The 288,358-nt window shown below is 42.8% G+C and overlaps 3 protein-coding genes and 3 pseudogenes across 5 annotated transcripts; 3 read left to right on the forward strand and 3 right to left on the reverse strand.

Annotated features, from left to right (window-relative positions):
* Positions 1 to 18,120: 18,120 nt before the first annotated feature.
* LOC114209281 (cleavage and polyadenylation specificity factor subunit 5 pseudogene) lies at positions 18,121 to 19,095 on the reverse strand (annotated as a pseudogene).
* Positions 19,096 to 31,556: 12,461 nt separating this feature from the next.
* TFB1M (transcription factor B1, mitochondrial) lies at positions 31,557 to 102,751 on the forward strand. 2 transcript variants are annotated; one of them, XR_015768292.1, is made up of 8 exons: positions 31,557 to 31,763; positions 34,640 to 34,791; positions 51,874 to 51,982; positions 53,546 to 53,697; positions 67,523 to 67,642; positions 94,433 to 94,560; positions 97,703 to 99,279; positions 100,177 to 102,751. XR_015768292.1 is itself a non-coding variant. In XM_028103222.2 (7 exons), exons 1-7 carry the CDS (start codon positions 31,631 to 31,633, stop codon positions 97,938 to 97,940), a joined length of 1,032 nt encoding a protein of 343 aa, XP_027959023.1. In that variant the 5' UTR covers positions 31,557 to 31,630; the 3' UTR covers positions 97,941 to 102,751. The 2 variants fall into 2 exon arrangements, 1 of the variants encoding a protein (XP_027959023.1); XM_028103222.2 differs by having other exon boundaries at positions 97,703 to 102,751.
* On the forward strand, positions 55,904 to 57,032 carry LOC114209215 (c-Myc-binding protein pseudogene; annotated as a pseudogene).
* Positions 79,102 to 95,648, reverse strand: CLDN20 (claudin 20). Its single transcript, XM_028103227.2, has 5 exons — positions 94,286 to 95,648; positions 90,189 to 90,331; positions 87,990 to 88,147; positions 83,901 to 84,129; positions 79,102 to 80,888 (listed from the first exon to the last, which is right to left on the reverse strand). The coding sequence occupies exon 5, from the start codon at positions 80,782 to 80,784 to the stop codon at positions 80,125 to 80,127; it is 660 nt and encodes a 219-aa protein (XP_027959028.1). The 5' UTR covers positions 80,785 to 80,888; positions 83,901 to 84,129; positions 87,990 to 88,147; positions 90,189 to 90,331; positions 94,286 to 95,648; the 3' UTR covers positions 79,102 to 80,124.
* Positions 98,086 to 234,407, reverse strand: TIAM2 (TIAM Rac1 associated GEF 2). 2 transcript variants are annotated; one of them, XM_028103215.2, is made up of 26 exons: positions 234,323 to 234,407; positions 209,815 to 209,925; positions 207,527 to 208,669; positions 201,330 to 201,765; positions 194,575 to 194,747; positions 191,997 to 192,221; positions 180,963 to 181,148; positions 180,121 to 180,267; positions 168,973 to 169,134; positions 167,448 to 167,552; positions 165,853 to 165,931; positions 163,234 to 163,326; positions 162,028 to 162,291; positions 137,578 to 137,681; positions 113,772 to 113,951; positions 111,194 to 111,262; positions 110,503 to 110,628; positions 109,567 to 109,675; positions 106,752 to 106,931; positions 104,945 to 105,063; positions 103,931 to 104,039; positions 103,240 to 103,298; positions 102,485 to 102,590; positions 101,297 to 101,384; positions 100,776 to 100,930; positions 98,086 to 99,210 (listed from the first exon to the last, which is right to left on the reverse strand). In XM_028103215.2, the coding sequence occupies exons 3-26, from the start codon at positions 208,661 to 208,663 to the stop codon at positions 98,591 to 98,593; spliced, it is 5,031 nt and encodes a 1,676-aa protein (XP_027959016.1). In that variant the 5' UTR covers positions 208,664 to 208,669; positions 209,815 to 209,925; positions 234,323 to 234,407; the 3' UTR covers positions 98,086 to 98,590. The 2 variants fall into 2 exon arrangements, with proteins under 2 accessions (XP_027959016.1, XP_027959015.1); XM_028103214.2 differs by having other exon boundaries at positions 209,759 to 209,925.
* Positions 234,408 to 279,461: 45,054 nt separating this feature from the next.
* On the forward strand, positions 279,462 to 286,490 carry LOC114209222 (glyceraldehyde-3-phosphate dehydrogenase pseudogene; annotated as a pseudogene).
* The last annotated feature ends 1,868 nt before the right edge of the window (positions 286,491 to 288,358 follow it).

Here is a 288,358-nt window from a genome sequence, read left to right on the forward strand (position 1 = left end):
TTGTACACTTTTATTATCACTTAGATAAATGAACTGAGAACACACTAATTAAATTTGGAGGGGATGTTCCACAATTTTAAGATCTTGGTTAAAATGAATAAGGATCACAAGTTGGAGAATGGAGACAGACGTAAACAGAGTGAAATTGAACAGGGATTCGAGAGAGATGGTCATTGTCTAAGTGCAAGAGGACTAAACTGCCTATCATTACTATCAAGAAAGTATTTCCTGGGGGTGCCTGGGTGGCTCAGTTGGTTAAGCGACTGCCTTCGGCTCAGGTCATGATCCTGGAGTCCCAGGATCGGGTCCCACATCGGGCTCCCTGCTCAGCAGGGGGTCTGCTTCTCCCTCTGACCCTCTTCCCTCTTGTACTCTCTATCTCTCATTCTCTCTCTCTCAAATAAATAAAATCTTTAAAAAAAGAAAGTATTTCCTGAAGACTCGCCAAGCTAGGGGAGATATAGCTATGGTGTAAGAGGTTTAAAAGTAGAAAATGGGCTGAACATCATAGAGGATTTAATACTCTACATTAAAAGCGAGAGAGACAAATAGTTATGAAATAGGCACATTTTGTAAGTATAAAAGACATGAAATAGTCAATAAAAGCAGAAATTGTAGGGCTTACAGGGTCCCCCAGCCCTTCTGTCGACTCCAGCAGAGCACACAGCACCCATGCTGTCGCCCAGAAGTCACACGTTACTGAGTGGCATGGCTGTCTTCCTGTTTGGCGTGTGTCCCTTGTGTTTTTCCATTTCTACCTATCCAACTCATTACAGGCACTCAGTAACAGTTGGTTGAATGAAAAAGCAAATCAGTGTTCTATTTTGCGGTGAGAAGCATTTAGGTAAAAGTCAAAATTCCTGAGCTGCCTTCAGGAATGCCTCTTTGCCTCAGCCACTCCCAGCATTTGGATCTGGAGCAAGTTCTGATGAGGCATCTCTTACCTTTTGAACACAAAGGATCACATTTGTTACTTCTCCCCCACGTTGGGCTCATGCTGGGAAAATTTTGGACCCTCAAATCCCCTTTATGAGGTGATTTTTTTTTTTTATTTTTCCCTGGAGACAACCAGGGTTAATACACTAAGTTGATATGATTATTGCCAAGAGCTGAAAAATTACATTTTTATAGTCTATACAATTTATCACTGGTAAATACTTCCCTTTTTAAAACTGAAAATAGATCATTGCTATCCTCACATTACCACTGTCAGAGTCCAGCCCCCACGCTGAAAGCAACTCTTGATCTTATCTATGGGTCTTTCTCGTTCCAACAATCTTGAAATCTGTATAATTCTGGGTTATGCCCTAGAGAAGAAAAGGCTGGTACTTGATAACAATCTACATCCAAACATATGTGGTTATGGATAATTGTTTGTGAAATACAGGAAAAGTGAAAACAGGAAAAGAAAATATGAAAGGAATTATCAATTGAAATAGAAGCAAGAGGAATGTACATTTGTTTTTTTAAAAAATCCTCACAACCAGCGTTCCCACGTACAACACAGAATTACCAGAGATGCTGGTGAATCCCATGGTCCTCACTCACCAGCCAGATTCAGGAATCCATTTCACAGCACGTGAGACCTAGCGCAATGCCTTCCCAAACAAATGATGTACAGATGGAGAACTATGTTATTTATTAACCATGCTCTCAGAGAATGGGGGGCAAGGAGTATAAGGGAGGGGAGAGAAGCAGAGCAAGAAACATTGCCTTGCTGGGAGACAGATGAGAGCAAACAGTGAGATGTCCATCTGGCCGAGAGCAGGAAGCCTGGTCCAGCACATGCTCTATGCTGTTGGCAGGCCCCACGTGGCTGCTGCAGGACTCGGGAGACACCCTCATCCTCGCTCTGCCTCAGCTACCCCGTCCCTCCAGTGGAGAAAGTCACCTTGCCTCATTCAACCTGCTGTGGGTAAAATCAGGTTGAGGTACTTTGACAAGTTGAGAAAGTTAAGAAACTAAAGAGTCATTTTGAGTGTTTTTAAGAAAAGGATAAGCAGGGGGGTGGAGGGATGGGGGAAATAGGTGATGGGGATTAAGGAATGCACTTGACGTGATGAGCAACGGGTGATATATGAAATTGTGGAACCGCTATATTGTACACCTGAAACTAATATAACGACCCCGTCTGTTAACCAACTGTAATTAAAATAAAAGCTCGGAAGGAAGAGATCAAAACCTAAAGCTTAAAAATAATAAAGATGCAACATTTAAAAAAAAAAAAAACGTGAGAAAGGACATGCCTCATCTCCTATTGGACTGTATAAAAATCAAGGGGTCAAATAAATATAAGAACAGTATGGAAAAAAACAAGTCTTCCGCTTCACATAAAACGTGCACACCTTCTCTTCTACTTTGTATATTTCCATTAGTGTCTTATTGCTTTATTCCCTTTCCTAATTTTTTTCTCTCGGGGTATTCATCTGTCAGGTGTTACAAACAATAAAGACATCACTTTTTCTGTCAAATTCTGCATCTGGGCTGAGAGAGCACTACTGCGTATAGGCTCAGGTGTGGGGTCCTGGCTGCCTCTTCAGCCACTGATGCTCTGATCACCGGGCTGGGGAGGGCAGTTCTCAAACCCTGTGCCTCCTGAGTTATGCTTAGAAGGCAGGCCCCGAAGGTGTGCCCTTTCCTGACAATAGCTTAAAAAAATAGTTTCCAAATCTCTCTTCCCTTAAAGTACTTAGTAAGAATAAAAGAACTGGGAAAAGGAAGAAGGAAATCACAAAAGAAAAAAAAATGAGGGTATATTGGGAAATTTGAAACGTGAGGGAAGAGAATAAGAAGTGGAGAGAGAAAAAGATCAGAGAGGAAAAAACGGTTTCTTGAGAAGAAGAAAAAAGAGAGAAACTGAGAGCGGATACAGGCCAACTTGAAAAGAAATGGTAGAATGTGTAAAAACACTGACTTCACTGAGCACAGGAATAAAAGCAATGCCAAATAAAAGGCAAAAGGAAAAAGCACTAAAATGAAAGAGCTATCAGAAAAAGAAAAATGTCATGTAGAGATAAAAGAGATGAAAAAAATTGGGGTAAAAAATTCTCCAAGCATTTTTATTTAGTTATCTAAGAAAGAATATGAATTCAAGAGGATAGGGGAACTAAGAACGACAAACAGTCTAAGAACTTAAATGATCCTAAAGAACAAGGAAGAAAGGAGACAAATGATTTGGGCAAAGGAAAAACTCATATAAGAAATTTTCAGCAGCTAAATTAGGTTAAAAGACTTGTTGTAAACATCATCATCAATAAAAAGAGTTTCTTGAACTCACTTTGAACCTGGCAAACACAGGTAGCGAGAACAGAGAGCCCCTTTAGAGAGGAACCAGGACAAGTCAGAAAACAAACTAGTTACCCTGAAGTAAAAGCTCCAGGGTACACAGGTGTCTTTTATCCTGCCACCTGACAGTCAAGGCATTCTGAAAATATCTGTGGAATGAATGAATGAATGAATGAATGAACAAACATATAAATAAATCTATGGAGCTTCAGGAGCCTTCTGTATAACGGTGACACCTAATGACATAGAAACATTCTCTGTTCCCCAACATGGATTCCCACCTCGTGTGGAAATTCCTTTCCTTCTCTTTGTTCTGCCAGCAAAAATGACAAAATCCAAAGTCACTCCAGCCCCATTTTCCATAAGCAGGGGAGAAGGGAAATGGTGAGAATTTTCAACTTTTCAAAGCATTTAAAAAATACCTCACTTGATCCCTGACAAGTTGAGCAAGGGAACATAATTATCTTTAGTTAAAATCAACACTGAGACGTCGAGTAATCATTTTAATAACCCCAGGAAAGCAGAACAATAGAGGTAAGAATGGCTAAATAGGAAGGCCCCCTGACACATGATTCAGAGAGATTTTGTAACTGCTCCGGATGATGTCAACAGAGCTTCATTCAGAATGTCTTTGAAGAAGTGATATGTTAGCTGAGTTTTAAAATTGTTAAATAATATGGCTTGAAGGTATTAGACTAGGGAATTGAATATACACAGGCACATACACAAAGATACACACACACACACACACACACACACACACACACACACACACACAATTACACTACACTTAAAGCAGTCAAAATCAACATTGAGAATTCCATTGTTATTTTTTTATTATTATGTTATGTTAATCACCATACATTACATCATTAGTTTTTGAGGTAGTGTTCCATGATTCACTGTTTGTGTGTAACACCCAGTGCTCCAGGCAGAAGGTGCCTCTTTAATACCCATCACCAGGCTAACCCATCCTCCCACACCCCTCCCCTCTAGAACCCTCAGTTTGTTTTTCAGAGTCCATCATCTCTCATAGAATTCCATTGTTATTTAAATGGCCCCAACCAAAGACTGGAAAACACTCCAGTTACCGTGATTGTTTTTATAATAGAATCTCCTCCCTACATGTCCAAGCCTATTACTAAATTTTAAGGCGTTTTTTCCTTTAAGGGGTATCCCTTCTTAAGGCAGCTACGGTGATAAAGCTAAGAAGACACTAGGCAATAATTTAAAATAATTAAATGTACCTCAATCTCAGGCTTGAAAGCATACAACTAAAAAGGATAGTTTCAGGATAGAGTTCATATTACAGAAAGTGATCCTAAGACCTGGGGAATTTTCCATCAGTTCCCTGTGAGCCAGAGAAGCAAGACTAAGAAGTACGGCCAGGCTTCAGAAGAGCAAATCAGAGTTAGACAAATATGTGTTCATGTCAACCCAGAGATTTTCAAGTTGCATTAAGTATGGCACACTTAAATAAATGCATTTAAAATCATGGCATTGTGAGCCATGTTTCATTTTAAATTGCCAAGAAACCCATTAGATAAACAGCATGGATTTGACCTTTTAAAAAATATAATATTTAACTGGGAAGTTTATTTTAAATAGTATTTTTTGAAGATTTTATTTATTTGTTTGAGAGAGAGAGAGCAGGGAGAGAGCACAAGTGTGGGGGGCAGACAGAAGGAGAGGGACAAGCAGACTCCCCACTGCGCAGGGAGCCTGACGCAAGATACGGCTCCATCCCAGGACCCTGGGATCATGACCAGAGCTGAAGGCAGACACTTAACCAACTGACCCACCCACGTACCCCTTACACAGTATTTTTAAAAAGCCATGCATATTAATGGAATTATCAACTTTCTTCTGTATTTGAGGACAACTGAACTTTCTTTCATGTCTGCTTTCTTCAGATTTGAAGTAACCCAGGTGTTCAGAGAGCTATTACTACACTCAACTCTAAAAAAATCAAAATATTAACATCCTTTTCTAAAATGAATACAATTATTTAATTTGTGTAATATGACTCATTATTTTCTTAGCTTGTGCTACTAGAAATGCATGTTATTATTCTCTTCAATCAAGCAGAATTTAAACTCAGACTCCCATATAAAGCAGGGTCACAGAATCAGAAATTAAAATGGTTTACACAAGAAGAGAATAATAGAATTTTCTCGGAATTAGATGGGAACTTGGCAATCATCATAGTCACTTAATAAATACATGTCAACTTGAAATTTTTACCAATAATGAAAAAATTGGATCTTGAAAGAAAGTGCCAGTTATATATGAATCCATCCTAATCACTGACTATTTTCAGTAATTTCTATTTAAATGGTCAAGCATTTTTCTTTTTTGCAGCACAAGACAAAGAGGAACTAAGCAATGACATACCCATGCGTCAGAATAAATTTTTGCTGTTAAATTCATTGCCAGAAACCACTTTTTAGTGGTCACGGTCTCCTTGGGGTGCCTTTTAATGACACGTAGGAGGGAAAAAGATCAGAAGATGACCATAATAAATGATAATGCAAATGGAAAGCAGTTAAGCTGAAATGGACGAGAAACACTGATCCACTGACCTACCTGAAAGGTAAAACATTCCCTAGAACAAAGTGGACCTCTTCTCATCAACTTTTAAAGAGCTCCTGGTGGCACCATTTAATGCCACATAAAAAGAATTTGCCCAAGGAACCCTGGTGTACTAGAAAGCCATAGGTGAAGATCTAATTCTCAGTAGAGATATTGGTTATAATGGATCACCATAGGATCAACTGAGGGATGCAGCACAACCTCACAGCTCTCTCCCTGCTGAAATTTATTCATTCACTCATTCATTCAGCTGATGTTACATGGATCAACGGTGACTCCAGTGAATTTGGTGGGCAATACTTATGTCTCCATGGGCATTCTGTCTTTTTTTTTTTTTTTAATTGAAACAAAAATAAGTAAGGTGGAATATTCATTCCATATGGGTAGCCAAAATAGTTTTTATTTTTTAATTTTTTATTTATTTCTTTATTTATTTTGGCCTAGGTGGCCACAGCTGATTCCTGTTTGGGTAGTGACTGGAACAGACTGACAGATGTGGAAGCATGATTCAAAACTCAACCAGGGCAAATTTTCCAAAAAATAATTGAAGACTGCATTCAAGCCTTGCATATACATAGACACCTGCTATATTTGCATAGCCCAAGCTTGCAGGAAGCTTTAATCAATCATTTTCTGTGTGGAATTAGCCAACCAGAAAACCATTACTTATTTCACCAGAAAAAAAAAAAAAATTTGTTTTTCCTCGCTGCTAGATCAGTTGCATCTAGTCTTCCACTCACCTCCCTTCACCAGCAAACAAAGTTTATGCCAAAATATACAGGTCAGTGTCCCAGTTTATAAACAATCTTGGCTTAAGTTTAAATCTCCAAAAAAGCATATTCTGTCACTTCGTTTGCCAATATGTGTAAAAATTCTGCCTTCTCTCACACACCTCTTCATTTCTATTTATTGAGTGTTCCTTACCATGACAGGTGTTAGGAAACTAGTCAACAAAAGGAGACAAATATTGGTTAAATAATCATAAAAAGTATGTAATTACAAATCATGATGGCTGTAGAGCATGCTGCATGAAAGGATAAAACAGGGGAATCTGATGTAGCTGTAGGACTGGGGAGGTGGGGGGGGTCAAGAAAGAAGGAGTACGTGAGCTGAGATTTGAATAAATAGACATTAACCCAGCAAAAGTTGAGAGGGAGGGATCACAAGGGGGAGGAGAAAGTTGCAGCCAAGAAAAAATATCATCTGCAAAGGCCCTGGAGCAGGAGGGAGACTGCTCACTGAAGAACTGAAAGGCCTATGAGAATGTAACAGAAAAAAATGGAAGGATGGAATAAGAAGGCTGGAGAGAATGGCCCCAAAGCATGTGAGGCTTTGCAGACCTCACCAGGAGTTTGGAGTTCAAGAGCAATTACAAGCCATTCAAAGGTTTTCAGATACATATTTTTAAAAGCTTTTCCTGGGTACACTGTAGGGACATACTTGGGTGAGGAGGCCTTTCAGTGGACCCGAGTTAGATGACAGTGGTTCCTGTGATAGGGATAAATGAGAGCTGGAAAGAAGCATATGCATCCAGGGACTCTTAGGACGAAAAACCCACAGGACCCGGCTTTGTTAAATGAACACATGAATGTTATTAGTGAATCAGCCCTCAAAACAAGTCACACTTATTTATTCTTCCCACTTATCACACCAACTGAATTTTAGAAATATTCTCTATACAAATGGTGATGTAAAAAAAGAGGAAGTATAAAGCTCCATCCAATATAAGTGTTTTACAAAACAAGGCATGTGAGCCCTTATGTGTCTGATGGGCCTTATTTCATGTTATAAATAAACAGTCTTTAATTCAGTTATTTTTCCCCCTTTGAATATTTTTGCAAGAGACTCTTCCAGGTTTCGGATTTATTCTCTACATTTATAAATATGTAAATGTTAATAGCCTTCAAGTTAAAGCCAAGCTACAGGTCTCTATTTCTTAAAGTATGTTTCCCAGAACTAGCCCTTTCGGAGGTAGTAGATGTTACTTAAAACAGTATTTTTTCGTAAAGAAACAATGATAAGCAATATTTAACAAGCTTCCTTACTGAGGGCTTTTCAGAGCCTTTGCCAAGCTAATATGTGTTATGAATTTCCACGGGAGAAATATGTAGCCCATCCCAACTCATGTGTCCAAGGAATGCTTTCCACTAAAGCATCTCAGGGGACTGACATCCCATAAGATCCTTTGGATAGCAGAGCCATGAACATATTGGCTTAGCTCCTTGAATAGGATTTTGCATCCAAAAGGTCTTTATAATCTGTTGAATGAATGAAAATACAGATTAAGAGTTGCAAATTCTAACACTAAGTCTCTTAGATGAGGGAGGGCCATCATTAAAAGGACAGCCACTCACTACTCAGCTTCCAGCCAACTGGTTGACATGAAATATTCCAATTTTTTTCAGAAGCCAGAAATCTATATTTCTACATGAAATTTTGTCATTTTTTAATGTTTTTAATAACTAGAGGTCAAACAGAACATTTAGGCTACTGGTTTTCAGCTTCAGGGGCATTCTAATACAGATTATTTTCACCACGTTAAAACAAAATTACAGTGAACGGTGGGGGCAAGTTGCTCTAGTGGAAGAATCAAGAACCCTCCTATGAAGTCCATAAAAGCTTTCCTCCCTTTTAAGGAACTCACACTGTCCATTTGAGGGAAATCAACTCCTTCATGGCCTGAAGGCATCATCAGAAGACTGAAAATAGATATCTTACCAAATAATACTGTCAGGCCTTGAAAGAAATAATTATTTCATTAAGATAAGCACATTTTCTCCCTATTTAGAAAAGATCAGATCATTCAGGAATAAAGAGCAATAGAAAAGCAATTCCACTTGAGCAAGTGCATTATTACACCAGAGGCAACACTAAGAGACAGAACACAATCAGACCGGAGTTTAATTACAGATGGGATTGCTTGTTTTGCTAAAGAGAAGAAACGTCATTGCTTAAAAGACAGTCAACTCTCAGTCATTTAGGATGTGATCCAGCATCTTATTCGCTGTCCTGCCCCACCCTTTCTCCTTTCTTGCTTAGAATATTTGTCCATTTCAATATGAAAAGGTACAGGAAAATGTACTTGAAAGTTTATATTTCTTAAATTGAATCAAAACAACAACAACTACTACACACACACACACACACACACACACACACACACACACACACACTCTCCATACACACAGGTTAGGTATTCTGTGTTCCAGTTTTCTTCTCATTTGTACTATTGCTATAATGAATACTTTATTGCTCCTCCTTTACTTACAATTCTACTTGTATATCTTTTTCTTTGTTTTATCATTTAGAAGTCTAGCATGAATAGTGGAGAAAAAATTATAATGGTAGCATGTTTCTATTTTGTAAAAATCAATCGTATTTTTAAATGAAGTGTTAACTTGAAAAAAATGAGATTTTTGTACTGCTAAGGGAACCGTATATAGATCTAATAACACCTCCCTAATCTGGAGATAACTTGTTTCATGACCTCGACGATCTAAAACATATCCAAGAAAATGGAATTGAACTAATAAGTCTACGAAAGCCAAAATAGATCATAACAACAAAAAATAATACCACTACCTCATGTTGCCAGGGTAGCTTTTCTTTAAATCATTTTTCCCTTTTTGCCTTTTTTTGAATCTTATTTTATTTAAATATTTATTTAAATCTTATTTAATTTAAATTAATTAACACATAGTGTATCCTTAATTTCAGAGGTAGAATTCAGTGATTCATCAGTTGCATGTAACACCCAGTGCTCATTACATCACGTGCCCTCCTTCATGCCTGTCACCCAGTTACCCTATTGCCCCTCTTTAAATCCTTTTAAAACACTTTCATAAACATAATCTCTTTTGGTCCTCTCAACAATATTTTAAGAAAGAAAGGGTTAGCAATATTATCCCCATTTTTCAGATAAGAAATCTAGGTTTACCATGTAAGATTTCATCCAAATCAGGACAATAATCGGGGCCCTATTCATTATAATGCCAGGACAGCAAATGTAAACTGGGATGATCCCAGGCAAACCAGAACATATAGTCGCTCTGGAAAGATGATGGCTCAAAGCCGTGCCCTTACCTAAGGCAGCCCTTCAGGTCTTCTCTCAGAGATCATTTGCTCCTTGTAATAATAGCTGATGTGCTCCCCTGGGAGGCACGATGCCACCTCTCGCTGACAGGTGAGGGATACAGAGTCAGCCTAAAAGGACAGGGTTGAACCTGCCGGTCTCAAACAGATGAATTGGGCCAATGGTCCAAATCACAAGGATTAGGGCATTTCATGAACTTGTGGCTAATGTCCCATTCAAATGTCAAATCAGTGCTAAGGACGCAGGCAAGTGTCTAGACTCTTCGTCAGGCAATGGAAGAGTCTTGGTCTCCGGGCTTTGTCCCCAGTATATCCAGGGAGTACTTGGGCTACAGGGATTGGTCAGGACAGGTAAGACATGATAAAGGAGCAAAGGACAGCAAAAGGCAAGAGGGTAAGTCTGGGAGAAGGGAGCTAAAATCCAGAGCAGTCCCCAGTTCCATCAGAGGACAGAGCTGGGTAGGAGTCACGGCAAACAGTTAGCGCTCCAGACCAGCCGTGTTTATCAGGAGCCTCCAGGGCAGCAGCAGCTCCTGGGGTGTTCACACAGCGAGGGAACTGAGGACCCAATATCAGATTTAGAGCAACGATACCAAACCCGGGAATGAGGCTTCTAATTCCTGCTAGGCTAGCGGCTAGGGGAAGGTCTTCATGGGTTGCAGCCAGGCAGGAAGAAGGAAAGAACAGAGTCCCACGGGAACCCCAGTTCTGACAAGCTGCATCATCTGATCACCTTGGTTATCGATTGTGGGTTGGGAACGGGATGCTGCTGGGCACAGACACTCTCACAGCCAGAGAACTGCTGACCAGCCGACTTCTGAAAAGACACAGATGCCCTTGAATGAGTCATCAGGGACCTGCACAGGTGGAGCAGGATCCTGAGTCCCCGTAGTTCCTGAGGGCCCTTGGTTGGATGATACCCAATGGGATTCTTAGCTCTAAAATTGATAGTAAGTTACAAACATGATTCTTCCTTTTCACAAAAGTTAAATTAGATGCTGTTTAAAAAGGGGTGGCCAAACGTAAGAGACCTTAGAAAGATGATCTGTCCAAAATAATTAACACGGAAGACTTGGTTGCTTTAAGAGTTAAGCCCTCTGAGCTCTTCAGAAGCCTCAATTAGCCTTTGAAAATAGTGCAACATGGTGGGAAAGACAAAGGACTTTTTAAAAAATTAAACAAACGAACAAAACCAAAATTGAGGTTGTCCCCCCACAACCACTTCTTCTCTTGGACTTGCTGCAGAAACGACCATGGAACCCCTGAGTCTCTGCTCACCCAAGCTTGGCGTGCAGGAACACCATGCTTGGCTTCAACAACTGGGCTGTCTCTCTGCTGTCCTCTCATGCTCATGCTTTCAACCTGACATTTTGATGCCAAGTTTTCACCTTTCTTTGTGCACTGCTTACCAAGCCAGTGCCCTTGACCTCCCCATATCACTTCCTCTGCTCCTTTTGGTTCCTGTCTTCATGCTCTTCTGACCGTAACGGAAGCATTTTGGCCAAATATCGTCTTCTCTCTATGAAAACCTCTCCTGTATCTTTTTCCTCTCTTCTCCTAAATCACTTTAAATCACATCACAAGGTTCTCTTGTTCACCTCTTCTTTAAATATGCTTACCACTGAGCATTAAAAGACTCCCATTTCTTCCCCTTGGATATCCCAATATGGAATACTTACGGAGACAGCTAGTCATTTGTATTTTAACAGTCGGCATTAGGCTTCCTTTCCCAGTCTGCTGCCATGAACTAAACCAAAACAAACCGTAATGTCGACGTTTGTCTGCAGTGAATCTGAGAACAAGCAGTCAACTTCAACTGATAACAAAGCACTGTGCATCCTGTAATTAGAGTTATACCTGCGGTAGTGTGGTGCTAAAGAGAGGAGTTCACCGAGAAAGCATTTGTGCAATTTAGTCGAGCATCACTCTTTAAAGTGCATTATCCACACTAACAATGTACATTCAGTACTAATTGAAAAAAGAACTAGGACTAGGGCAAGAGCATTTTTATCCTACGGTGCCTCTATTACTGTGTAGGTTTAATAACTAAGAATAAAAAGCTAACATTTGTGACCACTCAGTGTATGACAATTCCCACGTACGCTACGTACTTTATAGAATTATCTCTTGTAATCCCACCCAGAACCACTGCATTCAGTGGTTTAGGTTGTATACAGCACAAGAGTAGCACATCTAAGGAGACTCTCATGTCTTAGCCATCTTGCAGTTTTGAGATTTTTTTTTTGTATTTTTACTGTAAGTTCAAATTTAGCTTCAAAGATGAGCAAGCTACATATTTATTAATATAGTTTTGTGGCAGGTGACTATAAAATGTCTTTTTCAATAGGATTGGTATATATCCCCTTCCACTTGAACTTACAAAGGAAGAATATATTTGATTATTAAAATAACTTGATGATCTAACAACGTTCAGAATAACTTCTGTTCCTAAATAAGAAGTTGCTTTCTTACTGAAGTACTGATTGATTAGTATCTTAAAATTAAAAAAAATCTCCAATAGTATCACTGTACTGCAATGCATATACTACTACGTGTTTTCTGCCCCGGATGGGACTGCAGAGTTCCCGTCTTAAATATACAGGCACTTTCTTTATGCAACAAATAACTAGACTATATTAGACCAATATTAATTTAGCATTAATAATATACAAAGTAAGTATTAAATTGACAAATTAGAGGTTACTATATAATGAGCTGCTAATTACATTAGAGCACTTGTTTATTTGTTGCTATGGAAATTTCATAATTAACTGCTATTAAAATCTTTAGCTTGTTGTGTATCTATTATTTTTAAATTTGATTTTCTAATTATTGTGATTAAAAACTCAAATTGGATATTATTTTATGTTTAATAATTTGATGTATATTATTTATTCAGCATGATTTTATGTCTGTATAATTGAAGTTAATTAAAAATATATCATATATTAACTTCAAAAAGACTTCTTACTTGCAAATAGGAACCTTTCTCTAATTCATTCAAAGCTGTCCTACGAGCAAGAGTCCTGATTCTTCCACCAACCCCATGATGGAGAGGATGCTATTATAATTCTTTCTTCACAGATGAGGAAAGAGAGGCTTTAAAATGTGAAATAATTTGCCTGATGTCACAGAGATCACAAGTCGTGGGGAAAAAAGTCAAACGCTAACACTCTGAGCCCGACCTTCCTGCCTAACGGCTGAACAGCAAGGGTGGTGGAATTATAGGTCTCCCTCCTGAAAGGGATCTCTCTTGTGTTCCTGCCTGGCTGGACATTTCTGCTGCCGATGTCACTACAGATTAGACAACAAAGGTGAAGTGTATTTCTTCCAGAAGATCACAGGGATGGTGGTGGAAGCTGAACATAACTAGCAAGCTGGAAGTACAATTCAATACCAAATTTCCAGAAACAGGAATGTGTTATGGCAATAGAGTGTATTTTGATAAGAAACAGAGCTAGATTCAAATTCTACCTCTGCCCCTTAAGAACTTGCCCCCAACCCTTGGTCCCTCCTGCACACATTTCCAGCCGTTCATTTGTCTAAGCCAGAAACCTGGGAATCAGCCTTGACACCTGCCTTTTCCTCCCCCACCCCGTCTCCTCACATCCATCACCAAAACCTGTGCACTTGACTTTCCAAATAATTTTGCAACCCAGCAGGTTTCTCATCTCTACCACAGCTGCTCTGGTCCCACCATCATCTGCACCAGAATTATAACACCTTCCACATCAGTGTCCCTTTGCACACTCTGGCTCTTCTCCAATTTATTCTCCCCACTGTACGCAGATCGACTTTTCATCTGATCAAGGCACACATTTTTTTAAAATCCTTGAATACCTATTATTTCTAAACATCAAATTCTACCCTAGGCTACAAGGTCCTGCAAGAGCAGACCCCACCTCCTTCTCCAGGTGTCTTCCCGCCTTGATCATCTCCCTCCTCTTCTGCACAGCAGACCCGCTTTCAGATTCTCAAACACTCCCAGCTCCTTCCTACATTAAGGCCTTCATATGTGCTGTTCACCTTGGCCCATTATTTTTCAAGACTCAGCTTCAGGTACATCGTCCTTGACCTTGACATTTCCTCCATATCTGTCCCCACCTTGCTAGCCTATGAGCAGATCAGGTCACTCTGTTTGAGCTTCTCCTATATTGTACCTTTCATTTTTCCTTCATGGACTTTCTTACAGGTTGTAATTCTATGTTGATATGTAGTTATTATTTGATTAACGTCTGCCTTCTCCCAGGGACTCTAAGCTAAAAATAGGGAGTGACAGTGTCTGTCTTGCTCACCATTTGGATCTCTGTGCTTAGCACAAAGCATAGGTCACCAAATTCCTTTTAAATGGCTGAAAGAACTATGTGGCTTTGAGCACATTAAACATTTTCAGTCCTTTCCTCAACTGTAAAAAGGAGAATAACATAGCTGCTTTCCAAGGTCGTTGTGAAGCTTAGCCAAGACCAGCATTGTAAAGCATGAGACAGAGTAGGCACGCAACACATGGTGGCCATTTATGCCGTGATTCCTACAATAGCCGTGTGTGGCAAGAATCAGCACCTCTTTCCAAACTGCTTCAATCCCCATAAAAAAGGAAGACATTTCCAGAAATAATTAAAACACTACAGATTATGAGTTTGTCATATTAGCCAAGTAGAAGGCCTGGCCTCGGGCAAAAATATGAAGTAGGCAACATTCTGGATGCCTTACTCATATCTCCTCCGCCCAGGGTCTCTAGGAGCCCCACTGCTGGACTCACAGGCATCCATCACCTCCTCAGTGTGGTCCTTCACAGGGAGACTCTGCTCCTTCCTCCTTCAGCATCCTCTGCGAGGGGTGTGTGCTGGTGTATCTGCTACAAAGTAAAAGTTCCTGAACACAGAAATCATTTGAGAATCAGGGTTTTTTTTTTTTTCTTTCTACATTCCTGCCCAAATCAACAACAGTAAGTACTCAATTAAGATTTACTGAATGAATGAATGAATGAATGAATGGATGGATGGATGAATGAATGAATGAATGAAAAGGGAATGAAGTTAGAGAGAAAAGCCTAGGTAGAAAAGACAATTAGAGCAAGAGGAATCGGGGTGCATGGAGTAGGATGGGGCGCGGTGTACAAATCCAGAACACAGTTCTGTTCAGAGGGTTTTTCAAAAGGCAGATCAAAGGAAATGGAACCTCAGAAGGGGTTGCTTTGCTCTGTTTACCCTTCAGCTGCTTCACAATTTACCTGCAATCCCCACGCCTGGGTCGGCTTTGACCTGAGATCTTTCTATGGTGGCGGTGCAGGAATCTCCTAACTGCTATCTGATTCTTCATCAGCAAAATAGAGCTAATGACGCTGACCTTCCTCATAGAGCTATTGTGTGGGATAATTAATAATTGCAGAATCCTTTGAGAGTATAAAGTGCGACATAAATGCTAAGCATTATTTCCATACAGTCTCCGCTGGCTCTTCTAAAGTACATTCTGGTCCCAGTGCCTTTGATCTGCTGTTATCACCTGAAATGGAGCAAACAATGCCTTTGTATCATTAAGCAAATGCATAATGAATGCTATTCATTGTTAAAGGTTACTTAGCAATATAACTTTTTTTTTTTCTTTTTGAATGGGGACATCCTCCTGTGAGAGGATTATGTAAGCTAATAGCTAATGTATCAAAGGAATAGGGAGAAAAGCAGGAGCCATGGCAACAGGAGCCAAGAGGCCCACACTTCGGCCTTCCTGAAAAACCCGCTCCCACCCTCAGAGGGAGGATAAGGAGTAACTGGAAGAAAACTAGAGGGGAAGGCAAGCAGAGGAATCAGCAGTGGAAAATGGCAGGCTGAAGCCTACCCATCCTCCAGCCACAGGCTCTCAGCTTACTGTACAAGATGTGATTTGCAATATTTGGGAGAGCAAAGGTTGCGTGCCAGAGTCTAGTTCTCCGGCATTGCCCTCTTCCTCAAGCCCTTGGGTCTTCCTCTTCATGTTCACTGATGCTTTATTGGGGAGGTTCTGTTTTTCTTTTGAATATAACCTTTCCTAGAGATAGAGGTGGGCAGCGCTGTGATCAGAAAGCCTTTATCCTCCCCTGCATTCCTACTGATGCTCGTTTATTTCCACAGAAACGGACCTCGACTCAAAGCCCTGCAGGTACCAATATAGATCATTAACTCTAGGAGCGATCATTCCAAAATCCTAAAGTTAAGCTTAGCAGCTTGACAGAGACCATGTTCTCCTATAAAATGTGGGAAAGCTCAAAACTTGTGGATTGGTCATTCTATTTAATATTAAAATATTGAAACAGGATTGTAATTCCCTTTTGTGTTTCCTTTAGATTTAGACAAAATAAATAACATGTTTGTTGATTTGGTTTAGATTTTGTAGGTTTAGGCGTTTATACTCCAGCGGTTTTAAGGTACTTGGTTATTCTACAAGTTAAATCTTTAAATGTTAGAGTTAACTTTTAAATCATGTTTTTCAAAAACTATATAAATTTACAATGTACTCCTCTCCCTATATTCCTTTAAATAATACCCAAAACACTACTCTCATATACCCCTCTATGTTTTACTGCCTTGACTATAGGGATTTTATGTCTATTTGGCATTGCTATTTATTGTCATTCCACCATAATTCTGGGCTTTTGCTGACCTGATTTTATTTCAGTATCCTTTCGAAAATCTTTCTTCACTATGCTTAGTTAATTCAAACTTCGGCACTATTGGTAAAAGCTATAAAAATCTTTCTTAACATGGAACAAGATCACCACCCAGTGGCCAGGCTGGGCTTCCTTCTGTGCATCCTTCCAGATTTTCTGCCCCCATATTTTTATTTCATTGGATTATATATAACAGAAGCATCCTTAAGGAATATCTAACCCAGCCCCTTCGTTTTTCAGATGAGAAAACTGAAGGTCAAAAAGTTAACCTATTTGGCCAAGGGCACAGGTCACAGTAAGACCCATGCCTCACGACATGCTATGCCCTTAATTTTTCCAAAGACAGCAGCTCAGAGACCGAAGTGAAGTTCAGGGTCAACCAATCCAAGCCTTCTATCATATAGATGAGGGAACTGAGGTACAGAGAAAGGAAATGGCTTGTCAAGGTTCAAGTATTGATTGAATTTGGACAAGAACCCAGCTTCATTAATACAGTCTGGCATTCATTCACCTACTAAACCAATCCCATTCTTCAGTGTTTTATTTTTCTCCTTGAATCATCATAATTCCAGTCTTCAATAGGTGACCACTGTACTGAGAATAAAGTGGTCAAGTTTTTCTCCTTCCTCAAAATGAAAATGACCACACACCACAGGAGCCCTTAGAAAGGCAAAATTCATTCTCATAAGTGAATGGTTTCCTGTTGGCATATACAAAAATATTTCACCACTTTTCTTTACACCTAGAAGGTAATGAATTTAAGTACAGAGAATTGGAATTTCTAACTGTGCTCCCTTTGAGCTTGAAGAAAATATTTATCTCTGGGTCAAAATGTCTTAACTCTACAACTTAATTGCTGGGATTAGAGGACTTTCCTTGGCAAGTTGGGATGATTCCACCTTGTCTTTCAACCCCTTCTCTTCTAACTTCAGTCATCATAATGAAATAAGAAAGGTCCATAGCACTGAAGATTCCTTATCACTAAATAACTGTGAGTTCCTAAATTCTCAGGTGGAAAAAGGTTCACAAAGAAAAGCAGGTGTGGCACATTCTTGCCCTAGCTCCCCATGTCCTCCTGACTTCACCTGCAGCTGAACTACAGGTGGGCAGACTGAGAGCTTCCCCCTGCCCTGCTGTCTTCTGTTCTCAGGGAAAACTTGGAGTTAGGTTTTGCAAAGGTTTTCAAAGGGTCTCTTGTGGGATTGAGCCTTAGTTGTTCTAGAGCCCTACCATTCATTAAACTACTTTTTTAAAAAAGATTTCATTTATTTATTTGAGAGAGAGAGAAAGTGCAAGCTGGAGAAGGGAGAGGGACAAGCAGACTCCAAGCTGAGCACAGAGCCTGACCTAGGGCTCGATCTAACAACCCTGAGATCATGACCTGAGCTAAAATCAAGAGTCGGATGTTCAATTGACAGAGCCACCCAGGTGCTCCTAAACTACTTTTTTTTTTAAGAAGTTCATATTCTTTAATGTTGTACAAAAAAGTATGAGTAGAACCAAAAGTAAGTTAAACATTACCACATTTGTTTACACCACTATCGAGTTCTTCATATTAACTTTACTATTCAAACAACAGAAAGTAGGGAGCAATTTAGGGACTGGGAAAGAGATAAAAACCAAAACAAACTTTTCTACCATGTTTATTCTACACTGTGCATAGCTGTGCTCACAGAGACGACTTCTTTTACTTCTCCACTGGGCAGGAATTCAGTTGTATATAAAACTGAACCTGCTCAGAAGCTGAGGGAGACTAGAAATGATGGGTCCATATCCTGGTGCATTATCATATAATTCAAACAACGGTGCAGCTACAAGCTTGTAATTTTTAGGGACTGCAAACAAGGCTTTCTCTTGTAGTTGAACCAAAAACAACTTCTTATGTTCCTTAGGTTTTGTAATATGTGCAGGAATATATGGGTACTGAGGAGGTTCAAAATTTGGTCTCCACCAGTTACCAATGCAGTCATCAATGACCCAGTCTTGCAGGACTCCATCTTGACGACCCAGTATCTCTGTCATTAAGCGTTTTAGTCCTTCAACTTCATCTTCTCCTGGGTCAAGTTCACCACCTGGTAATTTGAAGAAAGTTGTTCCCAGCTGTAGCAGTAACACATGTGGTAGCCGGTGCTCATGTACAATCAGAACCCCTTCTACAGTCCTTCTCATTCCAATTTTATCAAATTCCTCCCTCATGCGCTGAAATCTGGCTGCAACAGAGCTGTCCTTCTCATAGAGGGGCTCTTTTGTACCAAAAGTATAATTGGTAAGAGGGTACAGGTTGATGGTGCGCTCCAGGGTGAGGGGCTTGGTCTGCTGGATGTACTTGTTGCCGAACTGGTTGACCCCCCGGGGCCAGCCGGTTTGTGAGCGATTGGGCGGCACCACGGACATGATGGCGAGCTCGAGTACTTGTGGCGAGAGGAAGTGGGGCAGGCAGGGAGACTTTCCCCGTGCGGGTAGCGGTTATTTGCGTCCCCCTCAGCAGACGCCACCCGCCATTAACATGAGAGCGCAAGAGGAGGCCTCCTAAACTACTTTTTAACCACATCAATTGGCTTTTCTCCCTTTCCTATCCTGATGTTTCCCATTTCCTCATCTGTGCTTCCTGGGCTCACCTGCCAGATAAACTACCTGCCTGCATCCACGTCCTTGCCCTAGACTCTGACTTTGAGGAAATACAAACTATGATGCTCATATTATAAAGAAGTTCTTGTTTTGCCTTGGTGGCATGATTAGTCCTCTAATAACAGTGTCCCTGGAGGTCCTTCAGTCTGGCCTTACTCCTGATGACGTTCCCTTCTGCAGATTTTTATTGAGCTTGATAGACCCTGAAACTCAGGAAGTGTTCAGGCTTTTCATTTGAACTAGACTATTCCAAGGCCCTGGGAAAGCCCTGGAAATGCACTCATGTAGTTGTATATTTTTGTAAAATTTGCAAAAGTAAGACACTTTAACCACAGTTAAAACCATTGTCCCTTTCCAGGTGGTATTCTGGTGCTAGAGTGTCCCTTGAAAACCCGGCAAAAGGGAAAACTGAATTAGGAATATACATTTTAATTGAAATGTGGAATGATATTTTAGAACATTTCAATAAAACAACAAAAAATTGTAGACACGTGATTTGTGTGAACTTGGAACATGTTTTCTGCTATCTTTAAATTTATGTATTAAAAGAACTGAGAGAAAATTTAGATTAAAAAAAGTAGTGGGATAAGACACAAAAGAAATAGAGTGATAGAGCAATAAAATCAGTAGAAATTATTCCCATATCAAGAAGTGAACTGCAACAAAAAAAATTTCACCATATCAAATGCAGTAATTTATTAAGAAGAATAAATAAATTGAGTAGAAGTAATGAAAAGGCTCCTGGATTGTTTGATAACCCTATTAATAAAGAGAAGTGAATCATATAAATACACTGGAAAAAATTAAATGTCTTGATTACTTGACACCAAATACTGACATGAATGAATATAATATAAACTTACAATATATCACTACAATGAGGACATCTATGACAAATTGGTTAGTGAGTGTCATTAAGTTAAAGTGTTTAAAATTAGACATTGTATAAAAAAAACTCAAAATGCTCTAAAAACATACAAATCATATATGCAAAAAACTTAATAGAAGGTTTTCCAAATTTGACAATCCTAACAACTTATATGGCATTGCCAATAAGAAGTTGTAAAACTGCAAGAAATGTTTCTAAACTATGAAAAACAAAACCCAAATTTTAATCAATCACGGTAGAGCAAAAACTAAGTTATGTTTCTATTCTTTCTATGGAAAATATTCCCAAACCTTATCATATGAAGAGGCAACCAAAGAGTTTGCTTCCAAAAATGTAGGGGGAAGATTATCAAAGAAGTATGAGAGTAGTTAATAATAAAAATTATTAGGTTACTTTTCTGGACGTTGTGATGTTTGTGTTCTTTGTCATTAAAGATTTGTCATGTCTTATGATTTCTTTCCTCATTCCAGATAACTATTGACTTTCATATCTAATTGTGAGTTTATAATTTTGTATTCTTTTTCTTAAAGAGAGCCTCCCAAATTGTATAAGCTTCCAGGCCCATCTCTTCCCAAAGCTTCCTCAGTGAAAGTAATGCATCAGATGCATTCCAACTGAAAAGAAGCAAAATGCTATATATTCTGCTTATATTCCCGAAATGGATATGTACCATAAGAACCCCCCCAAAAGCAATGCATATAAGAGAGTGAGAAAACAGTATATGATCTTCTGATATGACATAAGTCATTATATTTTATAATAAATGGAGAGTATGTACATTTATTCAAGAAAAAAATCACCCACCTACTGCATTTGCTAGTGATCTGCTCCACAAGCACTTTAAAATTTAAAAAACAAACAAAATAAATGTGTCTTATGAATTACACAATAGTCATCTCAGATAAATGAAGGAAGAATGGTAGAGATCTTGGCAGGTCATTATCCATCACTGAGGTAAAAATTAGTATATTATATTGTAACAATCATTTTTTAGAAAAGAAAAAAATGATCAAAACAGAATGGAAAAGTTTAGAGAATACACTGCATCACACATAGTTAGGTTAAGTGTTTTATGAAACTTGTGTATGTGAATGTGTGGATGTGTGGATGTGTGTACAGGGTTACAATATAAATGGCATTTTTACTGTGAGTCACAGTCTAAAAAATTTGAAATATACATATGAAGAATATGAAGTGACTACAGACTGAAATGCAAGAGAATAAGAATGACAGGGATAGTTTCCAGAATGCAGTTTGGCAATTTGTAGCAGTTTGTTGTTTGTTTGTTTGTGTTTTAGAGGGGTGGGGGAAAGGGAGAGAGAATCTCAAGCAGGCTCCACACCCAGCACAGAGCCCGACATGGGGCTCAATCTCACAACCCTGACCTCAGCCAAAATCAAGAGTCAGATGCTTAGTCGACTGAGCCACCTAGGCGCCCCTGTAGCAGATTATTTGTAAATTTATTGGAATTTGGAAGGCATTTTTCCTAAGGAATTAATAGTTTGTTGTGATTGGATGTCTAGCTGAAACCACGAAAGCCATAATATAGGTAATATATAAATTATAATATGATACATGTTACAATGATATATGATATGATTAATATAAGGACATGATGTAATATAATGAACATAATAGAATGTAAATTAATCGTTGTAGTTAGTATAGCCCTAAGCCAGCACTTCCATTTCCTTCTCCATAGTCTCGCCCATTCATATGACTTCTGAGCAAACTGTTTTAAAGCCTAAAATTACAGGATTTCGGTCACAAAATCATGTGCATGTACTTCACAACAAAATTTAACGTTTTGGAATGATAAATTTAATATCTTATGTTTTGCATTGCTACCTGATTTGGTATAACTGTTACCTAAATTCTTCTGCTGAATTAGAATCACTTACCCTTCCTCAGCTTCCCCTCCCCAAAAAGAACAAGAGAAGTATGGAATAGGCTAAAATGATGGCAGTTTTTAAACTGGGTAATAATAAGATCAAATGACACATTTTTTTTAAAAAGTATAACATTTATAATTCTCTCCTTAAGAAAATTCTCTATCATTAAAATTGTCAGTGTCTCTAAATAATGAAAAAAAGAATAAAGAGTTAATATTCAACCATCAAGCTCAATAAAAATCTGCAGAAGGGAAAGTCGTCTTTCATGAGAGCCACAAAATAATAAATGGGCAGGTAATTCTCTGAGCTTACTTTGTCATATGTTACAACAATAAAGGAACAATATTCTAATGGCTATTTGATTTAAATACCATGAGAGTATTAACAGTTCGATGTTGATTATATATAGCTAGATTTATATCTATCTGCTAGATAAGTGTGTTCAGACAGGAAGAGAGAAGGGGAAAAGCATTAACATTTATGAAATATCTTCAATGTGTTGGCACTGTAATGGTCTCTCATATGAATTATCTTATGAGATATAATGATACATAGCATTTTGTGATATTTTAATATTACAAAATTCTTGCACTATGTTATCTATTACTATTCTCACATTATAGTTAAAGAAACTATGTTAGTTTCCTATGGCTGCTGTAACAAATTACCACAAACTTGCTGGTTACCATAAACGACATACATTTGTCTTACAATCCCATATTTCAGAATGTGAAGTGGGTCTCCCTGGGCTAAAATCAAGACGTCGGCAGGTCTGTGTTATTTTCTGGAGTCTCTATGGGAGGATGCATTTCCTGGTCGTTCCATCTTCTAGAGTCTTCCATTTTCTAGAGACCCACACCTTGAAGGTTTTATCATCTCAGCTCTTGACCCTCTTCTTCCATCTTCAAAGTCAGCAACATTGGACCACGTCCTTTTCATGCTGCCATTTCTTTGGGTCTCTCTTGCAATTCTGTCTTCCAATTTTAGGGACCCTCATGATTACATTGGGCTCACCCAGATAATCCAGGATAACCTATCTTAAAACCAGACGGTTGGCAACCTAAATTTCACCTGCAACTTTAATTCCCCTTTGCTATGTAATCTGACATATTCACAGGTTCTGGAAATTAGAATGTGGAAACCTTTAGGAGTTGTTATTTTGTCTACCACAGAAACTGAGTTTCAGAAACCTTAAGTACCTTGTCCAAGATCACATAAGTAGAAGGAGAGTGGAACCTGGATTCTGACTCAAATTTGCCTGACTTCAGCGACCCTGCTGTTCTATTCAGTACACCTTGCTGAACAGTTTATATGTCTAAAATCAGAAAAAACGTCTCCACAGTTGGGGCTGATCAAGAAACATACCTGAGTGCCTGTTGCACCGTGCTAACAAAAATACACAAAGAAAAATGAAAGACATTGTTCCCTTTGAAGAACTGAGACTCTAACAAAGGAGACTCTACATTGTATTATTATAATGCAGGATATTATGATACATGTTATAGTGAGACACAATATGTTCTCTGTTGGCTTTATAAATGCAGTGCTGTAGAAATTCAAAGCGAGAGGGATCAGGACCAAAGCAGGAAGTGCCACGAAGGTAGTCAGTATCAAGAAGGTTCTCCGAAGTGGTCACCCTGTGTTGGGTCCAGAAAGATGAACAGGATTTCACCCAGAAGAGGAAATAAATAAAGTGGCAGGGGCATTCTTGTGGGGTAGCAAGTTTCAGGACACCCTGGAGGGGAAGAAAGAGGACATAACAGAAGTAGCCCTAGAAAGGAGTTTGGGCCCACACTGTTTTGGACCTTGAATGGGACAGAAGAGGTTTGAATTTTTTCCTCTAAGTGGGGAACAGGCACCAGGAAAAATTTTAAGCTAAAGACAGGGCATGAGCAGATATGGTTTAGAAAGGAAACCCTGGAGAAAGAGAGACTGTTGGAAAGGCTGATATGGTCATTTCATTATATGGGCTCTTGGGAAAGAATGCCAGGCATTCTACAAAAAGTCTATCCAGACTTTTAAGGTTTGAGAACAACTTGAATTTTGGGAGTTTCACATTCCTATAGAAAATAGAGTCTACTCTAATCAGAGGGAGTCATTTTCATTCATTTATTTAGCAAATATTTATTAAATAGTTGACTATGTTCCAAGCGATATGCTAGGTGAATTATCAGTTGATATTAGTGAACAAGTAGATATTGCCCTGTTGTCATGGGTCCCACACTTTCGTAGGGCAGACAGCAAAAAAAAAAAGTAAACAACAAAAATAATAACTAAAATAAAGTGTAGTTGTACTAAAGGAGACAAACAAGGACTAAGACAGAGAGTCACAGAGGAGGTCATCCCTTGGGTAGAACCAGGGTTGAGTGATATTTACCCCAAGCACACCATACTTGTTAAAATATTACAATAGGATACAGCCACACCTGTTGTATTCTACTTTAATAGATGTTCCCAGGCTCCCTAAGTACTCCCGCTTTGTACTGGAGCCACATTGGATTCTCCCACGAAACTCCCTAGAATTCCTCCCTGTCTAGCAAACAAAGAATTGTGCTTGGACTGAGGGGAGCCTCCAGGATTCTGCTTGAGCTCCAAGACCTCTGCTATCCTTTCTGATTGTTGGGCACTGACTTGTTGGTAGGTGGATTAACAAACACATAGAGAGAAAAGGGAGCAGTTGCTCGCTCTGAGTCTGTTCTACCAAAATGGAACCTTTGGAGGAAATGTGTTGATATGACAGTTATTAAGACTATCCTACCCCCCCCCAAAAAAGAAGAGAAAGCATTGAAGGAAGCGATGTAAAAGCAAACTTGATGGAAAAGTAATCAAAGGTCAAATTAGCTTTCTTTCCTGTTAGATTTTAACAAGCGAAGTTCTGAGAAGGTAGCCTCCATGGGAAGACATGGAAAAAGAGAAGGCAACCAAAAAGCAGAAGGTGATCATTCCAGGCAGAGAAAGCTACACATGCAGGAAAAGAGAGGAAGCAAGAACCTGGCATGAATAAAGAAACTGAGGAACAAAGAAGACCAGCATGGCTGTAGTTTATTGGAAAGAGGTTGGAGATAGGCAGAGGCCTGATTAGGCTCTTTAAGGCCATAGCGAGCAATTGGATTTTTATCTTAAATGCAATTGGCGGCCCCTGAAGGGTTGAATTCATTCAGGCAGATGACTGAAGTGATCCAATTTATATTTTTAAGATCATTTTGCTGCTGAATATAAATGGATTGTAGAGCAAGAAGATGGAGGCTGTTGCAGGAATGTATGTGAAAAATGTTGACATCACAAATGGAGAGTGGAAGTCAGGTGTGAGATCTGCTGTCAGGTGTCGATGTTGGTGGTGGGATATGGTGTTGAGGGGAGGGAGAGATAGACTGAGGTTTCTAGAATTACTGTATGGCAAAGTTGATGGAAAGACAATGTTTCATGGAGAAAAGCAAGCATTCTATTTGAACGTATCATGTTTGAGATATCTGAGACCTCCCAGTGGCACATAGAGCAGGCAGTTATAGATGCAGGGTTGGAGCTGGAAATATATTTGAGAAGCATCAGTATAGAAATGGCATTAAATCCATGAAAATTAATGAGATCATCTAGGAAGAAGCGGGAGAGAGAGAAAAAAGATCTTGCACTGAGCCCTGAGAAATCGTATACTTGAGAGTTTGGGTAGAAGAGAAGTCAGCATATAAGAAAGAGAAAAACACAGGCTGTGGTAGAAGTTGAGAGAACAGAGTACTCCAAAGAGAGGTTAACTGCCAGCCATCGCGAGAGTCCCCATAACCCAAAGTTGAAGTGTGTCTATGTTGCAGTCATATTGTCCAGGCTTTCTCAGTAAAGAGCTGGGTGAACTTGGACACTCAACTTCTCTGTGTCCTCATTAGTAAAAGAGGACAACAATATGTTTAAAAAGTTAATATGGACAAAGGTACCTAGAATTTGGTAGGCTATGTCATAAGGCTATGTAATAAGCGTTGCTAAATCTAGCTATTGTTGTTACACATTAAGGAAGGCGAGAATAGGTAAGTGTCCTCTGGATTTGTGAACATGGGGATCCTTGGGGCTCTTGAGAACAATCACTTTAGAAGCAAGGATGGTATGGACAGGAAATGAGGAAGTCAGAAGGGCAGGTGTACCTGACTCTTTAGAGAAGTTTGGCTGTGAAGAGGGGCTGGAAATGGGGCAGGAGCTGAAGAGGAGTTGGCTCAAATGGTGTATGATTAATCTATTTGAGGCAGGAGACACGTGTAAGCTATGATGACTGGTAGGAGCCACACATTCTCCTTTCTTCTCACCCTATGCCGCGGGGCTTCCTCTTCTTCCAGAGGCTCAAGTGGGAGGATTAACAATAGTTTTGCCTCCTCCTTCCTCCTGAGCATCCACTTTGATATCTGAAGCAGGAATTGCCCATCCAGAGCCTCATCTTGGGTGAAAGGGGGAGGCTGCCAACTTAGCCTTCCGACCAGGACGTCTGCTTGGTCCTCGTTCCGAAACTGGAGAAACGTCATTATCACCGGGAAAGAATAAGAATGCTTGTTCTAGGTCGTTTAACCCAATAGCTGAAACTCAGTCTGGGAATGATAGTTTGAATGGGAAGTGTAGAGAATAGTGAGGGAAGTATTAACTTGGGATGATTGAGGGGAGGGAAGGCTAGTAGGGTAGAGGAATATAAGTCCAATAGCAGTCTGAAGGCACCAGGCTCTAGGTGGGCCAAAAGGGACATGGGAGCATGCCAACACCCTGCTCTGGCTCTCCCCCTCAAGGGTGAGCAAGCCTCCCTCATCCTTCCTCCTTTTGCTTTCACCTACCCCTTCTCCGTTGGAGGAATAGGTAGCCAATGGCTGTGAATGAATTCCAACTCACTAACTTGTACAGAAAAAGGCAAATCATGGGCCAGGTGTGTGCACGGGCACACTGCCTTTCTCCTGTGGCCTCGACCTATACTCTGGTCTCTGAGGCTTGAGGTAGTGAGGGTCAAGGAGAGGGGACCTAGAACAGAGAAAGAAGGACTAGGTGTGGCCTTATTTAGTAGTCCACCCATAGTCCTTTGGCTGGGGAGGGATGGAGCTGTCACCAAGTTGTCCAGGGAGGCCCACAACTGGTTGAACCCAGAGCCTCTCCATTCACAGAGCAGTGTTCGCTCCTGCAACCATTTTTAAATGCATACAAAAGACTTAAAAGCAAATGTGTTCATATTCATAGTTTTATTTATTGTTAAGCTTTTTTTCCAGTTAAATGTTGAGGTTTAGACTAAAAAACTATTAATATAAAAGAGGGTAATTATTTTTACAATGCCTTTAGCATGTGCTGGTTTTTTTTTCTTCTTTCACAAAAAGGTTTTGCTTTATTGTGCAGGAAAAAAACAAAAAAACCCTATGCACAGCATTCTGAGTCATCTTGAGTTGAATGGAGTTGTCTGTCTTCATCACCTCATTAGGTGATGACTTGACAATAATTCACAGATCTTTGTGGATAATCCGCAGGCTTTCAGATACTGCCTGGAATAGTGATAAACACTATATTTTTTAAAATAGCGTAACTGTTAAATGGTTCCCTCAGGCAATTAGCCTGTGTTGCTTGCCACAAGTTGCCCTGCTTCTATCCCCAGAGAGTAGGCATTTGGTCGGTCTGTTCAGAATTATCATGTATTTCCTTCTTCCCTCTAGGTAGATCACTAGATTCCTTTGTGAACAGCGGGCATCAAACAGCCATTAAAAAAAAAAAAAAAACTAAATATGTGCAAAATGCAGCTGTTAATATTTCTCAAGAGTGTTGAGTCAGATTATGTGAAATTATGAAATACTATCAGAAAAGGGCACTTTACATACCATAAGAGTCATTTATAAAGTTCGATTTGGCAATTCCAAGCCACATTTAATTTCCTCTGAAAATTCCCACACGGCAGAAAGATATTGCCCTTTGTGGCATTCAAGTCTATGTCAGGGAACTGTAAAATGACAACCTTTTCGAATTAGCACTTTTTCTATAAATAGACACTAAATCACTTTGCCAAATAAAGTCATATATGCATTTTCATTAAAATAAATACTAAAATAATAAGTAATTTTGCTATATAACCATTCTGGGATCTACGAAATTTAGAATTTTGTATTACAGTGCAGTATGAATCATGTAGTTCTTCATCTTCACTGGTAGGTGGGGCTAGTAATTTCTGTATTAATTATAATATTTTAGCATGTTAAAATCTGTATCTAGATGAAGCAGATACTTCAAAGCTTCAAAACTGATGAAACTGCATACTTCTCTTTTAAGGGATAAAACTGTTTGCATTAATATATGAAATACACTACTAAAATACCCCCTGCTGATTTCATAGGCTTTGCAGGGAGTTATGCATAATTTTCTGAAAATTAAAGGAGTGAGGATCAGTATTTATGATGATAAAAATTAGATCTCAAGAACTATTAAAAACTTGGAAGATTCTTCTAAAATGGAATTTTAAAAATTCAGCTCAACAATTTTAACATATGCCAGAGGTAAAAGAGCAGAGCAGACTCAGAGGATCAGAATTTGAGATTCAGCTGCACACTTACCAGCACCATAACAGGGCTTACCTGATACCTTTGTAAACCTACATCAGAGAATTGAAATGAGAATTAAGTGAAGCAACTTGGGAAACTTTGTAAGTAATAGGTTGTAACTTCACAAATGTTGGTTATTGACGTAGCATGGCATAAAACAGTAATTCTCCTATTCAGATTAAGGATAAATTCTCAGGAATCCACAAATTCTCCATGTAAATGTATTTTTACACCTTTTAATTTTGTTTTTTGTATCTTGGTGCTAATCTTTTTTTTAATTTATTTATTTTAGAGAGGGAGTATAGGAGCTGGAGGGGCAGGGGGAGAGGAAGAGAGACCCCTCACTGAGCAGGGAGCCCCACGCTGGGCTCCATCTTAGGAACCTGAGATCAGGACCTGAGCCAAAACCCAAGAGTTGGATATTTAACTGACTGAGCCACCCAGGCAACCTGAAGATTGTTGGTGCTAATCTTTAAAAAAGCCCATGTAAGCACATTCTAGATCATCTGAATATCCTCCTTATAACTGCCAGGCAACATATATATTCAGGATAGCACTAGTGCCAAGTAATTTAACTTCATTTGTTTCCAAGTTAATGAAAACAGATACAAGCAGACTTTAATAGGTAGCTTCCACGTTCCTCCAAGGGAAAGGCAGGGTACAACGGCAAAAATTCTGAGCAGATTTGGTGGTAATTTGGATCCAAAAAACTGATGAGAAAATCATTACATGGCACACTATAACTTTAGTAAGCTGAACTCTAAGAAAACAAAATCCTGCCAATCTGCATTAAAAGCAGTGATTTAACACCTTGCATCATTTATGTTGATTTTGTAGCTTTGCATATATTCATTGATTGTTTTAGTTAAATAGCCATAGGAAAACTGTAAACTTGAGCTTATACTCAGATTCATATTCCATTTATTTAAATAAGATCATAAAATTAACATACATTAGTTAACTTAAAAATAATTTAACTTGAGGGCTGTGGCCCATGAGATCAGAACTCAGAAAAAAAAAAAAAACTTTAGTTAAATCTTCTTTCTGTACTTTGCAATGCGATCCTGGGTAAGTCAAATGACCTCCTTCACAGTAAAATAACAATAACAATCTCGTTCACATAAGAACACTATGAGGAGTAAATGAAATAATTAATGTAACTGTGAATGAACGCCTTTCCCAGCTATAGTATACTGTAGAATATAAGGACTCTGAATCAAGAGTTTAGGCTTTCAAACTACACTTTGATGCCACCTTGGGCAAATCACCTTACCTCTTTGAGAGTCACTTTCCAATTTTCTAAAGCTTGGAGCCCTGTCAGATTATCTCACAGTTCTTTTTAATATAGCTATAACAGAAGGTGGTTGGGTTTTCCACTGAGATTTCAATGAAAATTTCATTCATTAGATTTCACTCATATCATATCCACAGCTACTTGGTTTTGCATTAGCTTTATTTTAAACTTACTACTCTGAGAAATAAAAAATGTTATGATTCACTTGTGATCAAGGCAGCAATTTGCAAAAAGAACAGAGTCAGAAAAGCTAAATTCTCCTACATAGCAGAGATTTCAATCTTTCTTTGCTTTGTTTTTCCTCTGTTATAATAGACAGAATTCAGATTTGAGTCTTTGTACTTAGAGGTAATCATCCTAGGCAAGTCAAATGACCTCTTAACATTGACTGTACTGCTTAAAAAGCAGGCTCTGGACATAGACTTGTGGATTGAAATCCTGATTCCACTACTTACTAGCTATGCAGTCTAGGACAAATTGCTGAACCTCTCTAAGCCTTATCTTTGTAACAATTAATGAGATAATAGCTGTAAATCACTCAACTGTGAAGCCTGGTACTTTGGGAAACGCTCAATGAATGTTAGCTATTATTAGTATTATCATGTTTATTTCCCTTCCTTTTCATCCTTACGTTTCCAGTTACCGCAAAAAGAGACTGCAATAATTGGGGCATGGAGGGCAATAAGAAAACTTTGGGAAGGCAAACAAGAAGTGGCAAATAATACTCACTGCAAAGGCAGGTGACTACAAAGAGCAGCTACCATACATGTCCGGAAACTTAGACTGGATCTGGGTTCCACAACTTTCTAGCTTTGTGAATATCAATTAATTTACATCACCTCTCTAAATTTTTGTTTCCTCCGCTTTAACCTGAGACTAGTAATATTTATATCGTAAAACTGTTAAAAAATATTCGATATACGCGAAAACACTTCCTGAACTCTAAACAAGGCGGTTTTTCTCATTGACTGGATACGTTTAGAGGGGGCAGAAGAATTGGATTCTACTTCTGGCCTTCTCACTGCAAAACTGTGCTCCGATCCTTCAACCCCTCTGGCCGCGTTCATCCGCTAGACCATTACGGTAGTAACGGCCACCATTGATTACGGACTTAACGTATGCCATGCATTGCACGATGTTCTGAATCTGCACACCAGGCGACTTCTCTCATTTAGTTCTTGCGATTTTAAGGTAGATATGTCCATTTTACAGATGAAAAACTAAGGCTGAAAGAAGTTAGAAACCTGCCATCCGGCACCTACAATACTAACGTTCTAAAAACATCTACCATAAGAGAAAATCGTTAGCAACCAATAGCGTTGGCTCTGTCATTGGCTTTCCCACAATTATCCAGAGAGGAGTCAGGAACGTCTACCCGCCGGGAAAATTCACCCCAGAGTGTTCCTGGGCTCCTCTCGGTCCTCTGCTCCGCCCCTCCGCGTTCCTGTCCAGGCCCCGCCTCGCCCCGCCCCCCAGGCCGCTCTGGCCACCGCCCACCCAGGAGAGACCCCGCCCTCCCCGCACCTCGACACCCTGAAGGGCGAAAAGCAGCGCGTACCCAGCCTGCACTGCTCTTAGCGAGACGCAGCGCATGCGCTCTGGGTGCGCCCAGATTTCCTGTCCGTCCACTGCACTTCCGACGAGGTAAATCCGGCCAATAAGGTCGGCTCGGAGGTGGGCCTTAATGCTCCCCGCTCCCGCCCCGCCTTCCCTTCCGTGGAGGAGTTAAGAGCAGCGCGAAAAGTCCGCGGTGGGAGCTGGACGGTTCCGCGGGGCTTTATGGCTGCCTCTCGGACGCTGAGCACTTTCCGTCTCCCGCCACTGCCCACGATTCGAGAAATCATTAAGTTATTCAGGCTGCAAGCAGCGAAGCAGCTATCCCAGAATTTTCTCCTGGACTTGAAGCTGACAGGTGGCTGTCTTCCCAGTGCTCCCCCTCATCCCCGGGGACGTGGGCCGGGGGTTTAGCGCGGACCCTGTGGGCGGGTGTCTGGCGTCAGGCAGTGTGCAGCGGGCCTCAGGTCAGGTCCTTCTACCGCTCTGTGCTGAAAGAACCCCGGAGCACCGCCCAGGAGACGCGTGGAATGAGTTGTTCGCCCGCAGACGCTCGCGGGCGTTTGCGGTGGGCGAGCGAAGGCAGGTTATGTAGACGTCGAGCAGACACTAGGGGAGGCGGGGGTCGCGTACCGTGAAAGGCGGGTGTGGAAATTCGAATCTCGGTGTGTTGACACTGTGAAAGCGTGCTGCATGTGTGACTAGTTTTGCTTTCCATGCAATGTAAAGTTATCAGAATTTAAATTAGTGCGGGGAGTTTTTCAGTAACATGTCGAAAAAGTATCACTCGTGGGATTACGTTATTTAAACGTTTACTTGTTGAATCCAAAACCCTCGAGGGCGCAAATACTCAGTAAATACATATGAGACAAGCTACTTTGTGCTAGTACTGGAGATGCAGTTTGGGAGTGAACAAGGCAAAGTCTGTCCTCAGGGAGCTTACATTTCTAGAAAGTTTACATTTCCACCCTTTTAAGTCACTTTTTATCAGGTAAAATTTACGTGCAATAAAATGAACCAGTTAAAAGTGCACGGTTTGATGAGTTTTGACAGACATACATAACCGCTACCCTCGTTTCTTGATGATATTTTCTTCTAAAAGGTGAGGTTGCAAGAATAACAGGTATTATTATAAGTATGTCCACTAATTTACTGTTGGAGTATTTACTGTATTTGAGGTTTTGATATTTAATTCCATTTTGGCCCGTCATGAGAGGCTGAGAAGATCAGTAAATCTTACCCAAAAAGTTCATTTTCAGTTAAATGAAGTATAGGCCACAAACCATGAATAACATGTTTTATTTCTTGGATGTGGAGTCTTTATTCTGCTAGTAGAAATATGATCTTGGGTAAAACAGCTTAACTAAGCTTCAGTTTCTCATCTGTTAATTGGAGGAAAGCCCCTACTGCAAGAGCTTTAAAGGGTTACCCACCTCTAAAATTCTTTAGTTCTAGTAGTAACTAGAATCAGCCTTGTCTGGCATTCCTTAGTCACATTTTGCAGGTATAAAGCACCATTCTTAAGACGGAAAATATAGGTCTTTATATTTTTAATGTAGAAAAAAATCCTTCATTTACAGTATCATGTGTGCGCCTTTATTCACTCTCAGGAGTAAATTCAGGAACGCAAGAGAAGGGAGATTAAAGTACTTGTCTGAGGTGAGAAGCTCAGGTGGGAGCAGATGCTTCCTGAATTGACAGTGCCTTTTTGATATTCATTTGTGTTTGAATGTGCCTGAAAAGTCTGAGGGCAGAGCCCCTCATCTCTCAACTATACTAGCTCTCCATTTAAGAATATTAAATTCATAATGTCTGCGCTTAAGGTATCAATTCTATTCCTTCTAAAAGGCATTGTTCTGGAGTGGAGGAAGGATTGCTTTAGAATTTACACCTGAGCTGGAGTCCCTTCTCTTCCATTTGCTTTCTAGATGACCTTGCACAAATCAAACAATAGACAAGGAAATTGAAAAGTTCAGAGAAGTTAAATTGGGGTAGTAGTTCTTAATGTGTTGGAAGGTTTGGAAGAATTGTGAGATGCAAGCGAGAGAGCATGTACAGCACCTAAAACAAATGGTGAGCATATTACTAATTCCCGCCCAGCACCAGTTAAAAGACAAAACTATTTTAGGATGGCCTAGTCGGTTTAGTGTCCCACTCTTGATTTCTGCTCAGGTCATGATCTTGGAGTGGTGAGATTGAGCCCAGCATGGGGCTCCACACTCAGCGGGGAGTCTGCTTGAGATTCTCTCCCTCTCCCTCTGCCCCTTCCCCTCACTCTTTCTCTAAATCTTAAAAAAAAAAAAAAAATTATTTTTGCCGTTAAGCCTACAAAAATGATAGTCTGCATCTCTGAACACTGCAAAGAAGTGTTGGTATGTTTTCAGCGGCTAAATTTCCACTATCCCAGGAGGCCCAGTTACTTGGATTTTAGTATCTCAGTCAGTAAGACCAGCCCATTATATGTTTTTCCAGAAGTGATAATTGGTTGCAATGAATCCTCAATAATCTTTTTCATGATCTCTTAAGCTCTGTTAACTTAAAGAGGTTGATTAATTTAAAATACTAACTTTTCCATATCAGTTTGCATACTTGCAAAGCTTTAAACATGTCCACTGATAAGTTTAACTTTTTCCCCAAAATGACCAAGAATCTAAATTTCTGCTAGTCCTATGGGTAGAGTAGGAAGGAACGAGTAGGTAAGAACTTGTTGCTGTGGCCTTATTGACCATCTAGATGTCTGTAGGTAAAAATGAGACTACCAGCACTTTTTGCTTTGGGATTTCAAACTAGCAGCATTGGAAATTCTGAATGTAAAACTAGTTTTACTTACTCAAATATCCAGTATTTGGCAACTATAGAGAGATGGTGCATGCTCACCTGGTCAGTTCTTAGGAATTGATTGATTGGTTTGGTGGAGGAACAGATAGAAAATACAGTATTAACTATGTAATTGATTGGTTTGGTGGAGGAACAGATAGAAAATACAGTATTAACTAATTTAAGTTAGGAAGTTTGTCGTGATAATCCTATTTTTGTTAAGGGACTGACGATACAAATAAACTATGTTGTGGTAGAATAGGGAATGGCCACTATATGTTGTTTAGGTTAAGAGTTAATCAGACAAATATGATGTAAAGGATTAGTTGAGTAATGGTTGATAAGAATTTGTGGAGATTGTTGTTAAATTTTGTACATTAAAATTTATCAAGACAATTAAAACATTCTTTTTTCTAGATAAAATCGTAAGGAAAGCTGGGAATCTGACAAATGCTTACGTTTATGAAGTGGGCCCTGGGCCAGGGGGAATCACAAGATCCATTCTCAATGCCAATGTTGCTGAACTTTTGGTGGTTGAAAAGGATAGTCGATTTATTCCTGGATTACAGGTAAGATACTTAAAATGTCTTCTTTAGAAGGCAAAAAAAAACGATTTAAATCTTCAGGCCATGATTCTTAAACTTCAGGATATCCCAAGGATTATATAGGTTGCTCTTCAAACTACAGATCTCCAGGCCCCATTCCAAAGATTTGGATTCCATAGTCTGGAGAGGTCTAGGAATTGCGTTTCTTTTTTTTTTTTTTTTTTTACTTTTTGAGTTTTTGTTGTTTTTTTTGTTTGTTTTTTAAGATTTTTATTTATTTCACAGAGAGAGACACAGCGAGAGAGGGAACACAAGCAGGGGGAGTGGGAGAGGGAGAAGCAGGCTCCCTGAGCAGGGAGCCCCATGCGGGGCTTGATCCCAGGACCCTGGGATCATGACTTGAGCTGAAGGCAGACGCTTACGACTGAGCCACCCAGGTGCCCCTAGGAGTTGCATTTCTTTTTCTTTTTTTTTCTTTTTAAGATTTTATTTATTCATTTGAGACACAGAGATAGAGAGGAAGAGGGAGAAGCACGCTCCCCTGCTGAGCCAGGAGCCTGACGTGGGGCTTGATCCCAGGACCCTGGGATCATGACCCGAGCTGAGGGCACACGCTTAACCATCTGAGCCAACCAGGTGCCCCAGGAATTGCATTTCTGACAAGCATCCCAGCATGGTCTGTTGACCACTACCTGAATAAACCTGCATTATGCATCAATGCTAGACAAACTAGTTGCTTTGTGTGATCTTTTTTTTAACAGCCATGCATGTTCTGGCCCATTCCTAAAAAAGAAGTAAATAATGCCAATAATGACTTAGTTACTGGCATGATTTATGAGAACTTCATTTAGATTCAGAAAATCATTTCTACAAGCAAAAAATGGAGAAAACATTTGCTTTTTAAAGAGATTAATTGTTTAGCTTAAGTATTTGGTAAGAACTTAAGTGAAGAAATGAAGTTGTACCGCTGTACACATAGATTTAAGATGAGGTTTGAATGAAGTGATACATGCATCTTTAAAACAGGTGCCATTGTTATATGAGAAATATTTGAGGGAACTGGGCATGTTTCAGTTGGAGAAGAGGAGCCTTGGGTGAGGAGATTCATAGCTGTCTCTGAAAAGGTAGCAGTGAAGAGGATAGCTTATTTTGATTTCTAAAAAAAGAACTAATACAAATAGGTGGGAATTGAGGGAGGCTGATGTGGATTTAAAATAAGGAGGGACTTATATTTTTTAAATAAGGAGGGACTTATATTTTTTAATAAGGAGGCAAACAGTGAAACCCATTATATCAGGGATTTTGTAAAGGCAGTTCTTCACAGGGGGGCACTTAATGGCTAAAGGGCCTTTGTTTGATACCTCTGTAATTCTAAAACTTTAGAAGAGCCCTTAGCCTTTGGCTTAGATGAGTAGCAATTTATTTTGTGAGTCCAACAGAATAATAAAGTTATCTGCATTATCACTTTCACACAAGAGACAAATTGGTTTAAAATTAGTACAGTCTAATGCTTGTATGTGCAATAATTGAAAAAGGTTTCATTTCTACCAGAACAGTTTGAGGAAATTTGTGTGAAAATCTAGGGCTTTGTATGCATGCAACTGATTTTTTTTTTTTTTTTTTAAAGAAACCTGGTGATTTCTTTCTTCTTATTGGGCTACATTTTGTTTTATGCTTCAAAAAAATTATATAATATTTAGTTTTATCTAATTTTACCACCCTATTGACAGAATTAGTTTCAGATTTATAACTATTTTGGGATTCTCATATGGTACATATTCCTTGATGTGGAATTTTAATAGTGATTTTTGCTTTGAACTACATTCTTCTTTGAAGAACTGTATCTCAATCAGAGGTGAAAGTGGAAATATCTTATTTTTGGTGAGATCATGAGGTAATGAAAAGAAGCTGAATAACACTATGTAATTCCCTTTAGGTTTCTTCATCTAGCCCTTTCTGGACATGGGGAATACTCATTTGACTTTTTTGCACTTGAAGAGACTTCCTAACCCTCAATCTTACTGTCTGTTAGACGTAATTCTTTCTCATGAGGCAAGGAGGTGAATCAAATTTCTGTTCATCCCCACCTGAATTTACATATTTTCTTTTCCTGATCTCAACTAAGATCTTTGAAGACAGACTATTTAAAAGGCAACTACACGCTTCTCTTTTCAGCTGCCCCACCAAGACCCTGCACTCCTAACCCCTGCCTTGTTTTATTTGTCTCATTAGATTGATCATCTGATACACTATATTTTCTTATTTGTTGTCTATCTTACCCCTCTGGAATGTCAGTGCCAAGAGCATGGAGATTTTTATGTGTTTCGTTCTCTGTTCTGTCTACCACATGTAACTGTGGCTGGCATGTAGCAGGTGTTCAATAATGTCTTCTATGGGAAAATAAAACGTTGACTAATGTATATGTATCTATCTAATTAACCAACTAAATATGTCATTTAATAGTGAAAATGAATAATTGTGCAGCATTGATTATTAAAAAGTTGTGTGCTCTTTTTTCTAAATATAAAGATTTATTTCAAGGTAAATTGTTCTGTAAGAATTGTGTATTTGTCTTATCTGTTTCTGTAGAAGCAAAATTCTTAGTGTCTTCTATTGCAGGAAAGGAGTTTGCCTTAAAAAGAAATGTTGGGTACTAACATATCAAGTAGATTTCTTTTTCCTATAAAGAATGTTTCAATATGTAAAACCACTTTCATTTAGAGGTACTAAATTAATCATAAAACAATAAAGGCAGAAGGAGTGATCTGTTTTAAGGATTCCATTTTAATGGTTTCTAAGCTAATAGAATCACTTTTTAAAGAAATTGTAATAATTTATAAAATGTCTTCTAGCTGAAACTACGTCATTTGTATCCTAATCCAATTCTTACGATATCATCATGAGGCATCTTAGGGCCTTAGGGGAAAGAACATAGTGCTAACATGCAGGTTTCATTGTCAGCATGTTGTAAAGTAAAAAAACATGTCTCTTCTAGTATGTGAACACATAATAGGATAGTTTTGTGGTGAAGAACACAGACTTAAGTGTCAGATTGGTTTTGACTTTGGGCTCTATCATTTACTGGTTATGTCTTCGGGCAGTTAACTATGTCCTCTGTGCCTCAATTTGCTCATAGGATTGTAATGAGGATTAAATTAATGCCTCATACTTAGTTAAGCACTCAGTATAATTTTCGATATAAATAATCAATTATTGTCCCTCTGCCTTGGGCATCTGTTAATTAAGGATTGATCAGGAGACTGCTTATCTGGAAAGAGGTATAGGAGAACTGTAAAGTTATTCCTTTGGAACACTAGAATATAAATCCCCAGTGCTGTGGAAACGTTTCTCCCAACTCCTCAAGTTAACATTGGACATCTAGGGTTTCTTTCTCTTAATGTTGTCGCATTCTCTTGTGATTGTACATTTTTAGGGTTTTTTTTTAATTTTTTAGTTGCTTATTGTTGTTACATTTTTATGGCTGAGTGGATTTGCTGTGCTTTGGAGGGGAGTGAGATTTTTTGGTACCTCAGGAACTTGAGGTTTTGTTCTTCCCCCATTTCTGAACTGGAGAGAACAACGTAAGTAATACGTTCTCCTTGAAGTAAATAATCTGGGTTCCTCATTTTTTTCCTGTTTTGTTATTAATATATAAAATCTTTAAAACTATCGTATTTATGGAGGGCTTACTGCACTAAGTACTTTGTTTTACAGCTTTATTGAGTATTATTGATGTGCAGTAAACTGTACATGTTAAAAGTATACAGATTACCGAATTTTGACAAATAAAATCTCCTGAAACCATCACCACAGTTGAGATAATGAACATCCATCACCTTCAAGATTCCTCATTTTCCTTTATAATTCATCCCTCCCTCCTCCCCTTTCCTATCTTCAGACAACCATTGTTCTGTTTTGTCACTATAGGATATTTCCCATTTTTTTAGAATTTTATATAAATGGAATCGTACAGTATATGCTCTTTTTTGTCTTACGTCTTTTACTGAGGATAAGTATTTTGAGATTCATCCATGTTGGGGTGTTTATCAATAGTTTGATTTTTTTTTTTTTATTGCTGATTAGTATTCCATTGTATGGGTATGCCAAGTTTGTAAATCCATTCACTAGTGATGGACTTTGGGTTGTTTTCATTTTTTGGCAATTAGGTATAGAGCTATCATTAACATTCACATGCAAGTCTTTGTGTGAATATATACTTTTATTTCTCTTGAGAAAAGAATTAGATGTGGAGTGTCTGAGTCTTATGGTAGGTGTATGTTAAACTTTTTGTGAAACTACCAAACTGTTTTATAAAGTGGCTGTACCATTTAACATTCCCCCCAGCTATGCATGAGAGTTCCCTTAACTTCACACGCTTCTCACACTTGGTATGGTCAGTCTTTTAAATGGTAACCATCCAGATGAGCATATAGTAGTATCTTAATGTGGTTTTTATTTGCATTTTCCTGATCAGTAATACTGGACATATTTTCTTAAGATTTATTTATGTTTAGAAAGAGAGTATGAGGGGGGCCAGAGGGAGAGGGAAAGAGAAAATCCTCAAGCAGAAAACCCACTGAGTGCAGAGCCCAATGTGGGGCTTGATCCCAGGACCCTGAGATCATGACCTGAGCTGAAAGCAAAAGTCAACCGCTTAACCCACTGAGCGCCCAGGTGCCCCTGGACATATTTTCATGTGTTTATTTGCCATCTGTATATCTTCTTTGGAGAATTGTGCAACATTTTGAGCATTTCTTGTTTTGTCTTCGTATTGCTGTATGGTAGGAAATCTTTATATATTTTGTCAGATACATGTTTTGTAGTGCTTTCTACTCAAATGGGATTTACCTTTTCATTTTTGACATTTAACAGTGTCTTTGAAAGAGTAAACTTAGTTTTAATGTACAGTTTATCAGTTTTTTCCTTTTGAATTTTATGCTTTTTGCATCTTATGTTAAAAAATAATTGTTAAAACAAGAACTAAGAATTTCCATGTTTTCTTCTAGATGTTTTATAATTTCAAGTTTTTCATGTAGGTTTATGATAAATTTTGAGTTACCTTTTGTGTGTAGTGTGAGGAAGGAGTAGAGGTTCATTTTTTTTCCATCATTTGTTGAAAATGTTATCTTTTCCTCATTGAATTGCCTTGCTCCTATTGTCAAAAATCAACTGGTCTTATGAATGGTGGTCTGTTTCTGGACTTCCAGTTCTTTTCTGTTGATATAAGTCTGTTTTTTTCACTGAGACCAATCTGTATTGGTTACCATAGCTTTATAGTAAGACTTGACAGCAGGTAATTTAAGTCTTCTGACCTTACCTTTCCTTCCAAAATTGTTTTGGCTATTCTGTAACCCCTTTACATTTCCATATAGTTGTAAAATTAGATCATCAATTTCCTTTTTTTTTTTTTTCCTTAAAGCCTGGTGGGACTTTGATTAGGATTGGACTAAAACTATAGATCACTGTAAGGAGAACTGGGATCTTAATGGCATAAGCTTCTGATTTGTAAATATGGTATGTCTCCCTGTTTATTTAGGTTTTCTTCAGTTTTTCTCAACAGTGTTTCATAGTTCTAAGTATACAAGTCTTGCACATCTTTTGTCAAATTTACCCCTATGTCCTATTTTTTGATGCCATTGTACTTAGTATTGGTTTTTAGTTTTGATTTCCATTTGTTTGTTGCTCCTGTGTAGAAATACCATCTGTTTTGATGTGGACTTTGTATCCTGCAACTTTGCTGTGCTCACTTCTTTGTGGCTCTTTTGTAGATTTCTTAAGATTGTCTGCATGTGTTATCATTTCATTTGCAATAAAGACCGTTTTTACCTTCTCCATTTCAATATCTTTGCCTCTGTTTCTTCTTGTCTTGACTAGAATCTCCAGTACAATGTTGAGCAGAAAACTAGGAGTAGACCTCCTTGCCTATCCCTGATCTCAGGGGGAAAGCGTTCAGACTTTTACCATTGAGTATGATGTTAGTTGTAGGTTTTTCCTGGATCTCCTTTTTCAGACTGAGGAAGGTCTATCTGTTCCTAGTTTGCTGAGAGGTCGTGGTGCTTTGTTTGGTTTTTGTTTTTGTTTTAAATAATGGATGTTGAGTTTGCAGATATACTTTTTCTGAGTTTATTGAGATAGTCATATGGCTTTTTTTTTTAGTTTTTTTTTTTTCTAATGGTAAATCAACCATCTGTAGAATCTCCTCATTCCTGATATTGGTAAATTGTGTGTGTCTCTTTTTTTCTGATCAGTCTGGCTGCATATTGGTGAACTTTATTGATCTTCTCAAAAAAGAACAAAAAAGCTCTTGATTTCATAGATCTTTCTGTCTTGGGTTCCGTTTTCTATTTCGTTGATTTCTGCTCTGAAATCTTTATGTTATTCTGCTTCCTTGAGGTTTACTTTGTTCTTTCTATAGTTTTTTTTTTTTTAATTTTTTGTTGTTTTGTTAATCACCATACATTACATCATTAGTTTTTGATGTGGTGTTCCATGATTCATTGTTTGTACATAAAACCCAGTGCTCCACGCAGAACGTGCCCTCTTTAATACCCATCACCAGACTAAGCCATCCCCCCACCCCCCTCCCCTCTAGAACCCTCAGTTTGTTTTTCAGAGTCCATCGTCTCTCATGGTTCGTCTCCCCCTCCGATTTACTCCCCTTCGTTCTTCCCCTCCTGCTATGTTTTTTTTTTCCTTAACATATATTGCATTATTTGTTTCAGAGGTACAGATCTGTGATTCAGTAGTCTTGCACACTTCACAGCGCTCACCATAGCACATCTTTCTATAGTTTTTTAAGGTGGAAGCTCAGGTTGATTCTTTGAAGCCTTTCTGATTTTCTTATAGGTGTTTAGTGCTATAAATATCCCTCTCAGTACAACCTGAGCAGAATCCCACAAATTTTGATAGGTTGTGTTTTCATTTTCATTCATTCATAATGAATGAAATTTACTAATTTACTTTAAATTTTGTTGAGGTATTAGACCTAAAGACTTCTGGAAGAAGTTCGGAATTCCCGTATAAACCTTCAACTCCAGTTTCCCTTTTTATTTCTTATTTGACTTGTTGGGTTACTTAGATGTGTATCATTTAGCTTGTAAATTTTGGTGTTTTTCAGATATCTTTCTGTTATTAGTTTTTCATTCCATTGTGATCAGAGAACATACTTAGCATGACTTGAGTAATTTTAATTTATAGTTGTTTTATGGTGTACATATGGTTTGTCTTGGTAAGTGTTCCTGATGCATTTGAAAAGAATATGCATTCTGCTGAAAAGAATGTATTCCCCCCAGGGCGCCTAGGTGGCTCAGTCGTTAAGCATCTGCCTTCGGCTCAGGTCATGATCCCAGGGTCCTGGGATCCAGCCCTGCATCTGGCTCCCCACTCTGCAGGAAGCCTGCTTCTCCTTCTCCCACTCCCCCTGCTTGTATTCCCTTTCTCGCTGTGTCTCTCTCTGTCAAATAAATAAATACAATCTTTAAAAAAAAAAAGTGTATTCCCCTGTAAGGATATGCATTTTGGTGAAAAAGGATACGCATCTTCTGTTGTTGGATGCTACAGAAATTTCAGTTAGGTCAAGTTGGGGTTATTCAAGTCTTCTATGTGAGTTTCTGCTTGTTCTATTATTTATTAAGAGAAGGGTATTGAAATCTCCAGTTCTAACTGCAGACTTGTCTGTCTCTCCTTGCAGTTCTATCAGTTTTTCTTTCATCTATTTTGAAGCACTGTTATTAGGTGCATGAACATTTAGGACTGTTATGTCTTTGTGATGAATTGGTTCCTCTGTCATTATGAAATGATCTCCATGACCCCTGGTGATATTCTTTCCTCTAAAATCTACCTTGATAATGTAGCCATTCCAGCTTTCTTTTGTTTAATGTTAGAGTGATAACGTTTTTCATCCTTTTTATTTGTGTCTTTATATTTAAAGTGGATTTCTTGTAGGAAGCATATAGCTGGGTCTTGCTTTTTTCTCATCAATCTGATCATCTCTGCCTTCTGTATTAGTTTTCTGTTGTTGCTGTAACAAATTACCACAAACGCAATAGCTTAAAATGACACAAATTTATTCTCTTACAGTTCTGGGGATAAGAAGTCTAAAATGAAGGTCAGTAGGGCTCTATTCCTTTTCTGGAGGCTTCAGGGTAGAATTGTTTCCTTGCCTTTTTCAGCTTCTGGAGGCCACTTGCATTTATTAGTCCCTGAACGTCTTGCTTCTGTATCTACTATTGACTTTAATCCTTCTGTCTCACTCTTATTAAGGTCCGTGTGATTGATTATGTTGGGTCCACCCAGATAATCTAGGATAATCTCCCCATCTTGTGATCTTTAATCACATCTGCAATGTCCTTTTTACCATGTAAGGTAATATAGTCACAGGGATTAGGATGTGGACATCTTTGTGGGGCTAGTATGCCGCCTGCTGCAATTTTTATCTATAACTCTGGTTTACTATTTTAGTAATTTATTGACGGTATATGGTTATACATTTTTAAAGTATCCCAATTTATCTTCAAGTAATAAAATGCCACTTTAGGTATAGCATACAAATCTTACAATAGTTAGTGTATTTGTATTTCTCCTTGCATGCCTTTGTACCGTTGTCATACATTATACTTCTCCATATGTTGTAAAGTTCACAAGACAATGTTATTTTTGTTTTAAAAGTCAACTCTGTATTAAAGATTTCAGTATAGTTGACTTTTGAACAATGTGGTGGTTAGGGGTGCTAACTCCCACATAGTTGAAAATCCACGTATAACTTTGGACTCCCCAGAAACTTAACTACTGAAGTCTACTGTTAACTAGAAGCCTTACCAATAACCAATCAATTAATGCATACTTTGTGTGTTACGTGTGTTATGTGCTGTATTCTTATAATAAAGTAAGCTAGAGAAAGGAAATGTTATTAAGAAAATCGTAAGGAAGGGCACCTGGATGGCTCAGTCAGTTAGGCATCTGACTCTTGTTTTCAGCTCAGGTCCTGATCTCAGCATGGAGTCTGCTTGTCCCTCTCCCTCTGGTCCTCCCCCTGTGTGTGCCCGTGCTCTCTCTCTCAAAATCTTAAAAAAAAAAAAATGAAGAGAGAATATATTTACAGTACTGTAAGAAATCTGCATGTAAGTGGACTGACCAGTGCTGTCAAACCCTGTTGTTAAAGGGTCAACTGTAATAAGAAACAATGTTACATATTTACCTATTTGGTTACCTTTTTTTTTTTTTGTATTAAGTAGATTCCATACTCAGCATGGAGCCCAACACAAGGCTCAAACTCACGACCGTGAGAGCAAGACCTGAGCTGAAAGCAAGAGTTGGACGCTCAACCAACTGAGCCACCCAGGTGCCCCCCCATATGGTTACTATTTTGAGCACTCCCTCATCCATATTTCCATTTAGTATTTTTTTCTTTCTACCTGAAATACTTTCTTTAGCATTTTTTGTAACTGTGGATCTGTCGGTGACAGAACTTTCAGTGTTTGTATGTCTTAAAAAGTGTTTTGTTTTGCCTTTTTTTTAATTTTTTTTTTTAAGATTTTATTTATTTGCGAGAGAGAGAGAATGAGAGACAGAGAGCATGAGAGGGAGGAGGGTCAGAGGGAGAAGCAGGCTCCCTGCTGAGCAGGGAGCCCAATATGGGACTCGATCCCAGGACTCCAGGATTGTGACCTGAGCTGAAGGCAGTTGCTTAACCAACTGAGCCACCCAGGCACCCAATTTTGCCTTTGTTTTTGAAAAACATACTGGCAGTTTATTTTCTTTTAGTAGTCAAAAAATGTTGCTCCCCTGTCTTCTCATTTGCATTGTTTCTGACAAGAAATCTGTTGTCATTCTTATCTTTGCCCCTCTGCCTTTTTTCTCTGGCTTCTTTTAAGATTTACTCTCTATCACTGGTTTTGAGCAATTTCATCATGGTGCACCTTGGTGTCCTTTTCTTCATGTTTCTTTTGTGTAGGGCTCCTTGAGCTTCGTGGTGGATCTGCAGGTTTTCCTGCGTTTCCTGCTGTCCAGCATCTGAAAACTGTTGTTTCATCTATTTTGTCCATTTTTATCTGTTTAAACCAGAAGAGACTACCTGGTCTTTTATACTCCATCTTAGAGTAAGAAGCTCTAGGATTCTTCTTAATTATTATGTGCTTATTTCATGGAATTATGGAAACATTAAGTCATGATTATTGATAGTATCACCTCTGAGTTTTATAATAGGTAAACTGATTATTTCTACTTGACAGGCAGGATAGAAAGCTCACAGGATTGGTGTCAGATCTCAGAAACAGCACATACTAGCTTTGTGATCTTGAGCTTGCAATTGAACCACTTTTAGCTTCAGCTTTCTCATCTGCAGCATGGGAATAATTGCTATCATTTGTGACCCTTGCAAGGATAGATGGAAATTTATGTAAAGAGATTGGCATGTCAAGAGCCTGGCATATTGCCAGTATTCAGTAAATGGTTGCTATTATAATGATGCCCCTTCTCTGTCATCTTATAAATGGATATATAAATAATTTAGTCATCCCAGCAAAAGGAACTGTTTTTCAACAGAGTTAATAAAACTTGTAAATTCTTTCATCTCTAGCAAATTTTACAAAAGAAAAGATTGCCTTACTTTCTGCTGTGACATGATTACATCACACATGACTCACTTGATACAGCTACAGCTATAGTTAATCAAAACCCAGCAAACAAGTAAAAGGTGGCCTACAGCCAAAGTGATTTCCTAGTCCACTACAAATTAGAAGTACAGAGATCAGTGCTAGAGGCAGACCCACTGACAACAGCAAGAAGTAACAGTGGCAGAAAAGCTATAAAAAGCAAACATAAAAACTAAAAAAAAAAAAAAAAAAAAAAAACAGTAGTAAGGGATCGTAACCATTGAAGCTGTTACTCTACAGGCAACAGTGACCCTGGTCATCAAGAAAAGGATGAAATTGGATTCACTGTTCTCAACTTAAGGAAGAGAATTATGTGATATTGTATGGAAGGATTCTATCTATAAGTTCTTTTTTTTCTTTTCACAAGTTTTTTTATTGAAGTACAATTAACATAGTGTTGTTTTAGTTTCAGGTGGACAGTATAATCAGCAATTCTATACATTTCCCAGTGCTCATCAAGATAATGTACTCTTAATTCTCTTTATCTGTTTCACCTCTTCCCCCACCCAGCTCCCCTCTGCAATGACTAGTTAGCTCTCTATATTTAAGATTCTGATTTTTCTATTTTTCTCTTTTCTGTTTGTTCTTTAAATTCCACATATAAGTGAAATCATATGGTACTTGTCTTTCTCTGACTGACTTATTTTACTTAGCATTATATCCCCTAGGTCCATCTGTGTTGCTGCAAATGTGAAGATTTCATTCTTTTTTATGCCTGAGTGATATTTCATATATATACACCGCATCTTCTTTATCCATTCACCTATCCATGGACACATGGGCTGCTTCCATATCTTGGTTATAAATAATGCTGCAGTAAACAAGGAGGTGCATCTATCTTTTCAAATTAGTGTTTTACTTTTTGGGAGGTAAATACCCAGTAGTGGAATTACTGGATTTTATGGTAATTGTATTTTTAATATTTGAGGAACTTCCGTACTGTTTTCCACAGTGGCTATACCAATTTGCATTCCCACCAACGGTAGTACACAGGATTCCTTTTTCTCCACATCCTCACCAACACCTGTTATTTCTTGTGTTTTTTATTTTATCCATTCTGATGGGTATAAAGTGATATCTCACTGTGGTTTTGATGTGCATTTCTCGGATTAGCGATGTTGAGCATCTTCTCATTTCTGTTGACCATCTGTATGTCTTCTTTGGAAAATGTTTACTGAGGTCCTCTGCCTATTTCTTAATAGAATAATTTGGTTTTTTTCGGTTGAGTTGTAGAAGTTCCTTATATATTTTGGATATTATGTTTGGTTGATGTTTTCTTTCACTCTGCAAAAGCTTTTTATTTTGGTTAGTCCCAGTAGTTTATTTTTGCTTTTGTTTCCCTTGCCTGAGGACATGTATCTAGAAAAAATGTTTTTATGGCCAGTGTCAAAGGAATTACTGCCTATGTTTTCTTCTAGGGGTTTTGCGGTTTCAGGTCTCACATTTAGATCTTTTATCCATTTTAAGTTTATTTTTATGTAGGATGTAAGAAGGTGGTAGAGTTTCATTCTTTTGCAGGTAGCTGTCCAGTTTTCCAAGCACCATTTGTTGAAGAGATCATCTTTTTCCCCATTATATATTCTTGCCTCCTTTGTAAAAGATTAATTGACCAAAGAAGCATGGTTTTATTTCTGGGCTCTCTATTCTGCTCCATTAATCTCTGTGCCTGTTTTCTTTTTTTTTGTTTTTGTTTTTTTTTTCGCCAGTTCCATACTATTTTGATTACTATAACTTTGCAGTATATCTGAAAATCTGGGATTGTGTTACTTCCAGCTTTATTCTTTTTCAAGTTTGCTTTGGCTATTTGCGGTCTTTTGTGGTTCCGTATAAATTTTAGGGTAATTTGTACTAGTTCTGTGAAAAATGTTGGTATTTTGATAGGGATTGCATTGAACCTGTAGATTGCTTTGGGTATTATGGACATTTTAGCAATGTTGACTCTTCTAGTCTATGAGTATGGAAAACCTTTCCACTTGTGTCATCTTCAATTTTTTTCATCAGTGTTTCATAGTTTTCGGAGTATGGGTCTTTCACCTCCTTGGTTAAGTTTATTCCTAGGCATTTTGTTATTTTGGGTGCAGTTATAAATGGGATTATTTCCTTAATTTTTCTTTCTGCTGCTTCATTGTTATTCAAAAAAATCATTCACCTTGATCAACTGGGATTTATTCCAGGAATGCAGGGGTGGTTCAGTATTCGCTATTCAATGTGATACATGACATTAATAAGAGAAAGTATAAAAACCATATGATCCTAGATGCAGAAAAAGCATTTGACAAAGAACAACATCCATTCATGATAAAAACTCAACAAAATAGGTTTAGAGGGAACATACCTCGACATGATATTATGAAAAACCCCACAGCTAATGTCAGACCCAATAGTGGAAAACTGAGAGCTTTTCCTCTAAGATCAGGAACAAGACAAGGATGTCTATTCTCCCCATTTTTATTTGTTATATTACTGGAAGTCCTAGCCACAGCAACTGGACAAGAAAAAGACAGGACATGATACTATGTAAGTTTCTTTTTAAGAAATGTTAACTGCTGGTTGAATAGAAAGTTTACTAAATCAAATCTCTAAATCCTTGACGAGGCTGAGTAAATTAATTTCTGCTATGCGTGTTTGGGTTCTATTTAAAAAACAAAACAAGTTGACTTTTTGAAATCGTGCTGTAATCTTCACCTTAAAAGTCTATATTAACATTGTCTTAAATTCTTTTGAATAATAGCATTAGTCTTTTTTATGTGTTCTTTAGAAGAATACAAATTTTGTCTTTCATCTGTCATGTTCTATATTACAGATTCTTTCTCATATAGTTTGCCTAACACTTCTGCCCAGCACTTCAACAATGTTTGGGTTCCTACTATGTAGCAAGTCAGAAAGAAGGTAATACCACCAGGCTGTGTAATTAATGCTTTAGCTCACTGTAGAGTGCTGGTTGCCACGAGCCCCTCATGATGAGAAGGTGGCATAAAACATACAAAATGACCAGTCAGTATAGTTCTTTGTTCTCAAGGAATTTCTAGTTGTGTCTAAGTTCCAAGAGTTGCATAAATTATTTCCTCATCAGATTAGATCACCAACAAATTACCTAGGTGGACCATAGTTACTTGCCTCCTGTGGAAAAGCTATCTCTAAGACCTTGACTTAGAAGAGAGAGATTTTTTAAATCACCAAATGAAGAATTCTCCTGCATTTGTTTCCTCATTTTTATTAAAGGCATTCGCCATTATCTTGTTCCCTATATCCCTTATAAAACTTAATGCTACAAAAAAACCATTTTCTCTCTTGGGGATTTAGTATAATTATTTCCAGTAGACACTAAAAATTCTGTAATTCAGTATATAAATTGTGAGTTAACACCTCTAGGATTTAAATACATGCTTCTCCTTTTCATGGTTTGGTTTTCTGTTTCTTCTTTTACAGCCTTAGCTAATGAATGCCTTTTACTCTAAGGTGACTTAAATCTCATTTTGGAAGGATACAGGATTGAAAACTAAAATAAAAATGATAGAACAATTTAAGAGTGTCTGTAAAAATACTCATTTGGCTGTAATCAAGTGCTTGCATTCATAGTAGGCTGTGCCTTTGGGCACATTATGAGCTAACACCATCAGGGTTTTAAAGTGTAATGTAGCAGTATTCTTGAAGGGCTATAACAGTGATCTTTCCCACCTCTCCACCATCCCCCAAATATTGTCAGGATAATGAAAACATCTTTCTCTATTAGTGGTTGGTAAGAAAGTGTTCATGTGTCATTGCTGAATATCATTAGGTGTTTAAATGGCTGTTGTCTGTAATCATACTATAATTTCAGTTTGTATAGTGTTTTTTCCCCCCATAATTGTTTCAAGGACTTCACTTAAAGCTGTGGTCACCAATATTCATTCCTTCTGCAGTGGGGAGTCTGAAAGGGGACGACCAAGCTACAAAGTGGTCTTAAAAGATGTACCTTTTAAAGAATGGGAGGATTTGCTTCGTCATTGACTGAGACTTAAGCCTGAAGGGGCATCCAAAAGAAATAGGATAGAAATGCAACTTTAAATCTAGGAAAGGAAGGTTAATGTGTGTTACATCAGTTTTCTGGTATGCAGCTATATGTGTCATTGTAGAAAAAAATGAACATTTCAAACGTGGTTATCAGAGCATGTATATTAATGCCAAAGAGCCAAGTTTACATTGTTTTGTTGTAGTCTTAATTACTAATTATTACTTTCTATATATTGATATTATGAAGCATAAGCTTTTAGTTCTTCTGCCTTTCTGTTTTTGGTATGCTAATTTGTTTTAATTATGTGAAGCATAATTATAGAAAAAAACATTCTTCATTGATAGTAAATGCTATTAAATACACAGTTTTTATATAGTAAGAACCTGTCCTACAGAGAACTAGCTCCTTTTTTATTCATAGTGTATTGAGGATATTATGTTTTTGATGATTTATTGTCTGGAACTCATCAGATTAAGTTTTAGCAAATCTTGGTAATTTAAAATAATCCATAAGTACATTAATATCAGAAGTACGCAGTTATTTTTGCTAAACTACCATGATGAAACGTACTAAACTAGATGATTCCCAAATTGAAAATGTTTAGCTTCTTACCAGTATAAGCATTTGAGCTCTGAATTTCCGAAATGTTACTTATATAATTCTACCTGATTTATCAGTGAAATAAATCTTTGCAAGTTTCTTGACCTTACAGATTTTGGGACCCTCAAATCTCGGTCTGGGAGGGGAAGGTTCCAGTTTTACAGTTGGTCATTCACTTATCAAAAAATGTGAAGCACCTACTGTGTGCTGTTGTAGCTGCAAGGGACATTAAAGTAGATGAGAAACAGATACTACCCTTAAGGAGCATATGTTATTACATGGGAAAGAAGCCTCTCTGTACACCATCACGATATAGTATGTTATAAATGCTCTAAAGAAGCATATGCGAGACATAGCATTAACCCAAAGGCAGGAGTAATCTACAAACTGGGTGCTTGGGTCCAGGGTCTCCTCTCTGGCTTCTGTGATGTTTCTTTCATCCTTCCTATCAGTTGCCAGAATTAGGCAAGGGAAGGGTTAGTAGAGAGAATTAGATTTAACTGAGCTAGAGGAGTAAGGGGTGCTCAGGGCAGAAGTTCCCTGATTTGGAGCCAAGGGTGTCTGAGCTCCTTGAGATGAGACTTGATGTGGAAAGAGGGTCACCTCTTCTTTATAATCTATATTAGCAGGGTTGTTTGTTCTCATCAGTTGCATTCACTCCTGCATTTTAAACTTTGTAAGCGTCAGGGACTGCATCTGGGTTGGGATTTTGGAGTTTTTTGTTTTTTGTTTTTAAGCCAAGGACTTTAAGAATAAGTTTTGTGTTGGGTACAGGGGCCCTTAAAGCAATACAAATATATAGATGGCTTAGTTTCAAGGCGCTTTTCATATGGGTGCCAACACTTTAGTACTGTGAGAGCATTTCTCAAGGTATGGTGCTAAGGTAGATAAAATGAAGAAAAATAAGAAAGAAAAGGGTACTTCCCCCCCCCTTTTTTTTCCTTTTATACTTAGACTAAAGGAAGAGGAACGAAAACAAGTGGTTGGAAAGTAGAAATAGGCTAGAAGGTAGCTATTGGTAAAACATGCGGGATAGTTAATTCATTAGGTTGAAAGTGCCTGTGGATCAAGAAATAGTAAGATTAGGAATGTCAGGGGAGTGTCTCGGTGCCACATGTAGCTTGGCAATGACAAATGACTTTCTACTTGATTTGAATCTACTGGTAGATTAGGTTATAGCTCTTGGTAATATGTAAAATTCTTTGTATGTATTTAGGCTATAAAGATTTATTGAATTAAGTTCATCTTTATGATTTATTCCCGAATAGTTCTCAATATTTTAATGTCCTTAGTCTATAATTTAAAAACTTGGAGATAGAGGGGCACCTGAGTCGCTCAGTCGGTTAAGCCTTCTGCTCAGCTCATAATCTCCAGGTCCTGGGATCGAGCTCCAAGTCAGGCTCCCTGCTGTTTCTCTCGCTCCCTCCCTCTGCCCCTACTCCCTGCTCATTCTCCCTCTCTCTCAAATAAAAATCTTAAAAAAAAATACAAAAAACCTTGCAGATAGGAGTTGAGTTTTTGCTAAATCTGTACAGAAACGCAAGTTATTCTGGGGGTCAGAATTATGTTAATATATTATTTGTGAAATTATAAGCTATTGCTCTACTATAATCTGTTACCATCACAGGTCATTCATATGTGTTAGAAATGAAACATCAGGATTGTCTATTGCAGTAGACACGGTGTACTCTTAGTTCATTAGTGATCACTCTTAGTCTCTGCCTTTTCATACTGATTTGATGCACAGATCTGAAGTAAAAAATATATATATATATAGAGAGAGAGAGAGAGTATGTGTGTTTGTGTGTTTCACTATCCTCTAAAGTATGAGCTCATTTTATTGACCTTTTTGTAAATTAGATGCTTTCTGATGCAGCACCTGGAAAACTGAGAATTGTCCATGGAGATGTGTTGACATTTAAGATAGAAAGGGCTTTTCCAGGAAGTCTTAAAAGACAGTGGGAGGATGGTAAGTGATTTGGGGTTTTTTATTATTTTCTTTTACTATTTATAGTACAAATATTTATGTTATTATATGTTACAAATGTTATTATACATTTATATTAAATATTATCAGAACAGAATTAAATAGGTGCTATGCATTGTAATTTTTTCTTTTTTCCAAAATAATAAATCTAATTCCTTTTTTTAAATTCTAATTTACTTGTCTCATATTTTTTAAATGTTCAGAATTCTCTTCAAATAAACTTGCTATTTTTATGATACCATGTAAGGATGGGATAAACTATGACTGTTAACTTTTTCCAAATGGTGAAAAAAGAAATGTTTTAGTAAACCACGCCCCATCTAATTTCCATGGTCTCACATTCAGTGACCAGCCAAGGCACTCTTCATCTGTAGAGTGTTTATTGGGTACCTGCTATGTTCCAGCTCGCTGGGACACATAGATAGGTGGGGTGTATTACTTGCCTGTGAAACCCATCAAAGCAGATGCAGGTGCTACTGTGGGCCTCCATCTAACTGCCTCCTGTCTCCGGCCTCTCCACGGCCGGGCTTCTTCAGAGAGGTTGGCACTGCCTGTCCCCGCCTTCCAACATGCCATTCTCTTCTAAGCACACTGACTCCAGGTTTCCAGCCTTGCCCCAGCCATGCTGGAGTCACACTGACCTCCTGATTTCCTCTTCAGACCTTATCTGACTGAGCTCTCAGGCATTTATGTGACTGTTGCCTACTCTGTTCCAGAGGTTATCTCTGCTCCTGTCTTCCCTGATACCAGGTTCTCCTGTTCTTCCTTTTACATTGTGTGAGCTTTCTGTAGCTATTCTTTGCTGGTGGTTATTTTTCCACCCACCTCCTCTTAGATGTTGTTTCTGAGATTTTTCTTTTTTGAGCGTCTTCCTCGTGCTACAGATTGGCCTGAAGGACTTTGCTCCTGTGGTTTCACTGACCACGTGTATATCGCAGACACTTCCGTCTGTATATGCAGCCAGTATCCCCTTCCTGGGCATCTGACCCTCTAACAGCATCATCTAGGTGCAGATACTTGGACCATATCATGTCCAGATCAATTGTCTTTTTCCTCAAACCAAGTCTTTTTCATATTTTTCCTAAGCTGAAAAACCTAAGGACTTTGAGCAGTAATTAAGGTAGAATTTTTTTCTTTTCTTTTTTTTTTTAAGATTTTATTTATTTATTTGACAGAGAGAGATACCGCGAGAGAGGGACCACAAGCAGGGGGAGTGGGAGAGGGAGAAGCAGGCTTCCCGCAGAGCAGGGAGCCCAACACGGGGCTCGATCCCAGGACCCTGGGATCATGACCTGAGCTGAAGACAGATGCTTAACGGCTGAGCCACCCAGGTGCCCCTAGAATTTTTTTCTTAATAATTCAAAGCTGATTGTGAGAAAACATTGCTTTTGAAGAATAAATGGACTGAAAAATACTTAACCATATCTTTTTATATATTTTTGTTTGATACTATTAGTATGCAGTTTGATTTTACTCTTAGCTAAAATTGTATTCAGAATCCATTAATAAAATCGTTACAGGTTGTTTTTTTCTCCTGCTTACCAGATCCTCCAAATGTACATGTTATTGGAAATCTGCCTTTTAATGTATCAACTCCGCTGATTATCAAGTGGCTTGAAAATGTTTCTTGTAGAGGTGGACCTTTTGTTTATGGCAGAACCCAGATGACGTTGACTTTTCAAAAGGAAGTGGCAGAGGTGAGTTTTAACTTTTTTTTGGCTATTTTATCACATGATCAAATTCCAGAACACAATAATAACTGCATTTTTGTCACAGACTATGTTTTCTAAGTTAATACTCCCATTACACGCACAAAGCAACAACAGCTCAACCAAAAGTTAAACCTGTAATGATGATGACAGGCGTTAACTGCTCTAAGCTCTCCATGGAGAACATGAATGATGTGCTGCCAGCCAAAAAGGCAGTGTAGTCCATGCTGGGACTCAATAGGGCCATAGAACAATTAGAGACAGATAAAACCTGTGGGATATTGGTGATACAGGAATACATAAGGATTGGCATATGATATGTTGAAATTGATATATTGAACTTAATAAGTTCATATCAATGAGAAAAACATTTAACTAATGATAGTTAAAGAATGTAGTAATTGATTTGGAGAGAGGGAAGGGGGTTGGCATCTCATTATGCCGTACGTAGGCTTTCCCTTAATCCTCTCCTTCAGCTGTGCCTGCTGTGCCTGCATTCCCATGACAGGAGTGTTCCAGGTTCACTCTCTAGAAAATAATCCTACAGGGTAGGCAAGGGCAGTTTGTGAGCTCCAGAGGTTTAATGAGGGGATCTGCAGACCATTAAGTGTTTTTTAAAAATTTTTATTATGACCTACAAATACAGAAGAGTATATGACGTATTTGTGTGGCTTAAGAAGAATACCCGAGTCCCCACCACTCGAGTCAGTGGTTACAGTCCCAACATCTTTGACACCCCCTTGTATGCTCATTGTGATGTGATCGTATCTCCTGTTCTCCAGCTGCTATTAAGGTAATCAGTACCATGAATTTGGGACTTACCATTCCCTGCTTAGTTTATCCCATAGATCCTTAGCTGTATAATTAATATACTTTAGTTTTCTCCATTTTTGAACTTATGCAAATGGATTCATACAGCATGTATTCTTTTTATCCTGATTCACTCATGCTGCTCATAGCTGTAGTTTATTTGTGTAGCTAGATACTACCCACTCTTTGACTAACTCATAATTTATCTGTCCATTGCCCTGTTTTAGAACTCTGAATTAGTTTTAGTGTTTGTTATTACAAACAAAACTGTCATGAAGATTCTTCTATTTATGTCAGCTAGAGCACACAGGCAAGCTTTCCTTAGAGTATATATCCAGAAGTGGCAGTGCTGGATCATAAGTTCTGCAAATCTTCACTTTTGCTAGATAATGCTAAATTGTTCTCTGAAGTCATTATGCCTGTTTATATTCCCACCAAATGTGTGTAAGTTCATTTTGCTCCATATCCTTGCTAGTACTTGCAGTTGCCATTTGTGTGATTTGGTTAATCAGAGCTGAATGGTGTGTCATTATGGTTTTATTTTGTCTTTTGCTGATTTTTTAATCAGATTGAGCACCATTTTGCATGTTTATTGACCTTTTAGATAACCTCTTTTTTGTGAAGTGCTTGCCCTTTGTCCATTTTTCTGTTAGATTGCTTGTCTTTTTCTCATTGATTTGGAGGAGTTCTAACATATTTTTCATACTTGTCTTTTATTAAATGTATTGCAGATTTCTTCCACTCTTTGCATGTTATTGTCTTTACAGTGTCTTTTGAAGAGCAGATTTTTTTTGTTTGTTTCAAAGATTTTATTTGAGAGAGAGCACACTAGAGAGACAGAGCACGAGAGAGTGTACAAGCAAGAGCAGCGGGGAGGGGCAGAGGGAGAAGCAGACTCCTGTCTTCGGGCTCAGGCTCCATGTGAGGCTTGATCCCAGGACCCTGGGATCATGACCTGAGCCAAAGGCAGAGGATTAACCAACTGGGCCACGCAGGTGCCCCGAAGAGCCGATGTTTTTAATTGTAAATTTATGGTTAGTGCTTTTTGTGTCTTATTGAAAAACTCCTTTTATATCCTGATATCGTGAAGATACTCTTCTGTGTTATCTTCTAGAAGTTTTATTGTTTCATCTTTCACATTTACATCTGTAATCCACTTGGGATTGATTTTTGTGTGTGGTTGAAAAAGAAGCCAGTTTTACTGTTTTTAATATATGATCCAAACGAACCTAGCACCAGTTATTGGAAAGTGTTTTTCACTGACCTCTATCAACACCTCTAATGTAATGACAAAGCCTATATAAGCATTGGTCTGATTGGAGACACCAAGAAGAAAGATTGTGTGAAATCTAGGAAACAGAAGGCCCAGTACAGAAGATAGAGCATGGAATCCTCAGAAGAACATTCAATTCACATCAAAGCAGAGCAAGAATTTGGTAAAATATCTATCATGTTTGTATAAACTGAAAGAATAGTTACATAAGTTAGGGAGAGTGTAGGATTGAATTAGTGATAAATGAACAGAAAATTAAGTACAGTAAGGATTGAAGCAAATAAAGTATATCACTATTAGAGGAGTAAAAATATTGGCAAACCTATAACTGTTTATTTTGGAAACCTAAGGAAAAAAGAGGGACCTATATAAAAATAATCACAAAGCTTTACTGAAGAGTCTCAAAAGATCACTTGAGATAAACCAAGAGAAATAGAGCCCTGGAAGAAAAAAATGAGTGTTATAAAGATGCTTCATTTTTTCCAAATTATGTTTTTTCAATAACATCTTGAAATGTAGTGAAGTTCCCAGGATCATCTTGAGGAATGGACCTGCAAGAATGGATAAGAAATTTTGAAAAAGAAGAGTGATGAAAGAAGGCTTGCCTATGAGGTGTTAAAATGTATTATAAAGCTCTAATAATTGAAGTACTGTGACTCATGAGACAGAGTGATGACTACATTCGAAGGCTCAGATTCAGGCAACTTCATATTTGATAACGATCGGATCATACATCAGTAGAAACAAAAAAGAAAGAAAAAAATTATTTAACAGATGCTTGAATATTTGGTTAACTCCCATGAAGCCATTTAATAGTTCACCATACATAACAATTAAATAAAAAATAAAAGTAACTCACCATCATAAAAATTCCAGTTACTGGAGCCCACCAGACACAGTCTGGGGCACCAGCTCTGCTGCTGCTGCTGTCGCTGCGGCCCATTACAAAGCCGCCCACTTGAAGCACAAGCAGCTCTGGAGGTACTTGAAGTCAGGGGTGCTGACCAAGAAGGTATTGTGGTAGTCTTATATGAAGAACCAGGGAAACCTAATAGTGCTTTGGACTTTTTAAAGCGTCAGTTAGAAGCTGCTAACCCAGAAAATCCAGATATAGAGCTGCTTCACCTAGAATTAGCAGAAATGAAAGAGAAATATAAAGCTATTGTAGAAGAAAATAAAAAACTGAACACAAAAGCTTGCTCAGTATGAACCACCTGAGGAGAGGAAGTGTACTGAATAGGGTTCTTCTCAGTTGAAAAGACACTGAGAAAGTGGTTTTGTATGACTTGAATAGTTTGTGTAGTATATAATCTTTTATGAACAAATGCTCTTGATATATTGACATATCTTGATATATTGAACTTACCTGCATCACACTTTATTCTAAACACATTTCCTTAGAAGCACCAATAATAATATAAAAAAAAAATTCCAGTTACCATGTCTTCAAATTCATTGCTCTTTTTTGCAGTGTCTAACCTGTTGTTAATTTTACTTAATTTATTTTTCATTTCAGATATTTTATTTTTACTTCTAGAAATTCCATTTGGGTCTTATATTTTCCCTTACCTCATTATGTTCATGCTTTCCTTGGCATCTTTGTGCATATGTGTAATATTTATAATAGCTGTTTGAAGGTCTTTGACTATTAATTTCACTACCTCTGTTATTTCTGTACTATTTTACAGTTCCCCCCCCCACCCCCTTCCTATGGGTCCTGTTTTTTTCTGCTTCTTTGCAAGCCTGGCAATTTTTGACAAGATACTAGATTTTGTGAGGTTTTGTTTTGTTTTAATCTTGTTGAGGGCTGGATCTTGTATTGGGTTGAGTAGTGGGTTTTACTCTGGCACATAGAGATAAGTCACTTGCAGACTGGTTTGAAGTTTGCTTTTAAGCTTTGTTATGACAGGTTCTTAGCAGCCTTTAATCTGAGGCTAATTAAGTCCCGTGACTAAGTCACAACCTGAGGAATGCATTCAGTGCCCTGTGTATTTCAAGAGTTCTTCACTTGGCTGTTGGGAGTGCAAACTATTTCTAGTCCTCTGTGAGCTCCATTTTGTCATATTTTCTGACATACTGACATACAGTACTTTCTCCAGCCTCCCAACCTCATGCACTTACAGATCAATTCTCAGCCAAAGATTTGAAAGTATCCCTCTGAATATCTCAGGAGCTCTCTCTCACTTCCTCCCTCCCATTCCCCTCTCTCTCTCTCTCTGTGTTTCCATATCCAGTAGTCTTCCTCACAAATTCTGGCTGCCTTGGCCTCCCAGAGCTCTGGCCTCTGTCTTCTCACATCGAGGAGACCTCTGGGCTCTATACTCCTGCCTGTGCTGCAGCCTGAGTATGGCTTCCAGGCTGCAAGCTAGGCAGTCAGAATGCTCACCTTGTTTCTTATTTGCCTGTGTGGTAACGATAATAATGATAATATCAACTATTACTTATGGAATGCCTACTAATAGCCACTTTACATGTTTTTTTATTTAAGCCTCATAGCCACCTAATGAGATAGGTATTTTTTAATGTTACCTTAGTTTCACATGTACAACATGGTGATTCAACAACTCTGTATGTTATGCTACGTTCACCCCAAGTATAACTACTGTCTCAGTATACAATGCTATTGCAGTTACCACTAACTGTATTCCCGTGCTGTACCTTTCATCCTTGTGACTTACTAGCTTTTGATAGAAAAGAATACTGAGGGGCGTCTGGATGGCTCAGTTGGTTAAGTGTCTGACTCTTGATTTCAGCTCAGGTCATGATCTCAGAGTTGTAAGATTGAGCCCCACGTCTGGCTCCACACTGGGTGTGGAATCTGCTTAAGATTCTCACTCTCCCTCTCCTTCTGCCCTTCCACCCCCCCCCCAAAAAAAAAGAATACTGAAGCTCAGGGATTTTCATTATCAATTTTGTTCATCTTTTCAAAGAACCAGCTCCTGGTTTCATTGATCATTTCTATGGTTTTTATTAGTCTCTGTTTCATTTATTTTTGCTCTGATCTTCATTACTTCCTTCTTTCTGCTAGTTTTGGGCTTTGTTCTTTTTCCAGCTCCTTTAAGTATAAGGTTAAATATATGAGATTTTTCTTACTTCTTGAGGTAGGCCTGTTTCTCTATAAACTTCCCTTTGGAACTGCTTTTGCTGCATGCCAGAGATTTTGGGATGTTGTATTTCCATTTTCATTTGTCTCAAGGTTTTTTTTTTATTTTCTCTCTGATTTCTTTATTGACCCATTGGTTGTTTAATAGTATTTTTTTTTAGCCTTCACAGGTTTGTATTTTTTCGTGTTTTTTTTGTTTTGTTTTTTTAAGATTTTATTTGAGAGAGCGGAAGCACAAACAGCGGCAGGGAGGGGCAGAGGGAGAGAGAGAATCTCAAGCAGACTTCTCCCTGAGCATGGAGCCTGACGTGGGGCTTGATCTCATGACCCTGAGATCATGACCTGAGCCAAAATCAAGAGTTGGACCCTTAACCAACTGAGCCACCCCGGCACCCCTCCAGGTTTTTTTTTTTTTTATTGTAATTGATTTTTTGTCTCCTATCATTGTGGTTGGAAACTGCTTGATAGGATTTCAGTCTTAAATTTATTGAGACTTGTTTTGTGTATCAACAAGTGATCTGTCTTGGAGACTGTTCTGTGTGCACTTGAAAAGAATGTGTATTCTACTGTTTTTAGATGGAATGTTCTGTGTATATCTGTTAAGTGCATTTGGTCTAATGTATCATCCAAAGCCACTGTTTCCTTGTTGATTTTCTGTTTGGGTGAAATATCAATTTTGATATAAGGGAGGTATTAAAGTCTCCTACTATTATTGTACTACATTTTGTCCCTTTGTGTCTTTTAATATTTGCTCTATATATTTATATGCTTAGGTGCTACTATGTTGGGCGCATAGATATTTACAGTTGTTCAACCTTGTTGGAATGGATCCCTCTGTTACTAACACCCTTCTTTGTCTTTTGTTAGTCTTTGTTTTAAAGTCTATTTTGTCCAGTGTTAAGTACTGCTACCCAACTTTTTTTCTTTCACTTTCATTTGATGGAATATCTTCTATCCCTTCACTTTAAGTCTGTCTTTAGGTCTGAAATGATTCCCTTGTAGGCAGCATATAAATGGGTCTTATTTTTCTGTCTGCTTGTCACCTGGTGTCTTTTGATTGGAGAATTTAGTCCATTCACATTTAAAGTAATTATTGATAGGTATGTACTTACTGTGATTTTATTCCTTGTTTTCTGGTTTTCTTTCTAGTTCTCTCTTCTCTTGCCCTCCTCCCTTCTGATTTGATGACTTTATTCAGTGTTGATCTTTTATTCCTTTTTTCTTGATTTTTTTTGTGTATCATTTGTTTTGAGATATATATGTATGTATGTATATATCAAAAGAGGTTGATATATAACTATGTATATAGTCATCTACTTAAGTTGATGGTTGCTTAAGTTTGAACATACTCTAAAAGCATTACTGTTTTATCCCCTGCCCATGTTTTATGTATTCGATGTCATATTTTATATCTTTTTATGTTGTGTATTCCTAATTATAGGTACAGTTGATTTGATTACTTTTGTCTTAACCTTCATACTAGCTTTATAAAAGGGATTGATCTACCTTTAATGTATAATATTTGCTTTTTCAGTGAAATTTTTTATTTTATGATTTTCTTCTTGTTACAGTATTTTCTTTTCTGCTTAAAGAAGTCCCTTTAACATTTCTTGCAAGGCTGGTTTAGTGGTAATGAACTCCTCTAACTTTTGTTTGTTTGGGGACTCTTTATCTCACTTTCAATTCCGAATGATAATCTTTCTTGCTGGGTAGAGATTCTTGGTTGTAGGTTTTTTTTCTTTAGGCACTTTGAACGTATCATGTCTTCTGGCCTTCAAATTTTCTGAAAAATCAGCTCTTATGGATGTTTCCTTGTGCATAACTAGTTGCTTTTCTCTTGCTGCTTTTAAGATTCTCTGTCTTTAATTTTTGAGATTTTAATAATGTGTCTCCTTGTGTACCTCTTTGGGTTCATCTTGTTCAGAGGTATCTGTGCTTCCTGGACCTGGGTTTCCTTTCCCAGATTAGGTAATTTTTCAGTTATTATTTCCTAAAATTGAGTTTTCTTCCCCTTTCTCTCTTTTTGTGGTATCCCTTATGGTATGTTTGATGTTGTCCCAAAGGTCTCTTAACCTGTCCTCATTTTTTCCATTCTTTTTTCTTTTTGCTGTTCAGCTTGAATGATTTCCATTACCCTATCCTCCTGATCACTGATCTGTTCTTTTGCATCCTCTAATCTGCTGTTGATTCCCTCTATTGTATTTTTCATTTTGGTTATTGTATTCTTCAGCTCTGATTTGTTCTTTTTTTATATTTTCTATCTTTTTGTTGAAATCTCCTCTGAGTTTATCCACTCCTCTCCCAAGTTTGATGAGCATCTTTATAATTATTACTTTGAACTCACAATTTAGGTAGATTGCTTATCTCTTTTCCATTTAGCTCTTTTCTGAGATTTTTTCTTGTCCTTTTGTTTGGAAGCCATTCCTTTGTCTGCTCATTTTGTCTGTCTGTATTTGTTTCTGTATAAATTAGGTAGGTCAGCATTGACTCCTGGCATTGAAGGCTTGGCCTTATATGGAAGGTGTGCTGTGGGGCCTAGAAACATGGTCACCGGAACCAAGTGCTTTAGGGGTATCCCCTGTGTCGGCTGTGTGCACCCTTCTGCTGTGACTGGGCCATGATTCCAGCAGGTACACTGGCGGGCAGGGGTATCCCCTGCCCACTTTCCCAGTAGGAGTTGCTTTTAGAGGCAACAGTCTCCACTGAGACTCTCTACTAGGTGTGCGGGACAGGAGCCAAGGAATGTCTGCCAGGAAGGTGGGTTTGGCAAGACAGGTCTGCAGGGGAATTCTGGGTTAGGGCAAGCAATGCTAGCAAGGTATACGGATAGTGTCAGACTGGTGCCCACCAGCATCAGATGTCTAGGCTGAAGGAGGGCAAGAATAGTGCTTGCCAGCATTTCTATTCTTGGATAAAGTTCTTTTAGAACCCTGCCCTTTTGGCATGCTCCCTAAAACTAGTCAGTAAATTTCCTTTATGTATGGCCCAGGCACCTTTCAAACTGCTGCCTCAGTTGTGGGTCTCAGAACAAGTGAGATTGTGTGTGATCCCTTTAAGCATGGATTCTGTTTCCTCTAGCTCTCCAGTTCTCCTGAAGTTAAGCCCAGCTGATTTTCAAAAACAAGTTATGGGAGCTTATCTTCCTGTGCAGATCCCCAGGGTGGGGGGTGCTTGGTATGGGGCTGTAACCTCTCACTTTTCAGGAAGGACCTTTGCATCTATGATATCCCCTCCCACTTTTGGGTCTCAGTTCCAGGGTTTGGTTCCTCTCCTGAACGCGTCTTTGTCCCTTTTTCCCTTCTTGTTGTGGCTTTGTCTTTATACTTACAGCTAAGAGGTGTTCTGCAAGTCTTCAGGTCATTCTTAGGGAGAATTCCTCTATATGTAGCTGCAGCTGTGGTGTGTGATGGAAGGAGGTACACTCAGGATCCTCCTACTTTGCCATACTATTACCTTCTGCCTGTCTGAAGATATTTTTGGTTGTCACAACTGGGGGGTGCTTTTGGTGTCTAGTGGATAGAGGTTGGGGATGCTGGTAAACATCCTTCAGTACACAGGATAGCCCCTCACAGCAGAAAATTACTCCACATTTACCAGCCCAAAATGTCAGTAATGCCAAGGATAGGAAACTTTGCTTTAGAGTATTTAGCCATAAAATCTTTTTCTTAAGTAGTCTTAGAATTTTCCATCACAAAAATGTAGGACCCTTTTGTGTTTGTTAGGAACACTACATCGTTACCACTCTCCCAGGATCAGTGTCATTTCCTGCTCATGAATCTGTTAACTCTCTTCTGTATGTTTGAGTTGAGCCCATATTAATAGTTTTCTTTGTTTCCTCAGCCTTTTGATTTGTCCTTGGGCTTTTATTTTTCTCAGATAACATGATTATTATGTTATTTCTGTTCTTGAGTAACACAATAGAGATGCAAAACACTATGTACTCTAATTCTTTTGGGGGGAAATGCAAAGGAACAGAGGCTTAAGAGGTGGAGTAATATTTTCAGTGACTCAGAATGTCAGTTGTTATTAATAATAGTGTTGCTTTAACTTCACCACATGCAATTATTTTTCTTTAACCAAAAAAAAAAACCAATGTTGATTTTAGTTAAATTCTAGTATGAATATTGAGAAGAGTTTATATTGAGTCTATAATTTATGGAATGCTTTATAAGTTAACACTGATCTTCTGAGCAGTTTTCACATTTTGCAAGTGAAAGTTTCAACAGGAGACTATATAGCAGCATTTTCTTATATAACTTTTGTTTGCTCTTGACACTATCATATCTGTAATTTTATATTCCACAGATAGCACTTTTAAACATTCACTTTGCTTGGCTTTGTGAGTTATAGAACAGAAGTAGATGAACACAGTCTTCTTCCCTTCTCTCTAGGTCTTCAGGGTCTAAATAGAAGAATTCAGCTCACACACATTAAAGAACGTATAGACAGTATGAAGTTACAGCTCATAAAATAGAATCAGATTGTGTAGCAGTAAATGAGACCTTAACCAATCTCATCTAACCTCATTTTATAGATGATGAAACTGAGGCTCAGAGTAGTTTAATGTCTTCCAGAAGGTCATGGAGCTAGTTACAGGGAAAGCTGAACTTGAAAACAGGTCATATGTTTTCTGATGAAGTCATGATGTTCATGTTCTCCACGTGACTGGATCTGTGGTCTTTCTTTCTGGGTCCAGGATTAACCTCTTTATGTCCTCCCATCTTCAGGGGACCCTGGGTATTTAATGGTCACATCAGTAACAGGGAGGGAAGGAGTCACCTCACCAGTAATTATATAGTTTTCATTGTCCCTGATACTTGGCTGTGTAGCTTCTCAAGAATAAGCCTAATTTTTCTACTTAAAATCATTTTAGATGAATAAGGAAGAAACACTGTCCTGTGGAGTCTTTGACCCCTTGTTTTTCTTTTACTAAGTCAGAATGCTTTTAAAATTTCAAGGGTTAGGGTTTCCTTTTACTGAAAAATTAACTGGTTTGGTTTCCTGGCTTTTGTTGTTTGTTAAAATCCTTTATCTTGTAATGGAGTTCGAATTTTCATAGCTTTACATATAACCTATCACAGAAATATTAAATTATGTTTGAATGGTTAATTGACCATTTAATGCTTGTGCTAGTTTTAAATGAAGTCTTTTGCAGAGCTTTTTGCTCTGCGGCTTGAATTATTCCATAATGAATGCAGGACAGGTATGTGTGTGCTGCTTTCTTCTAAATTCAGATATCCGATTCACACATTTTCATCTCCACAGCCTACGTGTATTTGCTGCAAAGTTTGGATGGGTCAGGCTTCCCTGGCAGGAGTGAACGCCTAGTGCTCTAAGTGAAATATACTTAAACATGTCTTGATGCCCAGAGTGTTTTACCCTGCATGCCTCCTTTGTTTACTTTTGGGTTAAAGTGATTTTTAAAATTTTGTTGAATTCATCAGTGAAAACACCATTGACATGTAAAATAAAATGTTGGGAGAGAATTCAGCATGAAATAATTTTCAAGTGTAGACTTTTTATTTTGTTTTATACTTCAATTTTGTGGTTATGTTCATGCTGGATTTTAGTTTTACACAACTGCTTTAAAGTATGCCAGTTGTACAGTGCACTTTGAATTTTTTGCTTTCATGCCAGTGGTACAGTTAAGCTCCAAAAGAAATTTATGAGGAGCTAGAAATATTTTTTACCATTTGATCCATAAGTTTATTCTTTAAATATGTGCTTCCCGTGTTTGTTTTGATACTTGTTTGAGAATATATACATTTCTTGGTTTTACAGTTTAGTAAGGAAGAATTTACTTTATCATTTATACTAAAGCAACTCATCACTTGTCCTGAACTCAGCCTCCCAATAACTTCAGATGTCTAAATATAAATAAGAGATAGGTAATTTGAAAAGAGGGATGAGGTGGAGGGATGGCTTCTGAGTAACAAAATAGATGCTACAAAATCTACAGCTTTGCCCATAGGAAATTTTCTGAGCATCTCAGTTTAAAACCTATTTTTTAAATCTTACTTAAGGCAAAGCTCTTACAAGCTAAATTATGTGGTTTGTAATGTTGACCCCGTATCATTTACAAGAGGTTTAGAATACCCAGTGAACTCTAAGAACATGAGAGGCAGGATACATTTTTTAAAAATCAGTGCACCTAATTTTTTTAATTCAATTTTGACATATTGCCATATTTTTCATGTCTTTTTTTAAGAAATAAAATATTGTAGATATGCTTGGTACTCTCTTTTATCCCCTTTGTTCCTCTCCTATTATACTCTCTTAAAATGGATATTCATCATTCCCAGGCATTGATAGATATACACACACACACACACACACACAGAGGAAGCCATAAGAAATAATGTTTTGAAGTTTTTATATAAATGGAATCATACTCTACATATTTTCTGCCCCTTCATTATTTTCTGTTTGGGGATCTATGTTGGTAACACCTTTTACTTCTTCCTGTCAATGGCCTTTATGTTTTTCTACCTTTTTTGAAGCTATGCATGTACAGTGTTACAGTTAACATTCTTACACAGTATTTCCTCATGTGAGTATATAAACTGTTCTGTACAATATATTCCTAAAGGTAGACTTAAAGGGTTAGGAGGGTGCACTCAACTTCAGCTTTCCTGTATATATTGCCAAATTGTAGTCTGAAGTGCTTGTACCAGTTGCCCTTCTCACTAGCAGTAAATGGGAGTTCCTCTGGCTCCATATATTCACCAATTCTAGGTTCTGCCAGGTTCTTTTTTGTTGTTTAAATTTTGTTCATTTCACGGATATGAAATTGTATCTCATTAGAATTTAAATTTGTATGTCCCTCATTTGTAATGTGGTTGAGCATAGTTTATGGTTATGGTTCATTTGGGTGCTCTTATATTTCTTACCATATTTTCTATTGTTTGTTTTTTGACAATGTGTAGGAGTTTCTTCGATGTTCTGAACACTAATCCTTTGTCAGGAGTTTCAAATATCTTCTCTCAGTCTGTGACTTATGTTTGTACTGTTTTTATTATACAGAAGTTTTAAATTTTAATAGAGCAAAATATCAGTCTTTTATGTCTTCTACTTTTGCATCTTTAAGAAATTTTTCCCTACCGTGGGGTCATAAATACTTATTTTTTTATTATGTTAGTCACCATACATTACATCATTAGTTTTTGATGTAGTGTTCCATGATTCATTGTGTATAACATCCAGTGCTCCATTCAATACGTGCCCTTCTTAATACCCATCATCAGGCTAACCCATCCCCCCACCCCCCTCCCCTCTAAACCCCTCAGTTTGTTTCTCAGAATCCATAGTCTCTCATGGCTCGCTTCCCCCTCCAATTGCCCCCCCCTTACTTTTCCCTTCCTACTATCTTTTTTTTTTTTTTTAACATGTATTATTTGTTTCAGAGATACAGGTCTGTGATTCAACAGTCTTACACAATTCACAGCGCTCACCATAGCACCTACCCTCCCCAGTGTCCATCACCCAGCCACCCCATCCCTCCCACCCCCCACCACTCCAGCAACCCTCAGTTTGTTTCCTGAGATTAAGAATTCCTCATGTCAGTGAGGTCATATGATACATGTCTTTCTCTGACTGACTTATAAATACTTACAAAAATTTTAAAGTTTTGCTTTTTACTTACTGTTAATTCGCTTGGAATTTATTTTTGGTAATGGTACAAGATAGGGAGTTCTTCCTGCGGTAGATATACCTACTTATACCAGTATCTCTTATTGAGCGGTCCATCCTTTTCCTGTTAGTGGTTGTTACATCACATTGGTCACATAGCAAATATCCACATGTGCTTGGGTCTAAGACCTTTGTTCCATTGGTGTGTTTGTCTATGCCTGTAGCAATACCATACTGCCTTAATTTTGATATCTGCTATAGTGAGTCTGCCCCAACCCTCCTCATGTTATTGATGTTCTTCAGGAGCTTCCTGGCTATTCCTGGCCCTTGGCTTTTCCATATAAGATTTTATGGAATTTAATTTAAAGGTCTTTAAAAAAATTTTTTTTGAGATTTTGGTTGAAATTGCATTGCATTTATGAGTTAATTTAGATATACCTAATTTTAAAATTAAAGTGTTTGGGTTCTTAAAAGAATGAATTCCTGGTTTTTGCAAAAATCAGTTCTCCAAAACAGTTCTCCAAGAGTTCTGAATATTCAAGGTTTTATTACACTTAAAGAAAAGTGCACCATTGAAAATGTTCCTTCATAGATTTTTGGTAATTCATAAAATGAAATAAGCATCTTTAGTTCTTAATTATGCTTGCTAATTTCTTCACTCATCAAATATATATTGATGACTTGTTTCGTATAGGACCTTCTTCTACAGAATATAATAGGGCTTTGAAAATCCCCAACATGCAATGGTAAGGAAGTTTTCTTACTTGGTTTCTGAGTGTATTATATAGGATATAATTCACACTTCTTAGGTGTACTTCAATTGATATTGGAGGATAATGTTCCTCGTGCTGCCTGTGTATCATGTGTCAGATAGCCTGTGCTTTTAAAATTTATCTCAAAACTCCACCTAGTGTCCATAGGTAATAGAATATTGACTGCATTCCATCTGATCAGACTGAATTAATTATTTGCTAAAATTTCTTTTTGTCCTTTCGTAGAGACTGACAGCCAATACAGGAAGCAAACAGCGTAGTCGCCTTTCTGTTATGGCCCAGTACCTCTGCAGTGTTCAGCACATCTTGACAATTCCGGGTCAGGCTTTTGTCCCTAAACCAGAGGTAAGTTTCTGTTTATTTGTAAATCTTTGCTCATCTGAGGATGTGCCGTAAGAAATGATCTCTAGGATTTGATTTTCATTTATATGCAAAATATACTTTATCTCTCCAGAGTAAGAAAATCACAATGTGTGAATAGTTCTTGTCCTAAGTTTTTTCCTCTTTATAGTGACCAAATGTCTAGGTTTATTCATGTTGCCCTGGTGGTGATGATAATATCATCACCTTGTACTCTTCAAAGTTTTCCAGTATAGAAGATAAATTATATGGTCACTTAATCCTCAAAAAAAGAAATCAGTATTTGTTTTGTGATTTCCGAATAGACCTCTAAATCAGGTTACATCAAACATTTTTTATTGTGAATTTTTTTCCACCTTTTTTTTTTATTGAAGTACAAGTTAACATCCAGTGTTACATTATGTGCAACATATTGATTGAGCAATTTTATTCATTACTCACTGCTCACACAATAAGTGTAGTCACCATCTGTCATCATACAATATTTTTACAGTATTATTGAGTATATTCCCTATGCTATAGTTTTCATCTTCATTACTAATTTTATAACTAGAAGTTTGTACCTCTTAATCTTATTTTTTTACCCATCTTCCTACCCACTTTCCCTCTGGCAACCACCAGTTTGTTCTCTAATTAAGTCTGGTTTTAGGTTTATTTGTTTTGTTTTTTAGACTCCATATATAATTGAAAGCATGGTATTTGTCTTTCTGTGTTTGACATATTTCACTTAGCATATACACTCTAGGTCCATCCATGTTATCACAGAAGGCAAGATCTCATTCTTTTTTTTTTAAAGATTTATTTATTTATTTGAAAGAGAGAGAATGAGAGAGAAAGAGAATACATGAGAGGGGGGAGGGTCGGAGGGAGAAGCAGACTCCCCGCTGAGCAGGGAGCACGATGCAGGACTCGATCCCGGGACTCCAGGATCATGACCTGAGCCGAAGGCAGTCGCTTAACCAACTGAGCCACCCAGGCGCCCCAAGATCTCATTCTTTTTTATGGTTAAGTAATATTGTGTGTGTGTATGTTATACATAGTGTGTGTGTGTGTGTGTGTGTGTGTGTTATACATACATACCACATCTTCTTTATCCATTCATCTATAAATGGACACTTGGATTGCTTCCATATCTTGACTGTTGTAAATAATGCTGCTATAAACAGGGGTGCATATGTCTTTCTAAATTAGTGTTTTTGTGTTTTTTTGGGTAAGTACCCAGTAGTGGGATTACTGAATCATACCGTATTTCTATTTTTAATTTTTTGAGAAACGTCCAAACTGTTTTCCACAGTGGTTGGTCAATTTACATTTTCACCAACAGTGCATAAGGGTTCCTTATTCTCCACATCCTCACTGACATTTGTTATTTCATGTCTTTTTGATTCTGGTCATTTGAGTAGGTTGCCTTTTTGTTTTATTGATGGTTTCCTTTGCTGTGCAAGAGCTTTTATTTTGGTGTAGTCCTAATAGTTTATTTTTGCTTTTGTTTCCCTTTGCCTCGGGAGACATACCCAGAAAAATGTTGCTATGGTGATGTCAAAGAAATTACTGGCCTATGTTACCTTCTAGGGAAAATGGTATGGTCTCACATTTAGGTCTTTAATCCATTTTAAGTTTATTTTTGTGTACGGTGTAGTGAAGTTTTGAGTTTAATTCTTTTGCATGTAGCTGTCTGGTTTTTCCAGCACCATTTATGGAAGAGACTGTCTTTTCCTCATTGTATGTTCTTGCCTCCTTTGTCAAAGATTAATTGAGTGTATAATGGTGGGTTTATTTCTGGACTCTCTGTTCTGTTCTCTTGACCTATGTGTCTGTTTTTGTGCCAGTACCATACTGTATTGATTGTTGTAGCTTTGTAGTATACTGTGAAATCTGGGATTGTGATACTTCCAGCTTGTTCTTCTTTCTCAAGATTGCTTTGGCTATTGGGGTCTTTTGTGGTTCCATACAAATTTTAGTATTACTTATTCTAGTTCTGTGAAATAATGCTGGTATTTTGGTAGGGATTGCACTGAATCTATAGATAGCTTTGAGTAGTATGGACCTTTTAACAATGTTGGTTCTTCTAATTTGTGAGTATACTCTTTCTATTTGTTTGTGTCCTCTTCAATTTCTTTCATCAGCGTTTCATAGTTTTCAGTATACAGGTGGTCACCTCCTTGTTAAGTCTATTCCTAGGTATGTTATTCTCTTCGGTGCAATTGTAAATGGTATTGGTTTCTTAATTTCTTTCTGCTACTGTGTTTTTGTATAGAAATGCGATAGATTTCTATATATTAATTTTGTATCCTGCTACTTTACTGAATTCATTTATCAGTTCTGATAGTTTTTTGGTGGAGCCTTTAGGTTTGTCCATATATAATATCATGTCATTTGCAAATAGTGACAGTTTCACTTCTTCCATGCCAATTTGGATGCCTTTTATTTCTTTTTCTTGTCTGATTGCTGCATCTGAGACTTCTAGTACTATGTTGAATAAAAGTGATGAGAGTGGACATCCTTGTGTTGTTCCTGAACTTAGAGGAAAAGCTCTGTTTTTCACCATTAACAATGATGTTAGCTGTAAGTTTTTCATATATGGCCTTTATTATGTTGAGGTGTGTTCTTTGTAAACCCACTTTGTTGAGAGTTCTCATGAATGGATGTATTTTGTCAAATGCTCTTTCTGCATTTATTGAGATGATCGTATGGTTTTATCCTTTGTCTTATTAATGTGATGTATCGTACTGACTGACTTGCAAATACTGAACTACCCTTGCCATTTCTGGATCAGTCCTACCTGATTGAGGTGAATGTTTTTTAAATGTATTGTTGAATTTGGTTTGCTAAAATTTTGTGAGGATCTTTGCGTCTTTGTTCATCAGAGATATTAGCCTATAGTTTTCCTTTTTTTGTAGTGTCTTTGACTGGTTTGGGTATCAGGGTAATGTTGGCCTTGTAGAATGAATTTGGAAGTTTTCATTACTCTTCTGTTTTTTGGAGTGGTTTAAGAAGACTAACTATTAACTCTTGAAATGTTTGGTAGAGTTCACCTGTAGAGCCATCTGGTCCTGGACCTCTGTTCATTGTTGAATTGATTACTGATTCAATTGTGTTATTAATAGTCTGTCCAAATTTTCTATTTCTTCATGATTCAGTTTTGGAAGATTATATGTTCTCTAGGAATTCGTCCATTTCTTCTAAGTTGTCCAATTTGTTGGCATATAATTTTTCATAATATTCTTTTGTAATCCTTTGTATTTCTGTGGTATTATTTTTTCTCCTCCATTTCTGATTTTATTTGAGGCCTTTTTTTTTTGATGAATCTGGCTAAAGGTTTATCAATTTTATCTTTTCAAAGGATCAGCTCTTGTTTTTGTTGATCTCTTCTATTTTTTTTTTTAGCCTTTATTTTATTTGTTTCTGCTCTAATCTTTATTATTTCCTTCCTTCTGCTAGCTTTGGGCTTTATTTGTTCTGCTTTTTCTGTTTTAGGTGTATGGTTAGTTTGGGTTTTTTTTGAGATTTGTCTTGTTTCTTGAAGTAGGTCTGTGTTGCTATAAACCACTCTTAGTACTGCTTTTGCTGCATCCCAAAGATTTTGAACTGATGTTTTCATTTTCATTTGTTTCATGTATTTTTTCTCTTTGATTTCTTGGTTGACTCATTCATTGTTTAGTAGCATGTTGTTTAGCCTCCATATATTTGTGTTCTTTCTACGTATTTTGCTGTAATTGATTTCTAGTTTTATACTGTTGTGGTTGAAAAAGATGCTCAATATGATTTTACTCTTACTGAAATTTGAATGTTCCTAGTTATGAGAACTTGGTCAGGTTAATAGGTGTGCCCAACGTAGGCAGGTTAGATGGGGCTGGTCCACCAGGTGAACATGGGGGAGGGGCATGCAGTGCTAGCTGGACAGGTGGAGAGTGTTCGTGCTGCTTCCCACAAATGTCCAGCTATCTAGGCTGAGAAAGAGAGGAAATGTTGTCTGCCAGCACTTTTGTTCTCGGAGAGATTTTTTAAAGATCCTTGCCCCACTAGTGCACATTTTGAGATTAGTAAGTAAATCTCCTTTATGTATACCATAGTCACTTTTCAAACTGCTGGTTTTGTGCTGTGTCTTGAATGGAGTTATTTATTATGCTGGCTTTTTAAAGGTGGGGACTCAGTTTCCTCCGCCCTCTTGCTCTCCTGGAGTTAATCCCCCTAAGTACCCTAAGTTAAGCCTCACTGGTTTTCAAAGCCAGTTGTAGTGGATACTTGTCTTCCCAGTGCCTGGGGTGCCTGGTGTTGGGTCCAATCCTCTTGCTTCTCTGTGCTTGTGTTGTCCCTCTCGTTGTGGTTAGTCTCACTGGGGGTTTGGTTCCCAACTGTATCTCTGATCCTCCTCCCCTTTCCAGTGTTGCATCCTGTCTCTGATTCACTGGAAGGTCTGTTCTCCCGGTCTTCAGGTCATTTTTAGCACAGATGTAGCTGTTAACTTCGTGTGTCCGTGGGATTAGGTGAGCTCAGGATCCTCCTACTCCACCGTCTTCTTCCAGTCCTCCTTTTTCCCCTTTTTTGAAAGCTCCTATTTTGGCAGTGTTACTTGTGATTAATCATCTGTGTAAAATAGTTGGATATTAAACTAGGCTGTTAGTATTATATGCTAATTACAGAAGAGTGTTAATTACAAAGTTTCTCTGCCAAAAATAAAAATCAGTATAGTAGTATCTATTTTAGCAAAACTACTACTGGATGAGTCACTATAGGACATATATTATAAGAATTCATCTATTATTTTGTCAAATGTGTATTGAGCAGCTACTGCATGTAAAGGCATGGGCTTAGGCAGAGTGGGACTGGGAGGGCCTAGTCCAACATGGAGTCTGCCTTCAGGGAGTTTATAGCTGGTGAGGAACAGATGTCCCCTTGTTTGCTGAAACTCTCCAGAATAAAGTCTTGTAAGTTTCCCTTACATCATTTGAGATTTATTAAGGAAAGTAGATAGCATTAAAAAATTATATAATGTGGTTTTTTAGATTTAGTTAGATACAGATTATATATTTAGAATGGGGTCTTAAACAATAGTGTTAGACCTACTTGTATAACTTAAAGCATGGCCTGGGAAGTCTCCATATTCTCTGCTACCACCTTCCACTTCCTCTGCCATGTTGTCCACCACAATTAGCTGAGCTTTTGGGTGACTATAGGAATTCAGTCCATCTTCCACTTATATAACAGTTTTCAGTTTTTTCTGAGTCAGGCTCAGAGCACTCCTTCTTAGTTACCACCTCCATCCAGCATCTCAAGGTTTCAGACATTATAAATGACTTTTTCCAAAATAAGAGACCCTATTAAGATCCTAGATTGAATTCGATGACTGGAGGTGTCTTATAGGCCATCATCAGACTTAATATATTTGTGCTTTCAGGTATTTTCTGTCCTAGAACAGGTGGCCATTGTAATGAAGAAAACCAGTTGACCATATCAGCTTTTTTTCTTCTTGTAATGCACATATGTGTGTATATAATATTTTGAATAGTGTCAGACCCAAATATATCAGAAACCAAGATCTTTACTTTTAGGCTTTTATAGTTAGGGTTATTACCATAATCTAGAGTCTTTAAGCTGTTTAAATTTTACCAAGGATTTCTTAAGGTGGATTTTTAGAATATTTTTAGTGGAAAGTTTCTCTTTGTTTTCGTTACCTAGTTGAGGGCATTTGGTGGTGTGTAGAGGTTGTTACCAACCTTATCTTTGATTTTGGAGTAAGATACACATGTAGTTAGTTGATTAAATGTTCTATCCCCTAGGATTAAGGCCTCATGAAAATACTTAACTATTTGGGAAAAAAAACTAGCTGTATTTTCGGTTCACATTACTGAGGGATGTTTGCATTTTGGCAAATTAAGCATATTCAAGCAATTTTCTTTACATGCTTTTCATCATGTTGTAAATATTACATGCTGGGAATTTATTTGTAATCTAGGAAAGCAGTTACCAAGGAGGAGAGAGAATGTATTATGATAAAGCAAAACAACAAATCAAATGATTAAATTTTGCTTCTACAGGAATTCCTTGCTGCTCCGAAGTAGTTTTACCATATTAGAGCAGATCAGGAATACTCTGAGTTTCCAGAAAATATTTGACTGATAGTTGTATTGAGCAAATTTTTAAAAATTTTGTTTTCTTAAGTAAGAATGGGGAAGAATTTTATAGAGAAGATAAAATAACAGTACAAGACTATCCCTTTGGCTAAAGCTTTCTAAACACAGGAGGAGAAAGTCATAAACACAAATAACCACAATACAAGTAAAATATGCTAAATGCTAAAATAGAGGTACAAGCAGGTTCATTGGGGAATTGAGAGAGGGAGGTTAATTCTCTATAGATGTTCAAAGAAACTCACTAAAATTCAGTACTTACTCTCAACCCATCCTGAGAATTAGATGTGAACACTTCTTTTGTGGTATTTCAAGAACTTATTTATAACCACTTAGGATCTTTCCTGTGAGAATCTGTAATCCCCTCTGCTTATTGGTCTTTAGACTAACTTGTAATCAAGCTTTAATGGCAGAACTTTTACTTTCATGGAACTGTAACAATCCTGTCCTGGCTAGTTGACCTAAATTCTTGCCAAACTCGTTACTCTCATTAACTTCTCTAGTACTGTCCCCAAAATTTGAACCCCAAATTCTTTTCTATCTACAGAAAATGCAGCCTCTTAGAGTCATAAAATTAGATTATTTGGCTTACTCTAGTGTGCCCTAATCTCCTAGAGTTTGTAGTATATAGAGTTTAAGTTAGAGTTTTAAAATTTTGTATTTCCATTTCACTTCTGAGTTAAATTATTTTACCAGTGACAAGACCAAAATATTTCTTTTTGCAGAGCAAATTCATGACTAAAAATGCTCCCATGAGCAAATAAAACTTGTTTCAAGCTGACATCTCTAGACCCCTTTTAATCCACATATTTCTGGGGTTCTACAGTAAATTTTTAAGCTGATGTTCACATTACTGAAGTTTGAGAACTACTAAGCTATTAGGTAGAACCTCAAAGTTCTATGCCATTTTTTTTTCTTTTAAAATTGTGGTCAGGGGCTCATAACGTATTTCCAGCAGGAGCGCCTGGGTGGTGCAGTCGGTTAAGCATCCGCCTCTTGGTTTTGGCTCAGCTCGTGATCTCAGGGTCATTATCTCAGCATTGTGAGATTGAGCCCTGAGTCAGGCTCCATGCCCTGCAGAGTCTGCTTGGGACTCTCTCTTACTCTCCCTCTGCCACTCCCTACCATGTGCTCCCTTTCTCTCTCAAAATAAATCTTTAACATATTTCCAACAGAATGGATAGGCTTTAGGTCTAACCACTATACCGTACTCGGACCTAGTAGGTAAGTCACTCACCATAAAAGGAGAATTGCCACAAGCCCTTTTGATTAGCCTGATAGGAGCAGCATACTCTAGTGGAAGAACTGGAAATATTTTAAAGGAATCTAGACTTACTGGAATTCGAATGTTCCTAGTTATGAGAACTTGGTCAGGTTAATAGGTTGAACTTTAATATATCCTGAATTGGGGCAATAATATCACCCTAGAAGGATTGTTTTGAGAAAGAGATAATCAATGTGAAGTAATATGAGTATCTAGCATTTGGAGGCAGTTAGTGGAAGGTAGCTGTTATGATTATAAGCAAATATTTATGGACTAAATTGGTATATTCTGATATAGTTGTATGGATTTTAATTTTTAAGAGCTTCATATAGTTTATATCTAATTTTGGGTATTAGGAGTACTGCATATGGAGCAAGTTATCCCTAAACCTGGTACAGATTTAAAGCATACTGTCAATATAATTTTAGATGAATTAATGGTGATACACCCATCACGTTATAAAGAAAAGGTCAGGACTTGAGGCATCCATGCCTCACCTTTGAGGATCACATTTCAGAAGCTTTCAGCTATCCTTGCTGACTGACAGCTATCGAGGCCTTGACTCCTATGTGCAATAATCTTGATCTTAGTAAAATGGGTGGATTCACATAAGAAAGCCATTTTCATGCCTTTGTGTTTTGCAAAATCTGATATTGAGGTTATTTCTATTGTATGTTATCCTGTATTTGCGAATCCTTTGGACATAAGGTCAGAAGACTTAACATTCTTCTGCTTAACTAATATTCTTCTGTGTTAGGTCTGGTTTTGTGGAATCAGAGGTTGAGTTAAGAATTTTTGGGAAAGTGGTGTATTGAGTGCTCTCAGAAGAGTGGTGTGGGAAGCGGGATAAAGCAAGGGGGGAAAAGCTAAGCAGGGATATTGTTCTGCCTGGAGACTAGCTTTAGCCTGATTCCACCGGGTCAAAGGGTGGCGGGGATTAGGAGAGCTCTGGGGCACAAATTGTCCCACAGAGTCAGTCAAGGGAGCAGCCTGTTGTACACCTGTATGGCCAGTCTTTGGCTCTGGCCACCTCCTAGGAGCGGTGGTGCCCTAACCTACCAAGGCAGGCAATTCTAGATCTGTGAGCCATTAGCACTGTGCACTCACAGCAGCTGGGGGGTGGCTGCACAGCCCAGGGGGAGCTTGGGGAAGCACCAGAGTGGCCTCGGTGGGCTCCTACCCATAGACAGAGCTGTCAGATTTCTTGTGTGGCCTTCTGAGCTTTGGTTGCTTAGAAGTTCTAGACTGTTTCATGTTTAATTCCTTTAGTAGCCTTCAACAAGGATTATTTAATAGCATTTTTTCCTCTCTTTGTAACTTTAGTCTTTCACCTTTATTGTTTTATTTGTATTTACTATGACAGTAATTTTATTGTAAGTAGCCTCAAATTCTTTCTGAAAGTGGGCAAGTCTAAAATAAAAATAAATGCATAAACTAAACTGATTTTATAAGTAGAAAATTACCAGTCTTTCTTAAAAATCAAGTTTTGAATAGAAACAGCATATTTACTATTACAATTTATCTTAATACTAGTTATGTTTTAATAACTACTCAAGAATAAAATAAGAAATACTATAAGTCCAAGGAAGGAACAAAATTGCATTTTTGCTGGCGATACTTTTATGTATCTATAAAGTGCAACGAAGTGAATAAAAAACTTATTGGAGGTAATGAAGAGATATGCAACAGGTTCTGTAAGATTGTAGGCTAGGATACAAATCCTCCAAAGTCAATAAAGTTGATTTATGCTAAAGCCATGTAGCTAAAAATATGGTAATAAAAGGAATGTAATGAGAAAACACTGACTCCAGAATTGAACTTCTGTCTACGTACCCCAGGCTGCTCCTGCCCATATGTATGTAGTGTGCTGACTAATGACCTCCTCACCTGCCCACATCGGGCAGGTATCACTGGGGCGGGGGCGGGGGGCAGAAGGGGGACATGAGGGCAACCCCTTCACCTTTACTTGCACAACAAGTCACTAGTTACCACCTTCTGACATCACTTACATTTCTCTTAAATCTCTCCATTCCTGTACCCAGTTCTCCTGACTTAACCTGTATCTACATTTTTGCCCAAACTACTAGCTGATTTCTTCAGTCATATGTATATATACATACATATACTTAATATACACACATATCTGCTCCCTAGGTAAAATAAGCATGATATTCTGGGGCTTTCTGGTGTTTCCTTCTTTTGGTTTTATTTTGGTAACTTCTTATTTTAAAAAAAAAAAGTTTAAGTATATTCAAATACATTAGACCAGTGCTTCTCAACCTCATCACTATTGACATTTTCGGCCAGAAAATTCTTTGTTGCCTGGGCTATCTTGTGCATTGTAGGATATTTAACAGCATTTCTGGCTTCCGCCCACTATATTCCAGTACCACTATCCCAGTTGTGACAACTAGAAATGTCTCCAGGCGCTGCCACGTGTCCTCTGCAGGCTCAACCCACCCCCAGTTGGAAACAGCCGGGTTAGACCAGGAACCACCGGGCAGCATCTGTTGCATGCTCCCCCCGCACATGCTGTGTGCACATCATCTCATCTTCACAGCTCCCTGAGTAGGTGTTGTTTTTTATCCTCATTTTCACATGAGCAAACCAAGACTTAGATTCAGTAATATGTACTGTGTAGCCTTGTGCCCTGCGTCACCTTGTACCCACCTGCTCTGACGGTAGTAGAGCCAGGTTCCCTCAGGTTGAATGCCATCTCTCCGTTTACTAGCTGAAGACCTTGGGCAAGTTAGGTAATGGTATTTTTCTGTGTCAGTTCCCCCTGATACTAAGAATAGTACCTACCACCTAGAATCCTTCTGGGGTTTAAACCAGTCAGTGTTCATACACGAAGGACTGAAATAAGACTGGCAATGCCCTTGTAAGCACTTTTGCAAGTCACTGAGAATACAAAGGTAAAAAAGACACTTGTCTCCCAGTCTAGTTGGAAATGCAATCATGTAAACTAATAATTTGTGATAGAGCATTCTCTGAGAGTACAGAGATGGAAGCAGCAAACTTCTTCAGGGAGTCAGGAATGTGTTCACAAAGGAGGCCCCGTGTGAACCCTGAAGGATGAGTCTGAGCTTGGGCAGGCAAGGGGTGAGTGTGGGAGGATTCCAGGTGGAGGAATGCAGTCGGGGGAAATCCTACAGGGATGGAGGGATTCCAAACCATGTTATCATTGCTATGTCCAGTCTGGAAAAAAATTAGGCCATTTGTATGAAATGGCTGCTTTTCTAGAATTCAAAACATTCCTGTGTCTATTTAAGAAAATATTCCAGAGCTAAGTAAAAATTGTTTTTTGAAGTGTATATATATACTTTCATAGAATATATACACTAAACTTTTAGTATAGGACTATAGGATACATAAGCTGCAAATAAAGCCAGTCACATTAAGCCAAATGAGAGAGCCATATAGGTGTCAAAGAAATCCTGTCACAGTAATTTGCATAAAAATATTTTTATCAGTTATTTTTAGTATGATATTTGTTTAGAAAATACTTTGATTCCTAAAAGAATCATTTTTTTTAAGATTTTATTTATTTGTCAGAGAGAGCTACAGAGAGAGAGCGCACCAGCAGGGGGAGGGGCAGGCAGAGAAAGAAACAGACTCCCTGCTGAGCAAGGATTCCGATGCAGAACTCGATCCCAGGACCCTGGAATCATGACCTGAGCCAAAGGCAGACGCTTAACTGACTGAGCCACCCAGGTGTCCCAGGAATCCATACTTTAAACAATCATTTAAACTTCTGTTTAAATAAGTCTTTTCCTAATTCCCATATGAAATAGTACCTTTTCATTTTAGCTATTCTATTAATAGCTAATGACATTGTTGCAGAAGAGAATGAGTAAACTAAGTATAAAGTACTTTAGTCTCTACTTCTATAGGCACAAATGAAAAATATGTACTCACATAAAAGATATTCTTCCCACTTCCCGAGTTATTGTACAAAGAAATAGTCCTTTTCCCCCTTTACCATTATATGGTGAGCAATGACTAAGTTTAAATTACATGAATTATTAGAAACAATGTGCAATGTCCCCTTTACATGTTAGAAAATCCAGTTTTTATTTTCTTAAGATATTTGAATTACATATCATAATTTAACTTAATTTTTAAAAACATACTTTGTCTTTCTATTAACTAACTGAAGCAGTTCATTTATAAGAGAACAGCAATGTTTAACATGAATCAAACTTGAGAACAAAAATGACAACTTAAAAGGAACTTTCATCATCCAGCTAGTAATCAATGAGAGGTTAAAGGAGAGGGCAGTGGAGGGACCTGAGTTGTTGTAGGATAAACGAACTTAATCTGGAGCATCCTCTTGCTAGCCGCAGAAGATGGCACCTCTTGAACACTCTAAAGCAAACTGTTTTTATTCTCACTTATTTTGTACCTAAGGCTTTCAAGTCCCGGAGATTTCGGTGTGCATTTAGTTTGGTTTGGTTTTGCTTTGCTGTGGTAGCATTTACCAATTTCTTTTCTTTTGTTCTGCCTACCTAATCTTTGAATATCATATTGTTGGCTCTCATATGTGTACATAGATGTTTCTAAAATGAAAAAAGAAGCAGGGAAGTCATAGTAGGTAGGAACTTGGGGAGGCTGGTTTGGGCAACATCGAAGAGAGGTGGACATCTCTTCTTTCCCTTAGGTTCAAACAGTGGGGCTTGAAAACATAAGCAAGCCACTGTGGTGTCGCAGACAGATAGCAAAAGCAGATGATACCCTAGATCAACACCAGAGAAAGATGCTTTGTATACTTGGCAATTTAGTTCTTTTATAAAATCCAATTAAGTAACAACCCAGAAGATATATCAACAGTTTATCTTAAAAGGGAAGAAAAAAAAGCCATCAATTAATTGCCTTAATATAACAGAACCTCTCTCAATTATAAACCTCTAGATAAAACATGAAAATAGTAATGGAAAAATAATCTTAAAACAGATATATAATTGTACACAATAGTTTGTCGGCATTTTAAGTGACCCCATTTATATTTTTTCTCCAAAATCGACAAAAGTCACAGCAGGCACCTGAAAATTCCATACTCATTACACAGTTATTTACACGTAATCTTTCAGGTTGTATGCTGAATTGCCCTCTGGTTGTGTGGTGGAGATTTGCTGCTGCTTGGGTTGATAGAGCCAAGCTTCTGGATTCTTTTCAATGCAGGAAGTGCAGAAAATCATGCCAGAGATAAACAGCAATACAGCCGAAATGAATCCAATATAGACGGCTCCTCCAGGTTCATGTTTGTTGCTTTCTGGAACTGTCAGATCCAGAAAGTTTGCTATGATCTCCTTCGTGTACCACACTGTTGGTATCAAACCAGAGATCCCCGCAGACATGAAACAGATGCCTCCGGCAAAAGAAGCATAACTCTTTGTTTCTCTGTCCCCTCCTAAGCGAGTGCATTTCATCCCTACTGTAGAAGTGCAGATCCCCAAAGCAGACAGGACACATGCCAGAACCATGGTGGCCCGTGCAGCCTGCACGTGGATGGGGAGGGACAGAATGGAGTACTTCAGGGTGCAGCTGAACATCCCGGTGCTGTACCATGTGCAGTCCATCCACAGCCCTTGCAGCTGCACAATGGCCGTTATGATGTTGGAGCCCGAGTCCACATTCACCTTCCAGTTAGGCAGCAGAGTGGCTGTGAGCACTCCAGAGACTCCAGATAAGGCCAGGATGAAAGCAAGGAGCTGGAGCCCAGCTGACGCCATGACATCACCTTTATCTTTGCCCACCGTTACCCGGTATTTGATGATGATGGCCCTTGATCAAGATTGTAGCTCTATCTCTGCAGCAGGGAACCAAGTAACAAAGGCTAGGGAAAGAAGACAAATCAGGATTCAAAGAAAGCATGAACAAAAAAGGCTTCCATATCCATGTACAGTGGAAGCAAAGAACACATTTGAATAGATCCCACAGTAGATGAGGACACTGTAGCCCAGGAGAAAAGCTCATACCAGGCCCTCAAAGGTTGCTGTTCTCCTGAGTGTGTGTGGATGGGTGGTGCCTGATGCATGGCATAGAGAAAAGAGCTGTCCGCTTATTCTTTTTAAAACTTAAACTATGCCGAAGTTGTCTATAATGTGGGCAGTGGGCCTTATTAGGAGATTTTGACCTATCAGATTCCAGTTGGATGATCTAGTAAGAATTTTAATAGCATTAGAGGTTTTTAAAACTTTCTTTTCTTCCTTATTATCTATGGAGTATTTTAGTTAGAAACAGTGTTGAAGCCCACTTCTTAAAAATGATTTATAAATACATAGTGGAGAAGTTTTAAGTATTCAAAAAATGATTTTATTAAAAAAAAATTTAAGCACTCACCATGTGCCAGACATGTGACCCAAGTGAACTGTTTAAGGAGGAAAGGAAATTTGTGGAAAGAAGGTAAAGCCATAGGCATGATTATCCCTGATTTCCAGTTAATGAACTCTTGCAAAATCCTTATCTAGGTTAGCACTCGTTTCACTTCAGGTACAAGATACTCAAAACTGGAACAATGAAGCCTCTGTCTTTTGCTTATGAGAATGTGAGATCCTGTCTGGTTGGGACCAGAATCCTACCCTGACCCAAATGAAGCAGTCTCCTGCAAAACTGGTTATTCAGACGGATTCAGAAGTAGTGACACTGAATCTTGAAAGTACATGCCAGAAATAACCACATCATTAGTTGTATATGAAAGGATACCAAAAATAATTTAACATTTTTTTCTTCCCTTTTTTCTTTCTTTAAGAGAGAAAAAATTGCACCGAATCTGTGGCTTGGCTGTGCTTTAATCTGGCAGTGCTCTCTGCCTTGAAAGAAATAACAACAGTTTCTGAAATACAGTAATAACAGCTTTTTTGTTTCTGCACTAATTTTTGAGTGATGTATTAAGACACCATGGCTCTACCATGATTCGTATGTATTTCACAAAAGCAGTAGGGGCTCTGAATGCAAAACACTGGGGTCAACTCTTAGCCCTCCAGAACGTTTCTGTGCCTTAGTATCCTCTTCTGGAAAATGGGGAGGATTATTGTATATATATCAAAGAGTTAAATGCATTTTAAGGGCTTAGAACAATATCTAACACATAGGAAGTACTCCACAAATTATAACTGACACTTACTAGTATGTTTGTTTTATGTCATGCGACAATTGATACTTATTGGCATTTGAAATTTTTCTCTTTCATTGAGCTAATTTATTTTCATAGAATCTTAGGGCTGAAAGAAACTGTAGATACAACTTTGTGCATCATTTTTTTCCAATTAGGAAGGACACAGAGGTGGTAAATCACCCTGTGCCACACAGGTCTCAGCAGCAGTGTCCTGCTCTCCCCCCCCCCACCTTTACCCCTGGTACATCGTGGTGAGAGCCTCTCCGCGTGCTCCCCGGGAGCAGAGAAAAATGCTGCATCTGGAGGCAGAAAGCACCATTAACTGTCAACTTTGTTCACTCCCTGTCCCACTAAGAAAAACACCACTTGAGAGGGCGTTAGTAGGACACATGGCTTAGCCTCACAGACTTACCCAAGGAGGTTGATGGCTGGCTTCTGTAAAATATCTGAAGTAATACTAATCCATACCTGTATTAAGAGTCCATACTTAACATAGTTAGAACGCTGGTTCTCTAAGAAGTTAAATCCTGGGCTGTCTAAATTCCTTTGTTCTATTTTTGTTTGCAGTCTTAAAATGTGACAATTTTAGGGGAGTGTTTTCCTGAAATTTTAAATTCTTAAGTATCAGACTTATATACACATCAGAGTACTTAGGCTTTGTGTGGAACCATACAGTTCATTTCTTTCTGTTTTCCAAATTTCTTTTCATATCTGAGACCAAAATAGAACAGAAGTTAAAGATTCTAGAAGAAAATGAAACATGTTTATAGTTTCATAATAGCTGTTTTCAGGTTTGGGTTTTAACATTTCAGACTCCAGCCAGTTCGCTAAATTACTGCCTTCCCAGACCATTTTCAGCTTAGGGTTTCCTCAGAGTCAAGATTGCTGTTACCATTCTCTAAGAGCATCTCATTTCTCTCTTTATTTTTACTTTGGTTGAGTAACCTTTATGTGTTGATCAGTCTGTGCTCAGCTTCCCAATTATAACCTTTTTCTTCCCATTAACCAATACATTTTATAAATTCAGTGTAATTCAGGCTTGCAGACAGCTTGTTCGTCTTAATTAACAAGTACTGGCAGTGATAAATTACAGACAGCCAAAATCAGCGTAAACAATATGACATTGCATTCAGTTAGCATAGCGCTCACTTACTGTTGAATATTGGATTTTAAATGCTTTCTTCTGCACAGAGAACTTATGCAGAAAGAATTTGTTCTCTACAATGAAGGTCACTATTCTGTTCCTTTGTAAAAATATACTGGCATCTTAGCTATATTGCTGTGAAGTCTTTTCCTTCTCCAGCCACAAGTCTGATACAGTTTGTGGCCTGTTCTCTCAAATTTCTATCTGGTACAGAATAAAAGCATGTTTTGTTTCACTAGTGGTGGTGATGGTGGTGATGGTGGTGATGGTGGTGATGGTGGTGAAATGCTGCAAAAGCAAGAAGAAGCAGTGGGGTCACAGGTAAAAACTTAGTTCGAAATAGAGAAGTCTCATGGTTCCAGAACACACTGCATACAGAACAGAACCCACGAATGTTAATTTTATCAACTATTTGCCAACAGAAAATCTGGAGTGGATTTCATTAAGTATGTAAAGTCAGTTTTCCAGACAAGATTTATTTATAACAAAACTAATATTTAAAAAACAGATTTACAACTTATAATTCAAGCTACATGATACTTAAAGGTCTGTTTCTGAGCATTATTGAAGCTTCTCATTTTCCATACCTTTTGTCAGTAGCCTTCAATGTCTTAATTCCCCTTTGTCCGTTGTCTTCCAGTGAAGCTGTATGATAAGGAGAAGCCACACACATGAGGCTCATCTCACAGCTTCTGGGTATTAGTGACAAAGCTCCAGCAAGTTAACTTGCAAATAAAGAGCAACATGGAAATCTGAGGTAGAAACTGCGGATGGTGCTAGAAGATAAATACCAGGTTCTCCATCTCATTTTTTGAGCTGTGGGAGAATTAAGAAAGGAGAGGCGGGAAGGGAGGGAGTTGTTGTTACAACAGGATTTGTTGAAACCTGAAAGCTGAAAATGCTTTTGTGTCACTGTATACAGAGGAGGAATTATTTGGGTGCTCACAAAAAGGCTTTCTTTTCCTTTAATGTCATGTTTTAGTCCACAGTTATAATTTATTTTTGAATTTTTATCTGTGTTGGAAGATCTCATTTATTATTTTATGTCCCCAATTAAAGAATGTGGTCTGAAATATTTTTAACTAGATTGTGCTTTCAAATGATAGTTGAGACTATCTTTTTATTCCAGTGCTTGTGACTTCCTTGAAATCAAGAGTCACAAAATCAGTAACTTTCAAAAAAAAAACATTCAAAAGACAGTTTTTAAAATATATATACATTTTTTTTTAGGGGCACCTGGGTGGCTCAGTCGTTAAGCGTCTGCCTTCGGCTCAGGTCAGGATCCCAGGGTCCTGGGATCGAGTCCTGCATCAGGCTACCTGCTCAGCGGGGAGTCCGTTTCTCCCTCTCCCACTCCCCTTGCTTGTGTTCCCTCTCTTGCTGTCTCTCTCTCTCTAATAAATAAATAAAATCTTTAAGATAAATAAAATATATATACATTTTTCTAAATAAAAGAAAACTCAGCAACAATTGACTAGAATCTGACCAGTAAACCTACAAGTATTTGGGGGGGGGGGTGTCCTGAAATTTCTTCTGTTATTCCTTCCACTGAGAAAGGTTTCTGAAGTATAACTTAATAAATTAGAACTTCTAGATAATGTTGTGAAGAAATTATACCAAAATGATGTGAGGGAGCATATTAAGTGAAACGGAAATCAAATATTGAGGTCCTAGTACCATGAATAACGATACAGATATTTCATGTCCATCTATTTTGGGTTTGCATTTTATTTTTCTTCACTAATTTTAATTCTACAAGCTATAAATTCATAGCCACTACAGAGAAAGAAGATGATTTTGTAATTGATTTTTTTTAAATTTTCCAAATGTTGATAGCCATATTAGATGTCAGTCATTTCTTTAAAAAGCAGTGAATAAAATACACATTTCAATTATCTGGATTTTTCTAGATTTTGTTTTTGTTGCTTTGTTTTCATCTTTTCTAAGTCTGGCATTTAGCAGTGTATTTTTTCTCTTAGAAATCTAATGCCTGTGGATTTTTTAGCCATAGTGTTGTAATTTTAATATATAAACTTCTATTTCATGGAAATATTTAAACAATTCTTTGTATAAATCCTGGACGAAGTAGAGTTGAATTTCAGGCACTAACAGTAACAGCATTGTTATTTCTGCTATCGCAGAAGAAACCTGCCAGATCCCTTTAGTGCCTCACCTTGCTTTGCTCTCTGCCATGGTTAGTACAGATTCACCTGTGCTGAGGCTTCCTGATGGCAGGTGGAGGGGACAGCCTGCTCCCAACTCTGGCCTCCAGGATAAGGAGGCCTTATTTCTATTTTCAAAACATTTTTGATCATTCTTCTAACTTGATGTGAACACTTACCCAATAAAATATTAACTGCCTCTTTTAGAAAAGCAGACTTCGAAATGCAAATAACTTTCATAAATTACAGACCTTTAATCAAGGTAGAATTCCTTGTATAAAAAAAGGAGATGGAAGAGTAGAGGTTGCTAGAGAAATCAAACTATATTGACCTCAACTGCTTCCACTGTGGACATTAAAGAGAATTAAATCTTTTAAGTCCAGAGACTTCTGTAGATAAATCTTACCTTTACCTTAGTTTCTGCCTCTTCCCTGGCCCTCTCCCCTGCACACCTGAGTGCTGTGTCCGGTGGCCAGTGCCGCGTCACTGATAGACATAGCAGAGCCGTCCTGGACAAGGCAAACTCCTGACCTTCCCCGTAGCACTTCTCATTTTCCCCATGTCCATTCATGGCAAACTCCTCCTTTGATTTGGCAGGTAGGTCCCAGATCTTAAAAACATCCTTGATTCCATACCCAACATCCAAATCATTTTGTTTCTAAACTTCAAAATAGATGAAGAATCCTACCACCTCTGAGTCCCACTGCTGCTAACTCCCTGGCTGAGGAACCTCACGAGGGCAAGGACTCCTGTATGACTTGTTCGTTGCTGAGTCTCCTGTGACAGGAATGGTGCCTGGCACATAATAGGGGTACAACAGATATTTGTTGAATGAACCCAGAAACTGATTTTGAGCATATAAAATAACACTAAACTATACATTAACTTTGTATGATTAAAAGTATAATTTTGTCCTTTCTAAAGGAGACTGCAATTTTAAGTCATTTTGTAACTCTTTAGTTTTGTCATTTTGGCCTAATAATAATATCTACTGTTTATGAAACTGCTTCCTGTATGCTGGGTACTGTTTGAGGCACTGTGCTACATGATTCTCAAGACAAGCCTGTGAAATAATAGGGATCCTCATTTTACACATGAGAAACTGAGCTCCAGGGAAGTAAAGTGACTTGACTAAGGTTGTGAAATGAGTAAGTAGCAGGAATGGGATTCAGGCCCAGGATATTGTGATTTTTGAAGCCCTTATACACTCATAGCACTTCCCTGCCTCTACTTAGAAAAGAATATACTTCTTTTTTTTCTTTTTCTTTAGATAGAGAACATAAGCAGGGCAAGGAAGGACAGAAGGAGAGGGAAAGAGAATCTTAATCAGCTCCACACCCGGTGTGGAGCCCAACGGACTCAATCCCATGACCCTGAGATCATGACCTGAGCTGACATCAAGAGTCAGACACTTAGCCGACTGAGCCATCCAGGTACCCTGAAAAGAATGTATTTCTAGGTCTTATTATAACGAGTCATTTCTTTCTGTGGTAGTCTGAATAACTGTGCAAAAAACATAACCCCAACATCTCCATGGCTTCACATAAAAACACTTCTCATGCCAAGTCCGTGACTGACTCTGCAAGAGTAGCTGGCCAGTGACTCAGCATTTAACATGTTTTCATGTAGCTATTTTAAGAAAAAATTACATGTAATTTCCTTAGTGTGTTTTTCTGAGTAATGATAATCTGAAACTCAGACAAGCTTTTCTCTTTTCTCCGAAAGGCCTAATAATTTAACTGAAAATTTTAGAAATCATAACAATACATACTTTTGTATGAGCTTGTTCACCAGATATGAGTTCCTCACCCCTCCCCACACATGAACATCATCTGGCTTTCAACAAGCCAGAGGCTCAGGCCCCAGCCCCATGGCTCTTATGTCATTGGTCTGGGATGATGCCCACTCACTGTATGTTTAAAATGCTGCCCACTTAATTCCAGTGGAAAGCTGAGGTTCTGATTTTTAAAACACCATGTCTTCTCTTACTTGCTTTCTGTTTAGCCTTAAAAAGATAATGAACGTGGAGGGGCGCCTGGGTAGCTCAGTTGGTTAAGCATCTGCCCTCAGCTCAGATCTTGATCCCGGAGTCCCGGGATCGAGCCCCACATCGGGCTCCCTCTCAGAGGGGAATCTGCTTCTCCCTCTCCCTCTGCTGCTCCCCTTGCTTGTGCTCTCTTTTTCTCTGTCAGATAAGTATATAAAATCTTTAAAAATAATAATGTGCGGAGTAAGGTTAAAGTAGTTACCTATTCTGGTTCCACAAATTTAAAGTGATTGACTTAATCTTAAAATAATGTTCTCTTCAGACCCAGTCTTAGAAAATTAATAGTATCAGCTATGAGGATGATCAGTTCATTATTTTTCTCCATCTTTATGGTCATTTTAGTTTTAAAATAATGCTTTAGGCTAGCCTGAAGACTTTAACTTTTATAATTGGTAGCTTATAGATTAGTTGGTTGTAGTGAGGACTTTGTTAAAAATGAAGATGATGGGGATGCCTGGGTGGCTCACTTGGTTGAGTGTCCAACTCTTGGCTTCGGCTCAGGTCGTGAACTCAGGGTCGTGAGATCGAGCCCTGTGTCGGGCTTCATGCTGGGCATGGAGCCTGCTTAAGATTCTCTCTACGTCTCCTTGTGTCTCTCCCCTGCGCATCCGTGTTCACATTCTCTCTGAAAAAAAAAAAAAAACGAAGATGAATATTCTTTGGTTTACGTGTGTTCTCAAATGTCTGAGAGGCCATCCTAATTCTGTTGATTTTTATCAAGTCTGGTATATGTTTCTGCAGAGTACTCCCCACCCCCCACCACCCTTATCCACAGGTGGTATGTTCTGAGAACCCCAGTGGATGCTAAAACTGCAGATAGGACCGAGCCCTATATGTCCCATGTTTTTTTCTATGTATACATACCTAAAGTTTAATTTATAAATCAGGCACAGTAAAAGATGAATAACTAATGATAAAGTAGAACACCTAGCACAGTTATACTGTAATAAAAGTTATGTGTGGTCTCAAAATATCTTATTGTACTGTATTCACTCTTATGATGATGATGGGAGAGGATAAAATGCCTACATGATGAGGTGACAGGAGGGGAGGGACGTAGGTGCAGTGACACAGCGTTAGGCAACTGGGGACCTTCTGACACTGGACCAGAAGGAGGATCTTTTTCCTCCAGACTGTGGTTGACCGCGGGTAACTGGAAGCACAGAAAGCAAACTGTGGATAAGGGGAAACTATACAAGTTGCATTTATATTCGTTTATTATCTGTTACCTTATTTTTATGTTTTGTTTCTCCTTTTTATGTCTTTAGGAGAAAGGATCTTGAGGACTTGTTTTCTGTCTTCCTCACATTATTGTAGAATGTTAAGACTATCTTTGGATTTTGTGGTGACATTTGCAGATCTAATTATTTTAGTCTCACAGGTAGTATAAATAGGTATTTGTTGGGACTTAACCGTTGCACCCTCTTTGCACATTATTTTGAAGAGCAGAACACTTTTTTTAAAACATCCTCATTTGGTGGCAGTATCCAAGATGGTGGGCTGAGGATGCCTGGTTCAGGCCTGACCCTCCTCGTCCCTTGCTCCTCTTCGCCTTCCTTCCCCATGTCTCTCTCCTACCCAGCTAGGCCTGCTGCGTCTCAGCCCCAGCCCACACTCTAGGGCACTGGGTGAGTTCGTGAGGACTTTGTGATCTTGCCAGCTTATAAAGCTTGCATTGGTTTTATTCATGTTTCTTACTTATTTTTATTTCTCTGGTGATACATAGGGAAGACTCTGAGGTGCCCCCAGACCGCCATGAGTTAAAGAGTAAAATAAGCATGTAGAGGATGAGATCCAGGAGCTACAGAATCCTTTAGAAAGACAGAATGTCTTTCAAGTGAGAAACAAGAGCAGGACAGCATGAGTACGTGTAAGAACAAGTACCTCAGCCGAAGGAGCACTGGCCTGGGTGCTTACGGCACGTGGCTGAGGAGAATCCAGCACTGCTTGTGCCGGTGAGGAGTCAGGCCCTCGGGCTGGTGCCGCGCCCGTTACGACCATCAGTCTGTGTATACCTGCTCCCATTCCGCGGCACTGCACGGTCTTCTAATCGTAGCAGTGATTTCCTAAGAGAGGAAGGCACTGACAAGGCAGCTGAGTTCACGCCTAGTCTCTTTGGCAGTCATGGCTCCTTATGAATTAATGTATTTGCCTTCATGTTCATTTATGAGTCTTTTACTATTACTGTTTTTCATAGCAGCAGTATTCATTTGAGTGCCTTGTGAGTCTGCCTAGATTCGAAGTCTCCCTGGCTCGGAGGTGCTGGAGCCTCTCTGGGCCTGCGGAAGCTGAGGCCGGGCCTCGTGATTGCCCGGGGTGCTACCACCTCTGGCCGCGGCAGGAGCAGACGCCTCCAGGTGCTGCCGTTTCACCAACCCCAAAGTCATGGTTGATGGCGACGGTCATGGTTTTAGAAGGGTGTTTCCCCCAAGGCTGACCCAGGAACTCCAGGTTAAATATAACCGAGAACCCTAATGTGATGTTTGATAGTTCTTGTCCCTCTTGTGCTTTGTTTAGAATTAAGCATTCACGTCCTTGAAATTGTTTCCCTAACTTGAGACCAAGAGACCCTGACTCATCTTGCTGTTGTTATTACTGATAGGCACAATTTACATTCATTCATGCATACATTTACTTACATGCATACAATTACGTGCATAATTTACCCAGTAAAATGCTTTCTCTCTCCATCTGCTCCCCTCACGTGGGCCTCTCTCAGGCGTATTCCTCATCATGCTCTCAGCTCACTGTCATATCTGTTCTCTTACATACGTATGCTGAGGGGAAATACTGTGACTGTGTTGTGATTCTGAGGAGGAAAGAAAGAAAAACCATTCAGAAATCTATAGGAGGGAAAAAAGGTGAGATTGAACTTCTGGAGAAATTAATATTGCTGTAGAAAATACAAATTCTAAACTTTAAAGAAAGATGTGTAGGTACAAACAGTGTGTCAGCCCTTGTTGAATACTTTGGTTTAGAACACCTGGGATGCTTTTGTTAAAGTGTTTGCATTTTAAGGTTTTAAAACTGAAATTCTGTCCTTAAATTGGGCTTAGGACAAAGATTACAGGCAGAATAAACCAGTTATAGGAAATCTGATGTACATTCATATTTGTGAATGTTTTTCTATAAAACGTGTAATTAGAGTATCCCAGGCGTTAGTGACTTGCCGCTCTGTTACTCGTATCCAGGGCAGTTGTAACTGGAGGCTGTCACTAGCTCGGTGCAGGCACCTGAAGAGTCAGACTCTGGTGGGTGCAGGACCCAAGCATCCCCCAGGGTGCTCACCTCAATCTGTCATTTCACCTGATGCTGAATGCGACTCCCCCAAACCTCAGGTGGTGCCGGACACATCAGATCCAGCCACACCCTTCCCATTCCCATCTACACGAGTCTGAGACAGTGCCACCTTGAACTTTGAAAATCCTTCTCTTCTTGCTCCTGAAGGCTTATTGATTATTCCCTGTTGACCTTCTTTCTCGCCCTTCTGTCCTCTCCCAGTTATGGTTCTAGTTCAGCTAATTATAAACGACAGCTTCCTAATGATTTTTCCTTCCACGGTCTTGAATGCCAGGGGAAGGGTCAAAGACCCTTTCTTGGCTAATGGCTCCTGTCGTGCCTGTGTCATTTCACAGGGGTGGTAAGTTAGCTCTTTGGCATATTACGATTCTCCATCAGGAACAGACTGCCCATTCTTCAGCATTCTCTATCCTCACGGTGACTCGAGATCTGAGTTGGCAGTCTCTAACGCTAGAGGTTTAATAGCTTCTTATCCCAGGTCTCTTATGAGTCTAAAGTGCAGCTCTGAGCTCATAACCAGTCATGCCCTAGACATGCTGGCCTGGAAAATGAAACTGCTGCCTGCAGCCTTTTGGAGCCACGGCTGCTAATGTTGAGAAACGTAATCAGCATTGATATTAGAGTGGATTTGAGAGGCAAATATTTAAATTCGCTATAAATCCTTTAATTTGAAGTTTTAGCAGGTCATTTTGGTATACCAATAGACTGAATTTAGAAAGGGACTGACAACATTAAAATAGAATTTTTAAGTGTATCTAGTGCCTATGTACTGATTTCTTTTTTTGTAAGGAAATCCTTTAATAGAGTTAAAATTCAGGGAAGGAAGAATAATGGTTGCAATTTTTAAATAAGCATTCAATTGTAAGTAAAAAGCATTTTTGTATCTGTTACCCTAGTTACAGACTAGCTTTCCTATATTTCTAGAGAAAAATGGGCTCTATCGTTCAGAGTGATTCTGAAAAGTGCTTTTGGGGGCAGGAGTAGAGAAGAGTACGGGAGGTTTCCCAGAGAAACAAGGACACATTGCTGGAATAGCCGTTTTCACACTGAGTTTCTCAGGGTCCTCCTCTAAATAGGAACTGGATTGGATTGTGAGTGGGTATTTTCTTGTAGCTGGGATATGCTGTTAGCCAACTTAACTGGGTAACACAATTACATTCAAACTTTAGAAGGCTGCTACAGTTAACATAGGGTGCTGCTATATTGGTACAGGGCTTAGAAAAGTTTATCTAAAGCCAATGTGAGACATTTCCTATATTTGCAAACACCGACTTTATCTCAAAGGAATAAATCAGGCAAATAGGAGGCCAAATTTTAAAATCCACAGAAGTTGGAAGCGGCAGTCTCTGTACTGGAAGGAGACTGTATCTAAACCTGTATTTGTGCCTCATTTAGAGTTTTTATAACATTTCATGGGCTGGGGTTGGCTAGGGCTCAAACTGTATCTCCTGTTGTGCTGCAAGATTTGTTTCCCTGGAGAATGGCAGGCTGTTGGATCACACCTGGTACCTGTGAAGAACACCATCCGAACTGACTGGACTGGGGAAGAATCGGCAGAGAAGGGTTGGAGTTGAGTCCTGGAGGGCAGCAGAGTGGGGGACCGGGACGGGATGCCAGATGGAGAGGCGTAGAGTGGTGGGGCGGGGCAAGGCCTGGAACCTTCCTGGACAGCTGGGTTCACTTCTCTGTTCCAAATCAATAGGAGGAAAGGTGGGGATGGATGTTTCAGAGTTTGTGAGCACTCTTTGACATTTGAAGTCATGGTAGTGTATCTGGGGCAGCTTCTTCCACCGGCCTCCACACAGATTAGCTCTTTTTCCGGCCACAGAAATGCTTTCAGATGAAGCCGTCTTTTCTTCCCTTGTTTACTGTAGTGCTCCTGTTCACTCCACCTGAACCCCGAGGCCCCCTCCACAGTCCTTACCCTCCCAGTGCCGCTCTCTGCTCTCTTGATCACAAACCTCTCCCAGACCCCGGGACCCTGGTGGTGGGTTGTGCCGGTCTACAGAAAGTCCTGGCCTTTTAACCAAGCCCTTCGTTTCCTATAGAAGTACTTGTTACCAAACCTGGAGAAACTGATTAAGCAACACATAGAACTCAATTTGAAAAACTATTAAAATTTAATGAGAACATTTAACATTACAGATAGTCACTCTCTGGGGTAACTCCTGTCCCACCAAAGTAGCCTGAAGGCTGATGGATATTTAGGGGAGTCGGTGTGGAAAGGCCTCTCTGCTGGCGGTTTTCACTCTACTGCCTAGGCCGTCCTCCGCGTGCCTACCGTGGACCTCTTCTGGTTATCCCGTGGGGACACCGTAGCTAATCTGAAACAGTTGGGACAGGGTCAGTGATGGTTCGAGGAAAGGGTACGTCATGGCAGCAGGAGAAACACCACTGGCTACTCCACAAGCCTGCCCAGGCCCCCTGATGACGGGCCCGTCTTCATTTTCTTTTCTTGTCCACACCTCATATACAAGTACTTTTCCTCCATCCTAAAATCAAGAAACTGAAAACACTGCCATTCTCATGTATGACAGACTGATTTTAAGGAGTTTTATAGCCACAAGGATTTTTAGAAGCAAGGCCTCCCAAGAGAACAAGATAACCCCTGTGGAATTTAAAAAATGGAATGAATTCCTTCTGAAAAGCAGCAGTACGACCCCAACTTCATCAATTGCTGTACTTTCTTAGCCTTTGTAGAGTCCGTGTGATGTTCTAAGTAGCAAATTTAACAATTCCTTAGAGAACAAGGCTTTTGTAAATTATGAACAGACTTCCCATTTGTTAGGCCATAGTCTCTGTCAGGCATTTTTGTGCATGATAACTGCTTTGACTCTATCTCTCCCTTTGTCCTTTCGATACTATTCCTTTGTTATTTTGAATATAGAGACAGGGTTTAAATCTCCTAACAGATATGCCTGAAAAGTTTTATTTTCTGATAGAGAATCTCAACTGCTAGTGCTAGTTCACCACTCAAACAGTGACACTTTGGGGGGTTTCCACTTTCTATTTGATCCTGCCTGGGCCTCCTGGGGCATTTCAAGTTGCTCCCAGAAAGTGATGTGGCCGTGCAGGTGACAGTCATGAATTCGGTCCAGCTGATTAATCGGGGTCTGTACCCAAAATAAGTGGTGTCCTAATTGATTCCCTTTCTGGGGAGTTTAGCACTAAATGGTCCTTGGGGGGCCATCTGCCTTCTCTTCTGTGTTTGGAAGCCCAGCTTATAGCCAGAACTGCTGCTGCAGCTTATTTTTTTTACACTTTCCAAAGCTAAATAAAATACTCTAAAGCTATCTGTTAGCTGCCTACTGACTTTAATGATGATTTGGATTGATCTTAAAGGCCATTGTAAAACTACATTTTAACATTAAGTGATCATCAAGCACAGGTCTAGTGGATGTCATTACAGAGCAGACGCACGGGATGGCTCTGAGTCAGCTCAAAGCCAAGTGCAACAGCTTACCTGCCTGTAGAAGATGAAGCCGAAGTCCATGTAAGGGTTTATGAGAACCATGCGGTCAAAAACCCGTCCACCTGTGTTTGACAAAGACGAATTGTTTAATCATGTTCTACCATGCCACAAAATGATGCATGTTTGCTCACGATGAAGGTGGACGTGGGCGTGGTGCACTTCACCCCCCTGGTGCAGCCCAGGATCGAGCAGCCCTTCAAGCTGGTGGAGAAGGTCGTTCAGAACGCATTTCAGTTCCGGAGGAAATACTGCTATCGAGGGCTTGGGTAAGAATGCCTTCTCTGCCTTTCACTGGCATGCTTTCTAAAATCCTTAAGCACTTTTAAAGATTAAGAACCTTGTTTTTAGGATTCTTCAAGCTAACTGTAAATGTCACTCTTCATTCAAATCCTGAGGTGAACAAACCTTGACTGGCCCAGAGGAAAAGGCAAAGCCCTGCATTAAGCTTAGAGGCCACCAGCAGGTTTTGTTTTAGCATCAGTACAAGCTAAAAACTGACAATTGTGCAGTTGATAATGACCCTGAGTTCTCAGAGCAGACCATATGAACCGTTTTTACGCTCAGCACTTCTGACCCCATGTGTGGTGTTTTTTCCAACACCAACAAGTCCCCCAATTCTTTAGGCACCAACTAGGTGTCTTACAATTCCATTCAAGTCTGACATTAACTACCTGGAGTGGCACAGAGCCCACAGGTTAAGGGTTCAGGGGCCACAAGACTGCTCCCACTTCAGACACTAGTCACAAGTCCCAGGTCACCACTGAAATGGGGATTTCTGTGACACCCCCTCTACCCTACCTCCTGCCACTTCAGGTTCACTAATTTGCTAGAGTGGCTTACAGAACTCAGGGAAACACTTTCATTTATCCAATTATAAAGGATATAACTCAGGAACAGCCAAATGGAAGAGACGTAGGGCAAGTATGTATGGGAGCCAAGGGGTACACAGAGCTTCTGTGCCCTCTCGGGGCTCCTCACCCTCCCAGCACCTCACTGTCTTCACCAGCCTAGAAGCTCTCTGAACCCATCATTTAAGGGTCTCTACGGACAGTCCGTTAGGCAGTTGATTCCATTATTGGCCACTGGTGATTGAGCTCAGTCTCCAACCCCTCGCTTCTTCCTAGAGACCTGGAGGTGAGGCAGAGTTCCAACCCTCTAATCACAGGGTTAGTTCCTTTGACAACTGTCCCCATCCTAAAGCTATCTAGGGACCCACCAAGAGTCATCTCATTAGCACAAATTCAGGTATGGTTGAAAAGGAGTTTTATTAGGCATAACAAAAAATGCTATTACCCCTTATCAGGAAATTTTAAAGGATTTAGAAACTCTGTGTCAGGAACCTGAAACAAAGGCCAAATAATAAATTATCACAGTGAGTTGGGGTTGTTTTTTTAAGATTTTTTTTTTTTATTTATCTGAGAGCATGAGCAGAGAAGAGGGGCAGAGGGAGGAGTAGGCTCCCCGCTGAGCAGGGAGCCCAACATGGGGCTCGATTCCAGGAGCCCAACATGGGGCTCGATTCCAGGACCCCGGGATCACGACCTGAGCTGAAGGCAGCCACATAACCGACTGAGCCACCTAGGCGCCCCATACTGAGTTTTTTGAGTGCTCTTCTTCCCACCAACTTGCTATATCACTTTTAAGGACACACTTAGAACTAGGAAGCAAGTATAATGTTGGAACAGCCAAAATGACGTCACGAGGTCTTCATACAAGCATGTTTTTATGTAATGGGGAGCTCCTTCAGTCTGCTGTGCTTACTGCTCTGTGCACACACATGGCCACTGTCAGGAAACCCAGACAGAACATGGTGCTTTAGGGTCCAAGCGCCTCTTGAGGCCCTGAAATGACCACAGTGATATTTTCTATCCATTGGCAGCCAAGAAAATGTTTAATTAGGCCCAAGTACTTAGGCAGGAAGCTGTGTGTGTGTGATGTTTTTTTAAAAAGCTGCCATCTAATATGGCCAAACTTTAGCTGTTTAAAGGCGCCCAGCTCCATAGGCACGTATTTCTCATTTTCTGATCCCACCTCCACTTTATATAAAGCCCCATCTCTTTGCTCTTGCTCTGGTTCTATGAAGTGTCTTCTTAGCATATGAAATTATTTCAGGTACAGCTGGGCAGCTGCATCCTGAAATCCTTACAGCCCACAAAATTCATTCTTGAGGATTGGAGCTGACTGGTGTTAAATCCTTGTCTTGCCATTTGTTGGCCGTAATTAGGCCAGGATTTATACTTCACCAGAGAGTTACTACTTCTTGAGCAGAGACTTGAGCGGAGTAGTGACGGATGCCACCAGCTGTCTTGGTGCTAGTTAGAATGATGGCATTACATTACCACCCCTGGTAGGCGGCAAGCCCCAGCCAGGATGTGCGCTATTTGACAAGTAGAACCCGAACTGGATTTCAGCTCACACCCACCCTGCACGCAGGGTGTGACTTGTACAGCTGTACATGATGGCCCTGATTCATGGGGGGGGATCACAAAAAGTATATTCTACTTTTGGAAATCCTGGAGTAGGCCTCAGAGCTGGCCCCGGCATTTCCAACCTAAGTGATGGGCCCCTTCATCTCCTATACACCGTCTCTTGTGCAGAGAGGGACCCCAAATAGTGTGCCCGCTTTGACCCATTGGTGTCCTTGTGTCACATGTACCCACACATTGGTCCCCCCCTTGCCATGAAGCTGAACTCCAAGATCACAGCTCACCCGACACCATAGGGAACGTGCAGTTCCTTACTGAGAGGACCAGCAGCCTGTAAGAAAAACTCCCATCTCCATTGGCCATGACCTCTGCGCTCTGCAGAGTCCCTAACTATTGAGAAAAGAAATAAAATCCAGGTGTAGCTTTGCAACATTTCAGTCAGTTTTGTTACTCATTTTAAAACCGTGATCTGCTAGGTTAGATGAAATTTAAAATATATACTTCAAATCAGTTGTAAAGATGCTGCAAGGTAAATCTTTGCGTTTTCACATCACCTGGTTTCAAACTTTGCAAAGGTCATTCCTTGGCGGTGAACATTCACAAAAGCTGAGAGAGTCAAGAAATAAGACAAGTTTCATATTAGAATGAGGCAAATCAAACATTTCTATAAGAATACAACTGAATAGATGTTTCTTTAAACTTACCTTAAAGGCTTAAAGGTACTTGTATTGACTGAGCTTTGGAAGGTGTTTTCCCTTGTGGACACACCTCACAGGGCAGACGAGCTCCTCCTTCTGTGGTCCTTTGTACCTGTTGCCTAGTGGCACGATCAAGATCCCTCTCCATTGGCTTGGGGCCCCAAGGACACTCCAGCCGCAGCCTCCACTCCCTCTCGATGTCATTTTCAAGTGCGTAGAAGGAAGCATCATGATTTAAGGAATTCTTTAAGTAAAATTTTGAAATTTTGATTTTCTCTCCTCAGAATGTTATTCCCTGAAGTTCAGCGCGTGGAAAGCACTGGAAAACTGTTAGAGTTGGCAGACGTGGACCCTACCCTTCGACCCAGCCAGCTCTCTGTTTCACACTTTAAGAGCCTGTGTGATGTATACCGAAAAATGTGTGATGAAGACCCACACCTCTTTGCTTATAATTTCAGAGAAGAACTCAAACAAAATAAAAGCAAAACTCAGGAAAAAGACAAGGAGAGACACAGACTCTAACAGCACACCGAATGCTGCTTTCCGCAGTGTTATGTTCAGATGTGTACTCTCTGTCTTCTACGGAAGGACAATAAAAATACGATCACCATATGTGACTTATTTCCCTTTTACTGTACAGCTTGGTAGAGAAAATAATCAAATAAGATACAGTACAAGCTTTCTTTTAATATATATACTGCATAGATATGACATGTTCAGTATAAACAGCATCTGTTAACAACCTTACAAAAATGAAGCATCTGCACATTGTGCCCCTCACCCACATTAAAATAAATATGCTTTAAATAAAGCAAAAACTAACAGCTCAAAGAAAATGCCCAGAGGATTGGGAAAAAAACAATGACCTATTAATCACAATTCCCCCATCTTACTTTTTCCACATAAATTAAAATAGATTGCAATTTTAAGGATCCTAAGTCATTTTGATACCTGATCAAAAGGGCTATAAACTAAGTAATTTACAGATTCTGATCAGTTCAATCTAGTTTTCTGATCTACAATAAATTAAAATAACTTAAATCTTTACAACTATTTTGTGGGGAAAATGTATGCCGCACAAAACCCAATAATGAGTTTTTCTGCCATTTCCACTTGACCACCAGTTTAAAAGTAATACAAGCCATCAAGCCCACATCTGGACTGAAATGGCACTACAACTTCCCATGGCTCTCTGTTTCATAAAAACACTCCTCGTTGACCACCGAGGTTAAACTCTGGACACTGAACTCTCGCTGGAGAACAGAACTGAGATCAAGGTTGGCATTTTCAGACTGACTGTCAAGGGACTGATGGCGAATCTGTGCCTTCAGCAAAGTTCCCCTGTCCCGCTTGGTGCTGTTCGCTTTCCGTTTAATGGCGCAGAAGTGCCCCCGCACCAGCTTGGGCTGCTCCCCTGTGGGCCGGCCCTCCGTGCCCGGCTGCTGTTCAGCTGGCTTTGCATCAGGGCCATCAGAGATTCTCAGTCTCTGGAACTGAATTTCAATGTCTTTGGTAGGGCTGCCCCGTCTGAGAGTCTGATGGTAGTCATCCTCGTCGTCGCTCAGGATGTCACTCTCCTTGATGAGACTGTCTGACAGATCAGCCAGGCCTGGCCGGGGGTGTTGCACGGACTCCTGCCTGCTCCCGGCCGGGGCGCAGCCACTGCTCTGGGTGCTACTGCTCAGGCTGCACTCATCCGAGTCCAGGGAGCTGCCCTTGCTGGCCTCGCCGGACTCGCCGGGCCACTCACTGCTGGAGGAATTCTTGAGGACTTTCAAGGACCTGGAGGAAGCTGTGGTGAGAAAAGCGCATTTCCTGTCGTGATCAAGAAAAAGACTCCACAATGCGTAATTTTTGCAATGTACGTTATAAGATGTAACATCTTAATGACTTAACATCATCTCACTTCTGTTACCAACTATCCTGGGGCTTGGGCAAAAAAAAAAAAAAAGAAAGAAAGAAAAAAAAAAAAAACACACATACACCCAAAACGTGCAGATACTGCCAAGTGTGGAAATTTTTTACTTAACGTTTATTTGAAATTTTATGTCGGAGGATTGGGCATTTCTAGATGACCTATTACCAGAGCTCGATTGTTCAGATAGAACAACAAGCTATAAACTATTACGAAGGCTAGGATTCTTATTTTGCCAATGGATAAATGAAAAAGTTAGCTACTAATAAAATCTAGGTCCCTTTCTTTCACTAAAGTACTTTGAAACTGGACAGCCAAGATTATACCATATTTCTACGCCTGCCTTCTCACCTTATTTCCCTTGCTGCTCCATTAGAAGTAGAAAAATGCCCTTCATCACTCATGAGAACGGTCTCTGCTGGAATTTCTAGCCAACTTTCATAGATTTAATAGGAATAATTTAATCATTTGTGTGTAATTCTTTTCTCTTGGGTTGAAGGGAAAAGGGGAGCTCTCAGCTGTGATGTTTCCGTAGACAGTAAGAGCATAGTTTTGATGGCTACAGCTTATTTTGGCAATAGAGAAAAAAGTAGAAAATATACAGTGAATTTGAAGAGGAGGTCACACTGTGACAAATAAAAGAAACAAGACCAAAGATATTAACAAAACAGTTAATACAGAGAGAAGGTTTAAACTGAAATTTTAAAAAGCAGAAAATTTAAAATTTTAACAGGCAGAAAGTTTAAGAAAAGCATGATCTGGAGTGTTTCCTTCCTGACTTAATTGACTGGGTAAAAATGAACATAAGGTTTCTTGATCTTAATTCAAGTACTGACTTTTTAGATGCCTGAGCTGTTCGGAGCACTGGGAGTACTGCAGTGAGCCAAGCTAAGCTAAGAGACTATGTGACTCCTGCACATCTCGATGGAAGAAAGAGATAAGGTAGTAAAGAGACTATGTCAGCTGGTGGTAAAATGAGGACTTGGGATTGGGGGTGGTTATAGTTTATACAAGGTTTGGGAGCAAGAGGCATTTTAAGTTTCTTTCTTTTTTTTTTTTTTTTTTTTTTAAGATTTTATTTATTTGAGAGAGGGAGAGAGCACAAGTAGGGAGAGCGGCTGAGGGCAAGGGAGAAGCAGAGTCCCCGTAGAGCAGGGAGCCCAACGCGGGGCTCAATCCCAGGACCCCGGGATCATGACCTGAGCTGAAGACAGACGCTTACCCAACTGAGCCACCCAGGCGCCCCTTAAGTTTCTTAAAAGGAAATAAAATTGCCACCACCTTCACACACCACTCCGTGTGCTCGGGTGTCTGGTTCAGAGCTTACAGGGCTCCCCCTGGTACTTTACAAAGTGGTGACTCAACTGCTGTATTACAAAAACATATCCTTACAGAGAAGCTTGTGTTTTCCTAAATAAACACAAGGCCAGCAAAGTTCTCACCTAACTTGGCTGAAACAGGAACTCGGTTCTTAAGGGGTACCAGGCGATCCTTACAGGTCTTCTCCAGGGGTAATTCACACTTGATGTGACGCCTGAAGTTTTCCCTCAGAATAGATCGAATCACCTTGACGATGTTGGTTTTGCTCTCACTGTCACTGGTGAGGGGAGAAGAGAAAACAGTCATGTGGCGTGTCCTCGTGCTTTGTGTCCACATCCCCTGGTCCTTAAGTGTCCTATTACTGCTCTCAGGACAGACTGACCACGAGTCGCCCAGCTTCTGTGTACCTTGGTCTCCTCACAGAAGGAGAGGTGATCATTTTTGAAGGCCTTTGAGCACTAAGATTTGGATACATATTTAATCAATGTCTTCTACTACAGACACAGTTGCCATTTTGGGGGAGGCTGGGTGTGATCCTGAAGTCATCAAAATTCAGGAGAGCACTAAAAATAAACTCCCAATTTTAAGAGAGCACAATTCTGTCTTTTTCCCATTGGCTTTAATTTTTGGAAATCAGTAATACCTGCAGCACAGTTGGAAGATGGTTTCTGGCCGTCCTTCTAGTTCTGACTTCGTATGGATCAGTTCCCATACGGAGTTATTTTCTGTCCCTGTGTAAAAGGAAACAAGGGTCTACGACTTTGCCAAAAATGTGAAGTTCGAAACTCACGTCAAATATTTCCTGTCCTGAGTCTCATCATTTTCTTCTGTGCCTCATTCTATGTATGACTTTCACAAATCGTTATCAAAAGTCAAATACTTTTTAGTTACTTTTTACATTTCCTGGTAGTTTTCCATCCATCCCACTGTGCTTTCTCCCTAGCGCTGGATCACATCTCTTGGGGAAGGAGGTTAAACGGATCCTGTTTGTCAACCCCATTCCATTCATTGTATTCTTTGGAAGGAACGGTAGGATGTGCTCAGGTACTTGAGGTAAACAGACCAACCCAAAGTCAGTCCCGTTTTAGGAAGTGTAAGCACCTCAAACAAAACAGGGATCCAGAGCATCACTGCATGCCTTAGACTACTGGTCCTTTCTGTCGTCGGAGGCACTGTCACCAGAACATGGTAATTCCAGAAGGACCTCTGAACATTTTCCAAGGTGGAAAAGTTTTTTTTTTTCCTAATATCACATACAATACTGCTTAATCTTAAGGAATTTTCTGATATATCAAAAATTTTTTAATTTAAGTTTGTGGTCCTTTCTTTAACAAATTTTAGGGTATCAAGGATATTAGGCAGGAAAAATGCTGAAAACCATTGAGAGTGAAAATAAGGAAACGAGAGGTATCTGGCGAAGAAAAGGCAAATTTGGCATTTACTTTCTCTAAAAGTCTGTAAAAAAAAAAAAAAAATCAAAACAACCTCTCCTGTCCTTACTTTCTTTGCCTATAAAATAAAACTCAGAAATTATTCTGAAGGTTCTTTCCTAGTTTTTCATTCCACAATGCAAATAAGCCCCGTTAAAATGCTTTTTCCTGGGGACACCTGGGTGGCTCAGTCAGTCAAGTGTGTGCCGCCTTCAGCTCGGGTCACGATCTCAGGGTCCTGGGATTGAGCCCCGAATCAGGCTCCTTGCTGGGAGGGGAGCCCACTTCTCCCTCTGCTTTCCCTCTGCCTGCCACTCCCCCTGCTTGTGCTCTGACAAACAAAATCTTAAAAAAAAAAAAAAAAAACTTTTTCCTAGCCTCATACCACATGAAACAATTACCTGCTGTATTCCCCAGTCTGACTTGAAGTGCGGATATGGGGATCAACCAGCGAAATTTAAATGGGTCCAAGTCGGCAGAGCCATGTGCAGGCCGGGAATTCGAGGGCTGTAACAGGAAATTCCCCCAAGACAAGTGTTAGAGCAAGCTCTCACCCAGAGAGGAGATGTGCAGGAATGGAACCATGAAGTTCTCCCTGTGTGCGAGGCTCCTTGCAGCTGTGTGGGTGGTCAGGGTGCAGGTACGCTCCCAGTTCTCAGAGATCTCAGAATGGGGGGGAGGGGGGTTGGGGCAGAGCCGTGGTCTGGGGAGCACAGACTGCTAGACACCAGCAAGAATGACAACCGAGCCTTCTGTGTCCTCATTACGTCTGGACAGTAATGACTGATGGCTTACGGTATCCACAGCCAAGCTTTTTCTTTTTTCTTTTTTTGAACTAAGGTAAAAGTCGTTTGAAAACAAACCAAAGTTACATGGTCTCTTATGTGCATGGAGCAAACATGGGTCATTTTCAGGGATATGGAAGCTGATTTTCTGGTGTAGGACCCAGCACGGGAATTTGTCTACGTCTTCTTTTAAAAGCAGACATTGTTTGTGGGGAGAATAATAGCTGAGTATCTGGTTTGCTTAGTCACCCCAGGAGTAAGTCCCATTAGTCCAGTGAGGCCTTGGTTCTGAGCGGGCTTCTCAGACCAACACTGACAGGACAACAGAGCCATGAAAAGGTAGCTTTAATTAAATGTACTTCTTGTCTTACCAATTTCTTTTTCAGTTTGCAGTTTTCTTTATAAACCAATATGACAGCTCTCTTAAAAACTAAAGAAAGGAAAAGAAAAAAGTCTTTCATTATTTTGTACAAACTTTCTTCCAAGGTTGAATTATGGCTTAGAATGTTTTAATAGAACAAAGCTCTTCAAACCTATGAAGCTCCGGGATCCCATTATACCAGCACAGGAGTGAATAAATGGTGCTCTCCTCTGATCATATTTCAGTGATGCAGAAATACCTACTTACTTAAAAACAATCATCTCAAGTAGATCTTGGCGATTTTTTGAAAAAAATCCCTGTTTTGTTTTATCGAAATCTGAGGACATGGGTGTTCATGTTGGTGAGAATACACTGTCTATAATCGGTCTTAGTGAGAATTAAGACATTTTGGAAATGCAGCAAACAATTAAGATAGCAGGTTTCAAAATAGCCTCAGGAGATCTGTTCCTGTAACAGTTGGCCAGAAGCACTAAACCAAGCAGAAGGGAGAACAAGATAATGAGTATGCAGAGCGACAGCATTTTACATAGTTGGAGGCTGGCTCTGTTCAGTCAAAAGCCATTACAGCAGTGATTCTAACTCCTTCTGAAAATCAGAGTTAGCTGGACTGGCGGGTCTAGAAAGATCTTCATTTTCACCAGTCTTTTTTAAGTTTACATTATTTCAAATGGGATACTAACCAAACACCGTGAGTTCAAGGTCCTTTCTGGCTTTTCCTAGAGACAGGAATGGATTCAACCAGGAAACTGCAGAGTGCATCAGAAGCTCCCCCATGGAAAGTTCTGTTACCTGTATCATAAAAACGGGAGATGAAGACAGGGAGACCCCAGGGGTAGGTTGTCTCATGTTGGACAGTGAATCACATATGTATATATGGGGATTCCAAGTACATTCAACGTGATTCTTATGGCCCCCGTAAACATGGGGCCTTTAAATAGTATAGGTTTTGAAAATAAGAGCAAAGCATCAAACTTTGAAAAATAACATAAATAGGCATTTTGGTTCAGTGCACACATTATATGTAAATGGACACTGAGGTCCATCCAGAGTGTCACCACCCCAATCCATAAACTACACTGGGCCTGCAAAGATAAAAAGACCAACACTGAAACTGTCACAAAAAATTAAACTCCAGCTGTTTTCTGTTCTTGCCTTTCTCTACTGAAACTACGTTTTCTTATATGTAGACTTGAAAAGCTCAAGATTCTAACTTAGTAATTAACCAGAGAAGAAAAATATAGAAATTGTCAAATTCCACTTAAACTAGGTCTGTAAGTAAGGAGGCAGCCACCGATGTTAGACATCGGTTCTTTCTACCTGCTGACCCCACTTCCTGTTTCCATCCTCCCATCAGCTCGCGCTCTTCATGTACACACCCGCCTCTGGACCGAGGCTTGCCTCACAAGGCCCCATGGAAAGGGGGGAGGGGGGAGGGATGTAAGCTTAGTGATATTTCTTGCTTTCTTTTGCACAATGTTAAGGTGACATAAGGTTACATTCTTAAACCAGTATAATGAATTTTCTGTTCCGTTTATACTTAAATGGTATGGTTTACTGCAAGCGTTAAGATCAAAAAAATTTTAGGCATATTCTCCTCTAGGAGAGCCCGAACACACTGGCCTCGTCTGGAGATCACCTATAGATGCAGTGAACAAATGCATTCAAGCATCTCAGAATCCAGAAGCCCCACTGACCTCCTTCTCTGTTCCACTCTGCTCTGCCACTAACTGGTCAAACACGGTCCCATAATCCTCGTAGATCTTTTGCATCTCATTGATGTGGCTTGCTACTTTTTCCATTGCCTTTAGTGCCTCTGAAAAATATAAAATTATTTTATAAATTTTGTTTAAGTCCTACCAAAAGCCGTAATGAAAAAGCTCAAGATTCAAGCCAGATTCAAGCCCAGTTCTTACTAACGGAAGCGTTACTCAGGTATGGCTCACACAGCCCACTGTAACCCAGTCAGTATAATGAAGAACAGGACAATCTCCCACCTCCAGGTCTCTTTGAAATGAGGCAAAACACAGGTAAAAAGTATCACTAATAAGAAGAGCTAGCGCTGATCGAGCACCTTCTATTTGGCAGGTACTATAATGGGTGGTTTATTTTAATCATCTCATTTCATCCCCACAGTAACTCAATGACTACAGGAGCTGTAATCAATCCCATTTCAGAGATGAGGAAACTGAGGTGCAGGGGGGTTAAGTATTGTGCCAGACTTCTAAAGAGAGAAATAAGGAGTAGAGCCAAAACTAAAACCCAAGACTCACTGGCTATCGGATACCTGCCCTTAAATTCTGCCTCTCCTCCCGGGCCAAAGACTGGAAACTGTGAACAACAGTTTGTTAGCAAGAACTTACTAATGTCTCTGTAAATGCCCCTAATGACCACAGCAACTGTTTGCATTTATACACGGTGCTTATTTATAACTTTCTACTTGGGCAGGTGAGGGACAAAATGATTTTGTCAAAGTCAAAACGCAAAATTTCAGGTTACCTATAAATTTAGCATTTTGCGTTATTTTGTTCTGATTCAGTATTTTAATTCAGTTTGGAGGCAAGTTTGGAAGGCAATTTTTAATATACCCATTTAAACATCATCTTGATGAAAAAGGATCTTTTCACATTATTTGAATACTAATCATAATTTGTATCATTTACTTGTAGAGTTTAACTTCCATGTAAAAAAAATTTTTGTCTTTGTTATTTATGATACCAAAGTATGCTTGTCATAGAAAAAAGAGCCAGTTTAAGTGAAACTCTTTTCAGTGTTTATTATTCAGTACTACTAATATGTATTAATAAATTTGTTACTCTACGCAGGTATTTTATTACCGGTAGACCAACCACCTAGTTTTCACATGCAGAGAACAAATCACTATTTCTCTGACGCAAACACAGCATCCCTTTAGGGGATACTCTTACTTCATCTCAAACTGAGGGGCTTTGTGTATTTGACAAATTGTATCTTAAGCCCGTAATTTCTGGGGTTGCAAAAGAAGACACATCAGCCTGGACTGTAACGCAGAACCTGTCGCTGGGAGCTGGGCTGTGGAGCTGGGCTCTGCTCCGAAATCCCCACAAGGTGGAGCCTCACCCAATGGATTCAATCAGCAGCTCTGGGCAGCGCGCAACACACAACCTCACAAGGTGGCAGGAAAATAGACCCCATTTTCCGTTCCAGCAGCCCTGTTTTGCTAACCGAGAGACCCAAAGTAACGGATTTCATCTCTCTGAGCTCAAATACGTTCTTTGAAAAACGAAAATGGAATCACCCCTCCAGAGGGGTTTGGGGCTCCTCCGATGACATCATTTTGCCCAAGTATTCTGTCCGTCTGGAGGGCTGGCCATATACCTAGTAGCTACTTGCACATACTAAAATTATATCTAAGCTTAAGAACCATGGTCCTGAGGCAGGTCTGAGAATGTGAAACGAAGCAGGGAAGAGAAGAGGGGCCTGGCAGGCTTGGCGGGTGGCGGCAGTCACGGTCCGTTTTCCTACCTGTCAGGTGATAGTGCTCCTCGCTCTCGTGGTCCGTCAGCGACACGAGCTCCTTGAGCAGCAGAGGGTACTTGAGCACCCTCTGAACCGGCTTGATGAGGTAGGACTCCAGGGTGGAGGAATGCTGCTTGGTGGGATTCCGGGCATCCAGAAAAGCCTTGAAGGCTTTATCAGTTTTAGCTACGAGCAGGGGGATAAAAGACCCTTAGAAGAGCACAGCAGGAGAAATTCAACCCTACTTCATTCAGTTTTTTAATGGAGTCACAGATCATCCACTTCTACAGTCATCCTAATGCCATTCTTTATGAAAACCCAAATGCTTCAGTGGGTCAGGCACCCAGCTGTCAACATGGATTCAGCATCACAGTCGTGGGGGAGGGGGCAAACCCCATGAAAAAAGGGAAGTTACGAGGCTGTCTAAATAGTACAGTCTGCACACCAAGTTGAAATGTAGGAACGTCTGACTTTAAAGGCATATTCACATGCAAACCCATGAGAGATTGTTAGGGGTGCCTAAAAGGTGAGTTTCAACCAATTCATAAAGCCACAGAACAGTATTATCCAGACCCTACACCTACCCTGCAAAAGAATCATATATCAAAATAAACCAGGAATTTTTCCCCACCGTCCTCGCACAGACTGTTACTTATTCTATACACAAGGGGCTGTCTTGTTTTCTTTTGAAATAAATTGGTGAGCACTGCAGCCTTCACCTCCACAGCTCTGAGCGGTCCATCTCACGGGATGTGACCTTCAGACCACTACAGGCAGGGAAGGCGACCTGCGTCCAGTGTCTGACGTTATCAAGGGGACACACAGGAACCCAACCCCATTCAGTGCTGAGAGTGCCAACGGATGTGCCAGTGGCTACTCTGGAGTCCACCTGCTGACACTCGTTGGCCATCTGTTTGGAATTCAGCCAATCTGAATGAAAGCACACCCTTATTTGGGGTTTTGCCACAAAGGCAAAAATCTACAACTTCTAGGAGATGTGGTACCATTTTGAATGTGACCAAAGTGGCTGCCGAGAGGATCCTTCAGAACTGAGCAAAGCACTGGTGTGCTTTAATTTTACTGTCAGTAAGAAGGTGTTCCTAGGAAATGCCGCCGGGAGTCAGATCCCCGTTAAAGCAAGCAGAGGAGACAGACTTTGGCTGGGGCTTGTTCACTTGAAGCACTTTGAGACTCCATTTCTTAACCCTGAGCCTGTCCTTCTACGATACCGTAGAGATCCAGGTTTAAACCACAGTTGCATTAGTGGAACGCGCTGACTGCTCCGAGCGCTGGGATAAGAGCCTGTCGCCTGGTTCTGAGAGGGGAACGCTGAGGGCGACCTTCGGATAGAAGCCTGTAGCGACAGAGGAAGGGGCTTGGGGTTCAACTTGGCCGCTACCGCCCCTGCTGATGCAACTAAAGTTCAAACACAGACCTCTCCCCAGACACCGGCCACCGCCACAGGAGAGCGCCCGGGTTCCCTGGCTGCCCGAGAGCCGGCGAATCATGGGGGGAGAGAGGGCGGGAGGCCCTCTGCCATTCTAGAGAAGGCGCTCCAGTCCCAGGGGAGTCATCTGTGTCCCAGAAACGTTATGACATTGTGACGGAGGCGGCTTCGCAGGTTCCTGTCTTGCTCCCCGGGTCCCGTGAGAGAGAGAACAGGGGCGGCCCGGTGACCTTTTCTGGAGACGGTTCCGACGACGACCGGAAGGCTCGCGTGCATTCCCCGGAGCCGCCTTCCGGCGCCGGGCCCGCGCACTCTCCCCGCGCTCCGCGCGCCGCACCCCTGCCGCCCGCGGCCCGCAGCGCGGAGCCGGCCTCCTCCGCGCCCCGCCACCACAAACGAGAACGCCAAAGAATGGGACAGAAAAACGTTTCCTGAGAGAGGCAGATGGGAGAACGTTAATCTCGGGTGTGTGGCCACGGAAAGCAGCCTCAGGAACAGAATCGCTTCAGGTGAAGCGGCACTCCCGGCTGGGGTGTGGCAGGAGCAGACGGAGCCGCACGCGGCAGAGCTCCCTCCAATCCGCGTGCAGCGGAACAAGGGCACGGCTCTCACCAAACCCTCGAATGCAGCGCCCAGGCTGGGCCGACCGGCCCGTTACTAGGAGCCCACGCGCTCCACGCGCCCGCCGCGCGCCCCCCGCCCCGCCGCGCGCCGCGCCCCCGCCGCGCCCCCCCCCCGCCAAGCGCCCCCCCCCCCCCGCCGCGCGTGCGCAGTCTCTCCCGCGGCCCCCAGCGCCTGTCTGGTGCGGCACGAACCCGAGACGGTAAGGTCCACCCAGCGGGTCTCCCTGGGCGTCAAGAAAACGAAAGGCTTCAGTTAAAGCCAATAAAAGAAGATGATAAAAACGTGGGGCGACGAAGGGCGCTTCAGTGACAGGATGTGGGCTGTTAACTGTTAGTGTTTGCCTGGCTCCGTCAAAGCGGCTTTAACTCTAGTTACCGCTCTGCTTGTGAGTGTGATGGTGGCATTTGCGTCGTTCCTCGGGCCTAAGAAGGTTAGCGAGAAAGGAAGAAAACAGCAGCTTATGGTTCCCGGGTTTCAGATCAAGGAACTTGGCAAAAAAAAAAAAAAAGAATCCAGACGTAATTTAACAGCAGAGTGACAACAAAGCAGAGAAACATCTCTGCTCTTAGGACACGTGTTCACTGTTACCAATAAACTGAAATAAACTAAGAATGTTTCCTCTAATGCCTGTCAGTTTAAAGGTCAAGAACGGAGCATGACCCATTAAAACTGCACTTATCCCCACTTATTAAATGCAAATTTACTCTGTTAAAAAAAAAAGGCAGTTATATAAAGGTATGAGCAACTTACCTCGCTCTAGAACCTTCTGTACTTTAATATGATTAGCACAGAATCCGCTGTAGAGTTTAAAATGGTCCGCGTAATAAAGGAAGGAGCCTCCAAGGGAAAACAGCAATTTCTAGAAGGGGAAGAAAAAGTCACATTGGACATGGTTTAATCGGTGTCTGCTGGCTCTGGTGTGGCATTTGACTACTTTGGTGCATCCATGGCGACTGTCTTTCAGACACCAGAGCACTAATGCCTCAGAGAAATCACCAAATGAAATAGAGCCAGGACTGCCCCATTTCCACAGCAGACAGAGAACAGCCTGGCATCCCCCTAGCAGATCTTGAGTTTGACTGAAAGCCTTCTGGCGGCAGAGCCTACTGACACCACAGGCAAAGGACAAGAAAGAAAGTTCGACAAAAATACATCTGATAGAGTGGGATATGAATGATCTGGGAGGATAATCAATCAAGCATTACTTGGGACAGATGCTTCTGTCTGTATCCTGCCCTGTCCCCTTTCTACTGTCTTGCACCTTTCCTTCCCTGGAGGGGAGTCACTGATGCTCACACTGGAACAGGGCTCCATTGAAGAACCACTGGCCTATGCTTTTCATCCCAGCGTCACATGACCATGAAGATGCGAGATTAGATGCAGGGTAGGTGCTCCTGCTTCAAGCAAACTCCCTACATATCGTTCAGTAGATCTGAGCAAACAGTGTGGTAGACATGCTCAGCCACCGGGCAGACTCTGTGTAAGTTGTGCCACCCAGACTCTGACTACCAGAACCACTCAAGATACAAACGTGGCCAGCTTTTACCACCTGCCAGAGGAAAACAGCGCAATGACAGCACTAAATTTACCTTGTCAATGGGCAAGGGACAGCAATTTCTTTTTCAAGGGAGAGTTCTGCATTCTACCCATTTATTTTTGCTTTAAGCCAAAGTCCAAAATACTCACTCTGAACTGTGAGGGAGTCTCAAGGCTGCTAAAGTCCGAGGATGCTGAAATCCCATCCTCCAGAGTCTCCAGAAACACCTTTTGAAATTCAAGCATCTCTGGCAAACTTCCAAAAAGGGACTCCATCTATATGAAGGCCGGGATCGGAAAGGGGGTATCAGCAATGAAGACCCAGAGACCACTCTAACACCCAGACGCACAGGCAAATCCCAAGTTGTTCACCAGAAAGAAGCAGACAGAAGTAAATCCTTCAAAGATGGCAGCATATTCACTCTGTGACATAGTTTATGCACAGAGTTTTTACAGCTCTGGTTCTAGTAATTCTAAAATAACCTTATAAATGGATGTAACATTTTCAGGATTCAAACTGGCGAAAAATGGAAGTCAGTAGAAGAGAACTAATTACTGAGATTTAACATTAACAAGTCATGAATTAAAGAGTAACTTTTGGCCGCACTTTCTTCTACCAAAAGGACACTGACTGTCCTGCGCAGGTGAACTCCTGCCACTGAGCATCACGTGACAGAGGCCACATAAACAGCTTTGGAGGCCACGCCTGGGTCCCTCCGACAACCCTTTAGTCCCAACCCCGATTCTTTGGGGATCAGCAGATAGAACCTCCGGGGAGGTCCACTCATGGGCAAACAGACTAACCTGTGTGTCAGTGGCCAGGGGGAAGGGGACTGATTACCTCATCTTGGGTGAGAAAGGTCTCATTTTGAAGTGGCTCCAAGTATAATTCAAAGAGGCAGCTCAGATCCTGAAAGACGGAAGAGAATCTTTATCGCGCGTGTCTCCGAAATACCCAAGAGTTTCCAGCAACCCTGACCACAGCTCCAGACTCCCACCGGGAATGATGGATTTCAAGTCTTGTTGAAATTCATGACCCTGAAGGCAGTTCCTATTATTTCTGACCTAATTCACAGAGGCCAATGGCACAATGCACTCAGCAGCTGGGTCGCCTATCCTGCTTGGACAGCCTGGTGGCAGAGCCAGGCTCCCTCTGTGGCCGAGTGCAGCGGGAGCATTCATCTCCCTGCGAGAAGCTGAGTTCTGGCATGGCACGTCTGTCGGGCATGACCACACCGGCCAGCTCACCCCGCTTCCTCCTCTGCCTCAGCGAGCATGGCCACAGCCCCACCGTGGAGCTGAGAGGGACGGAACAAGATCTGGGAAGCTCTTCAACTTCAGGGTTGACGCATTAGCAGAATTTCAAGCTCCCATATTCGAATGCAAGAAAAAATGTCCAAGGATTAAGAGCAGTCATGATGTTTATAATCTAGGCCATGTCAGAGTCTCCAGTAAACCGAGCTCCAGCAGTGCAGGACAGTGGGAGTGGACAGTGTTTGTAAAACTCTTCAGATAAAGGGTTGATTTAATAATTTGAAGCCAAGACCAGGATATAATTTTATAATAGGAAAGGTTTTTCTCTTCTTATTTCATTTATTCCGAAGAATTTTCAGTATGAAAATGCTAGAAGTAATTGATTACAAAGTCCACTATTTTGCTCCCTCATTTTACAGTGGAAAAATCTAGACCTGAAGAGCTTCGTAAGAGCCGAAGCCTCCAGAACCTTATGGCATAGGTCCCGGGAGCAAGTGGAGAGGCCTGTGATGCCTTTTCCTATGTCGCAACGAAAAGCTCCCTGGCCTTCCCTCCCTCACCACCTTCCACGGCGACTGCTTCAGAGCAGGGAGATGCGAGAAGCTACGGAACCGTATCTCAGCGAACACACCAATGCTGACAGTTCCAAGTTGCATGCAGGGATCAAGGTTAGATGAACAAGAGGTAAAATCCCGTGTTAAATGTCAGCCACAAAAAGAAATGACAAAATAAAAATGGTGTGTGTGTCAATCACAAGAGGCACCCAGTGCTGGTTATTTGGTCAGAGCCAGGGACGGGCTGCCCTCCTTCCTCGTGCCGGCGGGGGCTGCTCAGGACTTACACACCACAAGCAGGTGGGCGCTGAGCCGCGGGGCCGGACAGCTGCAGCCCTAAGAAAACAAAGTGCAGGTTTCTTGCAGGGCAAAGGGTCCCCTCCGTCTAGCTCACCCAGAACGTCCATCTCAGTCCTCTGCCAGCCCCTCGGTGAAACAACCCTCCCGGTGCGGGGTGGCCGAACGGTAAAGCAGAACCACATCGACAAGAGCAGTAGGAACTCTGAATTCCGCCCTCGCCTCTGTGGGTGAAAGCTCGTTTCCACCCTCCCTCACGGGGTCGGGGGGTCTCTGAAGCCTCAAACCGCACAGCGCACACAGCTGCTTTGGAAAGGCCATCATGATCACAGGACAATCCAGAAGCCCAGTCTGAGCTCCCCGGTGTACACGTCATCTCCCCACGTGAGATACTGGACAAGACGTAACAGGATATGAAAATAGACTGTCCACTCTACAGCTTTTCTTTCTCCCCACGGGACCGTAAGAAGGAGCTCTAGGTAGTTCTACCTGTGAGTAGGCCGCCCATCAAGTCCAGATAAAATGACAGTAACACTGACGAAAGGGGAAGCTGAGACTTGTCTTGTGGAGGAAGGAGGTGACAGCCGGCTGTGCACCCGCGGGTGTGAGTGGGAGTGGAGGGCACCACCGAAGGCCGGGCCGCCACCCGGGGCAGAGCCTGGTGGGACTCTCAGCCCCTGCCCTGCGCCCATGCTGCTGCCAGCACCGGCCGAGCAAGTGAGCTTCCAGCAAATACTGACAACAGAAGAACCCGGTCTTCCCGGGCTCAGGCGTCCTTCAGAAAAGGTTTCTCAAACTACTGACTGGGGTCCTCGGAAACAAACGAATTCTTCGGGTACTGAAGAGTCTCGGCACGTACCCCTCTGTGCCGGGGTGGGAGCGGCCCTGGGATGACCCGCTGCTCCGTCGTGGGGGACCTGTCCCGCGCGGCGACGGCCACCAGGAAGGTGTGGGGGGCCACACCAGCAGCTGCTTGTGAGCAGGTCCCTCCCTGGTTCCTCAGCCCCTCAGGTCCTCTCCAGCGCTCTCCTGCTAAACCAGTACAGACTGCCTTCCCACAGAGCGCAGGTGACAAACCAGAACATCTGTTTCCATAGCGAAAGCTACCTTGCTACGGCAGTGAGCCGAGCACCTGATTCTCCCAAGCCCTCTCGGCTCGTGGGCCCTCCCGCCCCCCTCTCGGGCAGCAGTCCGCCGCTTCCAGGAGCAGGCGGCTCTGGCACGAGTGCTGGGGTTCTGGGCAGCCCTGCCGACACACAGCTGGCCACCCCCGGGGAGACGGGGCAGGAAAGAACACGCGGCCCCTTCCGTTACCTTCACGTAGGACTTCTCCGTGTCCATCAGCTCCTGGATGACTTTTCGGAGGCGGTCTGCATCGGAGAGGTGGCGAGCCAGCGGCCGCGGAGGTGGGTCCCGAGGCCCCCGAGGCCCTTCCATGCCGTCGCTCTGCGTGTCGCCGAAACCCCTACACAGCACGGCGATCTGTCCCGCACTCTGAGAGAGGGCGAGACAGGGGGATCATGTAGGGGACGCGCTACATTATTACGGGCCTCGCAGCGGGGACACAGCCAGCGGCAGTCTCCGCCCAGTGCGCTCTCGGCAGTGTCACGGGGCGAAAAGCTAGGCCCACCGGTCTTACTCATTCACCTGATGCTTTTTTGGTGTCCTAATAGCTGTCTGGCACATGGCTCGTTGGTACTGAAACTAGCAAACAAGGCACAGGACTAGCCGTCGGTTTAATAGACTTGAGGGCGCTCTCAAAGCAAGCTTGTGGCTCTCTAGGAGCACACTGAGGAGCCTCCCAGGCAGAAGAGCCCTGGGAGCCTCCGGAATGGTGTGGCACCCCAAGGATTTGAGGATGGCTTGGCCACAAGGTGCTTGCAATTCTGCCCTCAAATCCAACCACGAGCTCTGCAGTCTCGCGCCAAGTAGCAGAATATGAGTGAAGAGGTTAGAGGTGCTGCACGTGCTGGGGATGGGCGTGAAGGGAGGGATGTCCCCTACCCTGCGGGGTGCAGAGTCCCCCACCCCCACCCCAAGGAGGGCCCAGAGGGAAGCAGGGGATACAGCAAAACCCAGTGAGTGCCAGAGAAGAGGGATGAACCGGCTTTGCGGGAAGTCTCCTGATGATAGTGGGAATGGAATCGTCCAGACTGAGGGACAAGAAGAGTCAGTCCCCCAGCCGTCAGTGCAAGTTCCTACTTTTAAGCACCGTCACGAAAAAACCTTCTCAAGGGAAGCCCATTTGTATGGTCCTGCCCGAGGCTGGGGGTTTGAAGTCTCAAATGTGTCTCCTCCCATACGTTTCCACAGTGCCTGCAGCATCGTCAGATTACACTCAGCGTTTTTTTACTTCTCTTTCTCCTTCCATCCGACCCCCATCCAAGCTCCAGCCCGTCTTCCCATTCACCAGCGTGTAAGCCTGTCTGGGGCAGGGGCCTTTCCCTGTCACTGCCCCCAGCGCCCAGCTCAGGGGCCGGGGGCCCAGCCGGCGCCCCGCTCACCTCAACTCCCCTGCACTGCCGTTGTCCCAAGAGACAAAGCAGCATGGCCCACTACACCTGACTAACCGCCATCCATCTTTGGCAACTCTGTCTCTCGGCTAAAACTCTCCCTTCTTCAGTTTAAGTGCCTTCAGGCCTAATCTCTAGCTCTCTGGCTGGGGTAAAAAGCTGAACTTGGCAGAACCAACTCTTAATGCTCCATTCATTTTCTTGGGGACCTTTCAGAGCACAAACAGCTCACACAAGCATGTGGGTGACCACAGTGGCCCGACGCACACTGGTTATAAAAGCTGACACCTGACAGATAAAAGTCTCTCGACGCTGAAACAGGACACTCTGGCCCTCCCTTTTTGCCTCCCTCTCTGCTCTACCCTCCACACTGATCTGGCTAATCTTTCAATTCAGTGGGTCTCAACTGAGGGCCCCCTCTGTCTCCAAAAAGAAGACCGGCCCTGCATGAGAAGGCAGTCCCCTTGCCAAGGTAAGAAACACCAAAGCACAGCCCAAGGCTCACTGGAAGCCAACCCAGGCTTGTGTGGAACGAATGAGAGAGTAAGACTCCGTAAACCAACGGGAGCCACTTTGTTGTGTGCGGGAGGCTTCGGGAAGAAGAGGGTCATAACATGGTCCTGGAAAGCACACGTGTTCCAAGGGAGAACCACAGAAGAGCCAGAAGGACAGTGGGGGATGAGCACTGTAACACAGAGCCCAACTCAGGGGAGTGAAAGTGGGCCTCCTCTCCCAGCCAGTTGTCCGTGACCAGGACTTCCAGACGGGGGGGCTCTTGAAATATCACTGTTTCTCTCGTTTTCAAATAAATCTTGGTGCAAAAGTTAGATCAACCATGGAACAGGCACTAAGCTTCCAGCTAGACACACACATATAATACAAAATAATTTACTTCTCAAACAGTTCAAAGCATGTGTAAGTACTAATGATTCTCCTTTGATATATGCATTATCCACATTTTGGTTCATATTAACTGCGAACGCAAGTGTATTTCTGGTAATGCCTGTCAGAAGACATTCATTCCGGGTAAACTCTCAAAAAATAAGAAAACAGATGTGGATCTTAAGGCACCAATCAAAATGCATCTTGATTTATCAAAATGTCTCACTTCATGTTTAAAACAACCAAATCTTATGATTCATTACTGAAGGAATTCCAACACTGTTAAGCCATGCCCTAAAAGCCTAATGACATAGAGTAAAAGCCCAACAGAATAGTGCAGCCAAAAGGTGGCTTTTCTGTCTTCCAGGATGTGAAGATCATAAAGGATCACTGGGGAATACAACCAGACCACTCCAAACTCCATGCTCCTCCTTTCCAGGGGATCTCAACCCTGGCCGCACATTAAGCTGTTTCGGGAGCTTTAAAAAATACCCATGGCTAGACCCACTCAACCTGTGGGGTTCAAGCTATGATTATTTTCTAAAAGCTTCCCAGTTCAGTGAGCAGCCTCTACTTCGGGTCTCCCAGGAGCAGTGCTGCCTTCCACCTGATCACGCTGTCCCCATGGTCTACAGTGAAGGGCGGCCACGTAAAAGGGATGTGGCCCGAACTCATGAGACAGAAGAAGTAGACGGAATCATACCCACAGCCCTGGTAGTCTGGGTCTGGCCCTCTACGAACTGAGCTAAACAACCGTAGATAATAATACTGAGACTCCCAAACTCACTTATTTGAAATCTCTATACTGGTATTTGCACCAAAGCTCAGACAATATAATTTTGCAATGCTGAAAAATAATAGTTTCCAGGCCTAGAGAATCTATATTAAGCTCACATATACTGCACAAAATGCACCATAAGTTAATGGCAGCTGGTGAGCTTACAGCTTTGCCTTGCTGGGATGTCAAAAATCACACCTAACAATGCAGTGTTAAAATAACGAGATTTTAAAAATAAAGTATCTTGCCATTTTAGAAAATCAGAATTCATTTTGAGAACACTTCTGGTAAGATTAACTTGGAAAAGTGAATGTTCGGGGGGATTCTGATAGCAAATGTACTTTTTAAGGTGCCACAATGAAGTGCTCAAGTGTGACAAAGTCACCTTTCAAAGGCAGAGCAGTCAAGCTACTGTCTGGGGGAGGTGGTGGCGATTACTGGGCATCAGGAGGCAGGAACTCTAAAAGAAGACTGATTGTAAAGGTGTTTTTACGTTGTATCCACAAGAGTTGCCCAGGTGGTTACGTTTCAGTTTCTCTATTCTTAGTGACAGTCATCAACGACTGAACTGTTTAAAGGTAGAATTCTGTGTGTGTCTGATAAGCAATGTCTATTAACAGTGACTACTCTGGTTGGGCCGTTCTCACACCCAAAACAGGGATGGGGGTGAAAAGCACAGGCAAGGTGCAGAGGACCAGAGTTCTAGCCCGGCTCTGCCCCCAGTCCTCTGCACGATCCTGAGTAAGGCTCCTTTCTCAGTCGACTTCCTTATCGATGGACCAGAAGCAGCCTTACCTATCCCATCAAGTCACCCCTCGAACGGCCAACTAGGTCGCCGAGAAAAGGGAACTCACATTTGCTGAGTCCCTGCTGAATGCTAGACAGACACAGCTGGCAGGGGTCCTCCCCAATCTGCCGGCACGTAATCCTTACTGGGACTGAGACAACACAGATGAGGGGTCAGCAGATGAGGGGCAGGGACTGTGAGGGCACGGGACCATCTCCTGGCTGGCTCTCTGCAGGGTGCCCGCCGCTCCCGGTACCTGGCAGAATATGGGGCAGAGCAGATGTGCTCCTCAGCCCCTGCCCCTGTGGTCACGGCTTCCTGGCCCCTGAGGCCGCCTCCGCTTGGAGAAACACCTGCAGCTCCCACACATCCGCAGACAACCTCCACGTCTTTTAGGCTGCTCCCACGCCCCACCGTTCCCCCACCCCCATCGTGCTCTAAAAGCAACAGAGATTTACAAGTCAGGGTTGGGGGTGCACGCGGATTCGGAAGCTCAGCCGCGTGTGCCTCTGCAGGAGAAAGAACACTCCAACCTCAGGTGCATACCTTGGATTAGTACCTTCCAGTCTGTAGGCTCAGTGCTAAGAATCGTGGGTTCACCGTGGGCTTCATTTTTTATAGGTGAGCACAAAACAAATATGAATTCCTTTTAAAAATTAAATGAGAACAGTTTTCCCAAAAACTGTTCTGTAAGGATACAGCAGTGATACTGACCAAAACAAAATTTTTTTTAGGTTTTTAGGCTTACACTAAGGCTGACCCCTGCTTGAAAATGATTTGATCTTATTTACAGATGAGGAACGTCTCACTGAAGACCTGGGCATTAAAGTGCTTCAGGCGTCCTCAACACACACACACACACACACACACACACACACACACACACACACACACACACACACACACACACACACACACACACACACACACACACACACACACACACACACACACACACACACGATGTGATACTTATTTCCCAATGTCTATGTACAGCAAATCATCAAGTTGACACTTTAAAGATACAGTTTTGCCAACCATACCTTGAGAGAAGGAGAAAAGGTATCTGAAAGTCCCCTTTGGTTTTGTTGTGTTAAATGTGTGGCTAAGGAGACCTTCTGCTTCCTTATACTAGGGCTGAAATGTGTCTTTCCTCCAGGCGCCCCATCTCTCCACAGTGGCAACAAAACGGCTAAGGATGCTCAAGCACCCCACCCCGGGGTGCCCCTGGAGGAACGCAGGGGCAGAGCCTCTTTCTCAAACCGGTTCTGAGATGCCCCCTCTGACCTTGGATTCAGGGCATCACTCATTCACAGAAAACTGTCGCACCCCCTTCCTCCCGGTTCAGATTAGTAAAACCTGATCCCCTGGGCGTAACAACTTCGACGTTTACTTTGCTCTTATTTGGAGACATGGCTACCTGAGGCTTTTCAATTTTGCCCTAGGATTTGTATCTTAAAGGAAAAAAACACAGTGGGACAAGTACGTCACGTTGTCCAGAACTAGTCTGAGATTCTGCAGCTACTCCACGGAACATCGGGGCCATCGGGAGCCCCGAGGCTCAGCAGCCAAGCGTGGCCTGGGCTTTCCCGCCTCCATCTGCAGCCCAGTGGTCATGGAGGGATGGCAGGTACCGCGGACTCCTCTGTCAGAGGCATCTGTTTGTACTGCTTGGGCCCCAAATACCTCCAGCCTAAGAAAAAGGGTTGAAAAGCGCTGCATCATCTGTAGTTCTCACAGGGAAATACTTAAAGGTAAATGGCAGCATTCGCAGCATGCGCTCCTTGCAGTCCCTGGTTGAGAGGAAACAGATGTTAATGTGAAGGGAAGATCCTTAATGGACTTAGCCGACAGGCAGACCTCGCCCAGGAAAGACACCCTCGTCCTGCTTGGGTAACTGGTCCTACGACAGCATATGGGGTCCGTTTGGCAGATCCCTAGCTGCCATCGCATCCTCCCCTCCCTCTGTCAAGCAGACCAGCTGAGACTGAGCCATCGCTGGCAACCAAGTCCCTGTCTGGATCATGGTCAGAGTTTCATTACACTAGCACAAGAAGCAGAAGAGCTAGGTTTCTACTACTTCTATTAGCCCTAAAAAGAATGTCAGAAAACATAAAAAAAAAAAAAAAAAAACAGGCTTTAGACTCTGAGCAAATGGACAGTTATCCTCGAGGATAGTCTAGCCCTGGGAAGGTGCGGTTTGCATGCTGTGTGTTCTCCTACAGTGCGCTTATCATCTGGAAGCTACGAGAAGCCTGCAGGACTCAATAATCTGAGTGCAAGTATGTCGTCAGCTGTCACATCCTAGCAAATTAGCTGTCAAGAAAAGTTCCTGTTAGTTTAAAAAAAGAAAGGAATATCTAAAAATTGTACAAAGGACTTTTCAATTGACTCTGCACTACATTAAAGTCACTGACTAACTTACAGAAAGATCTAATATTATCCCCAAATGGCCCCGGCAGCGGGAATTCGGAAGGAGTGCAAAGGGCTAAATGACTTCCCAGGAAGGCTAGGGAGCAGAGATGGGCTTCACTCCACAGGGAGCAAGGGTAGCCCCCAGTGCCCGGTCGGGGGCCAGGTCAGACATCAGGGGCTGCAGGCCTGCCCCCGGGGGGTTCTCGGGAGGGGAGGAGGGGGCCGTGCTCAGCACCTTGGCAGGGTGGGGTGGAAGTTAAAAAGCATTCAAGGCGACCAGTGAAATTCACATTTGGGGGGCCACTTGTCTTAGTGAAACAATCCCTGGATGGAAAAGTCTAGAGAAATAGGTTTTTATATTTATCAAAATGGTACAGAAAGGATGAGGAAACACTCGTACTCTGTTCTCTAGACCAAAGGGTTCTATTTCCAAAAGCAGAAGGGGAACGGAAACCATAAAAGTAAATGTGAGCTGATGTCACAGGAGAGCCTTTATTTTATACTGAAACAATGATGAAGCCAATAAATTGGGGCACAGAAATGCACCGAGGTAACAGGACAGTTACCAGCGACGGGACAGATGCGTGGCCGCTGCTGACTCAAGGCAGCCACGACTTACCGGGACGGGCAGAAAGGAGATGTGTGCGTTGTGTGTCTCTACTGCACACGAACATACATGCACAGATTTTCTAAAAATGGAATGATATATATCAAGTATGCAGTGTTAACCAAGATATTTTTATCCTTGGGCTCATTTGAATTTTCTCTTTTACAGTGGTTTAAGATTTTTAATAAATGCACTCCTTTCCTGTCACTTAAAAAAAAAATGATGGTTGAAAAGGCTCAAAGTGTTCTGTTTCTATGGACACAGTGATGAACAGACTGACACAGTTCCTCCGCTCACGGTGCCCCGAGTTTGGCCGGGAAGATGAGCTCTGAGAAAGTAATTCAAGATGATCGGCGCCCAAAGTGCAGGGTCCTGTGGACACAGGCCCGAGACCTCCCATGGTCTGAGCTGCGAATGCTGACACCATGCACTCAACGATAAATTAGTTCTCTACACTAAGCCAAGTCTGGGGCCAGGGTGCGCCAGGACCTGGGGGCCAGAGCAGCCAGGGCCGGAGGGTCAGGCAGAGCAGGGAGACGGGTGGGAGACAGAGGCAGGGACCGGGCCCTCAGGGGAGAGCAGGGGTGGGTGGCGGGCTTGGGCAATCCTGACATGGCATGGTGGCAATCCCGACATGGCATGGTAGCAATCCCTGCCACCTGTTAGGTACACACCTGACAGAGGATGACAAGGTGAGCATCGTGGTGGCATGAAGGACGGGGGAGCGTGCACCCCGAGTGGGGCAGGCCATCGCCTTAGCCCCTCTTCCTTACCCTGGCGTACGTGCAAAGTTCATGCCAAGGGCCTGCAAGCACGCACTGGACCAAGATTTCTGAAACAATTACTTTTTCCAAGACGGAAGGCTTACGCACACGGGCTCTGGAGGTACCACCCAGCTGGCCATGACTGATCCCCCCTACCCTTGACTCCATGTGCTCACCTGGAAAGCAGGGATCATGTTTTATAGGGTCCTTGTGACGAGTCAATGAGGTAAAACGTAAAAATACTTACCACAGTACAAGGGATAGATAAAAGTTAACATTTGTACAGGGAGTTTAGCTTGCCAAGTTTTGCTATTTTTTTGAAGTATAGAAGAAGAAATGTCCTCTGAATCCCCCAAAGGGTGAGCCAGAAAAATCACACTTCAGGATCTCGGCCTTCTCTCATGCAGGCCCTCCTCTCGGTGCTGAGGATGGAGCACTAAGCCCCAGGATGAAAACCTCGCCCTCCTGTGGGGGGGGGGGGGAGAGATGGCGAGGAGGAAGGGGGGCGCAGCGCATCTCAGACAGAGGGGGAAGGGCACCAGGGGAACCAACCCTGGGCGGGGGGGGGGGGGGCACACGGAGGGCATGGCCCGGGGGCTGCAGCTTCCACAGCCGGTGGGAAGAGAAGCCAAGTTTGTGCAACTCTCGAGGGAGGGAGGACAGCAGTGTGTCCGTGTGGCACCTGTGTGTACCGGCACTAAAAGCTCCATGCGCAGCTGCCCCCCCACCCCCAACGAGGGCAGGCCAGCGCCTGCTGCAGAGCCTGGGGCTCCCTCAAGGGCCAGGGCAGCATTTCTACACCACAGGGCACTTCCTTCACAGAAAAGACCGGGTGTCTCGAGATCGCTCTTAGGTAGTTTACACAAAACGGCTCATCCCATCTAATATAGCCCGCCCGGGTACCGTGTCTTTGCCTTCCCGTTTTTCACCCAGAAAGCAAGCTATGGCTTCCTCCGGATGTACAGTTAAAACCCGCGCATCCAGAGGGATGCATGAGCTTCTCCTTGACTTCTGCATGCAAAAATACGCGGCCCACTGTATAACAGAGACTTTAATGACCCCCCCCCCGCCCCGAAAACCGACAGGTAGAGGCAAGGGTGGATCATCAGAGCAAGGGTCAGCCAACGAAGGCCTCCGGGCCAGAGGAACCCTCCATCTGCTGCCGCAGATCAAGTTTTATTAGCACTTGGCCACCATGCTCATTCACCTGCCCCAGGTCTCTGGCTGCTTCCACCCCGAAACGCAGAGCTGAAGGCTTGCCAGAGCCTAAAACGTTTATTGTCCCTTCACAGGAAAAGTTTGCCAAGTCCTGATAACAGAGAGATGACCCCAAATCAAAAAAGATTCTGCTTTTGAAATTAGCCTTAATTAAAAGTCAACATCACCTAAAACCCTTTATTCTGAACATTTTTAGTGAGTAAAGGGGAAATTTAGAAGATGATTTCATGCCATTTTTCTAGAGACTACAAATGGCATCTTAATTCACACGAGGTATAAACCCTTTTATGTCCTATGCTTTCAACTGTGTCCAAAACAAAACCAAACACCTGCGTGCTCAACGGGCTCAGATCCAGGCTCCGAAAGATGACTCAAATTCTCTGGGGTTTGCTTTATTTTGTGTTGCTTTTTGATGGCTGAGACGATTCTGTTTGTCCTGTGATTCGGGGCATTTAGACCTGAATTTAAATCCTTTCTATGATTACTTTATACCACTTAACATTCATACTAAATATGTTTATCTGGTTAAAGATGTCTCTAAGCCAGTATCTTTCAACTGAATTTTTTTTTTTTTTTTTTTTGTAAAACATATTCTTAACTATGACTTTTCTATCAACACTACTCTCAGCCACTTTTCCATCCCGAGGTGCTGATTTCTGGGCTCAGGTCCATTTCCCTTCTTTTCCTTCACTATTCTCTCATGGCCCACTTTCATTCTGGCAATCAAATAAATTAAACTTGTGTATTTATCATAACCCTTCCTTCAGTGGTTAATGTCTTCACTGAACATCCTAGTCAGTTTCCATGTTTAATGCCAGTTTTCCCAAACAAGAGTTAGGTCTCTGGCTTCATTCTTGGCAACTGATAATAGATTACTGAAGCAGTTTTTGCAGGAAAGGTCTTGAAGTGTTACATATTCTGAGAATTTACTGAGCCTTTTTTTTCTATCTCTGTCACTGTATTTGAAGGAAAAGAATGCATCCATATAAACGCCAATTGCAATCACATTCTTGACCAGGGAGAGCTTTGATCAATCTGATAGCCACCAGTCCTCGGGGCAAGTCTGTATGAGGACAAGACAGCCGAACCCTGGAAGGGGGCAATCCCACACACTTGGCTTTAACAGTTCCAGCTGTGTCTGCCTTTGCCGGGGACAGTGCTGCCCGGCAGCCTAATCCCAGACTGCCCCCCAGCTGAGTCCTCTCCCCTTTCCTGCGGTTCCCTAAGAAGCATATTTTCTTTCTAGTTGTCATCTACGTGGGCTCCTGGTTGCCTTACCTAGAAAAACAGAAAGTAGGGTAGCACCCGGTTCCTGGCTACAGACCGAGCACTCAGCTCTGAGAGCAGTTCCAAGATGCTCAGAAAACTGTAAGCCAGTTGCACCCATTCCCATTCCTTGATGGTCCTCCCTGAGCATCTTAGCTTCCAGACTGCCTTAGACTTGCATCCCCTAGTTGGCTTGGTCTATCTTCCCATCTTGGTCTTAACAGAAGCCTTGGATCTGCCTACTCTCACAGAGTCCTCTTATCCACGAGGGTGTTTACAGCCACACGGACTAATAGAACCTACAGCAGCCCCCCTCATCCACCCTGGCTTAGCGCCCCCTGCAGTTTACAAAGCTATTTCTCACACATGGCTCTCCTTTGATTTCACCTCCTCGAGACTATCATGGAAATGGAGTCCTATTCTTTTTAATACGGATATGAGGATTCAGAAGATGAGGCGACTTTCCGAAAGCCCGCCAACCAGGCACTGAGAGGCTCCAGCACGTTGTCTTTCCACTTCCTGCCTGTCCCAGCAACAGCAAATGAAGAGACAAACATCTACTTGCTTTTCCCCCGTAGTACAGCCAGGGATGGAATCCTTCCTGTGAATCTTCTCATCTCTTCTATAGCCCACTCTCCAAATATAAACTGCAAACGTGCTGTTTGGGATAGCCTTGGCCATGGGGGACAATCAGAGTCAAGGCCAAGTGACAGCAACACACGGCCAGCCGTGAGGGAGGCACAGAACGCCCAGCAAGCTCGCAGCGGCCCCCTAACAGTCTCCAGAAGAAACAGAGCCATGGCATCTCTTTCTGGGACAGGCAGACGAGAGTATCCACTCTGACTTGGGGAATGAAGGCTGCTATTTCTGCAAATTATGAATTCTTTAAAAACTTTCCTGAGCATTTAAACGTCACCATCTGTGATCTCTTGCTGCACAGCAAAGCAAGGTGGCCGCCCGGGCTGACAGCCCTGCATGACCCCACGGGAGCTGCAGGAGGACAGGAGCCGGCTCTTCACACCCGCTCCGGTGGCTCGTACCTCTGTGACCCTTTAACAACTACACTTTTTCTTTAAGATATTATTTATTTATTTGAGAGAGAGGAGAGAGAGAGCATGCGAGCATGAGCAGGGAAGAGAGGTAGAGGGAGAGAGAGAAGCAGAAGCAGACTCCTCCCTGAGCAAGGAACCTGACGCGGGGCTCGATCCCAGGACCCTGAGATCATGACCTGAGCCGAAGGCAGACGCTCAACCGAATGAGCCACCCAGGTGCCCATAACTACACTGACTTCTATTGACTGCTGTTCCAGTAGGTTGCATGGGCCAAGGATGGCTCTCAGTCACTTAGGAAGAATGGTATGGGGGTAGGGAGAGAAGATCTAGGCCCTATTACTTGTCTGAAACCTACCACATCCTCTTTGGGCTTAAAAAGGCCTGGACTACAATAGCCAAACTATGGAAAGAGCCAAGATGTCCATCAACAGATGAATGGATAAAGAAGATGTAGTATATACATACAATGGAATATTATGCAGCCATAAAAAAAAACCCAAAATCTTGCCATTTGCAACGACGTGGATGGAACTAGAGGGTATTATGCTGAGCGAAATAAGTCAATCAGAGAAAGACAAGTATCATATGATCTCACTGATATGAGGAATTCTTAATCTCAGGAAACAAACTGAGGGTTGCTGGAGTGGTGGGGGGTGGGAGGGATGGGGTGGCTGGGTGATAGACATTGGGGAGGGTATGTGCTATGGTGAGCGCTGTGAATTGTGTAAGACTGTTGAATCACAGACCTGTACCTCTGAAACAAATAATACATTATATGTTAAAAAAAAAAAAAGATAGTAGGAAGGGAAAAATGAAGGGGGGGAAATCAGAGGGGGAGACGAACCATGGGAGATGATGGACTCTGAGAAACAAACTGAGGGTTCTAGAGGGGAGGGGGGTGGGGGGATGGGTTAGCCTGGTGATGGGTATTAAAGAGGGCACGTTCTGCGTGGAGCACTGGGTGTTATGCACCAACAATGAATCATGGAACACTACATCAAAAACTAATGATGTAATGTATGGTGACTAACATAACATAATAAAATAAAATTTAAAAAATTAAAAAAAAAAAAAGGCCTGGACTATCAGTTCTAATATTTGGCTGAAAATACCACCTGGAATCTGGTATCTAAAAAACTGTAGCTTTGGGAAGAAAAATCACAAAAATATGAAATGTAAATTCCTTAATATCCTGACCACCTTTCTTAGGCTTGGGTTCTGCCAAGCGCTATCGGAGTGAGCAGAGATACCACCTGCAGGCCCCTTTAACTCCCAGCTGTAGTTAAAAAAAAATTTTTTTTTTTTTTTGCTAGATTTAAGCAGTGTTTTGTTTTTTGGGTTTTTTTTTTTTTTTTTAAGATTTATTTATTAGAGAGAGGCAGAGCGAGAGAGAATTCCAAGCAGACGCCGAGCTGGGAGCATAGCCTGACACAGGGCGCGATCTCACGACCCTGAGATCCTGACCTGAGCTGAGACCAAGAGTCAGACGCTTAACCAACTGAGCCACCAGGCGCCCCACTTAAGCACCGTTATAATCCAGTTTGTTCCGTTACTCCGGACTGTATCCTACTGACAGGCTCTCAAATCAATCATCTCACATGAGCAATGTCTGCCTCACACACATTTATCTGAGACTTTACCACCAATCTCTAAAAATCTAACCCTGACTAAATAATAGAAATGAGGTCATAAAATTTAAACTAGGACAGTTATTTTTGATAAACCGTTTGGCAATTTGATCAACCTTCTAGAAAATGCAAGTCAATAAATCCAAAGTAACCAAAGCCATGTTTCCGCAGGAGCGCGGAGCCCAGAGGACAGCTACAAAATCATACCCGGACAGGCAGGAGCGCGAACAAAACCAGAAGACATCAGACACAACGTGACCGCAGCCGACTGTCCATTTAAAACTTTTTTTTTTTAAGCCTCAGACACAGAAAACTGATTTTAAATCTCACCTGAGATTACTGGTTTGATAATCCTCTCTCCGTCGTGGAAACTCATCTATAAAACCACCGTGTTTAAGACCTCACTAGGCAACGGAGTGCAGAGCGGAGATGCCCTGCCCCGTCCTGGTGCCTGGAACAGCAGGCTGATGCTGCCCAGGCCAGTCTTCTCATCTGATCATCCTCTCTGTCGTGGCTGAACCATGAAGGTACTGGATTCTAGAACATTCCAAAGCCAACTCAAAGCCAACTCCAACACCAACTCGAAGCTCCTTGGCAAGACTCCCCAAGTGACACAACACTTGTGGAAACCCCCAGCCTGTGCAATGCCAAGCCAGAACCTTGTAAGCAATTGCACATCTAAGAGCTTCCTCATCTGACATCTGTTTTCTGAAAAAGACAAGAGAACTTAGGTGGCAGCAAAGAATCAGAGAGTGTGAAGGAAGGTGAGTCACAGAGGAGGAGGGATGCTTGGAGGCTGAACAAACAAAAGAAGGGACAGGGAGGTGTGACAACAAACAGAAGAATGGAAAGGAGAAAAGACAGAACTGGGGGCGTCAAAAACCATGCTTTCAGTTGTCTCCTGTCTCCCATATTAGTGACAAATCTATTTTGTGTTGCCTGGGCCTTCGTGCTATTATCAAGAACAGCAGGAGACTGATTTATGAAACTAATAATCCAACCTTTCCCCCGGGGAGTGAGAGCACAGTACTGGAGGGGGTGAAGCGTTCCCAGCGGGGTCCGCAGACCCCTGCTCCCTCAGCGCCTAGCCCCCGCCGCAGTGGCACAAAGTCAGCTCCAAGCGGACGCTACAGAGGAAATTGCAAAATGACTCACAACAACCTCTCAGAACTTTTTCAGCAAGTGAAAGCAGCTACCATGTGGGGCTGGGACATTATTAAAAGGTGAGAATCTGCTGTGAGTGATGGAAGGCATGAAGAAAACGCACTGAGGCTCAGATACATCTGCGCTCATGCCGGGCAAGCGAAGTCTTCGCTGGACTACAATCTCTGACACACAGATCTTTTTTTTTTTTTTTTTTTTTAAGATTTTATTTATTTATTTGACAGGACACAGCGAGAGAGGGAACACAAGCAGGGGGAGTGGGAGAGGGAGAAGCAGGCTTCCCGCGGAGCAGGGAGCCCGATGCGGGGCTCGATCCCAGGGCCCTGGGATCATGACCTGAGCCGAAGGCAGACGCTTAATGCCTGAGCCACCCAGGCGCCCCTGACACACAGATCTTTAACGGAGCCATCGATAGGACTGTCTCAGGCCCCCTACCAACGGCTAACATCGGGGAATGCCTCTGTGGGGGAGGTCCCAATGAATGAAGGAATACAGCTGACACTACACCAACCCCCATTCTTGGTAAATACTGAAGGTAAGACAAACAGGATTCACGGCACCCAGAGTGGCCAGCCAAAATCAGGTCCTAACTGTGGCTGTTACTCCTTCAAAAGACAAGGAAAGGAGCGAGGCTTGCGGACGTGATGGGGCCGGGGTAATGTTCCCCTCGGCCCCAGAGAAACCACGGGATCGATCGTCTGCTTCCTTCTGATCCCCCGAACTGGGCATACACCCACCCCTCTGGTCCCACAGACAGCTGTTGATTTTACTGAAGGGAGTTCTACAAAATGTTGGCTTGGGGTCAAGATCGAAATTTATGCCCCTCCTCCCCAGAAATCATTGTTTTTTCACTAATTACAGAAAATAAAACTCTGAAAATGCTAGAACATCAAGGCATAATGCTGTAATTGGTGTTCAACAATGTAGGAATGTCTAACCACCACCAGCAATATTCTCCTTGGTCTCAACCTAACGGTTTATGCCATCTGGGGTGGGGTTCTTATGTAATAATAGTATCTCAATGTCTCTTAGCACATTAAAGTAAGGCCTTACTACTGCCAAGCCCACCACACCCATCAGACCTGAAGATAAAGACAAAGTTCAAAATGTCACTTGGCTTAAAGAATCATAGGGCCAGGGGCGCCTCGGTGGCTCAGGTGGTTAAGCATCTGACTCCCGATCTCAGCTCAGGTCTTGATCTCAGGGTCAAAAAAAAAAAAAGGAAAAGAAAAGAAACACAGTGCTTTTCATTCTGTTAGTACCTGATAACTATGTCTGTAATGTTAATAATATTAAGTCAAGACAGCAGCTAGATTACTCAGGTGTTTACTCAATGTCAGAATTATGAATGTAGAGCTCACCGATTCCTAAGGAGAAAATCTGTGGGTAAACGTCCCAGGACAGCAAGCTCCCTAGAACTGCAGTGACTTGTCACATACAGGAGCAATTTCCTGAGGGCCCATCGCTTTCATCAGATGCTCAACGGTCTGCTCTAAGTTATTTTCCGCAACCAAGTAAGAGAGTAAAAGACCAGAGCGGATACGGGAATAGAGCACCTAACCATCCTCACCTTCACTTGCCATGACCTTCAACCCCCATTAAGTCTTACAGGTTTTTACTTCATAACTGTGTGAAGGACAATAAATAACCAGTGCTAATTCTAATCGGTTTCTTCTAGAATTTCCTATTAAGCAGCTCTCTGTATTCATGAGGAGAAAAGGCCACACGTCAGGCAAACGCCAGCTTCAGATCAGGCGTTGGGGCAGAGAGCGAGGCCGGCGGGGTGCCAGAGCCCCACAAACAGAACCAGCACAGGCCTCCACGACCGGCAGAGCCGCCCCTCGGCACGCAGGTGCAGAAGTCTGAGGACTCCCCCAAGGACGCAGGATTTCAGTGTAAGACTTGGGGCCCAACCCCACATGTCCTTCCCCCACGACCCCCCACGTCCCGCAGGCTTCCCCCGAGAACCTGCATGAGCCTGCGAACGGGATTTACTGACGGTGGGGTCTGGCCCGAGACTCCCCGCTCAGACTCCCTGCTTTCTTCTCCTCCAAAAAGAGAGAGATGATTCTGAAACTATTCTGTCTCCAATCCAGGAAGCCTAGAAAGAAAATGAACCTGGAGACACAGAGGGCGGGAAACCGTGGAGGGGGAGGGTGAAGGCAAAGGAAGGGGGCGGCCTCGCCTCCACGAGCACTTGCAGAAGCATATGGCCCGCTCTAGAGCCAACACAGACGGCGGGGGGCCTCGCCACCACCCCACTGGGACTTGCCCCGGCGGGAGGCAACAGAGGGGGTCCCAAGGAGCGCAGCTGGGGCCCCTCTCTGCCACCCCCCACCCAAGATGCAGGCGGCTGGCTGGCTGCTCTTCGAACGTGGGCCTCCGCTGGGCCTCGGGAAGGCCAAACCCACCGTCCTCCCGTCTCACCTCGGAGGGGCTGGGAGCGGAGGCACGGCCGCCGCGGGTTCGAAGGCGAGGCCGCGGCCGAGCGGGGAGAGGCCCGCCTGGGGAAGGCAGTGTGGCAAAGCTAGTCCCCCCGCCCAGAGACGGAAAGCCTTCATGTGGCCCGGCTCCAGGGAGGCCCGGGCACTTTCCTGTGAGTCACGGTCCCGACAGTGTGAGGAGGGGCTGTAATTATCCCTTCAGCCCTGCCAGTGGGTTCTAGAGCCGCGTCAAGCCACAAGCCCACCCACCCTCTCACTGATTCACGCCTTGGTGCCGCCATGGCCTCCTGACACCTTCCTGCTCCTTGCTCCCTCCCGGGGGACTCCCAGGATGACTCCCGTGACAACTCGTTCTCGCTCCCAGAAAACCAGGGTGAAGGGGGAAGTCTGGAGGAGAATGAGGAGGCAGGAAGGAGAGGGCTGGCTGGGGCTGGCGAGGCGGCCAAACGGGAGGAGGAAGCAAGAGGCTGGAAGGGAAACCGGCCACATTAACAAGAAGGGAAGGGGAAGCCGGGGACCCAGCGGCCTCCTGAAGGCTTCCAGCCTCCCTGAGTCGGTGTTGCGCCCAGAGCAAGAGGGGCATGGCCGGCCCCAGGCCAACCCCCGGGAGCTACCACCCTACAGCCCGGCTTCCAGACCAGTCTCATTGGGCTGCCTGAACAAACATACCCTCTGCCCGTACAGGGCACGCGAGCGCGGCTCTCTGAGGCCCTACACCGCAGCCAAGTCTCATCTGACAAGCGGCCCCAGCCTCTGAGCTTCCAGAGCCTCTCTGGCAAAGGCACCGAAGGCTAAGTGCTCATCGGGCACCACCATGCTGTTGGCAATTTCTGTGTCTCTGGGCTCCGGTGAGCCCACAGCTCTGCCCGTGGCAGCAGCAAGCCCCTTCCCATCTTCCAGTTTGCTTGGGCTAGGGACACACCGGCCCCGCACAAGCCCCTTTAGGACCCAGCCCCACGGCCGTGTTGCGAGGGTAGCAGCTGGGAGAGAAAGTGCGGAGAAGTCAACACCAGCAACATTTCTTCCCATTGCCTTCTTGTCAACTCCACTGTCTGTCCCCCTTCCCTTGGACAAGCTGTCCCTGCCCAAACTGCTTGCCATGTAGCTCCTGGCTCAGAGGGCTCACCTCTGGTTCTCAATGCCAACACCCTTCCAGCTCACTGCTGGCCCTGCCCACACCCTGCACGGAGATCTGGTTTACCTCCTCTTCCTTCCTTCCTGCCTGCCTGCCTTCCTCTCTCTCTCTCTCTCCTCTCTCTCTCATCTGACACTGCGGGTAACATCTCTAACCCTGCTGAACAGAGTATATAAGCGATCCTTAGCAACAAAGAGGATAGCGCTCTTGTGTGCTTCACGGCGCAGTGATGTCCCCTCCTGCCACACCCAGCAAAGAGTTGGCATCTTCCTGACACATCAGCCCTAAAGATCAGGGCAGACCAGGAGCCGGGCACTAACCCCCGGAGCTAGGAAAATAGTAATTAAAAAAAAGAAAAAATTCCAACCAGCTCCAAAGAGATCAAATGGACTTTTAGACTCCCATGCAAACTAAGCACAGTTGCTTCCAACAAATCCACAAACTTGCCGCCAAGTCCCTGCCACATGGAGGTACCATAGTGTTAGAAAAGCGGAACAGTGCATCTGAGAGTCGGGCAGAAAACTCAGCTCAACTGGATCCGTTTTAGCCTGTACCCACGGCGCCTCTCCAGGCCCCGAAGAGACGCTTCTCTTCCAAAAGGCACAAGTCTGTAAGACCTCCTGACAGGCTATGTCTCAGGCTTCACTGAGCTTCTCACTATTCACAGCCCACTCCTGCTAAAGAGAAGGGCAGACCTGACAGATATGATTTTCTTCATCTCTGGAAGCAGCCCTTTAGGAAAGGGTGTCCATGCCCGGCACTTTGCGTAAAAAAAACCAGCTCCGAGGCGGGTGGGTTTGGTCTTCGTGCAGGTGACAAACAGCTAAGAGGACCCGACGGCCAGGGCCTTCGTTTCCAATTCTTTTTTGTGTCCTGGGACAGCTCAACAGGATCTGACCACCTGATACTCCCTTCAGGAAGACTGAGAAGGCAGCAAAGGCGGGCAAGCCATGTGTTAGGGGCTCAGGATCAGAAAGCATCCAGAGCGCTGTATGTGCATGAGACACATCAGGAAGGAGGACCTCTCAGCCTAACAATCTCTCAAGGGTGTGTGTATAACTGTGCACAATCCTCTCAACAACACAGGGCTGGTGGCACTGTTATTCTTACTCCCAAGTGAGGACAGGGTAAGCTTAGACTGGTTGGGTGCCCTGCCCCAGGTCATGCAGTGGTAAAGTCTGGTGGGCCAGGTTTCCAGCCGTCAGGTTGAGACTTCTTTCCATTATATCACTGCCCACCTGGATTTATTCACTGCAGAAGAGGACGCCAAGTCATCTCCAGGGACAATGGGGTCTGCTTAGAGGATGCTATCTCTCTGTTCATTCCTATGTCAGGGATTCTGTCAGAGGACATGCATTTAGAAATAGGTATATTTAGCTCTTTAAAAGAGATCATGATCATATTAATCTACTGAATAGCAGCCATGTAGAAAGACCAGGATTCATGAAGAAACTGTATTTTAATTTCACTTTTTAGCCAAAACATCTTACGACCAAACAGATCTCGAAATAATGCAGGAGACTCAAAGATAAAGTAGAAAGATGTACAATGTGAGCCTGCTGGAAAACAAACCATATGTCCAATAATCTTTTTCTTTCGCTTCTTAGATAATGCAAGCTCTTAAACGGAATTCATGTAAAAAAAACTCAGAAGGTTAAGAGAAGTGCGTGAGCAGGCATTAAATATTAAATGCAAGTTATGTTCATGCTGTGTTCTAACACCTAACCGTTAGTGCATGTCCCTTTTTTTCCACCTTGCACAAATGAAAGGGCAAAACAGATCGTAAGCATTATTTAATTGCAAAGAGCACAACACACAGTCGTCATGCTGTGTATCTCCAGATTCCCAATGCTCTCTGTTCTAGCAACACAACGCCTACCAACTGTAAAAATAATCACTGCCAAAGCTACACTAGGTGATTACATAAAATTTCTTCTAAAAAAGCTGGGAAGGAAAAAAAAAACATTTAATCAGGAATAACTAAGGTAAAAACTCTGCTTACCTCGTAGAAAACGGTTTCACTTTTGTGGATTTTCTTTTACAGCATGAAGCTCAATAACTAGCATGGGCTATGCTCCCGAGAAATTTCACAAAGCAGCAAATTATGTATTGTCTTCAAATGACTCCTCTTTTCAAGTGGATTTTACAGAGTAAAAATTTGAAATTTCTGGGCTTTCTGATATATTTCAAAAGGACAAAACTATTTCAGAGATCCACTGAAAGACCCTTGCAAGGAAGGAAGGAGAAAGGAAAAGTCGACAGTGCCACCGAGAAACTACAATCCAAAAGAAATGCTCGCATCCTTGGCTGCAAAGAGTGTTTAAAGATTACAGTCAGGATTCCCTTCGGGAAAGAAAGGCATCTCTTCCCGTCTGCACAACAATCTATAGACATTTCAGAGTAAAATCAACTTTCCAGACAGAGAGAAAGGAAACCATGCAAGCATGCCTACATTTGGATCAGAATCCACACCCCTGAGATCAAAGCCCTTGCTTACTTACATGCTGTACATAGAAAGGAAAAGTTCAAAGGAAACTGCTCCCTCTGGGAGAAAGGATTACATCTACGGTCGGCTGTTGGGCAATGAGTAAGACACACGTTCTCTCACTCTCATCCCCAGGCAATGAAAAAATCCCAAACTGTTGTTCCAAGTCACATTCGCAAGGACGTCCTAGCGCCACCAAGCTCTTCCTCCGAGGCAGCGCCGCTGGTTGGGGAAGAGCACCCCCTTCCTCTGAATTTCCACCCCATGCCGAGCCTGCCAGCTCTGGGGAGACACCGGGTCAGGGCACACTGGGGGACGACAGAGCCACAAAGTGCCACATCTTCAGAGTCAGCTCAGAGACTGGAAAGTGGAACGCAAACCGTATTTCTGCAGAGCCTGCTTAGCCCGCCTCAAGTTCCCGGAACAACCCAGAAAGTCTTTTCAAACCCCTCCCCCAAAAAGAAACTGTTTATTCCTTTCCAAATCCAAACTGTTACAACAGTGCCAGCTAATTGCTAACAATACTGGGGGGGGGGGAAAGAGCCCGCACACAGAAGAGGTTGCCAGGGGCATACAAAGAGCTGTGATAGTAATAGGCACCCTTGAAGGGCAAGAAGGCAATCAATTATGAGCCATTTGCAGAAATTGCGGGGCTGTCAAAAGCCCCACTTACAGCTGTGCTGCATTTGATTTTCAAGGGAAATTATTCCTTATTTCAAAGTCTAGAATATTATTAGTAAAATATCCCAAACAACTCAGGCTCAACCAGGGTCTAATCTGAAAAGAAGTTAATGACCCCTAAGAAGGCGAGAGGGGCCCGAGTGGGAAGAGCGGGAGAGAGGGGCCAGTCTTCTCTCCGGAGCAGTGACCACCTCCCATGGGCGTTGTGGGGCAGTGCCAGGGCGAGCCGAAGAGATCCATGCCCAGCACGTGGACACACATCGTCCAATTCCCAAACCACCACTGGAAAACAGAAAAAGACTGCTTTTAGGTATAACCTGATGTTTCCAGGGGGCTGAAAATAATAATACAGAAGAAAATGTCTTTTTTTTTTTTTTTAGAGCAAAGAGTGAGCAAGCATGAGTAGGGGGAGGGATGGGGGAGGGGAGAGAGGGAGAGAGAGAGAGAGAGAGAGAGAGAGAGAGAGAGAGAGAGAGAGAGGGAATCTCAAGCAGGCTCCACGCCCAGTGCAAAGCCCGATGTGGGGCTCAATCACGCAACCCTGAGATTACAACCTGAGCCGAAATCAAGAGTTGGATGCTTAACTGATGGACAGGCACCCCTGTCTTTTAATTCTTAAATTCCAAACTTTTTCACTAACATACATCCCAATTATTAATTCTGATGGTCACTGATTCTTCTTTCCCAAGGAACAAAGAACGTGTGAACTAAAGTAACTGCCAGGCATTACACTAGGATTGTTGAGAAATGCCCTGAAGTCCGTTATTATGGACAGATGATCTTCAGGTTTGAAAAAGGTCTGATGATGACGACTCTGACTTGAGAGGGATGGACAGCAATGCTCACCACGATGATATTCTCTTTCAATATTCTTGTCTTCTGCGTTCTTCAGTATTTATCTTTTTTTTAAGATTTATTTATCTGAGAGAGAGCAAGTGCACACAAGCAGGGAGAGGGGGAAAGGGAGAGAGAGAATCTCAAGCAGACTCCACACCCAGCCCAGAGCCCAATGCAGGGCTCGCGCTCACCACGCTGAGACCATGACCTGAGCCGAAATCAAGAGTCGGACACTTAACCGACTGCACCACCCAAGAGCCCCCCTTTGGTATTTATTTGCTTTCTGCTCTAACCATTTTAGCAATGACAACTAAGTTCAATCAGCTCCAATTTCAAGCTCAACTGCAGCTTTTCCTCCTTTCCTCAATTTCTAAGTGCTGTCCAATGTTCATCTGGTAAATGCTTTGTTTCGTTATGACAGGCACTGTTAAATGACGGAGTTGGGGATAGCCTTAACACAGTAACTTCTTGCCTATTTATTTTCCCGAATATTAAAATAAAATCTGGAAAAAGAACTTCCTTTCCTTCTTAAGAACTTTAATGTGGAACTCCAACAGATTACAACAGGGAGGACATCATCATCCTTAGCGGCATTAGGCTGCTGCACTGGGCCGGTGCTCCTCGGGCATGCCTACCTTAAATAGACAGCTGAGCTTCTAAAGTGTGTCAGAAATATTTACTTTTTTACAAAACTTTAAGACAAAGCAATCAAGACACATCCAGTTGATGCTCTAGGATGCATTCCTTAAAAATATAATAATCACTATTAACCATGATGTCAGGTTCCCAAAAGTAACTACTAATCCAGCAGAGATCGAACACAGGCATCAGACTAAAAATGTGGACAATTTCAGTTTATTAAAAGACACTGCGTCCTGGGGGCACAGCCAGACCGAGTGTTTCGTCTGAGGAATCGGAAAGAAGGGAAGAGAGATTTTGGAGGAGGTGGATCAGGAATAGGGCAGCAATGCAGGGAGGGGTGAGGGAGAGGAGGAGGGTGGTCAGGGGCCACCAGAACCCGCTCCGCAGTGGGCAGGCGCCAACCTAATCCCCTTCTCACAGTGACCATCAGCCCCGGGTATGCCACATGGCTGCCCCCCAAAGGGACAAGCCCCTGGTGGTATCAGTCTAACCCAGCAGACTGTACTGTGCTTGGCAGAGAGAGCACAAGCAGGGGGAGCTGCAGAGGGAGAGGAAAAAGCAGGCTCCCCACTGAGGAGGGAGCCCCCCAAGGGACTCGATCCCAGGACTCTGAGATCATGACCCGAGCTGAAGGCAGATGCTCAACCAACTGAGCCACCCAGGCGCTCCCATTAAGTTGTCCTTAAATACTTGTCAGAGCTTATATATCTCCATTCTTATATTTAAGATAAAAGCAAGGAATTGAAAAACAGAATTGTAATGTCAAAATCAACTAAAACTAGACTGTGTATTAAAACAGATCAGGTAGATCAGACCATTTCTGAAAGGATGTTTGATTAACAGTTAAGAATGTAGGGAAGGCATGGACTATCACAAGTGTTGGCGAGGACACGGAAAAATCAGAACCCTCAGCCACCACCGATGCGTGGCACAGCCCTGGGGGACACACGAGAAAAGCTCCACATAGAGGGGCCACGTGAGCAGTTCCACTCCTGGACGTGTGTCCAACAGAACTGAAAACAAGGATGCAAACAGATAGTTGTATGCCAATCTCCCCTGCAGCATTACTCACAACAGGTGAATGGTGGAAACAAGCCAAACGCCCGTCAACAGATGAACGGGTAAACAAAACGCAGCACGCACAGCGGAATAGTATCCGTAGCCTCCAAAAGAAGGGGAACTCTGACACACGCCTCAACACGATGAACTCTGAAAACATGATGCCATGTGAAATAAGCCAGAAACAAAAAGAAGACAAATACTGGTATGCTCACACATGAGGGACCTCGAGCAGGCGAAAGGGCACAGGAAGTAAAAGAGAGGCGAGCCAGGGTCGCGGTGGGTGGAGGAGTTGTGAATGGGGAGTTACAGTCCAACGGGTACAGAGTTTCTGCTTGGCATGATGAGAAAGTTCCGACACGGGCAGTGGTGGTGGTTGTACTACACTGTGCATGTACTTAACACCTCTGCGGTGTGCACTGAAAAATGGTGAAAATTCCAAATTTCATGTTTTAGACCACAACAAAGTGACAACATTCCAAAAATAATTTAGCTGTGGGCAAAAAAAAAAAAAAGGAGGAAAGCAACAGAGTCATTAAACATAACTTTCAGAACACCTGAGCATAGACTGCCCTTGTCAAACCGTCCTAACATACTTCGCTTAGAATAAATAAAGAAGCTATTTCCATTAAGGGAAAAAAAAAGGTTTCAGCGGGTGGCCTGAGGGACAGAATTAACCCCATCTCCTCTCCCCACTTCAGGTGAAAGGGGGGCTTCATGCTTGTCAGCGGGTTCTTCCTTGGGATTTGGGACAGCATCTTACCCCGAACGTCTGCCCTGTTCTCTCCCCGTGGGGAATCTGGGCCAGCGCGCCATCGGTCTGACTCCTTTTCAGGCCAGTGGTGACGTCAGGGACATTGCTGAAATCTGCATAAAAAGTGACAAAAACACACATAAAAGTGAGTTTGGCCCTTTGCAGAGAATCATGGTGACTGGTTTAAGGGTTCAGACAAAGAGAGGGAGGAAAAGCCAGAGCGCCGAATGGCACCTCACCGCCACCGAAGGGTCTCCTGCAACAGACCCTGGCTCCCGCTAACAAAGAAGCCACGTCTGCTGCCGCTCTCAAAGGCGACCAGTGACCGATCAAGACAGTGCCTTCAGTGCCTGTTGCTGGGCAAACTATACTTCACTAACCTCTGATCTTAAAGAATTTATTTAGACAAAGAATCAAATGGCAGTGACCATCGTGGGTACATCCCTATTTTGGGCAAAATCACCAGGGAAATCTTGGACACCAAGGGATGCAACAGTATGGACTCTTATTACAACCCACAACTTGCTCATTTGAGAGCTTAACTTTTCATTTTCTGAAATCGACCACAATTTTATCCTAAACTGAAAGTCCCATGAGGAACAGCAAACCTTTGTCAACTTCCAGACTAAGGGTTAGGAAGTAAGATCAAAAGTAAGTAGAGCTTCTGCTTTTCTTTTTCCCCCCAGCCTACAACCATACACACCTGCCAAGCCCAATTCTTTCCAGTGGCTCTCAAATTAGCAAATTCAAGAAAGGTGGAAAGACTAGCCTCTATCATAATATAACACAGATTTTCATTCTAACTCTTGTATTTGGTAGATTGTCCCCTCAATCAGGTGAAATCAGATGGTTTCTAATCTCTGTAGCTACAAGAAGAAGTCACTGACCTTGAACCTGTCCAAGTTGATCTAGGCTGACCCAGCATAGATAGATGTTAATCAGGCATGACGGGGGCCAGGAAACTGGTCTCTAGGAGATCTTTAGAAGCTATGGAAGCCCTAGAAAGTTGGTGAAACCCATGGATAGGAATGCTGGTCCATGATCCATGCTGATATAACCAACCACTACACAGATACTTGATTCTAAGACAAGAGGAGACCTAAAGAAAATATCTGAATCATCTACAGAATTCTGCAGCTCTAACTTCTTCTTCCTTTTACCTCTTCCAAAAGCCTCACCCTACCCAGAAAAGGACCAGAGAGTCCAAGTCACACTTCTTGTTGGCGTAAGTTAGCTTGGATAAGGCAGTGCTGATGACAGATGCATGAGACATCCCTGGGAAAATTACAGATAGCAGTGACAGGTGGGAATACTTGGGTTCGCCTCTCCCAGGCCCCGGAACACCACACCACATAGGCAGTCCAGTCACCAGCAGGCTGACCGCATGGGAAGCAAGATGAGTCCCTGAGCCAAAAACAATCCACCACTGTTGCTCCACCACCAATCGCCTTCTTGGGCTGCTGGGTGCACCTGTGTTTAAGGGAGACCAGCCTACAGGATCCACAAAAGAAAACACACCGTGTTCCTGCTGTATTCAGCACAGACACACCTTTTCGTCCATTCGACATTCACTTTTTGAGCACTGGCTGTTTTCTAGGCGTGGTGCTAGGGACACAAAGATGAACGAGATGCAGTTATTACCCTCAAAGTGAGCTTCTAGCCTTGGAGGAGGTGAAGTGTCACAGACGATGTGAGAAAAATCCACGCAGTAGGGACAGTCCGGAAGGAAGTTACTTCTGCAAAGGACCCTAAAAGACTTAACAGCAAAGGAAACACTTGAGCAAAGACTTTAAATCTTGGGGGTATCTATTTGTCTTTAAGGCTTAATGATGACCAGCGGGGAGAGAAAATTCCAGAAGCAGGAGGAAGGCAGCTGAGTGAAGGCAAATCACAGGAAGAGCGCAGCACCTTCGGGAAACGTGTTGAGTGTGGTTGCGATGGAGAAGGGAGGGAAGGTGCCCTACGTCAGAGGAATCGATAAACGGCAAGACCTTGGGAGAAAAACAGGTCAGAAAGTCACCGCGACACTGCAGGCATGAGGTGGAGAGACCCGGATGAGCTCAGAATAGAGTAAGAGCAAAGAGAAGGAAGTGAACACAGAAATCGGAGCAGGCAGACCCTCCGGGCCTCCTCTTTGCCACCTGTTTCATAGCAGATGATATGGAAAGGAGCCGTCAAGGCAGAGCACCTGGTTTTACGCCCCAGTGATGGGGTGGACGGGGAACAGGAAGGGCTGGAGCAGAACTCATGAGCTTAGCTTTGGCGGTTCCGAGCCCGAGACGCACGTGCGCCGTCCGATGGGAGACGCTCCAGAGTCAGGCCGTCCAGGAAAGTCTATGGGGGATGTGGATCTGGAGTCATCCGACTGTACCTGGCAGGGAAGCAGCCCCAGGAAGGATGCGCAGAGTGAGACCAAGGAGAAAACCCTGGAAACACTAACAACAGTGTACGGGGGAAGAGAGTCCTCAGAGGACACACCTGTCTTCACTCAGTAACGCCAGAGGAGCGGGAGGAAAGCACGGAAGCCCTACAGTGAGTGCAGCAGTCCCTCACCCAGGTAACGGAATCAGGTTTGCATTACGGCGGCTGTTACCCTGTCAATATAAAGAGCGTCCGTATTCCCAAAGAGCTCCACTGAGTACAGGAATTCAGACACAACCAATGCGTCTATTCATGATGAGGATTCCTACAGCACCTGCTGCACAATCAGATACGCCCTGAGTCCTGGGGATACAAAGACGACGGAGACCTGAAGTCCCCTGAAGATCTCGGAGATGGCACATGGGCACGAGGAGCTCTGGAGCCGGGAGGAGCCAGATGGATGGTGGTGAAAATAACACGGCTGATGTCAAAAGCGGGTGCCAAGTGGATTCTGAGTCATATATTCAACATAGTCACAAAACTTTAGAACCAAAACACTGAAAACTCCCCAAACTTTTTACCTCTTACAAAGACAGAATGTTGACGTGGTAACAGAACTCTGGATACCCCTTCTGGATCACAAGGTTTTGCTATGCATCAGTGAGGCTCCCCCATTACCTTTGCTACCCCTTGAACTTTAGAGAGCCTTTGGGTGCAGCTTAGATCCTCCTGGAGGCACGAGCTTAGACAGGATGGAGCTCGGAACCAGCTCCCACTGAGGCTCGCCCCAGGGATCCGAGAGGCGGAAGTGGTTCTGGATGGTTCCTGAGTTCTGCGGAGATAGGAAATCTCAGAGCGGTTCCACCACCCAAATTTCACAGAGGCGGAATGGTATCTGGGCAAAGATAGTCTCCTCAGGGACTGACTCCTTTTCCAACCCATCAGCAACGCACCAACGCTGTCCTAGACGCAAGAAAGCGCAGGGGAAGCCAAGCTTGAGGGGCCCCAGCTTCCAACCCCAGCTCCGGGAGCCTCAAATTTCACCAGGACCTGTAGCCCCATAAAAAGGAGTGTGCCCTTAGTATTCTAGAGGAGAAATGAGAACAAAGTAGGTCCTGGGAGAAGAGCAGATTTACGCTTCGGGGAAAAAAAAAAAAAAAAAGCGTAGGCCCGCGAGATTCAAATGCTGACTTACAAAGCAGTTTTAAACAGGCGCTGCACTGACATCCTGTCCCAGGCCGAATGCCCACGTCCTGAGCACCAGCTGCTGACGTGAGTCAATCTGTCCTTCCGCTGCCAACCAAAAAGCTGGCCTCTCACCTTGGGAGAGCCTCTCGGTGCGGTCATATCCACTAGGACACAAGGTAGGGCACCTTTTCCGACTCAGAGGGCAGTAAGCTTGTGCTTCCCGCCCAGCCTGTGCGCACCGCGCTCGGGCACAGAAGTTCCGACGCACGCCAGAAGTCCTAGGCCACTACGATTGTAAATGATGAAAAATAGCAAAATGATAAGTTCACGTCAAGGTATCGATTTTATTTCTGGGAAATACACCCCCATGTCTTTCTCATCTCCCTCACAGTGGAAATTAACAAGCTGGGGTGAGGTCTGGCCCCCGTGAGACACGTCACGTGACCAGCAAGAGCCTCTACTCGGCAGCTGGCGTAACCGAGCTGCAACCTGCAGAGCCATGGCCTTGGCTCCTACACGAGGCCCTGCTCACTTCGTTTATGCATTCCCTCGTCAGATGGCTGCCGAGCTCGGCACACCCACTGGGTACCAGGTACTACGGCAGGTGCTGCACCTGACACCAGGCTCAGCCATCTCTCTCTCTTTCAAAATCAAGCCTAGTTCAAGAGTGCCGGCACACGAGGCAGGCGCTCCTGGAAGGGGACTGTCCCCGCCCTCACGCAGCCCTGCAGGTCCCCCGTAGACGACCAGGGACATGGGAGGCTCCAGGGAGGAGATGCCTCGCAACTTGGTGTCTTCCCGCCCTGGGCGTCAGGACAGAGCCGGCTGGTGCCACTGTCAGCCAAGCAGCTGGCAATCCCAAATCCCTTGCGATGTGACCTGTGTTCAAGTCACATCCCGGGGATCAACTTAAAAACACAAACATCAGAACACACTCATGTTCAGGTTGCCTCGCCCACGTAGCTGGGAGTGTGAATTCCAAGTTTACATTTACAGTACTTCCAAATCCAATTTAGTACAGCTAACATGCAGGCGTTTGGGCTCTGCCATTTATCTCCCCCATGCCATAAGAAGCGCCAGGCTATGCAGGTGCTGACGTGGATATGCCCGTGGGGCGGGGGGTGGGGGGGAGTTCTCCGGAAATGGTGGCAACTGGGGAGTCGGGGAAGGGCTTGGGCGCATGGTGGTAACCCCGCCGGTCTCCAGCCTGCAGCTCCTGCTCAGGAACTCTCGCTCTGCTCAGCAGGTAGCCACAAAGTCTGGCTCACCGAGCCGGGCCATCGCCTAAGCCTGGTCTGGCTGGCCGTGCCCTCTTCCTCCTCCTCACTCGACCAGGTGGCAAGGAAGAGGCGAGAAATCCTTCCCAGTTCCCAGCCAGCCACCCAGCTGGCTGCCAGCAGAGCCCAGGGACACAAGGCAGCTAGCTGCTGGCTGTGAGGAGGGTGGGCAGGGCACTCTGCCCCTGTAGAGGAGAGGCCTCCCTCCGGAGAGATCCAGAACCCCCTCGGGCAAAGTCTGGGAAGGCCGCCTGCGTCCTCAGAAACAGCAACTATCTGAGGAATTGAGTTAAAAAGTCTCAAGATGCTATCAACCCCTGAGGCCCAGAAGAAGAAACGAGAATATTTTCACCTGTTAGGCACCAGAAGACCTTTTTGAGAAATGGATGGTGACAGTCATAGCATCAGGGAAAACTGCTTCAGTCTATGGGGTGAGGACTCACGTGAAGTATACTAAATGGAGAGGCAAGGAGAATGGAAATTATCTTTTTTTTTTTTTCAGTTTACTTAAGTAATCTCTGCACCCAATGTGGGGCTCAAACCCACAACCCCAAGATCAAGAGTCGCATGCTCTTTCAACTGAGCCAGCCAGGCGCCCCTGGAAATTATTTTTAAACTATGCTTTTCATGCTTCAAAGCATGAACACTATAGTACAGATTTTCAATATCATAACATCCAAAGCCCCCCTTTTCAATACTATTCTGAAATAAAATTCATACACGGCTTCACAAGAAGCATTATAATGCCCTACTAGTAACACAAGGAGAAAAATAAAAGGAAAGGAATTTGCAACGTTTAAAAATGTGGGTTTCGGTATGCAAATGCCTGGTTGTAACCACTCTAGAAGCCTGTCCAACATTTGCACTGCAAAGAATCACGCTCAATATCTCAATGTCCTCACAGACCCAGGCCAGGGAGTGTTGGTGGGGATTCAAATGCGTTTGGGGTGCTGCCATCAAGGACGTGATTTTCCAAATGGGTACAAACTTTTGACAAAGCTCTGAGCAAAATAAAGCAAAATAAACTTCCCTTGGTTTATTGGTCTGCTGCTTTCCTAGAAAATTCAAAGTAGTCTGTAGCTGTGGGGAAAAAAATAATTTGTGTTCATTTGTTAAATGAAGCCAGTTCTTGGTTCAGATAATTACACAAGTTTTCACCTACAGGAAAGTCCAGTGGAACAATTCCACAGTGTGAGGAATGAGCTTGGACATGCAGGACACCAAGCAACCACGTCCTGGACCACTAAGTGCCATATTCCTCCAATTTATTATGAAAACCAAAACAAACCCATACACTTCCAAAACTGGTGGGCAGGGCCCCCTCCACTGAGAACCACCTCTGCCTCTCTCCATGGCAAGTCTATAACTCCACCTCTGGGAAGGTCAGTGACACCAGAGGAGGCAAAATGCACCACAAGCCCAGAGCCAAGAGCAGGTGCAATGTGAATATTAGCCTCCTCACTTCCTGAAGTAAAATGAAATACGCTAAAGAAGGCAATTAAAAAGATAATGTTCAGATAAATAATGTAGCATATTTAAATGGGACTCTCATCTTAGGCTCCAAACAATGTTTTAGTTGATTAATCATTAACCCATAGGCTCCCCTCTGAGGTGAAAACTACAGAACGATGATCTATAAAGATAACTGGAAAAAAAAAATCAAAAAAATATTTTCAAAGAATTTACAAGTAAATAATAAATGGTTTCATTAAGTTTTCAACTACATACTCCCCTGTGGTATCACAGTTGTACATCTTTGACTTTTAATAATTTTGTATCTACTTACATTCAGAGAACATAGTTTGTGGGATTTATGTTCTTAATCTACTTGATCTATTCAATTTCTGTTTCATTTCTCAGAATTTCTACTATGTAATTCCATAAATGAACAGCTTGTAGAGAAATCTATAAATTTTAGACCCGAAGACACTCTTAGAAATTATCCAATTGAATTGCTTCACCTTATGGATCTTCTTTGTTTTTTAAAAAAGTGTGAATTCAATTTTAAGATAAAGATTTTGGTAAATCAATGCTGCCAGTGGAAGAATACAGCATTCTGTGGATACTAAATCACTTTTTTTTTTTCAGTTCTCCAAGCTTCACCCACTGTTGTAAAATTCTGCATTAGTGTCCACCACGCACAGTTTATCATAGGCCAAGAGCACACTGAACATCGAGTTCATTTGCACAGAAAAGCTTAAAATCTCTCAACTTTTAAGGTTAAATGTGCAGACCTTGTATAGCATTATTTTTATTAATTGACTCAGATTCCCCTACATTTTACTCATCCTTTTTACGTAAAATGCAGTGATTTGTGACACCTTTCATTAATGACATTTGCTATACTCTGTGATATAGGCAAATATACTCATCATTGGTCAGTGAAACAGAATGAAAATAAACCCATTTAAATGAAACAGATGGACTATTCAATGACAGAAAACAGTAACTCTGAGTTAACCACATTCAAAGACCAATCAAGTCTCACTGCACCATTAACAAAGATATCACCCACTGACACCATGTACTTCTACTACAGATAAAAACTGATCAACTTTTCTGAAGATATCTGGGACTCTACATTTCATTATTGTTACTATTCTTGTGTCAAGAAAAATCAAGGCATCTGTCTGAATGTCACTGTTAAGCTTGCAGAGAAGTGTATTCCACCACAGCATAAATACCGTGCCAGAAAAATGTAAATTTCACAAATCTTCCAAATCCATTTCACTTGAGGTCACTTTCCAATCGGTGATGTTCCTGACAATGCAAGATCTCTGGTGACAAACAGAGAAAAGCAAAGACTGGTAGTAAATGTTTCTTACCAGCGGGCTGCCATGATTTGAGTCAATTATCTTGGGACAACTATCCTCAGCATCTGAAAGAATCTTTAGAGGAACAGGAAGATGGCAGGTGTTTTCAGGGTAGGCGCGGGCCACCACCAGACCGATTACAACATAAAAGAGAAGAGGGGAAGAGGGAATTAGGTGTACCCTCATTCTCATTTTCCAGGCAGGCTATGGTTGTGACAGAGGCATGCACTTAGCCCAAAGAAAGAAGGCAAAGGGCTCCCATCATACCTTACCAGGGTCCCTGATGAAATAAGTCAATGGTAAAAGGGATCTCCAGCCAAGGTTTTGGATCTAGCAGAAACTGGTATCCATCAGAGCTGGGAAGACCCCCAGATGACACACACTTCATTAACATTCAGGGGCACAGAAGAGACACCGCCATATTTCAGACACTTAAGAACTTTAACAAAGTTTCAGAACTGAAGTTCAAAACCCTACAAACAACTTAGATGGAATTCTACTTAAAGACCCTGAGAGGAAACCTAAAACAAGAGCACGCACAGATTCTTGAGGGGGGGGGGGGGGGCTATAGGAGAAAGCACGCTGGAGTAACACCTCCGGGAAGGCTAATGCCGGGCAGGACTGAGAGAGGGCAGAATCGAGGGCCACACAGCCATGGAGAGGAGCCCATGACTGAGGCTACAACACAGATGAACCTAGGAGGCCATGCTAAATGAGGGCAGTCAGTTACAACAGGCTTCATGGTGTAGGACTCCATTTATGTGCAAGAGCCAGAGCAGGCACATCCCCAGAAACAGGGACTAGATTAGTGGCTGTCGGGGGCTGAGGGGAGGGGCGGCGGGGAGGGGCGGCGGGGAGGTGAGGGCTGATGGCTACACGGTTTCCTCTGGAGGTGAAGAATACATTCTGGAATCAGATAATGGTGATGGCTGCACAACTCCATGAATATACTAAAAACCACTGATTTGAACACTTGAAAGGTGAATTTTACGGTATGTGAATTATACTTCTTTCTTTAAAAAGAAGGTAAGGATGTTAGTGTGGATCTTACAGGAGAGACATTAGAGTTCAAGTCCACTGTAAGGTGATTCCAAAGAACCAAATCACACAAAATATACAGTCACATTACTGCAATGTTAATGAAAATCAGTGTGAAATATCAAAAAAGGCATAAGAATGATGACAGTGAAATTATTTCTCAACAACAGACCTTCCCCTGAACTGAGAAAGCCCCAATCACAAGGTAGTTGGCTACCAATCGCCATCCCCAGCCTCCAGGGAAGAACCCAGACAAGACAGAGGGCCACCATCAATCCAGTTAGATCTAAATTTGCTTTTTTCTTTTTTTTAAGATTTATTTATTTGAGAGAGAAAGAGAGCATGGGGGGGGAGGGGCAGAAGGAGAGGGAGAGAGAATCTCAAGCAGACTCCCCCGCAGAGCACAGAGCCAGATGTGGGGCTCAATCTCACAACCCTGAGATCATGACCTGAGCCAAAAACAAGAGTCCGACGCCCAACCGAATGAGCCACCCAGGTGTCCCACATCTGAATTCGTTTTACTGCAGAGGCATGTTCTCAATGGATTGCACTCTACAGATGTTAATAGACAAATATTTAAAAGGAAGAAAAGTAATTAAAATCCAGACATTTTCCCTACCTGGAGGGAGAAACAATAAGTTACAGTTCTATCATTGACCATGACTTTGTCCGAGTTACCAGCAATTTAATGTGTCTCTGTGTCTTGATTTACCCAGCTGTGAAAGTAAAATGATAATAACACATCTCTGCTCCATCATGGTGATGTTAAGGGGTAATTAATGCCTTTAAGGTTCTTTGTGATCTTTAGATTTGAGTCAGCCTATCATTATGAAGCTTTAACAAACACCTTCTCTGCAGCAGTCAAGACCTGATGCTATTTAAAGAGGTAATGAGATTTGCTGCAAAACCAAAATGGAATGCTTGACCCATTACTTTGCTTTTTTCACTTCGCAAACTTTTATAAGAAATGCACGTAGTCCTTTCCATTGGTGCTTTAAGCCTATTAAATAACTGAACTTCAGAGGGAAAAAAAAAAAGCTAAACTGTTTTGTCAGAGCCTTCCTTTCCAGAGTTGAGGAAACAGGAGTTAGAGTAACCCACCCAAGGTCAGGCACAAGGCTGGAGCTAGAATCCAGATCCCTTTACTGCAGATCCGGTCTTGTACAAATATTACTACCCTCAAATTAAACTTCAAACACATTTCACTATCAGCACTGACCTACAGTTGTAATACAGACTGTTGCTTTTTAGTTGTGGCTTTGGTTTATCTGCCAAAGGAATCCCATGTCGTGGGCACCAATCAGCCCATGGAAGTTACAGAGCAGCACAGACTGGGGTGTGAGCCGTCCTCCTGGGACAAAGCAGCCACTCACTGGAGCTGGAGCATACAGTTTGGCGAGCAGCATCCCGGGCCATCCCAGAGCCCCCTGCCCCCCTCCCCAACACACACACGTGCAGATGAGCAGAGTCTTCAGCTCTGAGACAGCCTCAGCACACGTGCCCTGGAGTCAGATTTCTAAAGAAGAAAATTGGGAAGCTTCTAGGTGTGCTCCAGAATTCATTTTATCCCCTGAATCCACTCTCAGGAACACCACCTTTACGTCACGTTAAGAGACTCCTAGGAACCTTCTTTTCACTTAATACATATTTGAGGGAAACACGTGCTATTCCCAAGAACGGCGCTAGCTGCCCTGTCTTAAAACTCTTGGTATTCCTCAGGGCGCCTAGGCGGCTCAGTCGGTTAAGCATCAGACTCTTGATTCTGGCTCAAGTCATGATCTCAGGGTCCTGGGATCCAGCCCCCCACCCCCTGCACTGGGCTCTGCCCTCAGGGCAGAATCTGCTCGTCCCTCTCCTTCCCCCTCTGCCTCTCCTCCCCCCCTTGTGCTCTCGCTCTAACAAATACATAAATCTTAAAAAAAAAAACAAAAAAACAAAAACAAACCATAGTCCTCAAGGTTCCTGTTTTTCTTTTACTTTTTTTTTTGAGAGAGAGAGCAAGCGAGGGTGTGCACGAGAGAGAGCAGGAGCCGAGGGAGGGGCAGAGGGAGAGGGAGACTCCCCGCTGAGCAGGGAGCCCGACATGGGGCTGGATCCCGGGACCCCAGGATCATGACCCGAGCCAAAGGCAGACGCTTAACCCACTGAGCCACCCAGGCGCCCAAGGTCTCTGTTTTTCAAGGGATTTTCAATCTAGTAGGTAAATTAGGTTAAGTACACAGTAATACTGCAAGGCAATAAATCTTAACTTCCATAACAGATTTATAGGCAAAATGCTTTGAGTTCAAAAGAGGAAGAGTCCAAGACCCCCCCCAAGGTGACAGGGAGGCAGCCCCCTACTTCTCACAGAATACAATCCCAAAGTGCGAAAACTGAGTTTATAGGTTCTGTGAAGACTTCTATTCCCAGGGATCCAAACAAATCATAAGATTTCTATTTATAGTCACCGGATACCTACCTGAATCTTCTCCTTCTCCCTTCCCACTGAACACACACTGGCCTCCTGAAGATCAAAGAACATCCACACGGGGCTACGGGCTCGTGGCTGGCACACACGTGATGACTGGCATTTTCGGGTCATACGTATTAAGCTTATGAAACCTAGGCTTCTTATCAACATTTTTCAGCTTTTTCTCCCAGACTGTTTTTGTGACACGATAATGACACAATTCAGTAGACATCCAAATAATTCTGCTAATACTACCATGCAAAGATGCCTCAACTTCACAGAAGTGTGATCTGGTCATTCATCAACCGAAACATTAAAGTCAGAATTAATTCACAAATGGCAATTTCGGAGTAATTAGTGCTGGGAAGGTAAATGTAGACAAGCTGAGAACAGCAAGCTTAGAGGCTTCTAAGTGCTTCCCTGGAAATTCCAGATTCTACAGGAAGCCTGCTGGGAGACTTGGGAGGAAGGGGCATTCTGTACACTGTTCCACGTGGGACTGCATCTGCCCACTCTCCAGGGGCAGCTGGCCAGGGCACTGCACAAAAGACGCAAAATCATTTTGCTAATAATTTCATATGTTTCTTTCCAAGTAAGTTTTCCCAGAGCAATTAACAGGTAATAAAACTGGATAATTTCAATTTGGTCACGGTTTCCCATAACATGTTAAAGATATTAATGACAGGGGCGCCTGGGTGGCTCAGTCATTAAGCGTCTGCCTTCGGCTCAGGTCATGATCCCGGGATCCTGGGATCGAGCCCCGCATTGGGCTCCCTGCTCCGCGGAAAGCCTGCTTCTCCCTCTCCCACTCCCCCTGCTTGTGTTTCCTCTCTCGCTGTCTCTGTCAAATAAATAAAATCTTTAAAAAAAAAAAAAAAAGATGTTAATGACAAAAGTTGGGGGGGGGATAAAAGGGTTTATATTGGGACGCCTGGGTGGCTCAGTCGGTTAAGCAGCTGATTCTTGATTTCAGCTCAGGTCATGCTCTCAGGGTCATGAGATCGAGCCGTGCATTGGGCTCTGCAGAGAGCATGGAGCCTGCTTGGGATTCTCTCTCCCTCTGCCTCTGCCTCTTCCCCAGCTCAAATGGGGAATGCTCTTTTTCTCAAAAAAAAAAAAAGGATTCATATGGGAACAGACAATTTATAAATAATCAGAGCTGAGAACTGTAGGATCAGAAATAAATTTATAAGATGCAACAAATCATAACTCAATTGACTGAAATGAAAGGAATTTATTTGCTGCACTATTTCAAACGTCATCGTTTTTTCATAAACAAAGATGTTTTTGCCCCTATACTGTGAGTGAAAACCTTTAAAGTAGGCGAGTTGTCATTCAAATCTCCTCCCCTTCCCTTTATATGTTGTTAATTTTGATGAATTTTATGTATGGGCTTTCAGTATAAGTCATTTTAAAACCATTTTGGAAGCAAGTGGAATATTCGCCTAAACACAGAGGCTTAACACAAGGTGTTCCGAAGTCAACTCCTGGTCTTCCCCCAAAACTGCTCCACCAGCTTCCCCAGCTTAGTTGATGGCAATTCCTTCCTAACAGTCGCTCAAGGCCAAACCTGGGAGTCACCCTTGCCTCTTCTCCTTCCTCGACGCCCCACACTCAATCTCTGGGCAAGCTCTGTTGTCTGTACCTCCCCTGCTACCACGGAGGGCAAAGGCACCATCATGCCCCACCTGCAAAAGCCTCAAAGCACCCTTGGCCTCCTACAGCCTCTTCTCAATAGTTAGTGATCCTTTGAAAACCCCGGTCAGATCCTGTCACTTCTCTGCTCCAAAACACTGGATGGCCCCTCATTTTTCTCAAGACCTCGAACTGGCTTATCAAGTCTTCCCTGATCCTGCCTCACCATGTCCTCCTGGGGCCTCAACTCCCATTGCTCACCAGTCCCCTTGCTCTTCCCCAGGCACGCTGGGCTACTTGCTGATCCCTAACCATGCCGCTTACATCCCCACCTTGGGGCACCTGTTCCCTCCGCCGGGCAAGCTTTGCTTCCAGATGTCCACAAGGCTCCATCCCCCGAGTCGAGCTTATTCCAAAGCCTCGGTCTTACCCACAACTGCTGGTGCGCGAGTTCCAACGTCCACCTGCTCCCGATCTTTGTTTTTCCATCACACTTACCACCTGTTAGTACAGTATGTAATTTACTTATTATGTTTGTTGCGTATATGGATTTCCACGCACTGAAATGTAAGGTCCATGTGCTCAGGGAGTTTTATCCTGCTGTGTTCACTAATCTATCTCCAGCACCTCTAAAAACAGCGCCTGATACAGAACAGGCGGCCACTGAGTATTTGTTCAATGAGTAAATTAAAGTAAAAGAGAGAGAGAGAGAGAGAGAGAGAGAGAGAGACCCCCTTAATTTCTCTGCTTGGCCTCAGGCACTCTTCACGAGTAAGGAGTACTCACAGAATACAATCCCAGGGGGTTGAACAGGGGGTAAGAACAGGGCATGTCTCACGTCATAGACAACTTTAGTGTTTGAGTTCAGGATGAAGATTAAAATTAAGCTTCGTAGTTCATTTGCCAACTTCATGGAAAAAACAATTCTCAAAGTCACATTTCTTTAAAGCACCATGAATTCAGCCTCCTAAGTAAAGCCACGATTCCCTTTCTTAGCCACATGTGGTATCTTCTGCACTTGAAACAAACCACATTTTAGATATAATGTTAAGCCTTAGCAATTCGTTGAAAAATAAAGTTAATATTGGAAACACAAGACCTTGGAGGGTTTTTTTTTTTTTCTTTCTTAGAGCTTAAGCCCTGTCATTCCCATATCCTTGATTCATTCATTCCTACATTCGAGCAAATCTTTATTGAGTGGCTCCATTTATGGGTCTGGTGACTTATTAGTGATAAAATTCAAGAGACCCTGTGCTGAGGAAGGACAGTTACCCCTCCCAACCTCAGCGCTCCGGTGGACAGAAGCACAGGGATGCCCCCCCCACCACAGCGCCGCCCACCCCTCAACCCCAGCCCTGCCTGGCCCACGAATGTATCACTTCTCAGCGGCCAATCAGCAGCTTCAGGGCCCCTCCCCTCCCCCGCGGCTCCCCACCACCTGGCTTCCCCACGAGACCCTTTGTGACCTAGCCCTTGCTCACCAGTCCAGTCTTATCTCCTCCATCTTCCCCATTCACACCTTACCTTCCAAAAACCCTGAATTACTCACACACATCTCCCCTCAGCAAGACCCTGACCCCCCACCCTCTGCAACTTCTCTCTGCCCAGAATGCACTCTGCTTTCTTCAGGGTTTAACAAAAGTGAGACTGTCCCTCAGAGGTGGCCCTGGGAACCTGGAACATGCGTTCTCGCTGCCCCTTATGTACTGTAACAGTCCTTCTCAGAGTGTGGTCTGTCAACTTCTGGGGCCACTGGGACCCTTTCAAGTGACCTACAAGTTGAAAAGTATTTTCAGTAATAATTGTAGATGTCATCTGCCATTTTCTCTCTGAGGACATGTGCAATGGGAGTGCAAGGCAGTCGTGGGTAGATCTGCTTGTGATGTAGCACACATCAGAGCAGTGGCACCCACCGTTACTCGTCACCGCTGACTCCATTACTGCACACTGCCATCGAGAACATGCTGGCATCCATTAACAACATCCTCAGTGAAGCAGTAAAAATGGCTGACTCTACTAGAACTCAACCCTTGGGAACATGTTTGAGAAGTATCCACACAGCTCTTATGCAATGGTTGTTGCAAGAAAATCACTTACACCATTGTGTTGCAAGCTGAGCTAGATTTTTTAACAGAACAATTTTTACTAAAAAAACAAAACAAAACAAAAAAACAAACAAATGACAAAATATTTTCTTTAAAATGAATGAAGTGTGGGGTACCTGGCTGGCTCAGTTCATAAAGCATGCAACTCTTGATCTCAGGGTCATGAGTTCAAGTCCAACACTGGGTATAGAGCCTACTTAAATATAAAATATTTTTTAAAAAATGAAAACATAAAATGAACAAAGTGAACCTGTCACTTCCAAGGAAAAAACGGACAGTATTGGAGATATAATTCCAACTTTGTAGCAAAAATTCAAATCCTGGAAAACGTGTCCACCACTGTGAGCTTGATAGCTTCCCAACACATCAAGGCTTTTCCACAAGAAACTGATGGTGATATTAATGAATGTGATTTTAATGCTGCATAATGAAACATCCATATTTGAAAGATCTGCATAACCTAGCAACCCAACATTTCCAAATAACCATTGCACATTACAAAATTACATGACTAGAAGATCCATTCAAAGCGTAAGACAGGCCAATGGACTTTAATCGGAGCAAGTAGGAAAGTCTACCAACCGTGTTTCAGAACCCACATGCAACTCTCCTTCAAGGAACTACCACTTGTTGAGTTTTGGTGTAATATTAAAGAAGAATATCCACAATTATCTGAAAGATTATTAAAATACTCCTCTTTGCCAACTATGAAATATTATTAAAATACTCCTCTCTTTGCCAACTACATTATCTGTGTGAGGCTGGATTTTCTTCAAATCACTGTCACAAAAACAAGCATTTGCAATAGGCTGAATGCAGATGCTGATATAAAACCCAGCTGGTCTTCTACTCAGACACACATTAAAGAGACTACAAAAATGTAAAACAATGCTACTCTTCTCACTGATTTGTTTGTTTGTTTGTTTGGAGAATTAGTTCATTAAAAACATGCTGTGTTAACATGAAATGGATTCGTTGTTACATTAAAATAAATTTTAATAAATATTTTTTAAATTTCTTGGTTTAAATTTCTTTTAAAGATTTTATTTATTTATTTATTTATTTATTTATTTATTTATTTATTTATTTATTTATTTATTTTAGAAAAAGAGAGTGTTGAGTGGGGCTGGGGGAAAGGGAGAGGCAGAGAATCTCAAGCAACTCTGTACTGAGCACAGAGCCCAACACGGGGCTCCATCTCACGACCCTGGGATCATGATCTGAGCCAAAACCAAGACTTGGACACCCAACCAACTGAGCCACCCAGGTTCCTCTCAGGTTAAATTTCTAATAAACATCGATAGATATAATCCACATAACAAAAGCCCTTTGGGGTCCCTGATAATTTTTCACAGTAAAGGACCTGGATACCGACAAGTTCAGGAACCACAGGACTAGTACTGTTATGATGGCGGATAATGATTGTTGGCTCTTCATGCATTTGCCCCACCTCCCCTGTAGCAGCCTGAAGGTGGAGCTATGGCTCTTTATTTTTGTACCCCAGCCATCAAACACAGTGCTTGACACACAAATACAAATTTATTATCTTACATTTCTGGAGGTAAGAAGACTGAAATGGGTCTGCCTGGGCCATATTCCATCTGGAGGCTCTAAGGGAGAATCTGTTCCCATGTCTGTGCAACTTCTATAAGCTACACACATTACTTTGCTCACAGGTCCACATCGCTCCAGTCCGCTTATGTCACTACATCTAGGATTCTGACTCTCCAGCCCCTGTTTTACGGCGGGCCCACCCAGATAATCCAGGGTAATCTCTCCATCCCAAGGTCCTTAATCCAATCACATCGTTGAAGTTCCTCTTGTCATGTAAGTTGTTTTGCCATATTCACAGGTTCCGGGGATCAGGGTGTGGACATTCTTGGCAGGGATTTATCTGCCTACCACAGCCATGGACGGAGATATTTCAATAAAAGAGAGCAGAAAAATCCCCACCAGTTGCCACCACATTTACGAGTCTCCAGACCGGAATGAGAAAGAAACTAAGAAGAAGGATTACCTCTGCACGTGAGAAAGTGGGTGGCTAAGTACAGAGCGGGAGAAATTCAGCTATTTTATTCAGTTAAATGCTTATGTGGTCTTTGCTATGTGCCACTATCTAGTTCTTTCCAAATATTAGCTCATTAATCCCATAAAAACCCTCGACTAGTTTACAGTTGCAAACACTAAGCACAGATTAAGTGGCGTGCCCAACCAACGTCCCACAGCTGGTCACAAACCTGGAGCAAGACTGACCCCAAGTTGCATGCATAGTAGCCACACTCTTAACCACTTCCCCACACAGCTTTGACCGTTGAACCCTTCGCACTGCTGGCATGCCACACCAGGCATGTGTATTACCAATCCAAACAACGAAAGACACAGTCACAACACAGCTGTCTCCAGGAGTGAAAGCTCAAGGGGAGATATCCCCACATGGTCCTTCCTGATGGTCTCAATTCTTTCACAAGGAGAAAGTCAACAGTATAATTCACTTCCAAGCCCATTACAGAGAACCAACATGGAAATGCAGACAAGCATCACACAGCAATCAGTACTCATGATAGACACAGGAACAGTCAGAGCTTTTTTTCCTTTTATGTAACAGCCTATAAAGCTTCCTCTTTCCAACCACACCTAACAATTCCAGGCTTACTCGGCCTGCATGGGAGACGAGATTTGACCCAGTTCTCCCAAACTCTCAAAGGGCTAGTAAAAGGGACATCTCCCACAGAAATTTCACACAGTGTTCCTCAGAGAAATTCTGTAGATTTTTACCTGAAAGATGAATTTCCATTTACAATTAGGAGAGGTGATAGAGGACTGGTTTTTAACTCAAAATGCGGGCAAACTTTATTTACCAGCTCTCCCCTCAGTTCCAACAATGCCTCATCCTCCTTGCTGTGGGGCACCCCCCTAACGACCACTGTGAGGACCACACCATTCTGGCCATGGCTTCACATGCTGAGGCGCACTTTGGTTTTATAGGATACCTACGGTAATTCATTTATTCATTCTTTCCCAAGAAATAAACATTTACTTGAGTATTTCTTTTGCAAGGTCTTGTGGTCATTAAAAACAATGACCAATGACCTGGTGGCTCATTCGGTTAAGCATCTGCCGTTGGCTCAGTCATGATCCCGGGGTCCTAGGATCGAGTCCCACATCGGGCTCCCTGCTTGGCGGGAAGTCTGCTTCTCCCTCTCCCTCTGCCCCTCCCCTGAGCTCGTGGATAAGCTAATAAATAAATAAAATCTTTTTAAAAAAGAAAATAAGTGACCAGACAAATCCTCTGCATTTTGCTCAAGGTAGGAGAAAGTAATGCAGTACTCGCCAGTTTTTTTGTTTTGGGTGGGTTTTTTTGTTTGTTTGTTTGTTTTTCAGATACAGGCCAGGACATGTTACAAATTCCTGCAATTTAAGGGTTTTCTACAATCTGGCCCCAACAGGCTTTCCAATTTCATTTCCCATTCACACACTAGCCAAGTGAGCTCTAAGTGCTGTATGGGAAACGCCCTCCAGACCTCACACTACACACACACACACCCCCCACAGGAAACTGTCCAGCTACAGTGCTCAAGGCAAACGCTAACCTTTCCCCCATTTCTCATGCCTCTCTTTTGGACCCTTTGCTCAAAATAAACAGAAAAATCAGTGGGAATTCTACCTCTGAGCTGGACGACTTCTCTCTTTATTGAAAAGATTTAATAGTGAATTATTATTTACAAGCGTTTTACTTTTCCACTCAATGATAAGCTTGAGGATAGAAAATAATGTCTAATTCATCTTTATGTATCTGCATTTAGCAGAACGTTATTGCTTACTTGTTAAATAAACAAGCGACTCAATGAAGGACGAGGAATGAGCAAAGGGGACCAAATGCCCCAACAACACTAAGCTTGGCAAGAGAGTGCGTATCCAAGGTCTGTAACTCCCGCTCTGCTCACAGAAAACCACCCTCTCACGTCCACTGATCAAACTGACAAGGACCTTCATCAGCACCATTATCGGCAACAAAGATTCTGAGACCAACGTTCTGTGCCCCGGCAAAAGCGGTCTATTTCTCACTCTTATTTTCTTTTAATTTTGTTTAAATTTTTTTTGAAAGATTTTATTACTTAGAGAGAGTGCACAAGCAGGGGGAGTGGCAGAAGGAGAGAGAGAAGCAGGCTCCCCGCTGAGCAGGGCATGATGAGGGATGATCCCAGGACCCTGGGATCATGACCTGAGCTGAAGGCAGACGCTTAACTGAGCCACCCAGGCACCCCTTCTTTTAAATTTTTTAACGTACCAACCATCTTTAGGAACCCCCCTGTTTTTACACCTAGGGATCCTGGGGCGTCAGCCGGCTCGCTGCAGTAACAGCAGTTACACATACAAACAGCATTCCCTGAGCTCAAAGCTGTTCATCATCCTACACCAGGCTACGGAAGCCAAAATACCCTCATCCTCGTCAACAGGAAATCAGCAGGTGTGCCACATCAGAGCCGGCTCTGTAACTGCACCCCCCCTGCCCCTCGCCCCTGGTGAGAAGCTGTATAAGGGACACATACAGTCCCAGGAGCAATTCCTTCCAAAGAGCAAATCTGCATCTAAGTGGCTTCTGGTAGCGTGAAAATCTGCACACCTCATACATCAATTCAGAACGAGAGTGATTCAGCGCCGGGCAGGGAATTAAAAAAAGAACCTCAGGCTGCAATTACCTTCATCATTGGGTCGGCACTGCTGGGCTGATGCGGTCTGAGTGGGAGCAGGAACCTAGGTCCTCTCTCTTCTGTCTCCTGTGAGTCCCCGACACTCACAGCACAGTGTTAATTGCCGTTTACAGACGGAGACTACGTTAATGCCACAATGGGCTCCACGCTGACAGAAAGACTTGGTTCAGAAACTCTAGGCCCCATAGGACTCTCTCTAAAAAGCTGCTGGAATTTCTCAAAGAAGGCATACCCTAGAAAAGGGGTTTTCAATATAAACCGCAAAAAACAGCACCCACAAGGATCTGGGATGATCAGGGGCTGGCCCGCCAAAGCCCTTCCGTGGCGGCCCTGTTGGCTCAAACCTAACACCAGCCTCGCTGGGGGATTCCAGCCACAACATTAATCTCTCTATAGTCGGTCCTTACAGATGAGATCTCCACTCCAGTCAAATACAGCCCTATACACGTTTCCTCTCTTTCTACTGCAGATAACCCAAGCAGAAGGAGGCAAGAATCAAATGGTCATTCACGTCCACAGAAACCAAGGAACTAACACATCAGTTCTAGATGCGCTCCTGTCTGCTCCACTCTTCACGGAAGATCACAGGAAGGTCACAGGAAGCCCGTGACTACCGTTCGTTCTTGGCTCCTCGCGTACTCAATTTGCTGAGTGGGCCTGTGTCTCCTGAGGGCGGGCTCCTGCACAAATGAGCTGAGCTCACAGGTCAGCTGGCTGCATTCTGAGCCACTCAGGACAGTGGTGGTGGTCTGCGGCATATAATCCCCCCACCGAGAATAACAACACGCAAACACAACAGCTATCACTTGCTGAGAACTTCACACAGATGATCTCATTTAACCCTCAAACCCTTGGCACACAAGGGTTCTAGAAAGGGTATGACCTACCTCTCAGGGTCAGCCCCACCTCCCTTTAGACTAATGCCCCCCACCCCACCCCGCCTTGGGGGCCACATGAGGGAGCCAGGTTAACAATGGAGCTTGCACTACCCCAAACCTCCTGCAGGGGGCTCTCTGACGGCCAGACCCAGGAACATGCATTTTCCCAAGGTCAGCAGGCGAGTCTTCAGCATCAGAAGTTTGAGAACCATTTTCCTAACCAGAGCACATATCAATGAGTCTCAAATGCCAGTAGTATGCTTCTTATCTAGAAAAGCAAAGACGCGGAATAGCAAGTCATAATCCTTGCCCGGGCTCCTCAGGACCTGCTACTCTTGCTGGCACTTTTTTCAGTCAGATACGTAAATAAGGAGGGTGTTTTGTTTTGCTCTAACCTGATCAAGAGACTAAAGCTAACAAATATAAATTTCTGGATACCTGACCAAAACCTGAAGAAGACCAAAAACCCCTAAACCCAATGTAGCTTATTCCTAGGGCCTCACATGTTTTAAGCACCCAATATGGAAATCAGTAAACCTTCATCATGGACAGTCAAGATATGCCCAAAACAACCCTGCAGTTTCTTCCTTTACCTTCTTATATTCTTATGTTTCTATTTAAACAAAACAAAACAAAAAAAGGTCTTCCATTCCAGAGCACCAGCTGTTTGTTTTTTAGTAACAGAGGATTGGCTTCTCTGGAAAACAAAATGGGAAAATCTTCCTTCGTTTCAAGTACTGGGCTAGAGATGCCTCTGGTATTGTCGAGGGAACACAAAACTGAGGGGAAGGCAGACTCTCACCTCTGAGTATAACTCAAAGTTGACTGAAAAATTGTTTATCAAAGTCCTTTAAGTTCTTTCCTTTGTGTAATTTTTAACCTTAGCAAGAAAATGGGACTACCATTTTCTGATTCACTGCCAAAGTAAAGCAAGGTAATTTTTCATAAAGCATCAAGCTGCACGGGAGAGGGGAGAGGAGAATCCCATTTTCGGAATTCCTGACACGTAAGGAGCTGGGCCAGACCCGTACAGATGTGGACTTCCTCAGAGTGACCTATTCGGGTGAGGGGCGAAACCGTATCTTCCAGGTGCGAAATCAAGGCTCCGTGTCTCCATATGGGCTCCCCCATAAGCAGAGTCCAAGCCGAGGACGTGGGTTTACAAGTTTATTTGGAAGGTGACCCCAAGAGGCCCAAGGGAAGGCAGAGGGTAGGTGATCCCAAGAGGGGAGACAGCCCATAAAAGGTGTGAAAACGAGGTTGCTTCGTGCACGTGGGGCTCAGTTTTACCGGGACCCCCTGCTGAATTGTGGTAAGCATCGCAGAACTGTCCCCGTGGGGGGCAGGGAGCTCGGGGTCCCCCCCCAGCACCCATGCGTCCCCGGCTGAGGGCTGCCCCAAGGTCGCACCCGGGCAAGCACAGCCAGGACCCGAACGCAGGCGGGACTCACAGGCCCGCGTGCCTGTCACCTCACCTCACCTGCCCCCTCACCTCTCCTTTCACCCATGCAGGCTCCCGAGCACAATCTCGATACTATGCACAAATGAGGGACTCGCGCTTTTTCTTCCAGCTTCCAATTTCCGCCCCCCACCCCTTTTCTTTTCCCCAACCTTAAAAATACAGAGTCGTCCTTCTGAGATGTTCCCTCATAGGCGTTTTCTTCCTGCACAAGCTTTCGCTTCAAAAAGCAAACAAATAAATTCTGTATTTGCAAAGCGTGTGGGGAAGCCGCCCATCACGGCTGTTGTATTTTCAAGGCAGGCACATTACTGTGGAACAGTGAGGGACCCAGACGGCAGAACTGCAGGCAGAAGGGTAGTGGGGCGCTCCCGGGGACAGGGATTCAGCGCCCCCACCAGATGCATGGCCTCGCCAGGAAACCAGGGGGGCCGGGGCGGGGGGGGGGCGGTGTACGGCTCTCCTGCCTGTCCTGGCTGCAGCAGAGCATTGGGCAGGGCAGGACGAGCAGAGGGATGCACTGTAACCCTATGGGGACCTGTAGGACGACCAGCTATAGAAAAGCCCGGCCGGTCTGACTAGCTAAGCCATCTGTATACACAGACATCAGCACCGCACAGGTAAGTTACAGAGCTTTCCACCATCAGAATGGCTCCCTGGGGTAATATAATAGCTTTTTTTTTTTTTTGAAGATTTAATTTACTTGAGAGAGACAAACAGACACAGCATGAACGGGGGTGGGGGGGGAGCAGGGGCAGAGGCAGAAGCAGGCTCCCCGCTGAGCAGGGAGTCCGATGTGGGGCTCGATCCCAGGACCCTGGGATCATGACCTGAGCCGAAGGCAGACGCTTAACTGACTGAGCCACCCAGGTGCCCCATATAATTGCTATCGGACCCAGGACCTCTCTGAATTGTTTCCACACAAAACAAACAAAAAGGGGTAAATAGTCTTAGCTGACCTGCTTGATCCTTAACTATTAAAAAAAAAAGAAAAGGTAAATTTGCCACTTTTGCTGCTTTCTATAGAAATTCATTCCTGCAGTACCAAAGTGTTATAGACTCTGCAGTAATTTCTTATTATGATAAAATACATAGAGCTATAAAGGGCATTGAATGTATCCCTCAAGAATAATGAATCCAGCGAATGGACACACGCATGTATTATGTGGAATGCTCAGGCCTGTACCAGAGCCCAGGGTCACTGAGTGATGGCCCTAATATAACCAAGTAATTAATTAGTTCCATCATGATTTTTGCTTTATGATATCCAGTTTTATATGCCAATAGTCAATTTAATGGCATTTTAAATTGGAGTGAAGCCCCAAGAGAAGAAAGCACTATACACCTTATTGAATCACAAATCATACATCTGATTTTTTAATTCCAAAAATGACCTAATAAACTTGCTGTATAATTAAATCTATCCGAACTCCTCTTTTTGTGTTTTTCATTCATTTCTAGTAATCATGCAGAGATTTCAATTGGAAATCCATTATCACTGCAATTAAGTATAAATGTTCCTTTGTGTGGGGGCACCTGGGTGGCTCAGTCCATTGAGCATCCAACACTTGGTTTCAGCTCAGGTCGTGATCTCAGGGTCGTGAGACTGAGCCTCACATCAAGCAGAGGCGCTCAGTGCAGAAGCCTGCTTGAGATTCTCTCTCCTCTCTCTCTCTCTGCCCCACCCCCTAAATAAACAAACAAATAAAATCTAAAAAAAAAAAAAAATTCCTTTGTGCGCACTTAACATAAACACCCTATGCTCTCTGTCTCATGTCAGGGCTTGACCAGCTTCCTCCAGGAATACGGAGAGAAACTACAGGTTTTCAGTAATAGCTGGAGCCTCTGATTTACTTGCCTGCAACATATGAATTATGCATGAATTAATAAACTCAGAAATCCAGACCTTCAGATTGACCTTCAGATTATTTCCTCATGTGGAAATTTTACCTTTAGAAAAATAAGCTGGCATACAACTTTTCATTTTTAAGCCTTGCCAAAATTTTAAAATTTACGACCTACATGAAAAGTTCGCAGTTTATTGAGAAAGCAGTCACTTAACAAAAGAGGTAAAGAATTATGAGACTGAGTTACTACCTACTGGGCTGAGGAACCTACAAAAGAGGTAACGAATGAAATTGTATCAACTATTCTAAGAACCCAAAAGATTGCTGCAAAATGTTTTTTTGCCTTAGATTCAACTGAATAGAAAATCAAACTCTGTCATTTATGTTGGCTTTCATCTACCTTCAATCACAAAGCAATTACAATACAAAATTATCCTGGGTGGTTTTTTTTTTTAAAGATTCTGCTATTTTAAAGGATATTCTTTTGTGCAGAAATTTATTTTCTATTTTCATGAAAGTGTTTTAATTTCCACAGTGCATGAAATTTTGATTAAATCTACTGGGTTGGCATCTGTGTTCTTCTGCTAATAAATGAGAAAACATTCTTTGAACAGCCCTAAATAATCTAAGTTTGCAAGCAAAATATACAGCCTAAAATTATCAGCTGTTGATACCGGCAGTGAAGAAGGAGCTTTACCATTGGTTGTATTCTTTTTAAAGTTATCCAGGAACTCCTCCAGAAGCTGGGACTGGTTCGGAGGGGGCAGCAGACTCTTCTGGTCCCTTGAGAACAGGTCACTGTCTGACCAGGATGAACACAAGGTGCCTTTTGTGTCTGGCGGCCGGGCAATCAGAGTGAGCCCAACGCTCTGCTCAGAAAACAAGGCCTCCATCTGCTTCAGGTCAAGATCAGACACAGCTTCCCCATTTAAGGTCACGATTTCATTGCCCTTTCTCAACCCTGAGAACAAGGAAGAGGAAACAAAAGGAAGAGAAGAGAAATTACTAAGAGAAGTATTTTAACATGAAGGTGAAGGACAGCCACACACTCAAAGCATGTATTGTCAGGGACCATCCTGCTGCTGTCTTCAAAGCAAAGCCCAAAACGGACAGTATCCGGACGCCGCTGTTAACGCATTTCAGCTCTCTCAAGACTGGGATTAAAAGGAACAGCTTGGGGTTTTGGTTTTTGGTTTTTCTGTTGTTTTTTTTTTTTTTTTAGTAAGCTTTTTGCCCAACGTGGGGCTTAAACTTGCGACCTGGAGATCAAGAATAGTGTGCTCAACGGACTGAGCCAGCCAGGTGCCCCCAGAAGGAACAGGTTGAAAAAGAAAACCAAGAGCGCGTGGATGGCTCAACCGGTTGAGTGTCCGACTCTTGCTTTCGGCTCAGGTCATGATCTCAGTCAGGGTCTTGAGCAGGAGCCCCTCATCGCCCTGGGGGACTCTGCTGCAGATTCTTTCCCTCTGCCCCACCCCCGATCCTGCACACTCTCTCTAAAGTAAACAAATCTTAAAAAAAAAGGGGGGGGAAACCATTTGACCATCATTCAAATTCATTGTTCCTCTATTTACCTGATGTTAAATGCCGTGGAAAGTAACATTTATCTGTGTCTATCCGGCACCCCGTTTCCTTTCTCCATCTCTCTGTACACATGCACTGTACTGTGTCTGTGTGCGGACATACTCTCTTTCAAAAAAACCCCCCAAATACTCTCTCCATATATACGTATATATATATATACGTATGCATTTTCAATTAAACTATTAAGTTTGCCTTTTTTTTTTTAGTTCTAGGAGAAACCATTTTCTGACAAAACTGTTAACAAGAACATTTCACTAGGCAGACTGCATTCCATAGTTTTGAATTAAGAGAGAACAGAGACACTCTGTGCCACACGGACCTTCTCCATATGCCAAGCCGTCAGGGAGAACATCACTTATAAATATTCGGCTGAGATGCTGATGCTCGTCCACCTGCACTGTCACTGCAAACCCTACGAGTGACAATAAAAGAAAAAAACAAGTCTAAATTCAGCACACTAATTAATTTCTCCAACTTAATCAGCAGTATTCCCTTGAACATCTTTTCTCGTAAGTGTGCAGCGTCAAGGAAGTCAAGTTACGGGTATTGAGAAAGCACAGCTATCTGGCAGGGGCAGAAAATCAGGAACATGTCAGATCTAAGGGTTCAATATGAGTGCACAACCTTTTTCAAAAGCGGAGACGCTACACCCACGTTTAGAGCAGCATTATTTACAACAGCCAAAGGTGGAAGCAACCTGATCATCCTTTTTTTTTTTTTTTTTAAGATTTATTTATTTGACAGAGAGAGATACCGCGAGAGAGGGAACACAAGCAGGGGGAGAGGGAGAGGGAGAAGCAGGCTCCCCGCCAAGCAGGGAGCCCGATGCTGGGATCGATCCCAAGACCCTGATCATGACCTGAGCCAAAGGCAGACCTTTAACCAACGGAGCCCCCCAGGAGTCCGCTATCATCTTTTGATAGATGAATGGATAAATACAAAGCAATACTGCACTGTACATGCAATGGAATTACGCCCTCATAAAAAGGAAAGAAATTCCAATACATGCTATCACACGGACAAACCTTGAGGACGTTATGCTATGTGAAATAAGCCAGTCACAAAAGAACAAATTCTGTATGGTTCCCCTTATGTGAGATACTGAGAGCAGTCAAATCCAGAGACAGAAAGCAGAATGGTGGTAGGCAAGGGATGGGAAGGAGGAATGGGGAGTGACGGTTTTAAAAGATACAGAGTTCCAGTTCTGCAACATGAAAATAGTTCTGAACATGGACGCTGTCACTGGCTGCACAGCAATGGGAATGTATTTAACGTCAGTGAGCTGTCATTTTTAACCATTCTTAATGGTTATGATGGCAAACTTTGTTACAGGCGTTTTACGATTTAAATTTTTTTTAATTTTTTTAGAAGTTGAAACCAAAAAAAATACTCTTATTGAAATAAATTAAATTAAGTTCAATACAAAATAATTTGTTAAGAAACAACTCTGTATGGAGTTAGCATTTTAAGTAGGTGGAAAACCACTTGGATGGATACCGTACCTGCCCTAAATGTGACTCTGTGCAAAACCCAGGTGAGACAGCCCTGCCTCTAAATGCATCTCCCTCACCTGGGTGTGCTCTTCTCTCTGATTCCACAGTTGGGAGCACCTGTTTCCATGTCTTGGTTCCATAATACTGGGAGTTCCTTGACAATAAGAAGAATGATGTGTCCCCCCACCCTTTTCCTCTGTGCCTCGGGCAGAGCCTGGCGGACTGTGATCACCACAAAGCATCTTTGCAAGTGTCTTCATTCAGTCCTTCAGTCATTCAAATACAAAGAAGATTCACAAACACCCACCAAGGAAAGTAGAGTGAAGGTCAATAGAATACAGACAAAATGCTAAGAAGGCTTCAGAGGGAAAAACCAACCTAACATTGGGTCAAAATAGACTATGTAAATTAAAAACAAAGAACATGTCGATTATATAAATTTTTTTAAAAAGACACAAAGAACAAATCCCAAGAAAACTAACATATTACAATGACTGCAATTTGATCAGCTGGATTCATTTTTAAGGAAAAAAATTACATCGACGTATTCAACAAGAAATAGTCTTTTATGGAGATATGTATTGATGATCATTATCTAATTATTGAGTTCCCATGGTAAAAGACAGAATAAAATGCTGAAATGAATTTTAAGACATGAGTACAGTCCATGAGGAGCTTAAAGCCAAGTTTAAAGACAAACAAATGGAAATGCAAAAATCAAATATTACAAAGTGACGTGGATAATGCTGACCGTTCATTTTTTAAACTAAAGGTAAAGCAGTCATATAAGGCTTCTTTAAGAAGGTTAGACCTTTAGTTAGTTCCTGGAGGCCACGGTGTATTTCCACAGAGAGGAGGGAACAGGGGAGGGAAGGCAGTGCACCATTTCCGGCAGGTGAAAAGCTGAGAGCAAAGACACGGAGGAGAATCCGGAGTTACTCGGCTCAGAACAGCACCCAGTGAACTCATTGTGTTACTCTTATCACCATCCTTTCAAACTCATCAATTTTTATACTTATTCCTTTTCATTACTTTGGCATTTTCCCCTATTAATAAGCATCTTTTGAGCCTAATACAAATAAATAGAAATGAAGGAAATGAGAGGAATTTCAGAAACTGCTATCATAGTTGACACTGAAAATGTAAACATGAAAAAAAAAAAAAATGAGGTCCAAAGATACTGGAGCAAACTAGACGTGGATGGACAACATGGCTCTCTAACTGGGTTCCTTTTTTTTTTTTTTTTTAAGATTTTATTTATTTATTTGACAGAGAGAGAGAGCACAGCAAGAGGAGCTGGAGAGGGAGGAGCAGGCTCCCCGCTGAGCAGGGAGCCCAACACGGGGCTCGATCCCAGGACCCCGGGGATCATGACCTGAGCCAAAGATAGACGCTTACTCGACTGAGCCACCCAGGCGTCCCTCCGACTGGGTTACTGTGCTTACCAAAGTCAGACACACTGCCGGTCTTCGTGAGCTGCACATCATAAACACTTAGCGGGAAGATTTCTATTTCATCATAAACCTACAAAAGGAAAAACAACAAAATCAAAAAATTTAATGTCATAGTATCTTAGAAAATTTTTTTAAAGATTTTATTTATTTGAGAGACAGCATGTGCACAAGTTGGGGGAAGAGCAGATGGAGAAGGAGAAGCAGACTCCCCACTGAGCACTGAGCCTGACGCAGGACTCAGTCCCAGGACTCGGAGATCCTGACCTGAGCCAAAACCAAGAGTCCAAACGCTCAACCGACTGAACCACCCAGGCGCCCCTTTGGAAACTTATTTTCATGATTTCCAAACTAGACGCCAAATTAAAACAGAATTCCACCCCTCTCCTACAAATTACATACTTTTTTTTTTTAAGTAGGCACCACACCCAGCATGGAGCCCAACTCGGGACTTGAACTCACAACCCTGAGATCAAGACCCGAGCCAAGATCAAGAGTCGTACACTTAACCGACTGAGTTACCCAGGCACGCCCACAAATAACTGACTTTTAAAATCAAGAGGCCTTACATCAGGGAAATCCAAATCAAAACCTCAATGAGATACCACCTCACACCAGTCAGAATGGCTAAAATTAACAAGTCAGGAAATGACAGATGTTGGCGACGATGCAGAGAAAGGGGAACCCTCCTACACTGTTGGTGGGAATGCAAGCTGGTGCAACCACTCTGGAACACAGTATGGAGGTTCCTCAAACAGTTGAAAATAGAGCTACCATACGATCCAGCAATTGCACTACTAGGTATTTACCCCAAAGGTACAAATGTAGGGATCCGAAGGTGTACGTGCACCCCGATGTTTATAGCAGCAATGCCCACAGTAGCCAAACTGTGGAAAGAGCCAAGACGTCCATCGACAGATGAATGGATAAAGAAGAAGTGGTATATATACACCATGGGATATTATGCAGCCATCAAAAGGAATGAGATCTTGCCATTTGCAACGACGTGGATGGAACTGGAGGGTGTTATGCTGAGTGAAATAAGTCAATCAGAGAAAGACATGTATCAAATGACCTCACTGATATGAGGAATTCTTAATCTCAGGAAACAAACTGAGGGTTGCTGGAGTGGTGGGGGGTGGGAGGGATGGGGTGGCTGGGTGATAGACATTGGGGAGGGTATGTGCTATGGTGAGCGCTGTGAATTGTGCAAGGCTGTTGAATCACAGATCTGTACCTCTGAAACAAATAATGCAATATATGTTAAGAAAAAAAAAAGAACAAGAAGATAGCAGGAGGGGAAGAATAAAGGGGGGGGAAATCGGAGGGGGAGACGAACCAGGAGAGACGATGGACTCTGAGAAACAAACTGAGGGTTCTAGAGGGGAGGAGCGTGGGGGGATGGGTTAGCCTGGTGATGGGTATTAAAGAGGGCACGTTCTGCGTGGAGCACTGGGTGTTATACGCAAATAATGAATCATGGAACACTACATCCAAAACTAATGATGTAATGTATGGTGATTAACATAACAATAAAAAATTGAAAGAAAAAAAATCAAGAGGCCTTAGATGTGGTTCAAATCACTTGCCTGTTCTTGCATGTATTCATATGGTGCAGGGACACAGTACTCGATGTTTTCATCTACTAATTTTCGGAGCTGTAGGCCATAGTGGCTGGGTTCCAGCTGCCTCATCTGTAAAGAAAAAAGACAGCCAATCAAGATTTTAAATGTTCTTTCTAAATTCATCGTTGTCCATTAAAAATCAAAGTGGACATTTCTGAAGGAAATACCGTATATAATGTGTGGAGTTTAAACCCATACGTAAGAGCTGAAATTTAAATGTGCAAAAAAAGAAAGACGGGACAAATAATTACTTTTAAGAAGGTTTTCTCTAAATGACACCGCTTATCACTAAAAAGCAAGAGGTGTATTTTTAAGAACTTAGAGTAGTATATTATCTGATAGATCTTACCATCTCAGCAGGTACTAACATTTTACACACTGGTTTTACCTAAGTTGTTTCTCATTACTGAAGTAGAGACATTGTGTGAAATGTGAAAAATCTCATATTGTACAGACCTCAGAATTAGGAATTTCCTACCCCAAAAATGGTTTTTCAAAAGGAAAATGCTTATACACGTGCTCATTCACTCACTCACAAATTATCTCAGGCCTATGCTGTAACTGGGTCTAACTGACCCACTCCGACTTCTGGCATTCTCTATCACTTACAGACCTATGCACTTCGTAACTCGTGCTGTTGGTAGAAAACAATACTGTGGGTTGTCTGAATAAAAACCTTACATAACAGAGTAAGAGGACATTAAACTGATAAGAATGTAAAGCTACTTATATAAATGTCTGGTGTCCTAAGGCTTAAGTCAAAGCAAGACTATTAAAAGATCAAATTAATGATTATTCCCATCTGTTAAGTGTACATGGTAAAGAGTTACCAAAGTCCACATGCCTTTTCTCACCATGCCAGGTTATTTGATGGCATTTTCTCTGAAACTTAAGAGTTCAGCTCTACTGCGCCACCTGGTGGATTAAAACCTCTGCTCTGATGTTCAGTCTATTACCTCAGCAGGCTCTCTTTAAGACTTAGCGTGAGCATTCTTTTCAGAAACAAAACCCAGTTTGAATAATGAGTAAAACACCATCTCATAACAATCTCCATGAAGTAACCGTGAATAGTATCAAGTCACTCGTTTAATCTAGAGAAACTCGATAAAACTGCTTAGGAGTAAACCAAACTACTTCGAAGTTTATGCCACTTTCTTACGGAGCACTGTCCCTGAGGAACTTCAATAACAACAGTCTTCATGTTTATTCTAGATATAAAGGCACATTAGGAATTTCAGTAAAACGGCTCAGGTTCTTCATGAAGGCAAGGGGCCATAACCTAACAACTCACTCTTCTAAAAGATGGAGGAAGAGAATGCTAATTAAAGTAATAAATATGTCCATTAATAAACATGTTGGTTAATAGATGTTAATCTTTTCCCTAGTATAGAAAGTGAGGTCCTAAATACCACACAGATTTAAAAGGCATAGGGAGGCAACATTAATGATTCTTTCTACTGAGACATATTTCCACAGCAAAATCCATTACCTTGCATGCCAGAGTCAAAATATCTTCTACTCTATGTTCTGGCTTGATCATTACAGTAACCCCTTGATTATCCTGAAAATGAACGTAGGTCTGGACTTCCCACGTGTTGTCTCGGGGAACACCATCGGCTGTTGAGCTGTATATATGCAGAAGTTCATCCACCTGTTTTCAGATACCACAAAAAAATAGATAGATTTGAGACACAAAGCATGGACACTATGAAAAAAAATGTCCCCTTGATTCATGGCATATTTTATAGTAAGCCCTTCCACATTCCTTGTGTCTGGCTCCTCACAACCCTCTGGGGCAGACAAGCCCAGTGTCTCCTCGTTCATTTAACCCACACGAAACTGAAGCCTAGGGAGGCTGACCAGAAGGCAATGAACTCCTCGTCCAGTGTTCTAGCCACATGCCATTTGCCACTTAGCCCAAGTCTGAACATGACACAGTGGATGCAACAGTGCTTGGTATCCACTCTCACTGCTCTAGAACTGCTGGTTGACAAGCACCCTGTGTAATCTGCATTCCTGATCCCCGCGAATTTTAATACGGTCTCATTTATGGCCACTGATGCCTGCCCGCATCCTAACCCGAACTGCACTTCATCTGAGCAGGCTTCTCTTCTCTCATATTTCTACTTGCTTCTTAAAATCAGTCCCTAATCCTGGGAACATTTTTTTTCTCTTTCCGTCAGCTATTTCACATCTAGACACTCTTAGAAATCATCCCCAAATATACCAGCTTTAGAAGGAAGCTTTTCCCAAAGATGTTTAATTCCCTGGACCCCGTTAGCATGGTAATTCAATGATCTCATGTTAACATAAACTTCTGTGATTTATAAACAAAAACAGTTAACATGTATTAAACAACTCAGAAATGTGCTGGGCGCCTGGGTGGCTCAGTCAGTTAAGCGTCTCCTTCGGCTCAGGTCATGATCCCAGGGTCCTGGGGTCGGGACCAGAGTCGGGCTCCCTGCTCAGTGGGGAGTCTGCTTCTCCCTCTGCCCTTCTCCCCTGCTCATGATCTCTCTCTCCCTCTCAAATAAGTAAATCTCTTTAAAAAAAAAAAATGTTGTCCTCTGGTTATATTCTTGCATTGGTCTTCACTGGTGGTAAAGACAAGACCCGGGGATTTGAAATCAAAAAACCTGATATTCAAGTTACACATTCTACCATTTAATCAGCAGAACAGGACATTCACCTTGATGAGCTTTGTCTCCTCTTCTGTAAAAGGGGATATTAGTAATATAATTACTTAAGTTTATTAGTTAATACAGATTTTGCAAACAAAAAGTTACAGATGTGAAAATACACACTAGAAAATGTTACTTTCAATATTATCACATAATTATAACCTACTTATCATAAAGTTATCATCAATGGATTTTACTCTGAATTCCATGCATTACAAAACCCACAAAGCAAAAAAAAAATCCTCCTATGCTGGATTAAAAAACTAAAATAGAGGGGCACCTGGGTGGCTCAGTCGGTTAAGCATCTGCCTTGGGCTCACGTCATGATCCCGGGGTCCTGGGATGGAGACCCAGGTTGTGTTCCCTGTTCAAAAGGGAGCATGCTTCTCCCTCTCCCCCCTGTTCATGCTCTCTCTCACTGTCTCTCTCAAATAAATAAAATCTTAAAAAAAAAAAAAAGGATATATTGAAGATTTCAAAAGAACAGGCTCAGGAAAAGCAAGAAAAGAATCAATTTTTGTGTTGTCTTTTTAAAAATTTGGTATTCGTCTTTAAAGGGATGTTTCTGGACCTGCCATGGATCTGTCACTTTCTGTACATTTTCCTGGAAAATGATCATAGCCCAGAATGAATATCAACCTCATGTGCCAAACCAAAAGAAAACAGAGAGTAATAGACGCCTGGAGCCAAGGAGCAGGGAGCCAGCATGGACCCACTTTCTCCTGAAGGATCCTATCTCATTCAGATCATTCCTTCTCTGATTCAACCTCCAGACACTTTTCCTCTGGGGAGTGGTTTCAACCAGGTGCATTAGTAAACAAGCAGGTACTGCCTTAAAGGTATAATAGACCCCAGCTCTCAAACCAGGCTTGCTCAGAATCAAACTAAAACCCCAGCAGAGGTCACTGTGGAGTAAGAAACCACACAGGAAGCCGGGCCAAGTCAGACAGTGGATTACTCCCACAAAGGAATTGAATCTTGTACTTCGCAGAGCAGAACAGGAAAAACTGAAGCCAGACAGGTGGGAGAGGAATGGAAGAAATACAAGCTCACAACTATCCTTCCCTTTTCTCCTGTTCCCATCCTTTATTCTCCAGCAAAGAGAGACTGGTCTTACATGGGGCCAGATGGAATAGCTTTTTTTTTTTTTTTTTTTTTTTCTTCTTTCCAAGTAGGCTCCACACCCAACCTGGGGCTTGAACTCGCCACCCTGCGATGAAGACCTGCATGCTCTCCTGAGCGAGCCAGCCAGGCAGTCATGTGCCCCTGGATGGAATAAGCTTTTCACATGCTGTTAGTTCACTGACTACTAACAACCCTTTACACATTGCCCTGACCCTCTAGGTAACAAGGGAGAAAAACGAGGCTCAGAAAATTCTAGAAACTTGCCCAAGCGCACACAGTGAGCTGTGATGATGGTACTATGGGGATCTGAACCCTAAAAACCTGGCTTCGGCCTCTGCTCGGTTCAGCGTATGCTTACCACCACTGCGCTATATAGAAGTATCAACCTGCCAGTTACTTCCCCACAAAATGGATACAACTTAACTTTCTCGAATCTTTTCTGTTCTTCTACAGCACACACTAGGTTCTAGTGGAACAAAACAGCTCACCTGACATTCCCCACAAAGCAGCAGCGCTCTCCTTTCCTTTCAATTTCCCTTGCCTGCTTTACCTCCCCTCACAGGTCCAATGTTGAATGAAACCATATACATCCTTCAACCTTATTTCCAATGCTACCCACTCCCTCTCTAATGAAGTCTTTCTTGCTCCCTTCCCTCCTACCCCAATTCCACTCAATTAAATGTGTCTATTGTCTTCGAACCCTGATGCAGCACTTAGCAAAGCCCAGCTCACTGGACAGTCATTTTTAGGTGCTCCCACCCCCCCCCCACCTCCGGTGTTAAAACAAATGACAGCAGAAGCCCTGTCTTTCTGGCTCTGGCTTCTTCAGACCTTGACACAGTGCATTCTGCACCCAGAACATATCCAGCACAGGGGCGCTGAACTGGATGCAACCAAAAATCCACAATCATACACAGGCTTGAAAGGTAAAAGCTGCCCTATCCATACAATGTCAAGTTCTTAATCTTCCCTAAATTTTAAGAAGAGAAATCAATAGATTATTGAAGGGGAAGAAGTCCTAGATGAGAAAAGGATGTAGATAAGTGCCAAAGGACAGAATATTCATATTCTACTCAATTAAACAAGGCTTTGTGCCTACAGCTACTCTGTGGAATCATTTCCTGAGCCTACACTGTTGACCTAAGATCAAGGAAACGATGGAAGAGAAGGTGCCTAGTAAAGCCAAGGCTGTGGAATAAGATTCATAGCCTCTCAAGAGATCCTGCAATGAAAATTTACATGTAAGGTTTTTCCTGTGCGTAACACACAATCTCAAACGTACCCAATTAAAGAAAGGGAAAATCTGGTTATTCCAAGGAAACATCAGGAATATGGAGTTGACTAATTAATTAGAACAAGAAAAAAGAAAAGACTACATGTTTACAGATGTCCTAGGTGGTTATAAGCTTTGCCCACTTGGAGCGAAAGCTAGACTGATTGCCTCAAGGATCAATGCTGTCCATGCAGAGAACATACACACGTGGCTTTATTCTCAATAAGCCAGATAAGGGCGCCTGGGTGGCTCAGTTGGTTGAGCGACTGCCTTCGGCTCAGGTCATGATCCCGGAGTCCCGGGATCGAGTCCCGCATCGGGCTCCCTGCTCGGCGGGGAGTCTGCTCCTCCCTCTGACCCTCTTCCCTCTCGTGCTCTCTATCTCTCATTCTCTCTCTCTCAAATAAATAAAATCTTTAAAAAAAAAAAATAAGCCAGATAAAAGCCATTTTTTTTTTCTTAAGAGAAAAAAAGAATCTTGAAAATAAGCAAACAAACTAAGCCATCTGGAAAGCTCTCTTCCCAGCCTACCCTTTTCTGGGGTGCTTCCTTCATCTTTTTACCACTCACCCAGAAGCCAGGGGCGAGCTACTCGGCCAAGGCTGTTAACACCCAACCTACCTTCCACTCCACCTCTCCCCAAGCCCCCCTCTCCCACCCGCTAAAAACTAGTTTCCAGGGGCGCCTGGGTGGCTCAGTCAGCTAAGTGTCGGCTCAGGTCATGATCTCAGGGTCCTGGGATTGATTGAGTTGGGGGGGGGGAATCTGCTCAGCGGGGAGCCTGCCTTTCCCACTCCCTCTGCCCCTCCCCCTGCTCCTGTGCGTGCTGTCAAATAAATAAAATCTTTTTAAAAATTAAAAAAAAAAAAAGCTAGTTTCCAATTAGTCTTCTCAAGGTTCCCAGTTCCTGGAGAAAATGCAAGTAATAGACAGCAAAAATATAACAGGCCATCTGGTCAAATCCCAGCCTTGCCAGGGCTGGTTATCTAATGTCTCTGGGCTTCAGTTTCCACACCTTTAAAGGGGCCTAAAACGGCCCAGTTCCATGGGGAGGTCAGGAGATGGGTGTGAGGAATGGCATTTGAAGGCATTTTCCTGTAAAGGGCCATAACAATGTCAAAAGAACTTTTTTGAAGTTGTCTGGATTGCAGAATTCTACCATAGCTGCCTTGACCCCCGAAATTCAACAATGGCCACTGTAAAGAACTGCAGGAGAGCCATCCTTTGTCTCAAAATCCTGAGGAGCTACGGGTGCTGGGGTCACCGTGTGGTCGGCTGTGACTGGCACTGCAGCCTGGCTCAGGCGTGCCCCCCTCGTGGGCAACTTCTACAGAAGCATTGATTATTACTATTCCATTAATGGTCATGAAAGCACATGTCAAGTCACTCATGCTCAGTGTGCCTCAAGGAGAGAAAATTGAAACCCCGCATGTTCTCACAGCAGATGCTTCTGGATCAAATGGCTTGTAATTACTACTTGGATCACTGAAGGGAAGTGAGTAGCAAAATCACAATCTGGCTGTCACCAATGGGCCCTCCACCACAGTTGCTGATAAAAGGAAAGTCTATTAGCAAGTGAGATGAGGAGAAAACACAAAAGGAGTTACATGCTCTGGGTTTTCTTAATAACAGCAAAATGTCATGGAGGAGAAAGTGTTTATCTCCTTCTTGGGCTGATGCCCGAACGTCAGCTGATATGACGGGAAAACAAAGACCTACGTATGTACCTATCTATCTATCCGTATGTGCATGCATGTTACGCAGGGTCCCACACTACTGCTCCTATTTAAACAGATTACTTCCCTATGGTCAGGAGCAAATGGTTTCATTCCTATTTTCCATTTAAAAAACCAACATTAACATTTTTTTTTCCAGTTTGGAGCTAATGACTCATGGGACAATACTTCATTGACTCGCAGCCACAGAAAAGTCGGGACACCCCAAGCCAATTTTCCAGGAGAAAGAGCCAAGGCCCAGGGGCTCCACAGTTTGTGCAATGAAGCTGCTGGGCTAGCTGGCTTCCAGAGTCTCAGCGGGGGATTTGTTGTCAAAATCTCCATAACAAACACCTCCCTTCAAACACTGCTTGAGACTCATTATTACTCATCAAGAAGCATGCTATGAAAAGCTTTCATTTTGGGCTCGCCAAAATGTCGTTTCAAAAATGCTCAAATAAGGCTGGCTTTACTCCAATCTTAACAGATTTTGAATCAGGATGACTCACTGTTGGGACTGTTATATGATGCACCAATTAGAGCGGAATAGTTAAAAATGCCCGTGACCCCTCCCTCCCGACGCTCAGGAACTTGGCTGCCTTTCTTTATGGCTAATGGACATCATACACTGGCTATACACGAGAAGATGCTCTGTGCAAATTATCAGTATTCTCCAACAATGATTAGGCAGAGGAAAACTAGTGAGATATGATTCAACCAGCTACAGGCAGAATTTTAAGGCCCAGAGACACAAAAAAACAAATGCCCTTCATTCCACCTGCAACTCAATTTAAACCTAGTTATCTGAGTTCCGCAGTCCAGCAATGATAAATACACAATTAAAGTAGCCCTATATGTCAAAAGAAGTCATTCAGTGTCCCTACACCAGAGGCAATTCTTAGTTAAAATAGGAATAAACGTTTAAGTGTATATGCTTTAAAAAACAGATGCAATATTTTCCTCTCACTGATTATAGCGTCAATGGGACTTACCAATTAAATCACAAGAAGATCATTTGGTAAATTTGAGCACAATTTAAATAAGCACTAAGCACATCAAAAGCTTTTTTAGCAAAATTTATTTTCAAAGCCTGACATAACTTCAGTTAATAAAAAATGCTTCCATGACAGAATCTCTTAACTTTCAAAGTAGGAATTTTAAATTATTTAGCGACGGAAGAGATATAACCTTCAAACTATGTTTTTTATTACAGATCAAACATTTCTTCTCAACTATTATTAAAGGACTGCATCTGATATAGACAATAGGCAGATTTATTAAGCAATACTATATCCTCAGTAGTCTGCTAGGGACTGAGAATATATACATAATCATAAAATATAAACTATACAGAGCAAGGGTCCCAATTACAAGCCTGCCTGGGAGACACAACTTGGTCGCATCACTGAGGGTAAGAGGTAGCGAACCAAAGAAACAGAGGTGTCCCCCACTTTTCTATAGTTCACATTGTGTCACTTCGCTTTCATGAAAGACCTATGTTTGTACCTGTTAGAGCTAACTGAAAGAAATCCATAGAAGATTTTCACTTTGATGAAATCAGGTGAAAAGCAGAAACGCATTCAGCGCCTGTTTTGCAGCAGTAAGCCCTTCTAGAGACAGTGCGCGTGCGCACACCCCAGCAGCAAGAGGGACAGGGCCAAGGTCCTTCCCTGGGAGCTACGCTTACCATCTGAGCATCAACCTACCAAAGCTTTGAACTGTGTCTGTGAGCATCTGAGCTTTACCTCGATTTATTTTGTGCATCCTTTAGCAAGATGTGCCCTAAGGTATCAGAAAAGCCCAAGACATTACTTTTTGGCTCTGGGAATGCTCAAAATTTTTCCATATAAATTAATGGTATTTGCTTCTTCACCTCATGCTATTTCGATTTACAGAAGGTTTCACAGGAATGATCTACTTCTGATTCATGGGGAAACCTATAATAGTGATATAATTTTTTTAATCAAGTAAAAAAAAAAGGATGGTAATTTGATCTGGATTTTGAAATAGGCTCTGCAGTATATAGAAATAAAGGGGCAGGCAATGGAAATGATTTATATTCATTTATAGAAGTCTGACATTTTGATGGTATGATTTATAAAAAGGAAGTTTGAGGGGCGTCTGGGTGGCTCAGCTGGTTAAGCACCTGACTCTTCATTCCAGCTCAGGTCAGCATCTCAGGGTTGTGAGACTGAGCCCCACATGGGGGCTCAGGGCTCTGCCCTCAGCTTGAGATTCTCTCTCCCTCTGCCCTCCCCTGCCCCTGCTCACACTGTAAATAAATAAATAAAATCTTAAAAAAAAAAAAAAAAAGGAAGGTTTGGACTTGGCATCCTTGTGGCCCCACGGCTGGTCAGATCTAGCAAAAGGAGATCACCAAGAACAGAGAGGAGCAACGTAGCAACATGGCCCCTGGCACAAACCATTCCGTCTCATACCCACACTCTTGCAGCCCCTGATCTCTGAGAAGGGGAGGTGAAGGGGAATGGGGCTTTGAGTGGAGGTTTTCTACCCCATCTCAGGACACCTTAGGCCGAGCAGCCCACTAGGAGCACTGTCAACAATAAAATAGCACACTGAACAGCCCACAGTCCAGACCAGACTCACATGAAGGCAGAATAGGTAGCTGTCTGTGTTGTATTATTTTAAGATCACCAGAAAGTACCTCCCTTACCTCTCCTCTGGACCCATCAACAGTGTAATACCCAACCACCATTCCTCAGTTTTTTCCAGCTAAATTGTCAAGTGGCCAAATTATCCCAATTAATTTATTAAATAATACTGCCGACTTCTGCAAAAGCATATTAAATTTGTCCAAGCCTATTAAAATCAGATTTCAACCTCTACAAATAGTTAAGAAGTTTATTGGACAGAAAACCCAAGATAAAATGATTTAATGAAGAAGACAGAGAAATCACTCAGTAACATGAAACACAGCTGTAAGGGGAAGGTGTGGATTTGAAAAAACCCCAAAGGAAAAGCGTAGTTCATCCAATGTTTGCCCTACTCCATAATTCCATTCAGAAGTGGTTAATTCCATTCAGAAATGGTTCTGAGTTGTTTAGTAAGAAACTCTTTTGGAGTCTAGACAAGGACCCTCCCTGCTGTGCTCAACTCCACTGAGGGCGTTGGTGATCCAAAGGCTGCTGATTCATAGCATGGATGTACTGTCTGTGAAGCTCTCTAACCACCCTGAGAGGAAAAATGCAATTTTGGATTCACCAAACTCTCAAACGAGGGTAAGCATTGCTGAGCAATAGGGAAGTACAAATGGAAGTTGCTATTTTGATCTTAATCTAGCCATGCCACTTTTAAGAAAGGGTTACCATGAATTTGGAGAGCTTCAAAATTACTTGGCATTCTGAGGATCTCTCTTATTTACCCACTAGGGACCATATGAATTCTAAATTTATTTTCAAGAGATTCATGTAAAGATTGTGAACTAGCACTGCCCGCTTAACTTAGCATTTGCGTCATCAATGTAAAACAAGATGGCTGCCACATATAGCAATGTTCCCCTCACTGGAGTTATTGGGAGTTTTGGGATTGCTGAGTTCCAGAAAATGCCTAACTGCCACTTGAATCAAAGGCTAATGAAATGGCTCTGCAATGTTCATTTGGCAGCTACCCTTTTTCAGTATTTAAAATTTTATGTTCCATAACGTTGTATAGAATCTTCACATCACAATTTATACTAATTACTACTCTACTACATTTAAAGTTTTAACTTTAAAGGAAAAAGTTGCTTTTTTTACTTCCCATAGTTACAGATTTTACTTTTTTATAATGTCATATATTATTCCAGTAACCTGGATCTTCTTGATGTTGTTTTTAACCAAGAAGTACACATTTCTGAAGATGTGAAACAGAGCTCAAAGTTGGGCTCACAAAACCACCAAAATCAAGCTCATGACTCTTTTCCGAATGTGCACAGAACAAAAATAGGGAAGAAATATAGCTAAATATCAATAGTGGTTGTGTCTGGGTAGAGGGATGAGGAATAATTTCCTTTTTCTAAGTCTTCTAGATTTTGTAGTGAAATAACAAACATTAAAGAACTGGCCATTTAAACATTTATGGATACCTACCCACATCTACGTCATTCAGTTACATAAATACAAATACTGCTATTAGTTTCCTATCTTTTTTAAAACAAAAATGTTCAACCAAATGCTTTTGCTTCTCAAGAAATCTTACATTAAGAACATTTACCACATCGGATGGGATAAAGACCATATTAGGCTCAGATATAGCTGAATGTCAACATTTAAGAAAAAAGAGCAAGTTATCAAGCTATTTACCATTATCATTTAATTATAGAGAATTGACTGTCTTGATTAAAGCCAAAATTTGCCTCAAATACATTCACAGAAGTTCAGTTCAAAAATATAAGCCTAGCATTGGCCAATGCTAGGTATATAGGTGACTACCATCTATAATGAAGAAGTATTTTCCCACTTACAACCAACACGATTACTTTACAATTAAAGTACAAGTAGAACCACAATTTAAAATGTGATATTCTTTTCCACTGTATAGGAGTATATAAAAATTGTACAGTAATATGCAAAACAGAGACCATGGAAAAGAGGGTTCATGTGTTTTGGCCACCGCTCCTCCTTTATAGTTCCAGGGCTATAAACAGGTCAAAGGAGTGGCTTCTATCTGCGATTCACGCAATTCACAAAACTAGGATACGCAATCAAATAAATATCCGTATAAAATCAGAAAATCAAGTTCCATGAGATGTGATCCTCTCTTCCAGATGACACTGGAAGCCTATTCAGAATAACATGTTAAAAGTAAAACCAAGAATTTCTTCAGACTTCACATTTTTCCTTCCCATTTAAATGATCAGATTAACACATGAAGAACTCATCTTTTCAACAGTCTTTGAGAAAATAATAATCCTAAAACATATCAGTCTGCAACATAAAATTCATTATCATACACTATATTAATGTCATCAGGAACTACTTCAGATAGGAGTATTCAAAATGTTCTGAAGACAATTCACTATACGTGAGCCCCATTTCAGCAATGAGTGCTCACATTATTTTTAAAACATTAAAACAGGGGCGCCTGGGGGGACTCAGTCGGCCAAGCTTCTGCCTTTGGCTCCGGTCATGATCCAGGGGTCGAGTCCCGCATCCGGCTCCCTGCTCAGCTGGGAGTCTGTTTCTCCCTCCCACTCTGCCCCTCCCCCTGCTTGTGCTCTCTCTTTCAAATAAAATCTTTTTAAAATTAATTATAATAAAATAAAATACTAAAACAGGTGTCCTTCCTCTAGGACACTCAGCAGCTGCAACAGCTCAGTGCTACAGAGCCCTGGATCCAGGCCGATCGAGGCCAGCCCTGCCCCGCGGGCACGGGGTGAACACGCCTGAGGAAGTGACGTACCTCTCCATGCCTCAGGCTTCTCATCTCTAAAAATCTGATGACAAAATGCCTCCTTTGTGTCAGAAAGATTAAGTGAGAAAAGTGTCTAGCACTAGCAATAGAATTTGGTTGCCGTTACTCTATCATTAATTATGCACGTTTATTTTAACATCAAATCTTGCGGGGGGGGGGGGAATGTTCTAAAGGCAATGAAAAGTGTGGATTCTCATCTGATCATGTGTGTCTGGAGCTGCAGCTGTGAGCAAGGTGTGAATACCTTTCCGGAAGCGCCAAAAGGAGGCTGGGCGCCTTGTGTGTTCCCATTTGGAAAAAGCCCATGCCAGGAGCGCATTCCTCTGAATCAACTTTTATCTCATTCTTAACGGATGACGAGCATTTATGACCTGCTGACTATCAAGGATCTCCCACTAAGTCTGTTGTCCCTCCTGTCCTGAGGAACTCGCCTGAGTTACAGAAGGTCTTTTCTCCTTCCCTTTTCTCGCCAGTGTGTCCAGACCTTTTAATGAAGAAAATATACCCTTCTTGTCTCTTCCTCGCTGGGTCAGTGAGAGTGTTCTTTTCCGGAAAGCAGAGTCATCTCTAGAACATACCTAATTAAAAACACAGTTTTAAAAATCTTAAGACATATTATTTGGGGTGACACAATTAACCACTGCCTGAACAGAAGTAAGCCCTGCTTGCTGTAACCACCCTGTGCTGACCAAAAGCTACTGCATGTCTGACATACCACACGTGCATCCACCATTTGGCTACCTCTTATCTGGATAACGCCAGCCTAGTTACAGCACTCAGATCTCTCCAGGGTGGGCAGTGGGGCCGGCAAAACGATCTGCAGAACCCCCTAGGCTGGAGCTCTCGTACTAGCCACAGAAGCCAGCCACCCAGGAGCCACTGTGGAAAACCCAGTGGGGCTCTGTGCAGTACAGACAAAACCCCCTTCGCTCAGCCTTTTCATTCTTCACACCCTTGTTGCTGTTCCTCAGGGATTTCCACCTTCCTGACTGTAGGAAGTGAAACAGCACGGAAGATACAGATGTGCGTATTTCATAACCGTCTATGAGGAGCTGGGTTCCGAGAAGTGGTGGCAGAGAAGCCAGGACTCTCTAGAGCAGGCTGCCTCCCACGCTCCAACCCCACAGAGCCTGCCCCCCCCCCCAGGGGGCGGGGGGAGCCCCCGGGCAGTGCTGGGTTAAATCCCTGGACAGCTGAAGGGCAGCCAGCTGGGAAAAGGTCAGTGTCTGCCATCCTCCCTGAATGCCACAAACAGCCCCTCCCAGGAACTTACCAGAGCATGGAAAGAAGAAACAGACAAGATGCCCAGCCTGCCGAGGGCCAGCTTGGAGGGGCGGCTGGCAGCAGCGAGGAGGCTCTTGGGGTTTGGCAGCTCCCCACCTTGTAGGCTGGCCAGATAGCAACGCATCCTAAACAGATCCATGTGAAACTTCTCCAAGTTCTGCTCCCATTGCTGGATCTGTTTAAGAAAGAACAGGGGTAACTGAAATGACAATGAGAAGTTTTCATGGGTCCAACCGAAAATATGATCCCTTTCACAAACTTCAAGGAACAATCTGTTTCAGCTGGTGCGGCGTGGCTGAAATGAGCCTTCCCTGCTCAGCCCCTCGCAAGCCCTCCTGCCCAAACACAGTGGGTCAGACAGCACTGGACTTCGTCAGGATGGCCCAAAACAGAACAAAGCCGGTGGTCCCAATCCAAAACCACACCAAGACTACACGACGGCTGGAGAACTCCAGCACACTAAGCCGTGCCAACTTAAGGCAGGATACACAACTATAAGTCAGTTACTTCACTTTAATTTCCCTACACTTCGCCAGCCTCTGATCTTAAACCAGATTAAGTGAACTGCACACAAACAGATGCTGCATAATGGACACAGTGTCTTTACGTTGCCATCCGTGCATTCTGAGTAAACGACTCAAAGTAATAAGAAGCAAATGGGCTTCAGGGGTAAAAGGCAAATAGAGCTTTTACTCCTATTTTAAGTGTATTACAGAATAATCGCCATCTATATATCTGAATGAAATTATAACGCATTTTTACACCACTGAAATGACTATGTACTTCTTCAAAGCTGAAACTGTGAACTGGTAAAGAAAGACAGTCAAATTCTGAGGGCCACTTTCCCTCCTTCCACGGATCAAAACACGTTTACATGTAAGTACTACCTTTATTTAAAGATAAACCAAAAGGTGAAGAAAGCTCTAGAAACTTGCCAACACAGGGATTCAGCAGCAGAGTGGAAAGCTGGCCTTCCAACGGTAGTCAGAACAATCTCCACATTCAGGAGAAGGTCTGCAGCGGAGGCTTGTCATGAGATGCACATGTCATTTCACCTGCACCAGCTGCATCGCTGGTTTGGCCCTGGTTAGCCTCCAAGCAGATTCTAACTCTTCACGGCAAAGTTCCCAGGTCAATCCTTAATTCTGGATAAGTGATACTTTGAAGGCTCTCCAACACTGAACACTCTGGTCCTTTCAGTCTCTCCTGAGAGAAAAGCAATACAAACTCTGACTATTCCTCACCGCCCCCCCCCCCCCCCCCCCGCCACCCAGGTTCTCTGGATCGATTTCGTAGGAAGGTCACCCTGCACCTTCTCTACATGGAAGAAATACAATGGCTACCGGATCTAAAATGATCTGTTGATTCATCACGGTCTGTCAGCAAAACAACAAATCCCCAGAGTATACCGAAAATTCTCAATCTCCACGGCAAATTTAACCTTGTGTAAGCTTCTGTACATCCGTATTAGCGACGTGATAGCCACCTGGTGTCAGCCTTTTAGGAATACTAGAACGACCTGTTGGCTTTTATCAATAAACCTGTCCAGGCCAGATACGTGGGGAATCTACTCATGAAGTGTGAAGGCTAGGGAAGTTTACATTTCAAAAGCAACTCCAGCAATTCTGGTTCATAGCCTTAGTGAGGACCACTGCTCTAGACCAACAATCCAGTCCAAACCAAAACTGCAAATCTCTTCTTGATCTTGCCAATTCTAGATTCCAGAAGTAACAAATGGCTAGTATGCAACCATAAACTGACACCTACCAGAAGCTGTAAGCCATAGGGAAAACTATACTCCCAGTTCTGCCTCTCAAATATCTTCTCTAGGTGATTCCTGAAAATCCACCATTACAGATGCATTCTTTTGTCTTCTAATAATATGTAGATGTTTCCAGATTGGGTGGCGTATTAAAGCATATCCCTCCTTTATGCCGCCACATGAAACCGTTTTTACAAGATAATTTCTAGGGGCTGTGTTGCGGATGGAAGCATCAGAGGACAGAAAACCAACCAGGCATTGGATACCACAAGAGAAAAAAGCCCACGCCATCCATGGTGGAGTAAAAAGACAAAAATACAAAGTAAAACAAAATCCGGGTCTATGCCAATCATGAGAGATCAGGGAAGATGACACTCATATTTTCACTGAATTGTGCAGTTTACAAAGTATTTTTAAAGGCGTCACTTAATGTATTTATGTTGACTACACATCAAAACATCACTGGAAAGTAAAGACCATTCCAGCCCAGCTTTACAAAGGCAGTCTTAAAATCTTGCCAGAAACTCTGTGATCATCTTCAGCATGCCTCGACATCTCCACCCAAAACTTGGGACAAAATGCAGGTAAATTCATGAGAAGAAAATGGATTCAAATGCTAATGTCATTTGGAAGGAAGAAGAGCTCGGGGGACCCAGAGAGCCTAAAGCAAACTTTACAGAGATGAAGAAGTTCATTAACATATGCAATTATGTTTCAAGAGAACTAGAGTTTCAATCAATACTGTACATGGTAGAGGTCGAAATTTAAATTTAAATTAAAAACGCAAATGAGAAGGGACTTTATGACTTCTCCATTCCAACAATGCTTCCCATGTTCATCCTGACTCAAGCCTTTGTGATGGCTTGTACTATATGTGTCAACATGACTGGGCCACTGGGTGTCCAGAGTTGTGGTCAAACATTATTCTGGGTGTTTCTATGAGCGTGTTTTTGGATGAGAGTAACATTTATTTATTGTTGTTGTTGTTTTTTTTTTTTTTTTTTTTTTTTACTCAAGCACTGCTAGTATCTATTGGTTTCACCCTGGAAAAGATAAGCTTTCATAGAATAATTACTTCCTAAAGTTCATCTTTTTTTTTCTAAATCAACATACAATGTATTATTTGTTTCAGAGGTACAGGTCTGTGATTCATCAGTCTCACACAATTCACAGCGCTCACCATAGCACATACCCTCCCCGATGTCCGTCACCCAGCCACCCCCATCCCTCCCAGCCCCCACCACTCCAGCAACCCTGTTTGTTTCCTGAGATTAAGAGTCTCTTCTGGTTTGTCTCCCTCTCTGGTTTCGTCTTGTTTCATTCTTCCCTCCCTTTCCCCATGATCCTCTGTCTTGTTTCGACGTGGATGGAACTAGAGAGTATTATGCTAAGCAAAATAAGTCAGAGAAAGACAAATATCATATGATCCTACTGATATGAGACATTTGAGAGAGTAACATTTAGATGAGTAGGCTGAGTAAAACTGGTGGGCCTCACCAATCAGCTGAAGGCCTGAACACAGACCAGAAAGGCTGACCCTTCCCCAAGGAAGAGAGAATTCCTCCCACCTGGTGGCCTTCCAGTTGGGATACTGGCTTTTTTTTCTGACTTTGGACGTGAACTGAACTATCAGCCCACCCTGGGTCTCGAGTCTGCCAGTCTTAGAATGGGAACAGTACTATTTTTGAGTCTTGCTGATGCTGCAGATCTTGGGACTCGTGTGTCTTCACAATCATGTGGCTGTGTTTGTTATAATAAATCTCTTTATACATATTCTTTCATACATCCTACTGGTTCCATTTCTCTGGAGAACCCTGAGTGATCCAGCCTTCACCTCCACAGATTTCTATAGCAGAGTCGGTCATCATCAGCCACACAGTTGCTCCGTATTTAAAGACAATATTTCTCAGTTTTGAAGGCCATGGTTCTTTTAGAGAGGATTCACCAATGGAGGTTAAATGAGGATTTGTGGTTGGATAAGAAACAATGAAATATCTGATTTATCTTTCGACAGACTCACCGAAGCTGTAGAGAAGGAACTGGGAGAATACTGGGTGAAAAGTACGGTGAGGACACGGATTCAGATGCTTGGGTTACTTGGAGGGAAGAGGGAAGCAAAAAGGCTGACCCACAAGCTCAAACAGACCTCGTGACATTGAGAAAGTCTGTGAACATATGCAGTGAGCTTGCTCGGGCAACAGCATTACCACAGCTTTGTTTCTCAGCTGAGGAAACGGAGCCCCCAGAGGGGAGTGACTCGCCCTTCCAGACTAGCAAAGGCCCAGAGCAGATCCTGAGGTGAGCAACACGTGGGAATGAGCTTCTACCAAGCACTTACAATGCAGCCCCTGAACAACGTCTATGCACTCTCTGAAACCTACTGCAGCAACTCTCTTGTAAATGTTCATCTGTCACCTTTATTTCTCCCCACAAATCCCCAGGTGTTCAACATGGAAGGCTGTAAAACTATCTACTTGGGTGCCCTATTCCTGCTGAACATTTTGTATTTCAGTCTTCTACCAGCTTTGATGTACAGAGCTCGGCCCAAGTTTTAAGCTGTTTTTAAGATTTTGAGTGAGAGTGAGAGTGAGAGTGAGAGAGTGAGAGAGAGAGAGAGAGAGAGAGAGAGAGAGAGAGAGAGAGAGAGAGAGAGAGCATGCACAAGCAGGGGGGAAGGGCAGAGGGAGAGGGAGAAGCAGACTCCCCACAGAGCAGGGAGCCCGATGCCACACTCCCCGAGATCACGACCTGAGCCGAAGGCAGACGCTTAACCAACTGAGCCACCCAGACTCCCCCAAACTTTAAGCAATGTTAATGAAAAAGATAAAGATATTTTATAATTACCCCTCAAAAGATGAATAAAGTAGGAGATAAAGATACATTTTTACAAATGTAAAGGGAGAAACAGAAGACAGTTTTGTAGCTATTTACAATTCTACTTCGGGAAATTTCCATCAACCATCATCACTAACACAGTAATGTTACTTAACATCACATTAATCAGGGAATTTCTGGAGATTTTTTTCTGAACATTTTCAAACACTAAAATGCCCAAAATCAATTCCCTTAAACCAAGACTGTTTTTCCTTTTTTCTTTCTCTAAATTCCTTAAATACTGATCATTGTCCCCAGACATTTCTTTATTTTTTAAGATAAATATCAGGACATGAAAATAAACATTCAACTTCTATGTAGATTGAGCTTTTATTCCTTCTAACATCCTGCACAAAACAGAAAAATGACATGAAGAAAACTCACTCTAAGGAATTAACTTCCACTGCAAAAGAAAAAAGTACTAAGAACAAAATTAAGAAGGAAACCTCCCATTTTTTAAGCAATGTCATGAAAACAGTGCAAAAGTTTCCCCTCTATTGCTAATACGCTATAGTCATTTAATGAGCTCAGGTTATGGTCTGCTGTAGAAAGTGGGGGAGGGGGGAGGAGAGGAAGCCTAGTGCTAAAAATAACATGAATAAGTGATACATAAAAATGATGACAAGCACATTCCTGCCACACCCAACACCCCTAGAAAAATATTTTCAATCATTTAGTCATTTGATCACAGTATTTGGTCATTTTTCCCTTACAAGTTCTGTCCCAAAGGTTCATTCGTTTTTCCTTTTTGGTAAGTAGTATGAAAACCTCCCATGCAGTTATTTTCCAAGCACTACAACCTACCCTTCTCAGAAGAATCATCTAGTGACACAGATTACACTGAAGTTAGCTAGCGGTTAGAACAACCAGCTAAAGTTTAGAGAATGTGTTTTGTTTTTCCCTCTGAGATAGATTTCACATGCCATAAAATTCACTCCATTTTATAATAAATACACTTCCCATCAAATCAAGCCTAAAAATCCAAGTTATGGAAATCATTTAAAAACTAATTTCGGGGGGCAACTGGGTAGTGCAGTTGGTTAAGCCTTTGACTCTTGGTTTTGGCTCAAGTTGTGATCTCAGGGTGCTAAGATTGAGCCCCACGTCGGACTCCATGCTCAGTGTGGCATCTGCCTGAGATTCTCTCCCCCCTCCCTCTGCCCCTTCCCACTGCGCACTCTCTCTCTCAAATAAATAAATCTTTAAAAAAAAAAAAAAACAACTAATTTTGGGGCACCTGGCTGGCTCAGTCAGTAGGGCATACAACTCTTGATCTCAGGGTTGTGAGTTTGAGCCCCATGATGGGTGCAGAGATGACTTAAAAATAAAACATATATACACACACACACACACACACACAAGATAAATAAAAACTAAAACCGATTTCAATTTTATACAAAACCACTCATCACATGATTAATCAGCAAGCAAACCACAATCTGATTCATTACTGAGAGGCAATACAGCCCAGTGGTGAGGAATGCTCATTTACGGTCAAACCCTAGCTCTACCACTTGCCGGCTGTGTGACATTAAGAAACTTTTTAAAGCTCTCTCAGGGTCTAGTCACTCCCCATCAAATGAGTGATACACACAACTTTACCTCACGCGGCTACTGTGAAATCACACATGACTGTGGCCTGAGATAGGAGCCCTGATACATCAGCTCAGGGGCCATGAGGATGGGGAGTGAGGCCAAAGAGAGGTTATGTTAGCTGGGAATGAAAAAGGGAAGCCCTGAAGGAAGCAAGCCCAGAGCTGGCGTTGAGCTGGGGTGGGGCCCCCGCGGAGGAGAGCCCAGTGTGCCACAGCAAAGAGGGTGGAAGACACAGGACCTCCCACACTACTTCGGGCAAAGCACCGGGGATACAGAAATGGAAAAGTTACAGATCCTTTAGGAGCTCGTATTTTAGAACAGGAGCAGCCTTAGACACAAGCGGATAATTAGAAAACAATGAGCTGAGGGCAGTGATGGAGACCCCAAGAATTAGGGGGTATAAAGAAGTCCCTGCAGGAGTGGTCAGGAGGGACGTCAAGGTCAGCTCCTTGGAGGAAGGAACCCCTAAACCCTTCATCGAGGATGAGGAGGGATGAGCCCAGTGAAGGCCAGGGGGTACCCAGCATGTCTGTACATGATGTGTGGCCTACATGGGACTTCTCAGCCTGAAGAAAAAACCCAAAGAAAGGGATGGAACCTGAGGGAAATTTGGCACTGCTGAATAAAGGTAGGAGAGCATCAGGGGCTTTTATCTTACAAGCAGTAGAAGACACTTAAAGGATTTTTAAACCAGGCAATCACAGGATCAGATCTGCTTTATAGATGCATACACTCCGACTTCGTATGGAAGACGCATCTGAGGAAGGGGAAAACGGACCGCGTCTGCAGCGGTCCAGGGAAGGGAGAAGACAGCCCAACGTGTCCTCCCTCTCTCACCCACACACCGTGTGCCTGAAAAATCAAGCTGCCAGGCAGCACCGCGGTGTTTCATGCTGCCTTCGCTCCCACGGACCTCTGGCCTGGCATTCCCTTCTCCATTCCGCCCCTGATTCACTCCTCACTCTTCAAGAAGCAATCCAGGCAGCCCTCCTACAGGAAGTCTTCCATGACTACACAGGAGGCCAAACTTCCCGTTTTGTCTTCCACAACACTCTGGAATATCATTTACTCTGGATTCACTAAATTATGCTGCAATGATACGCTTCACTGACTGACGCCCTGCTAGACTGAGAGCCCTGAGGGCAAAGCACCATCTCTGAATTCCCAGTGTGTGCACACTTGCCTGGCCCAGACAGGCACTTACTAAATGTTCACTGAGCTACACGGAATGCCCGGCCTCATCGCCTCAGACCCCTTTCACCAACACCGCCCTCTCTCCAATGTTTTATTCCCCAAATGGCTCCCCACACTCACGCTCCATATCGTATTTTCCTCAAGGCTTCGTTCACTTTGTTCCCCTGCCCCCCACCACAGTGTCCAATTGCCTAGATGCAATCCATCCTCTTTACCAGTTTGAAAACTTTAAATATTTAAAATGAAGCCCACATTTCACAAAGCCCCAAGCAGCCCCGAGCCCACCGCCCCAGCCTGCTGCTTCCACCATATCCTCTGCCCCATTCTGACTGCCTCCCTCCACCCGGGGCCTCGTGAATCACCGTGGGGGGGGGGGGGGGTGAAGAACACACAGAACGCATCAGGATGCAGGGAAGCCATCGGGGGGGGGGGGGCGCCAGACCACCGAAGAGCGGTGAGGTTTTGTCCCTGGTTTACTTGTTTAAAATAATAAACGGGAAGGAAAATAAAGTACTAACTGGACTTAATTTACAGCCCTTCCTCCCTCAGAACTTCAAAAGGAATCCAACATGTGGTTGGCCGCACGGTCTGCTCCACATTGGATGTGCTCAAATGAAAACTGCGTCACCCTGCCCGCCCCCCAGAATCTCCAAAAGGCCCTGGGACAAGCCCATGGGACGGTCGCTTTCAAGCAGAGCATGGTAGGGCGCCGCGCTATGAAGCTCGGCCGTTATTACTAGCCGAGTGTCGTTTTATCTTTTTATTTGGAAAGGGGGCATACAATGATCTTCTCCACCCAAGCACTTCAAAGAAAATCTGTTCCAGAGACTTTATCGCACATGATGTAATGTACTCTGTAAGTTCTGCTCTTACTAGGCTATAAATGACTCTATCTGTGGTTCTTGGGGTCTCTGGGGGGAAAGCGCTACATAAGTATTTTCTTTTATGTAAAATAAAATAGAGTGACGTTGCAAGTTTTAAGTGGCAAGCGGAGAAAGCACTACTGCTCTTTTAACGAAGTTTTTGAAAGGTAGTTTAGAGAAAACTATACAGTTATGGGATATTCGGGAGACTGTGTTCTTACTGGTCTTGATTATTTGAAAGTACCTTTGCCTTTGTACCTTCGCCTAACATTCTCTAGTCAAAGATCATCTCCTAAAAATAAATCTAAGCGTCTTTTTTATCCCCTTTACGTTTCATACTCTCTGTGCCTGCAAGTCGGGAGCTAATAGCCCTCTTCACAACCAGCAGGCAGATCAGCGAAGGATACTGAGCACAGCAAATATAATTCGTGGCACCCACCACAAAGACCTCTGGGAAAACAGGACTCAAAGACAACCCTAAGAACCGCCGATATGGGGGGCGCCTGGGGGGCTCAGTCAGTTAAGCGTCGTCTGCCTTCGGCTCAGGACATGATCCCCGGGTCCTGGGACCGAGCCCCGTGTCAGGCTTCCTGCTCAGCAGGGAGAGTCTGCTTCTCTCGCTCTCTCTCTCCTTCTGCCCCTCCCCACTGCTCGTTCTCTGTGTCTCTCAGATACATAAAATCATTAAAAAAAAAAAAAACTGCCAATATGGTGAGGAGAATATTTTCAGGTGGAATTTCTAAAGATCAATCCCAACTGTTCCTTATCAGAAATGTACAAGCGCAACATGAGAAGGTAGCTGGGTACATAGGGGCAAAGGGGAACCAGGGAAGGAGCGAGGGGTCAGGGCAGGGAGAACTGAAATGAAAACTTTAGTATCAGGACAGTATGCCTAAAATAACTGAAGATTCTGACAAAGAATGCATAATGTGCTGCAAGTAATAATTCAAAGAGCTTCTCTTCAGGCCACCCAACCATCAGAGACCCTTGGATATCTGTTCAGTTTATGTGAAAGGAACTCCCCTCCCACAGACATCATTAATCAATCATTTGTCAACTATAAAACACACTTAATGAAACTGCATTTAATGGAATCAAATTACATTTAATGAAAACGCGTTTTTTAAAGTCTGCTTGAACTTCCTGTTGCCATAAAAAGGAAAAGGGAACCAAAGGGGGTAGAGGTGGGAGGGCAGGCTAGGAGCCTCTGAATGTTGCCTGATTTCCCTTTTCTCTCCCTGGAACTAATAAGGACCTAAAGACTCCAAGGTGGACATCCCTTCAGAGCACGAAAGTATGGCTTCAAAGGTAAATATCAGAGCGCCAACAGAAGTTAAAACTACATTTCCTCCCATATGATCAGCCCGAGATTGTTTTATTGGAGCACCATGAACACTGAGACATGTGAATCCACGAGTTTCTGCCTCTGAGGACAGATTGACTATCGCGGCTCCAGGATCCTAGAAATTCAGGACCACACATAAGCCGCGGTACAAGGAAAACCGGGATAACCATTTCTCCTCCGTAAGCTTTCTGGTTTGCCAGGTAAACTTGACATAGCATCACATCTCTCCATGCCACACAGACCGAAAGCCGGGTGATGGGGACCGACCTCGGCACCTAGCTCTTCCCCAACATGAGCAGGGGAGGCTGCTCACTCAGGAGCAGGGGGATGGCACAGAGGAGGCAAGGTGAGCTCCTGGGGGCTGCACTTCCTCCATAGTGGTGTTCCTGCCAAACTCCCCAACACCTGCCACCTCCCCACCTTCTGCCTGGCAACTCCTTTCTCAGGTCCTTGTTAATTGGTAGTTCGTAGTTTGCTAGCAGGTACCCTTTAGATAAAGGGCACATTCTGTTTGAGAACAGTTCAATTCAGGAGTGTAGAATACTCGGAGATTCTACAGAATGACAGAAATTATATACTCTGAAATACGTTTTCCGTATAAATTGGGAAACTTGGGTTGCGTCCCTCTGCACCAGGCCCTGGTAACCCCACATCCAGACCAATGCCATCCCACCAACTCACGGCTCTCCCTGTGTCCACCTGTCCTCCAAGCCACTGCCTGATTAATCTTCTAAAGAGACGACGTTCATCCTGCATTTAGGAAGAGAGATGCTAGAACTTTCACGGCCACGTGCCTCAGGGCTTAGGGTGCATGAGCAAAGGAAAACAGAGATTTAAAAGCTGTGTCTCCTCCTCCAAAATGCAAAAGCACAGAAACTAGCTATTTAATTCTGATATGAATGTGGAACTAGACCAGAGAAAGCATTCTCCTCAGCACCTTACCTGTTATAAACAGAAAAAATATATATACCATTTTTTTTTGGAATCCACAGATGTGAATAGTTGTTTCACACCAAACCGTACTTCCCAAAGCCACCCTCTGTATTAGAATCCTCTCTAATTATCTAGTGGTTTTATAATAAAAATTTTGGTCTGAAAGGGACAACATATGAGAGAATCAGCCAGCAAGAAGGAACTAATCAATATTACGGAAAAACGACTTGGTCACCAAATATTCCTTTGGATATATAAAACAACCAAAGGTTGTAAATAAAGTCTATTACATCATCGATGTCAAAGAAGTGCTGCCACTAAGTTCTTGAAACAAGAAGCCACAGAAATGATCTCCCCGAGATGGGTGTAAGAAACATGGCCACCGTTTGCATTCAAACTCAGATTTTTGCTGCGAGTCACATGAGCAATGAAAGAAAACACACAAATAAGTAGTACCTGGTTTTCTATGGCCTTCCTATTCTTCGGGTCGCTCACAATGGACAGCTGTAACTCTGCCATCTTTTTCATCTTGCTGTCCATATCTATCTTCTGAACGAGGTTTTTGGTCTGGTTCTTCAGGAGCCGAACCGTGTCCTCTTTCCCATGCTTCTTTGCAAAAAGGGATGCGCAAGCTGAATGGATGGCAGTGACCCAATTTTCCAGATCTGTCTGGCTAGTGGCCTAAACATGGGGGGGGGGGGGGCGGAAAAACACCTATTTGGAATTGTTTTACCACAAAGTACTGTACAGAGTGGGAGGCTGGGCTTTGATGTGTAGAACTCAAGAAGTACCTTCACCTCATAAAAACTGTTTCATTTCAAAAACACACACAACCACTCAGCTCCGGTTCACCGGCTGCCTTGACTCCGGAGGGTCTGAGACAGTGCCCAGAGCACAGCAGAAATAATCATGTAGCTCCAAACAGGAAGGATGACAAACTACAAACAAGCCATGAGCCAAGAGCAGAGGAGTAATACAAACGCCAGGGTACAGCCACTTAGCTGTGTCGTCACACGATGCTGTGCTCTAGAAGGTGCTTATCTTCATAATTTTAATAGGGTGAGAAAATATTAGGGCTTAAAAAGTTAAACTCTGAAACCTGGATATGAAATTTCATCGACAGTGTGAACTCAATGATGAAATCAACGAAAGCGTTTGGGGGGATGTACACAGCCTTAAAATAGTTGTCTTTAAGCACTGGGAATATACATAAGGGTTTTTCTCTGCTCTTCAGTTAACTTCAGACACAAGGACTATATGCGATTTTCACATAAGAAAAGTATCTTAAAGTAAGTTTGAATAAAGCACAATGGGCAATTATGATTCTTAGCAAATTATCATTATTCCACTCCCCTGATGTCCAGAAAAACCACACACATTCAAGCTATGGGTTGATCCTCCAATGATCTCTGGGATCATACAACAGGACCTACTGGGAAAATTTCCTAGAATTAAGGATATTTTGCCTGAATCACAAAATACTCATTTCACACTTGCCCCTGAGAAGTCCATGCAGATTTTTAATTTTTCTTTAAAAAGATTTTATTTGAGGGAGTCAGAGAGCACAAGCAGGGGGAGTGGCAGAGGGAGAGGGAGAAGCAGGTTCCCTGCTGAGCAGAGAGCCGGATGCAGGACTCCAATCCCAAAACTCCGAGATCATGACCTGAGCTGAAGGCAGCCGCTTAACCAACTGAGCCACCCAGGCGCCCCAGTCCATGCAGATTTCATCTAATGTTCTTATCTTCCCTACAATTGAGATTAACAGCAATTCATTAATTGGCTTTAAAGCATCATAGAAAGTCTAATCAACCTTTCTGTGAAGAGAAGGAAAATCAAATCTCAGGCCCTGAATCTTGTAAGTCAAGCTGGGGACAACAATAAGGCTAGAGGCCCAACAAGTTTACCTGGTACTAGCAACAGGAAATCCTATGCAGAGAATTCTAGATTCCCAAAGTCCGAAGAGAGAACACCAAGTTGTTCTGTAGGGCTTCTGAGAGTATCCAGGACCAATGTCATCGAGACACCTGAACCAAGGACCTATGAGGGCTTCCATGAACCTTTCTGGTCAGATATAATCTGCAGCCCAAACTGGGTCTATATGCAGCGCCCGATTTAGACTGGGAAGCACTTCAGAAACATACTTCACTGCCTTCACTTCCACCTCTTTTGAGTTAATCAATAACAGCACCAATAGTTATAGTTAGAAATAGAATTCCTTTAGCACTTAACATATAGAAATAGCACTTAACTATAGAAATAGTTGGAACTTCTTTAACACTTAACACATGTACATTATTGATCCTTAAAGCAATCCTATAAGCTATTGTTATCCTGCTGGCTGAAGGATCCAACGCTCAGAGCAGTTAAGTCCTCCAAGATGGCGTACACGCCCAACGACAGCACCAGGATGTCACACCTAAGGCTGACACCAACAGCTTGGCATCCCACCATGCTCTTCAACTTTGCATTTGCTAGAAAACTGCTGAAAATCATAACAGCAGATAACTTGAAATTTAACATCCTCAGTCCACTTCCACTGCAAAACGAGACCTTACAGCATTTGTCTATAAGGCTTTCCTGAAAAGCTTCTTTTTTCACTTCTACTGGGATTCTTGGGAAAAATCTAAAGCTTTCCTAGTCATCTTCTGTAGGCTTCACTTGAAAGCCTCCACTCCAGGAATTTCAGACCTTGCACCACTAGATCATGAGCTACACCAGAATGAGGATCACGATTTTTCTCTCTTCATATCCTCAAGACCACCCCATGGGCCACAGCTTGGCACTTGAAGGGCGTCCCAAAAAATGCTTGCTGTATGAATGACTGGATGAACACGGGCCCCATGGCACCTGACAGTGAGCAGAGGCCAATTCTCTTGCTTAAGCCTCAACCAAAGCCTACCTCAGCTTTTACCCTATTTCATTGCTAAGCTGTGCCTCTTCATTCTGTTCCTTCTCAGCCTCCTAGTACGCTCCGTCCTTGGGATTGGAGTCCCTCGTCCTGCCTTGACCCTCTGTCTAGAAAGCTCGGCAGTACCTGGAAAAGGTAGACATCTCCAAAGGAGTTGCTGAGGCAGAACACGTTTTCCTTCTTGGGATGTTCTGGGACAGACTGCACTATGCTGTCTTCTGCAAACAGTGCACACCGAGGGGCACTGCTCTGATCCGTGGAATTCTTCCCATAGGTCTCATAGAACAGCAGGGTGCAACCTACGAGAGAGAAGCAAAATGAATCCCTGACACAGTCCTGAGGATCTAGGAAAGTAGGGAGAAGGGGAAAGAAGGAAGGGAGGGAGGGAGGGAGGGAGGGAGGGAGGGAGATGAAACAGCCAAACATGTAATACAAAAGGAAATTCTGGTATCCGAGGTATGCCTCATTGTATTAGCATAACTCAGGGGAAAAGGAGAGGTTTTTGTAAACATGATATCACAGTAGTAACAATACCAAGCATTTATTGTTGCTTACTCTGTGAGAAACTCTTCTAAGTTCTTCAATGGCTCATTCAGGCCCCACAGCAGCCCCAGAAGGCAGGTGTGGTTATTAACCCCATTTGACAGATGAGAAACTGTGCAGGTCCCACAGCTGGACTGTGACCAAGCAGGGACTTGAACCCAGGCAATGGCCCCAGAGCCCTCCTTCTCAACAACACTGCATTATTTAAGAGATCTGAATGCAGGAAGAAAACCCATGTTCATTAAATAAGGGAGCTTCTATACTTACAACTTGTGGTAACAAGAAAATGAGTTTACCTGCAGAACTTTGCCATTTATGAAAAAGTACCCAGTTAATTCTCCAAATGCCACATAAGATAACCTAATACTGGGGACGCCTGGGTGGCTCAGTTGGTTAAGTGGCTGCCTTTGGCTCAGGTCATGATCCTGGAGTCCCAGGATCGAGTTCCGCATCGGGCTCCCTGCTCAGCAGGGAATCTGCTTCTCCCTTTGACCCTGCCCCCTCTCATGTGCTCTCTTTCTCTCTCTCTCTCAAATAAATAAATAAAATCTTAAAAAAAAAAAGATAATCTAATACTGGTGTATTCTTTTATCTCAAAATAAGAGGAAATAACACTACAAATTTTAGATGAAGAGGGGAAAATGAAACTAAATATCCCTCAATTTACAATAGGATGCTATACGACCCAGCAATTGCACTACTGGGTATTTACCCCAAAGATACAAATTTAGTGATCTGAAGGGGTACATGCACCCCAGTGTTTACAGCAGCAATGCCCACAATAGCCAAACCATGGAAAGAGCCAAGATGTCCATCAACAGATGAATGGATAAAGAAGATGTGGCGTGTGTGTGTGTGTGTGTGTATATATATAATGGAATATATGTGTGTGTGTATATACATACATATATATATATAAAAAATAGAATATTATGCAGCCATCAAAAAAAAAACCGAAATCTTGCCATTTGCAACGATGTGGATGGAACTAGAGGGTATTATGATAAGCGAAATAAGTCAAACAGAGAAAGACACGTATCATGTGATCTCACTGATATGAGGAATTGTTAATCTCAGGAAACAAACTGAGGGTTGCTGAGGTGGTGGGGGGTGGGAGGGATGGGGAGGCTGGGTGATGGACATTGGGGAGGGTGTGTGCTATGGTATGTGCTATCACACTGTGAATTGTGTAAGATTGATGAATCACAGACCTGTACCTCTGAAATAAATAATACATTATATGTTTAAAAAAAAAAAGAGGAAGCAAAAGATAGTAGGAAGGGAAAAATGAAGGGGGGGGAAATCGGAGGGGGAGACGAACCATGAAAGACTATGGACTCTGAGAAACAAACTGAGGGTTCTAGAGGGGAGGGGGGAGGGGGGATGGGTGAGCCCGGTGCTGGGTATTAAGGAGGGCGCGTACTGCGTGGAGCACTGGGTGTTACATGCAAACAATGAATCACGGAACACTACATCTAAATAAACACATAAATACATAAATAAATAAGGATGCTAAAAATGCTTGCAAATACATAGCTTTCCCCCAATAAGCTAATGAATTACTGTAGATAGAAGTTATGAAGGATCTACTTTGATAATTAGATAGGAGTGCCTTCTAATTATTAGACGCAGTTCTTAAGCAAATTCTAAAATGCTCACAAGTATGTTCTCCTGTTGAAAAACCTTCAACCAATCACCACTTCTGAGCACCTCTCACGTGCCGATCCCTGGCATCCAAATACGGCCGATAAGGCCACCATCCCCCTGCTTTGCACAGCCTCTTATGCTGATGGTAAAGAAGCATCAGCTGCTCTCAGCAGCACTGCGAATGAATGAGGTCCAAGGCATGACTGTTTTCCCCTCTGAGTTACGGAGTCCTCACTCATAAAAGACTAATGTTTAAAAAAAAAAAAAAAAAAACTATTTCAGGCTACCCAGTCTCACTTCCTCCTTCAAAAACCCATCTTAATCCGGACAGATAAGTTCAGACCCTGGAATCCAGCGCAGCACAGAAGCCTCCTAGGAGAACAAGATGCTGGCAGGTAGCTCTGTCCTCAGAAACAGCATCACCAAGGACAGCACTTTCTGGAACCCTCGGCTGTATTTAATGATCTCAAGAAGCACTAGCAACCCTTCTTCCTGCAAACAAAAGGCACCCACACTAAGGCTAAGAGAGGCTTCCAGAAGAAGGGAAAGGAGCAGGAGGTCTCCAGCCAGGGCTGCTCCTGCAGGGCTGAGCCAGTCCCTTTTTGCAGGCACTGATGCACTTAGAAACAATGTCCCCAAATCCTTCCATCAGGAAAGGCCTGTCTGACTGCTGCTGAGTAGCAATCTGCCATGACCTGGGGACCCAAGGGCCAGGGTCAAGGTGACAGACCCACGCCAGTTCTGCCCAGTCCAAATTCTTTCCGATGGGTGAACATTCACTTCCCAGCATCCCTACCATTGTACGCCCAGCGGCTGTGGTTTGAGTCATGACATCTAGAGGAAATGAACACAACCTTGGGCAGATGCCAACATGCCGCCAACCCAAACGCCCCATCTACTGTGGCAGCGTGAAACCAAAACAGGACATGTCGTGTTAGACCCAGGCCAGGATGTAAAACCGTATGTGCAATTTTATTGCTATCGAATTTAAAGAACAGGAAATCAGTTGTAAATCTGTAACATCAAAGTTAACCTCATCTGTGTCTCCAATGCTGGGGCGATAAGGCTGATGGAAAGGGGTGCACCCCTGTCCGTGGCGTCTCCTGCCCCCATGCCCCCCACCCAGGGCTGTAGCCACCAGCCCTGCCCGGTCCCCACCAGGACCCAGTGTTGGCCTGGAGGGCTGCCAGTGGAAGTTCTTCTTGCCACGGTAGCAGAAAGAGAAAACAGACTGCAACAGCAGAAGTACGAGAATAGATGAGATAACAGTAGAAATATCACCAGTGGAAAAAGAGAATTAGTCTTGTCTTCCCTCAAATCCACCTTTTCCTTGACACCCTCCCAAGCCACACTCATCACACCATCCCTAGCTGCCCTACCGCAGGGCAGAACCACCAGCATCCCCAAACTACTGCAGGAACCCCTCTCCTGACTCACCGGAAAAGACATATGGAAAGCAGAATTACCTTTGTTAAAAATATGTGACATAGGGGCGCCTGGGTGGCTCAGTTGGTTAAGCGACTGCCTTCGGCTCAGGTCATGATCCTGGAGTCCCGGGATCGAGTCCCGCATCGGGCTCCCTGCTCAGCGGGGAGTCTGCTTCTCCCTCTGACCCTCTTCCCTCTCATGCTCTCTATCTCTCATTCTCTCTCTCTCAAATAAATAAATAAAATCTTTAAAAAAAAAAAATATGTGACATCCTCCAAGCCCTAAAAAAACATTTATGCCCTTAGCACACTATACATTCAACACAGGTATACAACCAGACGGCGTACTTACAGCTGCTCTCGCCAGAACACCATAGATAAATACTTAAAGAATTTAAAATTCTGCTTAAACATACATGCTTGTATATATATACATATATATACATGTGTGTGTGTGTAACTAAGATGAAACCAAATAGTTAAGTCCAAACATTGCAACTTGGATTCTAAGCCAAGAAAGTTGAACTCAACCTAATGAATTCCCAGAGGAAAGAGGTATAGAAAGCCACATGGAAAAGGTTATGCTGGAAAAAAACATCTTTATCGCATGACTTTGCTTGGCTGCAGAGGAAAGGAAGGAATGTGTGCTTGATAACATTTACACTTACAAAGCACCCTTTCTCCGTGGGTCTCCGTTTTATGAGCAAGCGCCAAGTCAGCAGGGCACAGGCAAGAGCGCAGACCCTGGAACTGCCAGACCACTCAGGACCATCCCTGCCTCGGGAGTCAGCAGCAGGAGTCCCCGCGGTAGCCTCCAGGATGGAAAACCCAAGCCTGGAGGTGGGCTCTTCCAACTCTAAGGGAAACCTGCCTGAATCTCCTCCCCCAGGAAGCCTCCCACCATCTCGCTCTGCACAGATGTCTTCAGGAGCAGGGAAATCAGGAAGATAGCATCCTTTCACTTGCTCATGGCTCTGGTCACTGCTGTACTTTTAATTCAGAATCAACTTGCCTCCCAACTATTAGTGCCGTCCTAACCCCTGGGGAACCAGAATTCAGCGCCCCTTCCACAAGACTGTTGTTCACTGCCACCTCACTCCTTGTCTTCTCCAAGCTAAATGTTCCTAAATGCACACCATATAGCATGGCTCTAAACCCTCCTGCTGTCCTATGGCCCCAATTCTTATGCCCCAACATGGAGACACAAACACAAACCAACACCAGCCTCCCCCACCAGAAGGCGGGGGGGGGGGGGGGGCGGGGTTCAGAGCCATTAAAACAGGCAGGGAATGACTTCCCAAAGCATCCATTTTAACAAAACAAATTTTACATTAAAAAAATAAATACAATAAAAAAATAAACCAGATACACATCACATATGGAGTCAAGTACATCTCTTTCAAACAACATGCCAGAAGGAGACAGCTTCAGACTGTGATTCATAATCAATCCCAGATGCTCGCTCTCCTGAGAAGACGTTTTCACTCCCCTCCCCAGTCAGAGATACTTCAGGTCGACCTATTCGAGAATCCCCACCTTGCTGACTAACAGGGCTCCTGCACTATGGTGCCCCCAAAAGATAGAAATGGCCAGCTCCACCCCGGGCAGAGGGAGGAGAGGATGCTGGGGCCATAGAACCCGGGACAGCTGGAATGAGGTGGCCAAAGATCACATTCACTCTTTTAAATCCCACTTACTTTTATCTTGACTTCGTCACATTGGAAACGCATCCAAGGAATGGCCTACAGCTCAACCCCCCAGATCTTCTTGTAATGCTCGGCAGCCCATCTCCCTATCTCGTACTTGGATGGTTATTTGATTATTAAACCTAAGCATAACTTATCCCTTCAAATTGTATCTTGCTAGATTCGACCCCTTATTCCAACTCTCCAAATCTCGCCCATCATTCGGTGTAAGAACCTGCCTCCCCAGGATGCCCAAACGAGAGGCAAGCTCTTGGGCATTCCTCAGCCACAATGTATCACAAGCTGGAAAAGAGGACTAGGTCTTGGGTTTTATAAACCCTCCAGTTTGCTAGGGAAAGGTGTCACTTAAAAACAAAATGCCTTCCAAAGTGCACCTTTCCCAGACAGGCTTCTGGGTTATGAAATGGCACCAGCTCCCCAAGGCTGGGGTGGGGGCATCTCACCATTTCTACTTGGGGGGTGGGGGGGGGCAAAAAAAGCAAGGAAGGAGCCCTGTAGGAGGGCTCCAGGCCTTTCACACATACTGTCTGCAGATAGGATTCCCATTTCTGCTTTCCCCCAGGATAGGGAAGGCTGTCTCCCAATCATGAGGCTCGGCTTTGAACACCACACTCCGTTCCTCTGAGTCCCAAGATGATTGTGCAGACGTGCCAGAGGCTGTGAGGCTACTCTTCCTGCTTGCATCTGTGTAAACTATCTTTACATCTGTATAAATCCACACTGTACTGGCTTAGAGCCCCGCTCCTCCTCAGGACATTCAGATCCCTTCCAATCTATACATCCGCAAAGAGCAAGGCAATTGTAATTTTTAAATGGCAATGCCTACAAGAAACTTTCATCATCTTTACAAAACAAATCCTTACTCCTATTTCCTTTACATTAAAAAAAAAAAAGGCATTTGTTTGTGATGATAACAATTAGACTTTCTTAGTTTACAAAGGTCAGAGGACACAAATCAGATAATCCCGATGTTCTTTGTTGTACAAGCTGAGAAGGGTACTTGTGAGGAACAGGATACTCAGGATCTACATTTGGTTACTTACTTGGAATATTTTTATCTCCAGATGCAGAAAAAGTATTAAAGAATGGTACGGAAATACCTATAAAATGATAAGCTATAACTATTAAATTCAATCACTATGTATTAGAATGAATACTATTAATGAATATTACCTAAGCCATATTATCCAGGTTTGAGAAAGTATCTGTAGCAAAGCATGCTGGGAGATTTTGTACCAAATCCCTTCACTGTTTTAAAGATTTATTTACTTATTTATTTGACAGAGAGAGAGCACAAGCAGGGGGAGTGGCAGGCAGAGGGAGAGGGCGAAGCAGACTCCCCGCTCAGCAGGGAGCCCGATGCGGGGCTCGATCCCAGGACCCCGGGATCATGACCTGAGCCGAAGGCAGTCACTTAACAGACTGAGCCACCCAGGCGCCCCTCAAATCCCTTCACACACTGACACAAATTAACCCCGGACTGACTGGCGCCTCCTAGGAGAGGGGCCAGCTGGAAAAAATGATTCCAGTGGCCCCCTTCAGTCAACAACGCACTGACCTTTCAGTGTTACCCAGTACTGTTTCCACTTCCTCCGGGCCACCAATTCGAGCTTCCTTTCCTTCTGCAAAGTGACAAGGGGTTTGAAGAACAGCCATCCAGCTTTTCGGACCACCCCCTGCTCCTTCTCGAAGAGCAGATCAAGTTGCTCCAAAGAGCTGAGGGACCCGCTGCTGGAGTCTGCGGTTTCTGTGGACGTTTCTACATTCTCTGTGTTGGTCCTGCTCATTTCTAGCTCCCGCATGAAATTCTCGTAAATGTTCTGTTGGAGGGGATCACTGCCAATTGCATGAGCGGATTCGCTTCTCTGGGACAGGATCTGAGCTGAGCCCCCAGACCAAGGTGAAGGAGACACCTGGAAGGGCCCCTGCGCATCCACATTCAGTCCATCTGAGCGGCTGTCAAAGTAGTCACTGCCTTCCTTGGATCTCGGTTCCTGTGAGCAATGCAGATGACCACCCATCAGAGGTTACGTACATCCAAAGCATCCCTTCCCCAACCCTGCAAATGTATCGTACTGTTGGTTGCTAATGCTGCTGCCGAAAAGCAAGATTCTTTTAACAAAAATGCATCTTCAATCATCAAGTCACCAAACCAGAAAGAACTGGAGAAAGTGTTGCCCAACCCAATCTACAGCCAGTGGAGTCAATGCTTAAAGATATGAACAAAATACTCCTGACTATCAGGAAATCAACTAGCATATTTATAACACATCAGTGAAGATTTCTAGGCTGACATTGCTTTCCTAACTGTGAGTCAGGGTCTTCCTGTAAGGAATCCATGCTCTTACAGTCTGTCTTCCTCCTGGATCCTTTTAAAGCCTAAGGTAGAAAATCTCTAGTTACAGGGTCAAGGCGGGTAGGGAATAGGAACTAGGGTACTGTTAGGTGTTGTTATGCAAACTTCTCTTCCTCTACCCAAAACAGTCAGTCCCTAGCTTTTCCCCACCTCCACCCATATCAAGACTTGAGGATCTCTAGCATCTTATTTTCCTTCTTCACAGAGTAAAAACCATGCACCTGGGATTCTTCATCTACAAAAAGTATTTGCTAGTAACTGCTGTTTTTCATAAATACTATTTTTTTTTAATTTGGGAATTTCTTCCATAAAAAGAATATATTCATTCACTCACATCCTTTCATTTGAACATCTATTTTATTCTAGGCATTGGGGATACCAAAGACATGATTCTTAACTTCAACGTGTACTACAACATAAAATCAGGCAGAGGCAGCGCTAAATAAAATTAATATTTTATAATAATGGCTGCGCCCTATGAAACTACAATGCACTGACAGCGGCCATGCAGAAAGCTGGAAACGTGGACTGTGTCCTCATTTAGAGAAGGCTAGTTATTTGAGAAGAATAACTTTCAGACAGGCCATTCACTGGTAAACATCAGTAACTACATTTTCCAGCAGAAGGTGAGCCTAATTTAAGACTCAAAAGACACTAACATTCCAAATTTAGAGCTTAGACTAAGGTAAGTCTGCAGAGCAGTGCTAAGCACACACATCCACTCAGCCGCTAGTAGGCTTTCCATTATATTGCCTTACCCATTAAAATAAAAATGAGGGGAAACTGAGTCAAGGACCACCGACCAAAGGCCTTATTCTGAATATTCCACTGTGTGGAGGGGTTTTCCTTCCAGACATTCCATCCAGAAATCCGGTAGCAAGTATTTGCTATCTTTTGTAGGAAAATCAACTGGAGAGTGCTTCCAAATACCCAGGGGCTATAAACAACAGGGGCTATAGCCCCAAGCACAGCTATTACTAACAAAAAATATTATTTTCCACTTGCGTTTACACTATGTCCCTAGTCATATTTATTTATCCACAGATGTTTATGCAAGAACAGAGCAAATAAGCCAGCTGTGGTGAGTCACTTAGAGAAGAAACTTTCAAAATAGTGTAAGATTTTTTTAATTGTCACTTTGTTGCTCTTCAAAAACTCCTAAGAGGTGAAGGAATACTTCTCATTTAGCTAGCATTAACATCATTTCAGCTATGAATATGACTTTGACTCACAGCCCCCAAACACTGGGATGCCTCGGATACGCAGCACAAGCTGTAATGGGGTGTTTCAAAACAAGCCAAACTACCAGAGAAAAGACGCTCAGGTGCCAAACTTAAATGTGACCTATAAACATTCTTGACAGTGTTTCTCATAACAGAGTCTTTCAGTTGTAGTTCTAGCACTGACTTTTAAATGTTCCACCATAGCAAAGCATGACAAATTTTCCTCCGCAAGAAATGGGAAAATATTGCATTTTAGCATTTATAACTGAGTCTTAGACATGACCTTTCCCAGTTTCTAACACATTTCTAAAGCTTTCTATGGAGAATCCTAATAGCCAGTGACTGATTTTCAGGCTAACAGGAATGAGGGAATGGACGTCCATCCCTAAATCAGCTCAGCTGGATTTCCCGATCACCATGCTATGGGAGTGAAACCAAGGAGCTGTGTTATACGTGTACACAAAGCAGTCTGATTTCCGTTTCTCTGCATGCAACTGGATAATCCTAAGCAATGGATAATGTGACTTCATGACCAGGACACTAGAGCAAAGAGGAGAGAGAGGGTCTCAAGAGAGTTCAGTCACTCTTGGGAGCTAAAAGAAAACTCCTGATCATCATCATTCCTCACTTTCTGGGTAAATGTATCAAATTCACACCTTGACATTCTTCACATGCCTTTTTCCTTCAACCCACAGTAGAGACCACCAGCTCTCTCTGTGACCACGCAACCCTCAAAGAGCCGTGAGGTCTAAAATTAAGAGGGCCCAAAGGCCAGGGTCTCTGCATCCTGAATGTTCTCTGTCACTGCTGCCCACCAAATATGCCTGGCGCTCCACCTGGGCCCAGGGCAGGGTCATTCCTTCTCCCTCTCCCTCCCCCTCCTTCTGAGTTAGGTATGACCACGTGACTTGCTCTGGCCAATAAATGTGAACAGAAGTGAAACATGGAAGCTTTAAAAGCCAACACACAATTTTCTTTCTCCTTCTGCTGTCATGGCTTGTGGTGTTCCAGCTGGAACTGCTCTGTGGCCCTGGGGTCCCAGAGAGGAACAACGCAGACCAGAGTGACAGCATGGGAAAGAAATAAACTTTGCTCGTGCTAAACCTCGGAGATCTGAGAGCTTTCTGTTACCTCAGCATAACCCAGCCCACCCTGACTGATAGAACTGAAAGTTCACCCAGGACAGGAACAAGGACTCACAGTACAGCTCCATTAATATGAAGGGTTTATTGGCATCAAACACATACTCCTCTCTAGCACATTCTCTCTCTCTGATTAGTTTGATATTCTTTTTCAGTTGTGTATGTTTTTTCACTAATGTATCTGCTTTTAGGGTCTAACTCACCCAACTGGTTGAAAGCCCTAAGAAGAAAGGGTTGCTCTTTTTACATCACTTCTTAAAAGTCATAACAACTCAATCTACCCATCATGGTAAGGGTTTCTGGATCTTGGCCCTGCCAGCAGACAGAGGTTTATGTGCATGTGAGAGAATATGCATTCATTTGGTGCCAATATTATGATACACTGTCAGAGGGGCGCCTGGGTGGCTCAGTTGGTTAAGCGTCTGCCTTCAGTTCAGGTCATGATCGCAGGGTCCTGGGATCGAGCCCACGTCGGGCTCCCTGCCCAGCGGGGAGTCTGCTTCTCCCTCTGCCTGCCGCTCCCCCTGTTTGTACTAAGACAAATAAAATCTTTTAAAAAAAAAATACACTGTCAGGACGCCTGGGTGGCTCAATTGGTTAAATGTCTGCCTTTGGCTCAGGTCACGATCCCAGGGTCCCGGGATCAAGTCCCGCATCAGGCTCCCTGCTCAACGGAGAGCCTGCTTCTCCCTCTCCCTCCGCCTGCCACTCCCCCTGCTTGTGCTCTCTCTCTGACAAATAAATAAATAAAATCTTCTAAAAAATTTTAAAAAAATACACTGTTGGAAATTTTGCTCCATGCACTGACTACATTTTTAAGGATCTAAACCTGATCTTTGCTATAAATCACGAAAGGAAAACAAAACAAACAAAAAAAGACCAAAAAAAGTGGCATACTTGCCAGAAAAATTCATCTTGCTCACCTTTATAGATTATCAATTGTGGGTACACAAACAAAACTAAAAAGCTGCCTTCATAGGACATTGTTTAAAAACCCAAAGCAGTTTACTTTAACATTCAATAGGCCCAAAGTAATTACCAGTGGCTATCAACAATATCTGGGCCACGTGTCTAATTGCAAAAAGCTCACGTATGAGGTTTAGCAGAAATGACTTTGGCCCTGGCTTCTCCACCAACTAGCCATGAGTCTTCAGGGAGGACCCTCAAATTCCTTAAGCCTTACTTTCTTCATTTTTAAAATGAGGGGGAAGTCCTTTCCAGCTTTCCAGTTCAGATTCTTTGATTATATAACCAGTCTGTTCTTAACTCCACAGGCTTACAAACCATTCAGAGCGAAGTCTCTGGATGATCCAAACTTGAAGGAGGTCACCTCCCATGAGGGCAGTGAGGGCCTGAACGGGACAGAACACAAGTCAATACACAGTGACTACTGGTCTGCCTTTAGCCGAACTGAACCTGAATGAGACTCGGTACAGCAGTGTGTGAGCCAGGCCACAAACGTAGACAGATGAGAAACATCCTCTATGCAAACAAGAGATGTGGAATAACCAGCTCAATGCCAGGATCAATTAGGGACTAAACTAATGTAAAGTAAATGGTTGAGTATAAAGAAGTGAGTGGTAAGGAGTCAGCAAATTACTACATTCGGGGATACGAAGAGTTCCGTGGCAGGATGGTGATCATCTGTTCTTCATCTCTGGGTAAAGGGGTAGCCAAGGGCAACAAAGCACAACACGCGAGGGGTGTTGGTGGTGTACCTCATGCATAAGAAGGAAATAACTAATGGTAAGTTTTATAGATCTGACACAATCTACTCAGGGAAGTCATATTCTTGTTCACGCCTAAAGCGCTATATAATTTTGTAATTACGTATCTATGTAATAACCTATGTAAAGGGAAGGAACCTTCCCTTCCACCCTAAAGTTTACTCACCTGAAGCCTATTATCCATAGGATGGATGAAATGCAGTTTTACTAGAGACAAACTGCCCACTCAAATTCTCTTCAATAATGTGACTTATATTGTGCAAGCTAAAAAAAAAAAAAAAAAAAAGCTTTCTTCCTTCTACAAATAACTAAAAGCAGAAACAAACAAAACAGAAAAGTCAAAAGCAAAAGAACTAAAAACCTAGCAATTGCCAGTAGTTACCTAAAAAGGCAACCTATTACTCTCCTTCCCGGTGACTAAGCCACTTTGTTTCCCCATTACAACTTTATACATCATTATTATGTATAAGTATTATCATCATCACAATTCTTATTTTGTCAGGCATTGTATTTTTGCTATTACATGTTCTTGGGTACAAGATGTTTTCAAAACTGTTTGCTATCCCCACTGGAAGATGGTGAGATTAGATAATTTTTTTTGATGTACCAAAAATGATGACATCACCCAAAGTGATGTCAAGTTCAGGAAGGCGACTCATCCCAAAATAACAACGATCTATCTCCCCTTTTTGTTTAGGCTTCAAGAATGAGCTCTAGCGGGGCGCCTGGGTGGCTCAGTCGGTTAAGTGTCTGCTTTCGTCTCAGGTCATGATCCCAGGGTCCTAGGATCGAGCCCCGCATCGGGATCCTTGCTCAGCGGGGAGCCTGCTTCTCCCTCTCCCACTCCCCCTGCTTGTGTTCCCTCTCTGTGTCTCTCTCTCTGTCAAATAAATAAATAAAATCTTAAAACAAAAACAAAAACAAAAAGAATGAGCTCTAGCAAAATTCTCAGATGACCAATTCATTGAGGAATTCTCTGGAACGCTCTACTTTTTAAGGACAGTCTGGCCACGCCTTTGGACGAGGCCTGCGGCATTCACACCAGAGCACAGGAGGTGAGCTCACACAGAATCAGAGAGCGTGAAGCTGTGGGTTAAGAGTAAAAGTGCACATCTGAAGCAAAAGAGAAAAACCACCACCACCCCCCACTGCGGCAAACAAGAGGCGCCTGGTCTGAGACTAAACTCTTCGCTTTCCTGAGCTCCGTTAGCCTCAGGCCAGCGCTCTGGGGCAGCTTCTGCAACACTCCCATTTTAACAGAGGGGCAGCCCGAGGGAACCTTCCCTTCCACCCTAAGGTTTACTCACCTGGAGCTTCCTTTTCTTTCTGGAGAGGCTCCCCGTCCAGTCGCTGATGCGGCGCATGCGGGCTTTGAGTGTGTCCTTCTTGGAAGCGTCCTCGGTCAAGGCCTTGGACTTGCGGCAGGGGAGGGTGAAGGACGAGTACGGGCCGGGGTCCCTGCGCTCCACCCGGGACGGCACGTCCATGTCCGAGGCGAAGGACACGCGGTGGCTGAGGCTGGCGTGCGCACCCACGAACTCGTCCGACAGCCGCAGGCCCGAGGGCGCCGGGCTGGGGTCGGGGTAGAGCTCCCGGAGCGAGGACAGGGACGAGCTTTGGTTGAACGGCTTTGGGGCCCCGGGCGGCGGGAAGTCGGCGCAGAGGCGGGGGGCGGGCGTGCCGGGCACCGGGAGGGAGCCCTCGGCCTCGCTGGCCTCGCTGGCCTCGCCCGTGGGGCCCCAGGGGGAGTCGTACCAGGACGAATCGGAGCTCAGGGAGCTGCCCTTGCTGGAGCGCGGGCGCGAGTCCGGGGGCGAGTCGGGCCCAGGGCCCAAGGTGGGCGAGTAGCGCAGCAGCCGCACCGGGCCGCCCGCGTCCCCCGGGGGCCCTCCGCCCTGCTGGCCGCCGCTGTGGAACTCGACCCGCAGACAGCCGTCCAGCCTCCCCAGCGTCTTGATGAGCACCCTGGGGCTCTTGCGGTCCTCGTCGCACGGCCTGGCTGCCACGCTCTCGTCCCTCCCGTAGCAGTTGAGGAGGTGTCCATTGCAGTCCCTCGAGGCCACGTGGGCGTCCGGCCGCTCATGGCTGACGTAGTGGAAGCCGTTCCCCGCGGAGAAGGCCGCGCTGCGGCTCTGGAAATCATTTCCTGAGGCGTCAGTCCTGTGCTTGGCGTAGGCACTGCTTTTGGGGACTTTGCATGTGGGTCCGCCCAGTCGGGATGCATAAGGCTGATTGCTCTTAAAGTGAGAAAGGCAGCTTCGGGCCAGGGACCTGGACTTGTAACCCGCTCCGCTGCTTCCGTGACCCCATCCGTGCAGTGACTTGTCATCTTTCGCATGAATGCTGCGTATCTTCAGGGAGCAAGGCTTTTGCTTAGCACCAGGAATAGTATTGCTATGATTTTTAGATCCTTGAAGGGTGTACTGACTCTCGGAGTTCCCCATTTTAACCTAAATTAAGAACAGTAGCATCAGTAAGAAACATGACCTAAGTTAATTCCATTATGACAGAATTGTCTAAAAAACAAAAAAGAAGAAAAAAAAGTTCCACACATTACAAAAGAACCAAGCAACTTTTTTTTTTTCCTGTGCCTCACACAACTCAGAAGTAGGGACAAAAGCTACCTACTGAATTGGTTCTCTTCGGGCCATGCAGGTCATCATCCAAATAGACGATACTGCATGCCTGTGTGCTAGTTGCGTTAAACACATAATTTATTGTAGGATATTAATTCAGACACTGAATAGGCATAAAGATCAGCTTAAGGCAGAGACCTCCTTTAGGCTTGGTGCTGAGAGGTTCTGAATGACCCTTGAACAGAAATATGAGGGGAAAGCATCTTCACTCTGGTACTCCGATACGCTGATTCTTCAGTGATCAGAGAGAGTGATTTCCATTATACACAAACTACTAGAAGAGCAAATACCACACCCCAATAGAAGAGACTACTGCCCATTTTTAATAACACGAGTTCAGGTACCACACTCTTTTGGAGCTTGATATATCACATAGAGTAGGAACACCACAAAAGGAGTCCCCCAAAACTAGACTGAGATAAAAACAGGGGCAGGGTAGAGAATAAAAGCTCTCATTTCGGGCAGAAAAACATTTTAATAGAACTAATCTCTAGTGCTTCTCTAAAGCCTTTGAGGGTCCTCATTTGGGAACATGATGAGGAAAAAAGTTGGAAGCTGACTTATCAGAATGTGGATGTCTGAAAAAACTTCAGATTCTATTCATTCTCTGTAAAATCCCAATGTGTTCAATGAGTCTGTTAGTTAAGCCAAACACGCAAATCGAAATTTGAGCCAAACCTTCCCCCTTCATTTTTCACTCTAACCAGTAGATCACTATTTGAGGCAAGTTAGAGGTCATGTTTCCAGTTCCACTTCAAAATATATTTAGGAGGTTTTTAATTTTACTTCTTTTAGAATGTACAGCCACAAAACAAAAGTCAAATGGATTGACTTTTCTTTGGTGGGAGTTAGCAAACACATTTTAAAACAAAAATAACCAGATCGAACAATTAAACTTATTACCTTGATCACAGTCGTGCCCCTTGAAGTGAACCACAACTCATGTGAGCTGGCTTTACCTGAAGTTCTAGTCTGTGCTCCGAGGGAGATTAACAGTCAGTAGGCTTTACGGGGTCCTAGAACAAGGCAGCATGGTTAACAAGTATGGCAAGTGAGTCCATGAAATGATCCTGAAAAAGAGAAATACCAGAAAACTGTCAAGCGTTTTATACCAAGCTCCCAAAACGGAAAAACAAAGGTTTCGTGTAAGTTCTATGAAGAAACCACCAGTGTCCAGAATCAGTGTCAGGGTAATAAATGAAATGTCTGTGAACTGCTTGATTCATCAGAGGTGTTGGAAGATATAAAGGAAGCTAGAACTGCCCATCCAATCTTGTAAAGGCCATTAACTCAACACACGCTCTGGAGGCAAATGCATGTCTTTGTTTCAGGGGAGGGCAGGTGACGGCGCTGGCATGAGTCACGGCTCATCTGTCACCACCATTAGGAAAAACAACTTGCAGACTCTGCACGCTGACAGGGCGGCAGGAGCATCATCCTGACAGGACAACCGTGCATTGTTCTCTGTCTGACTCAGCAGTAGAAACAAAATGTAGAATCGCAGTGCAACAGTCCTTGGACAAAGTAACTTCCCTTATAGAGGTTGACCCCCTAAAGAAGATTAAAAGTTCCTCTCCAGCATATGTTTGGGCTTCTCTGCACAAGAGGCAGGAGCAGGAGACCCACCTTGGAGGGTGGGATGACAGGCTGGGGGTGCTGCCATCTGGCGGAGTTCACTCCCGAACACAAAGCCTCAATGTTCTCCCCAGACGGAGTGGAGCCGTGGGGGTTCAATTGTGACTTTTTTTTCCCCGTTCAAAAGAAAAAATTATTTGTGTTAAAATACACATCGCGTAAAACTGACCATCTTCACTATTTTATAGTGCACAGTTCGTACTGTTAAGTACATTCGTATGGTTATGCAGCCCGTCTCCAGAACTCTTCCCTCACAAAACTAAATCTTCCCAGCCTCCTCCCTGGAGCCCTGGCACCCACCATTCTATTTTCCGTCTCCATGAATTTGATACTCGAGGTAGCTCATGTAACTAAAATCACACAACATTTGTCTTTTTGTGATGGGCCTACTTCCCTCAGTAGAATGACTTCAAAGCTCGTCCATGTTGTAGCTTATGTCAGAATTCCCTTCCTTTTCAAAGCTGAGGCATATTCCATTGCATGTGTAACACCCCACTTTGTTCATCTACTTATCCATCAGTGGACACTCAGACTGCTTTCCACCTGCTGGCCACTGTGAATGCTGCTGCTATAAACACGGGTATACAAACCTCTCTCTGAGACCCTGCTTTCAGGCCTTTGGGGTATACACACCCAGAACCGGAACTGCTGGCTCCTATGGTAATTCTATGTTTAATTTTTTACGCACCACCGTACTGGTTTCCATAGTAGCTGCACCACTGTATCACCACCACCAACAGCGTGCAGGATTCCTATTTCTCCACACTCTTACCAGCACGTGTCGGTGTCTGGGTGTTTGACAGTGGCCATCAACACGCAGGACAGAACATCTACTGCAGCTCCAATGTGCACCTTCTCTAATGACTAGTGATGCTGACCATCCTTTCACGGGCTTGCTGGCCATTTGTACAGCTTCTTTGGAGGGTTATTTAATGAAGCCCGGCCCTAAGTTTCTCCAATAAGGCCAAAGACACAAGTCTGCCTGAGACTACTGTCTACTCTCACGTGTATATTTTAAATTGGGGGGCGGGGGGGATGTCAAAAGATCCTTCACTTCGGCAGTAGCAGGAGGGTCTTACGAGCATCTCACTCACGGGGCCTGAAACGGCACCTGCTACACTACCGACCACTTCTCGTTCGGTGGGCACTCACACACATATCTAAAAGAGGGAAAAGCCGCTGGGTGAGATGTCACTAAAACATGGCCCCCATGACCACTCTGACCCCGGGGCTGGATCACAAGAACCCCACCTTTTTTTCTTAGAAAGGGGGAGGGACAGAGGGAGGAGAGAGAAAATCCTAAGCAGGCTCCACGCTCAGGACAGAGCCCGACACGGGGCTCCACCTCACGACCCTGAGATCATGACCTGAGCCAAAATCAAGAGTCAGACACGTAACCGACTGAGCCACTCAGGTGCCCCAAGAACCCCACCTTTTAAAAGTTCAAACTCTGGGGCGCCTGGGTGGCTCAGTTGGTTAAGGGTCTGCCTTCGGCTCAGGTCATGATCCTGGGGTCCTGGAATTGAGCCCCGCATCGGGCTGCCTGCTTCTCCCTCTGCCTGTCTCCCTGCCTGCCTGTGTGCATGCTCTCTCACTCTAATAAATGAAATCTATAAAAAAAAAAAAAAAAATTAAAAATAAAAGCTCAAAATCTGAGTTGTCAGTATTTTCTCTGCTACATCTTAACTTAAGGAACTCGAAGTGGCCAGAGTCACTCCTGGCGGCCGCCACGGAAACCTCTCCCATGAACTGATTGCAAGGAGCCTCTGTGCTTGTTTACTTTGCTCAAGACCAAGGCCCGGTGATGACCCCAAAGGTGAAAGGCTCCAGGGTCACTCACCCACAGCCGCTTGCTTTGTGAGGCCCTTGTGATCTGAAGGCCACATGCCCAAAGACCAGTACACATGGCGCTCACACCAAGCTCTCCAACATCACTGGCACTGGCAGGACCACTGCGAGGCCCCCTTTGTCAACGGCTCAAGGACGCACAAAGACCAGGATTCAAAGCCACAGAATGGCTCCAGGGTGCAGCTCAGTCCCCAGCAGCAGATTATAACCTCAACTCTTCTTACTACTTTTGAAATCAAGTAGCTTAACTTTCACGTCATATTTCAAAAACATAGCCCTGGACCCTGTCCCCCTTTCAAGACACTGTCCACCCAAGGCCTGCAAATTTGGGGCTCATTCAGTACACACCTGCTGAACTAAATGAACCAGCTTCGCATGGTAGAAGGTTGACTCGACCACAGACTGAGAGCAGGAATCATTCCCAACTGGGTCTGGCCAAAAGACTGACATATATGCCCACGAGGACATGTTTCGATCATGAACACAACACTCCTTAGGGAAAAGCAGGCGGGGGATGACAGAGGGGGAGAGCAATGTGCACTGTTGCCTATGGGAGTGCCTACCAGCCGTTCCAACATCTCCAGCCAACTGGACAGATATTATCGGTCATGCTTCAGCTGTGATTTTTGTCTGGAAAAAAAGAGAATAAATAGGCCAAGTGTTCAGCACCCCTGACTCCTTTACTAAGGGAATTTTATGGTAGTTAAAAACTTTTTTGTTGATAGAGAGGGGGCTGAAAATACGGAAACAACAGATTCCCTGTGAACTTTTTTTAAAAAGAGAAGACATAGTTCAAAGCCCCCAGTGTCTTTAAGTAGAAAAAAATACATATTAGGTACACTAACCCGTGATAATCCATAATAGGAATGCGGCCGTGTAGTAACACGCATTGTAGGTAAGCTAACCTACAACTGATGTTACTAAGGTATGCAAATATGCTCCAGACCCACAGCTGACAAGAGAATTTAGTGAAGTCATTCTGGATAACTGTGCTATGTAGCTTTTTAAGCTAAAATCACAAATAAGAATGATGTTTGTTCTTGTTAAAACTGTAATCAATGGGGGCGCCCGGGTGGCTCAGTCGTTAAGCGTCTGCCTTCGGCTCAGGTCATGGTCCCAGGGTCCTGGGATCGAGCCCCGCATCGGGCTCCCTGCTCCGCGGGAAGCCTGCTTCTCCCTCTCCCACCCCCCTGCTTGTGTAACTGCTCTCGCTATCTCTCTGTCAAATAAATATTTTAAAAAAAAACTGATCAATGACCACCCCCAGAAATGTCCAACAATGTGAAGGAATCCACAGATATGTCACCACAATCCCAATAACCACTGGGACCTACCAAAATCCACAGCAAAACATCTTTCAAAGGGAAATGCAAGATTTACCTTTTCTTCATTTGCCTCAAGCTCAGGCTTGAATTGATGTGTTAGATTCCCAAAGTCTCCATTTCCATGTAGTGTAGAGTTTACAGCAGAGGAAAGACTGCTTTGTCTCTGGCCCCAGGCCAGCTGCTCAGAAGGAGCAACTCAAAGGGAGTAAGAAGCAACCCCCAGGGACCAGATGGTTCCTTGAGGAGGACCAGGGCTGAATGGGGACAGCAAGCACAACGAGGGCATGGGGACACCGCACAAAAGCAGATTTATGGCTGGGCAAGGCGGTGAGGGAAACTCAGGTTCCACCACCATTAGACACCATAGGCTTCTCATAGAATTCCAGCGAGACTTTCATACTGAAATAGGAGCCTCATCCTTGTCCAAGGCCAACATTCCAGATGGTGATAAGAACTTAAGAAAAAAGATGAGAACAGGGCTAGCCATCATTAACCGTAACAGTATCTACTTGGTTTCCTTTATTTGGGGGGGGTGCGAGGTTGGAGACGGGGAACTTCAATCATTAAAAAGAAAAATCTCAGAATCCTACTCTGGTTTGTGTCAGAGAACTTGAGTTTAAGAACTGTTTCCATCTCTTAAATGGCACGAGTCTTTGAGCAAATTACTTACACACTCTCTGAATCTCATTTCCCCCACTTACAACTTCAGGATAAAAATATCTACCCGACTTACCTCACAGAGTGAGACTAGTGTGGAAATATACATGAAACCACCTAAGAAACCGGGAAACACAGCACAAATCTACAGTACTATCACTAATTTTTGGTTATAAGTCTAATTCTGTATACTATGATATCAAATCTTAGGACAGTGTATTGTTCCAGACATCTTATTAACTATTAATTATGTTAATTATATGTTTATATACAATAAATCTTCCAAGTTCTGTTAGCACTCTTCTGATTTTTATCAATTCTCCAAATTATAACAGCATCATGTGTCAGAGGTCTGCCAAATGTCAACAAAAACAACGACACAAGCCATGTACTTATGTTATTAGACAGTCATGACAGAAAACGGACAAAAATAACCTAACTGCTCATTGAACAACTGGTATGACTTTAAAACAGTCATTCTCAGCACCACGTCAATTTTGTCCCCGTGGGGACATTTGGTAGCATCTGGCGACATTTCCAATTGTCACAACTGGAGTCAGGGCATCTGGTGGGTGGAATTCAGTCCACGGGCCACAGGATGGGCCCCATGTGTTCCCTGGCCCAATGTGTCAATAGTGTTGAGGCTGAGAAACCCTGCCTTCAAGTTTTACTGCCTGTCTTATTAAAACGGCTATAATACAAGAATACGCCGAAAAATCAGAAACAAATGCATTCATCTCTGCCAGGATCCAAACTTAGTAACAAACGCTGTAAGTAGTGCCCAAACCTGCTTCTCTCATTCTGAGTCAATGAACTACAGTCAGAATTTGAGAACTGAATGCCATGACTCAAAGAGGCTCACTGCTAATCACAAGACTTGAACCTAATTTGTAAAGGAGGCAGGCGAAAGGAGCATCTGGTCTCCACGGGAACAGTGCTTAGGAAGAGTGATCCTTACAAATAAAGTGGGCAGAAAGCAAGCTGCTTCTAAGACCTCAAAAGCTCAACATCCATTGTGGAGCCCTATCAGTTCTATTTCACTTCAGCAGGACGCCTTCCAAAGGCACATTCACAGACGAATGGACAAACCAATCTGCACCTCGGAACGCCGAGAACAAGCACGGCTGGTGTTAGGCAGGGAGGGGGTAATAAATTCCACAGAAACAATAGCCTGGCTTCTGCACCGTTCACCTCCTAAGGAAGCCAATTTATCACAAGGAGGGTCTCCTCACTCACACCTGTTTTATAACAAATTCTAACATCTGCAGCATTGCTTTAGAAATGTTTGTTCAACTATGGGTCACGAAATTCATGTAATGAATCAGTGATCGGTATTTTTAAAAGAATAGAATAGAAAGAGAGCGGAGTATAGAATAAAATAGGAGAGAAAATAGAGACGTGCATCCCAGTAAAGGTAAAAACTGTTTTATGAAATTAAATTCGCATGTGTGCTTGTATGTTTGCCTGTATACCGAGTTTGAAGAACAATCGTATCTTCATGACCAAAAAAAAAAAAGTGTGAAAAACAATGACTTATAAAACCCCAACTAGCAGTTGAATGGCACATCTGTTTTAGTAAGACCCAAAGACAAACAAAGTCTAAGAGTCTCAAAATATTTGCTAAATCACTGCCGCAGGCAAACGCCTGAGCTAAAGACAGGAGGAGAGGAGGGGCAACCATGGTCAGCACGCAGTCCTGGGCCCCATAAGCTGGGCACGTGGTCCTCACTCTCCTTCATTCTACAACTTAAGAGAAACTTTCACTGGCTGTTCAAATTCTTCAGAGGAAAGTTAAAAATTACCCACCAGGGGCATGTGTGTGGCTCAGTCGGTTAAGCGTCTGTCTGGCTCAGGTCATGATCTCAGGGTCCTGGGATCGAGCCTCCATGTCAGGATCCCTGCTCAGCGGGGAGTCTGCTTCTCCCTCTCCCTCTGCAACCCCCCATCCCTGTTTGTGCTCTCTCACTCTCTCTCTCAAATAAACAAAATCTTAAAGAAAAAAAAAATTACTCCCCAAAAATGTTAACTGAAGACCTGAGTCTTGAAGGATGAGTGGCATCCTGTTAGATGAAAACAGAAAAGAAGGGCCTTCCAAGGAACAGAAAAGCCGTTTCCAAGACATGGGCACTCTGTGACGGCGTGCTGAGTCCCTAAGTGACTGAAGGGAGAAAGACCCCAGCTTGTTCAGGAAAAACTGATCAAGGGCAGCAGGGCCTGACCACTGGTATCAGGGACAAAGTTTAGAGAAGGGGGAGGTGGGAAAGGAGGAGAAGCTGGGGAGATGTTGACACTCGTTAGCCCATCCCCCCCATCCCCCTGCTGTCCCAGAAGTACCACGGTGTGAGCCACCTCCTAGGGACACCTGAGGATACAGTCTGGAGAAGGAGCCCACAGTAGTCCACACCTCGAAAATCAGTGCGGGGGCAGCCCTTGGCAAAGGAGGAAAATGTTCTTAGTGCTGGCAGAAACTCAGAAGTTGAAGTGACACACAGAGTTCCACTCACCATCTAACATGAATGTGGAGACCCTCCCACATAGCTCCCTCTCTGTCCTGGGATTCTGAAGGAAACAAAAGGGATGTATGAGCTGATCCCGTCCCCAAAAGGGCTTCTCAGGTGGCGTAGGGAGGGGCTAATTACCAATACGAACCATTTGTAGAACCAATAAGCGAGTTTATGACAATTTTAACAGCATGGAGTTTATGAGCGAGGTGGTGAGACCAACAATCCCGCAAATATTACTGGTATGCCACTGGAATGTCAGGGAGTTGAGAGGCCCAGCTACATTTGGGCCATCACAGAAACTGAAAATATTTCAGGGTCTGAGTTTTTTGTTTTGTTTTTTTTTTTTAACCACTTTTTCAAGCAAAACTACATTTTAAAATAAAATAATCCTAGTGAAAATAATAGTTTTTTCTTATTGTTTTCTTTTAGAAATTATCAGAACGTCTTTCATACATTTTCATCCATGTTCTTTCTGGTGTTTTGTTTTTGTTTTTGTTTTTTAATATATCAAATGTTCGGTCCCAACCTTTTCTCCCAAGTCTACTTCAAATCTCACCCAAAATTTGGCCAACATCCTTGCCTCTATAGACCTCATGCAGTACATTGGGTGGTGGCCAAAGATTCACAAGATACAAATTTGCTAGCATGACTTTTCAATAACCTCTCGTTTTAAACTTTTATGAACAGGAACCCTTCCACCAAAAGGGAGTTCAGGCTTGGGTAAGTACTTCCCAACCTTTGAGCGGAAACAGAAGCCCTTGCATGGGACCCCGGGCTGTTAACCACATGGCTTCTCAGGGACTCGGAGACCAGCAGGTAAGGTGCGTGCTTCAGTAAAATCAGAAGCAGGCACTGCACTCCCGAACTTCAATCACGTTCTGTGACCAAAATACACCATGGTAATTGTACCTGGTGATTCTTGGCAAAATCTTGCTTCATTATACACTGTTCCATTTAAGTTAAAAAACGAACAGGCTTAAACCACACATTTTTTTTTCCCTCATTTGAGTAGGCGCTTTCCTCACCCTTATAAATGTGGAACTCTTCTACTCCAGCTCAGGGTGCAGCCTGATAGGAGAGCTCGTTTCTCTAAGTCTAAGGCTTAAAGCTACAACAGAAGCTGTTCTGGGGTCTGCAAGTAAAATTAAACCAGTCACTGCTGAACTTTTCCTTAAATTATATGATTATTCACAACAAACCTAGTAAGATTTTAGCTGGCAAATTTACAGAAACTTTCAGGGAAAAAATGAATAGCATTAGGTATAGTTTAAATGGCATAATTTAGGGGCCCCTGGGTGGCTTAGTCAGTTAAGCATCTGCCTTCAGCTCAGGTTGTGATCCTAGGATCCTGGGATCGAGCCCCACATCAGGCTCCCTGCTCAGTGGGGAGTCTGCTTCTCCCCCTTCCCTCTGCCGCTTCCCCTGCTTGTGTTCTCTCACTCATGCTCTCTCTCAAATAAATAAAATCTTTAAAAAAAATAAACTGCATAATTTACAGGAATTTGCAATTTTTTGATACCTAAAGTAGATGGACACACAGAGCGAGGGAAAAGATCTAAGGTGCCCTGAACTGCTGTGTGCCAAGGCTACCTGGGGCACAAGAACCCCAAAAGCTTGCAGGATCATCCCTGTCACCTCCAGGGATTAAATAATTTCACCAAGATCACTAAGGGGTCAAGGCAGGAATCCAATCTGGAAATTTTTTAATATTGTTTTAACATATACATTACATACAAATAATTTTAAATGTTTCTGTACTTTTCAACCTGAAATTATCCTTTTTTTTTTTTTTTTAACAAAGTACAATTTAACTTTCAGGCTTGTCTTCTAGAAGAACATTTGTGATCTATGTCCTTTTCATAAAGAAAGCACTAAAAAAGTCCTTCTCTGGCGGTATCCTTTTCCTAGGCAGCAAAGGCTTGTACAGCTGGGAATGGGGCCAGGGGAAAGAAATGAAAAACTGAACTTTTAAGTTGACCGAGGAGCTTTAAGGTTACAATGTAGTCTTTCCATTTCACTGCTTTACAAAAAAACATCACACAAAGGAAAAATCTGTTTTCTTGGTGGAGTAAACTTCATGGTCACTAACCTAAATATCCATTGCAATTTAGAACATACCTCCCTGGGGCACCTGGGTGGTTCGATCAGTGAAGCATCCAACTCTTGGTTTTGGCTCAGGTCATGATCTCGAGGGTCATGAGATTGAGCCCCATGACAGGGACCACACTCAGCAGGGAGTCGGCTTGAAGATGCTCTCCCTCTGCCCCTCTCCCTGCTCACGTGCATGCACGCTCTCTAATAAATAAATCTTAAGACAGACAGACAGACACACACACACACACACACACACACACACACACACAAACACACACTCTTCCCCAAGGCTGTGAGGGTGGGACATGGTGACCAAGACCAAGGCGGGAGGTGTGTGGATGTAGAGGGAAGGAGCAGTCAAAACCACAGAATAGCCAAGTGGCATCTTCCTGAAGCTTCAATTTCATCCAATGCTAAGTAATTTTATAATTGCTTCAATAAAGAAATACATCATGAAGTAAAATATAAAATTTACATGTTTAAGGTAAAATATAGGAGTCCAACAATATTTAGCATTTGCATTAGGCTGTTGTAGCTACCTCATCAGGCATCCTAGGTAAGATACACTTTCACCAATTAATGCAATATATGTCTACTGAATAACTATTTTGTGTTGGACACTGTTCCAGGCCTTGCGGATATAATAAATAGACCCCCCCAAAAGAAAATTCCTGCTTTCATGGAACTTTTATTATAGTGGGGGAGGGACGAACAACAAATGAGAAAAGTAAGTAAATTACTATAAGGTGACAAGAATTTTAGCAAAAAAAAAAAAAAATGAAGGGGGAATGGGCCATGGGGGGTGACAGGCTAACGAGGAGTACTGTCATTTTAGAAAGGGAAAGGGAGGAAAGCCTCACCGAATGGTGGCATTTAAGCAGACTAGCAGGACAGAGGCCACGTGGATTCTGGGGAAAAGACACTCGAGGCAGAAGACAGAAAAGTACAAATGCCCAGAGACGCAGAACAGGCGGGCCAGTGTGGCTGGCACAGAGGGGGTCAAACAAGGGACAAGGAGACAGAGAATGCAGCCCAAAGGGACATTTTCAGGCCACTGGCTTTCGCCTCGATATTGAATGTCGTGATTAGAGGGCGGTGACTACAGAGGCTCATCGAGGGGCCTATTTCAAGAGGACCACTGTGGCGGCCCTGTGTTGGATTGTTGGCAGCTTTCTGGAAGCGGGGTGGGGTGGGCAGCAATTAGGCTGATTCAGGTGAGAGACATGTGGGCTGCACTTGGCGGAAGTGACGAGGAGTGGTCTGAGTCTGGATACGGTGGAAGGGAGGGCCAGCACGATTTCCAGGTCGATGGGCATGAGTGGTGGCAGGTCAAGATGATTTTCATTCTGGAAGAATGGGGAAGGCACAGCAGAGGCGGCTTAGGAGGAGACAGAGTTGGGTTTGATCTGTCTGTTGGATATGGAAGTGGCAATACTAAGCTGACAGCTGGACGCAGAAGCCAGTGTTGAGGGGAAGGGTGGGCCTGAGGTACAAATTTGCTACTCCTCCATATGAAGGTGGAATTTAAAACCTAAATGGATGAGCTCTCCAAGGAAGTAAACAAAGGGAAGAGAAGAGGCCTGGGGCACTCCCTGGTGAAGAGGTCAAGGAAATAAGGAATTGAGCACCTGAAGAAAACAAAAGGAACAGTCAGAGAATCCAATTAAGAGGAAACCGAGAGAATACGCTGCCCTTAAAGCCAATCAAAAACTGTATTTCAGGGGCGCCTGGGTGGCTCAGTCGTTGAGCGTCTGCCTTCGGCTCGGGTCATGATCCCAGGGTCCTGGGATCGAGCCCTGCATCGGGCTCCCTGCTCGGCAGGAAGCCTGCTTCTCCCTCTCCCACTCCCGCTGCTTGTGTTCCCTCTCTCGCTCTGTCTCTCTCTGTCAAATAAATAAATAAAATCTTTAAAAAAAAAAAAAAACTGTATTTCAGGGAGGAGACTGTGAGGAAGTGCCACATGTTTCTGAGAGTCCAAATAACAAGGACTGGGAGATAACAGAGCACTGAACCCAGCAACGGGGAGGTTTATCCATGAACCTGACCAGGGGAGCAGGGGTGGAGAACGCCGAGTTGGTGTCAGTGTGAGGATGCGGTCAAGGAAAGGAAAAAGACGGGGAACGGCAAGAACTTGCCCCAGCTTCACTGTGACGAGGAACAGAGCAACCGACTGGCAGCTGGAAGGACAGAGGAATCCAAAACGGGCGGTGGTCCCTGGTGTGTGGGTCTCTTGTCTGCCTGCCTGCCTGCCTGTCTGCCTGTCTTCAGGAGAAATCCCAGCATGTGAATGGAAGTAACTGGAGAGAAAATGTGCTGTGTGACAGGAAGAGGAGTTACGGCTGAAATGCTGTCCTTAAGTAGCCAAAGCAGGGGCGCCTGGGTGGCTCAGTTGGTTAAGCGACTGCCTTCGGCTCAGGTCATGATCCTGGAGTCCCGGGATCGAGTCCCGCATCGGGCTCCCTGCTCAGCGGGGAGTCTGCTTCTCCCTCTGACCCTCTTTCCTCTCGTGCTCTCTATCTCTCATTCTCTCTCTCTCTCTCTCAAATAAATAAATAAATCTTTAAAAAAAAAAAAAAAAAAGTAGCCAAAGCAGAAGGACTCTCACGCACACGAGGACGACCCAGCCCAAAAGCAACCACCCTGTACTAGGACAGAAACTTTAGAAAGAACATTTGAGAACAACAACACGTGAGATGTAGTAGGGCACCAGGATGAAAGGGCATTAACTCCAGCACGCAACTCTTGCGGAAGCTGCTTACTGCTTTGTCTTCTTATGATTTCCATTTTTCCCCTAGAAGTCACATGTGGGGGGGGGGGGGTAAAAGGGCAAGTGAAGGTGCCAGTTATTTCCAGGATGTTTTACTGGTGTTTTGTATTTCACCTGTCTGGCTGTTTTTGATGCCTTTGCGACCATCCTATCAATGCTGAACAGAATACATCTGCACATACACACACCTATACACCTGTGTATTCCTTGAGTTTATGTACACTCTTCCTCAAGCTCTTTACTCTCTGTTAACTTTTACTATCGTGAGTTTTCGTGGTTTATGACTGTGTATAATGAGTCCTTTCACTTGTCACTCCACCTTCCAGGAGTGCTGCAGAGGACCTGAAAATATTTTCATTCTCTCTGTCCTCTAGAGCTCCTTTTCACCACCTTCAATCATACAAATCCTCAGCTTCTGTCTTTCCCAGTTCATAGACTCCACTCTGCATCCCTTAAGCCCTTCCTTTCCACACATCTCCATTTTAGGAGCCCTGCTCTAATAATTCTGCCACTACAGAGATGTGTCACGGTCAAGTACAAAAACAGGATAAGGAGTATTTTCACTTTCCAATGTTGTCCTAAAGATAGCCAGGATTTTTAAACCTTTATTTAAGTCTTAGGAACGCCCTGGACCAACTCCTTCCTGACATTATCTGTAGTACCTACTACATCCCTTTCCTTCAGTGAAATGATAACTCGGTCTATCACTTTAGATGTGAAGTTTATTTTTCCAAAAGCGCCTTGCATTACCTTGGCACTAAAGTAAAGCCCATCTGCTGTTTTTCTGTTCCCTTCCATGCCTCCCTCTATTAAGGCACAGAACTAACAAATCCTAAACAGTCTTCTATTGGAATAGGATTGCAGGGGGGTAGGGGGGGGAGACTCTTCATCTCTTCATCTAAGGCTGAACCGGGAAGATTGGCAGATGAAGTCTAATCAAAGCTGTCCCGACATCAGAGGTTAGTGCAGCACATTTCCCCCTAAAATTCTCTCCGGTGATAAATCAGTGGGAATGATAACCCCCAACTGAGTGTACGGCTTTGAATTTCATTGGGATACAAGAGAGACAAGTCTTGTCTCCCACCAGAGCTTTAAGTCTGGTCTGATAAGTAGATAGGTAAGTAAATGAAAGAAAGAACGGAGAGAGGGAGGGAAATGGACAGGGGTACATGTGTAAACATATATAGACACACATACGTACATATGTATACACAGACATGCCTCTATCATTTACAAAGAAAGAGCAGTACATACCAAAGTATTTTTGATTCAAGAAACAGCTCGTCTCAGGAAGTGGCTAACAAGATACCTGGTATCCGATCCCAGCTCAGCGACTAACCATCACGGTGACTTTGGACAAGCCACGTCAGTGCTGTGGTTTTGCAGTTTTTCCATTTGAAAATTGCCTAAGGTCCCCTTGCAGCCTGACAATACTATGGGCTATAAACAGCTGACAATAGTGTATAATATATTCCTGGGACACTGACGTTACAGCCTCCTGCCATTTATAAGTCTATTTTAGACAGGAATGAGTCAGAAAGACACTCGCCCTGCCATTATCAGAATTTAAACTATTACAAACACAGTGCTGCATACTTGTGTCAACAGTCAGAAAATCAGGATTATCTCCTACATTATTACTGCCTTTCCCCGTCTTTAATATTGTTGCTATTATTTTCGATTCCAGGCCTTTTTTTTTTTTTTTTTTGAGTCTTCCTAATAAAGCCATTTTTATCTTGGCCTTTACCTAAGGTACACTTAATGTTAAATAGAAATTGCAGAGTATTACTTAAAAAAATTTTTTAATGTCCAAAAAGATCTTGTTCTGAATGTTCCATTAAAAATGATTTCTTTTTAATCTCACAGTGGAGTTAAGGGGTCTCACTAACCCAGTTTATCATCTCCATGTAAATGAATCTTACAAAGTGGGCCAAACCTGGAGGTACGTAGAGGCACAGAAAAGTGTCCCATTAGGGGCGCCTGGGTGGCTTAGTTGGTTAAGTGTCTGCCTTTGGCTCAGGTCATAATCCCAGGGTCCTAGGATCGAGTCCCACATCTGGGCTCCCTGCTCAGAGGGGAGTCTGCTTGGCCCTCTCCCTCTGCCTGCCACTCCCCCTGCTTATGCTCTCTCTTGTTCTGTCAAATAAATAAATAAAATGAAAGAAGGAAGGAAGGGGTGGGAAGAGAGAAAGAGAGAGAAAGAGAGAGAGAGAGAGAGAGAGAAAGAAAGAGAAAGAAAGAAAGAGAAAGAAAGAGAGTCCCATCCGACATTTAAGGAGCCCATGCTTTCCTTTCCAGACTTCCCCGTGTTCTTCCCACATCCTCCCGATATCTATGGTAAAAAGAGGTTCTAGCGACCTTGCACAAACTTTAAATCTCTGAAAAAGGGAAGGGAGTATGTCTCTCCTCAGATACAACCGTAGACCACCAAGACAGAAACACCTACTTTACTTAGTGGTTAAGTGAGGGACCACTTAGGAAGGATAATCTCTTGGCAAGGGGCCCAACTCTTTCTTGCACTTCCAGGCATCCCTGAACGGGCCGGCCTAAGGAGAGGCCTTTGCAAGTGACTCCCTCTGCACTAAAATATTGAAAGAAAGGTATTCCTACTTGCATTCAAAACACTAAATTTATAGTCGGGCTGGTTTGGACTGGAGTCATAAGGTTCCTCAACAGACTTCAGTTTCCGACTACGAGCTCTGGTAAAAAAATCAAAGTAGTTGACAAGTGTTAGAGGAGAAGACAGTGCTCTGTCAGAGTGACTTTGGCCCTTTCCAGGTCCAAAGGAGAAATAATAAATAAAATGTTCCCGATGTTTGTGTTAATTCTAACCTACCTAAACAGTCCTCACCACTGCCTCATCCCAAAAAGACATTTCAGCGACGGACCTGACAATGCATGCTGTATCAACAGAGGAGACACAGTGAAAAACACACATTGCCTATCCTAAAAGAACTCATAACCCCGTTATACTGAAAGTAAGGAAAAACTACAGAATCCCTAAGTGTGACAGAGGGCCACAGTGAAATACGTAAACATTAGGAGAAAACCCTCATGGCTCTTCGGCAGTACCCCTACTTTCCAGAAATTCTATAAATAATCTTCCAAGTTACAATGACTTCAAAAAAGCTTCCTATTTCTGTCCCTCCACCTACCAATTTTCTGAGAATTACATGCTTGGCCAAATTAACTTGAAGCTGAGGAAGTACTATACCAAGCCAGGGTTCCTCAATCCCTGCTGATAAGCTCGGGGTCCAGATAAATACCTGATGAATGAGCAGCTTCTGAGGGGGTTATGACATAAATCAGCCATTCTACTTGAACTACGTACTCCCCCACACATACACACACACAGATTACAAGGGCTTTCGTTTCTTTTTCAGAAAGTTTGAGACAATACTTAAGGACAAACATTAATAAGCAGTGAACATCAAATTACAAGCTTGAAAAAGAAACTCTTAAACCAAACAGCTCACTCAGCTCAAAAACTAAGGACTGATGAAGTTATATAATAACCAGAAAACTAAAAAATACAGCCTCTGCCACATTTTAATTTCCCTCTGTGCCCTAAAAGAAATAACTCGTAAAGATATAGTCATTAAGGCTTTAACATGATCAGACTGAGAAATGGTACTTCCTTGAGCTATATCAGGGAAAAATAAATCCAAACCACATAGGTCATTAGCTTTTGGAGAAAATGGGGTGGGCAACTGCATGAAATCACCAGTAGGTGTTAGAAAGCATATACACACTCACATTTGAGGGTGATAGAGCCTTATGCAGCCTAAGTACAAAATAACGTTAAGACAAAGAAAAGGTCAGCGCACAACGAAATATTCCCAAAAGGAGTGTTTCAAGAAACATTTAAATCTCACATATAAAATTAAGTCTCAACTCCAGAAGGGGGGGGGAAATAAACATTTATAACCTTACCTTTGCCAAAACTTTGGATGTAGCCAGTGTTTCTCAGGCTCTTTTAATTAGTAGAAAAAGTTTCACCAAGTCAGGGTCTATATACAAATCCACAAACTCTCTCTTCTTGCTGCCCCATGGTAAGGCAGGAAACAGCGTTGAACACTTCAAATGCTCAGCCGTTAAGAGCTAAAAACAGATCCTGTGCAATGTTGGATATATTTTTGTCTGCTAGCTACACACCCTCATCATGTTCAATTTTTTCCATTGGTGGAAGAATATGATGCACACTTAACCAGAAAGTGGTTTTCCATGGGCTGCCTGAAGCGATTAGCCAGGACAGCCTGCCATCATGCCTCGGAGCCGCCAGGCTCACCCATGACTGGGCTGCTGTTGGACCCACATTCCAGAATTTACCACCAGAGTTCCATAGGAACTCGGCCCCAAGGTTTGCTGAATAAAGGTTTACTCACTTGAAGGGAGTCTCAGCTGCTTTTTTAAGCCTTTCGGCAGTAAGAATACACACACACCTACCGTCCTTGTGTTTAGAGCAGTAGTAAACGTTCTGTCTCCAAAACCACAGCTGGAATGTTACGGTCATAAAAACCCTGCCTCAAGAGCAGCCCTTCAAAATAATTTCGTGATTTGCAAAATACCGGGTGTACACTTACTCCATGTTCCTTGCTGGAGTCATTTCATTTTTAAGTTAGCTGAGCTGCGGTGCCCTACATTCAAAGTGCTTGTTATTCCAATAGGTCGCTCTTTTATGAAAAATAAGCACGAGACTGCCTTTTTAAAAAAAAGTGTTCTGAAGTCTTGTTGTATCTTTTGATGAGAGACCTTCAATTTAAAGTATACCCAACAGGTAAAGCAACAGGTTAAAATCATTTTATATTAAGTCTTGGGAAAGGTGTGCTGAAAGGGAGAACAGGATTACATGTGTATAGTTTTAAAATTTTTGAAATTATATTCTACAGAAGAAAACAGCTTAAGCAGAAGTGTTCAAGTTATCCTGGACAAACATATGACAGCAGCTTTTTAAGGCAGTATTTTCATTTTTTTAAAAATGTGGATGGATCTATGTATGCAACTGACAAGATTCTTAATATTCAAGACCGGATTGTACTACAGACATAGAAGATTTCAACTCCCTATCTTGCACGAAAAATGAATCGCGACATATGCATATCACACATCTACACATAGGAGAACATGCATGAACACATAACTTTTTTCCCCCCAAATAGGTTCCATGTAGTTAACACCCACCTGAAGATACACTTTCCAATCTTAATTAGCAAATAATAAGAGCCATTCCATCCGGTCACCTGTCCAATAGTTACTAAAAGTAGTCTAAACTCTACAAAACTTTATTCATGAACACGGAACCAAACAACCTGTAGAGCTGGTGAAGCGCACCTGAAAAACCGCCTTTTCCAATCCCCTCATTTCACAGATGAAAAACGGAGGCCTTAAGTGACTTTCCAAGGTCACAGAGCTGGTCAGCAACAGGCAGGAGAGCAAGAATTTGCCACTCAAGTAACCACAACCCCCAGGACCGAAGTCAGAAGGTTGCCACGGAAGCCAAGTCACATAACAGAAAACACGGGGATTCCCAAAATGTTAATTCGATGTGTGTGTATGTGCATGTGTGTGTATTAACAAATACCCTGGGCTGGGCACCTGGCTGGCTTAGCGGGTAGAGCATGCAACTCTGAATCCCAGGGTCGTGAGTTCAAGCCCCACTCTAAGTCTACTCAGGGGAAAAAAAAGAAAAAAATACCCTGGGTAAATACAGAAGAAGACAGAATGCTATGTCATCAAGCAGCATCATTTCTGTTATTAAAATAAAAGCAAAATGAAGTATCAGCCAGCATAAAAGAAGTAGTTTCTTGAGACAGAAGAACTACTCCTGAATATAAAGGGAGAGAGAGGAGAATTAGGGAAGAAGGAAGTTTAAGATGATGTGCTTCTCAATGTGAAAAATGTATCAGAAAACAATAAACTGTATGGAAATATCTGCATGCCCCTATTCTAGTCCTGCCTCTAGATTTAAAAAAAAAAAAAAAAAGAATCTTATTTATTTATTTAAGAGAGAGAGAAAGAGTGAGCACGGGCAGGGGGGTTGGGACAGAGCGAAAGGAAGGAGCCCCACATGGGCACCCCCTGCCTCTAGATTTTAAGACAATTCTGACCCTCAGATGCGTGTTACATGTAGATCTGCTGATGCCAGAGACGCCGGTAAGACGAATTATCTCCAGTATTCCTCAGACATTTCCAGTGGCTTTGTACTGTCTCGTTCCAGTTTTTAATCACTGAGGTCATCCAAATAACCTCAGTTCTATGGGTGTATAAATGCCCTTAGAGTTTCAAACTAAGAATTTTTAAATTCTTTGAACTCTGCCCAACTACAATAAAACACTCTCAATTTAGTACTCTGTCCTAAAATTACAAAAGCCAGCATATCTCCAAATCATAAAACCAGACATTATCTTTCTAATGCTTCATTCTGAGATAATAACATAACAGGACATATGTGTTAACAGGCATCTAAAGTTAAGTTCCTTGGCAAAGACCTCTAAGAATTACATAAATTACTACTTAAGAATTATTCTATCTTCAAACATACAATGCAGAAGGACACATATAAAAACAAATACGGTAACATGCTAACAATTATAGAATTCTACTGGTGGTGGTGTTCACTGTACAATTCTTTCAACTTTTCGTATTTTTTGCAAATTCTCTTAATAAAAAATTGGGGGAAATGACATATGTACATGCGTGCATATGCACGCACACAGTCAAATTCCTATAAACAGAAAATAGAAAAGTAGTTGCCAAGGGCTCGGGCAAATAAGGAGAGATTGGTAAAAACTTTTGTTACAGAGGCTCCTGGGTGGCTCAGTCAGTTGGGCTTCTGACTCTTGATTTCACCTCAAGTCATGATCTCAGGATCAAAATGCTTTCCTAGCATGGTGTGTACTGCTTTAAGGCCACAGCTTCACAAGTGTTGATGAACAAGAAAATAGAGGGGCACCTTTGGTGGCTCGGTGGGTTAAAAGTCTGCCTTTGGCCCTGGGATGGAGCCTCTCATCAGGCTCCCTGCTCAGCAAGGAGTCGGCTTCTCTCTCTCCTTCTGCCCTTCCCCCTGCTTGCATGGGCGTGCTCGCACATGCTCTAATAAATAAAATTTTTAAACAGAAAATAGAGCCCAGTAGAATCAATGAAAAACTTGATATTTATTAAGTAAAAATAAAGAGCAAAATAAAATTTCAACTTTTTTTTAAAGTAAACGAGATGGCTATACAAAACCAACAGTCAATTTTAAGCTAATCCCAAATGCGGTACTAGCATGGTATATATTGCTTTAAAACCACAGCAAACCTAAATTTCATAATATAAGCTTTTCCTAAGTGTTTCAAAGGCACCAACTCTGTAAAAAACATTTTAATGGAGTCAACTGTCATGAAAATGAGATTTTATGAAATAAATATTTATGAAGTCCAGGTGGGTACCTTACACTACATAATAAGCAAGTCCCAAGAATTTAACCAAATGACCAGTTAATTACTTTTCCAAGAATGAGCAAATAATGAACTGACATAAAAACTAAGATTTAAAACAAATTCTTAATAGAGTTTTCCTTTTTTGAGAGAGAGAGAGAGAGAGAGAACACATGCCCACATGAGCAGGGGGAAGGGGCAGAGGGAGAGGGAGACAGAGAATCTTTTTTTTTTTTTTTTTTTTTTATTTGAGAGAGAGAGAATGAGAGATAGAGAGCACGAGAGGGAAGAGGGTCAGAGGGAGAAGCAGACTCCCTGCTGAGCAGGGAGCCCGATGTGGGACTCGATCCCGGGACTCCAGGATCATGACCTGAGCCGAAGGCAGTCGCTTAACCAACTGAGCCACCCAGGCGCCCCGAGACAGAGAATCTTAAGCAGGCCCCATGCTCAGCACAGAGCCCAACCCAGGGCTCAATCTCAGGACCCGGAGATCATGACCTGAGCCGAAATCAAGAGTCAGACGCTTAACTGATTGAGCCACCCAGGCACCCCAATAAAGTTTTCCTTTAAATGGACTTTTTTCTACAGGTCATTATATCCAAATTAAGTACACTTTGACTATTGACAATTATTGATAATGTATAAATTCCTAACTTTTGAAATTAAATAGAATGCTTTCTAATAAGAGGTAATATTTACATATAAATGATAAAAATCTGTATTAAAAAAATCATGCTACCAAAAATAAAACTACAAATGAGCTTCCACCAAGATAAAGTTTTCCGTAGAAAAAATCATTCAGAAAATACACTTATAGATACTAGTCACTAGACACATCTGTTTACAACATTTTTGAAGGGCTCCATGGGAACATTTAAGAAAGTGTAAGTAATCTGTCCAGAATTAAATGTAATCAATTAAAAAGTATTCTATTCAGCCTCCCACTCCACGCACTGTATCTTCTTTTTAGGACTGAAGTGAAATCGTTTAAGCTGAAAGGTTCCTAATCAGCTTAGTTCAGAGAATAATTGAATCTGAGTTTTCTAAGAGACCACAGAGGTCATCTAGCTAGCCCTATCTTGCTTCTAATTTGAGAGCCTCCTACGGTATCCTGACAGATGGGCCACTCTCTTTCTACCCAAATACACTGAGTGATGGGAAGTTCACAGCTCCATTAGGGAGCACATTCCATTGTTTAAAAACCAACTGATGGATGAGAACTCCTTCCAGGGACTTTAAACCAGTCATCCTCAAAATTCCACTAATGAAGTTAGTCTTTCTGTCATTAACAACACACACCCTACTCCTCTCTTCCTCCCAACTACCACACAAACAACAGAACTCCAATTTCATGGCTCTTCCCCTGCTCTTTCTTCTAGTTTATCTGCACAATGAAGCCAGAACCTCCCTTGTAGAACAAACAAGTAAAACCAAACTGTATTTTTCACTGAAAATCAAACATACAAAGAAGTCCTAAGACTTCAGTCTGTGCCTCAGTGGGCTAAGAGTTCAGTGCTCTTGGTAACCACCCCCCGAGTCAGCGAGTTCACAGGCCCTCATCTGTTTGGTGCCACAAAGTCTGGGAAGCTTTAGCAGGTCCAATGGAGAAAACAGAATGGAACCTCGTTCCACAGCCCACATGTGTGTGCAAATTATACACTGCTGCCATTTCACCCATCCAGGAGTCCCAACAACTGATCTTGGGGAAGATGAGCGAGTCTGCTGCTGAAAGCGAGGAAATGACCTAAAATAGAAGCAAAAAGGTTGTGTCTGAACACAGAGGGAAAAATTTACTGCCCAGGTTAGAGATCACACACACAACGTCAGGGCTGTTTAAATGCATGAAATGACACAGGCCAGAGTACCATATTCTTAAGAAACAGAAGCCATTTGTTTGCAAATTAGGCTTATACAAGTATTCTTGAGCACACACCCAAAAAATCTTCTGTTCTATTTTTCTGGAAACATGACACGCTACAAAAATATCTTTATTTTTCCACTACTAATACAGAAGTAGATAGAACTTTTCCAGTAGTCTCTTAACTCTACTATAAGGAAAACAGCTTAAGTAAATGAAACACGGTACCTGACACTCAGTGTTGGGAATACACGAAGGGGTAAATAGCGTGGTGGACCCGCCCGCACCTACCCCATCCACTGGGGCCAGCAACCACCCAGCCCACTGCCACCTGGGAACACAGAATCCTATCTTGCCAGATGAACCGCATTTTTTAAGAATCACTGAACACGCTGCTTTGATATAAAATTTTCACTTTTTAAAGGTGGGCAACTAATTTAAATATCCTTAAAAGACTTGTCAAGGACACATTTTGCAGGCCCAACAAAGCTTATCCACAGCCCAGAAGCAGCCAGAAGCCCACCAGGGTGCACCATCTGATGGAAATGGTAAAACACAAACGGAAAAATTGTAAATCCTGAAAAAGGTTTATTTAAAAGCAAGCAATCAGCAGTCCCAACTTCCTGACTTTGGAAAGCTAAATCCTGGGTCTCTAGGGACATACATCTCCACACAATCAGTTTGGCCAAGACAACCAGATGCGCACATGGGATTTCAGACAGGGGGCTGCTTCTACATTAGGGGGGTTGTAATGGGCCACACCAGCCACAGCAGCCTCCTTCCTGGGGAGCAGAGAAATCCCTTCTCCGGGAATCTTGATCTGCAGCCCAGCAGCCTCTGGACCCACAACTGTGCAGAGACACCCCCCCCCGGCCCCGTTTCCTCCCAGCTCCTAGGTTTCGTTCTACTCATTGGTCCTCACATCTCATCGCCCCTGCTCCCTGCTCACAGGACACACTCTCAAGAGCAGCATCATGCTCGTCACTAAGCTTACTACTTTCTATGCTAAATATTCTATCCCCTTCACCATTACAAATGGGACACTATTTCCAAACACTCCTAACCATGGTCATTGTTGCCCAGATATTAATATCCTTCCTAGATCTAAGGTCTAGAAAGAAAGAAAGAAGCAAACGAAAAACCCTGAAGCCCTGTGCCAGGAGTGTTACATGTATTTTCATATTTAATTCTCACAGTAATCCTCTTTGGTTTGTATGATCAGCACTACTTTGCAGATGGAGAAACTGAGGCTAAGCAAAGCCAAGTAATGTGCTGACGGTCACAAAATAAGCACAACTAGAAAACTCAAACCAAAGCCTGTCTGATACCAAAGAGACAACAATATTGTCATACGTACAGAAAATGGCATATCTGTGTTTTATCGCTATGACAACTAATTAAAATTATTAATAATTATAAGCAAGTCTTTTCTTTCTGGTGACTTTGGGGAACGGCCTGTTTTCATTCATGTAACGCAAAAGCACATGCTCAAAGTCTTATCTCCACTTTATGAACAGTATCCAAATATATTACTTTTAAACCTAGCAGATATATTTAATATATAAAATTCTGAGTATATACTAAATAAAATAGCAGAAATTTATATAACACATATACATACTAACATCCTCAACTCCATGAGGAAAATGCTCTTATGACCCTCCTTTTAGAGGGTAATAAGAAAATGAGGCACCAAAGCTTAAATAACCTGCCCCAGGTCACTGAGCCAGGAAATGTCAGAGACAGGATTCAAACAACTCAGGCAATCTGACTCCAAAAAAATCTAACCTTTAGGGCTTTTCAAATAGGTGTGTTTCAGTCATGGTATCCGAACTTCATTAAAACCTAAATAAAACAGTCACTGAGGCTAATCAGAAATTCCTTTTAAATATTCTAATGCAGATGATATAAAGGTCAACCAACACACAAGTTACCAATTACCATCAAAATTTCTAACTTTAATAAGTGCTCTCTTTGCAAATAAACCCAAAACATTACAAAACTTCCTCTTTACATGGAAGATCATGTTAAACCTGATAATTCGGTGAGAGAATAATTCACATTTAGAAACAGCTACTAAATAGACAAACTGAGTCTTCAAAATCTCCTCTAGTGCCAACACATTTCTCACCATATGACACCGAGCAACTGAGGCAGTGAGCTGCACCTCACGGTTAAACTCATTATATATTCAGTCCACAAATACCCACCGTGCACTAGACACTATTCCGGGCCGTGGGGCTACGCGAGGACAGACAGACAAGTGTGTTCTGACCATACAGAATTTCTGCTCCAGGGACGGTAAGGCTGAACAGCAGGCTGATAAACAAATACACAGGGGAGGGGCGCCTGAGTGGCTCAGTCGTTAAGCGTCTGCCTTCGGCTCAGGTCATGATCCCAGGGTCCTGGGATCGAGCCCCACGTCGGGCTCCCTGCTCTGCGGGAAGCCTGCTTCTCCCTCTCCCACTCCCCCTGTTTGTGTTCCCTCTCTCGCTGTGTCTCTCTCTGTTAAGTAAATTAAAAAAAAAAAAAATACACAGGAGAAAACTATCAGGTAGGACAGCACTTTGCAGAGAATTAAAATGGGTGGCCACTTTAGGTTGGGTAGACAGAGATGGGTCTCTCAGAGGCAGCACCTTGAATTGAGATCCAAAAGGTGTGGAGCAGCACTGGAAAGATGGGACAAACTGCCACCTGGGAAGTTGATGCTGGGGTCTGTGAGCCTCTGCACTGCAAGCATGAACTGCAGACACTACAAACATTTCCAGGGAATGACTTGCAACCATTCCAAACACTGCTTTGGGAACCCTTCCGCTCTCTGCTTTAGTACTTAAACTGAAACAACAATACATCGACTAGTAAAACACCTCCATCCGAAGGAAACAGCCTTAACATAATCGGAACCTTACCTTTCCTCAGGGGCTTCTTAATGTCCAAGTGTCCTGAGCTTACCTGAGCTTACAACCCCAGCTAGAAATGATAGATCTGTTCTTCAGCAGGATGTACTGTCTGGAGCTAGAGCGTGTGCTGTTATCAGTATTTGGTACATAAAGAGATGGACGTGAACGCTTGCCAAGCTGCGACTTCCCCAGCTGAGTTCCCAGAGAGGATGAGGGTACCATATTCCACACAGAGAGGATCAACCAGCACATCAAATTACAGCGCGTTTATAATAAGCCATTCAGATATGGTGCCCCACTGCCCACAGGAAATTCAATTTCCAGCCCGAACCTGAGGAATCCACTGTGGCTTTCCCCACCCAGGTCCGCATACAAAGAGCAGTTAACAGAGCTGCATGGGAAACAGACACACAACTGATATACATTAACACCTCTGAGATGTACAAGTGCCTCAAACTTACCCCTAGAGGCAGTGGGAGTAACACTTAGTGTTCATTCATTCATCCAGAATGAGCTGGCTGAAGGGGTAATTCAAGCACACAGCCCTGGCAAGAGAAAACAAGAAGGTGATAAGAAACCATTTTTTTTATTACACTTTTGTAACTAAACCTCAGTTTCTCAACATTGTGCTGTATCTTGGGCTTGATTCAAAAAGGGAGCAACTAAAAAAAAAAAAAATCAAAAGTTAAGTGGTTAACTATAAAGGAAATATGAGGGTCCTCCCCACATCCTAAACAGAGAAGCAGATTTACTCTGACCACATAGGCAAGCCATTTTACAGATAGATATATGGAGGGAGGGAAGAAAAGAGGGAGAAAGAACAGACAGAGGAGAAGAAATAGACAAACAGATGGAGGATTAGACAGCCAGACAAAGCCTACTGTGATCAAGCCACACCTCCAGGGCTGGGAGTAGAGTAGTGAGTAAAAGAGGAGGTCTCTGCTCTCAATGAAATGAACTTCATTCAAGCGGGAGAAAGCAGCCAAAACAACGCAATAAACAAACAAAAATATCCTACAGCAATACATGCAGTGTAGACACCTAAACAGGGATGATGAGATAGTGAGTTTGGACAAGTGGCTACTTTAAATTGGAAGGTCAGGAAATGGCTCTCAGAGATGGCCAACAATCCCAGTGCTACGTCGAAGGAAATGATCTGCCGGGGAGAGGGACCAGCCAAGACCCTAATAAGAACCAGGGTGGCAGAGGTAGTTATCACAGACTGTGGGGCAGAATCCAAATACAAGTGGGTTGAGTCAAAGAACGAGTTGCATTACTTATGAAGCAGGTGGTTTCTGGGTCCTCTCATATTATGGAGAACAATACCTTCTTCCATTGTTCGATGCGCTGCCCAGTGACATTTTAAAATTCGTGGCCCCATTAGTCAGCATACCAGAAAGTACCTCCCTTTTCTTTCATTTTTAAAAATGTTAAACAGATTGCTTTCAGAGACTGAGACTCGTCTTTTTATAAGACATTTCACCTCAGCTATGTACATAAAATACTACTTTATGGTAATAATTGTGTACTGTGGGTTACAGACGATAAAGAATGCAGGCTTCGGAGCCAAAAGACTGGGGTTCAACCCCTCAGCTTCCCCATTACCACCTGAGCGAGCCCAGCCTGGTTATTTAAATTGTCTGAGCCTCCGGTTTTTTCAACTATGAAGCAGAAATATTATCTGCTTTGCAGGGTTATTCCAAGTACTTAATGGGATAACACACATAAAATATTCAATTAACTGGCTGAAACATGAAATGCTCAATCGAAGTGGCAATAAAGTACTTTCATTATAAACAGTTGCTATTGGGAAAGGTGCGATTATCACAATGATTCATACTACAGAAATACACCTATATAACTTGACACAGAAAAGATAATAATTTTCATTTATAGGTTCACAGACTATTCTATGGGTGGACCTTTAAAAACCAGCCCAAGCTCTCTCTCTTTAGGTGAGAATTTAAAACTGAAAGAGGTAGGCTGACTTGCCCAAGGTGATATAATTGGTCCAGAGAAATTTTTAGAAACCATGAAATATTTGGTCAAGAACACCTGCCTCACTGGGGGGGGCACCTGGTTGGCTCAGTCGGTTAAGTGGCTCTTGATTTCAGCTCAGTTCATGACGATCCAGGGTCCTGGGATGGAGCCCTGCGTCAGGCTCCGTGCTCAGCAGGGAGCCTATTTAAGGATTCTCTCTCCTCTGCCCCACCTCCCCACCGCGCCCCCCCCCCCCGCTTAAAATAAATTTAAGATTTTATTTTTTTTTAAGATTTTATTTATTTGAGAAAGCGAGAATGAGAGAGAGAGAGAGAGAAAGAGACCACATGAGAGGGGGGAGGGTCAGAGGGAGAAACAGACTCCCCGCTGAGCAGGGAGCCCGATGCCAATCCCAGGACTCCAGGATCATGACCTGAGCTGAAGGCAGTTGCCGAACCAACAGAGCCACGCAGGCGCCCTAAATTTAAGATTTTAAATAAAGATTAGAAAAAATAAAGAATGCCTGCCTCTTATCCTATATAGATATAATTTCTTTTAATTTTTATTTTCTTTTAAGTAATTTCTATGCCCATCATGGAACTCAAACTCACAACCCTGGGATCAAGAGTCGCACACTCTACCAACAGAGCAAGATAGGCGCCCCAAATTTTTAATTCATTTTGGAATTAACCCAGTATGGACAAGAAAATGTTCTTTTAAGAAAATATTTTTAAATGGTAAGAATGGAAAATTGAACAACCAGTGGATTCTATCTAAATAGATTACACGGACGATTTTTATTTTTATTTTTTTGTTTTAAAGATTTTTATTTATTTGACAGAGAGAGACACAGCGAGAGAGGGAACACACAAGCAGGGGGAGAGGGAGAGGGAGAAGCAGGCTTCCTGTGGAGCAGGGAGCCCGATGCGGGGCTCGATCCCAGGACCCTGGGATCATGACCTGAGCCGAAGGCAGATGCTTAACGACTGAGCCACCCAGGCGCCCCAGATTATACTGACAATTTTTAAAAGCCAAGAATTGTCCTATTTTGCTGATGGCCTAATAGATGGTTATTTACTAATCAAGAAATTATAAAATATAAGATCTGCTGCATTTAAACTTTTCCAGTGATAATAACAGATATTGAGTCTCCAGTACCTATTATGTGACAGAAGCTTTCCATACATTAATTCTGAATCCCCTGCCATTTCATGAATGGGAGTTTTTTCATTCTCCAGGCCTTTGCACGTACCGTGCCCTGCTAGGAATGCCTCCTTGGAGAACTAACTCCTAATTGCCCCTCAAGACCCAAGTTAAGCGGCGCCTGGGCGGCTCAGTTGGTTAAGGGTCTGCCTTCAGCTCAGGTGATGATCTCAGGGTCCTGGGATTGAGCCCCATGTTGGGCTCCCTGCTCAGCAGACAGACTGCTTCTCCCTTTCTCTCTCCCTCTGCCTCTCCCCCTGCTCATGCTCGCTCTATTTAGAAAATCTTTAAAAAAAAAAAAAAAAAAAAACAATGACCGAACTTAAGTGTCCCCTCTTCCGTGAAGCCTTCCCTGACCTCGTACCTCCCCCGGCCTCCACCAAGCCATGAGGCTCTATCCCTCCTTCACTGCCCTCACCACTCGATCACATTTAGGCAATGGCATGCCGTGATTTCTTTCTCACTTGTCTGTCTCCTTAAACAGATTTTGATTGCTTTCAAAGTGAAGGGCTCATTTACCTTTGCTTTCCTGACATCTAGCAAAGTCTCTTACACCTGGGTGCTTAATAAATGTATGACACAGACTGGTGGATGAACTGATGCCAGTCTAGGCACTGCCGTAAAGGTATTGTTTCAGATGTGATTCACGTTAAATCGGGAGACTCTGAGTAAAGCAAGTTGCCCTCCATGGGGGTGGGCCCCATCCAATCAGCTGAAGGCCTAGAGAGCTAAGGCTGAAGCTTCCTGAAGACGCAGTTCTGCCTCCTGAGTGTCCAGACTTCTACCGTGCAGAATTTAGACTCGAGACGGCAATGTCAACTGCAGCCCGAGTTTCCACGCTGCTGGCTGGACCTACGGATTTGGGACCTGCTAGCCCCCACAACCACATGCAACAATTCCTTAAAATCTCTCCTTGGGGAGGAAGGTGGGTAGGTAGGAAGACAGGCAGGCTCCTGTTGGTTCTGCTTCTCTGGAGAATCCTGGTTACTAGAACTACTAATCATTTTGGATTAAAATAATTTTAGGAAGGGTTACAGAATGTTTAAGTTGAGGCACACTGACTTCAACCTTGTTCGTTTTGCAGACGAAGAACGTGAGGCCCGTGAGGACAAATTAGAGCTGTCACACAGACCGTGGGCAAGAATGAGGAACCAAACTCAGATCGCCGAACTCGCTCAGCTATGTTCCCAGAACAGATGACATGGTTTTGTCACTGTGACAAATTAGTGGTTGCCAAGATTTATGGATCCCCATGTCTTCTTTGTGGCCTTTTCCACTTCCATACAAATTCCAAGGCCACATGAAAAATTAATTTCCATCTGGTAGGATGGACTGCAACCTATTTTCAACAAGTGGATATCTTCTTAGTAGTATAGATGTGTCTGGGGCACCTGGTTGGCTCAGGCAGAGAGCATGTGATTCTTGATCTCAGGGTCATGAGTTCAAGCCCCACGTTGGGTGTAGAGATTACTTAAATAAAAACTGAAAGAAAAAATAGTGTAAATGGGTTTCAGCTACTAACTGATGCCGTATTTTAAGATGAGTTAACAATGGGACAGGTACTGCAATATCCTGTGACTACAGAAGATCTAACGGGGCCCTTTGCGTAGTTAAGTGCATGAGATGCAAGGCAGTGCTAGGTAACCTACATCTACAATAAAACTCTAGTAAGTTTACGTTTTCAGTCATACAAAGAGTGTGTTGTATCTGTAACAGTATACAGGCACCACGTGTGGACAGAGGCATCAATCAACAGATTTCACTCATGAATGCCAGCCAGTCCTGGGGCCCAGGAGCTGCCTGCCGACTTGTCACCATGACATCAATTCAACATGAACTGATCTGACATTTTTCTCCCTTGAGATTCGTAATGAAAAGCTGTTCACTTTCACAATGCTTTACAAAGATACCACCCTTTTAGTCTTCCCTAAAAGCTGAATATAATTGGACCTTTAGCCACATCATAGTTAAAAATAAAGGAAGGCCACACCTACAGAAAGCTACCACATTAATCAAACTACAAGCTTATTGTCAAGCCATGGGCCAAGTCACAGTGTCCAGTGTTTATAAAGCTTTCACTGCTGAGCAACAAGAGTGTGAGAGCCTGCGGCCATCCGTGCAATGACCAGCACTGAAACCGGCAGGGAAGACAAAGATAAAGTCACTACTCCTTAACCCATGTCCTTAAAATAGGCTCCCTGACCCAACTACCTAAAAAGAATGCCTTTCTCACTGAGAAATTTCCACAATTCACACCTTCTTCAAATTAAATCTCCTTTGTAACTACCATCTCTCTGAATTAAAAAAAAAAAAAAAAAGTTTTAAAATTTCTGGGTTTACTCTAACCTTGCTATCAGCTAGGCAGCTTATCAATTCAGCGACTCAATGTTTGTAGTAAAACAAGACACTGGGAAGTTTTCCAGGAGCAAGAAATTCAACTCCATTAACCCCTCACAGGAGCCAGGTCTCTGCCGTCTGACAGAGCCACCCCCACCGGACCTCCATTCACAGGTGGATCATTACCACAGTCTCTCAGCCCATAGAGACTTCGGAGACATAAAAGACAAACCCTCTGTGGCTCTCACTCCGAGGCAGGAGGTAAGACTTGCCTTCATGACGGGACGAGTGCACCCGCCTCTCACGCTGAAACTCACATCTTATTCCTGCACAGTGCACTCTACTGGAATCAGATGCCACCCTTAACAGAAAGAGATGGGACAGTCACCCGGTAGACAATAGAATGTTACAGAATCCACCATTCATGACAAAGGGATGACTAATTAAAATGAAAATAGAAGTTACAGTCTATCCTCCCCGAACGGCAGACTTCTAACCACAGGTAGCATACATTTACTGCTTACCATGAACCAAGCTCCAGCAAGGTCCTTGTTATTTATAAAATGGCTCACGTGAAACACCGGGCGGGGGAGAGGGGAACCCTCCATGAGCAGCTGGAAGCGGGACAGGGCGTATCCATTTGGCCACTGTATTCCATAGGCTGGTCTCTGTTTAGAATAAGCCTTCCCTAGGATTTCCACAAAGTTCACGTATCCAGGGACAAAATTCAAGGCCACAAAAGTTGACCTGAGTGCCGGATGTGCAGGACATTTACTAAGTTAATTAAGGTCAATTCAGGGAGTTATCTGCTGAACATCTATTATGTTCAAGGCACTAGGCTAAGTGCTGGGAATAGGGTGTTGACCGAGAGCCTATAAACAAGTAAGCCAGGGTCACAGAACATCGTGAGGACAACAGGGTCCAAAGGGGTAAGGGACTGTGGAAGCACAGAGGAGCGGCCCCAAGCCCAGCCATCAAGACAGACGCAAATTCACTAATAATGCCCACATCACAAAAACTACCTGGACTCACTGTCCCTGGTACAGCAGAATGGATCTTTCTCCACGAGGATTCCATCAATGTTTTAAAACATGTCCACATAGTCTTTGACACTGCTCCTACGGAGGAGGGTGGACCAGTCTATGCCCCCTCCCTTAAACAGGCTTCAACCTAGGGGAGCACAGCAGACTCGACATGACAGGATTTCCACAGGCAGGTCAGGAAAGGCCATACATTTCCATCTGGTTTTCTCGGAGTCCTTCACCTGAAGCCCTGAGGGAGCATATACCTGGCATCATATTTGGTTTCCTCAATCCCTATGTTTACCTGACACTCATCACCATATTTTCCAACACAAGCAAAGACACTAAGGATCCTATTCCATCCCGTGCCAAGACAAAAGAAACCGCTCCAGCATTGGTGTTTTAAAGCCATCACCGAACTTTGACTTCCAGACTGAGGATGACCCTCCTCCAGCTGATGGACAGAACTCCAGGAATGGTGGGGAGGACCTTCTTTAGTACATTATGGCAGTACAAGAATCCCTAGCATTTCCAAAACCACAGCATCTATGCACCACGCTCACACATGAAGCGTTCGGGGAGGCTTGCAACCCCTTTAAAACACAGTGCTAGGCCCACAGAAAACAGATAGGAGCCAGGCAATCTCCTCATACATAAGACACTTAAAACTGTGTGTGGCCAGGAGATCACCTGGAGGATCATGGCAGGAAACACCTGCTTTCCCCCTCTTCTCCCCTGGGAGACAACTGTCCTGCCCATTTCCACCCCTTTTTCTAGCCCCGCCAACACTCAGAACCACCCCATCACCATACCTAGCATCTATTTAAAGAGAGGAGAGAGGGGCGCCTGGGTGGCACCGTCGGTTAAGCGTCCGATTCTTGGTTTCGGCTCAGGTCATGATCTCAGGGTCGTGGGATCAAGTCCCGTGTCGGGCCCCTCACTCAGCGTGAAGTCCGCTTGAGTTTCTCTCTCCCTCTTCCTTTACCCCTCCCCCCTGCACTCTCTCTCTCTCTCTCTCTGAAATAAATAAATAAATAAAATTTTCAAAAGGAGAGAAAGAAAGATTCATGGGATTCCTGGCTGGCTCAGTCAGAAGAGCGTGGGACTCTTGATACTGGGGTCATGAGTTCGAGCCCCACATTGAGTGCAGAGATCACTTAAATAAAAAACTTTAATTAAAAAAAAAAAGATTCATAAACATAACAGGATGTTGGGGGGGCGGGGATTGTTAAAAATGAAGCAGTACCTCCCACAGTTAACTGTCTTCTTATATCTCTCTCCATCTATCATATTCTTGCACCTGTTTAGTTTGACCAACACAAGCTCTAACCATAACAAGGCTCTCTCTCTAAGCATAGCAGGCAAAATACCCCACAGGAACAGCTAAAGAAACTACTGAAGGATATTCTGTCCATTTATTCGTTAGACAAACAGCTTACATTGGTGCAATATTATCATTTCCTCTACCCCCCATCCTCAGAGTGACAGGGAAGTCTTCCTTTTCATTCAGTAACTGAAGAAGCATAGGGATAAAAGAATAAATGCAATCAAATGAGGTACCACCGAAAAACTTAAATTAGCAAATTAGCACAATATGACAGCCTCTAAAAATGGCAAGCGACAGCACACAAGGAGAAGGTATCCTGTCTACAATATGGATTCAAGTGCTCCTTCAGGAAAAGGGGGGAAAACTGAAAGGGCCTACTGACCTTAAAGCAGGAAACATTTGTACATCCCTTCAAAGGGCAGGCACCTGAAATGCACCTGTAAAACTAATTCATCAACCACTTTTGTATCAAGAAGTGTGTTCAAATCAGTTCCAGATCCTGAGCCATCCACAGGGAACTTCTCATTAAACAGCCTTCACCGAATACCTGTGGAATGAATGGCCCCGGGAAACCGAAAAGGTCCAGAGCAAGGCTGACGGCATGCCTCCCATGCTGTGTGAGTGGACCCCAGGAAATAATGAATCGGGGGGCCTACCTTTGCCACAGAGCTCGAATGAGCCAGAACTTTACCTCATCCCAAGGCTAGACATAACTGCTGGAAAGGGGCGTATTATACAAAAGATATTTGTGGGTTTTTTTCCAGAAGATTTGTTTATAAAGGCAGTGTAACCAATGATCCCTTTCACAGTGCCTTGAAAGTAAATAACTGTTGAATGACTATATGGGGGAGAATGAGGGAAGGAAGGAAGGAAGGAAGGAATGACCAAATCGTGATGCAAGTGATTTCAACCTTCAGTGGCAGGTGATTCAAGCAAGAACCCTTGGATTTCGGTAAACCCTGGAAAGATTTGTTCCCACATGCTCTAACACTCTACACTGCCACATGGGCTACTGCAGGTGACTAAAATATTTCATCCTAAATTTTCCGGAGCTGCCACACTTTTCCTCCCTGGAGACAGAGCACAAGCTAATGCCTCAATGGACAAAGAAGTATTTTCAGACTGGCCCCCTCCCTGTAGACCTCCAGGAAACAATGATTTCAAAGTCATGAGCTTAACTGAGAAAGTTCATGCTATAGAACCCACCAGAAAAAGCATCAAGTTCCCCCCAAGCAAGGTTCACTTTGACTGCTTTAACTGTTACCCTGGTGACATCTCACAGGTTCATCCCAAGGCTGGGGGATGTTGGTCAGGGCGTGAAACATTATTTCAGATGCTATTTTTATAGCAACATAATTCACAGCACTTGATGTCACTGTAACTTAAAGGAAACATACTTGACACTTGAAGAGACCATGTTGTTTTTACCTAATATTTCTGCTCATAGTGAAATATTTAGGAAAGAGGACACCTGTGCCTATACATCCTTGCCCACAAAGTGTGCTCTTTTACTTCTGAAAATAAAGAACTGGTGATGTTTGTAGTAAATTCTCCTTTAAACACCCTTCACAGATGTTCTAATGTCCTCCCACTGACAATGCAAGCGAGATAAAAGGTAGCAGCTCACAGAGAAGGCCCTGTGGTTCCCGCGTCAGCAGTACGGACATCAGAGATAAGGTTTTGAACAATGCTAACCAATATGAAACTGATAGCCATAGTACAGATAATGATGTCTTTCTGGAAGGTGAGAGAAACACTTGCCAGAACACTGTTTTGGTTTTTGGCTCAATTAATTTTACAGAACGGAACCCATGTTGGCATTCCAGTGATCACTGCGGCTATCGCTGCTTCACTTCATGACCCAAGGAGCAAACCGACATCGGGAACTTTTTAAACAAAGCAAATCCTAGGACCCATAAAAATTCAACCTACAGCTTGACACTAGGTACACCTGAACCTTCAGGTGGATTAACTGTAGCTGACAAGTAGCCCATTTTACACTTAGTAACATTTAAGTCCCTATTAACAGCAAGGTGCTATGCTGGGCACTGTGAACACATGATATAAGAATGAATCAGGCACAGCACCGCTTATCGAAGGGCCTAGGGCTAGTAGGGGAGGAAAGACAGCAAAGACATTATAAATTATATAAAGAGGCAAGACAAATCAGCCATCGGGGTGAGAGCAAGCTGGTGCTGTGAAAAAGAATGCCAGAAACTTCCCTTGGTTTAAAAAAAAAAAAAAAAATGCACTGAATCTATCCAAAACAGACATTTTCAACAGCAATGCCACTAAGATTATCAACCGAAACTAGAGGAGAATGTAGTTTGGATCCAGCTTTAAAAGAGAAGAAAACAAAACATACTTACAAGAAAACATCAATCTCTCAAATGAAACAAACTACATAATTTTTTAAAGGGTTTAAAGGAGGGACACCTGGGTGGCTCGGTTGGTTAAGCATCTGCCTTTAGCTGAGGTCAGGATCCTGGGAACAAGCCCCCTGTCAGGCTCCTTGCTGAGCAGGGGAGCCTGATTCTCTTTCATCCCCTTGCTCATGCTCGCTCTCTCTCTCAAATAAATAAGTAAATAAAACCTCTAAAAAATAAATAAATAAACAAAGGGTTTGGAGGATGCAGGGAATCCATTTCCAGAAATGAAGGCAGATCCTATATCCGTATACAAGAGCAGGCTGGGATCCAGAAAGATGGTCCAGGGTGACAGCCTCTGTAGCATACAGAACGCCGGGCAGCGATGGGCTGGGAGTTCAGACCAGGACAAGATTAACGCCAGGCTCGGGGCAGAGCAGGGCTGCCTTGCTGGTGGCCCCAGTCTTGACGTGAGGAAGCAGGGAGGCCATGCATTCTTATAAGGAGAGGGGGCCAGCGCAGACAAAGGACAGAGAGACCAGGACCTGAGGCCCGGAGGACATGGACAAGCACGGAGCGTGATGCTGCACCAGGTGAAGTGAGTGCAGACAGGGAAGCAGATCAGGACGGCCCACGATGGACACCCCCGGAGTCTGAGCTGTCACTTGGGCTTTAGTCATTAGAAGACAACTTTGAGAGAAGTCACGTGCCAGCATCGGTGGGCCCCTCCGGCCGACACCAGACCAGCACCATCCATCTGTACTGAATGACCATTAATTGAAAGGAGTTCTTAATGATGCAAATAAACTAGAAATCCCAGAGTGTGCTTGCAAAACAGAAAAGAGCTCAGTCTTAAGAATGCTGGAGTGCATGGTGAGGCATTAGGGACAAAGCCAGGACCTGCCCCTTAGCCATTCGCCCACGTCTCTAAACCTCATTTCCCTCCATGCAAAACAGAAAAGATTACATCCACCTTCCAGACTGTTGTGAAAACAAAATGAGGAAAAAAAAAAATCTTTAAATTACCTGCCATAGGGCCTGGTCCAGGTTAATAAAGGTTAGACAATAAATGTTCGTTCTCTCTTCTTGTCCTGGTTTCTGTAAAGCAGAAATAAATGCAGGCTTTCTTCCACAGTGAGCAGTCCTAATAAAAACTGACTTATTTTTAACTAGCACAAGGCTAGCACGATGACTCAGTAATGCCAAGGCCAGCCTAAATGTCCGTTACTAACAAATACTGTAAAACATTTTTCAAAAAATATTTCTCTAGGAACTGAGTAGGTAGGTAAATTATAAGTTAAAAGGAAAATGTAAATTGAGAAACTCGCACGGTCAGATTCAGAAACTGTTGTGTTTCCGTATCTATCACAATGTTCTAGAACTATTTTCATAATATTCTAAGATAATAATTAATTAGGTCATTGAAGCCTTCTCTAATGACAGAAAAGCATGGGAGCCTTCTGAAGGGTCAGACTATCTACCACAGGGCTATTTCTGAATTTAGTGTAAGGCTAAGCCTATACGATTGTTGTGGGATTTTTAAAAAATTTTTAATGTGATGCTACACCCAACTTGGGGCTCAAGAGTCACACTGTCTACCAAATGAGCCAGCCAGGAGCCCCGGGATTGTTGTTCTTTGAAAATAAATTATCTGTCACTAAGAAAGGTACTCAGCATGCTTTAGGAGTTTATAGAATAAGCAGCTTCCTGTTCTCCAAGCCCAATTTACTATGGGAATTGTTGAGAAATCAGCCTATGTTATGGCAAATGTATTAAATGTGAACTCTGCGTATGCCAAATTAAAAGAACTGGGGGGAATTTTAAATACTCAGTAGCTGGATGTAACTGAAGGTGTTGCTATGTTACGTATTCAGGAGTTTGCTCTCCCCCATGGCCGTCCATTCAGCATCCAATCTCCACCCTCTCTCGGGACCAAATCAGAGTCCACACCAACTAGCATCAAATTACTTACTACATCTAACCTCCTTGTACCTCCCTAAACAACTATAACCACAGAATTTCCCTAGATTGAAAGTATTTCAGACCTTTAATTGTAATTACTTCAGCATGGAATTTGCAACATATTTCCCAAGGGCATTTTAATATGTATTTCATAAGGATGAAAAATTAAATCTTCAATTGGAAAGTGGCTGCAAATGGAGAGGAGGTGGGAAAGGACAGTAGCATATGCATTTCATGGCCCATGAATGAATGCTCCACCTCCTTCAACCTCTTCAACCACCGCAGGAACTCAATACCCCAAGCCTCATACCCCAAATCAATTACTATTAATAAAAGCTGCACCCCACCATCCTCGCCCAGAGCGGCGCCTGCACCCCACCATCCTCACCCAGAGCTGCTCTGAGACCCAATTCTCTCTCACCACTCTACCAGCCTCCCCTCCATTCTCAAATTCCCCCAGGCCCTTGTCGTGAGATGAACACTGATGGCCCCATCCCCAGCTCTATGGACAACTGAGAATCTACTACTATTTCAAGTAAGTACTGGGATTTGTTCTCAAGACAGAAAGTACATCAATCATAGTTTAGGAACTAATAGCATCTTCATTCCTTAGGAAGAACTTAATAAACATATAAGAGAAAGGCTTATTGAGAATAATTTAAAAAGCTATTGTCCTCAAAAAACCATTGTTTTCAAAATAATGTTAAATAGACTTATCATTGCAATTTATTAGATAAGATTAATATGCTTAAACCTTATCCAGATATTTTCAAGTCACAGTACACTCTTTTACAAAAGATTAGCGTTCCAAGTAAGTCACCTCTGATACAGAAAGGAACTCATGACTACATCTGTTGTTACTAATTATCTTTTGGTTGGAACCCCTGTACCCACAGCAGCAAATGACTAATAATATCAGCTATGGGTCAAGCATGGATTAATACGACTTCTGTAGGACCTGGGACTACAAAAGCACCATCACTATGGTATTATACTTGCTGTGGGTCTTCCTGCGGATCACAAATGCAGCATCTTGGTCCTAGGGATGATCTACTATGACACTAATGCTCTGGGAAAAGCACCTTCAGGTCTCTCTCCAACCAGACTCACACTCCCAGTGTGAATTTTCCACCTCCCAGACTCAAAGGGACTTTGTGGGGATTACTGATGTCTGAAAGATCTTTCATCTTTGGGGATGAAAGGAGCTAATGAGTATTTGTTGGGAAGCACTCCCACTCTGCCCTATGGGAAGGCTCAGAATTCTCTTCTGAGGGTGTCTGCTACAGGTAGGAAAATGTTACGTTTGAAGTGGGAACTATGATAGACTTTTAATTATGGGGCGGTGGGGTAGCTAGCTGCTACACAGAGACAGGAGTCCTTCAATTCTAATTTTTCCTTGGCTGCAGCGGTGGGTGTGACCTCGAGCCTCACCCTCTGGCTCTGTAAATCCAGGTTAAGCACACAGAGCCCCCTCTGAGAAGCAGGGTTTCTAATCAGAGGAAATCAACTGAAGTAGAAACATCTGTACATACTGCAATTCTATAGAGTCCGACCTGGCTATAGTCTCAGGCCCTTCTTTAACGCTGCTTAGTCAATAAGAAACAGGAAAAGAGCCATGGACAACTAAAAATGGATAATAATGCAATCTCCTACAGGGTTTTTATAAAGTTCTGTGATGTTTCAACTTGAATAGCAAATTTTAAGCATGATAAAAACCTACTTACAAGTGGCGTCTAAAAGAAAACCGACTGAGGTCCTAATAAGAAATATGGAGTTTAATTCTAACCGCTGACTATCATTTCTCCAGGAACGCTTTTCATTTGTCACAAAATCTAAGAAATGCTCCCCGCACAACTTCTTGCATACCTGTTCTCTACAGGGTTCCTTCACTTCCCCGCCCCCTCCACCACCACTTCGCGCCTCCCTCCCAAGCTCCCCCACACCTCCACCCATCTCCACCATGTTGCTCAGCCTGAGCTTGGTCTGCATCTGTCCACCTTCAACATCCTCCCTTCTGGGTGGCTTCATGGCTTTCACCACTGCTCACGACAGCCGAGGCTCCATCCCCAGCTTCCAGGGCTCTTCCAGACCTACCGGCTGTGCCCCCTCAAAATCAAGAAGACCCAAACTAAAGTTATTATTTCCAACCCTACCTTGCCCCCAAATAACCCCGTTCTGGGTACCCAAACCAGGATACTGGCCCCCTCTGGCCACTGTCACAAGACAGAAGCTTGTCAGTTACCCCAGGCAGGCGGCTGCCTCATCTTCAAGTTCAGGTGCCAGTAAATCCTCGGGCTCCTCCTTCCTCACTATCTCCTTCACATGGGACTCCCTGTCCTTCGGCAGCCTGCAGGAGCTGACCCCAGCCCTGCCTCTACTGCTTCCTGCTGCCTGTTTCTAGTTCTTTCTCCGTCCACACCATCTCCCCTCCATACAGCAGCCAGAGGAAAATTCTAAGGCACAAGTCTGATCCTGTTACATTCCGGTTTGAAGCCTCTCAATACGATTACAAGTCCCAGACTGCTTTTCATGGCAAAGGAAACTCCACTGGCCCTCCCAGCTCCTTTCCTACGGCCCCCAGTGCAGCTCCCTGCAGCCCATAGCACACCATGTACCCCAATGCCTCCACGCCTTCCCTCCCTGCTAACCTGCCCCCCTCTGCTTCAACGGCAAATGCCTCTTCACTCCCAAGACCAAGTCACATGGCTCTTCTGAGACAGCCTCCCTAACATCATGTATCTCGAGGGCTAAACAACCTTTACTTTCAGATATATCACTGCTCTGGGGTCAAATCTCTATCAGAGCACTCACCACACTTTGCAGAAACTCTTGGCCCATCTGCCTCACTAGGGCACAAACTCTGTTCAAGGAGACTTTCTTCAGCATTCCTAACATGGGGCGTGGAAAAGTCTGCATAAGCAATAACTGTTCAATGAGTGAATGACGTAATAAATCCGTGCTCTGGAATACAGCAGTTTAATCTAATAAACCATTCTAAAATGCTCCGTCCACTTTCTCCCTATTATCCAGAAAACCAAAGTAACTTCTGGTCCAAGAGTCTCCACGTCCTGATGAAGATCACAGAGAGACATGCCCCAAAGTTGTCTGGGAAGCCAAAGTGCACCTATTCATGTCTATAATGCGCAAACAAGCTTTTAAAAAAAAATATTGCTTATGCATTCAAAGCCCAAGCTGAACCAGAGGCTTAGCAGTAAAGACACACTTAAATAAAGGAACTTTCTTGGGAACTGAGTCCAGCCCCTCCTCAGGGCATCATCATTCCAACATAAATTTTCCTTTAAAAGACTAAGACAATTAATTTACCTCGTGTTTTTAAGCCCCTCTGCCCTTGGTTTTTTTTTTTTATCATTTCCCAGTTTAACTTATCATAAAGAAATTCCTGAAGAACAGCCTTAAAGACAGGAAGGGTATGCCTGCCAGAAACCTTTCTTAATGAATACAGACCATACAGTATAGGTTTTTTTTTTTTTGAATAGTCAAAGTGAACCAAATTTCAATTTTAAAAAGAAATAGCTGTCCAGATAGCACAGTGCAGTTGATACGTAGGATGATAAAATTCATGGCACAGGTGAAAAACAGAAAGACAATCTATTTCTTCAATATCCCATTATTTCCATTGCCTTTAGTTACATAATGGTGGGAAGCTACATCATGACTCAAAACTTTGGACACAGCACATCATCTGAACTTATTTTTACTTTTCTTATATATTTCATATATATATTATACACATATCTACCTTATATATTTGAGCTGCGATACACGACTGTGTACAACCACATCGGCCATCAACTTCTTCCACACTTTGACAATGTAATTCCTTGTGTGCATCTACTTCTTACTTTCTTTCGGTGTCTAACTTCAAACAGCACAGAGGACTACACTTTACCGAGACAATCTGTAAATACACGCTGCTCTACAGCCTGACAGGATTCCTCAAAGGGGTGGCTATCTGCTTCCAGTTGACTGGAGCACTAGTCAGTTCTCGGATTCTCTTGAACCGAACAATGGAGTATCCGCTGATGTGTTTACTAACAGCTCCCAGTGGCTATAAAGGATTATAAGTCACCAGGCAGGTTCTCCTCACTCACAGAACCAGAATAGGGGAGCTGATAGTGTAGAAGTCAACAGAGAGAGAAAGTACTCTCTGAGGGAAGGGCAGTCCCGGACCTAAGTCTGCCTCCGCCCCTGTCTTAGTCAGGGCTGCGGTGATTACACGCTTAATGTGTGTAAAGCACCCAGCACAGACCTCTCTCCTCCAAGCTCCAGGTTGCCAACCTACCACTTCCACCCGGTGGTGTGAGGGCAATGGAAAGTCACCCTCCTCCTCAACCCACCCCACAGCCTACCTCCAACACCTGCTGATTGCTCCTCCTCAGTATCTGCCCAGTGCGTCCGGCTCTCTCCAGCTCCTGCCCACCCCACCACACCATCGCTCTCCTAGGCTAACGCAACAGTATCCCAACTGGCTTCCCCGAATCCCCTTGTAAAACCCCTTTGGGGTCTCCCCAGTGCTCTTGGATGAAGACTAAGATCTTAAGAGGACAAAGTCTTGCATGGTCAACTCTTACCTGCCTCTCTGGCCTCACCTTCTGCACTCTCCTCAGGCTACAACCACATTCTCTCCTGCTGCAGGACCTTTGCACACACTACGCCTTTGCTTGACTTGAAAGAATCTTCTCCCCTCCTGACCCCACTCCAGCCTAATTATTACCTGTCCTGATCCCCAAAGCTAAGTCAGGTCCACTTCTCATAGAAACAGGTGCCTCTTCCATCAAATAACTTTTCAAGGTGGAGATAGCGTATTTTTACCATGTGACTCATCAACGTATATCTCTTCTACTTCACTCTAAACTCAAAGGATGGTAAGGAACAAATTTTACCACTATCTTGGTTTGGGTGTTCCTGAAATGGAGCCTGAGACGAGGCCATGGGTACAAACAGTTCATGAGGGAAGTCATCCGAGGAGGAAGGAGAGAGAGAGAACAGGGAGAGCGAAGCAGGGAAGAAGGGAAAGCCAGTCCAAGCGCATGTCACCAATACTGTGCACAACAGGGCATCAATTCCACCAGGATCTCCTGGGAGCCATGCAGATGCCACCCGGAAATGTCCCTGGGGGAAGAAGGCAAAAGCATGTGTCCACTGGCTTCTGTCCCCTCCTAGCTTCAGGCTGTGCCCAGGGGTGTTAACTCTCCCATCTCGATCTGTGTGCACACCACACAGATGCCCACAGCACCAGAACCAGGGCAGAAAGCAGGTACAAGGCTGTCACCACCAAGTGCATCTGAAACCACACGGACACTCCCTCAAAGATATGTCTGAAAATGGAAGTGGGTCATGACGATGTGGCTCAGAGACTGGGTATCCGCCCCACTAAGTGTCCCGTGTCCAGCACAGAGCCTGATATACCACAGAACCTCAGAAATGGTAGTAGTGGGAGCAATATCATTATCTTTTTTCACATAAATGTAATTTCTCTCCAATAACACTGGTAGAGTACTTTTTAAAAATTGGGAAAAGAAAGTTAATTCCAGGGGTACCTGGCTGGCTCAGTCAGAAGAGCGTAAGACTCTTGATCTCATGGTTGTGAGTCTGAGCTGCAAGTTGGACACAGAAACTACTACAAACAAATAAATAAAGTTAATTCCACTATGATGTCCTGGGAGGGTCTCTCCACAAACGGGCACTCAGAATTGTGGGAGAGTGGTTCCTATAACAAAAAGAGTGTAATGTTTATACTGTTATAATGAGAAGAGTAACTATGTGATTCATAATACATGTAGCTATGTTTAATATCTTGAGCATGGGTCCCCAAGCACCATTTTTGCCTCCAGAACATCAATAAAGATACTTGTTGACACTGGAAGCAAATACTACATTTACATTCAAAATAACTGCAGACCATGAGGTGAAAATAACCTCAAGACATTACCTAAGTGATACAGAGTATATGTACAGCCCTCTTCCTAATCCTAAAGTATCCATAAATTCCCTAAGATTATGGACAACTATCAGAAACTAACAAAGTGTTGCAAAATGGGGCACTTACATACACAAAGCTCAGTTCTGTCAAATCCCTTCAATTTAAGGTCTTCACCTGTGTAAGATTCATGAATTAAAGATTTGGGGAATGTTTATTGTGCATAAGGACACCACTACGGTTACATGGAGAAAAATGGAAAGCAGATTCAGTTCCAGTCATTAAACTATGATCTAGTACAATGTAGGACAGGAAGACGGACCCAGATACAAATAAAAATGGCAGAGTGGGAAAAAAGCAAAATGTTATTTAAAACCCAAACGAACTGCCACCACTTCTGTCTCAAGAGAAAGTGCAATTCATATCTGTGGAGAGAGAGTGCTATATTTCCCCTTTTCTTTTTTTTTTCTTTAAAAAAAAAGATTTTATTTATTTATTTGAGAGAGTGATCTAGAGAGACTAATGAAGGAAGGAGAAAGGAAAGACAGAAATGTCACAGCCTCTTCCACCTTTCCCATAAATGTTAAAGGTGGACAGAGTCCTATGCCTTGAGCAGTTGTTAGTGGGGGGGGGGGGGGAGGAGCTCCAGAAATGGAGAAAGTCAGGAGATCCCTGCCAAGTCTCTTCTTTCTTCCCGGCCAAGTCTTAATGAAGCTACATGGCAAGAGATGGGAAATTTCAGGTGCCCATGGCAGTGAAATCCCAGCAGTGGGATGGCCAGAGGTCTTTCAGAACTGAGGGGTGCAACCTCCAATATCAGGATGTGACCCTGTTGCATGTAAACTCTGTGCCGAGTCTCGAGCCAGCTCCCACAACCCGACTGGGTCTCCAGGATCCTGCGAACTGGGGCTCTACACTGCTGAAACCGCACTGGAAGAGATTTGCAGGGCCTTCCTGATAAGCCTGAAAATCCAGCAGGTGGGGAAGATCGTAAATAGAAATATTTGTAAAGAACTAATCAAAAAATCTTTATGTCAATGGAACAGACATCAGGAAGGTATCAAAAAAGAATTTCACCAAATATCTTTCAGTTTATTGTTAAAACCTGGGCTTGCTTCCCATTTCTGAAATCAAAGCCTATTACAAAGGAATAAAAACTTCCCAAAAAAAGGCAGGCCATACAAGAGCACACACCAGAAATATGTTGCGGAAGTGCCCTAGAACACAGAGGCCCCTCCACTGCAAGCTTCCCTGGTTGGCCCCTGAGAATGTCTGTGTGGGCACACAACCTCCTCCTCCGGGAAGCAGCCCTTGCAGGCCGCGCGCAGAACAATGCAAGACTGATTTCTGCCCATTCTCTAAGCCTTCATGGTCTCACAGGTGATGTGATGTAAACAGTAACAAATATGAAAAGTGATGTAAATAAAATAAGAATCTGACAGAGAGGCTCAGCTTAGAAACCGCGAGGTGTCTTCACGGGGAGGCTGAAAGTGGCCTGCAGGAGGCCGGAAAGACCGCAGAGGCCGGAAAGAGGGAAGGTGAGTGTGACAGTGCAGTGGGGGTGGCCCAGGACCACTCTGCATGGCTCATTACTCAGGGGTGGCTACACAGTGCAGCCCAGCTTTCCAAAGTCAGATGCTACGGTCTGAAGACCAGCATCAGGCCTTTCAGGTATGCATCAAATACCTTGTCTCCAGATTACCTAGACTGGGTCAGTCTACAACCAGGGGTTATTAACACAGATTAGCAGCATGACTGGCTGCCAAACTTGGCTTGAGGGCCTGTACCTGGCCAGAGTTGGAACCAGAGTTAGTTTGCCAAAAAAGGCACCACTCCTCCTTTGTACTATACGTCATTATTTTCCTTCAAATATAAATTCACGCTTGAAAACATAAAAAGTTCTGCTTTTGTAATAAAAATTAAAAATTTAAATTTAAAAATTAAAATTAAATTTTCATTTAAAAATAAGAAGGTCACTGGGATGCCTGGGTGGCTCAGTCGGTTAAGGGTCTGCCTTCGGCTCAGATCGAACCCCGCATCGGGCTCCCTGCTCAGCGGGGAGCCTGCCTCTCCCTCTGCTGCCGCTCCCCCTGCTTGTGCTCTTTCTCTCTGACAAATAAATAAAACCTTAAAAAAAAAAAAAAAAAAAGAGGTCACATAGGGACAAGAAGAAAAGAAACACAGTGATTTCCACAGGCTTATTTATAGAATTCGCATTGTGAGAATATAAGCAAAACTAGAAAGAAATGGTTTAACAGTGTGTTTATATGAATAAAATCAATTTTGCCAATATCCTACTCTGGAGAGGAGAGAGGAGAGGCAGGTGGAAGAGAGGAGGGAGAAGGCGCGGGGGGGTGGTGGGGAAGGAAATGAGACATTTATCTTCACTACAGTAGTAACTAGAGCTCAGGATAAATCCATAACCTAAAACAAGGAGGTCTTGTTTATTTTCAATATGCTTGCACACAAGTTATTAATCACATGGGCCATGGAGTATAATTATGTAACCCAGTTTTAATGTTCAAACCCTGTCAAGCCTCCACCTGGAATTACTCAAAAGCATTTTGCCCCCATGGAGAAACAAAGACACAAAGTCTCCACCGAGGTAATAAAATTCCGCAGTGAGACGCTCCCCTGCAGGCCTACCGCCAGCTCTTATACTACATTTGGTTCTGGGCCAAACCAAAAGTTCTGAGGAGGTCAAATATTCAAATTCCAGCCCAAAATATAGTCGCAATCACAATTAAGGCACAGGCAAGCCAGATACATAAACTTATCAGGGTTTTATGCTTTTAGCAATGTTTACGAGACCATTCGCTTTTACATGGGCTATGAAGTTTGCACATCCCAGCGCCATAAAAGCTGGACTACAGGGCACCTGGGTGGCTGTTGGTTAAGCGACTGCCTTCGACTCAGGTCATGATCCTGGAGTCCGGGGATCGAGCGCATCGGGCTCCCTGCTCAGCAGGGAGTCTGCTTCTCCCTCTGACCCTCCCCCACCTCACGCTCTATCTCATTCTCTCTCAAATAAATAAATAAAATCTTAAAAAAAAAAAAAAAAAAAACGCTGGACTACACGTTTCAGGTTCGGTTCTGAAAAGTAAGGTACCGAACTTCACATTAACTTATTCCAGCACTCACCAATAACATCCATGTTCCTACACTGGCAAAGGAACTCTTTTGGGTAATTACCAAACAGCACAGAGTCAAAGAAGCTTAAAAGAAATTTACAGGTAAGGTTGTAGACTGGTTTTTTGTTTTTTTTTTTTAAGATTTTATTTGACAGAGATAGAGATAATGAGAGCAGGAACACAAGCAGGGGGAGTGGGAGAGGGAGAAGCAGGCTTCCCACCAAGCAGGGAGCCCGATGCGGGGCTCAATCCCAGGACCCTGGGATCACGACCTGAGCCAAAGGCAGACGCTTAACAACTGAGCCACCCAGACGCCCCAAGTTTGTAGACTGTTAATAAAACCCTGCAACCGTGTCTCTAGGCTACTTATTCATAGTCATCAAGAGAAAACCATCCATTTTCAAAGGTATAAGGTATGTAGTCCTCTGCATGAGGCATATATTGGTCTAGCATCTTTCTTCTAAGCTCTGTATCTTCCATGGGATAATCGTATGGGATTCCAAATAAATATTTTGCCATATGTATCCATCCATTCTTTCTACAAAAGTTTGGCTTTCTTCTGTTTATTACTTTTATCCAACACTTCACCACCTTATATCCACATACACACTGTTTTTTATTCAGTTACAAAATGCATGCAATAAAGTGCAAAAATCATAGCTGCACAGTTCCATAATCTTTTACATACATACACACACACACACACACACACACACACACACACACACACACTTCATGCAACTATCACTCAGATCAAGATAGACTGCAGGAAATGTACACATAATTGTTCATGTCCATACACCATGCATACACCCACACACACTCCATCCTTGGGATCACGGTAAGGCTGTCGTATAAACAAACAGGAACGAGATCAACCACAGTATGATCAACCACTAAAACACTGCTCTTTAGTTGATTGTGGAAAAAATAAAGTATCATTTACAATTTGATGCAGAGATCTTGTTACTGCATTTCTAAGTCTTGAATCATGACCCCTTTTATTAAATCATGTTGCTTTACCACTAAATCTGAACCAGTTATTTTCTTTAAAAAAAAAAAAATGTTACAAGTCACAGACTGGGAGAAAATATTTGCAAATCACATATCCAATAAAGGACTTGTATCCAAAATATATATTTAAAATTGTCAAAACTCAACAATAAGAAAATAACCCAGTTTTTTAAAGGGACAAAAGATCTGAATCCACAATCAAAGAAGATATAGAGATGGCAAATAAGCACATGAAAGAGGCTCACCATTATTAGTCATTAGGGAAACGCAAATTAAAACCACAAGGAGATATCACTACACGTTAGAATAGCTAAACTCTTTTTTAAAATAAATTGTTAACATCAAATGCTGGTGAGGCTATGGAGCAACAGGTGGGAATGCAAGATGATTACAGGCACTATGGAAATAGTTTCACAGTTTCTTATGAAGTTAAATACACACCTATCATATAACCCAGCAATGCCACTCCAAGGTATTTACCAATGAATTAACTTATGCTCAAAAAGCTGTATGGAAATATTTATCCATAATCTCCAACAACGGGAAACAACCAAAATGTTCTTTGAGAATGCAATGATTCTTTAAGACAGTAGTACATCCACATCATGGAAAACTACTCAGCAATAAAAAGGAATAATCTGTTGATTCACCCAATAAATGGGATGTATCCTACATGTATTTTGCTAAGTGAAAGAAGCCAGACCAAAAAAAAAAAAAAGGCTGCATATTTTAGAACTTCATTTATATGACATATTCTGGAAAAGGCAAAATTCTTGGTAGAGAATCAGTGATTTCCAGGCAGCAGGGGACCATACAAAGAAGGTGAAGATAATGGAACTGTTTAGTATGCACTGGGGTGAATACATGATTCTATGCACTTATCAAAACCCACAGAACTATATACCACAAAGAGTAAACTAAATTGTTATGTAATATTTTTAAAAATCAATGAGGGTGTCAGGGGATCTCAGGATAAAACTAAAACGGAGACTACAAAAAAGGAATGCAACTATGTAAGTAGATGACATAACTTCACTCAGTGGGTGGGGGGGAAAGAAGCTGACCTAAATAACTTTGGAACTCAGAACTCTGATACTATAAGCTAATAACAGGAAACAAAAATTATATAAACACTCTGCTGTAGCCGGTAAATCTATTGCTCTCAGGAGTACCATTTGGCAATTCCGAAACTACTTTACATATACAGGACTAAAAAATTTACAAATAAATTGTAGATAATGGGAGCCAAGATTTCCACAAGAAGAAAAGGGGAAGGAAAGAATGAACCCTGTGGTCTTGGATAATTTTATTTATACTTGTGTGTGTGTGTGGTCACATATATCAGTATAAACTCACGTTTAACACATATACATATACAGAAACATAGACATATATAGTCAGAGATACCAGAGTGAACTCATGTTTATTTTAAGGAAGAGAGAGAAATGCAGATGTGTGTATACATAGGTCAATATATGTACACACATTTCCTACCTCTGTTCATTGAGTGAGCCTGGAAGCAACAACAACCCTCCCATGAGCAATTAGCACACGCAGCACCCAGATCTTGGTTTCTAAATACCATTTCAACTAAAAGGCACCAAAGCTTTTTGCAGAAATGGCTAACTCCAAAGCAGAAGTAGGGATAAACCAAAGATGAACCAAGCATATCCTGTAGTTCCAGAACGCCCAAAGGACACAGAAACCAAACTGAAAGAGTTTTCAATCACCAAATTTGGAACAATGTGAACCTAATAATGTTAATGATAGGACTAGGTTATAACCCAAAGAATAAAATAAATGACCATGCGTCCACACTGATAAAAATAATCGAACAAGTAAGTAGAAGGAACAAATCCTACTGACAAAAGAACTGCAATTATTCAATGTAGAATGAATGAGGAATATAGGAAATCATTAGAACAGGAGTCATATTGCTCAGGCTGGATAAATACTAAAAGCAGTGGACAAAACTACAGAGAAATAGAATATCTGCGATGCCTCAAAGTACATCCCCCCAAATTTGCAAAACACCATGCTGGGTTTTCAGACAGGACTACAAATTACTTGATACTCCTCCCTCCAGAAGGTGGACCTAAATCCCCTCCCATTGAGTGTGAGGTGGGCTTAGTAACCTGCTTCTACGGAAGTATAGTGAAAAATAATAATGGTACTGTGGAGAAAGCTGGCCGACACCACTTTAAACAAGTCATCATGGTTAACATCATGTTGTTATCATAAGCCCCTAATATGGTACAAAGAGAAGGACACCTCACCTTTATGATATTCTGCCCCAAATCGTAACTTCAATCTAATATGAAAAAACATCAGGCAAACACAACAAAGGGACATTCTACAAAATTCCAAATCGTTACTCACCAAAAATGTCACGGTCATAAAAACCAAGAGATGGTCACAGATTAGAGAATACTAAAGAGATATGACAACTAAATGCAATGTAGACTCATGAAATGAACCTTGGAACAGAAAACATACATTAGTGGAAAAACTGAGGAAACCCAAAAAAGTCTGTAGTTAACAGTATTAAACCAATTCTAATTTCCTTGCATTGATCCCCGAAATATCTTCTCCTTTTCCACATTGCATAGCCAGCTCCTAATAACCTTTCGAAACAGAGGTCAAATGCCTTCTCTTCCAGGAAGTCTTCCTTGATTAAACACTCTCTGATTTGTTGGATACTATTCCTCTGTGCTTTTATCAAAACACTTAATTCAGTACTGTACTGTTTTTACCCTGGTCAGCATCCTATAGGGGCTTAAGACAGGACAGTGGGGGATTACAATCACGAGCTTTGGAGATCTGCCAGATCTCAGTTCAAACCCCAGCTCCACAACTTTCCATGTAATCTTGGGTAAGTAACTTAAATCTTTCAGACTCTCAATTTTGCTCATTGGTAAAACAGACCTGAGACAAGTTGTTCAAGGATTTAATGAAGTAACATATGGTGATTAGCTCAGTGCTGGCCAACAGTATACTTTCAATAATGGTAGTGAATGTTACCAATCATTTTTATCGTCAGGGGCTGAGTCTGTTCTAGTGATTTGTATAGTGCCTGGCAGGTGATAAGGACTCAGAAAATGTTTGCTAAATGAATGAATGACATACTGACAAATATTTATCCAGTAATCTATTTCACACATTAGCAACCCTTATCCTTAAGGGTATAGGACCAGACCTGCTTCTTTGGCTGCACCTTAAAATCACCTGGGGAATTTTAACAATCTATGAATGCCCAAGTGCCACCCTTAGAAATTCTAACTGGTCTGAGATGGAGCAGGTTGAGCCACTAATCTACTTGGAGGAAAAGGAAATACACATATAACAACATCCCAGTAGTAATAAGCACACCTAACACCCAGGTTCTTGGTTTCTAATACAAAGAAACCAAGGCTCCTTGGAGAAATAGCTGATTCTACAGCTGGGGCAGGAGAAACCACCATGATGAGGTACATCAAATGGATACTAGAGCCAACTGAAAGAGCTCCCAATGGACCACACTGAAACAATTTAAGCTATAAAGTAATACTGGATTATAAACTAAAGTATAAAATAAATATTATCCATGAATCCATATTGATATAAATGATTGGAGAAACAAGTAAATGTGAAAGAACAGCTAAATCTCCCACACAGAACTATAAATACTTTACGTAGATCTTCTGACCTCAAGGAGGTGGAGAATAATTCCCATTCTTTAAGCAAGGGCTGCCATAGGACTTTCTTCCAAAGGGTACAGAATGGAGAGAGAGAGAGAACAAGAGTAGCTTTACAGTAGAAAAACCTGGCAAATACTACCTCAAGCCAGGTAATCAAGGTTACTATCAACAGTGATAGGTCACATTGATAGTATGTACCCCTGATACCATGTGATAACGGTGCTTCAACTCTGCGGTCTTCCTCCTAAAAACACATTAGTCCAGTCTAACCAGAAAATTAAGTGACATTCAACAAAATATCTGACCGATACTCCTCAAATTGTCAAGGTCATCAAAAACAAGAAAAGTCTGAAAAACTGTCACAGCTAAGAGGAGGTTAAATACTAAAAGAAATGCGGTGTTGGGACACCTGGGTGGCTAAGTCAGCTGAGCTTCATTCGGACTCTTGATCTCAGGGTTGTGAGCTCAAGCCCCGTGGTGGGCTCCATGTTGGGCATGGAGCCTACTTAAAAAAAAAAAAAAAAAAAGGAACATGGTCTCCTGAAACAGAAAAGGAACATTATAGAGGGGGGGGGGGGGGAGAAAAAAAAAAAAAAAAGAAAATCTGAAGAGAGTAAGGGCTTTAATTAATAATAATGTATCAATATTGGTGCATCGTAACAAATGTACAGTAATAAGGTAAGATGTTAAAGTCAGGGGAAACTGGATGTGGTAAGTTATACAAGAGAACTCTCTATATGATCTTTGCAATAACTCTATAAATCTGTTTGACAACAATAAATTTACTGAAAAGAAAGTTGGCCAAGAGATAAATGGGTGGCATCATTACACTGTCACTGGTCAGAGTACAAAGAAATCGCCAAGAGTCATGGAAAATTTCAATAAGGAAGAAGACTCAGATATGGGAAGTAGGCAAGTGTGGGCAAAAAGTCAGAATTCCCAGGACCCAAGAAAGGAACAACAAGGAGATCCATTAGAACCAATGAGACAGGGGCACCTGGATGGCTCAGTTGTTAAGCATCTGCCTTTGGCTCAGGTCATGATCCCAGGGTCCTGGGATGGAGCCCTACATCGGGTTCCCTGCTCCCCGGGAAGCCTGTTTCTCCCTCTCCCACACCCCCTGCTTATGTTCCTGCTCTTGCTATCTCTCTGTCAAATAAATAAATAAAAATATTAAAAAAAAAAAAAAGAACCAATGAGACAGGAGCACAGAACATGCAGGAAAAAAATAATAAAAGCATAATTTGAACAATTTTTGAAATAAAAAGACACTGGAAGAAAATGGTTCATTTTGATTGATTTTTTGGGCCACCTAACACTCCTCTAATGTGTTTGTTAACACCCCCAAATTTTCTCTTTCCTTATACAAAAGACCTTTTCAAATTATGTATGTGTATTAAGGGAGAGTGGGCAAAAAAATCTCATGTATGAAATCAAAATCTCGATTTCATACGATGGATCCCAAACTTGAGTTCAGAAGTCAATACTTTACTAACTTTATTTTCATCCCTGAAGATATAATACTAAAACATTAATTTAATCTTCTATCACACCTTGCTTCCTAAAACTGACCCCTCAGGAACTTTACAGGTCATTTCTTTGGAAAACGCCGGCCCAGAAATATGGGTCTTCTGAAGATTCCTGAAATGGTACTTTGTAGCGATTCAATCTCAAGTACTTCATTGACTAATACCTCAGCAGATCCTTTTTATCACAATTCCAATAGTGTATTTTAAAAACTTTGTTCTTATGGAGAACATAAACGCCTTTTATACCTATGAATATTTATGGTACGCCACTACCAAATAATTTCCCAATTTCCCTTCTCCTGCCCTCACCTAACTCATATTTCTGAGACCGTCTCTAAGCATTATTTAGAATGAACTGACAGTAACAGCTTTTTAAAAAGGCAAAACATAGGAACAATGTATTTTAATTGATGGACTCTTAGGGCTGAAAAGGGGCTCTGGACACTTCCAGACCACGGCTGGCTCATGTGCAACACACACTCCCATATCACGTCCAGATAGACCTCAATAATCATTTTTCCCTACTTTCCAGTATTCTAATTGCTGAGGTACATGAATCCGACAGAAAAACCTATATCCAAACATAAGCTAAATTAGAGTGACATTATAGCTGGATTTATTTACTACTTAAAAACAAATTTTCATTGGGTGACATTTTTTAAATGATACTTTATTTTAATATTGATTTACAAATATCTTAAAGCCACATATAGCAAATTCACTTAGTGGAGCTGCTATACTTACTATTCCACAGGAAAAAAATTTAGGAAGGCAGTATTTTCAAAATATTTTGACACGCTTACTCGATTTAAAGTGGAAAAGTGATCAATACCTTTATCTTCCTCTAAACAATACATGGACCTTAAAACACTTCAGCTCCAGTAACCTCTTTACCATCTTCAATGTTACTATTGTCTATTATTTTAGATCTACCTTGTTTTAATCACCCTAAAAACCTATTTTTCAAAATCAACAGTGGGATGCCTTTCGATGCTTGTTAAAACGTATACATGTTCCCCAAAGTCTTTGCTCATCAAGGCATTTTATATTCCATTTCTTCCTTTTAATTCCAATTAAATTTAATACAATTTAGGTTTGTATGTGGTAAGCCTACTCTTTCTCCATGAATCTGAAGATCTCCTGCCCTCCCTCTCGAGTGACAATTTAACTGAGTTTAGACACCCACGTGGAAGTTGAAAGTATTATTCCATTAACTTCCGTCCTCTTATTGCTAATGAGAAGCCTATTGTCTAGAACTGCTGTCTTTGTAAGTAACTTATTTTTTTCCTGCACGATTCTCTTATTTCCCTTCAACTATGGAGTTCCACAGTTTTGTATAACTTATGTGTACATTTGCGTTGTTTTTCCAGCCCATGTTTCAATGTGATTCTCCCAATATTAGAATGAGCCCTTCATCCGTTCTGAAAACACTATCTATTATCTTTTTTAATACAGGCTCTTTCCAATTTTATTCTAGTCTTCTAGACTCTTATTAGACATCTTGGACTGTCTTATTCTGTCTGCAAGTCTCTCAATAACTTGCGTGTTTCCAATCTCTTTCCAATCTCTTTCTCACTCTACTACATTTTGAGTAATTATCTCAGCTCTCTCTCTACATTCAGGAGATCTCTCTTCCACTTTGCCTCATCTGCTATTAATGGACTACTGTGAAGTTGTTTGTTTGTAGAGCAGGAGCAGAGGGGGCGGGGGGGAGGGAGAATCCCAAGCAGACTCCACACTCAGCATGGAGCCCTACACAGGGCTCGATCCCATAACCCTGAGATCATGACCTGAGCCAAAATCAAGAGTGGGATGCCTAACCGACTGAGCCACCCAGGTGCCCCCTATTATTTTTATTCTTAACAATTAGTTCTAACTTATTTCATATTTCCCTGCAGACTTTGTTAGTATCTTAAATTCTCAGAATACAAATACTTCTGATTGTGGTTTTTTTTGGTCTCTTTGAGCGGATTCTTTCTTCATTCTGTTTACAATTTACAATCAGGAGCTCATCTTCAGAGAAAATTGTTTCTCTGTGTGAATCTCATGTTGTTGCTGCTGTTTGTGCCTGTGATTTCACCTGTCCAAGGCCAGTCTTTAATTTACTAGCTTCCTAATATCCACAGCTGATGAAAAGAGAGAAATTGGTGGAAGTGAATACTATCTACATTCATTAATCAGCTTCTAATTATTTTTTTGTCCCTTGACTATTAAGTCTTGGTTGAGTAAGTCAAAAGGAATAAGCAAAAAAAAAAAAAAAATATATTGCTGGGAAAGCCCAACTGGCTTTCACCAAGAGGCCTCCTTGGACCCCATCATCTTAGTGAACTCCCCCACAACCAGAGTATGACTGTAGCTTTAGAAGGTGAGAGCATCAAATCTTGCCAGTATACAGAAAGTGGGAGTGCCTCCCATAGGAGCAAGCACGTAACTGAGCTCAGAAACCAACAGCCTTTAAACTGATGATGAAGAATTTCTCTCTCCAGCACAGCAGGGTATCTGCAGCAGCAGGACTGGTACAGCAGATAAACAGGGGGTGATAAATCACAATCAGGAGAGTGTCTGTTGAACTTGGACACAAAAGAAGGGGGGGTTAGCTGAATAAAAAGAAATTTTAATGCTACCAGGCTATACGACCCTGCATATCTAACCTCCCAAACCATTCCTGGCCAATGAAACATAAATGTTCAAAGATCACCGGCTGTATTTCTAGTGTTAGGTTACATACTCAGATCTTCCAGACCTTTTTGTCTCTACCAAGCGATTCTGCACATCTCTGCTCTAATCTCCCATAAGCTGTTTTGCAGTTTAACGTTCAAAAAGAAATGACTTCCCCGTTTCTAACTGAGCAGGATGACCATTTTTTATCTGTAAATATTGTCAAACTTGTTAGTGTTCCACTAATGACAAAATATATAGTAATATGTTCTTGTACTATTTTGAAATAGTTTCACGTCTACATAAAAGTTTCAAGAACTCACCGTATCTGCTTCCTCCCTCTCTCTTTTCAGCTCTCCCCCCTTCCCCCCACCCTTTTCTCTCTCGTATTATACACAGGCTTTAGAGTAATCTCTTGATCATTATATAGTATTCTTGTCATCTGAACTTCCTAAGCGTAAATAATATTTCCTTAACATTTCAGTACTTTGGATGCCCAATGTCATGACAGCAACCCATTTTTATTCTATTATACCATAAAAGATACAGAAGATCAAGACGGATTTGCAGTATGAGGATATATTCTGGTTTTTACTTTTAGAAATAAATTCCTGTAACTTGTTTATACACACATCCAACATACATTAATAATTCAACAAATATTACTAACATTACTCTGCTAGTTGCTAAATTTACAGCAGTCAATAAAACACACACAATCCCAGCACTTAGGGAACTTACAGAATATTTCCTACAATTGATTTCCGTCATAGAGTTTATGGCTAATCAGATCATGGAGAATAGAGATCTTCCTATGTTGTGTATCACACTATCAATTCCATAATCCTTAAAAACTTCAGTGTTTATTACATGCAATCAGTAGATAATTAGAATATTTAAAAGTTCTATGACCAATCAATAGCTCAAGTAACATACATTATTGTAAATGGCATATTAATGTGAAATATTATCTTGCCACTGAAATATAAATCAATCACTAGTATTATGTTTATGGTACAAGTAAAATAATACAAGTAAATCACAACAGACAGAAAGATTATATTCTGCAATTTTTTTGGCATCTTAATTTATGCTGTATAGGAGCACTAAATAGTTAATCACACATTGTCTCCCATGCCCCTCCTCCCCACACAAACCACAGGTAACAAGTTAAAAGAGTAAATCTACTTTCCACTGTGGCAAGTGCTAAATGAGCTGTGAGGCTACATCTTTAAATAGAACAGTATGGGGGAAATTGCCACCTCATTTTAAATCAGTTTGCTAAGGTCTTTAAAAGAGATGAGGTTTCAGAAATCATTCGATCGAAAAGAATCATAGCTGAAAAAGAAGGCATTTTAGGCCAAAAACATCTTGCCAGTAGACTTACAGGAAACACAATGGTTTTAGCAGGAAGAATGCATGCTTTGGAACCAGGTGCACTTGGGTCTCAATTCTGGCTTACTCATTAATAATAGTGCATTTTTGCCCTTGGGCGAGATTCTTTCCTTCTCTAAGGAAAATAAATGTGGAGAATAAAAGCTAACTTGAATTGTAAAAAGGATTAGAAAGAACAAAGCAGCACATAGCATTCGCTCCATCACTGGCCAGGACGGGGAGTCTAAGTGGGGACTACTTCCTGCGGTACAAGGCCCCCCACGAAGCTCCGTCTTTCCACCATGGACCTGTAGCTTTGCTGGGGCTGTCTGCCCAGACTTCATCTTTGGCACCAGACTCTCCAGTCTTCGTATTCTCTCCTGGAGACCCATTTGCTTCAGAGAAAGCCTAAGCAGCGAGTTGAGAAAGTGTTACTGCTAAAACTATCAACAACCACTCTGCTTTTACCCCAATAAAACATTCTCGCAGTGTTATTTTTCTTATCGTGACATAGACTTAAAAAACAGTTTTCCCTATAACTGCCACATGCTTCTTCTGACACACTGGATTTTTTGTCACTTAGAAAGAAAATCTTAAAGTATCTTGCTTTGCCCTAAAGTCAACTATTGTTAATTTCCTTTCCAACCAAACACACCAATTTTTTTTTTGAATTAATGCTCTGTCTACAGACTGCTATTATTTCAGAGTAGAACTATTCTGATAAGAAGTGAACCAATTATAAAACTGGGAGTTAGAACAGCAGTTAAAATGTACACTCAGAACAAGGTTAACTGCTGCTAATACACCAGACACGCCAAGACTCCACTGCAAGTAAAGTCGGACGAACTCTCCAGCCACGGCCAAACCCAACAACAATCACAGCACTAATGGCCCATCGCTAATGACCAAGCTTGGCAGCTAAGCAGGCAAAAAGTCAGAAGACACAAAGACTAAACCATATTCCGTGACCTAACTTTTTTTTAAGACTTCAACAACGTCCAGGTAGGAGACGAACCAGCTGTGGAAGCTGACCGTTGTGAAGACCGTCCCGACCCAGGCCTCCTCCTGCCTCCAGGTGGGAGCCTACCTCACCGCTAAGTTCTCGGGGCCAGAGGAGGATGGGAGCCCCGTCCTGGCTGCACTCCCAGGCAAGAACCTCCGGAGGTCAAGGCCCTGCCCTGAGTTCACAGATGTGTCTGGCAGCCAGGTCAGGATGGTAACACAGCCTCTGGTTTTGTGCTCAAACGAGGAGCCAAGTTGGACTGAAGATTCCGAGATCTCTTTCTGTTCAAGCACTGCTGAGTTTGTGTGTCTGTTGCGCCATTTACAGCACTATAAAAACATCCTGCTGCGTCTCGGCCAAACTCTCCCACAGTCTTTATGCCCCTTCCCAAAGACACCGGGACCTTCGGAGTCACCCCACCGGCTCCCTCGCCCTTGTGCCCCCAGTGCCACAGGCCCATTTCTGACTCCTTCACCCAGAACGACAGAACCCTGCTTCCCCTCTTCGCCCTTCAGGGCCACGGCCACGGCCACAGCGACGCTGTTCCCGGCAGCCTTGTGTGTTCCTCTGCCCTTTTCTTCTCCGTGTATCATCTGCTCCAAATCTCTCACCACTAAGGAAAGCAGTAAGTCACAAATCAGAATTGTGAAATTACTGCGGCTCAGCCACCCTACCGCTGGTGGGAGCCGGTCACCTGCACAGCCTGAACCCTGACCAAGGGAGCGTGTCCCGGCTCCTGGCCTTGCTGGAACCGAAGCGGGGAAGCCCAGCCCACATGCCTCTCTACTTGGCCTCAGTAGGGACAGTGCCCTCTCTAATGCTCTTCAAACTCTGCTTCCCATCCACGGGCTTCTCAGGAGGTCTGCGGACAGACGGATGGAAGAAGGGGACAAGGGCCAGGCTGTGTGCCAATGGGACTTCTCCTCCTCCTTGGGCTCAGGTTTGGGGCAGGAAGGCCTGTGGGTGCTGGACAGCCTGGCTGCTGGATGAACCCGGGGACAAGGAGCTGACGGGGGACAAGCATCACCTGGGAAGCTGGCCGGTGCAAAAGCGAAAGGTGAAGACGCGGGCCACCAGCCCCAGACCAGATCTGAAACGTGGAGGCCACCTCTGCCCTTCCCTCCCTTTTCTTTGCCCACACAGGCACGGCTTCACAGAACTGATGGGAAAACATCTCCACGGACGCACCCTGCAGCCACCTGCCATCCCTCCCGCCATGGCCCCCCTCACCCCGCACCTCCAACAGGAATGGGCATGTAACAACTCCAATCCGAGTGGCAGAGGCAAGCATCCCGGGGCCAGCGGCTAGCACTGAGAAGAGGGGACTGTCCTGCGGATGTCAAGGGGCCGCTTAGGGCACAACCCAGAGCAGACGCCCTACACGCCAGTCCTCTGTCTGGAGGCAAGAGAAGCGAAGGCTGCCTCTCTCCGGGCCAGTCTGAGAATGACGGCAACAAAAAAAAAAAAAATTTTTTTTTTTTTTAAGATTTTACTTATTTATTTGACAGAGAGAGACACAGAGAGAGAGGAAACACAAGCAGGGGGAGCGGGAGAGGGAGACGCAGGCTTCCCGCGGAGCAGGGAGCCCGATGTGGGGCTAGATCCCAGGACCCTGGGATTACGACCTGAGCTGAGCCACCCAGGCGCCCCAGCAACAAAATTTCTTTTAAAGAAAGCAAGCAAGCCCAACAAATAGCAGTGCTGGAAACAGGAAAAGCAGAGATTTGTGCTTCTGGAGGCAAGCGCTATCCTTCCATGGCGTCCTGGTCAGGAGGCAAAGATAAGGGGCAGGAGTGGGCACTGGGTGGGGGAGGGCAGATGGACCAGAGAACTGAAGGCATTAGGGCTGAGCCCCGCATGCCCCTCCCCTGCCATCTCCTTCCCCTTTTCCTTCCCACAAAAACAGACCATTCAGGGCTGGGAGCCACAGCAGAGGGTTGAACCCATCGATTAAAAGCAAGGAAATGGGCACTATGTACGGGGGAAATCCCAGTGTACATGTGGGCAAGGAGTAAAGGCTGTTTGGAACCTCCACATCAGGAAAGGCAGCCCCCCGAGAGGTAAGACGCACTTACAGGCACCGCCCCCCCTTCTTTGACAATTATGGAGGGAAGCAGGGTCTGCCTGCGACTTTACAAGAGGCCTATTTTGAAAGCTGTCTCTACACCTGCAGAGAAGATCAAAGCCAATTTTCTCAGCTTATCAATGGAGTGCATTCATCAAAACCCACCACCAGCAAGTGAAGATCACAAGTTATCTGAGGAAAAGCCAGAACACGAAAGAAAGGGCTGTAATGAACAAACAGAACTGGCCCCAGAAGAAGCCTAATTTGTAAGACAGAAGAAAACTTTTTTAAAAATTCTAGTAAGTATCTTAAGACAGATCAGAAATAACAGTGTGTCCATAAAGCAAGACCAGGCTGCTATGGGAAAGAAGCCATCAGAGGAAAAAAGTTCTGAACAGGAGGAAAAAAATAAATTTGAAATTTCTGAAAAGAAACCTCAATGGATTTGAGAAATAAAATGAACCAAGCTAAATCCCAAGGCTGTAAACTGGAAGAAAATATTGAGAAACATTACAGAACAAAAAGTTAAGAGCCAGGGAAAATACATCCAGAGGTCCTACATCCAGTCAAGATGAGTCTCAGCAGCAGCTGTAAGGGGAGGAGCGAAACCGAAGAGCATGAAGACAGCCCCCCACCCCCACCCGACCAAAGTCGGGAGCCGCAAGCTGAAAGGGCCTCACCGCAGGCGGGTGAATGAAGACCCACATACAGCAAGGCCACATGGCCCTGTTCCTCCTCCCATCAGAGGGGGCTGGCCCCCTCAGGCACTTCAGAAACCGAAGATGAAGTGAGCCTCTCCTGTGCTTCCTGTACCCGGCCAGACTCCATTGTCAGGATTTGGAACCAGAAAGGGAAGAGACCGGAGGACGGCCAGAAGATCTTGGGTCAAGTTCCGGCTTGTAGGGTAACTAGCGGACTGACCTGCTAGAGGTTGCTGGGCTTCAGACTCCCTCAAAACCGAGGGAGTGTTAGTGCGCCTCCTTCCCTCTGGCCCCCCTCGACGTTCCTGCCCCCTGCACAGCGGAATCACCCCAGAGCCCCTACAACACAGCAGGCCTGGGGTCCCACCCCAGGGATTCAGACGAGCCGGCCTGAGATGAAACCAAGGAAATCTTCGTCTTTATTGCCCAGGCGACTCTCGGATCTAGTGCTGAGAACCATTGGACAGGAAGGTCTCCAAAAGGCCCTCTGGCTCTGTGGAAGGCCTCAGGGCGCATGGGGAAGAGCAGGCCGCCAACCTGTGTGTAAATCCACTTTCTGCCTCTTCCCATCCACGTGATTCTAAGTCTCTTATATGGCCAGAATCTGGCTTTCCTCACGTGTATAATGGAGAGGATGATGCTTCCCACCCCCTTAATAAGGCCGAAACAAAATTATACAAGGGGGGGCACATGGTTGGCTAAGTCAGTAGGGCATGCCACCCTTGACCTCAAGGTGGTGAGTTCAAGCCCCTCACGGGGCATGCAGCCCACTTGAAAAAAAAAAAATTATGCAAGAACCTGGATACAGCAACCTGCACCTCGTAGGTGATGTAATTATTACAACTCTATAATTCAGGTAACGAAGGGATAAGGGAGCTAGCTAAAAAGATGAGTGACACCCTTAAGTTCCCTGCTGAACTAGGTTAACCAGGGGGATCCTGCCCTCAGTATAAACCTGCCCAAGAGGCAGCGGCTAAGAGGGTCCCAGATGCAACATGTGCCATGGCTGGAAGGACAGCCGCCTGAAACAGGATGGGGCAGGAGCCCACACCCTCCGGGAGGCCCCAGGAAAGGCTTTCTTCCCTCAGTGAATAAGCACTGTAGATAAAAAGTCTAGGGAAAAGTAGAAGAAAGCCATAACACTGGCTCCCGGCCAATCTGCCAACAAATTCCAATACAAAACTGTTTCAACTGAGACGATTTGTTCATTTGAAAGCAAGTTGGTGGCAGCACACCATTTATTTTCCTCTCGTGCTAAAAATAAGAATTTCGAAACTGACCTAATTAGGACTAACATCACACCCGGCAGCATGAATAGCTCTGATGAAGAAGGAAAACATACGGAGAAGTTCGTTTTAAAACAAACCTTACTGTTCATATTTTAACTGAAGTGGTTTAAGAATTTAAACTAAACAGTGTCTATACACTAAGTATCCACTAGTAATGAAGTCTAGAACCTTAAGGCACAGATTTGAAAAGATTTAACAAACCAAATCAAAGCTGAGAAATGAACATGCAAAGTATTTTTTTTTTAAAAGTCTTTCTTCCTCCACTGACCAGAAACTCAGAACAATACAAAATTCCTCCTTGTTTTACTCAATCTCAGTATCATTTTTTTCCACCACACCCATTTTCTTTGGAGTGCAGATCAAGCCAAAAATAATTTGGCTAAATTCAATCCAATGGAAATGGTTACTACGGGTAAAAGAACAGATTTTGAACTCCTTTTAATCTCATCTTTTCAGAGTCTAAAATAAGCAGAGAAGACCTCAATTCACCACAAACATAAATGAGTTTTATAAAGTGTCCCCCAAATCTCTGGGAGGAGGAAAAAAACTAAGTTTTTTTCCAATCATTTTCTATCATTCAAGTGGCCCGACACAGGATAAAATCCCTACTTGAGTGATAAGAGCGTTTAATTGGCTCAGAGACCTTGTTTTTCACCTTTAATTTAGGATCCAAATTCTAGTTTTGTCCAAGACGTGAAAATGAGTTTGGCAAATACATCCCAGTGCCCAACTGGCATCTGAACAATAGGCAATCTGGATGCTGAAATCGACATCTAAAAGTAAGGGATCTGGCTGAGCTGAAAAGTCTGAACCGTAGCTGCCCTGGCTCCATTAGGCATCATAAGGACCTCGCACTCCCTCCTCATCAAGAACCCTGCTACAAAAAAGGAATGTGGTCTGCTCTTTGATTTTTCCATTTTCGTGATAGGAAGTAAGTATATATTATTTCTGAAAGTTAGTTCTATTTTCTCACGCAAAAAAAAAAAAATAATTTATGCTATTACTGGAAGTAAAACAAAGCAACAAGAAAACCAGAATTGCACTATTGCTTACTCCGCACGTGTCACGGCTCATTAAATGTCTCCCTGCCTGACATTCTGCAAGTTGCTCCCAACGAGTCCATCTGGTCACTAAGCGATGCTTTCAATGACAAAGGCTCCCTAACAGCTCCATCAAAGGCTTAACTGACACTGAGGAATTCCCATAGGTAATGAGATTATTCTAATCTCTGATTGATGAAGTATTTTTCTAAGTGAGGAAACAGATATGAAGAAGAATTGGGGGTGGGGGGGAGGAGAGGAGAAAGTAATTACCAGACAAAGAAGAGAAGATGATGCATATTCTTTGACACGGGAATACCTCAAGGTCATAATTATCATGGAAATTTTATACAATTTCTCAGAAGATGCCTCTACAATTTTATAATGCAACACTCCAGGCGAGAAATTCAAAATTAATTGGTTTGGGTCAAAGGTCACTTCATAATGCTAAATTACAGTACAAATTATTGCCAAATTGAAGTTTGGAAAAATGGTTAAATTAAACACGGACTAGAGTAAGATTCAACTGCATAAACCATTTTCCATCCCCCGCAGTTTCCCAACTGTCAGTCTTCTGAATGTAACACATTTTTCCAGATCTTTTTGCTTCAGAGAACAAAGTTCAAGAGGAAGTAAGCAGTTTGCTCCAGGCAGTTCCTTTCTTCTGCCTCTCCTTTTGGAACAGAGACAAGATACGTTAAACTAAGGAAGCTTAAGCTTCAGGGATCCTTCGAGGCCCTGGGAAGGACCCCGAAGTGTGTTCACAGCAGGCATTCTATCAGAAATTAGAGAAAAAAGTGTTCTTCTTTTTTAAGAGAACTCCAAACTGTACGAGCTTGAGGCCCAACAGAATCTGGATCCTCCTGGACCTACATTCCACTTCTCATATACTTTACCTCGTTATCCAACAGCTTCTGGAAACGTCAGGGGAGGCAAAGGAAGTAACACAATCCACAGATGCCACCACAGCATCAGGATTTTGTCTTTAAGACATGGCCCAGGCAAGACTTCAAGTAGTTTCTTACTTCGCAGGTTAGGGGGAGGGCAGAGTAAGGGGTGGGGGAGGCACTTCATTATTGCTAACAAGGATGGAGAAAATTCTGGCAATCAAAACTTTTTTGATAATGGGGCCCCTGGGTGGCTCACTTGTTAAGCGTCTGCCTTCGGCTTACGTCATGATCCCAGGGTCCTGGGATCGAGCTCCACATCGGGCTCCCTGCTCAGCAGGGAGTCTGCTTCTCCCTCTCCCATTCCCCGCTTGTGGTCCCTCTCTCGCTGTGTCTCTGTCAAATAAATAAAATCTTAAAAAAAAATTTTTTTTAATTATTTTGGAGGACTGACCAAAACATTACTCTTAGAAGTTGAAAACTCAGTATGTGCTAATTTAACTCCCTGTGGTAAAACTGTGTACAGGGAAAATGACTTTCTTAAAAATATATATATTTTTTTTAAGATTTTATTTATTTGAGAGCGAGCACACACGCACGCACATAAGCAGGGATGAGAGCCAGATGCTGCAAGACAGGGAGAAACACCTAGAAGCAGACTTACCACTGAGCACGGAGCCCAACACGGGGCTCGATCCCAGGACCCCGAGATCATGACCTGAGCTGAACGCAGATGCTTAACCAACTGAGCCACCCAGGTGCCCCAAAATTTATATTTTTAATTATGGTAAAACATACGTTACAAAATTTGCCATTTTAACCATTAAGTGCACAACTCAGTGGCATTAAGAACATTCACACCCATGTACAGTCATCACCACCATCTGTCTCCAGAACATTTTCATCTTACAAAACTGAAACTCCATGCTCATTAAACACTAACTCTCCATTCCCCCTCCGCCCCCAGCCCTGGGCAACCACCATTCTATTTTCTATCTCTGTGAATCTGACTACTCCAAGTATCTCCTATAAGTGGTGTTAAGTGGTAAAACATACACTGTTTTGTGACTGGCTTATTTCACTTAGCATGAGGTCCTCAAAGGTTCATCCATGTTGCAGCATATGTCAGAATTTCCTTCCTTTTTAAGGCTGAATAATATTCCATTGTCTGTATATACCACCTTCTCTTTACCACATTTTGTTTATCCATTCATCTGTCCATTGTGCATTGCTTTGCTTCCACATTTTGGCCATTGTGAATAATGCTGTTCTGAATATGCTACAAATACCTGTTTGAATCCCTGCTTTCAATTCTTTTGGAGTATATACCCAGAAGTGGAATTGCTGGATTGTGTGGTTATTCTATTCTTAATTTTTTAAGAACCACCATAATGTTTTCCATAGTGATTACACCATTTTACAATCCAACCAATAGTGCAGCAGAAGGGTTCCAATTTCCCCACATCTTTACCAACATTTATTATTTTCTGGTTTTTTGTTTTGGGGAAACTTTTTGGAAATAGCCATTCTAATGAGTGTGAAGTAGTACTTCATTGTGTTTTTGATTAGCGATACTGAGGATCATTTTATATGCTTATTGGCCATTTGTACATTTTCTAGTCCTTTGGCTAGGGGGACGTAAGTCAAAGCCCCATTCCAGCTTGCTGAACCCACTTATGGTAAATATGCTGCAAGACAGGGAGAAACATCTAGAAGCGGAGAAGCAGAAACTGACCTTGTTTATAAACAACAACTGGGTTTGACTTTAAAGAATAGGTCTTTGGTCCTGTAACTGTGACAAGAACTAACGTACTGGGATTTCGCTGGGTTCCAAGCATTGTACTCAATGCTTTACATACACTGTTTCCTTTAATTCTCACAATAATGCTATGGACACAGTTAGTAGCCCCTGTTTAAGGATGAGAAAACCTGAGGTTGGAAATAGCTAAAGTACTTTGCTGCAAATCACAGAGATGGGGAACTGAGGAGCTGGAATTCACACCAGCACTGTAGAATTTAGGGACCCAAGTTCTTAGCCATTACATTCTGCTGTCCTAGTGCATCAAATACACGAACACAGAGCCCAGGAACATTGAGTGTTAAGCAAACAGCAACACTTCAGGGTAAAAAGTAGAACTCAAAGGCCTTTTAGGACCATCTGCTCCGGACTGAATGTTTGTGCCCTCCTCCCCCCATTCATATGCTGAAATCTTAACCCCTAACGAGATGGTATTAGGAGGTGATGTTTCGGTAGGTGAATGCGTTAGGAAGGTGGAGCCCTCAAGAATGGGATTAGCGCTCTTAACAAAAGAGGCCCCAGACAGCTCCCTTTCCCCTCCTGCCATGTGAGAACACAGAAGACAGTTGCCTATAAACCAGGAAGCAGGTTCTCCCAGAATCCTCTGGTGCTTTGACCTTGGAATTTCCAGCCTCCAGAATGATGAGAAATAAATGTTTGTGCCATGCTTAAACAAAGAGTTTAACAAAATTATAAATCATACAAAGAGTTTAACAATCGTAACCAAAAATGTACAGTATTTTTGTAATAGCAGCATGAACAGACTAAGAAATTGGTACCGAGAGGCGGGGTGCTGCTGTACAAATACCTAACCATGAGGAAGTGGCTTTGGAACTGGGTAACGGGTAGGGGCTGGAAGAGTCTGGAGGTACATACGAGAACAATCTCATACTACCATCTAAGGACCATTAGGAGGATTCTGGGGAAGACTCAGAAAAGAGCTATACAGGAAGTGGTGTGGTCTCAATGTTTCTGTCCCCCCAAAATTCATATGCTGAAACCCCAATCTGCCAAGTGACAGCAGTCGCAGGTGGGACTTTTGGAAGGTGATTAGGTCATGAGGGAGGAGCCCTCAAGCACGAGATCAGTGCCTTTATAGAAGACAGCACAGAGAGCTCACTAGGCCCTTCTGCCAGGTGAAGATACAAGAACTGAGCCACCTGGAAGAGGGCCCTCACCTGACCATGCAGACACCCTAATCTTGGAGGTCCAGCCTCAAGAAATAAATTTCTGTTGTTTATGAGCTACTCAGTCTGTGGTATTTTGTTATAACCAGCCTGAAAGGACCAAGAGAGAAAGCTTCCATTTTCTTCAAGAATACTTAAGTAATCATGAGCAGAGTGTGTGCAGAAATATGGATGGTAATACACATTGTGATGAGGTCTCAGATGGAAATGAGGAGGTTACTGGAAACAAGAGGAAAGGCAATCCTTGCCGTGAAGTGTCAAAGAACTTGGCTGACTTGCATTGGCGTTCCAGTGTTTTGTGGAAGGTTGAACTTGGGAGTGAAGAAACTGGGTATTTAGCTGAAGTAATTCCTAACAAAGTGTTGAAAATGCAGGCTGGAATTTGTTTGCTTTCCCAGGTTCACAGCTGGAGAGGAATCTGCCTCAGGACGAATGGTACCCTAAGTCTCCCTTACAGCTGATTTAGATGAGATTTAGAGGAGACTTTGGACCTTTAAAGCTGATGCTGGAACGACTTCAGACTTTTGGGGCTGAAGTCTATGTATGTCTATACATACACATAGAATAGATTATATATATATACATACACAGAGGAGATTACATATATGTTTTGCATTTGAGAAGGGCATGAATTTGGGAGTGGGGGCACAAGGGCAAATGTTATGGACTGAATGTTGGTGGCTCCCCAAATTGATCTGTTGAAATCCCAACCCCCAGTGGGATGTTATTAGGAGGCAAGGCCTTCGGGAGGTGACTAGGTTATGAGGGTGGAGCCCTCATGAATGGCACTAGTGCTCTCACAAAAGAGGCCCCCGAGAACCCACTCACCCTTCTACCACGTGAGGATGCAGTGACAAGATGGCTGTCTCCGAATCAGGACGCAGGCTCTCACCAGACACCACATTCGCTTGTGCTTTGATTTTGGACTTCCAGCCTCCAGAACTAGGAGAAACAGATGTTTGCCATTTAAGACACCCAGTCACGGTAACTTTGTTATAGCAGCCAAACTAAGACGTTATCTACTACGGCTCCCTATAAACTCTTCATCTCATTCTTTCCAAAAGTTTTTCTTTTTGAGTTTGACTGTCCTGAGCCCCACGCTCAGCCTGGACAACCTCTACCTGAGCTCACAGACCCTGGGAAGACCCCAAGAATCACCATTATCCCCATTAAGGAGCAGCATTATGTAGCCTTTCTGTAAAGATAGAAGAAAAACTTCCAAGTAATAAAGCAAGACAGCCCAGTCACCAAAAGCAAGGCTTTTTTCATAAAGGGAAAAAAACTATACAAACTACAGAAATGCTAATAACAGTGCTCCATTCCAACCCCATTACAGTCGGGGGGAAAGGGGCACTTCAGCTGAGGGCACGCCAGGAGGGCCTCACCTCCAGAACCAGCCCCCAGGAGAGACCGGAAGCTGGCTGTGACGCAAAAGCCAAAAATGTTCCTGTCACCTCACACAGCACTCTTACTTCATGCTCTCAAATCCTCTTGCATGGGGGCAAGGGGAATTCAGGAGAAGCAAGTGTAAAATGTGAATGGTGCCCCTGGAGACGTGGAGCATAGAGGCCAGGAATTCAGAGATGTGGCAACTCAGGGTACATCCCAGCCTTGTGCCTCCCAAATGCCACTAATCCCAGGAGAGCCCCCTGGACAGCCTACATTTGTAGGTTCCCCCCCAACAATCTATGGCTGCGAAATACAACGTTCATCAAAGGAATCACTGCAATCAAATCTCTAAGTGTTTGCTGAGGACGTACCATGAACCTTAACTTACTATCCCAGGTACTACTGCGTATGAAAGTGACTTAGGACATCTGTTCCTCATGAGCTTTTATTTCAGACTATATATATACACATACACACAGAATATATATATATATACACACACACACACATACACATAGAATAGATTATATATATACATACACATAGGAGATTACATATATTATATATAAATAGGTTACATGTTATAGATCTAAAAAATATATATAACAGAAAATTATATGAGAAATACGTATTATATAAGACAGATTATATATAAATTTTATATAGTATACTATATGTATATTCTATACATAATAAAGATTATGCATATTGTTTATTTATTTATTTGAGAGAGAGAGAGAGAAAGGGCATACACAAGCGGTGGGGGGGAGGGACGGAGGGGGAGGAAGAAGCAGGCTCCCTGCTCAGCAGGGATCCCAACACGGGGTTCAATCCCAGAACCCCGGGATCATGACGTGAGCCGAAGGCAGACACTTAATGAACTGAGCCACCCAGGTGCCCCAAAATTATGCATATTGTAAACAGATTTTACATATTACATATATGATTGTGTGTGTGTGTGTGTGTGTGTGTGTGTGTGTATGTATCTTTGTAAATTAAACTCATACCACAAGACACCCATAGTAAGTGTCTGAGAAAGAGAGAGAGAGAAAAACACCCTGCTCCCCTCGACGGGCACCAACCAGATCTCCGGAGAAGCACAGTTTCAGGATCCTTGCTCTATCTATCAAAGTTCATCAATTTTGGGCACCTGGGTGGCTCAGTCAGTTAAGCGTCTGCCTTCGGCTCAGGTCATGACCCCAGGGTCCCTGGATCGAATCCCACGTCGGGCTCCCTGCTTAGTGGGGAATCTGCTTCTCCCTCCGACCCTCCCCTCTCCTCTCTCATGCTTTCTTTCTCTCAAATAAAATCTTTTTTTTAAAAAGTTCATCAATTTTTTTCAAATATTTAACATAACAAACATAAAATGCTTAGGAATCAAATAAAGACATAAGAATTTATTCAGTTAAGAAAATGCTATGGTATCATTGAAGGCTATATAATCACATGAGAGTAAGTGGTTACAAAGTTTTTCCTTCTCATTGGCTTCAATAAGATCAGAATTACAATCTTATTTTTTAAGTATACCCATATACCTCAATAAAGATGTTTTTTAAAAAGCATATCCATCTTTGAGCAAATCCCAATATCAAACTGCAGACTTACAGAAGATTATAAATTAGTACCCAGTTTACAACAAGATCTCTGAACAGAGACATATTTCCTACGTCATTTAAAGCAAGATTCTAATTGGCAGCAACCCCGTGAGTGAGCTCAGAAGCAGGTCCTCCCCCAGTGAGCTCCATGATGACAGGAGCCTCATGACACACCCTGAGTCACAGGCTCCCAGTGGTGCTGAGCCCAGACTCCTGCCCCACAGAAGCTGTGGGAGAGTAACCGTTGCTGTAAGCCTCCAAGTGATGGGGTAATTTATTACAGGACAACACATAACTAATATAGTTACCCTTCTAAAAATTATGCTAACAATGATGGACAGAGTGCTTATCCTTATTTTAGTTTCTAAATTTCCATTTTAGACTGAAATATTTTTTCTTATACAGAACTGATTTTTTGTTGTACGGATGTCGTAAAAAACTGAATTGAATTCAAGAGAATTTGATGCAAATTTTAAAAAGAAGAAGAAGAAGAGATCAGGACACAAAGAGAGACGCCAGGGCTGGGCCTGTATGGCAGGATGACCACGTAAAGAGGCAGCAAGAAGGTGACTGTGCAGGCCAAGGAGAGTGGCCTCAGATGAAACCAAACCTTCCAGCACCTTGATCTTGAACTTCCAGCCTCCAGAACGGAGAGAAAATAATTTTATGTTGTTAAAGCCAACGACAACAACAATAATACAGGATTCTATTAGAGGGCACATTCTAAGACACAAGATGAGACAAGATCATTGAAAACACATCTGATAAGCTACCAAGGCAGAAGCAACTTGTTCTGGCAACAAGGCAAAGATGCCCACAGCTGATACTGCTCAGAGACAAACTGCCAAAGGAGGCCCAGCAGCACCAGGGTCGGACCTCCTAAAGACGGCCACCAGCGTAGGTTCTCAGGCCCACACGACCGCTCCCAATTCAGAGGAGGAAGCAGAATGGAGGTCACAGGAGTTGGGCTCTGCCATCCACTCCTGGAGCCAGTACCCTCATGACAGAGACGCGCATGCTAATGTCCTGTCCTGAGGCAGGGCTCTGGCCATGCAGACGGAGAGAGGCCAGTGGCATTTCTCCCCTTTCTAAGGGGGTCAGGATACTGTTTGGTGCAGGAGCGCCATGGCGGTCAGCCCAACCCACTGCCTCGCCCCATGCCCCCCGCCACACCTGGACAGACTCTGTCTGTTTCCCAGTTTTGCCTTTTACCTCTAGCATCCCTTTCTGAATCTGTAGTTTCTCAAAAAGCTTCCTTACTCTCAAAGAATGCAAAACCTCCCCACCTCTCAGGATCCCTCCCTTCATCTCAACCAAGATCACCCACCGAGAGAGACAGCACTGAAAACCAGGACAAACAGCAGAATACAAACAAGGTAATTCTACCGGATGGCGCCAAGTAACTGAGAGACACGGAGGTCTGGAAGCGAGAGGAGGTAGAGAGGATACGAGCTCAATACACAAGGAGAAATACCACTGGAAGTGTAACGGCTCCCCTGTTACATGCCGTCACACAATTCATAAAGCCCTTCAGATATCTTACCTGCAACATCCTCCCAACAATCCTTTATCTGTGGTCCCACGACTACGAAGTAGTGGAGCTGGGATGCCTTTGGTCTGAAAAAATTGAGCATTAGCACTTCTCAAAAACCTCTAATTTCTACCAGAATGTCGGTATAATCCATCTCTTCCCATTACATGAATGGCAGTAAAAAAACCCTGGTATCTTTCATCACATTTAGGAAATTACATAACAACGAAAGAATTATAATTAACGCAAGGTCAACTCCAACCTCCGACTGCAGCTACTGTAAACACACCACCCCGACTATCCAGGAGATCGATAAGCAACCCATACATTCCAATATTCCAGAGCCCTCTCCAACAGGAAGTCACAAGGTAGCCTCCACCCCTCTGCCTCGATTTTAAGTCCATTTCCTCCAGACCTCTGCCCTATAGACCATATAACTACCCACTATTCATAACACCCTCGCTTACTCCTCATTTTAAAAAGTCTAAGTTTAGTTTTTTAATCTTAATCATAAACACAGTGTGTTTCACACTAGCTTCTTAAACCAGCACTGTCGTTAACTCAACATCTTCAACACTTTGAACAGACAGGAAAAAGCAAAGGAAAAAAGGCAGTCAGTTTTCACTCAGCATTTCCTCTGCATTTTGCATCCCATCTGCAGCTGGCCACAAGGGAAGACTGATTAAGGGAAAGTGGAAATATGGCATTCTCTCTTTATGACATCTCCTCGAAGGCAGGAGGCATCAAGAACAAAGCGTTAGTCTCTCTAACCCCACACTTCCCATCTCAGAGAAAAGAGAGGGAGGGCAGGGCAGGTGAAACCCAGTCCACACAAAACCAGCTAGCAGATGGTGGGTCAGAGGGCACGAGGGAGCTGGAATGCTTCTCACAACAAGTGGGTAATCTGAAGGATGACGAGGGCAAGAAGGCTTAATCAAGCCTGGAGCACTTAGAGACTTTCCTTAAATTTACTACAATCCTTATTACTCAGTTATGCTCACTTTGGGAAAATTCACCAAGATCCCAACATGATTTGTCCTCTTTATATTCAGTAAAAAGATTTTTTTTTTAATACTCCTTACTTAGCAAATCTCAAAAGGAAAAAAGTCTCCAAATCAAGCTCTACTTTCTCCTATGACAGGAGAAAAAGATCACCTCTTTACTTCTCAACAGTGAAAAATGGAGAAACAAAGAATTCCTTATGGTTGGCTAGATAGTACAAAAACAGGATAGAGAACAAAGATCCAGCCAACCATAGCTCCGGATAAAGATGCAGAACAGCAATGGAGACAGAAAACAGGAGGGACTTGGAAACAAACCCTGACGAACACAGAGGAAAACTATTCAGGCTGACCTACACCATCAGGGGAAAAGAGCATATGGAGTTGATGATAAAAGGAGTAAACTGTGACTTTTTTTTTTTTTCAGGACATTAAAGACAGATTTTAATTTTAGAGTCTTAATCATGTGAAACATAACTGAGCAGCTATCAGACTAAGAGGGAAAAAATGGTTAACAGTTTACATAAGACCTAACATACACCAGGTGCGGTGCCGAGTCTTCCCAGCATTTCAAGCTCACAACTAAATTTAAGGCGGAGATTTTATTGCCCTCATTTTACAGATGAGAAAGCTGAGGTTCAGAACATTTACGAAAACAGTTCAGAAAAACTCTGAAGTAACAATTAGGTGAAAAGGAAGAGAGAGAGTTGAAGAGAAGGAAGAAGGCAAGTCTCTCAGAATGAAGCCCCGAACCTAACAACTAATAATTTTAGATTTCTGAACTCTAAGAATTTTAGAGCTAACAGGGACCTTGAGAATCAACTCACTTACCGTGGAAAGAAGAAGAAAAAGGAGTAAATAACATTTCAACACATTTCCCCCAACCTCTCTTTTTCATTCAACAGCTGTCAACAAATGTTTGCTGAGTGTCTACTATGTGTTAGGGCATCTTTAAAATTCTAATCAATCATCTCCTTTAACTTTCCACCTAAAAGACCTAAATAATGTACATGGGTACACAGTTATTCTTTCTTTCTTCAATCTGCCCAGGTAGATGTACCAAAAAGTGCATCAACTATTTGTTAATGAAGCATCAAATATAAGCTCCAAGTCCTAGGAAAAGTAAAAATTCTACAGAAATTTTCATACTGGAGCACCTGGCTGGCTCAGTTGGAAGAACATGCTATTCCCTTGATCTCAGGGTCAGGAGTTTCAGCCCCATGTTGGGTGTAGAGATTGCTTAAATAAATAAAACTTAAAGAAAAAAAAGAAAGAAAGAAAGAAGGAAATTTTCAGGGCACCTGGGTGGCTTGGTCAGTTGAATGACCGGACTCTTGGTTTCGGCTCAGGTAATGATCTCAGGGTCATGAGACTGAGCCCTACATCGGGCTCCAGGCTCAGCAAGGAGTCTGCTTGAGATTCGCTCTCTCCCCCTGCCCCTCCTACCGCTCACACACTCACTCTCTGAATAATAAAATCTTAAAAATAAAAAAAAAATTAGAGAAAAAGAAATTTTCATACTAAAAAAAAAAAAAAAAAAATCCTGGTACCATCACAGCCTTCCAAGAGTCTTTTACTTCAGTCAAACAAGGACCATGTGTATGACCCTGTCCCAGAATTAATCACAGTCCACTGATGGTCATTTGTATTAACAAGATTCATAATGTTTTAACATACGATTCTGATGAGAACAAGAACTTCCTGGCTTTTCCAGAGGACTCCTTGGGGACTAAATCAGGTTTAATTTTCTTAATTATGGAAAAAAGGAACTAAATTCAATTCCAAATTGCTTAGACTTTACACTTCCAGGGAGGATGGTCATCTCTCTTCCTCTCTCTCTGTCTCTCTCTCTCTCTCTCTCTCTCACACACACACACAAATAACATGGTTTTTGCAAAACTCCAAAATTATTCTGAGTCTCCTGATTTAAACACAGGAAAATAGATTTAATGCCCCAAAATAAAAAGTTAGCAAAATTAAATTTACCACTTCCACATCCATCCAGCAAATGAAAAATTATCACCATCATTAAACAAAATAATCAGCTCATTTCCACCAAACCATATCTCTACTACCTTTTTCTCTTCGGTTGTGAAAGCTTCTTTGACCCTGACAGTTTCACTGAAAATACAAATTTTATATTTCCCTAAATTTACTTAAGGTAAGGATGCTTGGCTGGCTCAGTCAGTAGAGCATCCGACTCTTGATCTCAGGGTTGTGAGTTTGAGCCCCATGTCAGGTGTAGAGATTACTTTAAAAATAAAACACGGGGTGCCTGGGTGACTCAGTGGGTTAAGCATCTGACTCTTGATTTTGGCTCAGATCACGATCCCAGGGTCACGGTGCTCCCTGCTCAGTGTGGAGTCTGCTTGAGATTCTCTCCTTCTCCTTCTGCCCTTCTCCCTGCTTGTATACTCTCTCACTCTCTCTCTAAAAATAAATTTTAAAATAAATAAAACAAAACTTTTTAAGAGTTTATTTAAGGTGGACTTTCATTTTTGTTATTTTCAGTAGGGATCCTCTAAACATTGAAAATATTTATAAATTAGCAAATGAAAATGTTTTTAAACTTTATTCTTAAAATCATCATAATAAAGAGCATCTACAAAAACATTTACAACTAACATTACACTTACTGGTGAAGACTGAATCATTTCTACCCAAGACCAGGAACAAGCCGGGGCACCTGGGTGGCTCAGTCGTTGGGCGTCTGCCTTCCGCTCAGGTCATGATCTCAGGGTCCTAGGATCTAGCCCCGCATCGGGCTCCCTGCTCCGCGGGGGGCCTGCTTCTCCCTCTCTCACTCCCCCTGCTTGTGTTCCTTCTCTAGCTGTCTCTCTCTGTGTCAAATAGATAAATAAAATCTAAAAAAAAAAAAAAAAAGACCAGGAGCAAGCCAACATTGTCTTGGAGGTACCAGCCGATGTGATAAGGCAGTAAAAATTGGTTAGATGACCCAGCCAGGATTCAAACGTGGGACTCACACACTGTCATATGCTCTGAGGCAGAAGCTCCATGAAGCAGCAGCTGTAAAAAGGCTTCTTTCAATTCTTTTTTTTTATTCACTCAGTTGCAGGAATATAGCAAACATCCAAATGAAGATAAATGAAGATATCCAAATGGAATCTAACAACACTGGACCCACAAGAGAGGTCCCAACTAGAAGTGTATTAACGGGGCAGAAAGGGAGATGTATAAATGGTAGCTGAAAGCAGGGGCAAAAATATGATTATTCTAAAAGGACAAAGAGGACCAGGGATGGTCTGCTAAGGAGATCATCATCTTATGACAGTGGGAAGAAGATGGAGAATCCAAAGGGCAACAGGAAAGGAATGACAAACAAAGAAGGAAGAAAGCCACGAGAAAGGGGCTAGGCCAGAGCTGATGGCAGCAGATGCTTCAAGGACGAGAAAAGAGACAAGAGTGTTCAAGGAAACAGAGCTACTCTAAAAAAGATGTACATGAAGGGCACCTGAGTGGCTCAGTCGGTTAAGCATCTGCCTTCGGCTCAGGTCGTAATCCCAGGGTCCTGGGATCGAGTCCCGCACTGGGCTCCCTGCTTGGCTTCTCCTTCTCCCACTGCCCCTGCTTGTGTTCCCTCTCTTGCTGTGTCTCTGTCAAATAAATGGATAAAATCTTAAAAAAAAAAAAAAAAAATGATCAGAATAAGAATGATAAATATTAAAAAAAAAAAAAGATGTACATAAGAACAATCTCTCGGGCAAAATTTCTTTTTCTGAGTATAACTCATACCTGGCATAGTTCTTTTTTAAAGAAGCTAAGTCTTTCTATCCTTAAACGTCTTTGTTATCTTTAAACCTGAACACTTGCTTTGTTTCTACTCTGGATTTCAGAACCAAAGAGCTATACCAATTACAAGATGAGGGAATATTATAACATAGATATTTTTAAGCCACTCATATTATAGACTACAGATAAAATATAGCCTTATACTTTTGAGCAACATTATTTTTTTCATTGATGCCCTGGAAGGGAAGCCAGCTGCCCTCCAGGAAGTAAGAGTATAAAACTTAGGGGCACCCAGGTGGCTCAGTTGGTTAAGCATCTGACTCTTGATCTCTGCTCGGGTCTAGATCTTAGGGTCATGAGTTCAAGCCCCATGTTGGGCTCCATGCTGGGTGTAGAGCCTACTAAATTAAAAAAAAAAAAGGGGGGGGGGGATAAAACTTAACCAGGGCTCCTGGTAACAACACAAAACTTGGTCTCTCTGGGCTGCCTTCCAACAGGGCTTAGGCAGGGCTGCAGAGGTCCTGAGGCCATCACTGTGACAATGAATAGACATGTACGCAAAATGGGACCCAGCTGTATTACCTTATTCCCAATAACTAGGAAGGGAACCATAAGACCTGGGAACAAGGAAAATCAAAACCAATTTTACCAGATGTGTTTAATGTACAAGATAGCAGTCACACAATGCAAGGCACCATCATGGCCAATACAGAGAGGAAATGCAAATGAGCTATGGTCCTGGAATCTCAAACTACAATAACATAACACATAGTTATTTTCTGTGTAAAGACAGAAAATATTAGACCAAAATTATTTTAGTCTATATTCAACACAAATGTTTAAAAAAAAGTCTCCTGGTTCACTGCTCCTTCCCATTCGACAGACAGCTGCATCTTCTGGTACAGTGCCAACCACATCCCCAAGACGTGACGGTGAAGGTTGGAATAAATGGATTCAACTGTATCGGGCTCCTTTTAACTCTGGCAAAGTGGATATTATTGCCATCAATGACCCCTTCGTTGACCTGAATTTACATAGTCTACATGTTCAGTATGATTCCACCCACAACAAATTCAACAGCACAGTCAAGGCTGAGAACAGGAAACTTGTCATCAACGGAAAGCCCATGTCTCCATCTTCCAGTAGTGAGATCCTGCCAACTTCAAATGGGGTGACGCTGGTGCTACGTTGTGGAGTCCACTGAGGGCTTCACCACCAAGGAGAAGGCTGGGGCTCACTTGAAGGGTGAGGCCAAAAGGGTCATCATCTCTGCCCCCTCTGCTAATGCTCCACGTTTATGATGGGCGTGAACCATGAGAAGTATGACAACTCCCTCAAGATTGTCGGCAAGAGCTCCTGCTTGGCCCCTGTGGCTACGGTCATCTCTGACAACTTTGGCATTGTGGAGGACTCATGACCACAGTCTACACCATCGCTGCCACCCAGAAGACTGTGGATGGCCCCTCTGGGAAGCTATGGTGTGATGGCTGAGGGGATGTCTAGAACATCATCCTTGCTTCTCCTGGCACCACCAAGGCTCTAGACAAGGTCATCCCTAAGCTGAACAGGAAGCTGATTGGCATGCCTTCAGTGTCCTCACCCCCAACACGTCAATCACAGATCTGACCCGCCCCTGGGAAAAAGCTGCCAAATAGGATGACATCAAGAAGGTGGTGAAGCAGGCACTGGAGGGCCTCTTTAAGGGCATCCTGGGCTACACTGGGGACCAGGTTGTCTCCTGTGACTTTAACAGTGACACCCACTCTTCCACCTCTGATGCTGGGGCTGGCATTGGCTACTGCTGTAGCCAATGAACTTGGCTACAGCAACCGGGTGGTAGACCTTATGGTCCACGTGGCCTCCAAGGAGTAAAATGCCCCTGGCACCAGCCCCAGTGAGGGCAAGAGGAAGAGAGAGGCCCTCAGCTGCTGGGGAGTCCTTGCCCCAACTCATCCCCCAACACACTGAGAATCTCCTGACCTCCACACAAGTTCCATCCCAGACCCCTGAATGAGGGAAGGGGCTTGGGGAGCCCTACCTTGTCATGTACTATCAATAAAGTATACTGTACCCCCCCCAAAAAAAGGTCTCCTGCATCCTCAAGAGGTACAGAGTGCAGACACAAAGAAAACAAATCCTAATTGCCCTCAGCAAATTCTCTCTGAATTACTTTGGCAGATGCCTCAATTCTCTATTTAATTTTCTTGTGTGTGGACAGGGATTTAAGGATTAATACCACACAGGACATAGATTACTATCAGCATCTGTATTTTTCAAATGTAAACCCACTGCGTGGTCTATTCCGGGTACACGTGGTGAGTGGGTGGTGGGGAAAGGGTCACCATGGCATCCTTCCAAACTGTTGTTCACAGAACAACAGGCTCGCACAGGCTTAAGACATGTACGTAACAAAGTGAAAACACAGAAACAATGAGGAAAACATTTTGCCAAAATGGCTTATACTGTTCAACCTAAACATTTCCCTTCTCTCATTAGTGCAAGCCCTCTCACTGAATTACTCATGTTCCCCCCTACATACCTTCCATATGCTATAAAGTATATTTTATATTTTGAGAGGCTCTTCTATCGTTTACCTAGTATTTACAGGAGCAGTGAATTTTCTACCTCAATTAGTTGCCCCTGGTTTCACTCTACACACCTTCCGAATATGAATTTAACTTTTCATAGGTTCCTCAAATTAAAGATACAACATGATACTAATTCCCAGAAGTTTTCTTTACTCTCAGTTCCACCCAAAAGTGAGAAAAATGAGTAAGATCACTGAAATTAGTAATGTTATATGTTAATCTTTAAGTATCTGACACAGAAATCGGATACATTTAGTTCCTTTTATTTAGGCTCTGCAGTTGGTTCAGTTTTTTTTTTTTTAAGATTTTATTTATTTATTTGAGAGAGAGAGAATGAGTGATAGAGAGCATGAGAGGGAAGAGGGTCAGAGGGAGAAGCAGACTCCCTGCTGAGCAGGGAGCCCGATGTGGGACTCGATCCCGGGACTCCAGGATCATGACCTGAGCTGAAGGCAGTCGCTTAACCAACTGAGCCACCCAGGCGCCCGCAGTTGGTTCAGTTTTAAAAGAAAGTCACAATAATATCCAGATGAACCACCTCTTCATTTTCAAAAACAAAAAACTCTGTAATCCGAGACAACTAATAAAAAAAAACAAAAGCTGGAGACAAACTATAAAATAGAAAAAAAGTATTTAAAAATATCAGCAACATGTGCACCTGGCTGGCTTAGTTGGTAGAACATGTGACTCTTGATCTTGGGTTGTAAATTCAAGCGACACACTGGGCACAGAGCTTACTTTAAAAAAATGAAAAAAAATCAGCAACGGTGACTGAATCATTTACAAAGGCACACCTGGATTTGTCTTGACTAATTCTAATATATACCTAACACATACAGGTGCACAAATGTATTTAGCCTTTTAAAAAACCAAATGACAGGGGGCAGCTGGGTGGCTCAGTGGAATGACCATCCCACTTTTGATCTGAGCTCAGGTCATGATCTCAGGGTCACGGTGGTCAAGCCCCACTTTAGCTCCTCTATGCTCAGAGGGAGACTGCTTGAGATTCTCTCTCTCCCTCTCCCTCTGCCCCTCCTCATCCAGCCCCACTCCGTACACGTGCATGCACTCTCTCTCTCTCTCTCTCTCTCAAAATAAATAAATCTTTTTAAAGAACAACAACAACAATCGACAGGACAATTAAGTCACACC

The sequence above is a fragment of the Eumetopias jubatus genome, unplaced genomic scaffold, assembly GCF_037043125.1.
Source record: "Eumetopias jubatus isolate StellerSeaLion01/CBP00866 unplaced genomic scaffold, mEumJub1_p1.0 scaffold_6, whole genome shotgun sequence".
Lineage (NCBI taxonomy): Eukaryota > Metazoa > Chordata > Mammalia > Carnivora > Otariidae > Eumetopias > Eumetopias jubatus.

What these genes read in the sequence shown, in the direction of transcription:
- TFB1M (XM_028103222.2), top strand. Translation starts at nt 31,631, where the DNA reads ATGGCTGCCTCTCGGACGCTGAGCACTTTCCGTCTCCCGCCACTGCCC. An exon ending in TAAAAGACAGTGGGAGGATG is followed by an intron (nt 51,983 to 53,545) that starts GTAAGTGATTTG and finishes CCTGCTTACCAG; the next exon opens with ATCCTCCAAATGTACATGTT. An exon ending in TACTGCTATCGAGGGCTTGG is followed by an intron (nt 94,561 to 97,702) that starts GTAAGAATGCCT and finishes TTCTCTCCTCAG; the next exon opens with AATGTTATTCCCTGAAGTTC.
- CLDN20 (XM_028103227.2), bottom strand. Translation starts at nt 80,784, where the DNA reads ATGGCGTCAGCTGGGCTCCAGCTCCTTGCTTTCATCCTGGCCTTATCT.
- TIAM2 (XM_028103215.2), bottom strand. Translation starts at nt 208,663, where the DNA reads ATGGGGAACTCCGAGAGTCAGTACACCCTTCAAGGATCTAAAAATCAT. An exon ending in AGACTCCCTCACAGTTCAGA is followed by an intron (nt 109,676 to 110,502) that starts GTGAGTATTTTG and finishes TTCCCCTTCTAG; the next exon opens with AAATTGCTGTTTTCCCTTGG. An exon ending in TCCTGTTTCAGCCAAGTTAG is followed by an intron (nt 99,211 to 100,775) that starts GTGAGAACTTTG and finishes TTCTCACCACAG; the next exon opens with CTTCCTCCAGGTCCTTGAAA.